This window comes from Pantherophis guttatus, chromosome 7 (assembly GCF_059756535.1).
Source record: "Pantherophis guttatus breed Tessera chromosome 7, ASM5975653v1, whole genome shotgun sequence".
Lineage (NCBI taxonomy): Eukaryota > Metazoa > Chordata > Lepidosauria > Squamata > Colubridae > Pantherophis > Pantherophis guttatus.
In genome coordinates, this window is record NC_142069.1 from 48,712,319 (window position 1) to 48,975,343 (window position 263,025).

The 263,025-nt window shown below is 39.0% G+C and overlaps 1 protein-coding gene across 2 annotated transcripts; it reads right to left on the bottom strand.

Moving 5' to 3' along the window:
- Positions 1–8,576: 8,576 nt before the first annotated feature.
- HMGA2 (high mobility group AT-hook 2) lies at positions 8,577–185,262 on the bottom strand. Of its 2 annotated transcripts, none has more exons than XM_034403616.3 (5): positions 184,248–185,262; positions 181,683–181,769; positions 160,995–161,045; positions 31,158–31,190; positions 8,577–12,447 (listed from the first exon to the last, which is right to left on the bottom strand). In XM_034403616.3, the coding sequence occupies exons 1-5, from the start codon at positions 184,365–184,367 to the stop codon at positions 12,400–12,402; spliced, it is 339 nt and encodes a 112-aa protein (XP_034259507.1). In that variant the 5' UTR covers positions 184,368–185,262; the 3' UTR covers positions 8,577–12,399. The 2 variants fall into 2 exon arrangements, with proteins under 2 accessions (XP_034259507.1, XP_087729304.1); XM_087873178.1 differs by lacking the exon at positions 184,248–185,262 and adding an exon at positions 182,630–184,192.
- Between the last annotated feature and the right edge of the window lie 77,763 nt (positions 185,263–263,025).

Below are 263,025 nucleotides of genomic sequence, written 5' to 3' on the forward strand. Positions count from 1 at the left end.
CTGGGGCACATGCTCGTGCCGGCCAGCTGATTTTCGGGCCTTCTGGGCCCACCAGAAGTAGGGAAACAGGCTGTTTCCTGCCTCTGGAGGGCCTGGGGGCGGGGTGGTGAAGGGCCGTTTTTCTTTCTTACCTGGCTCTAGATCCTCTCTGTGTATCTGGGAAGGGCGAAAACAGCCTTTCCCACTCCCTTGGAGGCCCTAAAGAGGCTGAAAGGGCCCATTTCCCGACTCCCGGTGGGACAGGAAGTGACGTTTTTTCCTGTCCCCAGCCTCCAGAGACTCCTAGAGAGGCTCCTAGAGACTCCTAGAGAGGCTCCTAGAGACTCCTAGAGAGGTTCTGGAGGCTGAGGACAGCAAAAAATGTCACTTCCTGTCCCACCGAGAGTTGGGAAATGGGCCCTTTCAGCCTCCGTAGGGCCTCCAAGGGAGTGGGAAAGGCTGTTTTTGCCCTTTCCAGATACACAGAGAGGATCTGGAACCAGGTAAGAAAGAAAAACGGGCCTACCAGGCCATCATGTGCCAGGAGCGGGGGGGAGGAGGAGGGGGTTGCGCACGCATGCGCATGGGCACATGCGTGCGCGACCCTCCCCCGCCCCCCCTCTCCTGGCACGCGATGGCAAAAAGGTTAGCCATCACTGGTATAGACCGACAGGAGAGCTCCACTTCATTGTCACTGTTCCAAAATTCCAATAGACTGATGACAAGCAAACATAAGAGGCTGTGACAGTGATGAAAGACAGTAAGCTATTCACTTTTTTACAGCCTAGTTAAAAGCCGATTCACTCATTATGTTTGGCTGTTAATAAAGTTAGGGAGACATACTGCAATGTATTTGGATCCCCAAACTGAATTTGTTTTGTAATCCAGGTATATAAAACAGATATTTTTACAAAGGTCAAGAGATTTCAGCCTGTGGTGAGAATTTTAAAAATGTTCAATGGAGATCTTGAAATCTTCTCCCCGCTATAGCGTGTATGTCCAGCCAATGCGTTAGCCAATAATAGTAAATGCAGTAGGAACCAAAATGTTTAGAAGCCACAACACAAGTTTACTTTGGAAACATTATTCATCATCATGTTCTCCTATTGACGCTACTGTAAAGCCCACCCTAAAGCAATCAGAGACAATATGGTCATTTTTATGAGAGTTACTAAGAATAATTTGTGTTCAGGCTTTGGTTAAGTATGACCTGTTCTAGGATTTAGGAATTTGGAAATAGAGAAGGTGGGACTATCATAAAGCACCAACTGTAGATGGCAATGCAAAGCAATAGCACTTGTTGAAGAAAAACTGGTACATGTCCTGTTTTTCCCTCCTGGAGCATCCCTAACCATCCATTATACTTAGTTGTATGTCTCAGCCTGTGGTGAGCTAAGTGATGCCAAGTCCTCCCTCTCGCAGTGCCTGGAGGCTGTTAGGGACTGGATGGGGAGCAATGGGTTGAAACTAAATCCTGGCAGGTGGCGGTTGTAGCCAGGAGGGCCTTTGCACAACTGCGGGTTGTGCACCTGTTATACCCTTTCCTGGACCAACAATCCCTACTCTTGGTCACTCATGCCCTAATCACTTCCCGTCTTGGCTATTGCAACATGCTCTACATGGGGCTGCCCTTGAAGACCATCAGGAAGCTCCAGTTGGTACAAAGTGCAGTGGTCCGCATGGTTTTGTGTAGACCTCGATGTGCTCATGTATCACCTCTCCTGCGGGAGCTGCATTGGTTACCGATTTACTTCCAGGTGCTGGTTGTCACCTTTAAAGCCTTTATGGCTTGGGACCAAGTTATCTGAGGGACTGTCTCTTGCCAGTCTGGTGGGTCTACTTGAGTGGGTACGGCCCGCTGACACAATGTATCCGGCCCATGCAGTGGTGGGATTCAGCCTCACCCCCTGCCCTGCCCCCCACCCCACCACTCCCACCCACTCCTCGCATGGCTGGCTTTTCGGCCGAAGAGGTTGTAGGAAAAAAAATGCCTTTAAAAGCCTCTGGCGATCCCAGGTGAGTTGCCTGATCGTCAGAGGCTTTTAAAAGCATTTTTTTTCTGCAACCTCTTAAGGTTGTAGAAAAAATGCTTTTAAAAGTAAAAAGAAAAAGAAAAGTTGGCCATGCCCACCCATCACGACCCGATGGTGTGGTAAGTGCGCTGCCACCGCCACCATCTGGACGGGAGAGGAGAAAGAGAGATGGAGAGAAAGAGAGATGAAGGAGAGAAAGGGGGGGGAGAAAGAGATGGAGAGAAAGAGAGATGAAGGAGAGAAAGATGGGGGGAGAAAGAGAGATGGAGAGAAAGAGAGAAGAAGGAGAGAAAGGGGGGAGAAAGAGAGATGAAGGGGAGAAAAAGAGGGGGGAGAAAGAAAGAGATGAGAGAGATGAAAGAGACACACAGAGATGCCTGTTTAAAAGAAAATACTGGGAGCCACAAAACCTGGGTGGAAGTAAGTGATATGGGCAATGCCCACCCAGGTTTAAGGTTGTGTTTAAGTGTTTACATGTGTTTAAGGTTAAGTGTTTAAAGTTGCAGACCCCTGATCTACCCCATCTGATCGCTTCACCGTACAGCCAGCCCTGTAGGCCTGTGCCTGCCTCCCACCTGGGCAGCAGCAGCCTACCTACCCCGGTTGTATCATCTTGCCCTGCAGCCGACCCGAACATCTGCCTCAGACTGCCTCAGACCGCTCCAGTAGGTTATTTTTATTTAATTAATTTAATTAAGTGCTGAAATTGGCATAAATGATGACCGTTCAAAAGTGCGAGAACCTGTCAGAAATCACTTTTTTCAGCCCTCTGGGTAGTCCCTATGTGCATATGGACTACTCAGAGGGCTGAAAAAGTTATTTTTGACCGGTCTTCGCACTTTTGACCAGACCTTGCATTTACGACTGTCCTCACATTTTACGTTTTGCGCCCTATCTTGTCACCGTGGTGAAGAGAAGTAGTTGTAAAATGAGTAACATGGTTGTTAAGAATGCTGCAACGGGCATAAATGTGAGGATGATCATAAGTGTGAGGACCGGTCAAAAGTGTGAGGACCAGTCAGAAATGACTTTTTTCAGCCCTCTGAGTAGTCCCTATGCACATAGCCCCGCCCACCCAGTCACATGACCAGCTAGCCACGCCCACCCAATCACATGACCAGCTAGCCACGCCCACCCAATCACATGGCCACCAAGCCACACCCACCCAGTCACATGGGTGGCCGAGCCACACCCACCTAGCCTGTCTGGCCCCCCAACAGTCTGAGGGACCCTGAAGTGGCCCCCTGTTCAAAAGGTTTAGGACCCCTGCCCTAGGGAAATATACCCAGTGGTGGGATTCTGGGGGTTCCAGGGGGTTCGGCCAAACCCTTTGTTAAATTGCTGGCTCACCCCGCCCCTTGCCCCGCCCCTCCACACTACTATTTTTTCCCAATAAATGGGGCGAGCGAGCCAGCAATTTAACAAACGGTTCAGTGTTTTTTGTAATTTATTGGCCCCGCAGCACACCGAACTGTTTGTTAAATTGCTGGCTCGCCCGCCCCTCGCCCCGCCCTGCCTCACCTCCCCCTGCGCGGCACCAGCCTACCATAGCCAGGGGTAGGCAATTGTGGCTCTTTTACAACCTGTGAACTTCAACTTCCAGAATTCCTGAGACAGCTTGGCTGTCTCAGGAATTCTGGGAGTTGAAGGCCACAGATTGTAAAAGAGCCACAATTGCCCACCCCTTCCCTTACCTGAGTTCCGCTGCCTGGGATCCACGTGGGCTGCCACGTGGTTCCCCACCGGCTCCGGACGCAAGAGAGCAGGATGGAGAAAGCAGCTTCCACGCCTTCACTCACCCTCACTCTCTGCTCTGTTGGATCGCCGGCCGTTCGCTTACCCCGCCCACTCCCAATCTATTGCTGCCTCCGGAGTCCCAGCTGATGGCTAGAGGAAAAAAAACTTCAAATTCTTGCCACGGGGCTTCAAAGGGCCACTCTATAGCCAGTGGTGCAGCCGAACAGTTTGTTAAATTGCTGGTTTGCCCCACCCCTCCGCACCACTATTTATTGCCAATAAATAGTGGTGGGTGAGGGGCGGGCGAGCCAGCAATTTAACAAATGGTTCGGTGTTTTTTTGTAATTTTATTGGCCCACGGAGCTTCAGCATAGGCTAATTAGCCCCTTGATTCTATTGGCCTCCCGGCTCTCAGCTGATTTGTCTCAGCTGTTTTGCTCAGGGCTCTGCTGCTTCCTTGCAAAGAGGAATCTGGAGCAGATTTTTTTCCCCCTTAGCTCTGCTGAAACACGAAACTGAAACTGCTTTGCTGTTGCTGCAAGGTTGGAAAATTAGACAGGCAGAATTCTTTTCTTTTTCCTCACCAAAAAAGGTAGGTGCAAACAATGGGAAATTTAGGGAAAAAGAGGAGAGTTCAGGATTTTGAAACACAAAAGAAAAAAAGCTCTATTTAACTAGGGAATTGTAATAATTGAGATACTATTAATTGTATATTTCTGAAAGCAGAAATGGTTAAGTTGTGGTTTGGAGGAATATATGGGGGAAATTATTTGGTTTATTAATGTTGGTAAATATAATTAATTGATTTGTAAGAAATTGGATTGCATGGAAATAATTGGAATATTCATGTTCATATTGATTAATATACAAAAAAGGTAGTTATATAACTAATTGATTTATATTAAAATGTTGAATTTATATTAAACAATTAATATTACATAATTAACCAATGTGAGGATGGATATAAAAATAGATGACAATGGGAAGGGATATAATATAGAATAGAAGGGAAAAATTGAATTTGATTAAGATTAGAGATGAGTAAGAAGGGTAATATTGATTTTTTCCAAAAATAGATGAGGACTAAATATGGCAAAAAGGAAATATAGAAATTGTAAATTTAATTGAAATGACTAAACACTGTTTAAATTTGTGAACCGGCCAAATACTCTGTTCAAAGATAAATAGATTGTATGTTTGTATGTGTGTTTCTAATTATTGTTATTTATTCATATTTGTTCTCTTTTATTCTTTAAAGTTTAACAATTCATTCTTTATCTTAATATCTTTATATTTGTTTGGGGTTGGCTTTCTTCCCTTTCATCTTTTTTATTGTACAGCAATCTTTCTCCTCAAACCTACCACCTCTCTCTTTTCTTTCCTTCTTACTTTCTCTTCCTCCCCCTCTTCTTCTCCTCCCTACTTCCTCTTCCTTTCTCCTTCTCCTCCTCTCTTCCTCCCTCTCTTACCCTCCCTCCTACTCTAATTTCCCTTCCCTTCCTTCATCCCTCTCTATTGCTGTATCCTTTTATGCATATGGACTACTCAGAGGGCTGAAAAAGTTATTTCTGACTGGTCCTCGCACTTTTGACCAGTCCTCGAACTTATGACTGTCCTCACATTTTACGTTTTTGCTCTATCTTGTCACCATGGTGAAGAGAAGCAGTTGTGAAATGAGTGACATGGTTGTTAAGAATGCTACAATGGGCATAAATGATGACCAGTCATAAGTGCGAAGACCGGTCAAAAGTGCGAGGCCCAGTCAGAAATGACTTTTTTCAGCCCTCTGAGTAGTCCCTATGCACATAACCACGCCTACAGTCATGTGACCAGCTAGCCACGCCTACACAGTCACATGATTGCCAAGCCACACACCCCAACTAAGCCACGCCCACAGAACCTGTTTTTAAAAAAATTGAATCCCACCACTGAATATACCTGCTGGGACCCAGAAGAAGGGCCTTCTCTGTGGTGGCTCCCTCTCTCTGGAACATCATTCCCCCAGAGATTAGAATGGCCCCCACTCTAACACTCTTTCGGAAGGCGCTGAAGACTTGGTTGTGCCAGCAGACCTGGAGAACGCAGAGCAGTATGGAGCCCATTAAATAGCTCACATGATGTGTTGTTGCCAGGGCGGTGGGTTATTTTATTATATTATTTTATTAATTTATTATATGATTCTCTCTTTTATTAGTTTATTGTTTTTATATGAGATTTTTATATTCCTGTAAGCTGCCTGGAGTTGCCATGTGCGAATAGGCAGCAATATAATTTTTCATAAATAAATAAATACTGGTTGGGGCACTATAGTCACCACTCCTTTTGATCTTTGTTAAAAAATATTTGGCTTTAATGTGGAAGATGGCTATTGGAACTGGTCCAATTGTTGTAATCAATTTCTCAGTAAGGGAGGACAGAGTGCCATGAATTGTTTGACCTCGGGGGGGCTGGGCAGATGTCCTGGGTGGGCTTGGCCAGCTCGATGTCACTCGAGGCTCTGTTTTTGGCTGCAACAGCCTCCTGCAGCCCTCTGCCAGTGAAAACGGAGCTCAGGAGGCTGTGCATGGCCCACCCTGGCTCCATTTTTCCTGGCAGAGGCACTGCGGGATGGTCTTTGCTGTTTCCAGGGTGGGCCCATGGGCCAGATCTAAGCAGCCCATTGGCCGGATCCGGCCTGTGGGCCTTGAGTTTGACACCTCTGCCCTAGATCATGACTGACTATGACAGTTCTGTGACTGAATTGGCAATTAGAATGCCAGCTTGGTAGATTCTCTGAATATGCTCAAGCATGGGGGAGGGAATAAATTTTATCTTACAGTGCTGATGGTGACACCTTTGCATCCACTTAGTTTTATTCAATTTAGTAAAAACTCAAATGACCAACCATCAGTCTAGGTTGTGGAGTGTAGCAGCTTGAAACTTTAAATGGCCGTTATGTTTTGTTTCTTAAATACTAGGTAACATATAGTAAACTGTTGATACCAGTGTATCTAGTATATCCATGCTGTTATGGATTGGGTATTTTTATTTTTGTGCATTCTGAAGCCATGGACATGCTTTTTTGACTTTGGCTTACTTTTCCTTGTTAGTGAAATTTCCCAGGTTTTCTTGGAAGTGCTATTAATAACTGAGCATCTTTATCTTATTTTTTAACAAAATGAATGCACTTTTAATTATAATTGCAATTATTCTATGGTGTTTTTTATGGTGCTTGCATTTTAATTACTATTTCTTGGGTATCAGAATGGATAAAATTGCATTTCACAGAATAAGCAATTTCAAGTTTTTCTGCCTTTATCCAAATTAGGGTTCTTTAAATAAAATTTCCATTCAGGTAAATTAGTTCTGCTGATTTCATTAATATACCCATTCAGTTTTCTTTAGCACAATATAAAAATGGTATGCCAACGTATTTTTCTGGGATGTTCCTCCCCTTGGAAGTCCAGAGGAAGTCAGCCAGTTACTACCAATAAGGTAAAACACTTTAACAGTCTTTTCCTTGTGAATGTTACTTTCTGCTCTGAATACAATCAATGCTTTATGTGGGTATCATTTGTACATTATCTTGCTTTATGCTATTTAAAATCTGATTTTCTGATTATTCTACAGATAATTGTATATGCATATGAAATATTTTCAATTCTGCATATCTATAGTTTTCTTTAGCCACTATCTGAATGTTTATATCATTCAATTGAAATAAAAATAAACTCATGATTTGGGAGTGTAATTCTTTATAAAAATTACATTTCAATTGAAGAACATAATTACATTATTGGAATGTGATTTATAGTCCTTTTCCAGTTGACTTTACTATTGAAGGTCTTTGAATTGCTGATATCAAAACTATCTCTGCGTTAACTATTTTGTTATTTTTATCTTGTTCTTTCTTGAAACAGTTCAGAAAACTATACATCCTGCTGCCCCACTTTTATCATTACTTCAGTCTTGTGAGATAAGTTAGGCTGAGGCAATGAGTGTAATTTACTCATAAAGATTAGAAATTAATTATCTATGGGTGCTCTGCAATATCCTAATCATATCATATCATTTTGGTTGTATTCATGTTATCTATTGTTTAATACACTGCCACTTTTGAAAGCCAGACTGAAAAAATTACCATCTACTCATTTGAGATTTCATAATTAATATCCTTTACCTTTATATAAATAGATGGCGAGATTAGAGTAACAAATTATTTTCTCTGTATTGATAAGAATAGGATAAAATGCATAACATTTAACTCACTAATTTTCATTAGCCAATTTAAAACAAAAAAAACCCTAAAACTTAAATACAAGTTTATGGCTCTGGAGTTTAACGTTTTGCCAGGAAGTTATCCAATTTCTCTTGGATAATATGTATCACTTAACATTTCTTCTAGAATTAAGATAGAAGAACCCATAAATTCATGTAATTGCTAGTTATTTTTCTATATATTTGCCAATTTGCGTTGCTTCCAAGTCTGATTGAGTACTTTCAATGAGGACACAGCAATTTCCTTTTCATAACAATGGAGGCTAAATATAACTGTGTCAGGTATGCATACATGGTAGTATCATGGCACTCTTGGTTTCCACTTTTTGCTATACTTTGATCATTACATCAGATAATTTAGAAACGGCAGCAAGTATAATGGATGGTACATTTCTACTCACAATGGTTACTTAAAAATCATGTTGGGACTAGAACTCACACTCTCCTGGTTTCTAGCTTGGCCCCTTAACCACTAATTGGCTCTCCCTTTCATGTATCATATATAATATATAGTTTGAATGCAGTAACATTTGTATAGCATTTTAAGTTTTTTTAAAAAATAAACTTGACTCACTAAGACCAAACTTTATTGCTTAATTATGAAGTATTGACAAAATACTAGCAATTGAACATGAATATTACATAAACTAGGAGTTTATTGTGCTGAACAAACTGTGATAATCCAGCAAAATAACAAGCAAGCAATTCAAAATCATGACAGCAACTCTATATGAATAACAAAGCAATGAGCTAGAAAACAGTTGAGGAAAATAGAAAAAAAAAACTGTAGGTTTTTGCAAGTATATCGATTGAGCAGAAATGGCAGAAAAAATAATGTCCACTCTTATTTAGGAGTGACCAATGACAGCAAAGAACAGTCCTATAAAATTTATCTCCCATAAAAATAAACTATATATATAAAAATTTTATGATGTTCCTTCTGTTTCAATGGCCACAAGGTTATTTTCAGTCTGAAAAATGAGGTATAGAAGACCCTGAGAGGTAGTAATGTGTTTTGATTGTTCTACAATATACAGAAAATGTAAGATTTCATCAAAGCTGTAAGCCCTTAGGAATTTGATGCCTGCCCCATTTGTCAATAACATTTAGTTCATCTCACATTGTTAAACTGATTCAGAAACTCCATTATAAGGATACTGATGCTCACACAGAGTTCCATGTAGATAAATTTACTTGATTTCCTTCAGTAATTCATGGTATATTCCTATGTGCACAATAGGGATTTCCTATTAGATCCACATCGTTCCTTAAAAATACATCCCTTTTCCTGGATGGAGCTTTTGTACATACTAGAGCCATGGAATTAGGGAGTGTGGCCGATGCCAGTGTTTCTCAACCTTGGTGACTTTACAATGTTCAGATTTCAACACCCAGAGTTCCCCAGCCAGCAAAGCCAGCTGGGGAATTCTGGGAGTTGAAATCCGCACATCATAGTAACCAAGGTTGAGAAACACTGGCCTATGCTATTAAAATCCATAGTCTAAAGAAGCAAGGTATTTTTGGAGTCTTGACCAAGTGTTCCTCATCAGTCACTAAGCATTTTCTTCCCAATAATATCCCTTATGTCTCTATTCTAAAGGATTTGTTTGGGAGGGAGGGGGGGTCAGTTGGCTGGACCCAGAAGAAAAAATCTGTGCACTTCCATTGTAGTTTGTCTTTCAGGCCACAGCTTGACTAAGTCCCATATGCAGTTATTGTATAATTATTTACAAATTAGGTAACATTAGGATACCTAAAATACATTTTTCTTATATGCTCTTTTTCATTGATCCCTAACGCAAGGCACTCGTGTTACTGGAGCTGGTGTTTGTTCTTAACAGTCAATCTTGTGAAGCAGCCAGTACGTAGCTCTCCTTAGTTTCATTTGACTAACACTAAAGTCATACCGAAGAATGTTTTCCTGAGAATCTACCCCTGGCCCAAATAATAAAACAATGTTTACCAAGAGATATATCCACTGAGGGTGAGATAGACAGACAGACAGACAGACAGAGGAAATAAAAAGAAAGAAATCAAATAATTCAGAAAGTATTAATCTCTACATAAGAAGCATTTAAAATAAATCTGGTTGACACATATTTTTAAAAAAATCACATTTGTGAAAAAAATGAAAATACTTGAGTATTCTCATATAATCTACTAGTTTTTACACACACACACACACACACAAACTTACGCACACTTATTTGTGATTGCATTATGCAAAAAGCTGAGCTTGTTGCGTCCAACCTACAAAGATTCAAGTTTCTTTGAGGGGTGGTTTTAATATGAAACAAATTAATACGTGTTCATTTCCCACAAAGCTCTTTTACAAAAATAGTCCTAATTGGGGGGGTTTTCTTTCTTGCTTTTGCTTAATGTTTTATGTTTTTGCAGTCCTAAATGTCTTCCCAAAAACAAATGTTGACAGAAACAGCAAGTTCATCCATTAATAGTCTGGAGGTAGGTCTTGTCAATCGACTAGTCCATTTCTTTTTTTAAAAAAATCAATTGAGGTACAAACCTGGACAATAATATTTAAACACTGCAGTTAATTATTTTTATGTCATGTAGTGTCAATGAAGAAAATTATCATTACAAACCTTATGAGCAATTTGGTACAAAAATATATTCAAGTTAATGGTACATTATATAGAAATTTAGCAGAGAAAGGCATAGCGTACTTTAAAAAGAAAAAATATTGTAATGCTGAAAAACATTAACAGTATTGTGTTCTTAATTGCAATGAAGTGACAAAGTAAAAAAAGGATTGGGGGAATGCAGAATTTATGATTACTTATTCAATAACAAGTTCTTGCATTGTATGATCATAGCAGCGTTTATATGATTGTTGAGTTCAATGTAAATACAGTAACAGAGGTAGTACTGAAAAGTGGGGTAATATTGCAGTTGTTGTTAAAAGTGCTGCTTTTTAGTAAAAAAACAAAAAAAATGGGGACATATAACTGAGCCAACCTGCCCAGATAAATATCCTATGTCAATGTATATTGCTTAAAAGTAATAAGCCCACTTGAGGTACATAGTATTGGCTCTTGAATAGAGATGTATTAGTGAAGATGATAAGGCCATTCCTTGAAAGAGTGGAATGGGCTGGCAGCACAGTAATAAATCAAACTAAATATCTAAATTATTTCCCTTGGTTCCAGTATGGTATGATTTAAAATCATTCTGAGGTATTGTTTAAAATTCATTAAAATCCAGATTTTAGTTGCTAAATTTCAGTCTTGAAAGAAAGTCTGATGTAAATCATTTCTAAACAACATGACAATCTCTAGAAAGCAGATTCCACCTCAGGGTGTAGGAACATGTTTCCAGAGAGGGTGCTGTCGAGTTCCATTTGGTATTACTTCAGCAGATATGTGTATTGCTATTATACAGAGTATCTTTGTCATTTTTTTCCCTTTTGTTGCAAAGTACCTTTTTTCTTTTGACTTTTGCTTCCTGATTATCAGCTGAATTAATTGAAAGAAATTAATCTTTGATGTGTCTCAAAAGAACAGTAACATGAGAAACAAATAAGCACAAATCTAGTCCAAGGCTAACAAAATAGTATCTAATAGGGCTGTGCATACTTCAAAAATTATTTCAAAGAAGCACTTCAGACCTTCCAAATATAAACTCTCTGCTGTTCACTAAAGTTACCTATTTCTTTTTGCAAATTTCTACTCAAGCCTAAGAAATTATACAGCTGCTTTAAAGACCTGACTCACTGAAATTAGTGTGAGACAAGCACAACACTAATTGGGTAGTCATTAAAGGCATTTGCATTTTGCTTTCAGGCTGCTTTAATGAACAGCAGAGAGGTGCTGTGTTTGCATGAGGTGTGAAACCCTCCTGAATCATTCTGAAGCATACACAATCCTAGCATCTAAATCCTTATCTTTGGTGTTCTAAAAAGGGAATTCACTAAGCTAGGGAGTGGGTTGTCAGAGATGTTGTAAGAACTAGTGTCAAACACCAGTCCTTCCAATTTAAATGCCCATGGTAATTAATATTTTAAAATAGTCATACTGTATATAGGCAGTGCAGTGAACAACTTGAAACCTGCTTCTGAGATTTACTGACCCATTCACCCTTACTTAGCAGCTCAAACTATTAGTAGGTTAAAGAAAAATAAGAGAAAACAGTAAGTATATGTTGCGTTGTTAATCTGTGCCCCCCGTGTTACAGCAGTTTCACGAAACCTGGGACAATGAAGGGATTGCAGTAACAATTATTAATAAGTCCTTTTTAAGGTTGTGTGGATTCCTTCCCTCCTCCCCACCCAGGCCAAGTAGAAGATTGTGGAAACAGAAGCAAGTGGTCATGGCAGTGTCTTCTCCCTTCAAAAGATCGAACTGCTGATGAGGTAGAAATAGAAAGGTGTGGTTTTCTAATCATCTTCTGCTGATTCTTGTGAGGATGTCTCTTCAGGCTGATCCTGGAATGAGCAATCAAAGTAGTAAATTAATTATACAACTATTAAAAATACTTTTAAGTTGAAGTTAGTAACTGAGTCAGTTCAAATAACTGTATTTTAGCAATAGCACTTAGACTTATATACCGCTTTATAGTGCTTTACAGCCTTCACTAAGTGGTTTACAGAGTCAGCATATTGCCCCCAACAATTTGGCTCCTCATTTTACCCACCTTGGAAGGATGGAAGACTAAGTCAACCTTGAGCCTGGTGAGATTTGAACTGCCAAATGGCAGTCAGCCGGCAGTCAGCAGAAGTAGCCTGCAGTACCGAACTCTAACCACTGCGCCACCACAGTTGAAATTTTAGCTTAATAAGAGTGAGATACTCTCAGAACCTATGTCCATATCTGCTTCTTTCCTTGCTTTGCAATATGAAATATAAACCAGGAATTCATTATCAATAACTTTCTCAGAATTATTCAGATTTACTCAGAATGTGGTAGTCAAGTTTCAAAGTGTAACTGTTACTACAAAGTGTAACACAAACATGGAAGCCATGGTTTGTCTTAGCTTGTTGAAGAAGTCACAATGACTGAATTCATGTAACATACTGTATTAAGATTGACAAATTGCATTGTGGATGAACAAGGAATATGAACTATGGCTACATTTTAAGATGTGAGCTAAACTGGAACTGCTCACAATGGATTCCCTCTTGAGGAAGGGGGAAAGGAAACAATGATTGAATTCCTTTGCTCATGTTACACAAATCAAAGGGGATGCAAAGTCATTAACATCTTAACTCATTAGGAACTAGTTTATGCTGTTTTTAAGCTGTTTTCCATAAGTACCACAACTTAGAGACATCTTTTACAATTAATTTCTGCAACTGGAGGTTCTGTTTCAATTGTAAACTTTAAGTCATGCCATTCCCATATTGCTTCTTTGAAAGATATTTATGATTCCCAATATGTAAAAAGTCCACAGAGAAATGTAGGTGGCAAAAATGTGTTAAAAACTTCAGTTTTCAGGTTAAAGAAAAGGCATGTGTATATCATATGCATTGTTCTCTTGATATTAATCACATCTTCAGGACTTTTCAACATACAAAGTACTTTACTGGGCTTATCTCATTTATCCACTCAGCTAAGAGTCCTGGGAAGCAGGTTATGCTGGGAAATGAAAAGCTGCCCAAGGCCACCCAACAAGTTTCAGAGCTAAGTGTGGATTTGAACTTTGGCCTCTCATATCCCAACCTATCACACCACACGTGACAGCACAATAGTCTTCCAGTTCAGCTATTACTGAATTTTTAACCAAACACCACGCTAACATTCTGCCTGAAGCTTAAAACACATGTAAGCATAACTCTGTTTTGGGAGGCAATGTCTAAAATCTAGGTTAACGTACAAAACCAGAAACTGCTGGAGGTCTGTTTTGCTATGTCTTCCATTCTTAGTCCCAGTCTCCCCCCTCCCCCTTTGGTCTTAAAATACGTAGGGCCATCTTCTGACCTTGCTCCACTGTGCCATTCTTTTTACACTCCTTATTCAATTAATGTGCAATACCTTTCAGGATATGGGTGGTAAACTGGAGACAATAAACACTGCTGATAAAAGGGCTGTTAAGGAGAAGTTGATTTTTATCAAATTCTGCACATCATCTTGTAAGACAGCATGTGAAAAAGATCTAGGGTGAATAGGTAAACATTTACCCATATAGCAAACTGAGACCTTTTAAGAATGACCAGCTTATAACAGTCTTCATACTTTAATAGATTTGATTTTCCACATGGCTTCATTTTGTCTGGGTGGCTAGCTGACACAATTTATAACTCTCTTCCTTTCCCAGGCCACTGCAGTACACCGCTCAGCAAAGCCTGAGGTACAGCTTGTCTGCATTATGTGACCAAACTTCCATTCATTAGTGTTTGAAACACTTCAGCTGTGAAGGGGATGCTAAATGCTACCATGTGTGACACTAGTGCACAAGAGCAGCATGGCGAGAAAAAAACAACAGTAGGCTTTAATCATAGGCCACTACTTTCTGCAATCCTTTTTCAAAAGGTTTCAAACATTCACCCCCCCATAAAAGGCTTGAAAAAAGCTGTAAATCCAGGGAATAAACACAAGTACAAATGAATGGATGACAGCTTTAAAAATATAACCATAGCAGCATCAAGTCATGAGATTTCACACTGGTTTTGTTTAGTCTGCTCTGGGTTATGTGGGAAATGGGGAAAGCATGAAGCAAAAAGGCCCCCCTGCTAAACTGTGGGCCTCAAATATTTAAGCCAGTAGGTTTATACCTCTTGACTAGGAAACAGGCCATGACCCTGAGATGGTCTCTGGAGAATGAGGCACAAAGAAAGATGTAGCATGATCAAAGCCATGGACAGGCAAAAGAGAGGGAAGCCAAGTGTCAGCTAACCTCTGGCCTTATTTTTTCAATTAATATTTAAATTACAAAAAGGCACTCAACTATTACAAAGATATAGCATTTTCCACAATCTCATTTCCAGTCACCTTCATGCTCCCAGGCTGCACAATTACAGAGGATGAATGAATATACAGAAACCGTGGTTGGTATGAATATTGTAAGTTACTGTTTATTATTTCAACTTATTTCCTAGACTTTTCAAAATATTTCACAACTATTGTCCAAAGTATTAAATCGGGAATTATTGACATGCTGTGGTATAATCTAACTACTAAACTAAATTACTCATTACTTCCTCTTTTTTTGATGACATTGCTAGCTGTTCTGTTGTATGTTTCTGCTTCAGCTGTTCTGATCTTTTCAACTGCCTCCAGACATCATCAATGGAAGTGACATCTTATGCTTAGCCATGGGATTACTGTTATTGGATCTGGCCTACAAAAAAAACAGATCATGGCTAAACAGGGGCAGGAAGTTAGATATGTCTGTATCTCGTTTATACCAATTAGTGGTCTTCCAGATTTTTGCAACCCAGAATTCCTAGCCCTATGAATGGTCACTAGCACCCAAACCTATTGAATTTTCTATTACCTATTTTCAAATACATGCAACAAGTCTTTCTGTCTATTTATCTTGTGTGCAGAATCTAAAAAAACCTTAGGAGACAACAATCTGAGCAGAAAGTTGTTCACATACTAGTTCTGGGGGTCATGTTGTAGCACTAATATGCATTTAACTGGTGTACAGGGAATCTCAAGGCTAACAATATGAGTTGTTTAAGAATTCTTGAAATAACTTTGGCTCACAAGAAATCCCACAACTTCCCCACATGCAGGTGAAGCAGAAAGAACTGGCAACTGGTAGTGGTGGTATGCATGTGTGTGTATAGACACATTGTTGTTTTTATGATTCTTTTATGTATTATTCATATAAAGGGGAAAACAGGGAATTTAAGCCCTGTCCATAGACACCCACATTTTCACATTGCTGTTTGCAACAACAATAAAAAACCTTTGCACCTGATACAGATTCAAATTGCAATCTGTGCAATCTCAAATGCAATCTGTAAATGTAAAGTGTAGTCTAATTTTGTCAGCCAATGATAGGCATCCAAAAATATGCAAGTTATCAAAGTTTTCACATTGTTTCATTTGGAAAGAGGTTCATGCATCAAAAGGGTGGTGATAGCATATTGACTTAAAGTCACAAGTTTTGGACTCAATGGCCTAAACAGCCTTTTTTGAATTGTACAATTATTTGAAACTGTATAATTTGTAAAACCAATTCATATAAATGATTCAGGAGGACAATATGTCTGAAAGTTGCCCTGAGGTCAAGAAGAATAAACACAACTGCATTCTGCCTATCTAATCTACAACACAAATACTAGGGCAACCAAGCTTACTTCCATCCCAAAATAAAGCTTGACCCTGGATTAACATCTCTGTGTGGGATTCCCTTTAATTCTTAGCTGCATGCAGCTATCTTTAGAAAGTAGATGTTTCTAATTTGTTCTTACCACATCTGCTCTCAATATGGCTGCTGCAGGATTATACAACAAAATGGGGTCTTTGGAAAGATATTTCTCGTGATCAAGAGTCAGACTAGATGGGGGGGAAAGGATACAGCGGTGGTTACTGTTCCTACTGTATGTATATATGACTAGGAGTGTCTATGGAGATTCTCCGTCATCCCGGTCATTGTTGTCCCAAAGGTGCTTTTTCAAGAGGCAACTAGACTTTCTTGTTTTTATTTGAAGAGATTTTGCTTCTCATCCAAGAAGCTTCTTCAGCTCTGTATGGTTAGTGGGGAATGGAAGGATTTATATTCCTTGCAGACAGCTGGTCAATTGCATTCTTTTAGAGAGTCATTGAGGCCACTTGGAAGTTTATCTGTGTCCTCAGGGTCACCTGAGTAGTGCCTGCATCTCAAACTGAAGTGCAAATGTACTTTGTACTTCCTGTAGTCTGCAATTTTTCTGCAAATTCATTAATCTGTTCATACTCCTGCACCATTTGAAGGGTGTTCATCCCAAAGTGCATAGCTAATCTCCATTGACGTTTAGCTATGCACTTTGGGATGAACACCCTTCAAATGGTGTGAGAGTATGAACAGATTTCCAGAAAAATTGCAGACTACAGGAATCATTTGCACTTCAGTTTGAGATGCAGCCACTACTCAGGTGACCCTGAGGATACAGATAAACCTCCAAGTGGCCTCAAAGACTCTCTAAACAAATGCAAATGACCAGCTGTCTGCAAGGGATATAAATCTTTCCATTCCCCACCATCCAATCAGGGCTGAAGAAGCTTCTTGGATAAGAAGCGAAACCTCTTCAAACAAGAAAATCCAGTTGCCTCTTGAAAAAGCACCTTTGGGACATAGGACTAGGAAAAATATCTATTGAACTCCAACTATTTACTTGATGGTAAATATACATAGAATTGGATTTCAAGATTGCTGTGCTGCATGTATGAAAGAGGTGGGAGGCACATTTTATGCACTAAAACCCTCACTACATACCTCCCGTCAAATGTTAAAAGGAATTGCTTTGAAGTTAAAGAGAAAGAGATTGAACATCTAAAGCCAAATGCTGTGCACACCTCATTAGGACCTAGCTATGTGAAGACCAAGTTATCCCTTCCTAGTCAAGCATGCTTACCCATTGGAAAGGGGGCTCAGAAATGTAGATAAAAGAGCCTTTCAAAGTGGAAATACACAGTGACATTATTGTGAGTCAAGAAAAATTTCCTAATACTGAACAGCTCACAACGTTACATAGTCTATTTAACAGATAAAAATGGAGAACTGCTACAACAGGCTATAATCACATTCTTGCTGGTTGAACGAGAGAAACTGTTTTTAAGTGAGCGTAGTAAACATTTTCCTGTCTGTATATTGAATTACTTTTGATGTTATAAATTATGACCATAACTACAACTGCTTGAAGAATGCTCAGGGGAAAGATATATCCGAGGTCCAAGACTGCCTCAAGTGACATGTTCATGAAGAATTTGGATAGTTGGTTGTGGTATTTCAATTTGGAAGGGGGCGGTGTTTTTGATGTCAAAAAAACAAGCAATGTCAGCACCACAAAAAATCACAATAAGAATAATGACAAATATGTGAGATATCCTCATATAAACACTGCAATTAAGTATTTTGATCATAAAGAGAGAAACAAGTACACAATCTGTTGCATATAAGTGATATTGTTATGCATGTATTATTATTCACCACTCCTTCAGACCCCTAAATGCTTTTTAAAATAGCTGACTAGCTTGGACATTTGTCCCACAGACATTTGGACCAGCAAGAAAAAGTACCAAAGTATGTTTTTGTCCTACACTGGTATAAACTATAGTGAAGCATACACATTTGCTAAGTTGCACCATTGGCCCACTAGCCTAGCACTATCCACTTTTTTTTAATAAAGTGTGTGATAAGAAAAGAGATAAGACATTTTCCAGTGCCTACTAGATGATCCTGTGTGAAAAGATGCTGGGGACTGAACTTGAGTCCACTTATCTGCAAAGTAAATAATGTCCCAGAGCTATGTATCAGCTCTTCACTTTAAATTATTGCTGATGGGCAGAAAGGCAGCCCACTCCTTTACATAATGTCCTTCCAATAGTTTATTGGGTTGGAAAGAATAAAAATAGCAGTGTCAACTGGTTGATAGCTTTCAGTTCACTGAATACTACTCAGAGTAGTAGTGCTTTTTATCACTGATGGAAAAAGGTTTCAGAATAACTACAGAAATCAAAACACCTAAACATCTGTATTCATAAATGTTTTGATGTATACTAAATTAAGATTTTGTTCTTCCAGATAATCAAGACTATTCATTTATTTACATCCAAATACCAAAATAGTGTACAATACATAAGTGATACAGATAAGACTTCATTAAAAATGTATAATAAAATAAATTTGAATCACCAGTGGAGACCCAGTACTTCCTGATGGAAATTCCATTGTAATAGAATTTAGCCCTAATGAAAATAATAACAAGCCAATTGTGTAATAGAAAGTATGCTATCTTCTTTTTAGATTGACCTAAGTATTTAGAAGGAAATATAGTAGCTTAGAGCTCCAGCTACCGTAAAGAGGATAATGCTGCAATATATGAAAAACTGCTACCATAGCATTATCTAGGCACAGGCATAAATATTCCAAGCTGGAACACTATACTTCTTTCCTCCAGCATCCCAGAGAGCGAGACGTTAACAATTGCTATAATAAAAGCACTTCTGTAAGTCTGTGTATGTGTGTGTGTTAGAGAAAGGCGTGCAAAAGAGGTCTTTGTTGCAATGGCTTCAGGCCTTATGGCTGCCCTTCAGATCCAAGTCAAGGACTATTTGACCACCATTAAGGCCTAGGAAAGGCAACATGATGAAAAATTCTGCAGAGAAGCCACAATATGCAAAATTCTTGGCTATACCTGTTTCCCACAATACAGTTAACAACAACAGCAACAACAGAACAGACTGAGTCGAGCCCAACCCAAAGACTAGTTGTACTCAACATTTTAATGACAGATCCTCATGCAAACCTTAACAGGGGCAAAGCCAAATTCCAAGCAGTGAAGTGCATTAAGTACCAAGTAAAATTTTTAAAGCTTTGACTGCAGCGCATTACAAGTCTTTACAGAGACAGACCTTTTCTGTCTATAAAATGAAGTCAGCACCTTTGCTTAGAAGCACTTGGTGGCAGCAGCTAGGAAGAATATATTGCTGTTTCATCTGGCAGAACTCAATATAGATTTGAAGGCTTCTGGGAACAGGTTAAAAGGTAGAAATTGATATCACCACACAGTGAAGGATTGATTCCCAAATACTTAAATAGTTTTATTCATGTTCTATTTACATTAAAAGTTTGCACAAAGGTTAATAAATAAGACAATTTTTGTTTCAGCCTACTTGATTTCAAGTTCTACATAAAGACAAGGCGTCAACTGAATTGCTCTTAGTCTCTTGACATTTATGTCTCTTCTTTTCTTCCATTACTCTCCCCCAAATGGAAATAGGGTTGTTGTTTAGGTTTGGGGGAGTTAGGATCAACCTACATAGAAAGAACACATTTACTTCCATTGTAGTGTTCAAATATCTTATAAATAAACATGAAAACCACTCACGCTGTAATCACAAAATCTCCAGAATCATAAAGCCTACAAACTTGAAATTTGCCAAGTATGTTCCTCTTGGCTTCTAGGTACTCACTAAGAAAGGATTTTTCGAACTGACCATCACAGCATTAGTATTTCCTATATTATGATTAACACGCTCTGATGCTAAGGAGTTCTACTCCCCCTCCCCACCTGAAAAGAAATCTGTTCCAAATGCAAAACACATGCAGAGGAGAGGAGTTTCACTTTCAGTTTTACTTTCACAGCAGGAAGCAGCTTTAATACAGAACACTTGAGCTAAGCCACGGCCAGGCTCCTTCCTGTCTCCTTCTTGCTCACACAGCAAATACTGTTTCACTTTCCAAAGAGCCCTCTGATGCTAAGGAGCTCTACTCTCCCTCCCAACCTGAAAAGAAATCTGTTCCAAATGCAAAACACAAGCAGAGGACAGGACTTTCACTTTGTTTTACTTTCACAGCAGCAACTAGGGGATAGGATAGGAGAGCTTTCTGCGGGGCAAGGCTGAGGGAGAGAAGGGGATAGGATAGGGAAGGCTTCTGTGGGGCAAGCCAGAGGGAGAGAAGGGGAGAGGAGAGGCCGATCGTAACTACTCATTAATTTTCAAGATGTGTCGATTTATGAAGCCCGATCACATAGTTTCGTAGCGAAGCACGGGTATCCAGCTAGTATCTTATAAATATACACACACACACAAAATTACTACTTAGCATTCTGAAGGCTTTCAGCTTTTCTTCTGCACTGGACTTCAAATTATCCTAAAGAATTCTTAAATGCTTTAAGAATTTTTAAGCTTTAGAAGTTTTAAAAATTATCACTTTGTTAATCATCTTGTTTCTAAACAATTCCTTTTGTATTATTTTACAATGAATAGAATAGAATAGAATAGAATAGAATAGAATAGAATAGAATAGAATAGAATAGAATTCTTTATTGGCCAAGTGTGATTGGACACACAAGGAATTTGTCTTGGTGCATACACACTCAGTGTACATAAAAGAAAAGATACATTTGTCAAGAAACATAAGGTACAACACTTAATGATAGTCATAGGGAACAAACAAGCAATCAAATCATATTAGGAAACAGTCAATATAAATTGTAAGAATACCAGCAACAAGGTTACAGTCATACAGTCATAAGTGGGAGGAGATGGGTGATAGGGACGATGAGAAGATTAATAGTAATGCAGACTTAATAACTAGTTTGATAGTGTTGAGGAAATTATTTGTTTAGCAGAGTGATGGCGTTCAGGAAAAAAACTGTTCTTGTGTCTAGTTGTTCTGGTGTGCAGTGCTCTTTAGCGCTGTTTTGAGGGTAGGAGTTGAAATAGTTTATGTCCAGGATGCGAGGGGTCTGTAAATATTTTCACAGCCCTCTTTTTGATTCGTGCAGTATACAGGTCCTCAATGGAAGGCAAGTTGGTAGTAATTGTTTTTTCTGCAGTTCTAATTATCCTCTGAAGTCTGTCTGTCTTCTTGGGTTGCAGAACCAAACCAGACAGTTATAGAGGTGCAGATGACAGACTCAATAATTCCTCTGTAGAACTGTATCAGCAGCTCCTTGGGCAGTTTGAGCTTTCTGATTTGGCGCAGAAAGAACATTCTTTCTTATGCTTTTTTGATGACGTTTTTGATGTTAGGTGTCCATTTTAAGTCTTGAGATATGGTAGAACCTAGAAATTTGAAGTCTCTACTGTTGGTACTGTGTTGTCTAGTATTGTAAGAGGTGGTCGTATCGGAGGGTTTCTCCTAAAGTCTACCACCATTTATACGGTTTTGAGTGTGTTCAGTTCCAGATTGTTCTGGTCGCACCACGAGGCTAATTATTCAACGATCCATCTGTATGTGGATTCATCATTGTCTCAAATGAGACCGATCACTGTTGTGTCATCTGTGAACTTCAGTAGTTTAATAGATGGATCATTAGAGATGCAGTCATTGGAATATAGAGAGAAGAGAAGTGGAGAGAGCACACAGCCTTGTGGGGCCCCTGTGCTAATTGTACGGGTATCTGATATGATTCTGCTTAGCTTCACCTGCTGCTTCCTATCTGTTAGGAAGCTTATGATCCATTTACATGTAAATGTAATTCACCCATATAGTATGGCACTTTGCATATGGAACACAGCTGTTGTAAGCTCCTTATAAATGAGCAAACTGACATTATTTTCTCTTTGTTTATAATTTAACTAAGAAATAACTATAGAATTCACTTGATAGTATCAGTTTAATTTTAGTGACTGAAAGAACAATGATATGGGTATCTCCTACTCTAAATCCCAAAATAAATAAGATTCTTTTTTCTATCTGGATGATTTTACTAGTGGCTTACAAGATGATATGGTATCTTTTCTAACGTAAGCTCAGTGCTATTCTTCTGTCATTCTAAATCATTCCCCAGCTTTCATAACATAATTTAACAGTGTGTATTAATACAAATAAGGAGAACCTGTTATGAAATTCTCCAGCTACGGGGTGGAAAATCTTCAGGGTTCTGTAACTGTCTGAAGGTAGTTTGGGATTTAATACAAAATGTCCATGATTCTAAATAAGAAAGCATACATGCCTAATTGTGAATGCATTTGCTTTCTGCATGCGAAAACTGAAATATAAGATCTGGAAGGTATAAAGGCATTTCAAATGTATGTTGGAAATGTGAACAACATGAAGGAATAGTTTATCATGCTTAGTGGACATATAAAAAAGTTAAAAAATTGGATTCACATATATTCAGATACAGAGGATTTTATGATATAAATGTCAACGATTTATATATGCAACCCTCAGAAAGATTTAATCTTGTTCAAAGTATTTCTTGTTTTGAACATGATAAAACTACATTTGAAACCGAATTATGTACTAATGGCAAATATAGCTAAAATGAATATTTCTGTTACGGTAAGAGTGGACATAGAAAATGAACAAATTTAAAACTGTATGATAAGTTAAAGCTAAACTTTTTGGATATAATGAATAAATGCAGCAACAGGAAAATATGTGGACCAAAAGCTTGAAATTTATAGTTTGTTAAAATCTAAAGGAACAGTTCCATAAAATGATATATGGATAGCATATATCACCAGAGACATTGTTAAATATATATATGGGACTTTTAACATGTTGGAAATGTAAAGATCAAGTAGGAACTTTTTATTACATTTGATGGACTTGTAAAAAAGATAGGCGTTATTGGACTGAAATACATATACATTTTATTATGCTTGGTGGACATACAGTATAAAAAAGCTAGAAAACCGATGAGGATTTTAAAGATTAATATTTAATTGAAGCCAGAATTTTTTCTTTTAAGAACTAATGGATAAATAGTTAGAAAAGAATCATGGAAGATTATTTCAATATATTATTACCATGATGACTAGATTCATAATTGGCTTAACCCTATCAGAGTTCCTTTCTTATGGTTCTGACACCCAGAGTCATAGTAACTAGACCAATGGCTACTATTTGAAGGAACTCAAGAGTTCAAGAGTTCTTGTGCATCTTCTCCAATTTTTCCTGTATTCCCTGATCCTACACCAGCAGGAAATGGAAATAGGTAATTCTTTCTGACGGGCAAGGCAAGGCCATAGTGAATGTGACCTAAGCATAATATTTGAATGAGATGCTTTGTTTTGCCAGGCCTTGGGAGTGAATATTGTAACATAGCCCACTGTATTTTCAGCCATGCCATATCTCTAATTTCTTGGAAAAATGACTGGGCAGAATTGTTTTACTATCTTGCAGATGACTGATTTATTTTAGTTTTGTACAACATAGCTGTCCAGTACAAGCTAATTTGACTTGCAACTGCCTTGGTATAAACTGGATCAAAACTGCCCTAATCTTGTCCCAATAGTGATAGGCTTAGTAAATTCATACAATACATTGCATTCTTAACTAAGGACAAATTGTGTGGATGCCGTCAACATTTGTATTCTTGCTACAGCTGCTAGAAAATGATGCCAAATCTACTTGCAGGGCATGTTAAATCAAACTGTACAGAAACATGCATGTGTATTTTATAATGGCAGAAATACAGGAATCTACTTTGGTGGCTGGTTAATTTAAATATTTTTCCTCAATCATCTGCTTTCAAATTTAAACTATTCTTGGATTCGTTTTTTTCTCCAGCTTGATGTTCTCCAGGTAAGGTGGATATTAGCTCCTATAATCCTATAGACACCACAGATGGGAACTGAAGTCCAACATATTCAAGTTGGTGGAATTGTGCTCTAGACTATTCTAGTTCCCTAATTCAAAGGACAAAAAAACATTCTGGATTTATGAACGCTGGATATATAACACCTCAAAGCCTCATTGATCTCAACTCATCGATGATTATATTTCTGACTTAATACAAAAAGCATTGTGGAAAAGAACATCTGTGAAGATATTAGAATAAGGTGACCAGATTTTAACATTGGTAAAGAGGGACATTGTGGGCGTGGCTTATTTTGTGGGCGTGGCTAGCTGGTCATGTGACTGGGTGGGCGTGGCTAGCTGGTCATGTGACCGGGTGGCCATGGCTATGTGTATAGGGTAAGGTGAACAGATTTTAACATTGGTAAGAAGGACACCATTGTGGGCGTGGCTTATTGTGTGGGCGTGGCTTGGAGGCCATGTGACTGGGTGGGCGTGGCTAGCTGGTCATGTGACCGGGTGGCCATGGCTATGTGTATAGGGACTACTCAGAGGGCTGAAAAGTCATTTCTGACAGGTCCTCACACTTTTGACTGGTCCTCACACTTATGACCATCCTCACATTTATGCCCATGCAGCATTCTTAACAACCATGTCACTCATTTCACAACTGCTTCTCTTCACCATGGTGACAAGATAGGGCAAAAACGTAAAATTTGAGGACAGTCGTAAATTCGAGGACTGGTCAAAAGTGCGAGGACCAGTCAAAAATAACTTTTTCAGCCCTCCGAGTAGTCCATATGCACAAAAGGACTAACCAGAGGGCTGAAAAAAGTCATTTCTGACAGGTCCCCGCACTTTTGACTGGTCCTCACACTTATGACCATCCTCATATTTATGCCTGTGCAGCATTCTTAACAACCATGTCACTCATTTCACAACTGCTTCTCTTCACCATGACGACAAGATAGGGCAAAAATGTAAAATATGAGGACAGTCGTAAGTTCGAGGACTGGTCAAAAGTGCGAGGACCAGTCAAAAATAACCTTTTCAGCCCTCTGAGTAGTCCATATGCACAAAAGGACTAACCAGAGGGCTGAAAAAAGTCATTTCTGACAGGTCCTCGCACTTTTGACTGGTCCTCATACTTATGACCATCCTCACATTTATGCCCATGCAGCATTCTTAACAACCATGTCACTCATTTCACAACTGCTTCTCTTCACCATGATGACAAGATAGGGCAAAAATGTAAAATGTGAGGACAGTCGTAAATTCGAGGACTGGTCAAAAGTGCGAGGACCAGTCAAAAATAACTTTTTCAGCCCTCCGAGTAGTCCATATGCATTAAAGGATACAGCAATAGAGAGGGATGAAGGAAGAGAAATTAGAGTAGGAGTGAGGGTAAGAGAGGGAGGAAGAGAGGAGGAGGAGGAGAAAGGAAGAGGAAGTAGGGAGGAGAAAAAGAGGGTGGGGGAAGAGAAAGTAAGAAGGAAAGAAAAGAGAGAGGTGGTAGGTTTGAGGAGAAAGATTGCTGTACAATAAAAAAGATGAACGGGAAGAAAGCCAACCCCAAACAAATATAAAGATATTAAGATAAAGAATGAATTGTTAAACTTTAAAGAATAAAAGAGAACAAATATGAATAAATAGCAGTAATTAGAAACACACATACAAACATACAATGTATTTTCTTTGAACAGAATATTTGGCTGGTTCACAAATTTAAACAGCGTTTAGTCATTTCAATTAAATTTACAATTTCTATATTTCCTTTTTGCCATATTTATTCCTCATCTATTTTTTAAAAAAACCAATATTACCCTTCATCCTCATCTCTAATCTTAATCAAATTCAATTTTCCCCTTCTATTCTATATTATACCCCTTCCCATTGTCATCTATTTTTATATCCATCCTCACATTGGTTAATTATGTAATTATGTAATACAGTTGTTTAATACAAATTCAACATTTTAATATAAATCAATTAGTTATATAACTATCTTTTTTGTATATTAATCAATATGAACATGAATATTCCAATTATTTCCATGCAATCCAATTTCTTACAAATCAATTAATTATATCTATCAATAATAATAAACCAAATAATTTCCCCCATATATACCTCCAAACCACAACTTAATTGCTGGGTCGCCCGCCCCTCCTCCCATCCGCGCGGCATCAGCCTACCCTAGCCCAGGGCTGGGCAATTGTGGTTCTTTTACAACGTTTGGACTTCAACTCCCGCCGAGCCCATTCTGGGGAATTGTGGAGAATTCTGGGAGTTGAAGTCCACAAGTCTTAAAGCTGCCAAGGTGGGAGACATCAAGCATGAGGCTGGCCAAGTATCCTCCTTGAGAGACAACAGTTGAACATCAGGAGAGCTGTAAGAGGGCAGGGCTACATTTGGAAATTTTCGCATTTTTGCAGGTGGTGCATTACGATCTGGTGTCTGCAATGGAGAGCAAAATCCGGCTTCTTCTCTCCGCTGTAAGGGCGGCATCAGGATTCCACCTTGGTATATTTGCAGCACAAGGCAGCCCTCCTCTCCTGTCGCTTGGGACTCGGAGCGGTAAACAGCGTCTGGTTCGGGGAGCAGCCGGATTTTGCTCTCCATTGCTCTCTCGGCCCCCTGCAAGCTCTCGTCTCTCGAGGAACGCTCCCTGAAATGGCGCGGGAAACTTTGGTTGGGCTTCTCGAGAGATGAGAGCTTGCAGGGGACCGAGAGAGCAATGGAGAGCAAAATCCGGCTGCTCCCTGAACCAGACGCTGTTTACCGCTCCGAATCGGCAGGAAACGAGGGCTGCCTTGCGCCGCAAATATACCAAGGTGTTTTTTTTTTAACACTGATCAGCTGTAGGTCGGCCCTTTGAAGCCCCGCGGCGAGAGTTCAAACAGTTTTTTTCCCCTCTAGCCATCAGTGGGGACTCAGGAGGCAGAATGAAAAATCGGGACTTTTTTAAAACGCTGCGGGACGCGGGACAAATTGCTCAAAAGCGGGACTGTCCCGCAAAAAGCGGGACGTCTGGTCACCTTATATTAGAAGGAAACAAATGGAAAAGGAAGTGATTCTTCAGAAGGCAGCAAAAGATTTACATTATTCTCCATGAACTTCCATGGAGTCCTATGTTTATATTTTATCACTACTTCCTCAGATAACTCAGATTAAGAAGTCTGCATGAGCTCATCTTCTCATCCATTTTGAATATGAACTATATTTGCCTTTAAAAAGCATTTTGATAGTAGGAAACAAAAGGGAGTAGTAAAGCACTTTAATGTAAATTATGACAGGATTCACATCCCTCTTAGGTATGTCATCCCTCTCAGGCTTATCCTGTTCTTGTCTACAGAAAACAGTTATGACTGTTTTGGGGCCTAGTTTCTGTAATTCAGAAAGGTTAAAAAAAGATTAAAAAAACAGAACACGTTTGTCAGAGTCTGACATCTTGACAATTTGTTTCAAGGTCTTTTCTTTCCTATGCATTTTTGAAAAATATTTCTAAAATGTGTCTTCTTAGTGTTTTCTTTTCTATTATACTTTTTACAGACAGAATACGTGATGAAAAATGCAGAAGAAAGCAGGAAGTGAAAATGTCCCTTGCCTTTTGGTACTTTGGTACTTTATTAATCTTTTTTAAAAATGCCGAGAAATAGTTTCAAACTTGATGTTTTGGATTAGATCCTATGGTCTTAATAATTTGTCAAAAGATTTTCTATTTCTACATACTTTCTACACAATTACTATTTCTTAAGGTGACCAATTGTCCTCCTTTACGGAGGACAGTCCTTCTTTTGTAAGTTCTGTTCTCTCTTGAAAAGTGTCCTCCTACATGTCCTCCTTTTCGATATTTGAAGACTAATCTGTAAATCTCCATATTCGATTGATGCCGATCCGATCCGTTGCGTATGATGTGACGTATTTGTATTTGACATGATGATTCGTCAAGGCTCGGTACAGTGCGGCGTGACACAATTATGAGACGCATGCGCTCCACACAGGAGAATTGCTTTGAGAGAGTGTGCTGTGTGCAAGTGGCTTTGTTTACTTTTTACCAAAACACGACATGGCACACACGCACGCATTAGATTCACTTCTTTCTCAGTGAATTTTTTTTTCCAATTTATTTGTGTCGTCCTTCTCATTGTAAAAAAGTTGGTCACATTATATTTCTAGTAATTGTGATTAGAATTGACATTTCAGTTCTCAAACAAATAAGGAATGTGTTTGGCCATAAATTAATAACTAGAACTATGTTGAAGAAAAGATAATCACTCAATTTAAAAAAAAGCCCTATCATTACTAAGCAATAGTATAGCAATTCCATCATTATTTTTGTAGCAAATTCGTTTTTTAAAAAAACAGCTTGTGACAAATTGAAATAGTTAAAGTTTTTGAAAATGTTTTGCTTGAGAATGTATGGTGAAGGGAAAACTCCAGCCTTCTTGTGAGTACACCAGAGTAATAGAATATGATATCTGTATACAGTATAGAGACAGTATGGTCTACTGCCGTGATGGCGAATCTATGGCCATCTGGGGGGATGGGGAAGGCCATTTTCACCCTTCTCCCCCCACTCCCGGAGGCCCTCCAGAGGCTGGAAACTGCCTGTTTACCGACTTCTGGAGCCTGGGGAGAGTGAAAAATCGGCCTTCCGGTCCACCAGAAGTCGGTAAACAGGCAGTTTCCAGCCTCTGGAGGGCCTCCGGGAGTGGGGGGAGAAGGGCATTTTCGCCTTCCCCAGGCTCCAAGAAAGCCTCTGGAGTCTGGGGAACGTGAAAAACAGGCCTACTGGGCTACCGTGCCATCATGTGCCAAAAGTGGGGAGAACACGGGGGGGGGGGTCACACACGCATGTGTGGGGCGCATTGAATTATGGGAGTGGGCACGCACACGCATGATCCCCCTTGTGCTCCCCCTGCTTTTGGAATGTGAAGGCAAAAAGATTAGCCATCACTGGTGTAGTGGTTAAGATACCAGGCTAGAAAGCCAGAGACCTTGAGTTCAAGTCCTGTAAGTCGGCTAGTAACTGTGGACCAGTCACACTCTCTCAGCCCATCCCATCTCACAGGTTTGTTATGGGAAAAATTAGAGGAGAAAGATGTGTTGGATATCTTTGTCATCTTGAATTGTTTCCAAAAATAATAAGATGGAATACTAACTAATTATATAACTAAATCTTAGTGCCTGCTGAGCAAAAGGCTGCTCTGATGAAGGAGCAGATGTGGAGCTGGAGAAGGAGAGGATAAATGCTAGAGGACAAGAAAAGAAATTTTTACATGAGAAAATACTTGTTGGATTATCCTTATCAGGCTTGTACAACGCTCCCCCCGCCCCTTCTATGTTGCTCGGCCTGGTCTCAGCTCATTGTCCAGGCAGAGAAGAAAGTTGTTTCTTCAAGGTCTTCCTCAGAGGAAAAAGAGGACCAGAGTCTAGACAAGTAAGGAGCTGCATATGTACCCACAGCTGAGGCTAGATGGCTTATTTTGATTGCTGCTGATGGAGCAGGAAAACAAGTTCCAAACTGCAACTCCAGAGGGGTTTAACTTCCTGGTTAGGCATTTTATTTTGAACGTTACTTTGAGTTCTTAGTTTGGATTGAGGAGATTCCATCAACCTATTTTTATTTTCAGACCCATTCACTGAATGCTCAAGAGACTAGGGAGAATAAACTTGAACAAGTTCTCTATATTGTTGAAGTCCAGGGTTTTCTTTTTGTTACTTGCTCCCCACTTCTCTATCTACTAGGTCTGCCACAGTGGTGTTTGAGGTGGGATCAGGAAACAACCTGGTTAGGGACCCACCCCAAAAGACCCATGAACATCAGAGGAGATCCCTTGGGGTGCTAAACTACAGAAATGTATGTTGAATACACTAGAATTATGTCCTAAAATCCAGGCTTATTCTCAGTTGGTCCAGCAAAAAGACTAGTCACAATTGAGAATGTGAATGGAAATGTGTGGTCCCTATCAATACACCACTGAGATTCTGCCAAGCTTCTGCTGGGGTCAGAGTGATCTACAAAGTACTTGGCAAACACAATGAGGGAAAGCTTTATAGATTCCTTAGCAGACTGAATTTTGAATTCCCCACATATTTTTCCCCCTGGGAATTGAAGGTGTTAGCAGGATTTAAATCAGTAAGATATATAATATCACAAAATTAATCAATGAAATTTCATAAGATTATTCTACTGAGAGCCCTATCCTTCTTAGCATTTTACCACTTCTGGCACAGAAAAGGCTATCAATTCTTCATCCAAAATGTTATATATTTTCAATTTTAGCAGATTTATTTCAACACATATCCCCAATCTAAGCTTTATCAAGGAAATTGCTCACTTACAATTAATTACTAATATTCTAATTTATATTCTATCCTATGCCCTTCTCATTAATTTTACTTCAAATGCACATATCAAATATTTTTCTATTCTAATTTTCAGTAGTGAAAATTTTGCACAAAAGTGTAAGCTTTCATGACATTATGCCATGTTAGTAAATGGCCAGAAAAGGTTCTGACTGGTAATTAAATTATGTTTATTTTGAAGGTGACTGCAGTTTTGAGTTTTCTGATTTTTCAATGCCCCTGGAAATGGAAGTAATTTGGTTTTGAGCTTCTCTTCCCAATTCATGTAAAAAATTCTGCAATTGTACTTTAAGATAATCAAACCAAAGTAACTGCTTCTGTATTTCAAAACAATTAAACAGATCGGAGCATTTCTTGCATATTGTTTGAAAATATGGTTAATTAAATATAGCAAAAAGAAGTTATTAGGAATCTAAACTGATAAATTGATGAAATGATATGTCATGGTATATTTTTAGTCTTTGCAAAAGACATTTTTTTAAAAAATATGCATAGAATTATTTGGTCATTCTGTTGTAAGTACATAAAATGTATATTTCCATTCATTTTATAGTAACGCTACAAGTAAAGAAGCATGACAAACAATTACAAGGAACTGAATTAACTATCTGGCAAAGACAATTCACTTTTTACCTTAGTTGGCTTCTTCTGGACCACTTGCTGTGGCTGCAAAACAATAAAACAAAAATAAACCCAGGTGATATATATGTATATATTAAAATATCATTTAGACAATTTACATGAATAAAACTTGCTACATTTTCTAATGTAATATAAATAGAAAAATGCTATTTTACCATAATATGCAAAATGGCTTATTTATCCTTGCTTACAACTACAATACTGAGGTTTATGTTTACAGTAAAATAAATAGAATGTCAGGTAATTTGCATATTCTAAAGTATGTCTAATTTAGCTGCAAACACTCCATTTATATTTATAAACTGAGGATATGCCATACTTAACAGCAGACTGAAATGGTTTTATTCTTTTAATTTTGAAATATACAGTAGTCTGAAAAGATAATATCACAGGGTGATGTATGAGAAGTTAATTTCGGACTCAAAATCTCAAATTCAGCTCCTTTTGGTTTTGATCAAGTATCAGGAAAAGTTGTAAATCTTTATGTGACTTATCATTCAGAGTCTTCATTAAGATCTGTCTAAATCTACTTGGAACCTCAGCATAGATAGAAGTACATGTCAGAAACATCTGGGCTGGAATCAACAACTTTCAGCTTCATGAGCAGCTATTTTATAAGAGGGTTACCCGATCTACATTTGGAGTATCTTCTAGAGCAGCACACCCAGGCTTTTTTTGGGGGGGGGGCACCAGGGGCCTGTTTCATGGAAAACAATTTTTTCATGGACCAGGGGAGGGATGCTTTTGAATTTGCTCACTTGCTTGCCGCTCACCTCTAACTGTGTGGTTTGTTCCTAACAGGCCATGGATTGGTACCGGTCCATGGCCCGGGATTTGGGGACCCTGTCCTAGAGCAAGAATTCATTATAGTAAAGGTACTAGTACAGAAGCATGTGAATGAGCTGAATCTAATATATGCCATAATAATTCATTTTTTTTATCTTACTTGGTAAAAGGTTTAATTTTGGAAGAGAGTAGATCAGTGTTTCTCAACCTTGGCAACTTTAAGAAGTTTGGGCGTCAACTTCCAGAATTCTCCAGCTAGCATTCTGGCTGGGCAATTCTTGGAGCTGAAGTCCAGACATCTTAAAGTTGCTAAGGTTAACAAATCATGCTAGATATCACATCCTTTTTTTGTATGAATGACTAAAAATATTTCCTATGTAAGCTCATGCTCTCACTGAGTAACTTGTGTTCCCTGCCCCAGTTGAATACTCTCTGGCTGGCTGGGAATTCTGAGACAGCAGTAATAATATCAAAGACACCAGGTTGGTAAGTGTAAAGATATGTAATATATAATCCCTCATCAATTTGTTTTTGTTTTGTTTTGTTGTTTAGCTCTCACTAACTTGTTACTGATTAAGCTTCAGGCTTGAGCATCAAGCAAGATGTTCTGTATATATCAAGTTCATGAAATAGTGAAACAGATCTCTATAGAGATACAGCTGATACTATTCACCATATGTATACATTTATGCCGAGGATATCAAAATAGTGAAGTATTTCCCAATACAATCTCTCGGAATATGGCCAAATCTCATAAAAGTGTGTGTTGATTTTTTCTATATGAATGCCTAAGTTTTTAGTGGGAAGTTTAGGATACAATGAATTAAGGTATAGGAATAAGCACGAGGAATAAGCATTCACTGCCATAATAAAAGGAAATATTTGATAACTATTGAGCACTCATTTGTTCATGGCAAATTTGCTTTAGCAGTTAATATGCAACCAAAGTCTATATAATAACTCATTTCCAATTTTTACAATGGAATTTTGATCATAATTTTATCAAAGACTAAAATTTATATTATTATGTATCAGCAGCAGCAGCTAAACAATTTCTCCTTGTCTGACAGATATCATTTTTCTTTGTAAAATTAGACATATGTAATCTAAATTTAGAAACGAATTTACCCCCTCCCCGGCACATAAACAAAAGCTGGAAGCTTGCTGAAAATATAAAAATGAAACTGTAAAAAAAAAGCGAACTTTCCTCATAGTAAGCAGGAGACAGAATAAAAATGGAAACGGGGGAAAAAAGGCAGAACTAATTTATGGAAGAATAACCAAACCATCTCCAATCACAATTCTATGCTTTCTAAATCACAAACAGTAATCTAGTTGGCAAAGCTTTTATCTGAGCTGTTAGGAAAAGCCCTGCATGAGTAAGATTCCTCTAAACTTTGGTCTGCATCCAATCAAAGTACAATGTTTCCTTTTGCTTTTTTTCCATGAATGGCTGCAGTATTGTGCCTCAGTTCAGTCAGACTCCTCTTCTGCAGTCATTCATAAAAATAAAAACAAATCAAAACAAACGCCTACAAAAACTTTCTGAGCCCAGTCTGGAGCCAGTGGGTGCCAGAGGCTGAGAAAACATACTAGCAGCTCCAAGCCTAAACAGCATTTAAGTATTCAAGGATCTGCTTGGTGGTCTGTAAAGTATGAAGTGTTGTGTGGAAGGGCAGCTGGTAGAATTATGTGACACATACTAGGCAGTAAGCCAGAGCTGGCCTTATTTCAAACATTGTCTTTCCTCTCATTGAAGTGTCAGGACCTAATTCATGGAAAATTTGGTGAGTTGGCAGCTGTTTCAGAGGATTTCATTGAGTTGCAGTGTGCAGGAGTCACATGAATGCCAGGAACACTGCCAAGAAAAAGGGGATTTCTAAGCAGTAGAAACCAGTTAGCCTACAAGAATGTACATGGGTTTGATGTGGTTTTGGAGTAAAGATGTTGTGTACAGGTGTAATCAGCAGGAGAGAGGCAAGAGGCAAACTGGCTTGTATGATTAAAATTATTAGAAAAGAGCTACAGTACTCATATGACAGCATCTCTTAGGACTCTCGAAGTGATCAAAGACATGGTTTACAAAATACTTATGGGCAGAACTAGTAAAAATTCTGGATTTGCATATGGCTCATTACTGAGATATAACTGGATTCCAAAATAATCAGTTTGTTGGGGTTTAGAAATAAAACATATATTTTACCAAACATGTTGTTTATACTGTACTTGCAAAACTATTATGAATAGACAAACAAACAGGAAGCAGCAGGTGAAGCTAAGCAAAATCACATCAGATACCTGTACAATTAGCACACAGGCCCCACAAGGCTGTGTGCTCTCTCCACTTCTCTTCTCTCTATATACCAATGACTGCATCTCTAACAATCCATCTGTTAAACTACTGAAGTTCACAGATGACACAACAGTGATCGGTCTCATTCGAGACAATGATGAATCCACATACAGATGAGAGGTTGAACAACTAGCCTTGTGGTGTGACCGGAACAATCTGGAACTGAACACACTCAAAACCATAGAAATGGTGGTAGACTTTAGGAGAAACCCTTCCATATTTCCATCTCTTACAATACTAGACAACACAGTATCAACAGTAGAGACCTTCAAATTTCTAGGTTCTACCATATCTCAAGACCTAAAATGGACACCTAACATCAAAAACGTCATCAAAAAAGCACAAGAAAGAATTTTCTTTCTGCGCCAACTCAGAAAGCTCAAACTGCCCAAGGAGCTGCTGATACAGTTCTACAGAGGAATTATTGAGTCTGTCATCTGCACCTCTATAACTGTCTGGTTTGGTTCTGCAACCCAACAAGACAGACACAGACTTCAGAGGATAATTAGAACTGCAGAAAAAACAATTGCTACCAACCTGCCTTCCATTGAGGACCTGTATACTGCAGGTCAAAAAGAGGGCTGTGAAAATATTTACAGACCCCTCACATCCTGGACATAAACTGTTTCAACTCCTACCCTCAAAACGACGCTATAGAGCACTGCACACCAGAACAACTAGACACAAGTACAGTTTTTTCCCGAATGCCATCACTCTGCTAAACAAATAATTCCCTCAACACTGTCAAACTAGTTATTAAGTCTGCATTACTATTAATCTTCTCATCGTCCCTATCACCCATCTCCTCCCACTTATGACTGTATGACTGTAACCTTGTTGCTGGTATTCTTACAATTTATATTGACTGTTTCCTAATATGATTTGATTGCTTGTTTGTTCCCTATGACTATCATTAAGTGTTGTACCTTATGATTCTTGACAAATGTATCTTTTCTTTTATGTACACTGAGTGTGTATGCACCAAGACAAATTCCTTGTGTGTCCAATCAGACTTGGCCAATAAAATTCTATTCTATTCTATTCTATTCTATTCTATTCTATTCTATTCTATTCTATTCTATTCTATTCTATTCTATTCTATTCTAGATAGTACTTTGAATTAACAAGTGCTCTAATTTTGTGAAGGACAACCCAAAATGCTTTCATCCTAGCTATTCTGCATTTTCAGGCAGGGTGGATTTGATTTAAATTGAGTTGATTTAAATCACAATTTAAATCATGATTTAAATCACTAGTAAAAAGGCTTGATTTAAATCAACTTGATTTAAATCATAATTTTTAAAGAGCAACTGTCATCGCTGCTACTCCTTTGACCCACTGTTGACTCACCGATAGTCCCAGTGTTGCAGAATATACAGCCTCATGCTACATAACTAAGCTCCATTTCATGCTGAATAAACTAAATTGTTTAAGTATCTTAAATAGAAAACTACCTTACGATAGATTTTTACCCCAAAAGTTTTTTATTAAAATAAATTTGATAAAAATAAAAAAAAATCCGATTTAAATAAAAAAAATCTGATTTTTTTTAAAAAAATCATTGATTTTTATCCACCCTGTTTTCAGGTATGAATAATAAATCATTAATACTCAGCAATTTAAAAGGGAAAGTGAGACTAGTTCCTTGTGACTTAGTTCCAAAACTGGACATTCCAAAATTTAGTTCCAAAACTAGGCAAAAGTTGGCAGATGGATGAGATATAGATAGAAATGAAAAAAAGACAAGTTATGACAATGGACCTTTAGAGAATTGAGAATGGGCCTTTTCCAGATATTGCATTGCTTAAAAACATCCACTTACAATAATACTTGAACAAATAATATAAAGATATTTTATAACGCGTTTCACATATAACAGTTTCTTATTATTACATTTTGGAAACAGGAACTATATCTTCTGAATGCCAAGTCCATAAAATGAATGAGGAGAACATTCTCAACATGCTTTAAAACAGTTTATTCACATATGCATGCTAAGGAATAGCAAATCAAAAGCACTAGTGGATATGGTAATGTATCTCAATTTAGAGAAAGTTACTCAAATCTCCTCAATAATCTGTTTTGGATTTGGATTTTAGAGTAGTATTTTTCCTAAATACCAAACAGCTACAAATTGTAAAACAGCAGTCTTTAATCTTCATCTTCCCTTTTTAAATTTGTAAGCATGAGCGTAATAGTATACATGCAAAAGCATCCATATAATAGGGAACTTCAAAGATGAGAGTCAAAAAGCAATCCACCACTTAAAATTATCTTGCCCTAAAGACTGAATTGCTGATCTTTCTGCTGATTATTGTCGTTTATCCCATGAAGTAAATCACTTGCATTTTACACCAGATTCTAATAGGAGCTACACCAAAATGGAACTGAATGTCAGAATTCCCAATTGCCAAATCATTCAGGAATGGTAGCGTTTTGTTCTGCATAGCTGTAATTAAAGCCAACTGGTTTTATTCAGAATTCCAAAAAAGTTTAAATGCGTAGTCAGATTCTTTTTTAACCTGAGCTTGCTGTGGCTGGATATGATACCATACTTAGCGAAAAATGTATAAAAGAAAGGGGTAGCTAAGAAATGTGCGCCAGCCATTTAGTAATTCACAATTAGTTTTATTTCTATAGATTTCATTTTGTTAAAAAAGCAGTGGTTTCTGGAACAAGTGGTTGCAATTTCTGCTTAAATTCTATTTTTTCAGTTTAATACCCAATCTAGTATTCATAAAGCATCACAAGCAAGCATAATATATTGTGAATTAAATTTTTCTATATTTTAATTCATTATTTTATAGGTTTTAATTAATTCAAATGATATAAAAGGATTGTACAACTTATCTTAGTGAGTTTATGAAATGATTTCTTCTTATCTTTGTAGGAAAATTCATCATAAGATGGAAAGCCATGGTGGTGCAGTGGTTAGAATGCAGTATTGCAGGCTGACTCAGCCCACAGCCTGGAGTTCGATCCTGATAGGGCTCAAGGTTGACTCAGCCTTCCATCCTTCCAAGGTCGATAAAATGAGGACTCAGATTGTTGGGGACAATATGCTGACTCTGTAAACCACTTAGAGAGGGCTGTAAAACACTATGAAGTGGTATATAAGTCTATTGCTATAATGTCTGGTATTACATTTCTTGTTGATTTTTTTCCTGACATTATAACTAATGAGAAAAGTTGTGGCTTCCTTTCAAATTTAAATTCTATTATTTTGTGCATCATACGACATATATTATTATTATTTATTTATCATATTTGTATACCGCCCTACTCCCGAAGGACTCAGGGCGGTGAACAGCCAAAATAAAATCAGAGACATACAAAAGTTAAAAAACTATTAAAAACAGATTAAATAATTTAGGCTCAAAAAACAAATTAAAAACATCCAATTTATCTAAAAAACATTTAAAACCCAATTTAAAAGCCAATTTAAAAGGGAGAGTTAGGCCAGACCAGCCTGTTGGAATAAAAACGTTTTTAGGGTGCGGCGGAAGATGCGTAAGTCTTGGCTCCTCCGTATCTCCGGGGGGAGCTCGTTCCAGATGGCAGGTGCCCCCACAGAGAAGGCTCTCCCCCTGGGGGCCGCCAGTCAACATTGTTTGGCCGACGGCACCCTGAGGAGCCCCTCTCTATGGGAGCGAACTGGTTGGTGAGAGGCTACTGGTGGCAGAAGGCGGTCTCGTAAGTACCCTGGTCCTGAGCCATGGAGCGCTCTAAAGGTGGTAACCAAAACCTTGAAGCGCACCCGGAAGACCACTGGGAGTCAGTGCAGCTCGCGCAGGAGGGGGGTCACATGGGAGCGCCACATCGCTCCCGTCACCACCCGCGCGGCCGCATTCTGGACCAATTGGAGCCTCCGGGTGCTCCTCAAGGGGAGCCCCATGTAGAGAGCATTGCAATAATCCAGGCGTGAAGTGACAAGGGCGTGAGTGACCGTGCGTAACGAGTCCCGATCCAGAAAGGGACGCAACTGGCGAATCAGGCGAACCTGATAAAAGTCCTCCTGGCCACGGCCGCCATATGCTCTTCTAAAGACAGCCGCGAGTCCAGGAGGATGCCCAAGTTGCGAACCCCATCTGTGGGGGCCAACGACTCGCCCCCAATAGTCAGAGATGGCGCCAACTGACTATATCGGGACGTCGGAAACCACAGTCACTCGGTCTTGGATGGGTTGAGCCTGAGTCTGTTCCTCCCCATCCAGATCCGTACGGCCTCCAGGCACCGGGACATCACCTCGAGGGCATCATTGGGGTGGTCTGGGGTGGAGATGTACAGCTGGGTGTCATCAGCGTACTGATGGTACTTCACCCCAAAACCACGGATGATCTCACCCAGCGGCTTCACATAAATGTTGAACAGAAGGGGCGAGAGGACTGATCCTTGCGGCACCCCACATACAAGGAGCCTCGGGGTTGACCTCTGCCCCCCTGTCAACACAGACTGCAACCGGTCGGAGAGAAAGGAGGAGAACCACTGTAAAACAGTGCCCCCCACCCCCAACCCTTCCAACCGGTGCAGCATGATACCATGCTCGATGGTATCAAAAGCCGCTGAGAGGTCTAATAGGACCAGGACAGAGGAGCAACCCCTGTCCCAAGCCCTCCAGAGATCATCAACCAATGCGACCAATGCCGTCTCTGTGCTGTACCCGGGCCTGAAGCCCGACTGGAACGGATCTAGATAAATCGATTCATCCAGGTACTGAGGCAGCTGTCGTGCAACCACACTCTCAACAACCTTCGCAACAAAGCGAAGGTTGGAGACAGGACGATAATTTGCTAACACAGCCGGGTCCAGGGAGGGCTTCTTGAGGAGGGGCCTCACCACCGCCTCTTTCAAGGCGGTGGGAAAGACACCCTCATTCAAAGAAGCATTTATAATCCCCTGGAGCCAGCCTCGCGTCACCTCCCGGGAGGCCAGTACCAACCAGGAGGGACACAGGTCCAATAAACATGTGGCCGCACTCAGTCTGCTCAGTATCCTGTCCACGCTTTCGGGAGTCACAGGATCAAACTCTTCCCATATAATATTCTCAGGACTTGCCCCAGTCATCTCCCCTGGATCTACCCAGTCAGAGTCCAGCTGTTCCCGAATCTGAGCGATTTTGTCATACAGATATTGTACAAAATCCTCAGCTCTACCCTCCATATATCTTCTCAATATTATTTTTTATATATTCATCACATGCGTTAAGACATTCCATCTGTTTTATGGCATTTCCAACATTTAGTACTATAAAATTTGTCTATCTCAAATATTATTGATGGAGTTGTATATCATCTATAAAACATTTTGTAGTAATTTTCTTTTATGATGTGTAACTTTGGATCATTTTCTTCAATAAATAGATGAACATGTATAATATTTTTGACCATGTGTGTAGTTGATAATTCCATTTATCTAGTTTTATGTTTTTTTGTGTAGAACAGATAACATTTTATGTCATATTTACGCAGAAATATTGAAAATTCAAAAGGCTCCACAAACTTTTAAACACTTCTGTAATTCCAATATGATAAAATAACAATTAATTTTGATTGTAGAAAAACGAATCTTCCAATACAGAATTATTCTTTTCAACTGCATTCACAATGTAGTTGAACTGTCCAGCTTTTCCCAGTAGAAATGATATGAAGCACGATAGTTTAGAATATATGTCTGTATATATTTTACTGATGCACTCATCACAGAACATTTCTTTTGGCAAACTAACCATCATTAAAAAATGCCAAACATATTTAATGGATTAGTTTGATGTTTCAAATATATCAAAAACAGATATTTCTTGAGGATTCTTTATGTTATTATTTTCCAGAGAGCAATAAATAATTGAATGCTAAACACTCAATGATTTGAATGCAGCAAATATTTTGGAATTGAGGAAGAATTATTTTGCAGAAAAATATGAACTTAACTTTGTTTCAGTTTTATCTTTTGGAAAAGTGGATGCCCATTAATGATTTATGACTGTCTCCTTGATGTTAGTTATAGATGAGTGCTGTAGTTCATCTAGAGGGCACCAGTTTATGGAAGACTGTTGGATGGCATCATATCTTTCACTGGTCAAACAATTCCTAGTTATATCTGAAAATTCTCATGGGACTATCATAAATCTTTATTTTTTATTGGTTTGCTTGGCTGTTAATATGTTGAGTTTATTTTAAACAGATCCATTAGGTTTCAGAAGTACTTTATAGCTCCAAACATCAGTATCAAATGGTTTTATAACTTTTCATAATGTTTTCCACATTTTCTTAAGTGATGAATTAAATTGTCATTAGATGATACATGTAATTATTGTTTAATTTAATTAAATAGAGGGAGAGATCTAGCTTAGATCCTTGATTTTTGCGGTACCTGGGGGCTGTACTTTGTTCCCATTCCTGTTTAACATCTTTATGAAGCTGTTGGGAGTAAAGGCACTTGCTGACACAGGATGAGCTATTAATACACTGACACCCAACTGTACCCCTAGGACCCTGATCACCCAGGTGATATTATCAAGCCCCCCCTCCCCCCCAGTTTCTATAGGCTATCCGCTTGGATGGGCTTAAGCTCACTCCTCCACACTGAATGGCTGTAGATTCTGAGACCTCCATGAAGACTTTACATCTTTAACTTTGAAGAGGCTGGCACTTATCCAGAACTTATGGGTCCTGATTAAACAGCAATCACGGATAGGAGGTCTTTGCCAAGTCCAGCTTATGTGACAATTGTGCTTGTTTCTGGACTGGAATGCTCTATTCATGGCTGTTCATGCCCTTAGTCATGTCCCATTTGAACTTCTGTAATGTATTGTACATAGTGCTGCCCATGAAGATCACTAAGAAGCTGCAACTTGTCCTTAGTCTCCCCCCCCCCTTTTTTTTTTCAGTATGGTCAAAGAATTTCAAAGAATACAATGAATTTTGTAAATAAAATAAAATGACAGTTCACAAAGATTACTAGATGCAAATAGAAATATACATTATTTCCATAGCAAGGAAGATAAAGCAGGAATGGTTAAATTGATTGTTTTATTCAAAGAGGAAAATATGCTTTCATTTGGATATCCCTTTTGGAATTTGTGCTTGTTAAGAAAAAAAGTGAAACTTTGACTTTGGTTTTGTTGATTAGAAAGATTTGATGTTATAGGAATGGCTAGTTATATATTAATGTGTAAAAGCAAAAAGTTGAGGTTGGAATGTTTGTATCTTGTACTGTGCTAAGAAGAGTTAGAAGTCAATGCCCCTTTTCTTTCTTTTTTCTCTTTCCCCTTGCATCTCACACCCCCTTTTTCCTGCTCCCTTTTCTTCCCTTAATTTCCTATCTTTTTCTTCTGTTCTTTGTATTTTATATAATTAAAAAATAAAAAATATTTTGGAGATAAAGAAAAAAAATCTGCAGCTTGTGGAGGGCAAGGCTAATCAAGGTGTTTTCTACAAAGCCTTACAAGGACTAATAATTGAAGACCACTTGTTTTCAATTATTTCTTTTACCACGATCTAACAGAGTGTGCATGTCTAGGTCCTCTCCATTGATTTCAGCAGGAATTCCTTGGTACCAAATCATATAAGGCTTTTATAAATGAATCCATCACTTTAATGTGACCTGGAAATCTATGGTTAACCAATGCAAGACCTCATGATAGGAATAATTTGATTATAGCAACAAGTGCAATACAACAATTTGAATTTGAATGATTTTCATCAGTATATTGATGGAATTGCACCCTGAACCACCAGATGAATTCTTCCATCAGTTTCATACAAAAATTAAGAACCCAGTGGTGCACTACATGAGAGTCTGCCAAGTGATCCTTTATGGCCGCTAACAGAAAATACCCACGGAGGTAGGAGAGGAACCATTATAGAATAGTGCAAATGGAGTTGCACACGTGCACGCATGCAACTCACGTAGAACCATCCCCACCGGTCTACAAAGCTGAAAGATTGAGGATCACTGCTCTAGCATATTTTAAAGTTGGATTTGTATTATGTGCCTTCCCAAGAAAGGCTTGAGATTTGTCAATATTTGTCACCCAATGATGGATCTATAAAGGCTTCATAAAAGGCACACATCACAACTTCCTTCAAGACTCCTTATATTATGTTACAAAGTTGTGTTGACCACCTTTCTAATCCAATTGAAAATATTTCGTAGCTCTACTCAAGAGCCAGGCGAGGCAGGAATCACCCTAAGCATCACTTTATCCCACCTTCTCAAAAATTACAGGCCAAAAGAGTCCATTATAAAAGAAATAAATGATGATTCAGTCACCTCATTAGATTCAGCCATGAGGATCAAGGCTTTGATGAATCTGACCAATTTTGTTGGCAAAAGGCTGAATAAAATGGCTTGAACAGCCAAATAGGAGATTTTTGAGGTCTTGAACTGTCAGCCTTCCAGTTGATAAGCCCTGTGTCTTAACTCAGCGTCCACACTATATTGGATAGGTCTAGGATCCTGGTCAGCCTTAGCAGGTTCTTTTAAATCAGTGTTTCTCAACCTTGGCAACTTTAAGATGTTTAGACTTCAACCCCCTGAATGCCCCAGCCAGAATTCCCCAACCAGAATGCCCCATCTATGATGGCTGAAGACTAGTGGCAGTTGTAGTCCACACTTCTTAAAGTTGCCAAGGTTGAGAAACACTGTTTTAAATGGTAGGAACAATCTACTATTACCTGGGGAATGAGTGGGTGAGAGAAAAACTTATCATATAATGTGGAGTGTTCTTATGCCAATTAAAGGCTTATCCTTAACCGTTCCTTTTAAAAAAATACTTAAAATTCTCTTTAAAATTCTTAAAATTCACTTTAGCATATATAAATGAAATCAAATGAACTACAGGCATGTTCACTGTCATGTAAGAAATTTCCTAGGTTGCCTTTAAAACTTTTTTTCTTTCTGGAGAGACTGACTTCTCTGGTAGAAATAATACACTACCACACATAAAATCTTAAGATGCTGCATCATGATTAAAATGTTAGATTAACCCAGATAAAAGTCCCTTCAGCCATGGAAATTCAATAAGTAACTTAGGGCAAATCACTTTCTGCCAAGTCAACCACACAAAGTCGAAGGGAAGGAGTGAGGATATCCTCATCTAAAGAAAGAAAAGTGAGACATAATAATAATAATAATAATAATAATAATAATAATAATAATAATAACAACAACAACAACAACAACAACAATATATAATATAATATAATATAATATAATATAATATAATATAATATATAATATAATATAATATAATATAATATAATATAATATAATATAATATAATAATAAAGTGGAAAAAGTTATAGAAAATGAGAAGTTGAAGATCTTGTGGGACTTTTGAATACAGATAGATCATCACTTGGAACACAACATGCCAGATATCACAGTTGTTGAAAACCAAAACATACAATTTATTGACATCGCGATACCAGGAGATGCCAGAGTCGAAGAAAAAGAACTGGAAAAAAAATCATGAACTATCACGACCTGGCCATCGAAACTACACAGCTATGGATGAAACATGTAACCGTGATACCCATTGTCATCAGGGCACTTCGTACCATGTCCAAGAGTTTTATAAGATACATCAACAAATTGCAGCTTCCTGCAATAACACCAGCGGAACTGCAAAAAACTGTGCTACTTGGAACATCGTACATCTTAAGAATGTACTTGGTTGATATTATTATTTATTATTTATTATTCAAATTTCTATACCGCCCTTCTCCTTTCGGACTCAGGGCGGTGAACAGCCAAGATAAAAACATCTATACAAACATCACAGTTAAAAATAAAGTTAAAATAATTTATAAATTTGGCCCATAATTTAAAACTTGTCAATTAAAATCAATATTAAAATTTTCAAAACTAACCCTAAAATCAAGACAGACCGGCTAACTGAAAAAAATAAGTTTTTAGGGCCCGACAAAAAATCCGGAGGTCGGAGATCACTCGTATCTCTGGGGGTAGATTGTTCCATAGGGTAGGTGCCACCACAGAGAAGGCTCTCCTCCTGGGGGTCGTCAGCCGGCATTGTCTGGCCGACGGCACCCTGAGGAGGCCCTCTCTGTGGGAGCGAACCGGCTGGTGGGAGGCTATTGGTGGCAGAAGGCGGTCCCGTAAGTACCCTGGCCCTAAGCCATGGAGCGCTTTAAAGGTGATCACCAACACCTTGAAGCGCACCCGGAAGTCCACCGGAAGCCAATGCAGCTCGCGCAGGAGAGGAGTCACATGGGAGCGCCCCGTTGCTCCCATAATCCCCCGCGCAGCCGCATTCTGCACCAGTTGGAGCCTCCGTGTGTATCCCAAGGGGAGCCCCATGTAGAAAGCGTTACAATAGTCCAGACGAGAAGTGACGAGTGCTTGAGTGACCGTGCGTAGGGAGTCCCAGTCCAGAAAGGGGCGCAACTGGCGTATCAGGTGAACCTGACAAAAAGCCCCCCTGGCCACGGCTGTCATATGCCCTTCTAAAGACAGCTGCGCATCCAGGAGGACACCCAAGTTGCGGGCCCTCTCCGTGGGGGCCGATGATTCGCCCCCCAATAACCAGCCATGGCGTCAGCTGGCTATACCGGGATGCCGGCAGCCACAGCCACTCGGTCTTGGAAGGGTTGAGTCGAAGCCTGTTTCTCCCCATCCAGACCCGCACGGCCTCCAGGCACTGGGACATCACTTCCAAGGCATCATTGGGATGGTCTGGGGTGGAAATGTACAGCTGAGTATCATCAGCGTACTGATGGAACTCCACCCCAAAACCACGGATGATCTCACCCAGCGGCTTCACATAAATGTTGAACAGGAGGGGCGAGAGGACTGACCCTTGCGGCACCCCACAAACAAGACACCTTGGGGTCGACCGCTGCCCCCCTGTCAACACGGATTGCGACCGGTCGAAGAGATAGGAGGAGAACCACCGCAAAACGGTGCCCCCCACTCCCAGTCCCTCCAGCCGGCGCAACATGATACCATGGTCGATGGTATCAAAAGCCGCTGAGAGGTCTAATAGGACCAGGATAGAGGATACCTAGGACGTTGGCAGCAACCCGTATCAACCATCAGTCAATGGTATTTGTGATGCATTTTTGAATGGTCAGTTGACTGAGTTTCATGTTTAATGAATAAAGTAAATAATAATAATAATAATTAATAATAATAATAATAATAATAATAATAATAATAATAATAATTATTATTATTATTATTATTTATTTTATACAACAAATGAAAAGCCTGATAAAAAGAAAGCTCTGAAATTCTGGAAGAATTTATGGGAAAACAACAAGAAACACAACAGAAATGCAAAATGGATTAAACAGGTTGAGGACTCTATTAAAGTGCATAAAATGGAAGACGTGAAAATAACAAAAGAAATGGTGCAAAGACAGTCAAGAAAAGTGAAGAACTGGAGTGCACCTGGATCAGATGAGCTGCATGGCTTCTGGTTAAAGGCACTTACAAGTTTGCACAAAAGATTGGCAACCCAGATGAACCAGATCCTAGAAACACCTGAAAATGATGAATGGATGACAACCGGAAGGATATTTTTGATCCAAAAAGATAAAGAAAAAGGAAAGGACCCTGGAAACTATAGGCCAATCACCTGTTTGCCAACAACATACAAGCTTCTTACTGGTATCACCAAATTTATGGATACTTGGAAAGAAATAACTTGCTTCCTATAGAACAGAAAGGATGCTGCAAAAACTCAAGAGGAACAAAGGATCAATTGCTGATTGACAAGCTAATCCTAAAGAACTCAAAAAAAAAAAAAAAAAGACGAACCAACCTGTTCATGGCTTGGATAGACTATAAGAAAGCGTTTGATTCAGTCTCCCATAGATGGATCAAGAAATGCCTGAAAATCTTTGGCATCAGCAGCAACATACAAAAATTCATGGAATCTTCAATGAACCTTTGGAAAACGAAACTTATGGCAGCATTTTCCAGGGCGATTCCCTTTCACCCCTACTTTTTATACTCTCAATGCTACCACTGACAATCATTTTGAAGAAGATGAACTGTGGATACGAACTTGCAAAGAAAGGACTGAAAATCTTGCACTTGATGTACATGGATGATCTGAAGCTGTTTGGTAAAACAAAAGCTGAATTGAATGTATTAATTGAAAATACAAAAGAATTCAGCCAAGACATTGGTATGCAGTTTGGAATTGATAAATGTGCAACAATAGCAACCAAAGCAGGCAAGATCATAGAAGAGGATGGAATAGAACTAGAGAATAAAGAAATGATAAAGGCAGTAAAATCAGAAGAAGGCTACAAGTACTTGGGGATTTTAGAGCCTCTGACTTAATGCATAATAAAGTCAAGGAATTAACTTCAGCCAAGTACATTCGGCGAATTTGTAAGATATTAATGTCCAACCTGAGTGGAGGAAACATCATAAAAGCCATAAATACCTGGACTATACCTGTGATTTGATACTCTGCAGGAATAATTGATTGGACCCAGATGGAGTTAGACAATTTGGACAGAAAAACAAAGAAGCTTATGACAATGAATCATGCCTTGGCCTTGCACCCTGAAAGTGATGTTGACCGATTATATTTACCAAGAGCAGAGGGTGGTCGAAGACTCGTAGGAAGCAGACTGTAGAAGAAGAAAACCGCAGCTTGAATGATTACATCCAGAAAAGTAAAGAACCAATGATTAAGGAAATAAATAAAGGAGGCCTTTTAAAGACAACTAAAACAAAAGCAGAGTATAAGAAAGAAGTAATTGAGCAGCGAGCTGAAAATTGGAAAAGCAAAGCTCTGCATGGCCAATACTCGAAAAGTATTGAAGGCAAAGCTGACCAGAAACTAACTTGGAACTGGTTAAGATCAGGAGTACTGAAAAAAGAAACAGAAAGCTTTATTTTGGTAGCTCAAGAACAAGCCCTAGCCACAAACTGCATGAAGGCAAAGATTCAACATGTTACCACCAACAGCAAATGCCGCCTCTGCAATGAGAAAGACGAGACAGTCGACCACCTGATCAGTGGGTGCAGCAAAATTTCACAAACTGACTACCTACAACACCATGACCGCATTGCTAAGATCATTCATTGGAAATTGTGCCAGAAGTTTGGATTTGAGTACAGCAAAAACCAATGGGAACATCAGGTTGAGAAAGTTTTAGAGAATGAGAAACTCAAGATCTTGTGGGATTTCAGGATTCAGACTGATAGGCACTTGGTCCACAACACACCTGACATAACAATAGTTGAAAAGAAAAAAGTATGGTTCATTGACATTGCAATACCTGGTGATGCACGGATTGAAGATAAGCAGCAAGAAAAAAATCACAAAGTACCGGGACTTGCAAATTGAAGTTGAGCGACTGTGGAAAAAGAAATCGTGTGTTGTCTCAATTGTAATTGGAGCCCTTGGAGCAATACCCAAAGGGCTATCCCGCTATTTAGAAATTCTAAATTTACCGGACTTGAACATTTTGACTCTACAAAAAACCACCTTACTCGGAACAACTTACATCCTCCGACGATACCTTAACAGTTCCTAGGTCCTTGGTTAGGACTCGAGCTGCTGAGCTATTAACCAGCCTCAAAGGCTGTGAATCTCACTAAAGATTAACCAATAATAATAATAATCTATTTTAGCCTATCAAGACTGTACAGTACTGTGTCTGCTCCAAAAAAAATATTACCACAGAGTTCACATTCTCTGCAAAAGAAGTATGATTCTTTTGCACCTTTTAGAATTTCATTTAGGTACTTTCAGGATGTTGCCTAGCTGACCATCTTAATGCCCTCTAGGACAATGGAATAGTATCCATATGGTAATAATTTTTGCTTTCTGGCAATATAAACCACATTTGAATTCAGAGACCTAAGCTGAAAAGGGTGTCTTATTACCACCCTCTTTCCTTATTTGCTTAAACTTTTGCATTCTTTGCTTCAGGCTTCCTTTGTAAAAAGAAAAGATGTGCCCGTCCCGTCCTGTCTCCCCCTCTCCCGGAAGACATTTCTGTTTACAGACAGCTACTTGTGGTAAAATCAGAACTGAATTAAATTCATGCAATTATCACATTTACCAGAAAGAAGAATTTAAATTTAAGACAACCCTCCCACCTCACAAAACAGGGAAAAGAATAAATTTGATTGACAAATAAATATACATATAAACAAAGACAAAAACCCTCTTCAATATATCTTTCCTACTTATTCAGTTTAGGACTGCCAATACCAACTGCAAACAATCCTGAAGATCTTTCTCTTCCCAGTAAATGTGAGTCTGCAACAAAGCTGGGCATGCACATGTTTACATGCCTGTATGAACCTGTAAGAGTCTGCATTTAAAAAAAGTATAAGGCTAGGACATCCTGCCAAACAATAATAGTTGAATTAAAATATATTGATTAAGAATGAATTGCTGTAAAATAATATGTCCCATACTATAAAATTAATTCCACATTGATAGGCCAAACAACATAAACTTTTCTCACACAACCAGATTTCCGTCCCTCTTTCACAAAGAAACATCAAAAATGGGATTGAGTTTCTTCAAGGGGAAGAGGAAGATGCATAGCGAAAGGAAGAGAAAATTGAAATTAACTGGATGGGATAAGGTAAAAGAAAGAGATAAGTAAGGAAAATGTTCTTTATGGTGTTTCAGAAACAATTAGAAGAAACTAAGAGAGAGTGCATGGGCTACTCTTTTATTTTCAACAGCTTCCTTCAATCTTATCACAAGATAATCTTCTCAGTTCATAAATGATTTGGGAGACAAACATTTAATTGCTCTCACAGCAGTGGATTAAAAAAAGTTTTTTATATATGTATGTGAGCACACATACAGAGAGAATATAAAATGGCTTCCATTCTTCTTCTGCCATATTTAATTGCTTAGGTTTTAAGGCCTGTGTAATAGTTATAATGGAAAAATAGGTATTTTATCAATTTTTTTTCTTTAAATTCACCAATTTCAATTATCAGCTGCTCCTACTACAAATACTCTACAAAATGGCATGGGTTTTTAGTGAAATTCTTTCCTAGGGGAGGAAAGGCCAGAAGCATCGTACTCAAACGAACATCTGTGATGTACAACAGAGCAACATGTGGAGAGATCTTATCCAAAGTAAAAATGTTTAAATCAGCCTATACAGTATATAATACTTTCTGTTATTTAAATATAAGAAGCAAGACATTTGAAATATCTTTTCTTCTTTTAGCAGATTAGAACATGAAAGACACAAACATCAAAATTCATATTAATCACGTGTGGTTAAGGCACTATCTTTTTGAAATGTGTATGTTTGTTTAAATATATGCCTACATTGAACAAAAGATATGACTCTTCTTTTTGAATCTGATGAGACTAGACATTTTTTGTCTCATCTACTACCGGTATTACAAACTGCTGCTTGTCTGCCTTACCAATTTGGGGTTAATCACGGAGAGGTTAGCTGTGTCTCAAGCTGCAATTTGGTCCACAGATGGCTGTTGTTGTCCCAGCTATGACCTCATGAGGAGCTTTTTAGTTGCAATGAAATATGGTTGGCTTACTGGCATGTGTTAGAGATGATGCAGTCTTTGAACAAGATCCAGAAACTCTTCGTAGTTCAAAATAAATGTATGTTTTTAATCGGTTTTAGTAGCTATTATCACAATACACACAGGCTTTCAATTAATTTTTGAGCCTAGTTCATAGTGCTGATATTAAACTATAAGGCCCTAATTGCATGAAGCCAAGATACCTGAGTATCACACCTTTTTCTTAAATACGTGCCTGAATTTAGGATCTTCATTAGCTCCCACTTCCCACCCATCTACAATCCCTTTTCAAAGTCCTGTAATTTAAAAAGATGGGTAGCATTTACAAGGAAGGCCTTCTAAATTATGACACTCAAGTTAAGTGATAGCCTACCCTTTGTGCTTTTTGTGGCATTAGACATCCCCTTTAAAAGTTTGGTCTAATTTTTTTGCACACAATGCAATGCCAGGTTTCACTAAGTATTATGTACAGTAGCAAGAACATATAAAATATCAAGCTTCCCTCCTCTGTGTCTCCCTATTTGAGAAGAGGAAGAAATAAAACCCCAACTAATAATTGTAAGCACATTCCTGAATTGTGTAACTTCATTTTAATGCCATTGTAAGCTAATTTCAATCCTTATATTCTTTTTCTAGTTTATTTAGTGCAAGAGGTTCTTGAGAGAGAGAGAGAGAGAGAATAGCTGGTTAGCCTGTTTTCTGGCACACAACAGAAATCTCCTATAGATAAAATAAGTACTATAAATAGTCCTCAAGTTATAACTATAACTCGGACTAGAATTTCCATCACTAACTGGTGCAATTCTTAGGCTATCTCGTAACTACACCACTTAATGATGGCAGTTCCAGTAATCTCACGCTCACAGAATCCGGTAAGAAAAGTTTTTTAATTTCTATTCTGACTATTTTCCCTTGTCGCCTGCAGCCGCAGCATCTTTTTTTTGGTGCGCCTGGAGGTGCCTGCAACCTCTGCCAGCGAAATGGAGCTCAGGGGGGCCATGTGTGGCCCTTGCAAGCTCTGTTTTGGCTGGCAGAGGCACCACGGGTCAGTCCTTTGCTGTTTCCAGGGCAGCCTCATGGGCCAGATCTAAGCACCCCGCAGACCAGATCCAGCCCCCGGGCCTTGAGTTTGACACCCCTACTTTACACCTTTACAGCCTACTTCTTTCAATATCCATTTTAATGTCTTTACTAAATTTTTGTGTTTAAAATAAAATATAGTTAGTCAAAAATTGTCACTCTTAATCTCAACCATATAAGAAACAAGAAAGGTTCAAATAACATATACAGGAAATAAAATTATATTAAATAAGTAAGTGAAAAAAGCATACTCCTAATAATGGAGAAGTGAGAATTTATTAGAATCTTATACTTTCATTATATCAACTTTTGAAATAAAATTCTACATTTTATGAAGCCATATCAGTTTTTGTTACATAAAATGAAACATTTAGTTATTTCAAATGAAAATATCTTTCTTTAAATTATTTTCAGCATATAGTCCCATTAATCAATAGCACATGCACAATTTTTGTTATTTCTTCCTGTACATTCATGGTTATTTCCTCCATTACAGAGTTATGAAGCCTTAGAAAAAAAATTCAGGGATTTTGCATTTTTCTATGTTTATTTCTATATGTTTCTGGATTTTTGAATGTCCCCCCCCCCCACCCCCAAAAAAGTAGGAAAATTCTTATGAATATTCCCTAACAATTTCACTTAAAAATCAACATAAAAGGCTTACAATGTGCAAAGAAGTTTATGAAATGAAGATATAAATCAGCATGCAGTATAATGCTTCTGTTTTTATAACTGAATAAAACTGGCAAAATGATTAAAAATATAGAACAGAATATCTGTAACTGAGGGGTGACCTGTGGGGTCCTTGATGCTCTCTGAGCTTGGTTATTTTATTACCAAACTAAGTACATCTTCAGTGCTAGGAGGGAGAGGTTTGCTCTCATTTTAAATACTAGTGCTTGCCCTATAAAGAGTGGTAGGAGTGGTCTTGGTGGTTTGTTTATTAGTCTGTTGTTTACTGGTTATCCAACTCAAGACAAATTCTGAGAAAATACTTTATGGGAAATAAATCCTAGTTTTTGCAATACACTATTTTATGATATTAAATTTTATGATTTTAATTTTATGATTTTAATTTTTATGATATTATGATTTTAATTTTATGATATTAAAAACTGGATACTAGAGGAGATTAAAATTCTAGGCAGAGGGAGAAAAATGCAAGCCAACTTTTTGTGTTAATTAACTGGGACCAAGAGAATGAAAAACATTTTGACATTGAAAATACTAAGAGAGACTTTTAGAAATATTGTCTGTCAAGCAATATTTTACTTTGAATAGATTTAAATCTCCAGAGTCAAATGCATTATATTCTGGGATATTGAAGGAATTTGTCCCTAACTTCAAAAAGGAGGAAAGAGGAAATCTAGGAAACTACACACCAAGCACAAAGAGACCTTGACATAACTGTATGTTAACAAATTATTCCTAAACTACTACTGACAGATATTTTATACTTCCTTGGAGAAAACTCCTTCTACCTTTAGATATTAATCTCTTCCTCTGCTAACTGCAACTTAGCTACCAACTAAAAATAACATTCTTGTACTGTCCACCAATTATGAAACTTCTTTTTTTATCTAAAGATAAAAGAAGATGCTTTTGTTTGTGCTTCTTAATTCAATAAAATAATAGGTATTTTCAGACCTTAGCTACTAAATTCTCTTCCCCTCACTTTGTTTTCTTTTTCTACTTAAAGCATTATTAGTTGAAAGAGCTAAAAACCAATTCTAAGCCATCTACAGCAACCTATTATTTTATTAATCAATATTTTATTGTCTCTTTGCAGTTAAAGCCTAACATCTCATGTTAATGTCAAAAGAATATATACTTTTTTCCTGACCCAGGACTGAGGGCAGAAATAATACACAATGGTTTCTGTCATATTTAAAAAAGTTTCCTTGGATTACTTTTATTTTATTTATATTTTTTCAGCTAAAAATGTCCCTTTCCTTTCAGCTGTGACTTTTTATTATATGAAAGTGATAAGTTTTCAAATCTCTGAATTTGTATATATTTAACTTTCTAGGGCAGGGGTGTCAAACTCAAGACCCGGGGGCTGGATCTGGCCCATGGGGTACTTAGATCTAGCCTGCAGGGCTGCCCTGGAAATAGCAAAGGACTGGTCCGCGGTGCTTCTGCCAGCAAAAACGTGCTCCCAAGCTCCGTTTTCGGCTGCCTCCTGCAACCCTCTGTCAGTGAAAACAGAGTTTGGGAGTGCTCTGCCGGTGAAAACAGGCTCCCAAGCTCCATTTTTGACCATGACTTGGGTATTTTCATCTTTGACATAACTTCATTCATAACTTCTAGCAATGGGAGATTCAACGATTCCTGTAATGTCTTGTAATATTCCGCTGGCAGTCCATCCGGGCCTGGTGCCTTCCCATTCTTTTGTTTTTTAAGTGCTTCAGTTAGTTCCATCATCATGTTTCCTTCTAGCATCATTTCAGTGTCTTTAGAAATCTTGGGTAAATTCGCCTTCTGCAAGTATCGTTTAACACTTTCCTCCTCTATATTCTCTTGTTCATACAGTTTTCTATAATAATTTTTTTCTTTTCTTTATTCCCAAATCTAATTTGTCCTTGGTCATCCACTAGCTGTGTTATTTTCCTTGATTCTCTCTCTTTTTTCAGTTTGTATGCTAACCATCTACCTGATTTGTTAGCATCTTCAAAAAAAATTTGTTTGGCACTTCTAATTTTTTGTGCTAAATCTTATTTTTCTATTAATCCCATTTTATGTTTAATTGTGTCCATTTTTATTTTAATGTACTTTTTTGTGGAGATTTCTGTAATTCTTTTTCAAGTTTCTTGTAGTCATTCTCTAACATTTTATAAACTTGTCTTTTCTTAATATTTCTTTTCCTTGTATACTCTATTATCAGACCTCTAGCATAAGCTTTCATTGTATCCCAAAGATTTTGCATTGATGTATCCTCTCTTCTATTTTCTTTAAAAAAGAAAGCCAATTCTTTCTCCATTTTCTGTACAAAGTCCTTTTCTTTTAATACTGTATTAATTTAGAGTCCATCTAAACCTTCTCCTTTGTCCTTTCCATCTACTGTCATTGGATTGTGATCTGCCTAGGTATTTGCTTCTATATCAATTTCTTCTATGTTAGAAGTCAATTCCATTGTCATCCATATCATATCTATTCTAGACCATGATGAATGTCTATTGAAATAAAAAGTATATTGTCTACTTTTTGCATTTCTTTCTCTCCATGCATCTTTTAAATTTGTTTCCTCTATCATTTTAAAAAAAGATTTTGGCAGAGTTTTTCTACTTTGCTTTATTGCCTTCTGTGTATTATAATCTAATTTCTCATCTACTATACCATTGAAGTCTCCCATCATGCAAATATTATCATAGTCCAATTCAATTATTTTCATATGTAATTTTCTATAAAAATTTCTGAATTTGTATACATTTAACTTTCTAGGGCAAGGGTGTCAAACTCAAGACCCGGGGGCTGGATCCGGCTCATGGAGTTCTAAGATCTAGCCTGCGGGGATGCCCTGGAAATAGCAAAGGACTGGTCTGCGGTGCTTCTGCCAGCGAAAACGTGCTCCCGAGCTCCGTTTTCAGCTGCCACAACCTCCTACAACCCTCTGTCAGTGAAAACAGAGTTTGGGAGTGCTCTGCCAGTGAAAACAGGCTCCCAAGCTCCATTTTCACTGCAGAGGGTTGCAGGAGGCTGTGGCAGATGAAAATGGAGCTCAGGAGACTGTTTTTGCTGGCAAAGTGGTTGGGCCACCACGGACACCCCAACAAGAGTGATGTCGGCTGGCCACACCCACCCTGGCCCCTCCACCCCAGCCCCCCAAAGTCAAACACAAACCCTGATTGGCCCTCAATGAAATCAAGTTTGACATCCCTGTTCTAGGGTGTTGGAGCACATTAGACTTACTACTAAAAGAATTTGAACAGCATGATGGAGCAAATGTTTTGCATGTATTGTACCAGTATTGTGTGTAAAGCAAATAAGAGTTATTTGTTGAGATGGGAAACTACAAGCAATAATCCTAGAATCTCATAAGTGAACATGTAGCCTCAGTGATGATTCTTCAGTTTTCTTCCTCTTCTAATCCATTGTTTTTTATTTTCTTTACCATCTTTTCTCAACCAGCTTAATTTTGGTGGTATTCTCCATCTGGGACTTGTTTAAATTTAATTGATTAGATCCAATTTGAGGAGGGATTCTATGAAGGATCAACTGAATGCATAATGGTGTTGCTTGCTCAGCTAGGGGATGGAAGCAGGCTACAGATAGCTTAATAGTTTAATTCCAGAGCTCTTCTTGAGTCTTTTCTATTAAAAAAGAAAAATCTATTCCTGGTTATCCAGTATTTCCTTACTTCTGCAGAATATAAAAAGGGAAAAATTAGCTATTTAATTGATATTATTTCAATATAGTCAGAAAACATTTTATTGGAAAATTAGCTGAAGCTGATACAGGTAGTCCTTGATTTACAACCTCAATTGAGCCAAAATTTCTATTCCTAAGGGAGACAGTTGTTAAGTGAGTTTTGTTCCATTTTACAAGGTTTTTTGCCACCGCTGTTAAATGCATCACTGCAGTTGTTAAGTTAGTAAGAGGGTTGCTAGGTGAATATGACTTCCCCACTGATGCGGCTTGTCAAAGTTGCAAAAGATGATCACATGATCTGGGACACTGCAATAGTCATAAATATGAGTCAATTGCCAAGCATCTGAATTTTATCAAGTGATTATGGGGATGCTACAATGGTCATAAGTGTGAAAAACAATCATAAGTCACTTTTTTCACTGCTGTTGTAAGTTTGAAAGACAGATCACAGCTTTAGAATAAATATTGGCAATTCTGGAGCTACCACCAGTGACTGATCCTAGGTTTATTACTCTAAGGGTTTGAGAGCTTATTACTCAAACTGTGCATATGTCGCTACATAATTCATACATCTTTAAGTCTGAATGTTTTTCCATGTGGTTTTCTTGGTAAAATACAGGAGTGGTTTACCATTTCCTTCCCCCACATAGTCTGAAATGATGCCTTTGCTATTGTAATGAAAAAGATCATGCCTCCATTAGCTGGCATTTAATATGTGCGTGAAGAAGAGCTGATGGTTTTTAGGAATACTAATGGTATACAGGCCATGATTAAAGAGTTTGGAATGTCTAGTTGCTGATGTTGCCATGCAGGTAAAAAAAACACAAAGCTGAAAATGCAGAACCACAGTGGAAACATGGCGTGTATAATTAGAAAGTTCAACATTGTAAAAGATGAACAGAATCAACTTCACATTGACAACAGGCATGAATAAATTTCATTTTCACTTAGAAGATCATACTGTTTCAAAACATGAAAACTAAAAAAGAAATGGCATTACTTATATAGTCAGAAAGAATATTGTAAAGACAGCCTTGGGACACAATAAAATCAGTGACAAAAATATAAATTAGATTTCATAGGAAAAGACTAATGAAGAAGAGGAGGTTGATAAATTTAAAATTGACAGAACATGCAAGCAAAATGTTCTGATTGTGGCTGAAAGCTAGAATTCCAAAGTTGAAAATTGTAATGAGGAAAATGCAGTTAAAAATGACCAAGAAACAAAAATGAAGGAAAATATCTTATCAGTTTTTGCCAGTGATTACTAGCACATTCTTCAAACAACTAAAACAGTGCTTCAGACATAGCAATCAAACTGACTATATTAGTGGTACAGAGAGGTAGAAGAGCTCAGTTGTAACAACAAAGATGTGATCAGATCAATAACTGCTCAGATCAATAACTGCTCATATCAATAACTGCAAATTTCAAGGCAAGCTAAAGCAGAAGAATAAAGCCAGCCAGTTTTCACAATAAGATCTTGAGCGCATGCCCATCATTTTCAACATCAGGAATCAATTTGAAGTCCTGAACCTCATTGATAGGAAACCAGAGAAACTGTGGAATAAAATCAAAGATGTTGTAAAGATGAATATAAAACAGAATGCCAGAGACCATGAAACAGAGGAAAGTAACCTGGATATCAGAACAGATGATGGAAATTGCCAAGAAAGAGAAAAAATCAGAAGGAATTTTAAAAGAATTTCAAAAAGGTTAAAAGAAACAGGAAGCAGTATTACATCTACAAAGACATTGAAAATGGAAAAATAATGGAAAAATAAGGAAAATCTGAGAAGATATCTGAATTCAGAAGGAATTTTCAACCTTGAATTGATAAAGTAAAGAATGTGCTAAAATACAATAGAGATATCAATATCCAATATACCTTAGAACTGTGATGGCGATCCTGTGGCACGCAGAACCCTCTCAGATGGCAAGCAAACTATCACCCCAGTTCAGCTTTGCTGTGCATGCACGGGCACCTCCCGCCGGCCAGCTGGTCTTTGGGTCTCTGTGGTGCAAGCGTGGGGGGCAGGGCGTGTGTGTGGGTGCTGCGTGCCCATGCAGCGGGCAGGCCATGTGTGGAGGCCGTGCGCGCATGCAGAGGGCAGGGCGCTTGCAGGGGGCATGCACGCATGCATGGGGTGGGGCACATGCGGGGGTGCGCTTATGCATGGAGGCATGCACAGGGGCCACGTGTGCATTGCATTTTGCAAGTTCAGGCACACGTGTGTGTTCATGCACTTACTTGCTTTGGGCACTCGGTCCAGAAAAGATTAGCCATCACTGCCTTAGAATATATTCCTTTCTTATTTATACTAGAAGATGAATTTTAAAAGTTAGGGGCAAGAAACTGAAGAAGAATCAGTAAAGGCTCTACCCAAACTGTGCCAGTAAATCTGGAGAACACCACAGTGGATGAATGTTTGTGGAGATTCCTAGTCATCTAGGTCAGAGTTGACAACACAGTGGATGATATATTTCAAATATTACTCTACAAACCAATACCAAAGAGAATCAAGAGAGCATGTAAGTAATTGCACAAGTATATGTCTAATAATGCCCTAATCCTAACCCAACACAGATTAGAGTGCTACATTAAAAATGAGATTTCAGACTTCCGGTTTGCTGTTTGTCGCTGCCAGACGTTCCTTTGGGATCGTCAGCTTCCATCGCCTGTCAGAGCCGCCTTCACAACGGAATGGCGGCTCGAAAAAACTCCGTTTCCATGAGGAAACAGAGATAGAGCCGGCAGGGGTGGGTAGAACTCTCTGCGGAGTCCCAAAAGTTTTTCCTTTACTTTTGGGACGGAGCGGATGAGATGCCCCGTATCCCCAGCCGCTGCTCCGGGCTTTGGGAGACCTCTGCTAATGCAGAGCCAGGCGTCAAAAGCAAGCCTGCAAATTTAACAGACTACTTAAAGAAAATGTGAGCTGGACCTGTAATACTGAACTGCAAGTATTTTACTGATTTTTTAAAAAATTTACTTAAGAGAGAGGAGGAGAAGAAAGAGGGAAAAAAAGCCTTTTAAAATGGCGTCGGCTGGAGGAGAGGCTGAAAGGGAAAGTCCTTCCGTTTTCTATTACTACAATGTAGCGGAGTAAATACCACTGGCTACATTTGTAGACAAAACTTCGCTCCTGTGTCTTTTTCTCTTTTTTTTCCCTTGGAGACCTGATATTGTTGTTGATTGGAAAGAAGTCTTTCTTGCTTTTTTTTTTAACAAAGCCTGCCTGGGCGGAAACATGGCACTGAGACTCATAAAGTCAGATAAACAAGAAGGGGGGGGGGATTCCCCCACCAACAACTTAAAGGAACAAGTCTTAACTCTTCAGTCTCAGAAACCTGATTTTAATATAATAGAATTTTTTATAGAGGAGATTGAAAGAAGGGAGGAGATTGTGAATCAGCAACTTGAAAAATTTAAGCAGGAAATTAAAGAAATTAAAGAATTGGTGAAATCTAAGTTTGATTCTTTGGAGAAAAAATTCTCAAAAGTGGCTAATGGTTTTACAGAATTTATGATACAGTTGGACACAAATACTAATGTACTAGAGTCTAAAATGGAAGAAATTCAAGATAAATTGGACAATAGAATTCAAAAAATTGAAAATGATTTGACAAACACTCAGGATAATAGCTTAGAAGAAAAACCTAAAATGGATGCTGATCAAAAGTATGGTAATGCAGAAAATCTGCAACAGAAGATTGAAAAAGAGATTTTAATGGTACAATATAATTTCACAGAATATGCGATAAGATTAAGAGGTTTGCAGGAAAATAATAGAGATGATTTAAGGAAAATATCTTCTGAATTTCTAGCTGGGATTCTAAAGGTTCAACTTGATGAAGTGTTTTGTAGGATTGACAGAGTTTATCGAATCAACTCCTGGATTGCTAAGCAAAGGCAATTGCCTAGAGACGTGGTGATTTATTTTACAGATAAGGAAATTAGGAATAATATCGTGCAAAATTCCTTCAATTCTAATTTGCAATTGTATGGAAGAAAGATTTGGATTTACAAGGAACTCCCACCTAAGATATTGATGGAAAGGAAGAAATTTGGTTTTCTGGTGAATGAGTTAAAAAAGAGAAATATTCCATTCAGGTGGGACGCCCCAGTTGGTATTATATTTAGATACCAAGGAGAAAGATATCAGCTAAATACTGTTGAAAGAGCGGAAGAATTTTATCAAAATAGGTTGAAAATGAACTTAACATCTTCAGGTATAATACAGGATAAGCAGAAGGAGCCGGAAATAAAGGTAAAATATCGAATTATAGAGACTGTACCAGATGAATTGCCTTTGGATTTATTGGATACCCCAGCTGGACTATCTACAAATTTGAGAGAAGTGGCATCTAATTTTAATGTGATGACTTATCAAGGCAAGGATAAGTATGGAAACCAATTAGGGGATATACAAGGGATAAAAAAGAAACATGAGATACAAAAACAAAGCCAGCAAGACCAATCTACAAAGCAGAATAAAAACCGACCAGATGATACACAATTTGTAGAAAGGAAACCAGGATGGAAACCAAACCCACAAAAAGAAAAGAAAAAAAGAAATAGGTGGCATAAAAATAGAAATTTTTAAATTAGGCAACAGTGAAGCCAGTGACTTTAAAATATGAATGATTATGTGTAAACACAGAAGAGGCGACGTATTGGTTAATATCATCCTGAGGATTGTGGCAGATCTCTGCATGGCCGTAATCTGGGGACGTGAAACGAGCCTTAAACTGATGGATTTGAATTATCCATTTTGGAATTTCTTTTTGTGTTGATAAACATATTATATTATCTTGAATCACAAGGCAAGAGAATGATGCTGGGGCATGCAGAAGATCGGGTTGTTACCCACTACGATGATGGGAATTAATAATCCTGATGAAACCCACAATTATTACTATATGGAATATAATTATAATGTCACTCGGGTGGTTGTTTTTACTTTTATACATATAAGAAGATATTTACTACTGATGGGGGCAGATATGATTGAAGATCCTGAATAAACTGTTGCACCAGCAAGCTATGTTACCCGATTATGGATGTTGGTTCTACCAATCCAGTGGAAAGACCTCAAAGAAGATACTATATGGATTATAAATTTAAAGTCATTGTCTTTTCTTTCTTTTTATTTAGATATAATGGAAAATATAGACATATATTTTTAAGTAGTGTGGGCAGTGAATCAAAGATATTAAGAAATGTTGTGTATGGTAATTTTGTATGATAGTGGGTGAATAAGCTAGTTAGTAGATTGATTAGTCTAAGAAAAGGGATTTTTAAGTGATATATTTAGGGGAATGGAGGAAATGGATAGAGTGGAATAAATGTTAAACTAGATTTTATGGGGAAGGCCGCTTTGAAATGTTATAGTAATATATATAGAAGATTAAATGTTAAAGTAGGACTTATCATATAGTTTTAAAGTGGAGAAGTTATTCTATAATGTTATAGTATAATGTCTCTCTTTTTTTTTTCCTTTCTTTTCTCTTTTCTGAAATGTATGGATAAAGGGGGATGTTATAATATTAATAATATTTTTAGTAAGTAAAGGTCAATATCTAGAGGAGGGAGTAAGTAATCTGTTATGAATTAGGTTTTTTTTTTGTTATGAAGAAGTCACAGGGGGGGGATGGGTGGGGAGGGGGGGTTAGGGAGGGGGAGGGAGAGGGGAAAAAAAGGGGGGGAAATTTGTATTTGAAAACTTTTTCAATAAAAAAAAATGAGATTTCAGATGTTCGAGCTAGATTTAGAAAAGGCTAAGGAACAAGAGATATTTATAAAGATGTACCCTGTTAATTAAGAAAGCCAACATCAGAAATACTGTAAGTCAGTTTGTATTTCATAGATTATACAGTAAAAGCCTTTGATTGTGTTGACCATATTAAGCTGAGCAGGTGGCAACCAATGGCTAGGAGGGCCTTCACACACCTTCAGTTAATGTGCCACTTGCACCTGTATTTGGATAAAGAGGCTCTGTTCACAATAACTCATGCCCTTGGTACCACTCATTTAGACTACTGTTAAGTAGCTCAACAGGGGCTGGCCCTGAAGATCATTTGGAAACTTTAACTGGTGCAAAATGTGGCTGTGCTTTCTGCAGTTGAAGTAAATGGTGCCAAGAACACAACACATGTAACATGTGTGAGCTTCATTGGTTACCAGTATTTTTCTAGGTGCAATTCAAAGTGCAGGTTGCTACCTTTAAAGCCCTACATGCCTTTGGATCAGGGTACCTGAAGAGTCACTTTGTCCAAGAGTCTACCCATCCCACCAAATCTAGCAGAATGGGTATGGTGCAGATCCTGTCAGCCAAAGAGTGTCAGCTGATGGGGACTAGAAGGTGGGCTTTTTCCACAGTGGAAGATCTGTCCTTCGGAGATTACAATGGCCCCAACCCGGTTTGCCTATTGTAAAGCCCTAAAAACCTTTATATTCTCATGTCTGGGGTACTGAATGTGTCAAAGGCCCTATTTCCTGGCTGTATTGCTAACTGACCAAGAATCTTGTTTTTGCTGTTTTACAATGCTTTTAGTATTTTCAATTGTAATATATTTTTTGAATTGTAAGTCTCCCTGAGTCATTGATTGTGATGAGCAGCTACAGAAGGTGAATGAATGAATGAATGAATGAATGAATGAATGAATGAATGAATGAGCTGCATGAATGTCATTAGGAACATCTTATTTTTCTCATGTGAATTGTAAACATAGGGTTTACATAGGGTCAGGGTTTCAATTAACACCCCCAACCAAAGTAAAACTCCAAGGCAGGCATTTTTCTCAAAGTTCCATTTTATTAGAGATGTCATATTGGCACATCTGGGAAAACCTGAATCTGAAAAGTCCCTGGGTTTTCCCCACCCAAAGTAATGTCACCCACATGGTCTAAAAAGATCCCCGTCCTAACTGGAGTTGTTTCCCAGTCACACCTCTCAAGGTGCAGGCTGAATGTCCTTGACTCCAGGGAAAAGAATGTTGTTATGGCTACACATTTCACCCTGTCTCCATCCACCGCCACCCATTTCCTACAGCATACCCATCCACCAAGGGTGACAGCCCTGATGACCCAAAGTTAAAGATGGCTTCCAGGGCTGACAAATAGAAGAGGTGGCCATAATCCAAGTGGAACATGGTGACACGCACTGATTCCAAAAAATTGAGATACTTGCTACTTGTATATTGAGGTAGGTTGGATTGGAAGAAGTTGACCATGGTTTTGAAATTGGATAAAGAAATATCAGTAATGCACACGATGCTGAAATGCAAATGATCTAGTAATCAAAATCAAGAAGCACAGTGATACAATGGAACTGTAATTCAATACAGATACAGCAACCAGCCTTAGATCTCACAATATAGATATTGAAATGGTGGACTGTTTCTGTTTTATAGGATGGACTAGGAACAAGCATTCAGTAAATATACCACAGATTACAGTTGGGAAAATAGCATGGGGTTTTTTTTTTGAAAAAAATACTCATATGGCATTATGTGTCTTTGCCTACACAGTTCAGAATGGTGCAGACAATGGTTTTCCTTGTGACATTCAATGGAAACAAAATTTGGATTCTGAAGAAAACAGAATAGAAACAGTATTGATGCTTTTGAACTTTAGAGTTGAAGAATACTATGGATAGCCAAGAAAACAAACAAGTGGATCATAGAACAAATCAGTTCAGAGCATTCACTTGAGGTGCAAATGATTAGGCTGAAATCGGACGTTGTCTTATGTGAACGTCCATTTTCGGGGCGCTGCGGCTACACTCCATAGTTGGGTTACTTCCTCACGTTGTGACATCAACTGAGTGGATATTCAAATCAATTTCTCCCTCTCTCTATGCTCTGGCCATGCCCATCTGTCTCATGATCCCTCAGTCTTGAACGAAGGCGCAGCACAGCAACAAGGAACCGGTCAACCAAGAACAACAGGAACAAATACCGGAAGACCTGGACAAACAGGAAAGGAGCAGGAGCAGGAAGCCCCAATCAAAGAAACAAACAAACAAGGCGGGGGATGGAGTGTAGCCGCAGTGCCCCGAAAATGGACGTTCAGGTAAGACAACATCTGTTTTCCAGAGCCTTGTGTCTACACTCCATAGCTGGGATATACCCAAGCTTAAACCACAGGGGCGGGAAGCTGACTGCTCCCCGAAGCCAATCTGAGATGACCGACTGCAACACTCTCCTCCCGAAAGATGCCTCCGCCAAGGCGTACAAGTCAATACGATAATGTCAGATAAAGGGAGACAAGGAAGTCCATGTGGCCGCCTGACAGATGTCCGATACCGATGCCTGAGTCGCCCACACCGCCGATGTCGCAGCACTTCAGGTGGAATGAGGTAGGATCCTGCCTGGAAGAGGCCATGCTTGAAACTCGTAGGCAGATGAAATGCAGGCCTTGATCCAGTGGCCCACCGTGGACAAGGAGACCTTTTGCCCCATGGAGGCAGGATGAAATGAGACAAGGAGGGCCTCCGTCTTCCGAAATGAGGCCGTTCGACGGATGTAACGACGGAGGGCACGGCGGACATCTAGCGTGTGCCAAAGGAACTTCTTGTGATGTGTAGGGGAAGGGCAGAAATCAGGAAGGATTACCTCCTGGGCCCAATGGAACCACGAGTTCACCTTGGGGGTGAACGCCAGATCAAGTCTAAGCACCACCGTGTTGGCATGAAAGATGCACAAATCCTTTCTAATAGATAATGCAGAAAGCTCCGAGACCCTCCAAGCCGAGGTAATGGCCAGGAGGAAGGCCACCTTGAAGGAAAGAAATTTCAGCGAAACAGAACCCAAGGGCTCAAACGGCGGTGCGGTCAGAGCCTGGAGGACCAGTGGAAGATCCCAAGAGGGATACCGGTGCACTGTGGGAGGACGCAAATTGGTGGCCTCATGCAAAAAACCCCGTACCCAGGGGTGATGAGACAGAGATTGATAAGGCTGGCAGGAAAGAACCGTCGAAAGGGCAGCGGTCTGACGCCTCAAGGTGGCAGGGGCCAGGCCTTTGTCGAAGCCCGTCTGCAGGAACTCGAGAATGTCCTGGATAATCGCTGACGTCGGATCGACATGGTGCTCCGAACACCAGAGACAATACGCTCACCAGGTCACTTCATACAAACGAGTTGTAGATGGCTGCCTGGAGCGTGCCAATTACCTTGTCGGAAAGTCGATCTCTCTTCAGAATGACCCGTTCAAATGCCAGACGGCCAACTGGAGCCACTGAGGCTCTGGATGACAGATGGCCCCCTGGCACAGGGAGATCCAATGTGGGGGAATCACCCACGGACTTTCGACTGAGAATTCCACGAGGTCTGCAAACCACTGGCGGCGTGGCCAATTGGAGGCCACAAGCAACAGTTCCGCTTTGTCGGTAATCATTTTCCTGACCACTTGCTGAATGAGCGGGATCGGGGGAAAAGCGTATAGAAGGCCAGGAGGCCAACGACACCTTAAGGCATCCATGTTCTCTGCCAGAGGACTCGGGTAACGGGTTATGAATTGAGGCAACTGGGCGCTTGCAGGACTCGCAAACAGATCGATGACTGGAGTCCCGAAACGGGCCGACAGTTCGCGAAACAACTGAGGCTGAAGCTGCCTCTCGGCGGGGTCAATCAGCTCTCTGCTGAGCCACTCTGCCTGCTGGTTGTCTGACCCTGATATGTGATCCGCTCGTATCGATAAGAGTTGGCGTTCCGCCCAGCTGAAAAGCCTCTCTGACTCGAGCATCAGAGTGCGGGACCTCGTGCCCCCTTCCTGATTCACATGCGCCTTGGCCGACGGGTTGTCCGTGAGGACTAGGACGTGAGTCCCTTGCATGGCGAAGCTGAAGTGATGAAGGGCTAGATGAATCGCCCAAAGCTCGAGAAAGTTGATGCTGTTGAGTTGTTCCGATGGCGACCACTGACTCTGAGCCACATGATTGGCCAGGTGAGCCCCCCAGCCCTGGAGACTGGTGTCGGTAGTCAGCAAGAGCCGGCTGAGCTCCAGGAAATGACAGCCCTGCAGAATCACCGGCGATCGGCATCACCGAAGGGAGAGACGAACCTGAGGAGGCACAAATATCTTCTGCCTGGTGTTGGAACAGCCCCTCCGCTGATAAAGGAGGAGTCACTGCAACAGCTGGGAGTGCCTGCGGGCCCAAGGGACAATGTTGAAGCACGACACTAGTTTCCCGAGCAGTTGGGAAAGCGTCAGGAGAGAAACTGATCTCTGAGCTAGGACCTGGTTCACCAAGTCCCTGATGCTTCGAACCCTGTCCGGGGACAGAAATACTTGACCTTTGGTGGAGTCTATAATCGATCCTAGATGAAGGATAGACGTGGAGGGAACAAGATGGCTCTTGCCCAAGTTTATCGAAAATCCGTGTTCCTGAAAGGCCGAGAGCACCAGATCCTTGTCCTGCGTAGCCCGATCCTGGGATGACGATAGAATCAGGATATCATCGAGGTAACACAGGACCCTCACCGGAACTGATCTGAGGGTGGCTGCCACCACTGCCACCAGCTTGGTGAAGATTCAGGGCGCAGAAGAGAGTCCGAATGGCATTGCACAGTACTGGTAATGCCGCCCCGCATACTCAAATCTCAGGAACTGGCGATGAGAGGGATGCACCGGAATGTGCAGATAGGCTCGCGGAGATCCACGGACTGCATGAGGTCCCCCTCCCTCACTGACAAGAGGATCAACCAAAGGGAATGCATTTTGAATCGGCGGTAACTAACTGCCAGATTCAGACGTTTCAGGTTGAGGATTCCCCTGTATCCTCCTGAGCTCTTGGGAACCAAAAAAGGGATCGAGTAAAATCCGCTTCCCAATTGGTCCCCGGGAACTGGCTCTATTGCATTGATGTTGAGAAGATTGTCAATCTCTGTTGACATGAGACACTGCAGATGTGAGGAGCAGGGCACAGGGCACTTGATGAAGCGACTCAGGGGATAGCCGGTGTACTCGATAGGCCGTGGACGACCGTACGACGCACCCAGGCATCCGATGTCAACAGACCCCACTGGCGAATTGGGATTAGGGCTCAATTCAGCTAGAAAACGTAACTTCTGACACAGAGCTCAGATTTGCAGAAGAAACACATATTCGTGCTCCGCACGGTCTGAAAGGCACAAAAACGCCTTCAATTTTCAAGTACGATCTTTCCCTGGGGAGTTAGACCAAAGTGCATCTCAGAATTGGCAGTAGGGCTCAATTCAGCCAGAAAACGTAACTTCTCACACAGAGCCGTCTCCAGGAACCCCAATGGCCAGCAGTAGTCTGAAGACCGACAGAGGAGCAAAGTCAAGGCTCTGATGAGAGTGCCAGCCAGGCTCAGCACTCTGCAGTGAAGCGGTGGTGTCCCTAAACGAAGCAGGGGACTGCCCCCCTGCCAATCATCTGATTACAAGCTGGAATGACGGGGAAATGTTGGGCGAGCAGATCAGGTAACCAAAATGGCAGCTGCAACTGCCGCTGTAGAAAGGCAGACTCACGGTGCCGCAGATCAGGCAATCAAAATGGCGGCCGCAACTGCCGCTGTAGAATGGCGGACTCACGATGCCGCAGATCCACATTCCAAGCCGAGGAGCTGTCAGGAGCCCGCTGTCAATTGCCTTGCCCTGTTGTTGACGGCGCCACCCGCAGCAACCTGACAGGACAGTCACCGGAAACAAGCTCGCCAAAGAACAGTGGAGCGCGCACGAACTTCGCGCGAAAGCTCCGAAGCCACTCCTAAGTAGAGGAGAGCACTTCAGAGGCGATGGGGGCTGTGACGCGAGCTGCCTGGCCCACGCAACTATCAAAAAAAGGGAGAAATTCAGAAATAGAGCACAGGGCAAAAATTTCCACCTCAGTCTGTCAGCAACTGAGTGAAAGACTGAGGGAACATGGGACAGATGGGCGTGCCCAGAGCACAGAGAGAGGGAGAAAGTGATTTGAATATCCACTCAGTTGATGTCACAACGTGAGGAAGTAACCCAGCTATGGAGTGTAGACGCAGTGCTCTGGAAAATATCATATTCACACTAGATCTCTTAAGAAGTCTATAATACTGGGAAAGGTGGAAGGAAAGAGAAAAGAATAATTAGCAGCATGTGATTGTATCCGATTACAGTGGTAATGTTAAAAGACCTGAAGGGCCAGGTTAAAAACAGATAACCCTGGAAAGCTCTATCTATGTGGCACGAAAAATCAATGTTACTTGATGGCACATAAACATGAATCAAAACCCTTTTAAACCTCAACCAAGGATGAACAAGCCTCACATATAGATTTAACGTTTGTGGAAGCCCCTGAAGACTACATTTTTCCATAAAACAATCCAAATACTTTCATCAATAACAGAAAGTAAGCTGTGTTTCTTCACAGTTAATATATTATGTAACAATTTTTATGTTTTATTTTTGATGTTATTATACATGTTGTCCATTATACATCACTGGGAGCTCATCCTGATTCTGGTGGTATATATATCAGCCACTCATAATTGCCTTGAATCACAAGATGGGCTGCAAATATATTTGATAAATAAAAACGGACCAAATCAGAAATGTGGACTGAAAAAAATACAATTATTTTTATGCTATTGAATAGTGCAAATGATTGCTCTGTGTTGTCCTTCATGGACCAAAGTACTATTTTTAAAATAATTTACATTATTATTTATTTCATAGCAAATTTTATAAATTTTATAAATAAAATTTTATAAATTTTATAAAAATTGCATGGTAAGAAAGAAGAAATATGTGGAAAAAATTATTTTTGTAATTTTGTAATTTTTTTTCATATTTCTTTCCTTTTTTGCATTTTCTAATCTTTTTATTACATTTGTTAAGAAACAAATAAAAATAATTAAAATTAGAGAGAGATCTATTGAATTAGCCTATTATTTCAGATCCAATAGTGGCATAGAATGCATTTTTATCAACTGTAGGTGTAATCCACAATAAGCTCTATGAGTTAACCATTATACTGTTATTTGCACACCACTATCAGAAGGACAAGTCAGACCTTTTCTAAGCAAATTGTTTAAAATGGATCTGTTCAAACAAAAAGAATAATTTACCATGGATCAACATAACAAAAAGTTTAAAATTTAACATGTTTTATATTTGGAAGAACTTACCTATGTTTCCTATTGTGAACAACAACAACAACAACAACAAAATACAAAGACCTACAAATAGAAATAGAACAATTTGCAAAGGCAAGCAAGAGTAGTACCAATAATAATAGGTGCCTTGGGTGCAGTCCTAAAACAACAGGAGCACCATTTGAACATCATAGGCATTGAAAAATTTGCCATCAGTCAATTGCAGTAGGCGGCTTTACTTGGAACTGCTTCCATCTTGCAACGATATCTAGAACACCGTCAAACATCCAGATCTGCCTATCCTAGGTCCTTGGTAAGGACTCGATAGGTAGACAAAAATGCCAAACGCAGTCTGAATATCTGGATGACTGTGCGAAGATGGTGATGATGATGAATAACAACAACAAAAATAGGTCGTAGTGATAATCTTTGTATAGATTAGAATCAGAAAAATTAAGAGATGTGCTGGATCCAACCACAAGGTTATCTAAGGAGTATTTTGTTCCAGTAGAGGCCAGCTAGATCCCTGTGGAAAACTGAGTGTATTAACACTATCCTATTAATATTTCCTGGATCTGGAATGGGAGATGAAACTGCCACTAATTCTGGCTATAATATAGCTACCAGCTTAGTCTTGGTTTTCATTTAAAACTCTCTTGTGAAACTGGCCCATTTTACATGGAACTTTAAACAATTAATTATTTTTATGTTCAACTTGCTTGAAAGGAAAGCTAAAAATAGGTATTGCTTTCAAGTAGATTCTGGGTGTAATTTGAACATATACTGGCTGAGGCACTGTTTAAACAGACAAATATTTTATGAGTTTACTCATATGGAATGTAAAATGACCACTGGGGGGAAAGATCAAGTGATTCAATAACTACTGAGTTCATTTCATAAATAAATACTTTAAAAATGACTGAATAATTTCTACAATTGCCATCTGCCCATTATCTAAAATGTAATTCATGTTCTCTAAAGAAAATCCAACGAACATAATGTAACAATTTCATAAAACTATTCTATTCTTTTGCCTATAAAAAGTTATTGAAACTATCTTACTTGTGGAAGAACATTTTAGATATTGATTTGTCCAATCTAGATTGATTCAACATATTTCTACTACAGGTGGTTCTCAATTTATGACAATTAAGCCCAAAATTTATGTTGCTAAGTAAGAAATGTATTAAGTGTGTTTTGCCTATTTTATGACTTTTCTTGCCCCAGTTGTTAAGTGAATCACTGCAGTTGTTAAATTAGTAACATAATTGTTAAGTGACTCTGGTTTCTCTATTGACTTTATTTGTCAAAAGGTCGTAAAAGGGGATTATCTGACTCTGGGACACAGCAACTGTCATAAATATGAGTCAGTTGTCAAGTATCTTAGGATAAATCACATGATCATGGGGATGCTGCAATGGTCTTATGTGTGAAAAATTGTCATAAGTCACTTTTTTCAGTGTTGTAACTTTGAATGGTCACCAAATGAACTGTTGTTAAGTCGAGGTCTACCTATATCAGGGGTGAAATGCTACCGGTTTGGGCCGGTTCGCCTGAAGCAATAGTAAAAAATGTGACTGGTTCGCTGAACCAGTAGTAAAAATGCTTTAAAAAGTAAAAAAAAAAAGTTCCGAAGATGGCACAGCACAGCTGATTGTCTGAACTTTTTAAAAACTTTTTTAAAGCATTTTTTACTACACATTTGGGCAATAGGTAAAAAAAATGCCTTTAAAAGCCTCTGACGATCCCAGCTGAGTTGCCTGATCGTCAGAGGCTTTTAAAAGCACTTTTTTTCTGCAATCTCTTAAGGTTGTAGAAAAAATGCTTTTAAAAGTAAAAAAAAAAAAGTTGGCCACGCTCACCCAGTCACATTAACCCCCCACCAAGCTACGCCCACAGAACCGGTAGTAACAAATTTTACATTTCACCACTGATATAAACCTCTCTCTCTCTCTCTCTCTCTCTCTCTCTCTCTCTCTCTCTCTCTCTCTCATCCATGAGCTCGATTGCCCAGGACCTCAAACCATGTGGTCCTGTCCACCATTAAACCATTTTCCAAACAGCTTCCATATTTTCAGTGTCTTTCTCCCCACTTGGAACTGAACCCAGATGGATGTTTCTTCCTACAATAAGAAGTTCTGAATGTCTCATTTTAGTAGTTTTATGTACATGCTAAACAGCATACATAAAAAAGTAGAATCCTGAAGAACGCTACAGATAAATGACAAAATAATACATTTCACTCTGAAAGATCAGCATCACAGCAAAACGGTGCTGTTAAGATCCACCTTTACCAGAAAATACAGACTGTATCATAGCTGATGGCATCAAAAGCTACTAAACAGTCCAAAAGAACTAGTATGGCTGTATTCTCTTATCTAAATATCAGCATGCAATTATTTACTGAGCAAAATAGGCTAAGTACCATGTCCTGAATGGAATTCCAAATGAAATTGGGTTTGCTATTTGTCTTTAACTAAACCTCTATTACTTAGCCCATGCAATTCTGTCTGTTCCTTCTCCTTCCACAGGTATAGATGAAGTGAAAGAAGGGATCATCTTTTCAACCTTTGTACTAAAATTTCCAAGTACATGGTTTGCATGCTTTCAATGCCATGGAAGATGACTGACATATGTCCCAATCTGCAGCACATCTGTTGATACAATATCACTTTTCAGAAACGGCTGGATATCATTTCTTCATTGGCACTAGAGGAATTATTGCCAGCACCCAAACATTCGTTATAACGCTTAATATATAAATAGCTTCTATATTTATAGAAGTTCAGCTATATCATTTACATAACCTCCTCCTATATTAAAATATATTAAATAAATAAGACTAATAAATAAAATATAATTAAGATTCACATGAAGTTAAAGTTATTACATTTTTATGAATTTAGTCACACTTTGCAAATCTTATCATACTTATCATTAATAGAGCCTAGGAGGTTATCTAAATTTCAAAAAAAATACAGATGAGACAGAAAAGTATGTTTTTCTGAGGAAAATATTCTGAGGAAAATTTATTAATATATATACATGTATACATATAAACACACAATTAGGCTGTTTAGGTCTCACTGATTCAATTATATGGGTATTAAAATAAATGTAGCTTTTGAAAACCAAGTTGGGAACATGTATTGTTCAAAATATTATCCAATTTTCAAAAGCTCTCTGGGAAAAGATGAATTTTTATATCTCTTCTTCAATGTATAAAAATGTATGATTCAGTCTAAAAGTACTTCCAGGATGCCCAGAAATCTGAGTAATAGGAAATTCAGCAAGGAGAACCCTTAAATGTCTTTCTATACTGGCCAGAATGTTCTTCAAAATGATAAAACCACAAAGAAGTATGTATTTACAACAAATGTCGACATTCCAGCACAAAGCAAATCAAAATGTATGTAGGACAAAATGTTCCAGTGCCTTTTCTTACTCACCAATTATATGGAGGAAGTGAGGCCTCCAGAAGCAACAAAAATATTGATATTTTACAATATGTCTGGGCACTGAAGATCCCAGAACTTGCACTACATCTTCTATAATCCTTATCCATTACTCTATTGGCTAAGGCTGAAAGTTAAAATTCTGAACATGTGGAAGTCAACGCTTTCAACCATCATCTTCAAATAATTCATTCCTGTTTATTCATCTACAAAATATTGATTCTGACAGAATGCAACAGTATGACAAAGGCCAGAATACATTTGTACATGTAGTACAAAATGTTTGCATATTGTTTATCAAAGGGGTATCAAACTCAATTAAATTGAGTGCCACATCAGGGTTGTGCTTGACCTCGGCAGGCCGGGTAAGCATGGTCAGCTTGATTTCACTCATGTCGGGGGCGCCTGTGGCAGCCAGAGAGCTCTGCCAGCGAAAATGGGCTCCCAAGCTCCATTTTTGGCTGCGATGGCTTCCTGCAACCCTCTGCCAGCGAAAATGGAGCTTGGGTGGGCTGCACACAGTCCTCCCAAGCTCCATTTTCACTGGCAGAGGCACTGTGGCCCGATCCTTCGCTGTTTGCGGTAGGCCTCTACGGGCCAGCTCTAAGCAGCCCTTGGGCCAGATCCGGCCCGCGGGCCTTGAGTTTGACACCTCTGCTTTATAAGGTGCTTACGTTATTCTCGAAAGAGGGAATTTAGATAGCTTACTTTAAATTTAATTTCGTTTTTTCTTACATTTTCCTTCCCATCTTAGTGCATGAGGGCAGGAGAGCACATATTTTCATGTCCAGCTAAGAGAAGATCATAAAGATTTTTATTTAAAGGTGGGGGACTATTTTTCCTGCAAATAGTAATTTGAGGGCAAGCTAGCATTCCAAAGGAGAAATATATTAGAAATCTAATTCTAATTTGCACATACTTCATTGCAAATGATGAATTAGGTTTGCTATTAATCAGAAACAGAAACTTCTAACCTTCTTGCCTTTGACAAAGTGAAAAATAAATACAAACTATATAGGCCAACGCTTCAAAATAGGAAATACATCAGTTTATTCCACGACAAAAGTCCATATTTAAAAAACCAATTATCAGAAAAACACGTTTATCATCTAAACAAGCTATCCTGTAGTTAAAAGGAAAACTAAGCAAGGTATTTGACAAAAAGAGACCCAAATGAGGGAATTATATTAGATGTGGACATGCCCCAACATATTAAAGCTATTCTTGTAAGAATAGCCCCATTCCCTTTTAGCACTGATGATGTTACCTAGTTTGGTAATGAAATGTCTAGAAAACCAAGTACTCCACAGTTCAACCTGGAGCTATAAAGATTCTGAACTAAAAATATTCATCAACACCCCAATCAACAATTAAAAAGCCACACAACCAGGCAGCAATAGCCCAAAGCACACATTCTGGTAGAGAGAAGTTCTGTGAGGATGAGTCCAAAAGCTCAGAACGCTAAACCCGGTGACCAACTAAGATTGGATCCTAAAAATATTACCTTCTACACTATTCTTAACTAACTTTACAAAAATCAGTCTTATTTCCTCATAAATTAATTTGGATTTAACTGACTATACTATTCTTGTTTGCTGTATTAGAATTACCAAAATCTGACAATGTTTTTTATCTTTTTGTTTGCAATTATCATTTTTTCTTTAAAGATCCAGAATGTGCAATAAAATAAAGAATTTTACAGCAATCTTACCAAAAATTTGCAGAAAGTGATACATAATGGTATCTCACATTATCTAAACAAATATATATATATATATATATATATATATATATATATATATATATATATATATATATATATGTTTATGTAAGTTTTCACGGGTATGTATGTGTGTATAGTTAATATTTCGGGTTTCTTCCCGTGTAATTGTGGATATATCCCTAAAAGGATATATACCCTTTTAGGGATATATCCACAATTACTCGGGAAGAAACCCGAAATATTAACTACACACACACACACACACACACACACACACACACACACACACATATATATATATCTTATCAAGTTAATATTTATTTGTATTAGTTAAATTATGAAATTAATATATGTTAACAGTGTAATAACAAAATCATAATTATCCCATTAATCTAATATGCATTATGTTCAGGATATAATAAGATAAGAAAAAATAGCTAATAATTAAAATAAATGAAAAAAAAATTGGATGAATTTCCAAATTTTGTTTAGTGTGAACCCTAATTCACCCTATTAACAATTTGAAGATTGTAAGCAAAATGTTTGAAAAGTTTTTGAGAGATGGTAACAGAACAAAACAGATTGAAAAATAGAAAAACAGATTAGAAATAATATTGAATTCAAAATCTGAACTACTTTTACTATGAAGGAACTGCATAGTGGATACATGTCAGCAAATAACATATGGAAGTAGACAGTCAGGAAAGATTTACAGTAGCAACCAAGAATGTAATCTATTTATGCAGAACTTGTTTTTAATTTGTATTACTTTTAAAAATGGTTTAACCCAGCAGTAAAATCCACTTACCTTCGCTACTCATTTGGGAACGGGAGCCCGCGTGCACACGCCTCTTCTGATATGCATGGAGTCTTCTGCGCATGTGCAGAGGGTCAAAAATGAGACATCATGATGTCCCAGTGGGTGGGCAGAGCCTCCCACCGCTGCGCTACTGGTTTGTACGAGCCAGATAGATCCGGCTGGATTTCACAGCTGGTTTAGCCTTCATTTAAATATTTATTTATTTATTATTATTCACCTATTCAGGAAATAAATCCTATTAAAGGATTTATAGATACTGTCAACAAATACAGTAAAAGTTTGATTTTATGAAGCAAGTAAGGAAGCATAATGTCCATTGAGTGGAGGGGAGGAGTCTGGCTGGAAAAAGTTAATGGGATGGTCGCAGCTCATCTTTCTTTACTCTTATCTGGCCATCTGGGTTAGTATTAGCAGGATGAGGTGGAAATATTTTCTAGCAAAATAAAAACAAATCTAAATTTTATACAAACTGGGTTTTTATCACTTCTCTACCCACAGATACATAAACTTGGGATCTATTATCCAAAGTGATATTGCCCAAATATGGTTTGTTCCCCTCCCCCCCCGGAAAATACCAAGCATTACTCAACTGTAAGGAATTAGGGACACATTCTCCATTTCTATCCATGTACAGCTAGTCCTTGACTTACAACTATTCATTTAGCGATGGGTTACAATCGGAAAAAAGTGACTTATGACTGGTCCTCATACTTATGACCATTGTAGCATTCCCCCACAGACATACAATCGAAATCTGGGTGTTTGGCAACTGGCATGTATTTACTTATTTTTCTGGAAAAGCTGCTAATAATAAGAGTAAACAACATTAGGCTAAACGAATGTAGTCAGTTTAGGCATTAGGCAGTTTCCTAATTGTGGTGTGTTAACAAAGTGATTGTATTAGTTAATGAATATCTGACAGTTGGGACCTTCATTCCAGTGGTGAAATCCAAATTTTTTTACTACTGGTTCTGTGGGCGTGGCTTGGTGGGCGTGGCAGGGGAAGGATACTGCAAAATCTCCATTCCCTCCCCACTCCTGGGGGAAGGATGCTGCAAAATCTCCATTCCCTCCCCACTCCTGGGGGAAGGATGCTGCAAAATCTCCATTCCCACCCCACTTTGGGACTAGCCAGAGGTGGTATTTGCCGGTTCTCCGAACTACTCAAAATTTCCGCTACCGGTTCTCCAGAACCTGTCAGAACCTGTTGGATTTCACCCCGCTTCATTCTATGTCAGCTATGCAAGCTGTGTGTTTTCAACACAGGGCTCATCTCATGAACGAATACAACATAAATACAACATTAGAATACCTTGCTAGCAAGCTCCTAATTGTACATTTTCAACTGAAGTGCCATGGTGACAGAGGTGGTTGCTAATCTCAAACCATTTCAAGATTTATAGGCTCATGCTAACAGCTTGCATCTGGAAACCCATTAAAGCCAGTACAAAGTATAATGTGCTCCATATGGGAAAAATTGATAAGTGCAAAAACAGGCATATCCCATGGAAAGTAAATTTTCCAAATGGACACTCTAGAAAATGCACTTTGACAGTGACCTCACTATGGTCACACACAGCTATCCACTTCAAACCAGAAATGGATAACTGTTTTCATCAAACAAGGTTGATGCCAAGTTACATGCCAATAAATAAAGTAATTTTTAAAAGATGTGTCCTCTCTAAATCTGCATGTATGCACGCACAAACACACCCCTTTCCACACGTTATTTTTATGAGACATGAAGTAATGAATGCACATGAATAATTTTTCTTTGTGAATGTGCAGGAATTCTGGCAAAAATTATATTCAACTTCACAGTCTTGATTATAATTGTGAAGTTCTTTACAATTCTTCAGTAATTTTAATAAGATTTGTTAAACCTGGCTTACATCCTATTTGATTGCTGCCTGTATAAGAGGGTTAGAGACAGGTACCTCGGTTTATATAGTAAACAAATGATCCATTGGGAACTCCATATCAAAACATTTTACTTTATGTGCAGCCAGAATTTGAAAACAACATTTAATACAGTACAGTACTTGAGCAAAATGGTTCGGTTGAGATCAGCATATGTGGGACTGATTGGGGTAGATTGTAGGGGTGACACTGAAATATAATTTTATCATATTTTATTTATCCATATATTAAATTATTGTATTTTATTCCAATCTCATTTTAAATTGTATTTTATTCCAAATTAAATTGTTTTTTATCGGATTTTAGTAATAATTTGTGTTTGGAACGCTGCACTTTGATCTGGCCCATGGGCTAATCAATAAGGTAAATTAAAAAAAGAATAAGATTTGTTATTATCTAAATATGTAGATGAATGCTCTACAATTTTAGAATCATTTTAACCTGAATCTTTGCATACTGGATGTATTATGGTATTTGGAGCACACATCTTGCATCCTCAATCTATGTCACAGGGAATAGCATAACATTTTTTTGACAAGTATAATTTGCTTGTGTTCCATCAGTATTGCTTAGAAAGACATTAACTTTTTCCTGTGGGCTGCCAATACCCATACTTGTAATAACAATATTCTTTTGAAGTGCAAGCATTGCATGAAAGTCTTGATACCTCAGATATATTCTGCCACATGTGCAATTAAGTGTACATATGTGAAGAATATATGCATTATATCAAACAATTAGTATCTTAGAAACTATTACAGTGAAGTCAAAGATGCCAACAACTTTTTAAACAGATTTATATGCCATTTTCATGAGTTTATTGAATACTAGTTTATTTAATTATGTATTGTGGGAATTTTATCTGCATAGTTTTAATATTTTAATTACTTTTCTATTTATCTTTTTGTTATCTGTAGGCCTCCCAGAGTTGTCTTCCCCAGAGGGGAAGATGGGGGCATAAAGGTTTAATTTCTCTCTCCCTCCCTCTCCCTCTCTCTCTCTCCTTCCCTCCCTTTCCCTCTCCCTCTCTCTTGTTGTTGCCTGTGATACTGGGGAATGAGAATGCTAGTTGGCAAAACTTTGCCCTAGTCGCCTAGTGGGAAAGAAAAGTGGCATGGTTCTTGTCTCATTTTTATTTATTAGAATCTAAATGGCTAACCTAAATTTACAGAGTTATGTAAAAATGGCTTTCTGAAAAAAAATAGGCTAGAGATTACTGTGTTCTTGTTCTTTGACTTGAATCTTGGTTTCTCAAGACTCAACCAACCTTTCTCACCCACATTCCAAATCCCAAATAGCAGAAATTATTATTCCCTGATTTAGGATTTAACTTCAGTGTTTGCAGGTCTGGAAATAAACCAGAACGAAGCAGACAGATATATCTAATGTGTCTTTTTTTGACTCAGCATGTTAAAATCCCAGTGCTATTCTTTCTTTCATCCTTAACTATGAAGAAGACTCCCCTAGGCACATATTTATTTATTTTTTCACTCCAGAAGTGATTCAGTCAAAGGGAAATCTCCACTGGCTTCTTCTCCTTCTTCAAGTAGTAGTCCATAACTGCCTTCAGGCATGGTGAAAATACACTCACGTCTTGAGAGGTCTCCGTGACCAAATAATGCCATTGGCTCAGGAACTGAGGTCTTCTTAACCAAGCCTATTTGAGAAATACAGACCACTCTTTCTATCAGCTATTATTTTATATTGGATCATTATGTGAGTGTGTATTTGATTAAGAAAGTCTCCTTAAATCCTTTTATTGATTTAGCTTCAGACAATTGGTTGGTTGATGGACAAATATCTCTTCCAATATCAAAAGACTCACATTCAAGGATAAGACTGTTCCCACCTGTACACCCAGTAAAGTCTGATTGGGGGAGATAGGCCTAAGATATGGATAACTGTAGTGTCAATTTAATCAGGATTTAATCAAGTGGGAGGCCTCAATTTTGTATGCAAAATACTTTCATTGCCACCCTACCCTTATCCTGATAACCTGAAAATAACCCCAAATTTGGGTCAAAAAGATCCGCCGAGAGGAACTGTGCAGCTCGGTACCCCTCCCCCCACCAGGCGGGCCACCCAAGCCACAAAGGGTGGGGACCGCTGCCACAGATCTTTTTCTAATACTACAGTTACCCATATTTTAGATATAGGTTATAGGAGTGCTGCATTTAAAGACTGACCAGAAACTTCACTTAGTACTCTGTGACAGCATTTTGTATTTAACCTGAACTTGGTCTTATGAATTTCATATGTGAATTTTATATTATCTTTATTCTATCAGTTCATTTCCAATCCCATTCCAAGGGGATAGCATTAAATTAAATTTTGGTTGTAACTTGAGATTGAAATTGAGGACTACCTGTAAATGAAATTATTCTGAAATTATTCTGGAATTCTGGAATGACAAAGTATCTGGAAGATAATCAGACTCTGAAACCATACTTCTAGTTGTTTTCTACACAAGTTTCAATATCCAAGATACAGTTTAATTCCTGTATGTTGGACATGGAACTTCCTACATCTTTTCAAATTTTACAGGTTATAACGTTCATGCATAACTGTACAGGACTCAGCACATGCCTGTAAATTACAATTAAAGATTTTTAAAATTTACAAATTAGGAAAATAAAAGAATAAAAAGAAAAATAGAATTTGCATAAAATAAAATAAATAGCAAGTAAAAAGAAAATATACAAAAGAAAAAGAATATATATATACATTCATTCATACATACATACATATATATACATATATATACATATATATATACATATATACATATATAGGGTATATATACATATATATACCCTACCTGCCTCATCACCGCCACCATGAGGAAAGGCCCCGAAGTTGCACTGCCTGGGATCCACGTGGGCTGCCGCAGGAGGAGGCCAGATATGGCTGGCTGGATGCTGCCCAGAGCTCGAGGCTGGCAGGAGGAGGAACCGCCGCTGCCTCTTAGCCAGCGTGAACTGCCTGCTGCCGCAGCCTTCCACCATCCCCTGACAGCTGCTCCTGCCACTGCCAGAGAAGCAGCTGTGCGAGAACTGCTGCCACCGGAGGTGAGGGGGCGGTGGTGGCAAGGATGGGCAGTCCGGGGCTTCCCTGTCTCCCGGCCGAGCATAGCCCCAGGCCTCTGGGGGGAGGGAGGGAGGGAAGCCTCAACCTGCTGCTCCTGCCACCGCCACCCCTTGCCCCCAGCAAGAGCGGTTCTTATGCTGCCACTTCTCTGGCAGCACTAGGAGCAGCTGGCGGGGTAGAGAGGGCGAGGGCAGGCTGTGGTGGCCGTTCTCACCAGATAAGAGACAGGCTGCTCCTGGAGCAGCCAGGAGAAGGAGAAGCCACCAGCGGGGAGGCGAGCTGCCCCAAGAGGACCGGAGGAGAGCGCAGCTCCTCAGTCATGGAGATCCACCAGCGGGGAAGTGGTCATGGAATGTGGTAAGAGGTGTGTGAGCCAGGAAGCAGTCATGCTCCCTGGCCAGAGAGGGTTGCACATTCACGCCAGCAAAGATTTGTGCAACCCTCTCTGGCCAGGGAGCATAACCACTTCCTGGCCAGCGCACCTCTTACCATGACCACTTCCCCACTAGTAGATCTCCATGAGTGCATGCATGGGGGGGGGGTTGTTTGTGCATGCACATGTGGGAGGGTTCGCATTGCATTATCGGTGCTGGCACACGCGTGGGCTGTTGCATGCGTACATACACACTTCCGGCACGCCACAAGAAAAAGGTTCGCCAACACTGCTCTATGCATTTGACTCAGCCCACTAAAACATATTACATAAATAAATTATATACTATCTTTTAAACTTTAGTACTGCTTACTAAACCTGATTCCTGTTGAGTGCTTTCAGAATAGAACACACCAGAGTTATTGCTATGCCTGGGACTTCCAAGAAAAAAAGAAATAGTGAACTAAAGATGGCTCCATTAAAAGTAGAGTCAATAACCACAGTGGGTAGAGCCAGCAAGTAGACCGGTTCTTTATAATTCTTTCTTTTCTCTCTCTCTTTCCCTCCCTCCCTCCCTCTTAATTTTTGGTAATTAAGGCTTTGTTGATTGATAACAAATGGGATATGAGACAGAAAGATTATTTATTGCATTTTAAGAAAAGATGATAGGTTACTAAAATTGTTTAAATACTGTTATGAAAGGGAAAATCATATATATATATATGCTCCCTGGCCAGAGAGGGTTGCACAAATCTTTGCTGGCGTGAATGTGCAACCCTCTCTGGCCAGGGAGCATGACTGCTTCCTGGCTCACACACCTCTTACCACATTCCATGACCACTTCCCCGCTGGTGGATCTCCATGACTGAGGAGCTGCGCTCTCCTCCGGTCCTCTTGGGGCAGCTCGCCTCCCCGCTGGTGGCTTCTCCTTCTCCTGGCTGCTCCAGGAGCAGCCTGTCTCTTATCTGGTGAGAACGGCCACCACAGCCTGCCCTCGCCCTCTCTACCCCGCCAGCTGCTCCTAGTGCTGCCAGAGAAGTGGCAGCATAAGAACCGCTCTTGCTGGGGGCAAGGGGTGGCGGTGGCAGGAGCAGCAGGTTGAGGCTTCCCTCCCTCCCTCCCCCCAGAGGCCTGGGGCTATGCTCGGCCGGGAGACAGGGAAGCCCCGGACTGCCCATCCTTGCCACCACCGCCCCCTCACCTCCGGTGGCAGCGGTTCTCGCACAGCTGCTTCTCTGGCAGTGGCAGGAGCAGCTGTCAGGGGATGGTGGAAGGCTGCGGCAGCAGGCAGTTCACGCTGGCTAAGAGGCAGCGGCGGTTCCTCCTCCTGCCAGCCTCGAGCTCTGGGCAGCATCCAGCCAGCCATATCTGGCCTCCTCCTGCGGCAGCCCACGTGGATCCCAGGCAGTGCAACTTCGGGGCCTTTCCTCATGGTGGCGGTGATGAGGCAGGTAGGCAGCCGGGCGCACGGGAGCGACTGGCGGCAGTGCTCCTGGCTGGCAAATGGTGGAGTCTCAGGGCTGCATGTGGGCAATGATGGCATGGCTGGTGTGCATGCGTGGTAAGACGTTAAGGCTAGCTGATTGTCACACGCGCATGCGCACCAGAAACCAGCAGACTAGCTGGCTGGTGTGCATGCATGCCCTGGAAACCCGGAAGAAGAATGGGCGATGCCACACTCAGAAACTCTAGGAACCTCCCCTTTCTTATACAATGAGTGACTTCTATTTTCATGCAGTCAGGTGATCGTGATGTGGTACTCAATGCCATGTTTGTGATTATGATGTTGTAGCAAGCCATGATCATATGGTCACAGTTTCCAACATTCCCTGCCAGTTTCTCACAAAGTCAGTGGAGAAGGCAACAGGAAGTAAGAAGTCATGAACTTGTGAGATCCTCACTTAACCACCTGCAAGGTCCTTACTTTATGCTGGCAAGCAGGACAGCTGGAATTGCTGTCTGTGTGCAATGTGGTCACCTGACATCACACTTTATGACCATTCCACTTAGCTATAAAAAGAGATTATTAAAAGGTAATGACTTCTTTTGAACAGTTCATCAAAGTTAAGCAGGCTAAGGTAGACCTCTAAGTATCAAGACATTCATATTACATTATTCCTTCTACTATATTATTTAAGGATTTACATGCTACAATTGCATGTGTATCCCTCTTTAAAGAACTCCCATATTTCTGTTATTTATAATCTAATTTATTTCTGTCTTTGACATACAAATCTTTTTTAACTTTTAAGAATAATGGACTACTGTGAATCAAAAGCATGAAACAGCAAAAATAAACAGTCTTTTTTTAAAAGAATATAAACCCTGCACTTTGCTGTTTCAGACTGAAGTAATACTTTTAACACATATTCACACATCTGAAGTCTGCTATCTTTTCAGTTTTAGTGCTGTGATTAGCTCTATTTCCCTATCTCTAAAGGTTAACAGGATTTTTTTCTCTCTAGGATATGGAAATTAGAATTCCTTTCATTTCTGAGACCCTGCTGTGCTAACCTTTTTAAATACGTGATTGCTGCTCTGTGGTCTCATGCTAATTAATACATTTCAATGTTTTCTCTGTGTGTAATGCAATTAAGGACTGTACATTAATAGTTTAATGTACCGGTATTAAACAAGAGGAAGAGTTTGGAAGCTATATACATATTTATTTTCTATATTACAACAAAAGCACATATGCCACATGGATCATGCTGCAGTTACAATAAAAGTAGGTCATGTGTATCGTTTCAGATTCCTTTACATTTTTAAAAGCAAATAAATGTAGTCACATCTGTGTAATACAGGATTTCAGTTTTTAAATAAAAAAATGTGGCTATTCACAGCTCTACAGCAATATGGGTACTCCTTGCCCTTGCTCTTAAAGTAAGCAGGACAATGACAAGATAGCTACAATTCCTTAAATATCTGATGTAGGAGAAGGAGTGGCAGAGGCTGGGTGCAGAGTCAAAAGAGGAATCAGCCTATTTATCTATTTTATTTATTTATTTTATTTGATTTCTATACCGCCCTACTCCCGAAGGACTCAGGGCAGTGCACAGCCAAACAATAAAACACATACATACAAAATTTAAAAGTAGAATAAAATCAAATTAAATAATTTTGGCCCTGACAAATTTAAAACCTCAAACTTTTAAAACCAATTTAAAATTGAATGTATAAAATACTAAAAGATATTTGAAAATTAAAAATCTTTTATAAAAGAGGGAGAAAATTAGGCCAGGCCCGCCTGGTGAAATAGTAAGGTCTTTAAAGCGCGGCGGAAGGTGCGCAGATCCAGGATCCTCCGGATCTCTGGGGGGAGCTCGTTCCAGATAGTAGGTGCCCCCACAGAGAAGGCTCTCCCCCTGGGGGCCGCCAGTTGGCATTGTTTGGCTGACAGCACCCAGAGGAGCCCCTCTCTATGGGAGCGTACCGGCCGGTGGGAGGCTATTGGTGGTAGTAGGCGGTCCTGCAAGTACCCAGGTCCTAAGCCATGGAGCGCTTTAAAGGTGGTAACCAAAACCTTGAAGCGCACCCGGAAGACCACCGGGAGCCAGTGCAGCTCGCGCAGGAGGGGTGTTACATGGGAACGCCATGTCGCTCCCATTACCACCCGCACGGCCACACTTTGCGCCAGTTGGAGCCTCCGGGTGCTCCTCAAGGGGAGCCTAGAGTCTCTACATTGCCATAAGCAGTGTATATCCAACCCCTTTTGAATTCCATCCAACCCCTTCCCCTTGAATTAAGTTCATCTTTATCTAGCACCAAAGGTAGTGTTGTTAGTAGAGAATAAATTCCCATGCATAGGCATGAGCAATAAATCATTTTAACTTCAATTTAACATGTGACATATGGCCCTGGTCTTTACCACATGACATCTTCTCTCCTTTCACCAAAGTGAAGTTGTGTTAAAGTTCAAAACTAATTTTGCCCTGAATATACACCCATAGGAAGTATAATATCACTAGGTTTAGATTCAGTGGTCAACGGCAATCAACTTTAATTTTAATTTTAATTAAGAAAAATAAAGAAAGCAAAGAAAATAAGGAACAATATCAAGAAAAGAGATTAAAATATATAGTGAGCCAAATCCTACACGTTTATGAAAAAAGCAGGTGTTTATTGGAATAGTCATTTTTTAAAAGGACACCTGTGTATTTCTGATTTTTGTACCTGCTTTTATAGCTATTTTTAAGGAAAACTACCTTTTTATACATGCTAAAGCTTACTCCACATTTTTATCTTCAATTTCCCAAGACTGAAGCAGTAATTCAGGATTCAAAGCATTTACATAGTAAGCATTTATAGAGAGGAAAGTAAATAGGTGTGTGAATGTGCTGATGACCTTCCCCCTCCCCCAAATATTCTCCTTTATTCTTCATTGAGACCATATAGTAGAACAGCAACTTTATATTTTCAAGTGGAGACAGATACAGAAGATTTTACAATTCTACCAATTCTACCAAGGGTAGTCTCTGCTTGACTGTATTACTGCACATAAATAAAATACAAATTAAAATACTAATATGCTAATAGTAAGAAATATCAACTAGACATAACTATGATGGAATGTCTTAAGGAGGTGATTCTCAGGAAGGGGGATGCATTCTAGAGGAGTAAAAAGCAGCTCCATCCAGATATTACCTGTGAGAGAAAGACAGTAAAGATCACCCCTCCCTAACAATTCACAAAGTATATTGTAGAAGCAGACAGACAAGTGCTCAGTCTGGCAAGATTTTGTCTTCTTCAGCTTGGAAGAATCACCATGTGACAGTAACAAAGCTACCTCTGACAGATGCCACAATCATCTAGGCCAAAAGCACATTGAAACAACAGTTTTTACATAGAAAGGATGAGATAAATCATGCCTTATGAAAGCATATTCCGAAAATCCTCAACCTAGTTCCTCACTGCCAATAGGCTGTCTTTAGATGACATCCATATTAAGTTCTTGTGTTATCTGGTGAGTTCCAGTGTTAAACCATGAAGTGTGTAACTGGCATTTAATCCCAAATGCTTGCATTTTTCAATGAAGTCATTTTCCAGTGCCATGCTGCAGAAAGCCGGATCCAATATGCACAAAATCCAAACCTAATAATGTTGAACCCAAACAACATGCCAACCTACCACAACAGTCCATCATCAAGACCTAACTCATAACTTCAAATTAATGATGCTTCTAAAATCCAAGTCAATGTATGCACAAAACCTACCCCCATATTAAGAACACGATTATCAAACCTTCCACGGAGATGGCACACCCACTAATTACAGAACCAATAATAATATTTTCTTCCTTAGAAATAAAGGAGTTCAAATAATTTCAGAACAAGCTTCTATCTCACTACAAACTGAACTGATAAGAGATCAGTCCACAGACTCATTACTGGAAGACAACAATGTCTACTAAGCAATAACTATGACTCCCTTAGGCCTGCAAATGAAACAGATTCTGGATTCAATTGTTGATCTTGTCTTCCAGGTGGTGTACTTAAAGAGTATTTGTGCCAGTAACATAATCCTTGACATAATAATTTGACAATATCTGTCAAAATTAGCATTTCTTCCCATTACCAAAAAGGTAGAAAAATTAGATAAACGTCAATAAGGAAAATCTAAATTATTTTCCAGGAACTGTCTGTCATATGCACTTCAGAAGAATCAGTGTATGAGAAGATGGAACAACTACACAAAGTATATTGTGAAACAGTGCCTAGAGGGGAATGCAAATGCCACAACTGTTGTTTCTCTTTTTGAAAGAAAGGAACAATGACTGTTTAAAAAATATTCACAAAAAATAAAAATAAAAAAGACAAAGGAAGAGGAAGGAAAATCCACTCATTGCTATTGTATGAAATTCCCAACTACTGCGGGAATCTGAAGAAAAAAATGAAAGTCTTGCTGTAGGCACGTTATATAACATAATCTTGCAGCTCTAACTGTGTTCCTCCTTCTGTCTCTTTTATAACCATGTAAATTAGGGAGATGACTGCACATACTTCTTACTTTTCCTGGACTTCTAATTTCTTTTGCTGATATCTTCTCTTTCTCCCCCAAGGCCATTCTTGTACAGCAGAGCAAGATTGAGTAGGTTGGTAATGCCAAGTTACAAAAGATTTAAATGGATTTTCTTTAGGTGTCCACTATTTGAGTGGACAGTCCACTTTTTTCACATTATGTTCACTATTTTTTTTCACAAAATAGTGAACATTTTTTTTATTCAAAAGCTTTATGATGAAATGGTACGTAATCTAAAGCTGTACAGTCTAAGAGAATAAGGATAGGAGAATCGCATTTTGTCTTTTTTTTCATAAGTTAGAATGAGACAAAGATCGAATGCTCATTGCAATAATCACATTTTACACAACAGCACAAAAAATGCATTAAAGCAGTTATCTTTTGATATCGAAAATGTAGTGCTGAAGGTTTTTGCTGAATTTTCGAATTCTGCGAAGAAACGAGAAGAGTTGAAATCGTTTTTTGAGTTTTGCGAGTCAGAATTCCATGAAGTTTTGCGCCATGTTCCAACACATTGGTTAAGTTTGTTTAAAGTGGTCGAAAGACTTCTTTTAAACTGGATACCTCTAAAATCGTATTTTATTTCTCTTGGATCTGATGAGTGCCATAAGGTTATCTGGAACCTTATTTCGGATCAGGAAAATGAACTCGCAAAGGACGATGAACCAACAATTTCAGAATTGTATTTATATTTCACACACTTCTTCATGTCAATAATGCAAGACATCCTACTGAAGCTGGAAAGCAAGAAAATTCTTGCATGTGATCTTCACATTATCATGTATAAGCTGCGTGATTCTTTGCAAAAAAAATACGATGAGAAGTTTTTTGGAATGAAAGTTTTATCTGCCTTACGTAAAAAACATTTGCCTGAGAATGCCGTGCAAAAGTTCAAGAAAGAAGCCATCAACGTGTATCAAAGAGCCATTGCATACCTAGAAAAGTGGTATAATTTCACCGATTCAGTATATTAGGCGCTAAGTTGTTTCAATCTAATTGATCGCAATAATCCTCCAACTTTAGAAGAAATGACGAACATCTGGTTATTATCACCATGGCAAGAAGAACTCCCACCCAACACTCTCTTCAATGAAATTTCTGCCTTAGAAGAAGTTTATGTTCACCTGCAGGGCGATTCATCCCTTGATAAGTGGACATACTTTTTCAAGAAAGAGCCAGCTCCGAGTTTACTGAAACTGTTCCAGTATTGTGCATCAATTCCGGTATCAAATGCAAACGTTGAACGAATTTTCAGCGTCATGGGAAATTTGTGGATTGACGAACGTAACCGACTGCTTGAATCAGTTCGAAGTGAACTTTGTATATTTTTTAATATTTCTCAATGTTGTACTGAAATTAAAGAATTATTCCTTAAACACAAAGAATTGATCAAAGCTGCGCAGTCAAATAAAAAATACACACAACAGCAAAGTAAAATGTAATTTAATATTTTACATATTATTATAATATATTTGATGTTTTGAATTTTAAGTAAAGTTTTGAAGTGATTATTTTAATACGTGTTAAAATGTTTGTAAGAAAATATATAATTTAATTATAATTTTTTTTTTAAAAAATTACTACTTAACCCCCCCCTCCCCTGCTTGTCCGCTATTTTTTGGAAGCAGACCTGGCAACCCTAATTTTCTACACATACACAAAACCTGTATCTGTGATGCATATGATGAAGAATCCTAGTATAAATATAAGGATGACTAATTCTAAAAGTTCTTACACATAATAAATCAAATAAATTTCAATGAGGTTAGTACATGTTAGATAGACTTATACATGTTTATCCAGAATAAAAATTCAGACATTTAATATTTAATATTTTCTTCATATTTGAAAACTAGATTACTAACTTTGTCTACAATCTTCAACAGATTTGATGGAAAGCCTCACAAAGGCCTATGGAGCTCACTTTATAATAAATAACTATTTTAGAATAAATAAGTATGTACTGAACATTTTAAATTCCATTTTTGTTCATTTTAAGTAACAAAAATACTCATGTAATTAGTTTAGCACATATGGTTGCAATACTAAATAAAATTACTCAATCACATAACTCACAAAAGCCCTTATATATAGAACAAGGCACTCAATATTAGCACTACAATTGTTACTTATTGCTACACAAAGGAATGCCAAAAAGAAAGAATTCTTCTTCAGCTCAAATGAATGGGATAAAGCAGTAAATGAAACAAACTGCTAGATACAAAAAGATCTTAAAATTGGCCAAACAAAAGTAGAACCACATCCTTTCCCCTATTCCTATGTTGTCCTGAAGCTATTGCTTATCTAACTGGTAAGATGGTATTTCATTGACTGTTCATGTTAAAGCATTGCATTTATTTTTATTTCAAATGTGCACCAATAAAAATGGAGCTTGTTCTTGAAGTTTCTGACCTCTTTTGATTCCATTCTAGTTTCCAACCGAATACCAAATGGACTTCACTTCAATCATCTAAATGTGACCTATAAGTAAGGTGACCAGACGTCCCGCTTTTGGCGTGACAGTCCCGATTTTTAGCAATTTGTCCCGCGTCCCGCGGCGTTTCAAAAAAGTCCCGATTTTTCATTCTGCCTCCTCAGTCCCGCTGCCTCTTGAGCCCCAGCTGATGGCTAGAAGAAAAAAAAACTGTTTAAACTCTTGCCCGGGGCTTCAAAGGGCTGCCCTACAGGCAATCAGTGTAAAGAGGTTTTTTTTCCCCTAGCTAAGCTGCAGAAACGAAACCGAAACCAGGATCTTTGGTGCAACGTGACAAAATGAGGCAGAGAGAGATTTATTTTTATTTTTATTTTTCCTCCCCAAAAAAGGTAGGTGAAAAACTGCAAACAATGGGAAATTTAGGAGGAGAGTTCAAGATTTTAAAACACAAAAGAAAAAAAAGCTGTATTTAACTAGGGAATTGTAATAATTGAGATACTATTAATTGTATATTGTGTTGAAAGCAGAAATGGTTAAGTTGTGGTTCAGAGGAATATATGGGGGAAATTATTTGGTTTATTATTATTGGTAAATATAATTAATTGATTTGTAAGAAATTGGATTGCATGGAAATAATAGGAATATTCATGTTCATATTGATTAATATACAAAAAAGATAGTTTTATAACTTAATTGATTTATATTAAAATGTTGAATTTGTATTAAACAACTGTATTACATAATTACATAATTAAACAATGTGAGGATGGATATAAAAATAGATAACAATGGGAAGGGGTATAATATAGAATAGAAGGGAAAAATTGGATTTGATTAAGATTAGAGATGAGGATGAAGGGTAATATTGGTTTTTTTAAAAAAATAGATGAGGAATAAATATGGCAAAAAGGAAATATAGAAATTGTAAATTTAATTGAAGTGACTAAACACTGTTTAAATTTGTGAACCGGCCAAATACTCTGTTCAAAGAAAATAAATTGTATGTTTGTATGTGTGTTTCTAATTACTGCTATTTATTCATATTTGTTCTCTTTTATTCTTTAAAGTTTAACCATTCATTCTTTATCTTAATATCTTTATATTTGTTTGGGATTGGCTTTCTTCCCTTTCATCTTTTTTATTGTACAGCAATCTTTCTCCTCAAACCTACCACCTCTCTCTTTTCTTTCCTTCTTACTTTCTCTTCCCCCCCTCTTCTTCTCCTCCCTACTTCCTCTTCCTTTCTCCTTCTCCTCCTCTCTTCCTCCCCCTCTTACCTTCACTCCTACTCTAATTTCCCTTCCCTTCCTTCATCCCTCTCTATTGCTGTATCCTTTTATGCATATGGACTACTCAGAGGGCTGAAAAAGTTATTTTTGACTGGTCCTCGCACTTTTGACCATCCTCACATTTATGCCCATGCAGCATTCTTAACAACCATGTCACTCATTTCACAACTGCTTCTCTTCACCATGATGACAAGATAGGGCAAAAATGTAAAATGTGAAGACAGTCGTAAGTTCGAGGACTGGTCAAAAGTGCGAGGACCAGTCAAAAATAACTTTTTCAGCCCTCTGAGTAGTCCATATGCATAAAAGGATACAGCAATAGAGAGGGATGAAGGAAGGGAAGGGAAATTAGAGTAGGAGTGAAGGTAAGAGGGGGAGGAAGAGAGGAGGAGAAGGAGAAAGGAAGAGGAAGTAGGGAGGAGAAGAAGAGGGGGGGAAGAGAAAGTAAGAAGGAAAGAAAAGAGAGAGGTGGTAGGTTTGAGGAGAAAGATTGCTGTACAATAAAAAAGATGAAAGGGAAGAAAGCCAATCCCAAACAAATATAAAGATATTAAGATAAAGAATGAATGGTTAAACTTTAAAGAATAAAAGAGAACAAATATGAATAAATAGACATGGTTGTTAAGAATGCTGCATGGGCATAAATGTGAGGATGGTCATAAGTATGAGGACCAGTCAAAAGTGCGAGGACCTGTCAGAAATGATTTTTTCAGCCCTCTGGTTAGTCCTTTTGTGCATATGGACTACTTAGAGGGCTGAAAAAGTTATTTTTGACTGGTCCTCACACTTTTGACCAGTCCTCGAACTTACAACTGTCCTCACATTTTACATTTTTGCCCTATCTTGTCATCATGGTGAAGAGAAGCAGTTGTGAAATGAGTGACATGGTTGTTAAGAATACTGCACGGGCATAAATGTGAGGATGGTCATAAGTGTGAGGACCAGTCAGAAATGACTTTTCAGCCCTCTGAGTAGTCCCTATACACATAGCCATGGCCACCCGGTCACATGACCAGCTAGCCACGCCTACCCAGTCACATGGCCTCCAAGCCACGCCCACACAATAAGTCACGCCCACAATGGTGTCCTTCTTACCAATGTTAAAATCTGTTCACCTTACCCTATACACATAGCCATGGCCACCCGGTCACATGACCAGCTAGCCACACCCACCCAGTCACGTGACCAGCTAGCCACGCCCACCCAGTCACGTGACCAGCTAGCCACGCCCACAAAATAAGCCACACTCACAATGTCCCTCTTTACCAATGTTAAAATCTGGTCACCTTACCTATAAGTGATGTTCCTTATATGGATTTAGCTATAGACTCATTATCTTAATGTTCAGACATTTTAAAAAGTAGATTATTAGATGCAATCAGGAATTAGATTTCAAAGCTCTCTTCTCTGTCATTTGAAATTAATATACCAAATAGCAATTAAGCAGTGATTGGCATTTTATAGCATTAATCTTTTGAGAAGAGTAACTTTTAATGGAACTATTATCAAAAAAAGACTGCCCTTTTAAGGGAGCACTAAATTCCAAACAAGTTATAAATCAGTTGAATACAATGATAAAAATCTTGTTGATAATACCTTATGGGAGAAATTGGAAACAAGAAGATATGTACCATAAGATTAATAGATTTTCTGCTGAACTTTAAAATATTTTTTAAAAATCCACTGAGATAAAGACATTAAGAAATGCTAACTGGATCACCTTGTAGGATCACATGCCTGGTCATCTGCAGGTATGTAGGAAATTGACATGCAGAGTATGTGTGGGATAATATTCCTATCCCACGAATATATCCCAGCAGCTGGTATTTAAAGTTATATTATTTCTGATCCTAGAAATAATAAAAATTATCTCTATTAGTCGTTTATAGCCTTTTCTTCCTGAGCTGGACTATCATATTGAATTTTGGAATGATCACCTCCTTCCCCCACCAATGTTTGGTTAGCTTGACTGCTGGCCTTTAAAAGGGTGTTAAAAACTTGAGATATTCCCCTTGAGATTGGGGTCAGACCAAGTAAGTTCTTACTGGGAGAAGATAGTAATGTGAACCAGGTAGCCTATTATTGATTATTATTGGTTACTGTGGATTATTTTATCTAGTTGTTTTCTATTTTAAGCCACCTAGAATCCATCATTCAAGTTTGGTGGCCAGCTATACACCTTCTTTAAATATATAAATAAGCAATTAAACTTGGCATGAATCATTCTGCAATATCAAAAAGTAAGAGAACTTTAGACAATCTGATTTAAATTTATACTACCCATTATTCATGTGTCCAATACAAACTAAGTTGTTAATACTAGGGAATACATGGTCATGAATAATCAAGTATACAGTGGATCAGGCATCCTAGGTACTATGCACTATAATTCAGTTAATTTTACATGTTTTCAAGCATCCATAAAACATTTATCCACTCACATTTATTTTAATTAGTATTACTTTGAAGTTGCAGCTGGGCTGTTTAATTCATAATTCAATTTCTTCCCAATTTTCAATCAGCTAAGGACATTTCTGTTCTACATCAAAGTGACAGAATACTGTTTCTCCCACTATCTTAACCTCCAATCTATAGTCTACATGAGAAAACAAGATAATGGATTTCTGTGTCTAGGAAATATTTTGATTATGATCAAATTGAGATTTCAACATCAATTCTTTTTCACTTATAAAAATGATTATGATTTGTCTTTATCAGTTATAATTAGGTAAGCTAAATGAAATAGGTATCAGCAACCTATTTGGTAAATGCTATTAATTTGATTGTGCTTTAGACTAACCAGAGAATCAAAAATAAAAAATCCTAATTCAATTTCCATGCAATTATTTTTAGCATCAGATTCTGATATGGTATTAAAATGAAAATTTACATTATGATGGGAACATTATGTTACTTTTCTATAGGCATGCTTGCTGCATCAGAATCCATTTCATATAGGAAGTATAATTCCTGAACTGTGCACAAGGATCATCTGCTACATAAGGAAAAAAGAATGTGAAAAGATGAGGGATTTTTTTGCAAGTCAATAATACAATTTAATTAATATAATGACATTCTGTTGCTCTAGTACTGTGATGGCGAACCTATGGCACACAGAGCCCTCTCTGCAGGCACACGAGCCGTCGTCCCAGCTCAGCTCCACCACGCATGCACGTATGCCTCCCACCGGCCAGCTGGTTTTTGGGTCTCCGCATGCGGGAGACATGTGCGCATACATGGGGGGGATGCATGCGGGGAAGTCATGCACAAATGTGCAGGGGTCATGTGTACATGCACAGGGGGCTGCACACACATTGCATTATTGGTATGCATGCACGCTTTGGGCACTTGGTGCCAAAAAGGTTAGCCATCACTGTTCTAGTACATAAGAATGAATCATTTTGTTGATATAGGTACTACCATACATCAGCAAACCCTTCTAAGAGTCAAACAATATGTGACAATAAAGTCCTTAATTGAGATAACATTTGAGCTATTAAGGGTATTTGATGCTAATTTTATTCAGACAATGGAGTCAGAGTATTTTTTTAAAAAATTAAACCTGTTTGTTTCCAATCTTGTGGATTCCAGCCTCTTATATACAGTACTTTTAACAAAACCCAGGAATCTCGTCCTTCATATAGGGTAGTTCTGAAATTTGAAGCCTGGGTCTCTTCCTTCCACCAACTTGTTGCAATAAAATCACATAGATAGCAAATATAAAATTATTGATAATATAGTGCAGGATGACCAGGCATTCAGGTCAGATTCAACATGCTAATTTGGAACATCTTATGATCCTTTAGAGCAGGGGTGTCAAATTCGATTTCATTGAGGGCCACATCAGGGTTGTGGTTGATCTCGAGCGGCATAGCCACAGTGGATGTGGCTGGGGTGGGCCTGGCTGGAGTGGGTATGGCCAGCTTCCTGCCTCCTCATTCCCATCTCCCTCGGTCCCTTCCCCCTTCCTTCCTTCCTCCCCCACTTCCTCCCCTGCCTCCCTCCTTCTCATTCCCTTCTTGTTCCTTCCTCTGCACTCAGGAAGGAAGTGGCTGAGGGGCTGAGGCACCGGGGGCTGGTCCTTCGCTGTCTCAAGGGCAGCCGCTGCGGGCCAGATCTAGCCATGTTGCAGGCTGAATCTGGCCTGCAGGCCTTGACTTTGATACCCCTGCTTTGGAGTGCTAATGGTGTTTATGATTGGCTAGATTAGACTACTAATAGTGTTTATGATTGGCTAGTCTTTGGAACTTGAAGATGCCATGCTGGAAAAAAAATGCCAAAGCTCCAAGGACAGACTTACAGAGGGGAACATGGAACATAAGCATGAATATGGGAAAGCTCAGTGCAGTGAAAGACTAAATGAATCAACTACACATTGGCATCCTCATCATCTGTGAACTGAGATGGACTGTAATTGGATGCCTTCAGTCAGAACATCATATTAATTACCACTAAAAACATGAAAACAAAGATAGATTGGTGTTGTTTCTATCATTAGGAAGGGTATTTGATGATTATCCAAGTTTATACTACAGCCTCTGACACAGAATAAAAGAAAGCTAATAAGTTTTATGATCAATTGCAATTTGAAATCAATAGAACATGCAAACAAGATATTCTGGTTTGTAGTTAGAGACTGGAACACCAAAGCTGAAAATATTAAGAAAGAAAATGTAGTTGGATTGTATGACCTAGGAAACCAAAAAGAGGCAGGAAAATGACATTAATAATTGGATTAACAGAAACAGAAACTGATATATTATTTTCCTACCAAACCAATGATTTTGTCATTTCGTGGTGGTGCAGTGGTTAGAATGCAGTACTGCAGGCTACTTCTGCTGACTGCTAGCTGACAGAAATTCTGCCGTTCGAGTCTCACTGGCTCAAGGTTGACTCAGCCTTGAGCCGAGATCGGTAAAATGAGGAGCCAGATTGTTTTGGGCAATATGCTGACCCTGTAAACCTCTTAGAGGGGGCTGTAAATCACTGTGAAGTGGTATATATGTCTAAATGCTCTTGCTAACACAATTTTAAAACAACAAAAATGATGCCTATATACCTGGGCATTGCCAAATAGAGGCTCACCTCTACAAAACCTAGCCAAATTTCTCGCCAAACAACTACAGCCCTATGCAGAATCCATCAACTCACATGTAAAAAACTCATTCCAGTTCATAGAGATCATAAAGAAACAAAACTTATAGCCCAGCGACCTACTCGTGAGCTTTGATGTAATATCCCTCTTCACCCAAGTGCCAATCAAAGAAGCTCTGACAGCTATCCAAAACAAATATAACCCCCCCAAGCACACCCTAGATCTGACCAACCACTGCCTATCCAACACATACTTCATCTATAACGGACAAAATGGACGTTGGCTTACTTGAACGTCCTTTTTCAGGGCGCTGCGACTACATTCCGTGGCTGGGGATCTTTACTTCTTCGTAGCTGATTACTGGGTGTTACTTATTCAAATTTTTTACTCTGGTCTCCACCCCCTTTATGCTGATTACTTCAGTCTTTCACGAAGGAGCTGGAAACCAGGAATCTATAAGAAAGGAAACAAACAAGAACACAAACACCGCCAACAACAAGCCGGCCAGAGCAGGAAGCCGGAACAAGGGCGGGAATGGAATATAGTCGCAGCGCCCTGAAAAAAGACGTTCAAGTAAGCCAACGTCCATTTTCCAGTGCGCTGCTTCCTACATTCCATGGCTGGGATATACCCAAGCTCAACTACAGGGTGGGAGGCTGACTGCTCTCGGCCACCCCGGCAGAATGGACTTGTTGAAGCACTCGTCTGCCAAATGAAGCCTCAGCCGAGGCAAAAGAATCAACCTTGTAATGACGGATGAACTGTGAAGCTGAAGACCAAGTAGCAGCACGACAGATGTCAGTAATGGACGCCTGAGTAGCCCACATGGCCGTTGTCGCTGCACTGCGAGTAGAATGAGCAAAAATTCTGCCTGGAACCGGTCTGGCCTGGCGTTCATACGCCATCGAAATACACGCCTTGATCCAACGACCGACAGTTGACGAAGACACCTTTCGACCCATGGAAGCAGGATGGAAGGACACCAAGAGGGCCTCAGTCTGTCGAAAGGAAGCCGTCCGTTTAAGGTATCTTCGCAGAGCCCTGCGTACATCCAATGTATGCCAACGCTTCTCGTGGGGATGGTGAGGGTCCAGGCAGAAATCAGGCAAAACCAACTCCTGGGCTCGATGAAACCATGAGTTCACCTTTGGAACAAAGGAAGGGTCTAATCTCAATACAACGCTGTCCGCATGGAATATGCAAAGATCCTTGCGGGCAGGTAATGCTGCAATCTCGGAAATCCTCCTTGCAGACGTAATAGCCAATAAGAACGCCAACTTGAACGACAGGAACTTTAAACTGATGGAGGCTAAAGGTTCAAACGGATCGGATGTGAGAGCGTGAAGAACTAAAGGCAGGTCCCAGGAAGGATAACGATGTACAATAGGCGGCGAGATGACTGTTGCCCCCCCGAAGAAAACCTCGAATCCTGGGATCATGAGACAAAGGCCGACGAGGGTCACGAGATAAGACCGTGGCCAGAGCAGTGATCTGCCTCCGCAATGTTGCTGGAGCCAACCCCTTGTCCAAACCGGCTTGAAGAAATTGCAGGACCTCCAGCACATCGGCCGATGTGGGGTCAACATGACGCTTAGAACACCAGACAGTAAAGGCTTTCCAAGAAGCCTCATAAATACGAATCGTCGACGGCCGCCTGCACGATTGAATGGTGTGTATCACATCATCTGGAAGACCATCCTTCTTTAGAAGCACCCGCTCAAGCACCACACGGTTAACCGGAGCCACTGGGGGTCTGGGTGGGCGATGACTCCCTGGGAGAGCGACACCTTGTGCGGAGGAAGAGTCCAATGGGGAGCTGTGGAAAGATTTACCAAGTCTGCATACCAAGCTCTGCGCGGCCAGCAAGGGGCGACGAAAAGGAGTCCGGCCCGTTCCCTCAGGACCTTCCTGATGACTTTCAGGATCAATGGCAGCGGAGGGAATGCGTAAAGCAGGCCCGGGGGCCACCGACAACGAAGGGCGTCATGTCCTTCTGCTCCCTGGCAGGGAAACCGGGAGAAGAACCTGGGGAGCTGTGCGTTCTGAGGCGTGGTGAAGAGATCTACCAGGGGTGTCCCGAACCTCTGGATTATGTCTTGAAATGTCTCCGGATGAAGGCGCCACTCTGCCAGATCTAGAATCTGCCCGAACGTTGGCTTCTCCAGAAATGTGATCCACCCGGATCGACTTCGTGTGGCACTCTGCCCAAGACAACAGTTTCTCCGCCTCTAACATCAAGGGTTTGGATCGAGTTCCCCCTTCTCGATTCACATGGGCCTTCGTTGTCATGTTGTCCGTGAGGAGCAAGACGTGTTGACCTTCTAAGAGAGGGCGAAACCGCCGAAGGGCCAGACGCGCCGCTCGCAGCTCCAACCAATTGATGTTGTGCATCTTCTCCTCCAGAGACCAAAGACCTTGCACAACTTCGTTCAGCAGGTGAGCACCCCACCCTTGCAAACTCGCGTCTGATGTCACCACAAGCCGGTCTGGTTCCAGAAAGGTGCACCCCTTTGACAGCGCCGGCGAAGCCACCATATGAGTGATGTCTGAACTTGAGCTGGGAGAAACACAGGTGTCTTGGAAGTGCCTCTCCCCGACTTCTGGAACCGGAACAGAAACCACTGCAACTGACGGGAGTGTCTGTGTGCCCAAGGAACGATAGCTATGCACGACACCATCTTCCCCAGAAGTTGGGACAGCAGCAGAGGAGACACCGCCCTGAGTGATCTCACTTGAGACACCAGATTTCTGAGGCTGCGGATCCGGTCTGGCGAAAGAAACACTTGACCTTTGCTGGAGTCTATGATCGCCCCCAGATGAAGAATCCGATTGGTGGGCATGAGGTGACTCTTCGGAAAGTTGATGGTGAAGCCGAATTGTTGGAACACGGTGATCACAGCTGTTATGTCTCGAGCTGCCTGTTGTGGATGAGACGAAAGGACGAGAATGTCGTCGAGGTAACACAGGATTCTCACTGGTATCAGGCGGAGCTGAGCTGCAACTACTGCCACCAATTTGGTAAATGTTCGTGGAGCAGAAGACAGACCGAAGGGCATCGTGCAGTATTGGAAATGACGGCCATTGTACTCGAAGCGCAGGAATCTGCGATGTGCTGGATGGATAGGCACATGCAAATAGGCCTCCTTGAGATCCACCGATTGCAAAAGGTCGTCCTGTCTGACGCAAGCCAGAATTGACTTTAAGGACTGCATCTTGAACCTTCGATACAGGATGAATTGATTTAGAAGTTTTAAGTTCAAAATGCCCCTGACCCCTCCCAAGGACTTGGGCACCAGGAACACAGTAGAGTAAAAGCCTGTCCCTTGTTGAGACACGGGAACTGATTTGATGGCATTGATGGAGACGAGATGACGGATTTCTGCCTCCATCAGTTGTCTTCTTGCAGGAAGCGGTGACACCTGACAACGAATGAAACGACTTGGAGGGGTGGAGAGAAATTCCAGTCACAGACCGAAGGTTACGGTGCAAAGGATCCATTGTTCGCACCTGGCAGACTCCCATTGATGATGAAAACCTTGGAGACGACCACCAATGGGAACCAACGGCCTTGAGTCACTTGCCTCATCTGAACGGCCTGAATCCGGATCCCCAGAATGGGCACTTAGACTGGAGATGCGACCTGCCTCTGTCCCGAAAGGACTGTCTGTCTGAAGGACGATCTGATCCCTGAGAATAAGGTCTTTAATGGTAGGACATCCCTGATCCTGTGAAGGGACGAAAGGAATGTCGCTGCCCGTATGGAGCATACCTGCGTTCCTGTCTTCTGTAGGATGACGGAAGGACCTTGTGCTTATCCTTGTCCTCTATCAGCAAAGGATCTAGTGCCGCTCCAAACAACTTCGAAGCCGAGTAAGGCGCAGACGCCAGCTTCCATTTGGTCTTAGCATCAGCTCTCCAATTACGCAGCCAAAACATCCTACGAGAAGTCACTGCGGATGACAGTGCGCGAGAAGCAAACTTAGCAGCATTCAGAGAAGCGTCTGCTGAATATTCTGCAGCAGCCACTAGTTTGTTGACATCGTGATGTAATCTGATGTCATCAGGAGGCAATCTCTCTTGTAATTGGCGTAACCAGAGCAAAGAAGCCCTAGTGAAGAAAGAAGTAGAAGTGGCTGCCTTGACCGCCCAGGCAGCCGCCTGGTGCGTCTTCCTGAAGGCCAACTCTGCCTTCCGATCCTCTGCTTTAAGTCCATCAACAATGTCCATAGTAATGACAGAGGATGAAGTGAGAGCTGCAACTGGAGCGTCAACTGAAGGCAAGGCCAGAATGTTCTCCAATTCGGGAGCAGAACAGTAAAGTTTCTTATCAAGAGCACTGGGAGCAGTCAAAGAGCCAGGTTGAGCCCAACCACTTTGCACAACTTCAGCAAACAGAGGTGGACAAGGAATCACATCCTTGTCTGGCTTGGAGACTTGGAACAGGGGATCATGTAGAGAAGCCTCCCTAGAGGCGTCAGCAGAAGAGACAGATGACAAGCCAAACTTTGTAGTCACCTTGGCCTTGTGAAGGAGAGATCAGAAAACCGACGGTCTGAACAGGCCTGTGAAAACTGGTTGCTCAGGAACGAAGTCCTCATCTTCTGACAATTCCATCTCCTCAGGAATCTCTTCTTCCACCTCAGACTCATCACTGGAATCATAACCATGATGCGCAGATGTAGAAGGTCTTTCAGACAAATGACCCCTTCGTACAGGTGGTGGAACAGGATGTTGACCAGGCTGCACACCTTGCTGCAACCCTGTGGACAGAATCCTTGCCAAGACATCTGACAACATAGCCTGAACATTCATTTGTGGCTCAGTCACAGTAGAAGGTCCTGCAGAAACAGTTTGTGACGGCTCAGCATGCGAAGCAACGGATACAACTTCCACCTCAGGTTCAGCCTCCTGAGCTTGGTGAACCATAACAGGGACCTCAATAGTACCAGGTCTGGTCACTTCTTGTTGACTATCAGCAGTTTCCTGGCTCACACTAGACATCTCTGGAGGAAGATGATGAGGCAAATTCCCAAAGACAGGGAAAGAAGAGATTACAGGATCAGCAGAAATTTCAGAAGGAGATCTCACTTGAGAAGACTGTCTAGCCCTGTTATATTGGTGTTCTAAAGCATTATGCCTTCTAAGAGCATATCTATCTTTGGCAGGAGCCTTTTTCTTAGAGGGTCTGCGAGATCTGATCCCTTTACTCTTGTCTTTGGCCTTAACGCCCCTGGGGGGGGATGCTGGCAATTCTCTGGGTGGACTGCCTTCTTCCTCCAATTCAGAAGAAATGACAGGATCAGCCATGTCAGCAGAAGAATAGATTCTGTAAAATAGTGAGGCAAAACAATCATTAACATGAAAGAACCCATACAACAGTAATAAATCCTGGAATCCCAGCCTAACTTCCAGTAGGCATAAATTAAATATGCAGAAGCAGTTGGTAGGCATTGATAATGAAACAAACCACTCCAGTCCCACTCACAGCTCAAAGAGCCAGGGAAGCAAACATCCAAATTTAATTGTTGCCATTTCTACCGGTAAACAAAATGGCGGCCGCCACAGGGGCCAGACAAAATGGCGCCCGTCACTGAAGGTGAACCAAAATGGCGGCCGCCACGAGGAAGAGAGAAAATGGCGGCCGCCTAGAATTACAAGCAAACATCTCTTAAAGGGCACTCCCGCAACTCAGCGGCTCTCCCCAATCAAGCAATCTTATTATCGAGTCCCCTCAGGGAACATCAGACCTCATTTCAGTAATATTAGCTTGCTGCCGATCCGCAGCATGCAAGCCGCCCCAAATCGTTCCAAAATGGCGGCCACCCGATTTCAAACACATCGGAGTATGCCTGAAGCCTAGGCATGGACTCCGGAGCTGCTATACAGGTTTCCTTAATGAAACCTAGCTGGGACTGAGGCGGGAGCAGATGAACCAGCTCACCGGTTGCCCAGCAGCACCGCCTGCGGCAGGATAGCATTCACGGAGCAGCCCAACAGGGTCTGACTCCGGATGGCTGCTGAAGAATTAAACATTCAAAGGAATTGAAAAGTCTGGAGTAAACAACCCCAAACCTGTACCAGCAGTAACAATTATCCAATAGAAATTATATATATACAGTCCCAGCAACTAGAAATGAAATTATTTAAATGCAATTAATTAAATGAAAGTAAATAAATGAAATCAATTAACTCAAATTAATTAATTAAATTAATTAAATCAATTGAATTAAATAAATAAACTAAAACTGAAGTAAAAACTGAAACAATGCAATAACTCACAAAGTAGAACACAGAGGAAAACAATAACACCAGTGTACTCAGCTACTGAGTGAAAAGACTGAAGTAATCAGCATAAAGGGGGCGGAGACCAGAGTAAAAATTTTGAATAAGTAACACCCACTAATCAGCTACGAAGAAGTGAAGATCCCCAGCCATGGAATGTAGGAAGCAGCGCACTGGAAAAATACAAACAAATAGAAGGAGCACCCATGGGATCACCCCTCTCACCTGTCATTGCTAACCTCTACATGGAACACTTTGAAACCCAAGCTCTAGAAAAATCTGATCACAAATCCAAACTCTGGCTCAGATACGTAGATGACACCTTCATAATCTGGCCACATGGGAAAGAAAAACTGGAAAACTTCCTCACACATCTTAACAGCCTACACCCCAAAATACAGTTTACCATGGAAACAGAAGCGAACAACCAACTTCCCTTCCTGGATGTCTTAGTCTACAGGAAATCCAATGGCTCCCTAGGACACACCATCTACCAAAAGGAAACACACACAAACCGCTATCTGCACGCACTCTCACACCACCACCCAGCACAGATCAACTCCGTAGCCAAGACACTCATCTCCAGAACAAAACGCTTAGCTGACGAACAACACCTAAAAACCGAACTACACACTCTCACTAACGTATTAACATCCAATGGATTCCAAAGAAATAAGATTACCAACCTAATCCAAAAAGAAACCCCCACTAAAATCCAAGACAGAGAACAAGAAAATGGCAAAGCCCTCCTCCCATACATAAAAGGCACCACAGATAGAATCAGCAAGATCCTCCACAAACACAACATCAAGACAGCATTCTGCACAAACTGAAAAATATCCACCATCCTAAGAAACCCCAAAGACAAAATTGAGTTAGAAAATCAAGGAGTATATGAAATCCCATGCACCGCCTGCCCCACCACATACATCAGACAAACCAACAGAAGAATAAGTGCACGCATTGAAGAACACAAGAACTCAGTCAAAAAAGAGGAACCAACTTCTTCCCTGGTCCAACACCTCAAAGCCACAGGACATGATATTGACTTTAAAAAGACCAGAACTATCGCCAAAACCGAACACTTTAACAACAGAATAATCAGAGAAGCCATCGAAATAGAAAAACGTCCACACAGCATGAATAAACGAGACAATACCTCCCGCCTATCAGCCATTTGGAAACCCGCCCTTATTGACAAACAAGTCCCTAACACAAAGAATGACACCAGACCCACACTCACGAGAGCCACACAGGATGTAACCACCACACATCCACACAGAAAGCAGACTCAAACCACACTGAGGATGAGGCACGACCGCGGACCAGAAGCCAGACCACAGCTGCATCATTAGCCCCTTTAAACCCCCCCAATCCATACATGAAGCATGAAGAGGTAGCACGACCACGAACACGAAGCCAAACAACAGCAACACAGCTCACCAGCTCAAATCCCCCTGCTACTCAGACTAACCCGAGCACAACCAAGCCCCCACCTAAACAGAACACACACCCATCCAATCATCGCTTTCAGGCCTGTCAGACATTTTATGTTGTTTCTTCTGAGACTTATGGGAGACTGGGATAGCACTATTTCGGGTTTTTTGAACCTCTTCAGCCAGACACACCCATATTTTATGACTCCTCCCTGTAAAGGTCAAATATTTATTCCTTTTAATTCATAGGTATAAATGTGTGATATTTATGTTGAGAGTGTGGTGGCGCAACAGCTTCCCCGGTACCTGGATGAAGCTGTCTATCTAGACCCACTCCAGCCGGCTTCCGGCCTGGGCACAACATGGAAACGGCATTGGTCGCGTTGGTGGATGATCTCTGGAGGGCTCGGGATAGGGGTTGCTCCTCTATCCTGGTCCTGTTAGACCTCTCAGCGGCTTTTGATACCATCGACCATGGTATCATGTTGCACCGGTTGGCGGGGTTGGGGGTGGGGGGCACCGTTCTGCGGTGGTTCTCCTCCTACCTCTCTGACCGGTCGCAATCTGTGTTGACAGGGGGGCAGCGGTCGACCCCGAGGCACCTTGCTTGTGAGTGCCACAAGGGTCAGTCCTCTCGCCCCTTCTGTTCAACATTTATGTAAAGCTGCTGGGTGAGATCATCCGTGGCTTCGGGGTGGAGTTCCATCAGTACGCTGATGACACCCAGCTGTACATCTCCACCCCAGGCCACCCCAACGATGCCCTTGAAGTGATGTCCCAGTGCCTGGAGGCCGTGCGGGCCTGGATGGGGAGAAACAGGCTCCGACTCAACCCCTCCAAGACCGAGTGGCTGTGGCTTCCGGCGTCCCGATATAGCCAGCTGACGCCATCGCTGGCTATTAGGGGCGAATCACTCGCCCCCATGGAGAGGGCTCGTAACTTGGGCGTCCTCCTGGACGCACGGCTGTCGTTAGAAGATCATTTGACGGCCGTGGCCAGGGGGGCTTTTTATCAAGTCCGCCTGATATGCCAGTTACGCCCCTTTCTAGATCGGGACTCCCTATGCACAGTCACTCAGGCACTCGTCACTTCCCGCCTGGACTACTGCAACGCTCTCTACATGGGGCTCCCCCTGGGGTGCACCCGGAGGCTCCAGCTGGTCCAGAACGCGGCCGCGTGGGGGATTATGGGGGCGACGAGGCGCTCCCATGTAACACCTCTCCTGTGCGAGCTGCACTGGCTCCCGGTGGTCTTCCGGGTGCGCTTCAAGGTGTTGGTGACCACCTTTAAAGCGCTCCATGGCTTAGGGCCGGGGTACTTACGAGACCGCCTTCTGCCACCAATAGCCTCCCACCGGCCAGTACGCTCGCACAGAGTGGGCCTCCTCAGGGTGCCGTCCGCCAGAGAATGTCGGCTGACGATTCCCAGGGGGAGAGCCTTCTCTGTGGCGGCGCCCACCCTCTGGAACAACCTCCCCCCAGAGATACGTACAATAACAGACCTCCGGATTTTTCATCAGGCCCTGAAAACCCATTTATTTCAACTAGCTGGGCTGGCTTGAGTTAATTTTAAATTGATTTTAAATTGGGTTGTTTTAATTTACGGCCAGTAATATTTTAATTATTTTAAATTGCTTTTAAATTTTGTATGTATTGTTTTTTACTCTGGCTGTTCACCGCCCTGAGTCCTATTCTGGAGAAGGGCGGTATAGAAATTTAAATAAAATAAAATAAAATAAATAAATAAATAGTAAAATAATCCATTTTAAAAAAATCCAAATCTAATTCTATACGCACTAAATTTTGAGGCTACAATACTACGAAGTAAACAATTTCAGTATTTATCATGCATCCTTGCATGCACTGAAGATACCAATATCATGTTTGTAATAAGTTGTCCCAATGTCTGCTACTCCGTGTGAACTTAAAATAATGTATTCAGTAAAAACCAAAACAAAAAAACAGAGATAGAATGAGGAAAGAGGAAAACATGGCCCTTCTCTGAAACAGAAAATCTGATTCTTTCACTAAGACTACTGTTTTGTTTATGGTGAAAAGATCCCATTAAGGCCTCAGCCCCATCAAACAGCAGACCAAGACCATGAATGACACCTATCATAGGCCAGACCAAATCCATGATTAGATGAAATTTGCCAAAGGCCTTTGTAGCTGAGAAAATGCCTACTTCAGAAAGGAATGCAGAAAATTCCTGGGAGCACAGGCCTTTCTTTGTTGGCAGTCTAGTGTTATTCTGAGGAAAATAAAAGCACATAAAAAAGAACTTAGATGCTCTGAAGAAAATGTCCAAAGCATTGTTTAAAACTTGCTATTTTATAAAAGTGTACCAATTTTGTTTGGAATCAATTTGAAAAGTATTTTTCTCAAATGGCCATCCATTAATTTAAATGTTTCTTTTGCAGAAATAACATATTTCCTTTTCTTTCTATTTGCCTAAATTAAACTAAATAATGCATTATTTAGTTATAAACCACAGGTTGTCTGCCAAGCATTATTTCTGCATCTATGCTGCTTTCTAGCTATCTATATCAGGTTTAACATTAAAGTAATGTGTGACACTTCTTTACACCAATCAGATGCAACCAATACGTTATTGGGATAGTTTAGTCTCATCAAACAGTATAGAATTGGTTGTGTAACTAACAAAGCATGCACAATCATTGAAGACAAACAAAAACCTCTCCTTCACTTGACCACTTAGCCTTAGAAAAGCAATAGATTTTCAATTTTTAATATTTTGTTTTATTAACCTCTGAAATAAAACAACTATAGATATATATCTAAAATATGGATTTACAAATTTAATAATTATTTTATCAAAATAATATAAAATATAGTGTGTTAATATATTTCAATCAAATTAAATACTTTTAAAATCAGTTTGATTGTTTGAAATCTGAAGTGGGGTTTCTGAAAATTTTCATAATCCTTTAATTTTGTTTATTTCAACTCACTTGATAGGCAATTTTGTATTTTCCTCCTAGATATCTAATACATTTGACAAATCAAATACAATATGTGATTATTCAGCTATCAAAATCATGTTTAGAGGAACGGATTCTAGAGCAAGTTTCTTCCACTAAGTAAACCATGTTCTTTAGTTTGTCTCTTTTTTAAAAATCTATTACTGATTCATGAAATATCCTATTTTGTTATACTTCATGTTGCTTAATATTTTTACCAGTGAAATTTTATATACATCTATTTGATAGGCCAAGTAAAGTTAAGTCCTTGACTTAACAACAGTTCATTTAGTGACCGTTAAAAGTTACAACAGCACTGAAAAAAGTGAGTTATGATGATTTTTCACTTATGATCACTACATCATTCCCATGGGCATGTGATTTACATTTGGATGCTTGAAAACTGACTCACATTTATGACATGTGCAGTGTCCCAGGGACATGTGATCACCTTTTGCAACCTCCTAATAAGCAAAGTCAACGGGGAAACCAGATTCACCTAACAATTGTATTACTAATTTAACCACTACAGAGATTCACTTAACAAATGAGGCAAGAAAGGTTGTAAAATGGAGCAAAACTTAACAAAGTTCTCACTCGACAACATAAATTTTGGGCTCAATTGAGGTCCTAAGTTGAGGACTACCTATAATTCTCCAGTTGTTGTTTTGCTATTTTGTACCATCTCTATTTTAATAATCTCAGAAGCAATGACCCTGCTAGATAATATTTCAAGGAAACTAGATGTTCTTAAGCCTGCCCCATCTTCTCCTATGTATCAGTATTCAATAATGAAATGTTACTTCTAAAAAAAATCCTGCTCAACTAAGAATAATTCTTAGTCTAATAATATGAAGTGATATTAACCTTTCACTTTCAAATCAGAACACCAAATGCAGAGCACAGTTAATTAAAACCAAACATATATAGTAGTATTAATTTTGCAATCATATTGCTATGATTGATTTGTTACTATTTCTGAATAACTCGTTCTATTGATATTAGAAAGACAGAGCTCTGAGCAGATCAATCGGTAGCTTTGGTGGTTCAGTGGTTAGACTGCAGTATAAGGTTGACTCAACCTTCCAGCCTTCCAAAGTTGGTAAAATTAGGATCCAGATTGTTGGGGGCAATATGCTCACTTGGTAAACTGCTTAGAGATTCCTGTAAAGTACCATGATCAGGTTCATGTACTAGTCTGTCTTTCTTTCTTTCTTTCTTTCTTTCTTTCTTTCTTTCTTTCTTTCTTTCTTTCTTTCTTTCTTTCTTCTTTTTTAATTCTGGCTGTACACCGCCCTGAGTCCTCAGGGAGAAGGGCGGTATATAAATTTAAAATAAATAATAAATAAATAAATAAAAATATATCAGATTTTAGAAAGTGACTCATGGCTTCACTCCTATTTACTTTTCAGATATACCTGCTTTAAAATTATTTTTGTTTTGTTTGTATGTTTATGTGATTTGTAACTAACAATGAAATGATTATCTGACTATTTAAAATACTACTTCTGTGTTACTATATATTTTTGATACAATAAAACTGACGTGTATGCTATAACCATAAAAATAATATCAGTGAAAAATTGTTGCAAAATGATTCCAGTTTCTTCAATTAGCACTTTTGGGAACAGTGGCAGAACCACAGTTTTACACCAAAGTATACGTGTTGCATGCAAAATATCAGGGTTGGACAGTGTTTCCGATTTCAATCCCCACAAGATGCTTTGCTACATGGGAATGTACCACCTGCTTCCAACATTTTAAAGCAGCTGTATTATATAGTTCTACAAAACACATTCATCTTACATTCATTAGTCAATCAGCTGCAATTCTGAGCTATGTGAACAAATGGTCTGCCTCAGTATATGGTGGTTTCATATATTTATTTTTTTTATTTTTTTATTTTATATTGGATTTCTATACCGCCCTTCTCCCTGAGGACTCAGGGCGGTGTACAGCCAGATTAAAAAACATGCAGAACAAATATTAAAAACAATTAAAAGATATATAAATTTGGCCCAATTAAAACTCATTTACCAATTAAAAACGTTTAAAACATTTAAAAACAGTTAAAAATTTCATCTTAAGCCAGCCCGGCTTGTTTAAATAAATGGGTTTTAAGGGCGCGACGGAAGGCACTGAGGTCTTGGATTCTCCTTATCTCTGGGGGGAGCTGATTCCAGAGGGTGGGAGCCCCCACAGAGAAGGCTCTCCCCCTGGGGGTCACCAGCCTACATTGTCTGGCTGATGGCACCCCGAGGAGGCCCTCTCTGTGGGAGCGCACGGGTCGATGGGAGGTCGTTGGTAGCAGCAGGCGGTCTCGAAGATAGCTAGGCCCTATGCCATGGAGCGCTTTAAAGATGATAACCAACACCTTGAAGCGCACCCGGAAGACAACTGGGAGCCAGTGCAGCTCGTGCAGGAGCGGTGTTACATGGGAGCGCCATGCTGCTCCCGTCACTACCCGCGCTGCTGCATTCTGGACCAGCTGGAGCCTCCGGGTGCTCCTCAAGGGGAGCCCCATGTAGAGAGCGTTGCAATAGTCAAGGCGAGAGGTGACGAGGGCGTGAGTGACTGTGCACAGGGAATCCCGATCAAGAAAGGGCCGCAACTGGCGAATCAGGCGAACCTGACAAAAGGTCCCCCTGGTTACAGCCGTCAGATGTTCCTCCAAGGACAGCTGCATATCCAGGAGGACTCCCAGATTGCGAGCCCTCTCTGTGGGGGCCAATGACTCGCCCCCAATAGTCAGTGATGGAGTCAACTGACTATATCGGGATGCCGGGAGCCACAGCCACTCAGTCTTGGAAGGGTTGAGCTTGAGCCTGTTCCTCCCCATCCAGATCCGTACAGCCTCCAGGCACTGGGACATCACTTCAAGGGCATCGTTGGGGTGGCCTGGGGTGGAGATGTACAGCTGGGTGTCATCAGCGTACTGGTGGTATCTCACCCCAAAGCCACGGATGATCTCACCCAGCGGCTTCACATAAATGTTGAACAGGAGAGGCGAGAGGACCGATCCCTGCGGCACTCCACAAATGAGAGGCCTCGAGGTCGACCTCTGCCCCCCTGCCAACACAAACTGCGACCGGTCGGAGAGAAAGGAGGAGAACCACCGCAACACGGTGCCTCCCACCCCCAACTCTTCCAGCCGGTGCAGCATGATACCATGGTCGATGGTATCAAAAGCCGCTGAGAGGTCTAACAGGACCAGAACAGAGGAACAACCCCTGTCCCGAGCCCTCCAGAGATCATCAACCAACGCGACCAATGCCGTTTCTGTGCTGTGCCCAGACCTGAAACCCGACTGGAACGGATCTAGATAAGATATATTCCTCAAGCTTTATTGGAATATATCTTTTCCTGCTTTAAATAGAAGAATACTTATTTGAATGATTCCTACAAAATATTCTATTTCTACATATGTATAAAATTAGCAAATATCATTGATAAATTTTATTTTTAAATTGCTTAACTATTTTGAAAAAAAAAATTAAGGAATATTTGATGAGACTATGCAAACTTCATATTCAACATTTGATAATTTGGATCCTAAAGTTTGCATATAGCAGAAGCACTGCTATAGGGGCATTTGTAAACAAGGAGCCCCCTTATGTTTGTTCTTACTTCCAGGTTTCTCAATAGGTATGGACTAATTAGATACATGTGGAATGTTATCAACATATTAGGGCTATTCTCTGAAGGGGGTGTTAGGATGGAGTTTGCTAATCACAAACATTTGCTCCTTCAGAAGCAAAATTTGTGAAGCTGGTCTCTACCTTAGCACCACTTCTAAATTCTCAGGATAACCTCTACTATCTCACCTTATCGTTTTTTTTCCCCTCGGCAGCATGTGGAGAATATGTTTCCAAACAAAATACTAAACTCATTTTATTTCTAAGAATGTTTATAAGGCCTATATGGAACCTACAACTTAAGTATAAATTAGACTTGAAACTGTGCTTTGTTTTGCAGCATACTGAATTTTTCATTTGTATATTTTCAGTTAGAGAAAAAAAAACTAGTACAAACTAAAAACAGGCGTAAATATTAAATTCAAAATAAAGGAAACAACTAAACTTATTTAGAACTACTTTGGGCTTAAGGTTAACCTTAAAACAATTTTGGAAAAAAAGAGATGGTCTTAACTGATTTATTAGCCTGAAAAGCTAAAATACCCAGCATTTTAAAATTGGTTTTTAACCTCAGGGCAAAGCCATGAATATCTCCTAAACTGAGGGTATACTGTATCACCTGCCCCAGAGTGTTTGATGAAATCAAAGCAGACATAATGTTCATTCCATCAGAAGCCAGATTCTCATGTTACAAAAGATGTCAGCTAATTTCCATTGGTAGAAGAATTTAGCCCAAATCTGTTATTTTGCTTGTTCAAAATCAAAGTGAAACCAGTTGCTATTATCTGTTTACTATGGACAATTAGTTTCAAGTTGTAGAGATGACTAATCACGCAATACTATAGGTTCTGAAATCCTGAAGTCCATGACATTCTCATCTAAATGCATTGAGAAAACATGACTTCCTTCCCATGCCTCTTAAATTCCTGTATTTCACTGATTTTAAAGGCTTTTTTCAATGCGTCTGAATTTTAATATGTTTCCTCATAAAACTGGCTATAGACTTTTATATTATTGGTTTTCCTCCTCCAGGTTAGGATGAAAGAAGAGCAAAGCAATAGTTAAACTGCTGAAGACTAATTTTGCCTTTGCACTTACTTAAAACATAACAAAATATTATTGGGTTTGGTGACTAATGTTCTCATGCTTTTCAAGATCATAATAAAGTGGCAAACTGTGTTTTAATGGTCTGCAAGTGTTACTCATATTCCGGTACTAGCTATATAAAACACCCATTTTACTATTTCTGATAGATATCCATTTTTAAAGTAACAAGATAGATATGAAATAATAGAATGTCTTTTAAACATACCAACAGACTGCTTAACAATGGTTTGCTAATTGCCTAATTTCTCTGTTACAGGTTAAATACAGATTTTTTAAAATCAAATTATGTAAATATATGATTCAGTGATACAGCACATGGTCTACATATAAAAGGTTTTAGATACAATCCCGGGTATTTCCAGAAAAGGTTGGGAACACCTGGACAGATGACTATCAGTAATCAATCAGTAGCCATCCAACTGGACCAGAGGTCTTAAGGCAGCTTTTTGTTCAAAGTAGATAAAATTGTCCACTATACTTGGCCTTGTTTCAGCCTTATGACTGGATGAGCTAATGCTACCTTACTGTAAAGTTACATTAACAGAATTTTGCAAGTATGAAAGCTTAGTTCTCACCCTGCCTCTGAGCCTTTTGTTCCATTCACTATCTAGCTGTGGGCTATGCCTTCCGGTATCTGATCATTCCCTAGGCAGCATCTCTGGGCTCATTCTCCTGAGGTCATTCCCACACACCATTACATCTTGCTACATCCCCACTAAAGTTTGTCCCAGTGTCTGGAGGCTATGAAGGCCTGAATGGGAAGGATCAAAATCAAGCTTTGGCTGGGGTGTTTGAACCACCCAGTCCGAGATGTGAAATGGTATTTAATAGAGTCAATACAATTTTTTTTCCAGTCTGATATTTGGGAAATGAGCATACATATCAGAATAATCCCATTTAATTAGTGTATCTCAACTTCATCAAAGTCCACAGAAAGATGCCACTGAAGGTAAGCAACAGGGACTCACTATTTTATTTTACATTTGTTTATTTTTTAACCAATTTACATCATGTCCTTCTACTCATAGAGCTCTCAAAGTTGTTATGTTCCTATGATATGTATAGTTGTCATCTTCTGGAGATACATGCTAAAAAGAACTAGCTCTTGTTTCAACCCTTCTATATTATGGAAGGTGGTGAAGCTGGTGAAAATGTTTTCCTTAGATTTCACATTCTTACAGCTTTACCATCATCTGAATAAAACACTTTGGCTTCTCTGTCAGTGGGTAAGCCTCTTCTGGACCTCTGGAGATCTTCAAAAAAGTAAGATCTTCAAAAAGTAAGTAATAAAGTAAATGTCATGATTAACATTTTCATTATTTTCAGTGGGAAGTAAAGGTAATTAAGTTAGCATGAATGTAACCTATTAAGGCTATGTTTAAAAATATAAAAGAACTATATGTTAAACATGTCCCTGATTTGCAACCTAATCATTTATGTCCATCCTTTTATTTTTGTAGCAAATTGTACATTTTTGTTTTGATAAAAGCAAAGTGAATATTCATTGAGAATCAATATGTTTCTTCAGCGTAGTTCCTCTTTCACCATCCTCTAAAGCTCTACTCCTTAACTGATTTTTCTTAATAATTTGTCTATTTAGAACAACATAAAGGAAGCAGAAAAAAAGGTAACAGAATTCCTAAGAGAGCAAAATCCCTACAGCTATATAATGAATGGTCTCTAAAGTCTTATTACCACAGTAAAAAGCTAGTACAATGATTTAAAAATACAACTATTACTGTTTCCAAAATATATACTTGGTAAAATACTTGCTAAAATATTAGAAGGTACCTGTTAACAGATAGCTGCTTCCATTAGCAGAAGAACAGCTTCCAATATAGGGGGGAATAAACACAAATCCAGCAAGTTTTTATATTTGCTTGAGAGTCTGTGAGAAACCTTTTGCTAATGTTAGAATGAGATTTTACTGAACAACTAATTTTGTCTTCTTGTAGTTTTGTCTTCTTGTAGTTCTTGAAATCCATGTCACCGAATTCAATGTTTCAAAGGTATTCATATCATTTTAGCCATTTTTGACATAAGATTGCCAGATTTAAAAATTCTGACTGTTTAAACATTTCATGGAAAAATCTTTTTATAATGTTTCTATAAAGCATTGTACATTAGGCTTGTCAAATTTCTTGTTTCTGATCAGATTGCATTTCACAATGCTTTAAGTGTATAATGGCTTATTTAGTTATATTAACAGAATAGTTAACAGTAAAAATTATACCTTTATAGCAAAAAAAAAAAAAAAGTAAGTAATCCATGGGAAATGGGGTGGGGAGGCGTAAATGGAATCTGAGATGCTAGAAAAGCAGGCCCATTCTGTGGAGATTCAGCGGGGCAGGATGGTGTGGGGGAAGCAGTTGTGGGGATTCCAGGAGAGCATGATTGAGGGAGGCCTTGGATGGTCTGCTCCAGCACTAGGCCCCACATGCAGTTCCCCGTGTGCATTTAAAACCAGCCCATTCGATTAACAAATGCATTGGGGAAAGCAGGGAGTGATCACGTTAATTTAATGTGATTCAATCAGACAAATTCCCAGGTTACAAATGTAATTGGCAGGCTCTATTACATTTGTAACTGGAGGATTACCTGTATAATGAGAGTGAGGGAGGGTCTCAGAGAAGCCCTGCCTTAGCATCACACAAGTGCTTAGATGTCTATAGTGGCAAGATATTAGTACTATCTACTATTAAGTACAATATATTTTACTACTATTATTTGATAAACACGATTGAAATGGATGCTGATTAAGCAGGCTTAAGACTCTCCAAATGTAGTGAATTGTGTAGACTCTTTGGGAGATTAGTTGCTTATTTTTCAGTTAGCAAACATTATTTTTTGTGGGGGAAAAAATTTATAAAAGAAATATACAACAGATAGAAAGAATTCTAATAATGACAACTACTAGAGGACAGACTGCCTGCATGCAGGATACAGCTTAAATAGGTAATAGTTCTCAGCTAACCATTATCATCTGCAGAAAGTTCAACAGGGTCTGAACTGGTTAGCACTTGGATGGAAGATTATGACCTATCAAGATCAAGACAATTTGAAAAAATCTAAAAAAACATAGTAAGCCACTTATATCCTGTTGCCCAGAAAACTATATGCAGGACCCATGTAATCACTAGGAGTAGAATTTAACTCAAGGGAGTTTTTAACCTTATCTCCATTTCTTGTTTTATTTAATGTAGCTAGGCTGTATAAATACAACCATGTAATATCAAATAAATTATTTAGAAATCAGACAAAAAGCATGATGCCTGCATGTTTGTGTCTGCTGGATTTTTTAAAATTTAGTCCTAGCAGATAAACTTCTTTAAATAAATTAAAGCTAATTTTAAAGGACATATTTTATTAAAACAATTAAACTCTGTATGGCTGTTTCAAGAACAATCTACATAGGCTCATTTGTTTGGATAAAAGCCAAAAATCTACTCAAATAAAAATTTGCCCCTTCATTCCATTAGAGAAAGAATGGCGAGTATGTTTCTTAGTTTGTACTAAAAAGATTTAATGTTAAAGGTTTAAGGACTATCTACCTCTAAAGAGCCAATTGCTTACATTTCTAGATACCTTCTACCACTTAAAAATAGATTGCTAGGTGAAGAAGGTACAATGGTGCCATTGTGCACAGAACTCAGTTCAACTGATTTCTTGGAAAGAAACTGGTGAATTTTATGGCAAAGCAGAAGACTTGAGTGGAGAAGATCCTATGTACCATCCCTGCCATTTCAAAGTAAAGTAGTATATGATAGGAATAATCTTAGAACAGTATTCCACAATCTGGTGTCCTTCATGTCTGCTGAACTACACCCTACAGTATCTTCAGCCAGGATATGAAGAGCATCACGTTGGGTAAAGCTAGATGAGACAACTATTGTTATTCAGAACTGACAGGACTGAGTTTGATGGCACACCATCTGACTTGGTATCAGGCAGCTTCTTGTCATCAATCAATGTAAAGATGTGACACAATTTAAGAAAGAGAGTAGCTCAATTCATACAGAAGCACATTAGGCAATCAACTGAAAGTGTGGGTTCTCTGGGCTTCTAAATACTTCTTTTCCCCAGCATACTAATGTGTCTTGGCACAGAACTGGGGAATTTCTGTTGATAACTGTATACAAACCCAATCTAAAATTATGCTAGATTTATGCATGAGTCCATTTTGATTTCATATTTGAGATAAGCAAGGTCACGTTTAATAAAGAGCTTAGATACACCCCAGAACCCTTGCATCAGACAAAACTGAGCTTACAGGCTGTTAAAAAATGTTCATAGCTTCACGCAGACTGGTGAAAAGATTGCCAAGGTAGCCTTGAACACACTCACATACCCAACAAAAAGAGGTCCTACTATATTTCTCAAAGGTTTTCCTGTGCTGACAGCAATTAGAAAGTTCAACTGTAATTTCACCCCTTGTTCAGGCAGGACCTTGTCTCACTTTAAACAGGAAATGGGGACTGAGCTAGCAGAACCTGAATATAATGGAAGTCTGTGATGGCAGTGTAGGTAGCATAGCCATCAATATAAATCTGTCATAGACATATTCTTGGAGGCAGAACTTACATATGCTACAGACCCAACAATTTCTGATGGTGCTAGATTTATGGCCTTTGAGAAGTAAGAAGTCTTTGAACCAACACTGTCTTTGAAAATATACGAGGTGTGTGTGTGTGTGTGTGTGTGTGTGTGTGTGTGTGTGCAGAAGCTGGTATTATTAGAGACCATAAGTCATATCGTATTAAGGGATTTCAAACAGAAAAATAGATGGTTTCAATACTACTGCTATAAGATGAAATTACTTTGTTGTTCATGAAAAGAGACTAGACGAAAACATCGTTTTTCCACATTTCTGATTATGGCATTAAAATAGCTAAGATTTTTAGGAGAATTATGGTCTTGGAATTTCCTTTGTGAAGTTCTCATAGGAAGGAAGGAAGGAAGGAAGGGAGGGAGGGAGGGAGGGAGGGAGGAAGGAAACAGATGTTTGCTTGATGTTGTCATTATTTTTCTTAATTGTACTAGCTGAAAACATATTTACTCTTATACTGGATGTTTTTTTAAAACAGCTTTGCTGTGGTTTGTTAACTTGTTTGGTATTTTCTATTATCTTTTTAGATTTATTGTATTCACCTTTCTTCTTTTGTTTCTGCTCATTCGATTAGGTCAAAGAAGCACGTGCTCAGGCTCTAACCTGAAAGATGGGGCCTAGGAAACAGGCCTTTTCCATCCAACCGCCTGCCCTCTGAAACACCCCAGCCCCCAAGATTGGTAAAAATTTTGTATGTACTCAGCAGGTTCTCAAGCACATCATGATTAGCTTTCCTGGCAAAACCAGGAAACAATTTTAACAAGTATAAAAGGAACTACTACATATCATCACAGAAGATGAGGAATTCTGGTTGCTCTCTGTTTTGATTGTTTTGAATATTGGATTTATTTATTTATTTATTTATTTATTACATTTATATACCGCCCTTCTCCTGAAGGACTCAGGGTGGTGTACAGCCATGATAAAAATAATACCAACACAAAAATTAAAAACAATTTAAAATAATTTAAAGCATTGGCCGTATTTAAAACCCCTAGCTAAAACCCCTTTAAAACCATTAAAACCCACTTAAGTTAATTCATTCGGTCAGGCCGAAGTCTTCAGCGCACGACGGAAGATGCGGATGTCGGGGATCCTCCTTATGTCTGGGGGCAGCTCATTCCATAGGGCAGGAGCCCCCACAGAGAAGGCTCTCCTCCTGGGGGTCGCCAGCCGACATTGTTTGGCCGATGGCACCCTGAGGAGGCCCTCTCTGTGGGAGCGAATCGGGCGGTGGGAGGCATGCGGTGTCAGAAGGCGGTCCTGTAAGTATCCCGGTCCTAAGCCATGGACCGCTTTGAAGATGGTGACTAGCACCTTGAAATGCACCCGGAAGACCACTGGGAGCCAGTGCAGCTCGCACAAGAGAGCTGTTACATAGGAGCGACAGGTTATCTTTTCCTGATGCATTGTATGTATTATAGTTCTTTGTTTTTTGTTGTTTGTATTACTTTTATCCTCTGTTTTTAACATTAATAGTTGCCTAGATACATTCCAGTGACTCTAGTGACATATATGCCAATAAAAAAAATAAATTAAACCAGCTTTTGTGAGACTTACCATCTGAATGTGTACTACACAGATGGCTCAGGTAAGTCAAGATTATACCTAGCACTACAGTTTACCAAATGGTGATTTACTTGGCAGACCCAGCTTATCTGCCTCATCTGAGAAAAAAAGATTTTCCTAGATTTATTTAACATGTATTTAGCTCTACCAATAGATGAAATTATATCCACTTCATGTAAAATATGCATTCTCTCTGGATGAAAAACGGAAGGAAATACTATTTTACTACATCAAAGCAGCAGGTGAAATATGTTCTCGTGGAATCATAATAATGGATATACCAGGTTATTCTGAAAAATTCAGACACGTACATTTTTAGTAATTATTACCATTATGAGCAAAGCAATATGAAAATGCCTTAAGCTGAATCAGTTAGCTAGGTAAATGCTGTCCATTCTTATTAGCAGCTGCTCTCTTTCAAACATTTTCCTAACATCTGCTCTCAATAAAGTTTTTAACTGATGGTACCAGGATTAAGCTAGAGTTTTTGTAAAAGTATTAGGAACTATGGTCAGGATATACCTTTACATCTAGTTAGTATAAACTGATATTTCTGTACATCTTCTACAGCTAGTTTCATATGCATACTACATCTACTTATAAAGCATCATGATTTTGTTTTTTAAAAAAACCCAGCCACACCTGATATCTATTATCAAAGACCCTCATATTTTGTTAAATAAATATTTTGTGGCCACAGCATTCAGAGCTAAACATTAATTCTATATACTTCAGCAAAACAATAAAACAAGTAGAACCAGGATACTGCCATAATATAATACAGAAGATCTTTCTATTCACTAAGTAAGGATTACTTGGGTCAAGGACTAAACAGTAGCTGCAATGACTACTTCCATAAACAAAAAACAAGTGCTCTCCTCTTTTAAATTTCAGCATATTATTGGAAGTGGTTTAGAATATAATAAATGAATAAACTGCTTGGTGTCACTATTAATTAATTTTAAACCATTTTTCAAAATTTGCCTAATAGAAGGTTTCCTATGTTCTACCACTAATTGATTAACTGAATGACTCAAGCCCATAAAATCACAATTGGACCTGCTATCTTCCTGCTGGCAGGACAAGTTCAAAAAAATTTTCTGTGAGAAATGACTGTACTATAAAAAGAATGTGATATTTGAGTGTGTCACTTCTCTCTCGTTATTGGCACTAACTTCTCTCCTAGGCCTTCTGCCATATTTCAAGAGTACTGTATGAATCATACTCACGTGGGTCACCTCCCTGCCAAATACTCTTTTCAGCAGCTACCAAGACAAGTTTCTCTCAGGTCTTTGCCAATTGTGATGTCCTTCAGCCAAGACCCTCAAGTGTATGTGTCAGTAGGAGGATTTCCCTGCATACCTTTAACCGTCATGTAGAAAATAAGCAAGCCACTTGCTATAAAATGGTAATTATGTAAATTACTAATCAAGTGCATATGAAAGCATAGTTTTAAAGGCAAAAAATGAGACAAAGAACGGAGAAGCAGATATAAATATGGAGCCCTTTTCATTCAGACTTGTTTCATGTAAGATGGTTGTCTAATTTTCATATCTGTGTTGCAAACATCCAGCTGACCATTAGATGGAAGCAAAAAGATATTAAATTCCAATTGTTTGCAGCCATCTGATGGCTGTTTAAATTTTAGCAGGCCGGGTAATGACACCCCCATGTCTAATTCCCATTTTATATCAGAAATCTTATATCTATTGACAAGTGCTGTATATATAGATATGGATACTATATGTATGCATATTACTGATTCATAAACCTGCTCTTATTAATCCTGTTATTTCCATAAGAATTGCTGCACAATTGTTTTAAAGAGAAAGCAATGAAAAGAAGAAAAATTATAAATATGGATGGAGGCATCTTTTACTTTATAAAGAAATTCAAAGCTTTTTCTTAGATAAGGTAAGAATGCATATGAAAGATACTGTGTTACAGTTGTATGTAGACTAGAAGGAATAGAGCATTATAACTAATTATTTCTCTTCTATCTCTAGATAAAGCCCTCATTTCTCAAAATTGTTCTTGAATAACTAAAACACAGTAAACCTTCCCTCAGTAATAAAAGGATCTCAGTCTACACTACAAGAAAAAAAGACGACTATACTAGTTATGACAATATAATAAGCATTTGTAAGATATAAACTAGTTTAATGGTTATACTGCTACAACAGGAAGAAAGATGGAGGCAATATTCTCTTCTATTGGAACAATTGTAAAACTATTTTTAATTCACCATAGCTACACTTGGTGAACACTAAATCAGTCCAAGACAGAATAAAAAGATTAATGCACAATTTATTCAAAGTCAAGGAAGCGGAGAAGTTGCTGTGAATGATTATCCAGCTCACTTTGCAGGCTGACAAAAAGATTTGGCTACTTCCTGCAAATTACCTTTTGCAATCTTTTTGAAAAGCTAGGAATATGGAAATGTAATACTCTTAACAACCCCTTCCGGTCATGGTTGCATTCCAGGAAGAATGAAAGGGAATGCCTATGTTTTCTCTCAGTTTAACCTACTAATGTGTTCTCAAAGAGAACAGTGTTGTCTAAATGCACAGAAAATCTGAAGTTTTAGATCAAACTAGAAATAGAGCAAATTATTTTTTATTTTTACATATAAAACAATGTTTAGTCAAATGTTTCTTCCTTTCTACAGAACCATCTGTTCATTTGCAAAAAAAACAAAAACAAAAACAACAATCTAAAATAACTAAAAGTGCAAAGTTTTATGTTTTATGGTCTACTTGTAAATTAAAATGAACCACAGAATTTGCTTTAGACATAAATGGCAAACAAACTATTCTCAAAAATATCCTCTTTCCCTAACAGGCCAACCAGCCTGATTTATTTTTATTGTCTCAGCTAATAGCCTCATAGTAAACCTGATTTAAGTACTCATACAGTACTTTTTCCTGTGACCAAAATATAGTCCATAATTTATCTCAAGGAATCTACTGCTGATGTTGGAGAATCCTTAACTTTGTTCTTACAGGACCATTGTCTATAATTGTCATGGACCATCACAAAATGGCAAGCTGGAGGGAACCATCCCACATTTTCAGTCATTTCAAAAATGGAAACTACTATACCATTAACTTAAAAAAAAACGAAATCCAGAAAGAGCACAAAAATTGTAATTATAATATCAAGATGAAATCAATCCTCTAAATAATCAATTGCAAGTGTTTTCATGTTTATCTGTCCTTAAAAGCATCATAATAAACTGTGCAACCCTTTTGCATTTTCCATTTTATATTCAATTAAAAGATACTATACAGAAAATATGACTTTCCAGTATTGCTCCAGATCACATTTAGTTGCAAGATTAAATCTACAACTCAAAGAAGCATTTAAAGCAACACAAGCAATAAAATCACCCCACTTAGTTTGGGAAATACGGATGTAGCTATGAAATCTATAATTTGCAAAATTATTAACAGTCCTTATCTATATTTAGTCAATACCACATGCTGACTTCAAGCAAGCAAAGAAACAAAAATCAATAGTAGCATTTAACTTTTCCTAAGCTAAACGGCTAAAACTTAAACATTAATTATTCTAAATTATGTCATTGGTAAGAACATCAATCAATTGTACCACATATAATGCATTTTATAATCTGTATTATACTGTAAAGTAATTAAATTGAAAAAAAGTGGTTTTATAGTAGTAATAGATGACACACACCAAACTCTAACAGGTATCATTCAATAATAGTGCACAACAGTTTTTTCACTGCTGGTCCATATGTACTGTATTAAATATTACAGATAACTTGACAGAAGACACAAGCAGTCATCTTCTGGTATTTTTAGTTACAAGTTAACATAAACGTCAATGGTTTATATTTTAGAAATCATTTCGTTATAATAATGTAGATCTTTTAGCTTGTCACATATTGGAAACTTGGGCCATAGAGTAATTAGTAATCATAGAAAGACACTTTTCAATGAAAATGGATAACAATAGTACACAAAGAAATACCACCAGTTAAATATAATTTGGCAACACCAATTAATTAACCCTGCCTTTAAAAAGTCAAAGTCCTCAGCTTTTGACCACAATTGAGCCCAAAATTTCTGTTGATAAGCAACAGTTATTAAGTGATTTTTGCCCCATTTTAAAACCTTTCTTGACACAATTGCTAAATGAATCCCTGCAGTTTTTAAGTTAATAACACGAGTATTAAATGAATCTGGCTTCTCCACTGACTTTACTTATCAAAAGGTGATTGCATGACCACCAGGGATGCTGCAATGATTACAAGTGTGAAAGATAGCTATAAGTCATTTTTTTTTCAATATCACTATAATTTTTAATGGTCACTAAATGAATGATTTTAAGTCTAAGACTATCTGTATACAAGACATCTAAGGTATTTCATATTAATGGGTAACTATTCCTAACTTTGGAAAAAGAATCATGCAGATTCTCCAAAGACATATTTCATCTCTGTTACATAGCAGACCCTACATGGAAGGAGGTTCAGGCTTTTTTAACTTTTTAGAATTTAACATTTCCCACTATAAAAAAAAAAAAAAAAAACCAGCAACCAATTTCACCTGTCTCAAAAAACAAACAAAAACCCTGAATTTGTCTGACTCAAGACCTTCAACAAAACTATACAAAAAGATGGTGCTTCGGCTTAACAAAATAGCTATTCATATCTGTTAAATATATGCATACCTTTAGTTTAAAATTTTAATTCAAAATTATTTTCTGGCTGCTATTGAAATACTCCAGAGAGAAGAGAATCAGTCTCATTATAATATAATGAATGTTTGTAGAGTTGTAAGGTAGAAGTCTAATTAACTTCAGTGGGAGAGTTAAAGCAATTTTAATTTCAATGAATATATTGAAATTATGTTTTTATAATTCAAAATTATTTACATTTTAATTTAAATCTTCTACACTTTAACTTTGCACTTTAACTACAAAGGTTGGAATGATAAAGTACAAAAATGGTAGAGAATAACAAAAGCAGAAGAGATTAAGAAGAGGGAGCAAGAATACACAGAAGTATACAAGAAAGATTTTAATATCCCTGAAAACAACAATGGTGTGATCGCTGACCTCGAGCCAGACATCCTGGAGTGCAAAGTCAAATGAGCCTTAGGAAGCATTACCAACAACAAAGCTAGTGAAGGTGACAATATTCCTGCTAAACTATTTAAAATCCTAAAAAAAATGATGCTGTTAAAGTGCTGCAATCAATATGCCAGCAAATTTGGAAAACTCAACAGTTTATGTTCCAATCCCAAAGAAGAGAAATGCCAAAGAATATTCAAACTATTGTATGATTTCACTCATTTCACATGCCAGCAAAATTATACTCAAAATCCTACAAGCTAGGCTTCAGCAGTATATGAACCAAAAACTACCAGAAGTATAAAGCTGGTTTTCGAAGAGGCAGAGAAATTAGAAATCAAATTGCCAACATTTTCTGGATTAAGGAGAAATATCTTAGATTTATATACTGCCCCATAGTGTCAGTGTATTGCTCTCAACAATCTGGGTTCTAATTTTACTGACCTCAGAAGGATGGAAGGCTGAGTCAATCTCAGACTGTGGGCGGAGTTTGCCTGCATTCTAACCACTGTGCCACTAGGGCTCTTTGGGAAAACTTCCTGCACAAGGGGGTTCCAGAAAAACATTTACTTCAGCTTCATTGACTACGTTAAAGCCTTTCATTGTGTTGAGCACAACAAACTATGGCAAGATTTAAAGAGATGGGAGTCCCAGATCACCTTACCTGTCTCCTGCAAAACCTGCATGTGGGTCAAGAAACAAGAGTTAGAACTGTACATGGAGTAACTCATTGCTTCAAAATAGGGAAAGGAGTACAACAACATTGTCACCCTGGTTAACTTATATACAGAGTATTCATGCGAAATGCGCATGCGCTAAAATAAGCCTCCTCCTGAAAATAATCCCTCTCCGAAAATATTTAAACGCAGAGCTGGAAATCAGGTAAGACTGCAAGAGGAGCCCCATCTTGCTCCACGCACCCCAAAATAATAAGACCTCCCTGAAAATAAGGCCAAGCGCTTATTTCAGGATTCAAAAAAAATATAAGACAGGGTCAAAGCTATGGTTTTCCCAGTAGTAATATATGGCTCTGAGAGTTGGGCCATAAGGGTGGCTGAGTGCTGAAGAATTGATGCTTTTGAATTATGCTGGAGAAGATTCTTGAGACTCTCTTGGACTGCAAGGAGATCAAATTAATCCTAAAGAAATCAATCCTGGCTGTTCTTTGGAAGGACAGATACCGAAGCTGAAGCGCAAATACTTTGGCTACTTAATGAGACTGAAAAAATGAAAAAGGAAAAGGTGGCAGAAGAAGAAGGTGAGATGATTAGATAGTTGTCATCAACACAATGAACATAAATTTGGGCAAACTCCAGAAACAGTGGAGGACAGGAGAGCCTGGGCCATGGGGCGTGAAGATCGGACACGTTTTAGCAACTGAACAACAAACAACAGTACTTTAAATTATTCTAATACTTTTAATCTCAGCCTTGTTTAAAAGACAATCAGAATTTAATAGTAACTCTTTTTCTTCTACGTTCTCCCCTCCCCCCTCCATTTATATATTCCCCCTCCCCCAAAAAGCAGAAGAAAATTCCATGTGAAATTCTCATGAATAGGATATGGTATTTATGTATTGTAAATACAAGAGAGCTGATATGTTAGATTAATTCCTTCTGGTATTTAGTCCAAGACGAGAGTCATCTTTTTTCCATCAAGATCAGCTTGATTTTACCTATTAGGGGCAATACATCATCTGAGCCAAAGTTATTCTCTTTTTTCTTCTTTTTTCTTTTTTACTCATTTGTACTTTTCCTTCTTAAGGAAAGATAGATTTCTGGTTTATGCCAGAAGATTAAACTGATTGCCAGTAAAAACACTTTGATATTAAGTCAAGGATTTCAAGTTATCCACATGTTCCAAAGCTTATTCAATTTAATTCCTATGGAGGTCTGAGAATTGGAGAAACCAAAATGAAAGTTCATTAGACTAAAAACCTGATAAAGTCATCCTTGGTAACTTGCCCTGGCCAGTTTTTTAAAAAAAATTGCTTTAACCCATAGATTATTAATTTTCCTGTGATATGGAAGACTGACACATTCTTCTGCATACATACAGAAAATTTGGGGTAGTTTAGGCAAAGATGAGAAAAGCAGCTCCTTTATGGCATTTTTCTGCTATTGTCTGATTCTACAACTGTGATACATAAGAAACTCCTTTTAAAACTTCTTTATTTTGAAAGCAACTTGTCAAGCAGCATGGGACAGGAAAGGCTTATGATTTGTATTAACAAGCCGCAAGATTAACTCATTAGATTTTCTTTCAATTATGGCACTGATGTTCACGTTAATTATTTAGAGAGTATGCTGGATGCATAAAAGAAGCCGAAGCAAAATTTAATCAAAGAAACCCCTTGCCTGTTCTCGACTATGATCCAATATATTACAAAGAATCTATTGAGCTATTAAACAGAGATGATTTAATTGCCTGATCCAGTGGTTAATAAACACTTTTAAAAGTCCAGAAAATTCCACAAACTAGAAAAGAGAAAATACATTTTAATAATTGTTATTTTCCTAGAATTTTAAGTACTAGTTTAAAACTTGGTTCAGACTGTTTTGTTTTCAACCAATACATTGTTTTCACAATTCTCCCTACTAAAATTATATGAATGAAACTTAAAAATGCTTACCTTTGGTCAGAACTTTTTGATTATTCTCAATATGTTACTACTTTGTTCTATTTCTGATCAGCTGATTCAAAGGACTGATTTGTTTTTGTTGCTGCATATACTACATATTTCATATAGTCAATGGCAGAGCAGCTACAAATATCTGAGTAAGGGCTTCCTCTCTTGCTGTAGTTGCTGACTGAGCATTAACAGAAAAAAATGGCTCTAAGCCAGTTGGCAAAAACAAAAAAAAAATAGTGCAGGACGCTAATATAAGCAACTAAAAGGCCAGGAAACACAGGCACACAAAGACACAATAGTCTCTTTCCCCTCTCTTTCTCTAGCTGAGTAAGGTTTATTTGTTTATTTATTAAATTTCTATGCCACCATCCATATGCCTAGTTCCTGCGCACCTAGCTGTTTGAAAGCATGCAAATGTGAGTAGATAAATAGGTACCACTTCAATGGGGAAAAAAACTGCTCTGCAATGTTATGCTGGCCACATGACTGCAGAAATGTCTTCAGACAGCACTGGATCATGGCCTCGAAATGGAGTTAAGCATCACCCTCTATAGTCGGCAAGGAGTAACAGAGTAAAATCCAAAGTAAAATCCAACAGAAAAGTATACCTTTTCTTTCCTTCCTTCCATCTTACTAATACAACAATTCTGAGTGGCTTACAATATAATAAAAAGTTAAAAGGTTATCTTTTATAGGTACCCTATACCTTTCTATGCTAATTATCTCTGGGTGAAGAAAGAAAAGTATAATTATGAATACAAGAATCAATAGCATTTGGCTATCTAATACCTATGAAGGACATGCAAACTAACTGATATACATTACATGAATATACAGAAAACAATATTCTGCTGAAAGAAGTCTGTATGTGTGTGTGTGTGTGTGTGAGAGAGAGAGAGAGAGAGAGAGAGAGAGAGACAGAGAGAGAGAGACAGAGAGAGAGAGAGAGAAACAGAGACTCAGTGATACCAAATTATTTATGAAACATAGACTCATAAGTTTTTACCTAAATAGACCTTTAGTAGTTGATACAAGTATGTACACATTTCTAAATACGCAGAACCAGAAAGAGAAGGATATGCGGTATAATATAATTTGTTCCTTTCATCAAAAAACATCAGTCAGAATAGTTTTTCCTTAAAATAAATATTTGTTTTTAACAAGTAATGGAAAAAATACCTTAATTAAAAGGCAACTGCTATCTTGCAAGCCATTACTTTTTGGGTATAATGACTATGAAGGAGATGATCCAGACATAGTGTAGGTATTTCCCAACTGCTAGGAGACAGAAATAAATTTTATAAAGTATCATTCATGATTAATCTAAGAAATGTGGCAAGGCATTTAAATGCCTCTTTTAAGCAGGAGAATGATTAATGTAATAGTAACAAAAATGCTGGTCTTCTTTTAAGTGAAAAATAGATGTAGATTTTTGAACCAATTTAGGCCTGCCGAAGGGACATGGTACAGACCTTATCGTGCCAGATTACTGCATCATATGAGGGCAACAGTGTTATATATCACCTCACAAGTGGTTGCTTTAAAAGTTAACTATTTTACATCCTTTTTATAAGATGTTCTCCTTCTGAAGGTAAAGTTCACAGTAAACCTGTCTGTCTCCTTCTGATATGCATTTTTAGAAATAACCGCCACCCCATCAGAAACACACTCTTTAAAGTATTAACAGATGTGTTTTTAAGGACCTTGCTACATCCTCTAAAAGTAAAAAACTTCCACATGGATTGTGTCCTGCATGGATGGCAAAACGGATTTCAACTTAATATAAAATGTTGCTCTGCTTTTCTTTTGTGCACTTTTTCCCACTAAAATAATATACAAGTTATGGTACTTTTCCCTGGGAAATGCTTCTCTCTTTATCTGTAGTGACCTTAAGTCAGTGTCAAAGGTTTGTGAATGAGTTTCAGATTGAGTAAGTGGCACCTCCCATCATTAGCTGTCTACATTGTTTATAACCACTAGAATACTTTTGGTCAACCACGATAAAACAAACATTCCTTCCTAAGTGTTTTCTGCTTTTCTTTGACAGCATATAACTAGTTCAAACAAATGCTGAAAAATACAACAGCATTTGCCTGCTGCTATAAAGTTGACCTTTAAATTAATTTATGTCCGTGAGCTTGCTTTCACTCATGACACCTGGTTTTTATATATGTATATATGCTACATGTAGCTAGAGCTGTGCTTAGTCTGCAGAAAAGGTCTTATCTATGGAATTTGGGGGGGAGGGGGGAGAGGTAGAGGAAGTTTTGTTTTGCCTATAAGCAGCCATCCTGAGCCCTGAAAATTCAGTTATTTTCTGGCAATGACAAATTTCTCAGTATGAACAAATGAAACTGAGCTGAAACTCCCAAATAAAACCTAGTAAATGTTATTCCTTAATCTGGAGTAAATTAACCTGATAAATTCCATCATCATTAGAAACAATCCTTTCTCTCTCTCTCCATTTTAAAAAAAGAAAATAATTATGTTGCCTACAGTATCCTTAAAACTCTGCAATCCCCTTATAAACTGTTATGCATACCTAGGAAACTTGATCACTACCTACCCATTAATATTACTGTTCTATTATGTCATTACATTACATTACTTTACATTACACCACACCACACCACATTACATTCTTATATACCATTACTGTTATGGAGAAGATAGTGAACATTTACTTTTGTGAAGGTGGATGTGCTTATTTTATTCATCCTTCCTGCTAAAAATTCTATCTCCAGCCTATACCTTCAGGACTCTGAGTTGTTATTTCTGACAAGCAAAAATACATATTTAGATAGTCATGTTCCTGACAACTCAAAGGTTATCAGCTCAGTCTTCACACATGTCCTTGTAAAAGCCAACTAGGAGATCCAAAGAAGTCTTTTCTGGCTCAGAATATTTCCAGCAGAGTGCAGTGATACACTGCCGAGTTTAAGTTCAATGCTAGAAAGCTAAGTGAAACAGCTCTCACAGGAAGAGAGAAAATGAAGACGAGAGAAAGAAGCAAGAGCATCCAAGCTGCCAACCTTACTGAGATTTTTACTGATAAACAAGAAAACAGTGTAAAAAACAAAAAACAAAAGCTGGAATGTGAAGGTATCTTGCAGTTTGGGGGAAAATATTCCTAAACACACTTATATTCATGCTTAGGTTTCTTTGGCTTAATTATGTAGAAAAAAATACACAGAATCACATTTTTATATTAATAGTCATTTAATTACCACTACCATTGTTTTTGCAATGGAAACACATTTTCCAAAAGAATTCAATACTCAGAAGAAGGTTCTAACCCTAAATCTGATATGCTAAAGGATGTCAATAGGCAAAGAGCAGTTAATTCTCTGAAAATCAAACAGAGATGCTAAAAGCTATTGCCTCTTCAGCACAACCTCTAAAAACTAAAAGATGAAGTCAGATCAGCATTCTAGGCATTACCGAGTCAGAAGGCTAGAAATATGGCAAACAACAGAAAAAGAAGATGCTAAAACAAGCTAGCAAATCTAAAGAATATCACAGAGTTCAAAACATTTGAAAGGTTCAGTTTATGTACCTACTTATTTATTTATTTTATTTGTTTGCTGCCCATCTAATCGCAAAATGACCAAAAAAGGAGACTTTAGAGAATGTACAAACCACTGCACAATATCCTTAATTACACGTGCTAGCAAAATAATGCTAAGAATCAGTCTACTTGGATTAGAGCCCTATATGTAAAGAAAAATTCCAGATATTCAAGCTGATTTCAGAGAATGGTAAGGAACAATGCTGATGCATGATGGATATGGAGAAAGCCAAAGAATATCCAGAAGTCAATACAGGTCCTCAATTTATGACCACAGTTGAACCCAAAATTTATGTTGATAAGCGAGACAGTTAAGTTTATTTTGCCCCATTTTATGACCTTCTTTGCCACAGTTGTTAAGTGAATTACTGCCATTGTTAAGTTAGTAACACGGTTGTAAAATGAATCTGGCTTCCCATTGACTTTGCTTGCCAGGAGGTTGCAAAAAGGGATCATGTGACCCAAGGACACTGCAACCATCATAAATATGAACCGGTTGCCAAGCATCCAAATTTTGATCACATGAGCATGGGATGCTGCAATGATCATGTGAAAAATGGTTGATTTTTTTCAGTGCAGATGTAACTTTAGAACAGTCACTAAACGAATGGTTGTAAGTAGAAGACTACCTGTATGTCCTTGATCGATTATAGAAAGGTCTTTGATTGTGTTGATTATGCTTGGAATGTACTTAAGAAAATGGGAATTTCAAAACAACTCAGGAACCCACAGTCCAAATAGAACGTATGTAAAACATACTGGAACAAAGTTGGTAAAGGTTTGATATAAGAGTGTATACTCTCTCCTTATTCAACCTATATGAATATATATCGAAGGATGCAGAATTTGAAAAAGATGACTGTCAATAACTTCTGTGTTGATGTAATACTATAAAAGCCAAAATTGCAAATGATCTGGAGGGTCTTATAACAAAAGTCAAGGAACATAGTTAAATATGGGTCTTCAATTAAATATGAAGAAGATCAAACTAATGTGCTAATTTATTCTTATGTTCAGCAACTAGCCTTTGAACTGACAATGAAGATATTGAAATGATGAATAGTTTCCCCTTTTAGGATTGTATAATAAAAGTAAAGGAATTAAGAAATACACTGCAGATTAGTACTTGGTAGGTGCTAATGAAGGCCTTAGAAAGGATGGTGATATATTTATACTTACAAAGATCAGAATCATGTAGGCAATAATTTTCCTTGTATACGGCATAGAAGTGAAATTTGAACTTGGAAGAAACATAATAGAAAGAATATTGACACTTTTGAGAAACATCCCTTTATCCAAGATTCTCAAAAAATAGCCAAGAAAACTAGTGGATCATATGGGGCTTAAATGACCAGGTTCAAATTATCATATTTTGAGCACATTATATAATGATCTATGCCCTTGTGAAGTCAATATCTGTCTGTCTATAGGGTTCCTAAGATTCAACCGTGATTTGATGGAACTGACTTGATGGAAGTCAGAACAGTGACTTGATAAACAATTGATCACCACTGCTTTTTATTTTAAACTTGGCACGTAGCTTACAGATTTATTGTCACCATTTCAGAACTTGCTTAAGTTTCTTGCCTTTTATAGGCAAGCAACACTGTAAAAATTGCCCCTTTCCTATGTGCATTAGACAGCCAACCAGCATGGAACTCCAGGAGCCTTTTTTCATTCTGATAAAAACAGCAGGATCCTGCAGGTGTCACTAGTCTTCCACAGTCTTCCACTTAGGTGTGATTGAAATTCAATATAGAATTATTGTAGGGCATTTTTAAGAATCTAAAGAGAGTTTAGAAAACAGTTGATATTTCAATTTTTTTTTCATGATAACAGCAGATTTCAATTTATTTTAGCATCTCCCCTGCTTAGGAATAATATAGGGCACGTATTGTGAAACACTGAAAATCAAGAAGTGAAAAAGGGTCACTAATTTTCAGCAGAGAAATTTCACTGGTTGCATTTTTTTGCTTTTTAGCTAAACATCAGTCTTCATGCAAAAAGTCAACCCTTCCTGAATAAATGAATACTGAATTTTTAGAAGCTAACAGGTGCTGTCTACTGTGTTTGAATGTATCTATTCAATATTGCTCTAAGTAGGCAGACTCACAACATTTATGGTTATAAAGTCTTCCAGAAATACCCCTCACTGTGACAGCTTGAGGCTGTAAGACAAACACTGCTATTGGTAATCTTTCCAATTTGTTTATTTATTTAGTTGATTTATGTAGCTGTCCTCTTAAAATAACTCAGGGCTATGTACAATTAAAAGCAAACAAACAAAAAACCCAAAAGCTCTTGCATGTTTAATATTGGCACACGCTTAAGAATGTTTCATACAGATTAATTAGAATTTAGCATATATAAAGTATGCATGTGGAAAAAGTTGAGATTCTAACTTAGAGATTGTAACTACAGTACAGAAATAGGGGGGTGGTAGTTTATTAAAATAATTTTTTTCATAAATTAATGCAAAATGCAAGAATAAAGCCTTTTTTATCTAGGATGATGCAGAATATAAAATGGCATCTGACCTTTTAATGTTTTTTTAATCATGTAAATTGTTAAATTTATTAAATTTATGATGCTACTGTTACATAATTGTGTAGATTTGTGAACGCCTGGATATGACATAGTAGCCATGCCTAGAAAGACTGTTCTCTTGTGTAACCTTTTGACCCTTCTTATTATTCTTATTTCTTTCCTTCTGGTCTGTTTCTTACCTTTAATGAAGTCAAAATGTAAAGCCTTCTTTAAGCCCTGATAAGTAGCAATGACAAGTGTTGATTGTTTAACTACTGCAGTTTGCTGTAGGCTAAACATAAAACACAGCTAGTCTAGAATCCTTATCTTAAATGTTGACTACTTCAAGCCATGACAATTAATCTATAAGTGGAGATACCATTTTCTTGATGATAAAACTGTTTCCTGTTTATTTTCTATCAGACAAACCTGAATGCCTCCTAAAAATAATTATACGTATGAAAAATGGGAGACATTAACTAAGATTGGCTTTACCAAAGTATCATGTGATTTATTTTTATTTTTTTGGTTTTTGCTTAATGTGGTACATGAATTTATCCCACTGTAATAATACTTAGTGTGCTGTGTAAATTAAGATAGCTGTAGCAAACCATGATTAAATGTATCATGGCTTCACAAGATGTCTATGCTTACTCAGTAAATTATTCTAATTTCTAGAAGAAATTAAAAGCAGAGCAATTCTTTGTAGACCCATTTTATCAAAGCTTTGTATCAAATGGCACATGGCAAGTCTAACAGCACAACTCTATATCTACTCTCCATTATTTTCGAATCTCACCAGGCTCAAGGTTGACTCAGCCTTCCATCCTTCCAAGGTAGATAAAATGAGGACCCAGATTGTTGGGGGCAATATGCTAACTCTGTAATCCGCTTAAAGAGGGCACTATGAAGCGGTATATATATTAAAGTGCTATTGCTATTTTACCCAGAATAACAAACAAAAACAACTTTCTTTCTTTCTTTCTTTTTCTTTCTTTCTTTTTTCTTTTTTCTCTTTCTTTTTTCTGCGTATACATATATATGAATTTTAGAGACACTGCCTCAAATCAATAGACATTTTTAGCATTCCAATTAAATGATTGGAAGATAAGGTTTAAATTTATTTCCAGAAGCATATCTTCCTTTATGTTTTGAATAATAAATTTTAAAGTTCATAGAAAAATAAGCCTGAGAGTACATTTGGAGATTTACTAGATTGCAAGTTTTATCTTCTTTTCCCTTTTGTCTCCATAACACAGCAAGGCTTGGGCTGCCCTACAACTTCCAGAACCTAAAAAAGAATCAATGTAATATTTCTTTGTTTTAGCATGCTAAAGAAAACCTGTGTATATTAATCTGTCCTTTCACCAATGAAAACACACTTTTATTAAGGGTGAAACTAAAAACACCCAAGATTGGTGGTCTTCTGTTTACTAAAAAAAAAAAAAAAATCACTGAAAGGCTTGGGAAAGTGCAGCTCTGCCGTTCATGTCAACATTCCACCCCTTCTACTTTTCCCAAGGTCTCAGGCAGAAAATCCTTTTTTTTTTGTTCTTATCAGTTCAAACAAGAACAATGAATTCCTCAAGCCCACAAGAATGTGACAAGGTGCCAACAAAGCCAACCAGGAAGGTGATGTATGGTCTATAGGCTTTAGCAACTCTAATAAATCACTTCTCGATCGAGCACTACAAGGATTGAGTTCAAGCAACTTGCAGCCCACATTTTTGTTTCTTCACTGGAGATTTCTTTCACCTGCCATCATCCAAAGAAAACCAGGAATTCTGATAATTACATCTGTGCAGCAGGAGTGCAATGAGTTTTAAGTCAAGCAAAATTGACTAATTTTCACATTTCTGTTTTTCTAGATGCTGATTTTTCACTAGATCAACTTGACAAATCTATATATTTTACAATTTTTAAGTTTTTCATGTCAGGATACATGATATTGTTTCTTTGAAGTTATATCTTTTTTATAAATTTAAGAATGTCCTGAAATGTACTATAATTGAATACTTTCATTTGCAAAAACTTCAGCAGATTGTGAACCTTATTATACAGACTGCTGAAAAAAAATATTGATTAGTGTTATTCATCCATTAGAAAGTTCTCAGATAATAATTTATAGAATGACTTTTTCTATTATACATTGAAAAAATATTTAGATTTTGTGTACAAAATTACAAAAAAGATTGACTTTATAGAAAGATTATTAACATGCAGTGAAATTGTTATTCTAATTCATTTTTTGCATTTACTGGAGAGATTGTAGCTAGGAAAAGAGGAATGGAGTTATTTTTACTTTGAAACACTCAAGATGGATTTTATTCACTTAGTGAGTGGGTTTTTATCACATACCATAAAGGTGGGACACCTTATATGGTATATGAGCACAAAAGTAATATTTTGCATGAAGACATCATATCAAATTGACAATCATGTGCACAGTGAATGAGGGCAGGATGTTCTCTGCCAGTTTAATTCAGTGTATGGAGGTAGGTAGATGTGTTTATATGTGTAAATACACACATACAAGAACAAAGATTCTACACCTTTGGCTTCAGGTTCTGGTTAGCATCAGTGTGTACATTACTGAAGAAAGGGAATATTATTTCAGCTATTCAGAGAGAAGATTCACTGCTGTTTTGCAAGCACATAAAATAAGCCATCTTTCTATTTCCCTTTAAACTCTGGATGAATACAAAATCCTGATCAAAATCAGGAACCATTAGTAAATTGTATCCATTATGTTGATCCATGAAATTAGAAGGAAGGTAGAGCATATGCTTCCCAGGAGTAATGTCACAATGATATTCTACTAGTGCACATTTATTCCAAAACAATTCTCTATGAACTAGAGGTGTGTAAAATCTCCTGAAATCTGCCCAGGAAGTTAGTTTCTGGTTAGTTAACCACAGACAACTGGAGCTGCGCATCATTTAAACCAAAAGAATTAATAAATGGAATGGAAGTGATATATGAGGTTAGAAATTCAACCTTATGAGCATAATAGCCAACCTCAATATCTGGATATGAATCATTTTTTTCTGTCTCCTCTTCCTATTTACTATAGTTTAGACACTAATATTTAATTACCTGATAGAGTAACAGTTAAATTATAAACATAGTTATGCATATAATAAAACCAATAAAAATTGCATCAGCATGAAAACAATATGAAATCAGAGTAAAACCAACCAAAAAAACCAACAACAAAGCAGTGCAGAGAGCTAAAACTGCTGGGCAATTCCCCCCAATAAAGATGTGATTTAGGCAATTCGTAAAATATTTATGAAAAATTATTTAGTTAGCACCATGAAAAGCAAGCACTTTTTTATGACAAGCAAGGATGTCTGAGATATTTGAATTACTGTGAAATTGTAGAAATAAAGAGTGTTTCACTTATATAGTTATAAGTTTAATTTACTAGTACTTACTAGCAACTTAGTTGGACTACTGCAATGTGCTCTACATGGAGCTACCCTTGAAGAGTATTCAGATGTTTCAACTGTGTTGAGTGTGGTGGGCAGTCTTTGGGGCCACTAGAGTGGCTCATGTTACACCACTGTTCCATGAGCTGCACTGGCTGCTGGTTGGCTTCTGGGTGCAATTCAAGGTGTGGGTTATTACCCTGCATGGCATCGGTCCAGGTTACTTGAGGAACCATCTCACTCCAATGGGATTGGCCCAGGGCTGAAATGCTCCCAGTTCGGACCGGATCGACTGATCCGGTAGCGATGGCGGCAGGTGGTTCGGAGAACCGGTAGCAAAAATCCTGTCCCCCCCCTCCTTGCCCAACTGACCTGCACAATCATCAGAAGCTTTTTTATTATTATTATTTTAAAAAACATTTTTTCTACAACCTCTTCGGCCGAAAAATGCTTTTAAAAGTAAAAAAAAAAGCCTCTGATGATCCCGCGGCTCAGCTGGGGTCAGAGGCTTTTAAAAGCATTTTTTCTACAACCTCTTCGGCCGAAGAGGTTGTAGAAAAAATACTTTTAAAAGCCTCTGATGATTCCAGCTGAGTTGCCTGATTGACAGAGGCTTTTTTTTCTTTTAAAAGCCTCTGACAATCCCAGCTGAGTTGCCTGATCAGCAGGGGCTTTTTTTCTTTTAAAAGTCTCTGACAATCCCAGCTGAGTTGCGTGATCGGCAGAGGTTTTTTCCCTTTTAAAAGCCTCTGACATCCCAGCTGAGTTGCCTGATCGGCAGAGACTTTTAAAAGCATTTTTTTAAACAACCTCTTCAGCTTTTTAAAAGAAAAAAAGCCTCTGCCAATCAGGCAATTCAGCTGGGATCGTCAGAGGCTTTTAAAAGAAAGCAATTGTTGGCAATTGCTTAAGACACCAAGGTTATGATGGCTGTGGAAGATGGAAAGCGGAAGAGAAGACTCAGTTGAGAGGGGAACTACGCGTATGATAAAAGTCGAATTATTGTACCTTTATTCACCTCATTCTCCATGGGTGCTCCATATCAATACCTATTAATACATTCTTCCACAAATACAGTACATTCAAAACTGGTGCCTTAAACTCCCACATGGATAGCATTTATTAACTGGAATAAATCTGTAATTATTTTTATTTACTGTGTAAAGCATATACAATAATTCTAACTAACAGTGATTAAAGGAATTGTCTCTAAAGACAATTGCAGAGGGAAAGGGAAGACCAATGACATGAGACCATGATGTAAACCAGGGGTTCCCAACCCCACTGAACCACGGCATGCCAGAAACCGGGCCAAGCAAACAAGTGAAGCCCCATCTATGAGATGCAGGCAGCATGAGAAACCACACACCCTTCCAGTCCATGGAAAAGCCTCGCTCCACAGAACTGGTCCTTGGTGCCCAAAAGGTTGGGTGCCGCTGATGTAAACCATAAATTTCATTCTTATGTCTGACATCAGGATACACATATGAAATGTCAGGGTTTGGCTGCAGATACATTTTGTCACTGCTATTTATACTCAACACCTAATCAATTGTCTTTCAACAGTCTGAGATCTACCAATACTAATACATTAGGCCTACTTTGTGACCACAATAAAAAATGAATGCATTACTCCACCATGCACCCTAAATTAGAAGTGTGAATTAATTCTGTCAAAAACAAATAGCTTTAATAGAAATAAGAGAAGCAAGGAAGATGGCAGGTTTGAAATGTATGCTAAGAAAAGTGAATTCTACTTCATGGGCCATTTTCTAGCTTGAATTCAATCTGATGAAGTAAAAGACCAGCAGAATTGCATCTTTTGTATGTACTGGACAAAAAGTAAAACAGTTGTGAAGAAGCTATTTTGTTTCACTTATATGAAGCATTCATTTAAAAATCGCCAATTTTGTATCTTGCCTAATAGATCAGAACAGTTGAGTAAATCATTTATAAACATATTAATTTTGTAATTCAAAATGGTCTTCCTTATATAGAAGAATCTTCATTTAGCAACAGTGCATTAGATTATAAGCTTTCAAAGACATATCCATAACCGCTTTTTATTTTTACTCAGTTCTTTAGTGCACATAATATATGCATTAGTAGTTAAGAAATATTTAGCAACTATATTTTCGTAAAACAATAAGAAAGTCTTCAACTCTTAATTATTTATTTTTTATTTATTTTTATTTATTGAATTTCTATACCGCCCTACTCCCGAAGGACTCAGGGCGGTGCACAGCCATGAAATAAAACACATAAATATACAAAATTTAAAATCGAATAAAATGAATTAAATAAATTTGGCTGAATTAATACCCAATTTAAAATACCCATATTTTAAAATCCAATTAAAAATTTAGAATTTACACTTAAAAGGGAGAAGATTTAGGCGAGGCCAGCTTGATGAAACAAAAACGTCTTCAACTCGCGGCGGAAGGTGCGCAGATCCGGAATCCTCCGTATCTCTGGGGGGAGCTCATTCCAGATCGTCGGTGCCCCCACAGAGAAGGCTCTCCCCCTAGGGGCCGACAGCCGACATTGTTTGGCCGACGGCACCTGGAGGAGCCCCTCTCTGTGGGAGCGTACTGGTCGGTGGGAGGCTGTTGATGGTAGTAGGCGGTCCCGTAAGTAACCAGGTCCCAAGCCATGGAGCGCTTTAAAGGTGGTAACCAGAACCTTGAAGCGCACCCGGAAGACCACCGGGAGCCAGTGCAGCTCGCGCAGGAGAGGTGTTACATGGGAGCTCCATGTTGCTCCCATAACCACCCGCGCGGCCGCACTCTGCGCCAGTTGGAGCCTCCGGGTGCACCTCAAGGGGAGCCCCATGTAGAGAGCATTACAATAGTCCAGACGAGAGGTGACGAGGGCATGAGTGACTGTGCGTAACGAGTCCCGATCTAGAAAGGGACGCAACTGGCGAATCAGGCGAACCTGATGAAAAATCCTCCCGGTCACGGCCGTCAAGTGCTCTTCTAAAGACAGCCGTGAGTCCAGGAGGACGCCCAAGTTACGAGCCCTTTCCGTGGGGGCCAATGATTCGCCCCCAATAGCCAGCGATGGCGCCAGCTGACTATATCGGGACGTCGGAAACCACAGCCACTCGGTCTTGGATGGGTTGAGCCTGAGCCCATTTCTCCCCATCCAGATCCGCACGGCCTCCAGGCACTGGGACATCACTTCAAGGGCATCGTTGGGGTGGTCTGGGGTGGAGATGTACAGCTGGGTGTCATCAGCGTACAGATGGTACTTCACCCCGAAACCACGGATGATCTCGCCCAGCGGCTTTACATAAATGTTGAACAGAAGGGGCGAGAGAACCGATCCCTGCGGCACCCCACATATAAGGGGCCTCGGGGTCGATCTCTGCCCCCCTATCAACACAGACTGCGACCGGTCAGAGAGAAAGGAGGAGAACCACCGTAAAACGGTGCCTCCCACCCCCAACCCTTCCAGCCGGTGCAGCATGATACCATGGTCGATGGTATCAAAAGCCGCTGAGAGGTCTAACAGGACCAGGACAGAGGAACAACCCCTGTCCCGAGCCCTCCAGAGATCATCAACCAACGCGACCAATGCCGTTTCCGTGCTGTACCCAGGCCTGAAGCCCGACTGGAACGGATCTAGATACGACGCTTCATCCAGGTACTGGGGTAGCTGTCGCGCAACCACACTCTCAACAACCTTCGCAACGAAGCAAAGGTTGGAGACTGGACGATAATTAGCCAATACTGCCGGGTCCAGGGAAGGCTTCTTGAGGAGAGGCCTCACCACCGCCTCTTTCAAGGCGGCGGGAAAGACACCCTCACCCAACGAAGCATTTATAATCCCCTGGAGCCAGCCTCGCGTCACCTCCCGGGAAGCCAGCACTAACCAGGAGGGACACGGGTCCAACAAACATGTGGTCGCGTTCAATCTACCCAGAATCCTGTCCACGTCATCTGGGGTCACAGGATCAAACTCATCCCAGATAACAGCCTCAAGGCCTGTCTCTGTCACCCTCGCTGGATCTATCCCGTCAGAGTCCAGACCTGCCCGAATCTGAGTGATTTTGTCATACAGATATTGAACAAAATCCTCGGCTCTCCCCTCCAAGGGGTCCTCCCGCGCTTCCTGGTGGAGCAGGGAGCGGGTCACCCTAAACAGGGTGGCCGGGCGATTATCTGATGACGCAATAAGAGCAGTAAAATGAGTACATTTTGCTGCTTTTATCGCCACTAGGTAACTCCTAATATAAGATCTTACCAGTGTTCGGTCAGATTCAGAAAGACTAGCCCTCCAACAGCTCTCTAGGCGTCTTTTCCGGCGCTTCATCTCCCTCAGCTCCTCGGTGAACCAAGGAGCCAGGCGAGATCGGCGCCGGGTCAGAGGCCGCAAAGGCACGACTCGATCCAGGGCTCCAGCAGCTGCCCTATCCCAGGCGGCCACTAGGTCCCCAACTCTTAACAATTCTAAATTTTAGAATAAATTTTAGAATATCTAAAATAAATTAAAAATACAAACTAATCTGCAGATCTTCCAAAATATATCAGGAAAATTAATAGGGGGAAAATAAAGTATAAAATAATAATAATAATAAAGAAGACAACAGAGACCAATATATATTCTATATAACAACTAGTCTCCTACTTTTTAAATTTACAAAATTGTCTCTGTGACTTTGGTTGTCTGTCTTCATAACATGTTTATCAAAGAATGGCAAAATAATTCTGAAAAAAGAAGGAAGTATTGAAAAGAATATCTGTGTGGAAAGAAACCAGAAATATCAAAATTGTGGAAAGAAATCAGAAATATCAGAATTGTTAATTATTCCACAGAATCCTTGTAAAATTCTGGTAAAGACTTTAAAATAAATATAACACTCAGACCATAATTATTTTTCAAAATGCTCCCAGTGAACTTGAAATAAATATGAAATCTAGGATGCATCCAAAAGTAAAAGTATTGTAACAGTGATTTCAATTGCCACTTCCATTTCACATGGAAAATAATCTGATAGTATCAAATTTAGCAGTGAGAGAGTTCAACAAAGAAATCCGAGGGCAAGTGATCAATAAAAACAACAATAAAAAGCTTTGCATGCAATTACTTTGAAGAAGAGTACAGCCAGTGTGGTATAGTGCAGTGATCCCCAATCCCTGATCTGTGGACCAATACCAGTCCATGGCCTGTTAGGATCTAGGTCGTGCAAACGGCAGGCAGGCAAGCGAAGCTTCATCTGCATAGGTTTGGGATCTAAGTTATGCACAAAATTATCCTCCCCACAATCCGTGGAAAAATTGTCTCTCACAAAACCAGTCCCTGGTCCCAGAAAGATTGGGGACCACTGGTGTAGTTGATAAGGCATCAGGCTAGAAACTGGAGACTCTGAGTTCTAGTCCCACCTTAGGCACAAAGCCAGCTGGGTGACTTTATTATAGACACTCTATCAGCCCTAAGAAGCAGCCAATGGCAAGTCATTTCCAAAAAACCTTGCCAAGAAAACTGTAGGCATTAGTCCAAACAGACACCAGGGGTCAACACTGACTCAATGGCACCAAACACAAAGACAAACTTTATACTGGAATTAATTAGGAAAAGAATTAAAACATGCAACTGCCAATATATAATGCCTTTGTATAAATCTTTGTTCATTTCTGGTCATCTCATCTCAGAAGGATTGCATCTAGTAAGGCACAATTTTAGAAGATGTTTGCATATTAACCAATCACACATCCTTAGGATTAAATTACAGGCAAGGACATGAGTCTTGATGAGGCAGTTTCCATGAATCCTAGACCGCATGGCTAATAGTAAAGGATGGCAGAATTAACAATTTAACAATATCAGGAAATAACAATCTGAACTAGATCTATTAATATATGTAAAGAAACATGATAAAAATATACATAGTTCTATTCCAATTTCAAGAAAAAAACAGTCTTCAATGATATTTGTAACCTGAACCTATTCAGCAAGTCTACTACTTGTTCAGTATGTAAATAGCTAAACATGAACTCAGAACTCTTTACATTGACACAAATTGGTCATATAAAGCCTGCCCAGATATCTAGTTTCTAAAAAGGCAGTAATGTTAAATCTCTTTTCCAGGAAATCTACATGTTTTACCAAAGAATTATGAAATTATTCTGAAAAGAAGAAAGATATTTAAAATGGCATTCTTCTATACCAGAAAGAAATCAGAAACTTCAAAAACAATATATAGGTAGTCCTTGACTTACAACAGTTCAAAGTTACAACGGCACTGAAAAAAGTGACTTATGACCCTTTTTCACATTTATGAATGTTGCAACATCTCCATGTCATGTGATCAAAATTCAGACACTTGGCAACTGGTATGTATTTATGATGGTTGCAGTGTCCCAAGGTCATGTGATCACCTATTGCAACTTTCTGACAAGCAAAGCCAACTCAGTTAACAAATATCTGGCTTATCAACATAAATTTTGGGCTCAATTGTGGTAGTAAGTCGAGGACTATATTGTTCCACAGAATTCCCTAGCTGAAAATGCTGAGTCTCAAATGGAATGGAATGCTGGAAGCCTTCTACTTTCTCCATAACCAAAATGGTCAGGGTAACATTGATATAAAAATTAAATCCAGGCTGCATCTAGGATTATGGATGGTAGAGGAAGCTTGCTTTTTTATTTCATTTAATGCCACTAGTATTGATCCTTTTAGCATCTGGTTAACTGGTAAGCACAATGATTGGCATGGAAATCAAATAATGTTTCATTTGATAGCAATCTTAAAAAAGAATATCATGTGAACTTTTTCACTTATATGAAAACCAACCCTAAAAATAAATATTAATCATTGATACATTAAGTAAACAATTCTATGAAATCCATGGAATTCTAGAACACCTTAACTTTAATGTATTTCATGTTCATACCAAATAGTTGTTCTGGATGGAAACACTTTTTGTTTCTATAGAAGCTTTTATGACTACTCTCAAACTGAATAATTTAGAAAGATCAATGCACTTTTGCTGCAGCTATCATCTTCTTTACTATTATTGAAGGGCCATAAAATGATGGGGCAAACATGCCAAACTCTTGAAAAAACACCTTTAGGATGCCAAATTCTGACATTCAGTGGGAATATCAATGGCCACATCCATTCTATTGTTTCCTTATTGCTGGAGCAGATAGATGAAGGCAGCTTGAGCAAAGTTTTTATAGCATGGAACTTACTGGGTCCTTGTGAGGACACAATTCATATTGCATGTATTACTTTCTCTTTACTTCTTCTACTTGATTTTATTTCAATTTTTAGCACAGCCATGAGCATAAAACTAAGTCATTTTGCCTAAGTGCTATTATTATCTCTCCTGATTTACCAGTCCATTAATTTTTCTATGAAACAATGTAAACAGCATGATACAGTAATCCTGAAATGCAATTCTGACTTCTGTTTACTTCCTTTTTTTTCAATCACTGGCCAAATTCTACAAGGCATTTTGAACACATCATCTTTTCTGATACCTATCCTTTTCCTAAGAGTTTTGGGAGGGGACAGGAAACCAAAAATGTAAAGTATATGCAACATTCACTATAAAATGGCACTAAAGAAAAAGATTAAATCCTTCCCTTCCAGCTTTCATTTTAACATGCCAGAGGCACTGCCCATTCAGTTACATTTGGGGAGGGTAGAAAGGGTGATCAATCACAACCTTCTTGTGGGGTACATGGTTTGGCTCATAGAACTGAATTTAAGAGTTGAAAAGCCGTGAACTTTTTATTTATTTTCAATGGGGAGCTCAGGAATTCAATCAATGAATCACCCTGTATTTTAATGGAAATATGATAGCTTTACTTTAAATAGCCACCTGGTCCTTACAATCACTTGAAGGAAGTATGATAAAACCTGGCAGATTCCATGAGCAATAAAATGGCCAAGTAAATATTAACTAAGAATATAGGAACTATTTAGCTATTGTTTCTAATTCCATTTCATTCCTCAGCTATGCTGTATGGATGCATAGAAAGGTTGCTAAACATTTTCTTAAGTAGAAAAACAATATACTATACTGTATATTACTATAATACTATATTATCAATAATCCCTAGATACTAACCTTCTCATTTTGCAGCTATTGATGTCATTGATTACAATTGCAGAAGTATAGAAGGGCACCTAGTTGTAGAAAACAATGCTAATATTTCCAAAATTTTCTAAATTATTCTGATTAACATGCTTAGTTATTTAATTCAGATCTAATTTTATATTAACTCTAAAATTCAAGATCATACAAGTTGAGCATTGTGAACAATTGTTTCATTAGAACCTATTTTTATTATTACTTCCTGAACAATGAAATGTTTCTTTATCTGAAGTCTGAAATTTAGCCTATTATTACATTATATACCGCTTATAATCATTTAAACTTATTGTGATATACATTCTTACCTTGGTGCTGTTCCCTAATATTTATATGTGCCAATGCCATGCTAATGAAGTATACATAAAACAAAATCTTTTACCCCACCCCACCCCATGATCCCTACCTAAAACATGTAATTCCTGAACAGGCAAAGGAGTGCTTTGAAGTTTGAATGATAAAAATGTACAGTATATGTAAAGGAGGAATACAAGACTTTCCAGTTAGACCGAACTCGCAAGAAGGCTTTCTTTTACAGAGTGTTTCCCTGGACACAACAGTAAGGAACACAACGGAGCTGGAAAGGTAAGACACGCGACCCGCTTCTCACCCACCCTACCTGCAACCCCCAACTTGCATCCCTAAAGGGGGTGGGTGGCTAAGCAAGGGGCAGGAGCCCTGTCATGCCCGGCGAGGGGAGGAGAAGAGACGGCAAGGAGAGCCATGTCTCGCTCCATGCGTCTCGCTTCTTCCCCACCCCACCTGCCACCTCTCTCGATAAAGAGACAGCAGGGAAGGGAAGCAGCTGTTGCCATAGGTGGGACGTGTTGGGCCGCTCGGCCTGCGCAAAGAACAGGGAGGGGAGGCGACGACAGCAACGGGACATCCAGTCCCAAACTCGCCACCTCCTGCACCCCCAAAATAATAAGACCCCCCAATAATAAGGCCAAGCCCTTATTTGGAGGGTCAAAAGAAAATAAGACCCTGTCTTATTTTCAGGGAAACATGGTAGTAATATTACCTTTTATATTCTGTTATGTTATCATGATTATATTACTAGGGGAATGGACAAAATGTTTTATGTCATCTTAAGCTGGTATAGGACCACATTACAGATTTTAAATCATGAAATATTGAATTTATAGCATTTCCACAATCCACTAAAAAATTACTTCATCAAAAAATGAGAAGGTTCTTTTAGCCTAACTTGTTTTTTTGGCATAGTCAGGCTAATTTCTGGAAATTACTGTTATGTTTACAAATGCTTACAATTCACTGTACAGTCTGTTATAAAATATTTCCATTTATATCAATGCCATATAGATTTCTTTGTAGTTCACACTTTTTTGAATCTAGGAACAAATATCCCTTCCTCTAATAATCTGGCACTTCAATCCATTTTTCAGAGTTTCTCACATATCTCTTTTCCTTTTTTGTTTCTTATTTTCACTTCATCAATTCTGTTATACCATAACAGAATTATTCTTCTGATATTATCCATTTTTTTCTTCATTGGAACGGTTTGAAATTTGTATGCCTATTAATTTATGCCTTCAAATTAAACTTTTAATTGCTCCAAATTTATTAATGTTTTTAAGATCAGGTTTCAAATATTAAAATCAGCTTTATTTTCCTTTAAAATTAAATATTCCATCACTTTCCCCACAATATTCTTGCTTCTTTCTTGAGGAAGTATTTTCTAATAGTAACATTAAGACAAGAATAATTGATCTTAATGTAAATTCCTCTACCGTTTGAAGGAGAAAGTTATCAGCAATTTACAATCAAGAATTTTCTAGAAAACTCATAACTGAAAAAATTTGTCTTACAAAACAGAAGCAAGGAAAAATAAAGTGTCTTATTTCATGCTTTTTTTAAACATCTGTAATTTATTTTGGAAAGCATTAATTCATGGATTCCTCTGGTTCAGCATAATATTCTTTCCAAAAGTCATTAAATAATTCAATCCATAGTCCCCTAAAATAAATCTTTTCCACCAACATTATTTACATAACTAGTTGTTCACCTGCAGGACTCTTTCTTCTCCATACAATCAGCTTTCATGTGTTGCAAATATAGATATAAATGCCACCTAGACTCCCATATCTTCAAGCTTCTTTCTTAAATTATGGTGATTGAATTGTATCAATTTTGGCAGCATCACAGATTAGCAAAGGGTCTGTCAATGCATTTCTGTACATTTTATAAGTCTTGAAAGTTGTGCATTCTTCATCTATGATCTTTGCAGACAGCACATTTTAGAATCCAGTGGGTGAGGTACACAAATGTTTATGTCTGCTTTCAGCAGTGAACTATCAACTGTCACAGCTGTTCTCTTTATCTTATTGCAGGGCCTATCTGCATAATATTTGACCTTCAGAGATTCACTGTCCTGTTTTATTATTACCACCACTACTACTACTATCCCCCTCCTCTTCTTCCCCAATGTTCAAGCATCTGTAGAGTGAATTCTGAATTCCAACAAGACAGAATCCCTTCTGCTAGTTCCTGGCTGTCACGCTCATCAACTGAGCTTGCTCCTTTGTTTGATTCTTTTCCTTTTGGACAGTTGTTTCCTCAGTCAAATCCTGTTGCTTGATCAGATACAACTTTATCCTTTCTTGTGAGCTGAAGTGTGGCACTTGCTACATCAATTCTCTGAAGAGATCATAGTCACTTTGCATCATTATTTCTCAATAAATCTATAGCCAGATGTCAACCATACTGTATGTAGTTCAGTCAACAACTTCAGCATGAAATCTTTAAAATAAATTTGACAAGAATAAGGCACATTCAATACATGGAAACAATTGGGTTGCACCCAATTTTTCTGTTTAGAGTTTAGATTCTTCTTTTATTCTGGATTTTTAATGAGCTGGGTGATTTTTCTTCCCTTGTTACAGAAGCTCATAGTAGACATATTTATTTAACTTGTATGTTTCTGATCTTGCCGAAGGCGACTCTAAGTGGCTTACAGTATTTGATAAAAGCACCATATAAGACATTAAAACAATAGAGATCTTAAATTTAAGAGTCAGTTAAAATTAAATTGACCAAGATGTTGAGGAACAGAGGAAAGTGAGCATGGGAAGGTATGGAGTGTCATCTAATCCATTACCACCTCCAGAGTGTGACACCTCCACTGGGGTGCGAGCGTAGTTGGCAGTATCCCAGAATAGATTTTATCATCATTAACATATCATAATAAGGTACAAATCACTTGTAAAATAATGGGAAGGACGTTTCAAAGAGTTAATCCAAAGAAATTTAGTTAAGATTATAAAGGCAAAAATATAGGGTTCCCAATTCATCTTGATTAAATTAATTAATGTTTCATTAATTAAATTAATTAATGAAGTTAATGTTACATTAACTTCATTAAGTTAATGTATTGGATCCAGTCACCCTTTTTATCACATACAAAACTACAAATTCTGTTTAACTTTCAAATTTGTCTAAATTAGTAATTTAACAGACATAAAATGATCACTAGGCTGATTTGCCAATAATTTTAATGCTTCATTACAAACTAGTTGAAATGTCAAAGATTCTGGAATGGAGCTCCTCTTAATTTTTATATTTTATCAAGCACTTGGTATTTATATCAATTACTTAATTAGGATGTAATTAAATAATTAGGATGTAATTAGGATCAATGGGGCAAGCAGTAGTAACAACAGCAAATGTACCAACATTTATAAGAACAATAATACCAACAATATTCTGGGACAGGGGGGCAATTAACTCTTTTCTATAGCATCATCTGCCTCCCCAATGAAAATGTTCCATCCATAGCTGAAAATTGATTGGCAATTGAGAGAATCAGAGAGAACTGAGGAACTGAAGAACGCTTTTGAAGGTATGTAAATGGAAAGGGTATTACTCCCTTTTTCTTTAGAAAATGGGGCTGCAGTTGACTGGTAGAACATATATTTTGTAGGCAAGAGGTTCCAGTTTTAAACTCTAACATATTCAGGAATACCTAAGAAAGACTGGCCAGAAACTGCACAGCCACTCCTGTCAACATAGTCAATACTAGGCTGACTGACAGAAGTCTGCTTCATTTGGTCAACTGTAACACAACTTCCTCTGTTATTATAACATGCCAAAAATCTGGCTGCTAATAAGAGTTGAGAGGGAAGAAAGATAAATGGATAAATAAGGCTAAAGGGAGGGGCCTTGCCCTCCATGTTCTGTTCCACTATAATAGCACAGAATGATTGACAACTTATAATACACTTCTTGACTATGCTTTAAGAGACAAGCACACCAAACAAACACTGAAATACCACAGCTCTAACAGTTATATTATTGCAGTTCCTACCTTTTAAAGGGCTATATAGATGTTCAGACTGCAAGACAGATACAGTAGTCAGTTGCTACACCATTTATATTATCAAAGTACATTCAAAAGGATGACAACCAGTTACATTTGAAAGAAACTAGATAAAAGAAATGACTGAGACCTCCATCCTAAAATGCATACAAGGTGGATTTTAAAACGTATAGTGCTGAGATATTTAATGTTATTTAGTAAGGGTGAGCTACAAAAATTAATAATGCTTTCCTGTAAACACAGGAATGTAAGTACTTTTCATATAGGAAATATAATCTATGTACCTATTTTAAATGCTTTTAAAATTAAAAAAGAAAAAAGTTTCATTTGATGAAATAGGAATTAATATGTACAAGTCAATTCTATTCCATGGAAGATCTAAAACAAATCTACAAAAGCATAGCAAATTCTGTAATTTAATTGTTAGAAGTTAATAATAAAATCTATCCAAAGCTATAATTTCTCACTTTTAAATATAGTCCTCCTACTGTACTTATTTTTCCAGAGAAGAATCAAAGCAACTTTCAATTGCAAACACGAAAGATTTTCTCAAATGTGTTTTTGCTAGAATTCATATGATGTTGATACAATGGAAGAAATATGGGGAAAAAATCTAATTCAACTGCTCAAGATCAAAGATTAATAAAAAAGTAATAAGGAAAAAAAGAATTATTTTTATTCTACTCAGTTTGGGAAAGGGGGTATATACAAGAAAATCCTTATTATTCTCACCTTGTGAGAATTTACGACCACAATTAAACCCAAAATTAATGTTGCTAAGGAGAAATTTGTTAAGTGAGTTTTGCCCCATTTTACAACTTTTCTTACCACATTTGTTAAGTTAATCACTGCAGTTGTTAAATTAGTAGCATGGTTATTAAATGAATTTGGTTTCCCTGTTGACTCTGCTTGTCAGAAGGTTGCAAAAAGGTGATCACATGACTGACACTGCAACCATCATAAATGTGAAATGGTTGTCAGACATCTGAATATAAATCACGTGACCATGGGGATGCTGCAATGGTCATAAGCATGAAAAAACGGTCATAAGACACTTTTTTCAGTGCCATTATAAATTTGAACGGACATTAAACAAACTGTTTTAAGTCAAGGACTACCTGTAATAGCCATATTGAACAAAAATAATCTCAGTGCATTATTCTGACAACGAGAAGGTATGTAATTAGATAGAAACCCAGTCTTTCAATCAAAGTCTAACAGAAGTAAACTAGCTGCAAACTTCCATTGCAGAGTCTAAAAATTAGCATGTTCTGAAAATAACAGGTAAAATTTCAAAAGTATTTTTTAACCACTATACTGCAGCTGGAATCCAAGGAATAATGAAAAAGTTAGAATGCTAGCTAATCACTGATCATTAATGATAGTATTAACTATTAAAGCATCACAAAGTAGATACCATGGGATAAATGATTAATAATATTTCATGCTGTATATCCTTTTCATTTAAAAAAAACTGAAGAAAATACAATTGAGCCTTCTCTACATGACATATAGGAAATAATTAAAAGAGATTTCATTGCATATGTATTTAATTGTACAAATATTACTATCATTTTATGCACTTAATGCACCAAAATACTTAACAAAAACTAAAATATTTGTACTTTATGTAATCTTTAAGAGACTTCAACCTGCTGTTTATTCAGACATTTCGCTGCCTCAGAATTACAGGGTTTTATGTGTGTCGCGACCATTTTTTGGGAAACGAGCCTTATATATTTGAAAAATTGTACTGGTTACCCCATTGTACGCAGAAGGAAAAATGTTGGTATGTGAGCCTACCAACAAATGCAAGAAAAAAAAATGAGGCCGATGGTGACTCATCTTAGGGTCATACTGGATCTCCGAATATCAGATAGAACCTAAGTTATACCATAAAAATGATAATTACAAAGTTTCATAAATTTTTTTTTGAAAAAAGCACTTAATTCAACTTGATATTAACTCGAATTTGTTTTTGTGAACATAAAATGCTTGTAAATTACTATTTGTAGGTTCAGCATTAAATGTAAGAATGTAAATGCATGTCTTAATACCAAGAATTACTATTTAACCTGTTTTGCATAATGGTTTCTTCAAAATGGTGCAGCCATTATCGACTTTAGGCATCCATTTGAGCATACTTTCTATGTCATCTTGTTTTGCTTTGGATAGTGTGTGTACCTGTAACTCTGTCTTAGGCACAGACAATGTAACAGATGTGGCAGGCGGTGTTGGCGAAGCAGGTTTCCTGCAAACACTCCTCATCTTCTTTTCAAAGGCACGGATGGTAACTGTGTTTCAATTTTCCACAGTGAAGGTTGTTTTGAACCTTACTGTTGAATGGGTCTGGGTGAATTTTAGTTGTGAAACTTTAGCATACGGCACATTATTATACTGAAACTGCTTTGAACACATGGAGTGGCAATTTTATGTTCCTCGCAAAGGTCACAGCGAACTTTTTTGGGTATGTGGAATGCCAGGTTAAATTCATTGTTGAATACAGTTTGATAGTAAAAGAGTTTGACTGGTTCAGTTCCCGTTTCACTGCTTTTTTCTTTATACAGCTCGTACATGATGCTTACGTTCAATGAAGATTCGAGGTACTCTTTTTTAGTTCTAGCACGACAATAATGCGACTCTACCCTCGGAAATGAATGAATATGGTCAATTACTGTTTGTCTGGCTGTAGCAAAGAATTGCTTATGAAGGTGTTTTCCCCTCTTGTCTGTAGGTGGGGTATCTGCTACTAAATCTTTCTGGCTATGGTAGTTGTACACTGGCTTTTGACTGATTGCCAGTGTTCCTAGATAAAAATCCTTGCAGACACGAATTGCCCTGATTCACTGAATTCAGAATTCAGTGCCCTGAAACCTGTATATTCAAGTGTGACTCATAGCCACAATTATTACTAGGATCAAAATGCAGGGTTCCGGGCCTGCATTGCAATAGCGTTAGTGAATGGTATAGACTTAAAGCACAGAATACTCATTCATTTTCAATTAAAAGTTCCATATCTGATTGGTCATCTTCAGTTTCTGGAACATACTTGGATCCACTCGGTTCATATAAGTCTGAACTTGCTTCCATATCATGGAAAAGAGACATTATTTCGGTATCCATGTATCCAGAAACAGAGGCAACGCTCGGTGCTGCAGGCTCCATCCTTGCTCCGTCACATGGGAGCAGCCAAGCACAACAACTGGCAAATAGAACCCTGTAGTTCTGAGTTTTCATGCGATAGTATAGATAGAACCTTGTAATTTAGCTATTTGTTGCAAATCTATTTAGAAATTTTATGAAATAAGTTGTTAAAAAATTAAGTCATGGTAGATAGAACATTGTCACACTCTTAACTGATTTTCGACAAAAATGTCAGATGGAACCCTGTAATTCTGAGGTAGCGACTTGCTGGAAATTCTAGACTTAATTAATATTTCAAATGGATCTAAATTACATGAGATTAGAGTACATTGCTTTAAATTGCATCTTTGTTCTTTACTGTTATTTATTTAGGTTTTATTTATTCAGATTTTTTCCTCCTTTATTACTTTTATAAACAAGTCAATTGTTTATAATATTCCTTTCTCCTCCTATTTTTCTCACAACAACCATGTGTATTGGATTGGGTTGAAAGAGAGTGGCTGGCCCAAAGTCACCTAGCTGGCCTTTATGGCTAAGGCAGCATTAGAACTCAGTGTCCTTGTTTCTACCCTGATGCCTTAACCACTAGCCCAAGTTGGCTGTCTTATCTTGTCTATTTGTACTGAACAGAAACAGAATTCCATATTCTCTATATATCATCTATTTTAGTAGATATCACTTATACTTTGAAACTATCAGGCTCTCATGAATTTTTGTGCCTAACCTACAAGGGGTATTTTTGCCATTGAAAGAATAACCATTATAAAAGAAATCCAACACTGACTTTCAACACATGATGTTAATTCCCAATAAATTATTAACATAGATTAAATGTCACATTTGGATTTATAAGTATAGAACACCATGAGTTTATGCAAATTGTTTTTTGATTCTAATATAACTGTAAACAGATCTCTGAACTGAAAGGATGGATGGATGGATGGGTGGATGGATGGAAACCACTCCTAAAAAAAACCTTTGAGGAGGTATGGACAGTTTTTCAGTTCAGACAATTTAGATACCCATGAAAATTAGCAGTGGCTATGATTTAATACTGAAGGTGAAAAGACACTGTCAACTGACCCACTAATTCAGCTCCTTTAAATAGAGGTAATAGAACTGCGAAGGAAACAAAAATGACATTTTTACATTAGGATAGGTAAACCAACCCTCTATATAATTCAATCAGTAATTGTTAAAATGTGTAATATAACTAAATCATTCTATATTGTATATAACAAATAAAATATAGGATTATAGTTTATTTCCAATTACTATCCAAAATTAAACTACATGCCACTTATTATATGTGAAACAGGTCTAATTTTTATGTATGAAAGTCTATGAAATTTGTATACAATTGGCTTTATTGCACAGAGATAAATAATTTTGAGAGGAGGCATGGTTATCATTTGGTATTAAAACTATATACAATATTTGGATCTCACTGAAATCAACAGTTAGTATGAATCACCTAGTCTGAATTAAGACCAAAATGCTTACCTTTTCAATAATACAATAATTGATGTATATGAAACTAATGTACTGAAGCCAAATGTAATACAATATTGGCTGTTCATGATGAATGAACACTTGAGTTTTTGTAAGATGTCCTAATGTTCTTTAGTCAAGCACAGAAACCAAAGAACTCATTCCCATAGCATATTTTCAAGATATATTATTTTACTGGAAAAATAATACATTTTACAATACAATTATGAATTTGTTTACACTTCTATTAAAGCAAGGTAAGAGAGGTGCAACTTTTAGTTTCACCAGGGGATTCATAGTTTTTGGAAATTTAAAATATTTCATTTGAACTAACCGTGATCTGTTGGCTAATGCATCTCTTTATGTACAACAACATACAATATAATTCATAAATGTAGCTAAAACAAATTAGGGAGTTATTAAAAATGCATCTTCTGTCTTTTCTGAACTATAATTTAAAAAATCTCTAAGAAACCTATTATAAAAAATATTTTGTAGAAATGTTTGTTGTAAATATACTTGATTAAACATAAAATAACTCCAATGTCATTTTAAAGTTTAAATGGAACATGTGACAGAGTTGCCTGTAAAATGCATAAGGCCATATGGCTTTAGATAACACACCTCATTGATTTTTGTCTTGCTATACTTTGCTCTTAGTACAGAGCTCTTGGTATAGTCTAATGCAAATAGGGAGCTCCTTCCTAAGCTCTTTCAGTGGAGAACAACTCTACCTACACATATTTCTCATCAGAGCTCTGACATGCATAATGAATTACTATATCAATGAGATTTACTCAATCACAGAATGTAGAACCATAGGGCTGGAAGGAACCTCAGAGATCTTCTAGTCCAGCCCCATTCAAGGCAGAATCATATAATTTACATGTTATATATTCAGGCTAACATTTACTATAGCATAATTGTTTTATCTCCATATTCTCTGGGTGCATCATAATATTTAAGAAATAAAAAAATGGAAAGATAGAATACAGCTCCTCAATTATTAATATACATCATGCTAGCCTAGCTCGAGGATAAGCTATTTCTATTCTACAGTATAGCAACAAGAGTCAGTTTGATCTAAAAACCAATCTAAAAAGCAAGATACTGCAAGTTCTAGTCCCACCTTATAGCCACGCAAGTCAACTGGTGATCTTGGGCCAGTCACACTCTCTTAGCTCAACTCACCTCGGACAGTTGTGGGGAAAATATGAGAAGGAAGGTGATATATGTTTTACAAGTTATTTGTAAAAATAATAATATATATGTTTTACAAGTTATTTGTAAAAATAATAATATAAATTTGTGTATATGTGTGTATTTCAAAAAGGTAATCCACTCAAGTAATTGTTCAGCATGATTGTTGAGGAAAATTATGTTATAAATTGAGTAGTTCACAAAGGATTTGTGAACTACACAAAGGATTTGTGAACTACTCAAACGCCTTCTGACTATACTACAGCAGGCGTTTCGCCAGCACGACTTCAACACAATTACAAATGTGAAAAAAGATTATCAGAGTAACAGATCAGAGGAGACAGACCAATCACAAATTAAAAATTATAGACCAGTATCTATCGTTACTAAATGTAAACTACAAATTATTTACATTGATTATTGCGGAAAGACTAGAAAAAATAATAAACGAATATATTCACTCTGACCAGAATGGCTTTTTGCCAAAAAGACAAATAAAAAATAATATGAGAATAATAATTGATGTATTGGAATATTATGAAGCAAACCCAGACAAACAAATGGCACTAATATTCTTGGATGCACAAAAGTCTTTCGACAATTTAAATTGGAAATTCCTTACTTTACAATTAGAAAATATGAAATTTGGCGATAAATTTGTAAATATGATAAAGAAAATATATTCATCTCAAACAGCAAAAATAACAATAAACGGAGATATGACTGAACAATTTATAATAACAAAAGGAGTGAGACAGGGATGCCCTTTATCCCCTTTATTGTTCATACTATCCTTAGAGATACTGCTAAATGAAATTAGAAGAGACAAGGAAATAAAAGGACTGAAAGTTTAAAAAGAGGAATATAAACTTCAAGCCTTTGCCAATGACTGGGTGTTCATCATAGAGCAGCCAATATCGACAGGACCCAAATTGTTATCACGAATAGAAGAATATGGGAATTTTGAGCAGGACTCAAAATTAATAGGCAAAAAACAAAGACACTAATGAAAAACCTCACAAAACAACAAGAGAAAGAACTAGAAGATAGAATGGGCATACAAATGACAAAAAAAGTAAAATATTTAGGAATATGGCTAACAAATAAAGGATCATCGATTAGAGAAGATAACTACAACAAATTAACAAGACAGATAAAGAAAGATCTAGAAATCTGGAGCAAACTACAGTTATCATTTCTTGGGAAGATAGCATCAATCAAAATGAATGTGCTACCAAAAATGTTATTTTTATTCCAAGTGATACCGATAAAATTGGGGAAGAATTTTTTAAAAGATTTTAATAAACTTATAGCAAATTACATTTGGCAGGGGAAGAAAGCAAGGATCAAAATAAAACATTTACAAGACACAAGGGAGAGAGAAGGATTAGCCGTCTCAGACTGGGAAACATATTACAAAGCAACTTCATTGATATAGATTAAAGATTGGATGGAACTAAAAAACAAAAGAATATTGTCATTAGAGGGGTATGATCTACAAAGAGGATGGCATGCTTTCTTGTGGGAGGGAAAAAGTAGACAACACAGATATTTTCAAAGACATTTGATCAGGGAAGCATTGCTACAGACAGGGCAGGGGATAAAAAAGAATCATTATGATAAAATTCCGGAATGGTTATCCACTACAGAGGCACAAATTTACCCAAATGCTTTAGATATTCGTAAAATGAAAACTTACAAAGATCTGTTGAATAATCAAGGGGAATTAAGAACAAGACAGGAATTGAAAAAATTGGGTACAAACATTGATTGATGGCCCTATATGCAAATAAAATCTAGATACAAGACAGATTTGGCACAATTTGGATTTCAAAAGGGAACATATGAATTAGATAAAATTCTGCATGGAACAGAGGATAAATTGATAAAAAAAATCTATAACTATTTATTAAGATACAAATTGGAAGAAGAAGTAGTTAAAGAAAATATGATAATTTGGGCGAAAAATTTTGGATACAATATTGAATTAGATAAATGGGAGAAATTATGGAATATAAATTACCAACTAACAATGTCTGTACCCTATAAAGAAAATATGTATAAAATGTTTTATAGGTGGCATCTCCCACCTGCCAGATTGGTAAAGATGTTGCCAAATACCTCCCCCCTATGTTGGAAATGTAAACATCAAAAAGGAACTTATTATCACATGTGGTGGTCCTGCCATAAGGCAAAACAATTTTGGCAAATAATTAAAACACAAATAGAAGAAATTATAAATCAACAAATAGAAATGAGGCCAGAAACTTTCTTACTGGGAATAATTGCAGGGTCATATGAAAAAGTTCCTTCCGGGTAGCAGACCAATATGGCGACTCTTTATTGAATGCCAAGGACGAAGGGGCGATGTCCTGCATTTTCGAGGGTGTTGGGGGGGCAGCTGACCATCTTACAACCCCTGCCCAGCAAGCTGAAGCATAGCCGGCTCAATTGAGCCGTAGATGGAGCCGGAAGAACACCCGGCCGCCGTGGAGATAGTTAGGGATGGCGCGGCAGGCGGTAAACGGCGGCAAACGTTGAAACCGAGGCCCAGATGACTGTCATAAATCAAACGGCTGCAGGGCTGGAGCGGTTGAAGCAACGGTCAGCGATGTTGCTGTGGCAGTGGCGGCGCAGGCAGCGCCGGCGGCGGTCCCTGGGCTGCTGTAAACTTGATTTGCAGCGTACTGGGCGCTGCGGGCGGTGACGCGGGGCGGCAGCCATGGATACGGAGGCGGAGCCGACTAAAATGACACTTGCAACTACGATGTTGACAGCAACAGCAGCAGCAACACCGGGAGGCTAGGCTATGAGGATGCCCTCTCTAGACAATGGAGAGGGCTTTGCTGCAAGCAGTTACCCCCCCTCGATGTAATGGGGAGGGGGCCTGGACATTCACTTAATCACCTGAATTCAACTTAATCACCTGAATGGCCCTATCTGAAAGAGTATGGTAGTGGTGGGGGCTGAGAACTGAAGACATTTTTTGATCTTCCCCTGTCTGCTTCTCCCCCCCCCCTTTACTATACCTAGGCCTAGTTTGGCCATTCAGCGAAAAAAAAAACAACTTGCAGCTGTTTCGATCAACTTATAGCCTTTTTAAAATATCTTTTCCTCCTTGACTATCCTAATTATCCTGATTATTTGATTTCATCTCTTCCACCTGGATGCTCCACTTTTGCTTTTTTCGACCTTATCTTCGGATTTTTGCTGGTATCAGAAAGGGAGGAAGCATAGACATCGAGAGTCTTGAACAATTTATTTGTAATATTTATACAAGTGGATGGGACGGACCATCTTCTCCTTTGTTTCTGTAACTCTGGACTGGTCGCCGTAAGAGGGCGGTCATTGTGACTCTCATCCCCCTTTTTTATGACTAACTTATTTTAATCACAAGACTTTCCCATCACTGTAAGAGGGAGATGGTATTCCGATGTTCTATTATATTAGCTTCCTTGTACAATTATCTACTTTACCCTTTTTGTCTTAACCATCTGTTTTAAACCATCTTTAACACCTTAAGAAGAAAATGGCCTTTCATCGCCTCCAATTCTATCTCACCTCCGATGTATTCAATAACAGAACTCCTAGCACTGCGAGATTCCCCCCTCTCGCAAGTTTGGCCCTCCCAGTTATCTAGGGCCGCCCTCAAGGACGGGTTTTGGAACCCCGAGAGGTGGTATGCTAAGAACCAGAAGCTTTGGGGTTTTTTAGATAGTTTTTCAAATTCTATTTTAAGGGGATCTGGGAGGAGGGTGGTTTCCAATGTAAATAATGAGGCTGGGGAGCCTCCCGGGAGGGGGGTGGGTTGTATGGGTTCAGGGATTAACCCGCGAGGGACGGGGTCTAGTCCATCTGAAGAGCACGGCGGAGGAGATGCAGAATCTGGGGCCAAGGAGAGGGTTAGAGCTTGTGCTGTTGATAGACATTACATCAGTACTGTAGGTGGGAGGGGCAGATATGGCAGGAGTAGGGGGCCACATCAAGTTGCGGGAGTGCGCGCTCGCTGTCTTCAAGCGGTGGCGCGCTCCGGCCCCCAATGCTCTTCTCGTTCCCTAGGTGGCACAGACCCTCAGGCCCTGGGCCTTCGGCTGATGCTATGCAATGCCAGGTCCGTGGTAAATAAAGCCCCCCTCATTTGTGATCTTGTTCAGGAGGGGGGAGCGGACCTGGTGGGTATTACGGAGACCTGGTTGGGCCAGGAGGGGGGAGTCCCTCTCATAGAGATGTGCCCACCCGGTTTCCGGGCATTTCATCAGCCAAGGTCACAGGGAAGGGCCGGGGGGGTGGCAATTATCATTAAAGAGGGTCTTAGTCCGAGGGAGGCCACTGTTCCTCAGACGGCCGGATGTGAGTCCCTCCTTGTGAAGTGGGGTCATGGGGTGCAGATGGGCCTGCTGGTTACGTACCTGGCTCCCTGCCATGTGGCAGCGGCCTTGCCTGAACTACTCAACGTTATAGCCGCGGTGGCGATTGATACCCCTAGACTTATGGTCATGGGGGACTTCAACCTGCCATCCGTCGGTGAGGCGTCTGAGGTGGCTCAGGAGTTCATGGCTTCCATGATGGCCATGGACCTGACCCAATTAGTTCATGGCCCTACTCACACGGGGGGAAACACGCTGGACCTGGTTTTTGTCTCTGGTCAGTGGCTGAGTGGTCTCGAGATAGGGGATATAGCGATCGAGCCCTTGTCATGGTCAGATCACTCCCTCCTTCGCTTTGACCTTCGAAACGCCACACCCCGCTGCAGGGAGGCGGAACCGATGAGGTGGTTCCGCCCCAGGCGCCTGATGGACCCAGATAGGTTCCAGACGGAGCTTGGGCCATTTCCTGAGGCTCTGGCACACGGCTCAACTGAAGACCTAGTGGCTGTCTGGGATAGGGCGGCCGCTGGAGCTTTGGACCGGGTCGTGCCTTTGCGGCCTCTGACCCAGCGTCGATCTCACCTGGCTCCCTGGTTCACCGAGGAGCTGAGGGAGATGAAACGCCGGAAAAGACGCCTGGAGAGCAGTTGGAGGGCCAGCTGTTCTGAATCTGACCGAACACTGGTAAGGTCTCATATTAAGACCTACCTGGTGGCAATAAAAGCGGCAAAGTGTAACTATTTTTCCGCTCTTATTGCGTCATCAGATAATCGCCCGGCCGCCCTGTTTAGGGTGACCCGCTCCCTGCTCCACCAGGAAGCGCGGGAGGACCCCTTGGAGGGTAGAGCCGAGGACTTTGTACAATATCTGTATGACAAAATCGCTCAGATTCGGGAAAATTTGGACTCTGACTGGGTAGATTCGGGAGGGAGGATGGAAGCAAGTCTTGAGAATATTATCTGGGAAGAGTTTAATTCTGTGACTCCAGAAAACGTGGACAAGATATTGGGCAGACTAAGCGCGGCCACATGTTTATTGGACCCGTGTCCCTCCTGGCTGGTGCTGGCCTCTCGGGAGGTTACACGAGGCTGGCTCCAGGGGATTATAAATGCTTCCTTGAGAGAGGGTGTCTTCCCTGCCACCTTGAAGGAGGCGGTGGTGAGGCCTCTCCTCAAGAAGTCTTCCCTGGACCCAGCAGTGTTGGCTAATTACTGTCCAGTCTCCAACCTTCGCTTCATTGCGAAGGTTGTTGAGAGTGTGGTAGCGCGACAGCTTCCTCAGTACTTGGATGAATCGGCTTATCTAGATCCGTTCCAGTCGGGCTTCAGGCCTGGATACAGCACGGAAACGGCATTGGTTGCATTGGCAGATGATCTCTGGAGGGCCCGGGACAGGGGTTGCTCCTCTATCCTGGTCCTATTAGACCTCTCAGCAGCTTTTGATACCATCGACCATGGTATCATGCTGCACCGGTTGGAAGAGTTAGGGGTGGGAGGCACCGCGTTGCGGTGGTTCTCCTCCTTTCTATCTGATCGGTCGCAGTCTGTGTTGACAGGGGGGCAGAGGTCGACCCCGAGGCCCCTTGTATGTGGGGTGCCACAGGGGTCGGTTCTCTCACCCCTTCTGTTCAACATTTATGTGAAGCCGCTGGGTGAGATCATCCGTGGTTTTGGGGTGAAGTATCATCAGTATGCTGATGATACTCAGCTATACATCTCCACCCCAGACCACCCCAATGATGCCCTTAAAGTGATGTCCCAGTGCCTGGAGGCTGTACGGATCTGGATGGGGAGGAACAGACTCAGGCTCAACCCATCCAAGACCGAGTGGCTGTGGTTTCCGACGTCCCGATATAGTCAATTGGTGCCATCACTGACTATTGGGGATGAGTCATTGCCCCCCACGGAGAGGGTTCGCAACTTAGGCGTCCTCTTGGACTCACGGCTGTCTTTAGAAGAACACTTGACGGCTGTGGCCGGGAGGTCTTTTTATCAGGTTTGCCTGATTCACCAGTTGCGTCCCTTTCTGGATCGGGACTCGTTAAAAACGGTCACTCATGCCCTCGTCACTTCACGCCTGGACTACTGTAATGCTCTCTACATGGGGCTCCCCTTGAAGAGCACCTGGAGGCTCTAGCTGGTCCAGAATGCGGCCGTGCGGGTAGTTATGGGAGCAGCATGGCGCTCCCATGTGGCTCCCCTCCTGCGCGAGCTGCACTGGCTCCCTGTGGTCTTCCGGGTGCGCTTCAAGGTCTTAGTTACCACCTTTAGAGCGCTCCATGGCTTAGGACCGGGGTACTTACGAGACTGCCTTCTGCCACCAATAGCCTCTCACCGCCCAGTACGCTCCCATAGAGAGGGGCTTCTCAGGGTGCCGTCAGCCAAACAATGTCGACTGGCGGCCCCCAGGGGGAGAGCCTTTTCTGTGAGGGCACCCACCATCTGGAACGAGCTCCCCCCAGAGATACAGAAGATTCCGGATCTGCGCACTTTCCGCCGTGCCCTCAAAACATTCCTGTTTCAGCAGGCCGGCCTGGCCTAACTTTCCCTTTATATTGCTTTTTGATTTTATTTTAAACTGGGATGTCTTGAATTATCTAGGACCAGAATGTTTAGTATATTTTAATTGGTTTTTTATTATTAACGTTTGTATTACATGTATTTTTATCGTTCGCTGTTCACTGCCCTGAGTCCCTTAGGAATAGGGCGGTATATAAATTTAATAAATAAATAATAAATAAATAAATAAAAAGAAATAAGATACTTAATTATTCACATAATTACAGCAGCACGAATAGTTTTCGCCCAAAACTGGAAAAACAATGATATACCATCAGAAGACAAGGTGATTAGAAAAATTATGGAGTGTGCAAAAATGGATAAGCTCACAAAGGAGATACAAGAAAAAAATGAAACAGAATACTACTTAGTCTGGGAGAAATGGTATAAATGGTTGGAGGAGAAAGGGAAAAAAATAAAAAGGGGCACATAAGAAAACTAAGCAATGGTTAAATTAGGCGGAGGAATATGGAAACAAATGGGAAGATATAAATTGTGGAAAGGAAACTAGGTATCTGTTTATGTTAAATGTAAATAAAATATTTAGATTAAGATAATTTATACTGCTCAAAAAAATAAAGGGAACACAAGCAGAAGACATCCGAGATCTGAATGAATGAAATAGCCTTATTAAATACTTGGTTCTTTACATACAGTAGTTTATACACTGCTCAAACAACTAAAGGGAACACAAAACTACTGCAGGTAATGAACAAAGTATTTAATAAGATCCTCTTCATTTTATAAGAGAATATGGGAACGGTGGAGCTGTTACATGCCGGTGGAGATGTTATTTTAGATTTCTTCACACTACCTGGACAGTGGCAATAGTTTATGCTGCAAAAGAAGCTACAGTGACAGGAACGGCACTGACATGATTAATATGCCGAATCAAGCATCCACACAAAGCAAAATTTTGAACTCTGATAGGATGTTAGGATGCAGGTAAGAGAATGAACCCAAACTAATGCTTAATACATACATCTGCTCTAGCTACACTATCCCTACTTTAAAAATTATACAACAATTTCCACTGTTGTGAATATGTATACCTTGATTTAAAGACTGGCTTGAAAACCCAAGTTCACTTTGGTTAACCCAATTTTTTTTTTTTTGTGACAGCCCAAAGAGGATAAATAATATAAACCACTGAGTTGTTTGGTATAAGTTTCTTAACTCTGAGGCAGAGTTGTCCCTGGACACTACAGAAAGAAACAAAGAAGTTTTGTTTATTAACCTTATCTTTGCATACACTCTGTTTGAATTTTATCCTCTTTCATAATCACTTTCCGATGCCTGATAAACCCCTCTTTAACCTTTGTAACTGAATTACTCAACGAACTATCTCATTCTCTTTTTTTAAAAGCAAGAGCTGAGGTTCATTCATACTGATAAGGCTCACACAACTATTTCCACTCAATAAATAAAGAAAAGTCTCTGAGCAGATTAGAGTCTAAAGGTAGGAAACCAGTTACTCTTCATGAGCCTTCTTTCAACACTTTCATTGAGCAGTGCTTGCAGTTTTCAGAGGTCCAGGCAAAAAAACATTAATCAGCTCCTACAGCCTACTTTATGTACCTATATTTACACATACAATGACATGTGCAATCTAGTATCTATTACCACAAAATCAGTATACTACTTGTACTATTCGCTGAAGAGGTAACAAAAAATCCAATCCTTTCCTCCCACTACCAATGCTGTAGCCTGAAGAGGCGCAAGCTTTGGCTAAAGAGCTCTAAGAAATGAGGGTATGGTTGGGGATAGTGATGAAGAGAACAAGTGATAGCAATCAGGAGCACAAAATTGCTGCAACATCAGGCACGCAGGACATCTGTTTGTGTTTCTACAAACATCTATCTATAACCATCTTTCCTAATCTACTCTACCCAAATGTATTTGAATTACAGATCTGGGTTTTCCCAGCCTGTATAATTAACAGAGGTTGTTTAATGAGGTTGCAGTTATGATATAACACAAACTGATGAGGCAAATTAGGCAAGGTTAACCTACAAATATAGAGAAGGTATATGTATATATCTCACCAGGAAGATGGGAGATGATTTACTCCAAGCCTGGGACTACAATTCTCTCTTCTACTTCAGATATTGCTGTCTGCTTTCTGCAGCTTTCTAGAATCTGCCTCCTGCAGTGCCACTATACTATGATATGAATCCTAGCTAATAACTAAGAATATCAATCATTAAAGCTAGGTTAGGATCTGCTAGAAGATAAATTAAATAGAAAATAGCAATGAATGTAAGCAAACAAAAATGAGATAACCATCTATATTAATGCTATGTTTGGGGAATGAAATAGCCATACTTATAAATGTAAAGTAGTATTTACCCATTTCCTGGGTCGGCCTCTTGGTCGTTTTTCTCCAGTGGCTTCTGCTTTCTGTAATAACAAAGATACATAATAATTATTTGTAATTACATTATTAGACAATCCTGGTGTTGGACTAACTAGTGCACACTTCCTGCAACACTGTTCTTTTATTTATCTACTGATTAGATGGGAGCCACCAAGAAAAAAAAACTGCTACTATCTATCTTACTCTTTCTCTCCCACCCCCATTCTTTCTTTTTTTCCCTCATGGAGAAAGGCTGTGCCCATCCTTTCATAAAACAGAATGAAAAGTTCATTGTTTAAGGAAGGAAATGGTTTTTTAAAAAAATGATAGACTATTCACTGTGATCTTCATGTGTCTAGACTATTGATAAGAATGTATGGAAAGCAAATCAACATTCTTGACAAAAACTATCTTTGGATGTATCTGTTTAAAGAACTTTTCTTTGTTTGTGGGCCAAAACAAACTCAAAATGTTAGCAATGACTGCTAACATAAAAAAGCTGTGACTGGAGGAATGTAGGAAGATCAGGAATCATACTGTCTATACATAAATTAAATTACACTATTCAGACCATTCTCAAAACATACATTTATTTAAAAAGTTATTTCAATCAATTTTCCTTCTCTCCAAGTCTAAACATGATTTTGGTGCTAAGCACTAATATTAATTCAAATCCTACAAATAAAAAAATAATATGGTACCTTGCATCAACATTTTAGTATTTCTTACCTTTCCAAGTGATTTGTAAAAGTCGATAAAAAGCAATTTAAAATGTTGAATACTTACACCATTTCTATTCTATGTTATTATTCAAAAGGAAATTTCCTTCAATAGGTTAACACATTGTACAAAATCATAACTATTACTTGTTTGAATAAGGGCTATATCTGGGTTCACACATAGCATAAGCCATGATTTAACTTCTATAATGGATATGTTCATAAAACATGCTTGCTTAGCTGCAATTCAATAAATAATAATTTGGTGAGTTCATATAAATTCTAAGACACATTTTTAAAAAAACAAATGGGTTAGATTGATAAACATACCAAAGCAAAATTTAACTAATTATATCATGGCTAAGGGCAACGTGTGAAGCCACCTCCTGACTCCAATGATAACCATTAAATATCCACACAGGACTGCAGCCGTAAGATTTAAGCAGCATTTCCCCTGCATTACTTAATAAACAGCAGCCCTATAAGTTAATATTATTGACTCCAGGAAAGGTGATATAAGGAGGTGGTCATTGTCTGGGATACTAGGAAGGCATCCAGGGGCCTTGCGCCACAGATTACCTGATGTGAGATGCTGTTTCTTAGGTTGGGTAGCAGAAGGGATCTGTTGCTGATCCAGATGGCGGCGCACATAGGCACTGCGGCTTTGAGCTTCTGGTGTTATAATGGAGTGAGTGGGCAAAAACTAGTCTATACCTGTGGAGTTACTAAAGATTGAATTTTCTAGTTGACTAGATATTACCAGCGACTTCCAGTGGTCTCATAATATACTGAGTGATGTAGTAAGACTGCCAGGCTCTCTATGGATCATTGTTGGGCCTGGGAGACGGCGTCGACAGCGAAGAGAGAGGAAGCAGAAACAGGGGTGCAGAGCTGGTTTGCTAGCTTGGTTACGGAAGCAGACTCACAGAGCAACATTACCAAGTATTTTTCTAATCAATGCTAGATCCTTTGTCAACAAAACTGATGAACTAGAGCTGTGGATGGCAGCAAATAAGCTCATTCATGACTGCTGTGTGATGATCATCACAGAAGCCTGGCTTCATCCACTTGTACCGGATGTGTCAGTGGAGCTAACTAACCGCACCACACACCGCTTTGACAGAAACGGCAACTCCGGCAAAAGCAACGGTGGAGGACTTTGTATTTACACACATAATGACTGGTGAACTAACAGTAAAGTTACTTATACACACTGTTCTCCAGAATTCTTAACTATCATTTGTCGGCCATTTTATTTACCTAGAGATTTCTGTTATAGTTATCACCACTGTCTATATTTCACCTGATGCAAATGTTAGCACAGCGCTAAATTACATGACGCCATGGAGAGGCAGCAGCAAACTTAATCTGAAGGCACTTTTGTCATGGCTGGGGATTTTAATCAAGCCTGTCTAGTCTGTTCTTCCTAAGTTTGTGCAGTATGTGCAGTGTACCACCAGAGGTAAGAACACTCTAGACCATATGTATTCAAACTTAAGACAGGCATATAAAGCAATCCCTCTCTCCCACCTGGGTATGTCTGACCACACCTTTCTGCTACTGTTGCATCTTCGGACTCACTCCGCGGTGACGCAGACGCTTCCCCTCTTGACTGAACTAGGAGTTTGCTCAGCGGGAGAATAAAGCCCCGCCATTGGCTAAAGTGTCTGACAGCCGCTATATAAAGAGCTGTCAGACGGAGAATTCTTGTTGCTCGTTGGAGTTGCCCTGTTAGCTTGTTGAAGCCAAAAAGGCTTTTGAATTCACCAAACCCTGTCTCACCTCAGTTCCTGGTCACCCTTGTTCTCCCAACAGAGCAGCTACTGTGCCCAAAGTATATCCCCCTTAGGAAAAGGATATGGCCAGTCAGGAAAACTGTTAAAATTGGAGGGAGCACTCTGCCAGTTGCAAGACTGCTTTAAGACTACTGAGTGGAATAATTTGAACATTTGGAGCTGCAAGAATTCATTGACACCGTACTCCCATATATCAAAACCGATAGAGAATGTAACAGTGGACAAGTGCATCAGAGTCTTCGGGAATTGAAGATTCAGCACCTAACCAACTATACGGGCGATATAATGAAGACAGTCAACTCCGATGCCTCATTGGTAGAGGAGTTGAACACCTTCTTTGCCTGCTATGAGGTCAAGAGACCTGATCCTGTAGCCCCAGCCCACCAACTTCCAGCCACTCACCTTGCATGAACACCAAGTGAGAGCTGTATTGAAGGCCGTGAATTTCAGTAAAGCTGCAGGTCCAGATGGGGTGCTGAGCATAGTGGTAAAAACTTGTGCTGACCAACTATCAGAGGTCTTAACAAGGATTTTTAACATCTCCCTGAAAACGGCCAGTGTTCCATCATGTCTGAAACAGCCACTATCATTCCAGTCCCAAAGAAAACAGCAATAAGCAGCCTGAATGACTACAGACCCACTGCAGTAACGTCTGTAGTGATGAAGTGCTTCGAGGGACTGGTTCTTCATGGAGAACCAGGTCATGCCTTCCATCAAACTTTGACCAATATCAGTTTGCCTACAGAGGAAATAGGTCAACAGACGATGCCATTGCTACTGCCCTTCATTCTGTAGTGAGTCATCTAGAGAAACCTGGGAACTATGTCAGAGTGTTTTTCATAGATTACAGCTTGGCTTTTAACACCATTTTGCAGAATATCCTCATCGAAAAGTTGACTGATTTGAATTTCCCTTCTCTCACCTGTGATTGGATTAAAGACTTTCTGACGGACCGGTCACAAACAGTGAGAGCTGGGTCTTTCACATCCTCCACCCTGAAGCTAAGCGCTGGCTCTCCTCAGGGCTGTGTGCTCAGTCCCTAGACGTTGTACACAAACGACTGCATATCTTCTGATCCATCTAACATGATAATAAATTTTGCAGATGATACCACCGTACTGGGTTTTATTACAGGAGGAGATGAATTAGCATACAGAGAAGAAGTCCAGAAGTTATCCACATGGTCAGGAAGGCTCAACAGAGACTCCATTTTCTTAGGGTCTTGCAGAAATATCAGGTGGAACAATGACTGATGACTTCCTTTTACCAGTCTACGATAGAAAGCATCCTTACATATTGTGTTATGGAATGGTATGCTGGCTTGACAGCCGCAGACAGAAAAGCATTGCAGAGGATGATGAGCACAGCACAAAAAATTATGGGCTGTCCCGACCCCACTGGATGAAATCGCCAGGACCTGCTGCCTCAACAGAGTAAGGAAAATCCTCAGGAATGATTCACACCCTGATCAGCACTTCTTTACTCTCCTACCATCGGGCAGGAGATATAGAAGCATAGCCAGCCAAACGAACAGGCTGAAAAATAGCTTTTATCTGTGGGCTGTCAGAATTATGAACGCAACATAACACCACAATTAGGTTTAATATGATAGACTTGCAGGGCCAGCACAACGTGCAACATGTTCATACCGATGTAATACAATGTTACATACATATAGGTATATGGAAGTGTGTATTAGTTATTACTTATTTGGGTTTCGGGATTCTTTCTTTCATTTATTGAGTTATTAAGATGTATTTTGTGTTGGGGGGGCTCCACCAAGGGAGGCTCATTCATTGTACACATGTTGTGCATTGACAATAAAGGTTTGATTTGATTTGATTTGCTATTGTACCAGCCTTCCTGCTGCATAGTGACTTCCCTGCCTGATCTCCTCAATTCTGTGGCTGGGCTGGTGGTGGAGTTTCCTGGACTCTTGGTCTTGGACAACCTCAATCTGCCATTCCTGACACAGGATCAAACGTAACTCAGGAGTTAGTAGCCATTTGTCAAATTGTCAGGGCCCAACTCATCACGGTGGTGACACACCTGATCTGGTTTTATGTCAGAGCTTTATGGATTTGGGGAAAATATTTATTTTCCTCCTGCAGTGGTCAGATCACTATCTGGTAAGTCTCCCATTCTCAAGTGCCACCCTCGTCCGTTATCTGGGCCCACCCCAAGTAACTAATGTATCCAATTATTCTGCTATTTGGTCTGACTAAAGCCTTAATGACCAAATGGAATAGTAGAGCAGTGGTAGATTTGGATTGGATTGTGGCTGAATGGCCTCTCCATGGTTCCCAATATTCCCTATCATATATGATGGAACTGAGGGAACTAAAATAGAGTGTTAGTCATGAAAGACAAAGAACAAAGACAACTAGACACACAGTTAAGAGTCTGCCTTTGGTGGTAAGGGTGATGAAACTTAATTATTTCTTCACCCTTATTGGGTCTCCCAATAGTCACTGCTGTGATTGATTTGCTGGGTACACCTCTGTACATGTCTCTAAACTCCTCTCCAGACTTAAGTTAGGATGAGAGGATGAGCCAGTTCCTGGCACCTCTGGGAGAGACAGGACAGTGAGCCTGGGGACTAGTGGAGATGCGGATCAGGAAGCAGCAGGCTCAAGCTCAACAGAGCAACTGCAACTGGAACAACTGGATGGACAGTCAGTTGAGCTTGGGCAGAGGGCATCACAACTGCAGCAAGATAGCCTTGAGACTCTAGGCAGGGAGCAAGCACAGCTGCCAGCAGCGATAAGGAAGAGGAGCCGTCTCCCCGATCCAAGGGTGTGCAGGGATGAGAAGCAACAGGAACACTGGTGAGCCAGGCTACTCACAAGGCAGCAGCCTCACCCATTGTGAGGGGCTGTACTGGCATTAATTATTTAAGCCTGCCCAAAGAGAAGAACGTTGCTGGAACGATGTGTCCAGTTGCTTTGCTTTGTATCCTGGCCTTGTTGTGTTTCTTGTTTTGGACTTGTGATTTGGATCTCTGGTTTGTGCCTTGATCTTGTGCCTTGCAGGTGGACTTATTCAAGCCTTTGAGTTCCTTGTCTTGTCGAGCATCTTTGTTCTGGCTTCTGCCTAGCTTCAGGGATTGAGACTGCTCCTCTTCCCAGCTCCTTCAAGCCTCTGGGTGGGATTCGGAGGGGGTGCATGGGCTTTTGTTTTTCAAGAACTACTGGGGACTATATATTTGGGCAGCTCAATAAAGACCTTTAACCTACCACTGTGTGTGCATGTGTGAGCAGGGCAGCACACTCATCAGCCCTGTTACAGGTAATTCAGTCCCTTCTTGGAGGAGTAATATCAAAGCTCGCCTACAGGCTTGCTATGAAGAATATGCTGTACTTCTGACAGATAAAGTCGCTTGCATTTGCTTTGTGTTAGACTTCAGCCTTAAAACAGAATCAATGGAAGTAGAGGGGGCTACATCTTGCAAGGTGGAGGAAGAGTTTGAGCTTGTGGTACCTAAGGATAGGATTCAGCTGCTAGTTTGGCCATCATATGCAGAAGACACTCAGATTTATATCTCTACCTCAGGCCCTCTGAGTTATATTGTGGATATCCTATTCTAATGGGACTTTATGACAAGCTCTGACTTAACCCTAGCAAGACTGAGTGGCTGTGGTAGTATTTGGACCCTCCTAAGACAAGGTTCTTCACTCCTTAGTTCTAGATGGGTGGTACTATTCCAGATAGACCCAATATGCAATCTGTGAACCTCCTTGATTCACAGCGCCTGTTCAAAGAGCAGCCGGCAACAATGGCTAAGAGAACCTTTGCACACCTTCCAGGAGTGCACCAGTTGCACCAGTTCCTGGACCGGGAGACCTTGTTCACCATCACCTATGCCCCACATAACCTCTCATTTAGATTACTGCAATGTACTCTACATGGGGTTGCCCCTGAAGAGCACTTTAGAACTTCAGCTAGTTCAGAATGCAGTTGCGCATTAATAAATAGTACTGGACATACGGCACATGTAACATAACTACTATGAGAATTGTATTGGCTAGCGGTCTATTTCTGGGTACAATTCAAATGCTGTTTGTCACCTTTAAAGCCTTACGTAGCTTGAGACCAGGTTACCTGAGAGACCATCTTTTTCCAAGACATTCTATCTGTCCAATTCTATTTAGCTGCCTAAGCATGCTGCAACACCCATCAGCCAAAGAAAGTCAGCTGACAAGGAACAGAACATGGGCCTTTTCTGCAGTAACCCCTGCTGAGCAGAATATTTTCCTCTTAGAAATTAGAATGGCCCCAACCCTGTTAATCTTTCGTAAGACTTTAAAAACTTGGCTATGTACAGGTAGTCCTTGACTTACAACCATAATTGAGCCCAACATTTCTATTATTAAGTGAGACGTTTGTTAAGTGAGTTTTGCCCCATTTTATGACCTTTCTTGTGACAGTTGTTAACTGAATCACTGCAGTTGTTAAATTAATAACCTGGTTGTTAAGTCAATCTGGCTTCCCCACTCATTTTAATTATCAGAAGGTTGCAAAAGGTGATCACTTTGCTGGAACACAGCAAAGCTCATAGATGTGAACCAGGTGCCAAGCATCTGAATTTTGATCATGTGACCATGGGGATGCTTCAAATGTCATAACTGTGAAAAATGGTTATAAATCACTTTTTTCGATTGTAAATTTGACAGTCACCAATGAAGTATTATAAGTCGAGGACTACCTGTATTTCAGCCTTGGGCTGCAAATGTGTTGTAGGTCCCATTCTTAGTTTTGTCAATTAACTTGGCTGCTGCTAAAATACATTTATTTTGAATGTTTTTATTGTTTAAATGTTTTATTGTTTTTATATTTTTAGAATTTTAGAATTTTAAGCCACAGAGTCACTGGTTGAGATGAGAGGCCATAGAAATAAAATAAAATAAAATGTGCCTATATTCTGTAATTAATAGTATGCCTATATATCTGTTTTTCTTTTAGTACTTTAACACTCCATTCTTTCAGTTCCTTACTGAAAATCTTTGTATAAGACAATGCCTTATAAAAGGAATTCTGATACAGCATGTGAAAATACTGCAGCAGTTTTCTACAGTTCCTTGGACTATAAATACAGATAAATATCTATAACCTATTATAGGGAAGAAACATGTGAAAATATAACAGCACAAAATTAGAGAATAAAATATCATTTAAAATGTTTTTTATAAAATCTTCATATTCAATCATAAATATCACTTCATAATATAAATGCCATTTTCTTAAGATACTACAGTTGCAAGAAAAAGTATGTGAACCCCTTGGGATTACGTGGAGTTTTGCATGACTTGGTCATAAAATGTGCTCTGAACTTCATCTAAGTCACAACAATAGAAAAACACAGTCTGCTTAAAATAATACTACACAAACATTAGATGTTGCCATGGTTTAATTGAACATAACATGTAAACATTCACAGTGCAGGGAGGAAAAAGTATGTGAGCCCCTAGCCTAATGACTTCTCCAAGAGCTAATTGGAGCCAGGAGTGAGCCAACCTTGACTCCAATCAGTGTGATGATATTGGATGTGTTGCTGACAGCTGTCCTGCCCTTTAAAAACACACACCTGTTTTGGGTTTACTGGTTTCAAGAAGCACTGTCTGATGTGAACCATGCCTCACAGAAAAGAGCTCTCAGAAGACCTACGATCAAGAATTGTTGACTTGCATGAAGCTGGAAAGGGTTACAAAAGTATCTCCAAAAGCCTTGATGTTCATGTGTCCACGGTAAGACAAACTGTCTACAAATGGAGAAAGTTTAGCACTGTTGCTACTCTCCCTAGGCGTGGTCGTCCTGTAAAAATGACTGCAAGAGCACAGCGCAGAATGCTTCATGAAGTAAAGAAGAATCCTAGAGTGTCAGCTAAAGATCTACAGAAATCTCTGGCACATGCTAACATTTTTGTTGACACATCTACAATAAGGAAAACATTAAACAAGAATAAAGTACATGGGAGGACACCACAGAGGAAGCCATTGCTGTCCAAAAAAAATATTGCAGCACGTTTGAAGTTTGCAAAAGAGCACCTGAATGTTCCACAGCACTACTGGCAAAATATACTGTCGACAGATGAAACCAAAATTGAGTTGCTTGGGAAGAACACACAACAGTATGTGTGGGGGAAAAAAGGCACAGTACACCAACATCGAAACCTCATCCCCACTGTAAAACATGGCGGAGGGAGCATCATGGTTTGGGGCTGCTTTGCTGCCTCAGGGCCTGGACAGATTGTTGTCATTGATGGGAAAATGAATTCCAGAGTTTATCAAGACACTTTGCAGGAAAACGTACGACCATCTGTCCGCCAACTGAAGCTCCGCAGAGGATGGGTGATGCAACAGGACAATGACCCAAAGCATACAAGTAATTCAACAAAAAAAATGGCTTCAACAGCACAGAATACGCCTTCTGGAGTGGCCCAGTCAGAGTCCTGACCTCAACCCGATTGAAATGCTGTGGCATGACCTTAAGAGAGCGATTCACACCAGACATCCCAAGAATATTGCGACACTGAAACAGTTTTGTGAAGAGGAGTGGTCCAAAATTATTCCAGATCGTTGTGCAGGTCTGATCTGCAACTACAGGAAACGTTTGGTTGAGGTTATTGCTGCCAAAGGAGGGTCAACCAGTTATTAAGTCCAAAGGTTCACATACTTTTTCCTCCCTGCACTGTGAATGTTTACATGTTATGTTCAATTAAACCATGGTAACATCTAATGTTTGTGTAGTATTATTTTAAGCAGACTGTGTTTTTCTATTGTTGTGACTTAGATGAAGTTCAGAGCACATTTTATGACCAATTCATGCAAAACTCCACGTAATCCCAAGGGGTTCACATACTTTTTCTTGCAACTGTATGTTCAAACAATCTGCATAAGGAAATATCTGTATTAACAATTTATCATACGAAATTCAGTGAATATTGCTTAAAATATTTCAGCAATCAGTCCTCTTTCACTATGGATCCAATTTTCTAGATACGATGTCTAAAATCAAGTTAGGTAAGATTAATCCTGAAAGCATTTTTAAGATACATCCCAATTTCTATTCAAAATCTGAATTACTATCTTTTACTCTCTTTCTATATAATATGGAAAAATATGTGTAGGCTGTCCTAGCAGATAATTTCAAAAACCTGAAAGATCTGTAAATCTGTAGCAAAGAGAAAAAGAAACTGTTCCCATCTAATGATCAGCAAAATTTTAGCACTCAGATTTGACAGTTTATCCTTGACTATCCATTTCAGTACAATTTGATAACTCCTAAAATACTATTTACCAACACTAAATTGCTTGTACAATAAGGTTAGGCTTGCTGGAAAACTATGTGTTGTTTATTTTTAAAAAATGTTTATTTTCTGTAAATGGTGAGATGGTGGCCTTACAGGGGAAATCCTGAAATAGCTAGTCCTTTGAAATTAAAACAGAAATATTCAAACCATTTGCTCTTTCTAGTGAAGAAAAAGTTGTTATTTATTCTCCAATGAAAAACAGTGAAAGGAAACACAGGCACGCTATCTCAGCCCAAGACTGCTTTGTGAAGACATGCATCTTTGAGAGAAAAGGAATGCAAATAACAAATCTAACAGTGTTGCATTGCATTCCATTACTGTCAAACTACTGAAGTTAAAAACTGAATACGAACACAGACAGATAATCTGTCTGGAAGACTATTTAAATCATATAGGAGAAGCAGAAAGAAAACTCCAAGATAACCCAGAAGATGAAGCAGCCAAAGAAAATTGGATGATGTGGAAGCATAAAATAAATATCATGGAGCAAGAAGAGTTGGCACAAAGAATGAAAAGAACGAAACAATATCTTTTTGAGAATACCAACAAATCGGGGAGGTGGCTGGCCTATAAATTAAAAAAGGAAAATGAAAGGGGAATAATCCATACTTTAGAAGACTCTAAGGGCAAATTATTGACTAACGAGGAAGAAAAACGAGATAGGGTGAGAGAATATTACGAATCTCTATATAAAGAAGGGGAGATATTGGATGACAAAATAGAAAAATATTTGATAAAAGCAGAGCTCCCACAAATAACTGATGAAGAGAAAGAAATGCTTAATAGAAAGATTACAATTGAAGAATTAAAAATAGCCCTTTCCAAATTGAAAAACAATAAAGCCCCAGGACCTGACGGATTTCCAGGGGAAATATATAAAAAATTAGAAGAAATACTCCAACCGAAATTAGTAGAAATTTTTAATGACGCACTGTTAGACCATAAAATTCCAGAGTCATGGAAAGAGGCGCATGTCACACTTGTACCGAAAGAAGGTGCCGACCTAAAACAAATTCAAAATTACAGACCAATTTCACTCCTAAATACGGATTACAAATTATTCATGGGCATAATGGCGGAAAGAATGAAAAAGATTTTAAATAATTGGATATATAAAGACCAGAACGGATTTTTACCGGGGAGACAAATTAGGGATAACATGAGAATCGTGCTAGATACGCTAGAGTACTATGAGGAACACCCCGGAAAACAGATGGCTCTGATTTTCGTCGATGCTCAAAAGGCATTTGACAATCTAAATTGGAAATTTATGATTAAACAAATTGAGATTATGAAATTCGGAACAAATTTTGAAATGATGATTAAATCCATCTATAACAACCAAAAGGCGAGTATCCTGGTGAATGGGGATAGGACTAAAACATTCCAAATTAGTAAGGGAGTAAGGCAAGGTTGTCCCCTATCCCCTTTATTGTTCATTTTGGCCTAGAAGTCCTTCTACGGAAAATTAGATCTAACGATGAAATAAAAGGATTGAAGATCAGGAAGGAGACTTATAAGACACAAGCATTTGCAGATGACGTGGCCCTAATCCTTGAAGACCCTATAGAGTCGGGACCTAAAGTATTGGAGGAATTAAGTAAATATGGAGAGGTGGCAGGCTTTATATTGAACAAAACTAAAACCAAAGTATTGATTAAGAACACAACTGAGAGTCAGCAAAACGAGATAGAAGAAGGATTAGGACTACAGGTTGCCAAAGAAATTAAATACTTAGGAATTTGGATTACATCAAGATGTTCGACCCTGAAAGACGATAACTATATTCCCCTAATTAGAAAAATAAAACAAGACCTAGATAACTGGAAAAAAATAAGACTATCACTTTTGGGCAAGATAGCCACAATTAAGATGAACATCCTCCCCAGAATATTATTTCTATTTCAAAATATACCGATAAATTTAGATAAATTTTTTTTTCTAGAATTAGATAAAATTATTAGAGAATTTATATGGGAAGGGAAAAAACCGACATTTTCCATTAAAATTTTAAGGGGCAAAAGAGATATAGGTGGATTTGGACTCCCAGATTGGGAAACATACTACAGGTCAGCCAAGTTAGTTTGGATAAGAGATTGGATCACCCTGGAAAATGCGAGAATTCTTACTTTAGAAGGCCATGACTTGCAAAAAGGCTGGCACGCCCACATCTGGGAAACGGAGAAGAAAAAGAAGACATATTTTCATAGACACAAAATTAGAGATTCCTTGATACAAACATGGACCCAGATCAGGCAAAAACATTACAAGAAAATCCCAAATTGGCTCTCAACGATGGAGGCCCTGACTCACTCTAATAGGTGGGAGAGGGAGAAAATGGCCAGATATAAAGATATTCTAGACGAAGGAGGGAGGTTTAAATCAAATGATACCTTACGAAAACAAGGAATAACTTTAGATTGGTGGACCTACTCACAAGTAAAATCCAGATATCAGAGGGACAAAGAACAATACAGTCTAGAACCGGGACCAAATGGATTGGATAAAGTCCTGATGGGAACAAATAAAAAGATTCTGGCAAAACTATACAATTACTTGTTAAGCGATGATAGATTTGAAGATGTTACAAAGAATCAAATAATTTCATGGGAGAAAAATATAGGGTGCAATATAAATTTTGGGGAATGGGAGGAGGCATGGAACAGAAATCTTAAATTGACTGGAGCGGTGGCATATAAAGAAAACCATTACAAAATGTTTCATAGATGGTACCTAGCTCCGGCTAGACTAGCGAAGATATATCCCAATATACATCCCAATTGGTGGAAATGTGGCCATGGTCAAGGCACCTTCTTTCACATGTGGTGGACATGCCCGGAAGCAAAAGGATACTGGAATAAAATTAGGAAGTGGTTATATGAAGTAATTGATGAAGACATTGAACTAACACCAGAGATTTTCCTCCTGGGAATAATAAAGAAGCCATATAAAAAGGAAATGACACATTTAATGATCCATATAATCACAGCCGCTAGATTGGCATACGCACAGTACTGGAAAGAGAAAATTCAACCACCAGAAGAGCTTACAATTAAGAAAATACTCGAGTGCGCAGAGATGACTAAATTAATTTATGAATTAAATGATGAAAAGTCAGTTTACTATATGGTGTGGGAAAGGTGGTACAAGTGGTTGCATGATAAAATGAAAGAAAGATCTAAGGTGTGTTAAATATTGGTTAAAAGTGAGTTAAAATGTCACCAAGTATTATTTATGCAAATAGTTAAAACACTGCACATCCGATACAAATTGAAAATGTTTATTATATTTAAGTGTTCTACGTTATTGTTTAAATGTTTGTTTGTTGGTTGGTTGGTTGGTTGGTTTTTTTTTCTTTTTATTTCCTTTTTGTTTTGTAAAAAATCTCAATAAAGTTTCTATTAAAAAAAAAAAGAAAAGGAATGCAAATAACAAATCTAACAGTGTTGCATTGCATTCCATTACTGTCAAACTACTGAAGTTAAAAACTGAATACGAACACAGACAGATAATCCAAGTCTCTCTGATTCACAGAAGTGGGAAACCAAAATGTTACAACCTCACTTCAGGGCAGCAACTGGATATACTAAATTAATTTAATTCATTGCAGTACAGATATTCTCAAAAACATTTAAAGTATCTAAAAATGTTATGTCAAATCAGATAATTCATCTGACCCAATTCTAATTTATATTTTCATATAAGTAAAAAAAAAAAGTTTGTTGAAAATGCATGTATTTTTAAAAACTATTACTGTAATACATCTCTTTTCCAGAGTGATAATTGCGCTATCCTTTTGCACAAATTCCTGAGGCTCTCCTTTAGCCTTTAGCTTTAATAGTCAAAACAGTTCTTCAAATATAATGTATTCATCTGTCATCTGTCAAAGTAGACTTTAAAAATCTGTGGAGCTTCACCCTAACTAGTATTTAAAACAAAGGACTGTTATAGTATCATGACTGAAAAATAGAAGTATCTAAAAAGAGAGGGAGAATTTGGTCATAGTGGAATGTTTCCCCTAAAATAATCATAACAGCAATTTCCTACCACTGAATAGTCTCTTGGTGGAAAACTCTTTTGATTACAGGATGTAGTTTTCAGATTAGATTTTGTTCAGAGGGATAAGAAAGACAATGATATATTCCAGTTCAAAAGAAAAAAGAAAAAAGGGACAAAGATAATATCTTTTCAGCAATCCTATTGGTGTTACCTGAAAGTAAGGCCCAATGAATTCACTGAACTTTATTCTCAAGTGACCATAGATACAGGACAGTCAATGCAATGTTCTTAAATGTACATTATAGTAAGAATAACATGCACCCAAATAAATGTTCTTGAAACCATATATGTCTATTCCTCAGTGGCAGCATTATAATACAACTAATTGATATAACTGTATAAGAGGAATGAGGACGAGTTCAAAGCAATTAGCCAGGCAAAGGTGTTAAGATTTGTCTCAATACTCTCAAGTAGGATCTTAAGACAAAGATTCTAGTTTCACAGGGGAAACTTGAAGCCAACCTAAGCCATGTTCCAAATTTCAAACCTCTTTGAACAAAAAGCCTACACCTATTGCTACACATTTTCCTTAGCATTGCCAAACTGTGTAACTTCAAGAGAAATGTTTTTGCCATCTCCTACTAAGGATGTAGTTTAAAATCAAAGATAGATACAAGAAAGCAAGCACTTCAGAAATTTCATATGGCTAAAGCCCACTGAAGTATAATTGAAGACATTTCACTAGCAAAATACAGGTAGTCCTCAACTTGCAACCACAATTGAGTCCAAAATTTGTTGGGAGACAGTTGTTAAGTGAATTTTGCCCCATTTTACAACCTTTCTTGCAACAGTTGTTAAGTGAATTATTGCAGTTAATAAGTTAGTAACACACTTGTTAAGTGAATTGACTTTGATTGTCAGAAGATCACAAAAGGTGATCATGTGATCCCGGGACACTGCAATCATCATAAATATGAGTCAGCTGCCAAGAAAAATTGTCATAAATCACTTTTTTCAGTGCACTTTTTTCAATTATGAATGGTCATTGAATGAACTGTTGTAAGTCGAGGATTATCTGTATCAAAAATTCCTTTTCATTGCAAATGTATTACAGCTAGACTATCAACACTTCTTCAGACATATTCAATGTTTCTCTCAAATTTAGAAACATAGCTTCATTAATCATTTTTCAGATACTAAGGTTTATGCCTTCTTCAGAGGTTTAGTCATATAGTAATTATGATTTATAGTATACCTGCATAATCAATTCACTGTATTTTCTGTTCTTTTAACATCCTGTTAAAGTGAGTTACATCCTTAAATATGGGTGAACTAGTGAAGCCTGACTTCACTCAATATGTAAAATAGTTTCCCATTAACAGCAGAAAGACAAGAGGAAAAAATTCTTAATTAGATATACTGTTTACCTATGTTTTTCTTTTGGAAGCAACCAAGTTGCGATTGATGTTCTTTTAAACCGTTGATAATTTTCCTACAAAGATTTAGTCTAAATCAGGGATGTCAAACTCGCGTCGTCATGGCATCATCATGTGACGTATAGGGACTTTTTTCCTATTTGCTAAACCGGATGGGGTAGAGCCAGCAGGTGACACATCTGGCCCGCGTTTGAGTTTGAGACCCCCCAGTCTAAATAATAGTTGAGGTAATCACCTGAGGAAAATGACTGCCATCATTTAAACATGTTCAGGTGGACAAAATACTAAAAATGCCATGATTCCAGAGTCTGCCATCATCATCTAACAGTAACCTATACTATAACATTTAGAAATGTATTTACCATTTACCACCAGGTTTGCCTTTTTGAATCCTCCATTACTCTCTAGTCAGTACGATGACCACATGAAAATATTTTGCATGAGTCAGTTCCACTGACATCCAGCTTCAAGCTTCAGAATCATGATAAGAAGTATACTGTATTCTGTTTATTAAAAAAAAACTGCCTCTTACTCCTAAGCCTATACCTAAGTTACTAAGAAAAGAGTAGCACAATAGCACTACCAAAAGATTACCAATCACAGTCAAACTGGAACGGAGCAAATGCTGCCTGCATGGTGTCATACAAATCAGCACATGCTAAAGAAATCAAATCACTGCTTTAGCAGACATGGGTTGCTTTGCTTTATAAGATTACATTTCTGATTGTTTTTAATAACTATCATCAGTATATGAAGATGGTTATGCCAATGTAATCTTATTTTTTGTTTTACTATGTGCCAAACTCTACAGCCCCACCATTTTCTATTTACCAATATGGTCATAGCTATAGTATGATGTCATTTTTAAGGGCATACTCAAGATTAAGTATTGTTTAGTAAGTAACAGAGGAGAAATTAGTATCTGCATAGCACCTCAAGAATTATCCTGCCATAAGCCATAAATTACAGGCACTTTGGAAGTAAAGGAAACTTGCTAACAAAAGCAGCTCTAGAAGTGTATTATTATTGGGAGTGGAGGGAGAAATCACTGTTCTAAATTTAAAAAAAAAAGCTGGAGTAGCTAAAACCCTGAATCTTTCTTCACACTATGTTTGCAAATTTGACCACAAAGGAGGAGATTGGTTTCTTTTTCTGGCCCAAGTATAAATAAATGACAGTCTACATACAGATGTGATCTATGCTTGCAAATTAGGCTTCTTCCTCAGTGTCTGGATGATACTGTCTGAAGAATGGAAAAGACAACGCTGGTGATATTCACACTGTTTTAATTGACTGGTGAATAAAAGACATATACACATTTCAGAGACATATGTCAATTGTCTCATTTTTTTCTCAAAACAGATTTTGTTTTTATAGTTAATAAGCAACTTATTTTCTAACAAGATACAATTTAAGCTGGATTTATATTTTTAAAAATAGGATGAATTTGATTTGTCATTTCATCTAACATGTACTTAAGTCCCATTAATATCATGTGAACTCACTTCCAAAAAACAATTTGTAACACAATAGCCCAAATGTTTTGTAAAAACATTTTGTAAAACATTCATTCTAAAAGGAAAAAAATCAACTGTATTTTATCAAGTATAAACAAAGAATATGGACTGTAAATCTAAAAATCTAGACTATGACCCATGTTTTTAAAGTTTGTTTTAAAAGCTATTAAACAATTTTCCTCAAGTATTTAAAAAATCCATTTTAAAACAGCAACATAAGAATTTGTTCAGTGACAGAAACATCTGAATTAGAACAGAGCTATCCTGCTTTCTATCTTTCTTGTTTTACCTCTTATTTGATTCCTTCGTGAACTTAAAACTTTAAAAGAGCTAATACTGCTGCTGTTATTTTAGAAAGTTCTGTTAATTATACATTCATTTAGTTGTGGGTTTTATATTACTGTTTTTATGGGCTATTCCCTGGAATTTGAGCAGCAGACATGAAACAAGCTACTCATTAGATCCTGCAGCATTTTTATGTATTGTCAAGTTTCACACTACTAATTTCCTAACAAGCTCAATTTGTTTTAAATGCCTCCCAGGCTCGATTTCCAAGTCTACCAGAAGCTGTGTAAGCTTTTTAAAATGCAGCAATATACATCATTGAGCATTCCAGGACATTCCCAATAGATTTTAATGGAATTTTGTCTAAAATATAACAAAGATCCACAACATTCACACATATATATCATATAGACACGGAGAGAGAAATTTTTAATTATGAAGTGTAAGAGTTCACAAGAGAAAATCTTATCAATTAATCACGAGCTTCTTTATTTGCCTGTCTGAATTCTAAAAGTATACATTTATCTTATAATACATTTCAATTACTTTACTTTGAGAAAGAAGCCATCTATTATTTATCATAAATTTTAACAACATTTCATTATATACAGAATCCACTTTTATAGTAAAATAATTTTAGCAGTAATTATCTATACCTTAGAAATGATTCTTCAAAAATAGGCAAGTAGTCCTTTTATTAAGTAGATATTTAACCCACATACAGAAAAACTTAACCAATAGTCACTTCTATACATTCAATAATTACTGCAGGATATATTTTGGAAGATATATTTTGGAATATTTTTGAAAATCTAGATATTATGGGCAGAATCCACTTAAAACTTCTTGCACACAATCTTTTTCAATCATTGTAAGTTGAAAATAAAGCTGCCACTTCTGTGACAACCATTATACAACTCCTGTGTTTCACAGAGCCACAGCATCTAGTAGATGGTATATTTTTAATATAAAACTGATAACATCTGGAAAGTAAAATTATTCTATTCTTAAAACAATCAATACTTTTAAGAATATTATCTTTGAATTATGAACAAAAGTATAGCCATTCCTTTGTGAACATTTCTAAATAAACCCCAAATTCTTTTTAAATCAGTTTAATATTATAAAATAATCATAGAAATATGTTAATTAACATTTATGTATATGCACAATCCTAAACCTATTTGTTCTGCAAACTGAATTTAATAGAACCAATAGTTAGGATCACCCCAAGAGTTGATTTAATTATCTAAATTTATAAATCTCAAATATTGCTTGCTATAAATATGATAACTGCTTATTACAAAGACTAGAAGTGTAAGTTTTGTGAATAACAGATTCACTAATTGGGTTCACTTATCATGTTAAGTTATTATTTAAATTACTGAGGTTTGTTGAATAAACTATTATATACGAGTGTTAAAAATATCACTAAGCCATCAGTGATTTACAAAATCAGAGAATGATTTCACACATCACACTGAACCAAAATCAAACACACTAGAGGTAGTTTTGACTTACAACCAGATACTTACTGATTGTTTAAGTTATGGCAGACCTTCCCAGGGATACTTACAACCTGATTTCAAAGTTCTGATGGCCAGCTCCCCCCATCTCCAGCAGTCATGTGACATTTTGGGTGCCTAATGACCAACCTACATTTATGGCTATTTGTAGCATCCTGAGATCATATGACCACATTTTATAGCAGTTTTGCCCAAAACTGACATTTACTTCCAGTTTTTCTCAAACCTGGCCCATAGCAAACCACTGATTCATTTACTTAAAAACCATCGAGTGGGTGTCCCAAATTACAACCATCACAATGTACAAACATAATGGGCAGGCTTCTTTACAGTAATAAGTCGAGGACATTATGGCTCAGCAAGATTTGCATACTTATATAGTTCACTTTTCTGTTTCCACAGTGGCCAGCTATGGGCCTAAGGAAAGCCTATAGCAGAATGTGAAAACCCTCCAGAAATTGTTATGAGATCTCTGGGAAATCTCGGGGGGGGGGGTTACAGTTGTACAGATTTACCAAAAAAAAATTGAGTAATTTACACCATGGATAGCTGTGTCCTTTTGTAAGTTCAGTCTTTTCCCACCTGGTGCCCTCCATAGGTGTGGAATATCTGTTCCCAGCCTGCAAAACAATGGTCATGAAATTCTGGGAAGAAATAAAGAAGGCTGATTTAATTTTTCATTAAAGCTATTCCCATTAGTAGTCGCTGCTACATCTTGTTAGAGGAAACGTCACCGCTAATCATTCCTTGTCTTATATTGCCTTCTATCCATTTTATTGGATGACTGCAAGATTATGACTTTTAGCAGTATGAAACCTATTCATTTCCTTGATACCATATTTAATTTTATTAGCATATCACCTTACCTGCACTCTCTTTTGGGGGGGAGAAATTAAAGTTACAGATGATGTTTGTTGTGTTCATCTGCACTCTTTCTACAATATTCTTTTACTGGCACATAGATGTGCCAGTAAAATATAGTTAGTATTTTACATTCCATTTGCAAAAATGGGGAGGAAAAGGGGATGGGGCAAAGGCAAAACAATAAAGTAAAGTTTCCTGTACTGAAATTCAAAGGAGCCAAATTAAGCAAAGACATTGTCAATCCTTAAATTTTAAAAAAAGTATTTATCATAGGTTGTTATGATAAATCATAATATCACATTAACAATATCAAAACTGATGTGCATATATATAAAAAAGTGCTAGAACAAGTTTTAACTAGAAGAATACCACAAGTGTATAACACTAACAGTATTTGTGTTTTTGTTTCTGATGTATTTGTAAATGAAAACCGCTGATGATAGCAACTGGTCTACCAAACATGGTTCATGAAGTTTCAAAATTACTTAAAACCGTCAACCGTATTCTTATAAAGAAACTGTAAATAGCAAATCACTATGCTATGCATATGTCCATCATTTTTTATTTAAAAAAACAGTTTTTTTTCTTGTGATATTATGTCTTCGAATCTGTTAAATAAAAAATGGTCTGAAGACAAAGTGGATTACTTCAACGAACTTGTCAATTCATGCTTCCTTCCCTTGACAATATTCCAGAATGTAGCAATTGTTCAAAATGTGGTGTTTCCCCCTCTCCCCAAAATATACTTCCTAAGTCAAGCAAGAAATATAGAGGACAGCCTGGTACTCAACCCTGATGTCCGATGATGATGATGATGATCATAATGATTATATAAACATATATCCTGATACCCATCAATATATTATCGAGCTTATGCTTAGCTACATAGTTAACAAAACATTAGAGTAATAATTTGCCTAAGTATATTAAACATTTTCAGAATATGAACATTTAATGTTAGATACTAACAATAGTAGAATTTATTTAACAGTAGTAAACACAGAATTCATATATAGTGAAATCCTGAATTTGGAAATTAAACATATGTAGAAGCTATGGGGGGAGATTGCTTCTCATATGTCCAAGATCCTCCTCCAACATTCCTGCCTGAAATATTATTAAAATGGCCCAAACCCCACACAGTTCAAAGGTTAAATGTGAAACTGTTTAGACAATAGCTAAAAAATAGGAGGTAATGAAAGCAAATCTTTTGTTCCGGACTACTCTCACCTTCTGAGCTGCTTTAGAGGGACTCTTGTTTTTGCTTCCTTTAGGCCTTCCTCTTGGTCTTTTGGGAGATGGCTCTCCTGTAGGTTCCTAAAAACAGAAAACACATTGTTGTCCCCAAAAACTCAACAGAAATCTAAATACAAACAACAGAACTTAAAATACACACCACACTTGTTTTATGTCAACAAGTGACTCAACTTTAATAGTGAAAGAAAACGTTAAGCAGGAAAATAACAGTATATGTTTATCTGCATTATTTAAAATGTTTCTCCATAGCAGCTTGAACTCCAGAGAAAAACAATGAAAAAGTATGTCAGATATTATAGCAGATATTATACATTTTCCCAACCAAATACACCTAATAAGATTATGTTTTGTCATTCTAATCGGTGGAGGCTCTTCCCATTCACCTGATAATTGTTTATTAAATATACATTTGTAATCACTTGAGACTGGGATTCCAACCTTAAAGAAGCTTTAAGGCATATTTTTTTCTCGTTATGAAAGTTACCAAAGTGAGCTTTGCTTTGTTCTGTAGTTTACAATCCACTTTGTCTAGCTTAATGGAATCTATATATTATACAGTATGTGGGGGCTCTGCATGTTCTGGCCTGATGAGAAAACAATTTAAAGTTTATAGCGTGACTGAGATTCAGAGTATATAAAACCAGTTTTTGTTCAGATATTTCCCCCCAATGGTTTCTGTTTGATCATAAACAGAAGACTGCTTAAATGTGTAGGATTCCAGTTTTCAGAATTCAAATGTTTATTCAATGAATCATATGGACTAAAAGAAAAAAAACCATCCACTTTCAAATATTGAACATTTTATTTGGATTACAGGATGAAGTTCAACTAATTAAGTGCAGTTGTGAATGGATCTTAAAACTCTGCTGCATTCTTTAGGTTGCAAAAGAAATTAAGTCCCTAATCCTATATACGCTTACCTGGGACTAAAACCCAGCATTCAGTGAGGCTTACTTCTGGGTTGGCATGCACAGAATTTCACTGCACTATAACTGACATAATTTCAAAATAAAAAATAAAAAATCAAGACAGATAGTTATAATGTCCAGCACTGACTGGAAGAGAAGCGAATTTTTTTTCCCGAGTACAGTGTATTTCATAAAATATTCCATTTTCAAACAAGAATCTTCCAATACCACACACTTCTTTCAAAAATAAACTGATACAGAGGATGATGGAAAATTTTGCTACAACTGGGGGAAGGGAACACTGTAATCAGGATAGTTTAACAAAGGTAACACAAGGAGTGTGCGTGTGTGTATGTTTATACTGTCCTTTCCCAAATATATTTATTGCTTTATTGTTGGGGATGTGAAGAGAAAAGTAGGGTAAGTATGAAGTCCTAGCTAATGATCATCCAACAGCGCCGCAAATTTAAGGGAACCCCCTACTTCGAGGTATTTCACATTTCAGGTTTCAGATCAGGAAGTGGTTTGATGCTAATGAATGGGGAAAAAAATATGCCGCGGAAGTCAGCTTTAAATGCACTTAGTAGGCAACTCGTATTGCTGATAGCTGCCTCGGAGGAAATGGAAACCAACACAAACAACAACAGAAAAAGTTCTCCATGCGGCTAGGCAGCGCTACAACGGCAACCTTAATTGGTTGCATCCGCAGAGAATCTCTCTCTCTCCACGAGTTGAAGAGAGTAGGACGACCCGGGTATCCCCGTAGCCTGTTTACTTTGCCAAATGTACCACATAGTAATTATGGATTTCACTTCGTGGAAATAAAAAGGGAATGCCCAGGACTCAAATGTCCCACTAGCACTCACACACACTAGCACTAACCCCCGAAGACCCTTTCCCCACACAGAGCAATCAGTTTCCTGGAGGGGAGGCGGGAGCGGGACCAGACTAAACCTCGAGGAAGTCAAACAATTCTACAAAATGCAAATCCTACAAAACACGCAGCCAACAATGGCTCCCCCTTTGAACCACACAATTGGGGAGTCTGACCCCCTCCCTCCCGGCCACGATGGGAGGGGGTGAAGTCGAATGGGACCAGAGGTGGCAGCAGCCACTGCGAGACGAGCTAGAAGACACATGGCACAAAGATTGAGACGTAGCGAAGACAGCCCTGACTCCCATTCTTCCTTTCAGTCCGCTCACAGGCTCAGATTTAAACTTTGCTCGAAACTATCCCGCGAGCGCTGGTTGGTGGGACCGGAGCCGAGTAAAACCACACAATAAAGGCAAAGATAAGTTTTTGCCAATTCAAAAGAAACAAACGCGCGCGCTCGCTCGCACATTTCTCCCTCTTTCATACACGCGCGCGCGCTCGCTCACTCACTCACTCACTCTCTCTCTCTCTCACACACACACACACAAACACATTCCACTCCTTCCCCTTGCCAGTGGGATTTGCAGCTCCGAGCGCCGTTTCGTTACAGTTGCTAGCGAGCAAAGAAACCCGTGTGGCCTCCACAAAACTTTTACATCTACAAACCCACACCACCAATGCCGAGGAGTTTGCAAGGCACGTGTGCGCCCGATTCTCACATCTCTCCGCTGTAGGTTAGCTAGAGGAAGTACTGACTTGTGGCTGTTTCCTGGGTCTCCCTCGTCCCCGCTTCGGCGGTTCGGCGGTGGCAGGTTGTTCTTTGGCAGCCGCAGAAGAAGTCGAAGGCTGCCCGGCTCCGTCACCTCGTGCGCTCATCGTGACTCCTCGCTGCCTTTCAGCCTCTCCGCGGGCTCTCAGTTCGCTCCCGCTGGCGCTCTGCGAGGCACCTTGGAAAAACGGGAAGATTCAAAGGCGACCCCGTCCACTCGCAACCCCACGGCAGCACCGGCAGCACCGCTACCCCTACCACCACCACGCCGGACGTCCTGGCGTTGCCAAAAGGAGAGGAGAAAGGGAGGAGGAGGCGAAGCAGAGGAGGAGGGAGATGATGGTGGCGGCGGCGGCAGTAGCGGGGCCAGTGAGGCTGGTGCTGGCGGTGGCGGCTGCAGAAAGAGGCGGAGGGGGAAATCTCCCCTCTTTACAATTTAGCGGCGGGATGGAAATGCAGGAAGACCGAGCCGCTGACTTTTTTTGTTTGGAGCAAAAGTGGAGGGAGTGGAAAGAGATAGAAGCGCTTGAAATGCTAGGAGAGAGCAGGAACGGTGGGTGGGTGAGTGGGTGGGCGGGCCGGCGGGAACGCTCCTCTTACGAGCGCAAAGCAAGTGGGGGCTCCGCAGACTTCGGTGCGTTCAGCAGCAACCCGAGTTAGAGAAGCTACTCGGGAAAGTGTATAACCCAGCGCGCCTTTCGGCTGGGCTGAAACCGGATCGTGCACGTTGGGAGTGAAAGAGATCACACGGACACAAGAGAGAGAAAGAGGGAGAAAGAGAAAACCTCCGAGGCGTTCGTGTGTTTGCCACCGTAAGGCTATGCCGAGAGAAAACGGCCGGCAAAGGGATGGAAACACTAGGAAACGCCTGCCCTCGATAAGTAACCTGCGTTAAAAAAAGAAAGAAACTTTTGCCATGGGTGGGAAAGAAACAGGAGGCAACAAGAGGGGAGGGGGAGGCCACCATGAGGACAAGAGGAGGGGGAGACAAAAAGGGAAAAAACAAATGAGGACCTAGACCAAATGCTGTAAACCATTAAAAACAGCAATCCCACCTCAAAGAATGTGCCCTTCCAAGATGATACTTGTCCAAAATTGATGCTGTCCAACTTTCAAGTATAAAATGGCTGAACTGGTTGAACCGAGCCAAATAAATCAGGTTTCCTCATGCAGATGGGTTTTCCCTCCAAATTGCTGCCAGGATCATTTTTCTTGTGAGAAATACTCAACTTTACTAAAACAAAGTTCAGTATATATTTCCAGAAAAATAATTTGAATGTGAAATAATTAACACATAAAAATGTCACTTGAATACATGCAACCATCTCGTCTTTGCCCTTTGTTAAATCCTTTAATCCACTTTTTCTCTACTGATGCCATTAAGTTATATTTATCTAGTACTGATTTTTTTTTCAATAAAATCATCAAAACCAAACAGCTAAAATGGTTGAATGAGTTTAGTTCCAATCTGCAAAACTCAAATACAAGCACTATTTTATGGCCTCCCTGGCCAGTAATATGATAATAGCAGAAGCCATAATAGCAACATTTCCTTTAGAAATGTTTTAGATAAACATTTAGATAAAGCAACTATATATCCACCTAGTTCCCTCCATTGCCTGTCCATTTCCTTGGTGATAATTTGCCTCTCTGTTTTGAACTCCTGAATGCATTTTGTTACCCCCCTCAGCATGTTATTTTTCAAATACAGGCCTTGAGTTGCCCTCTTTAGTTTTTGTAGACTTCTATTTTCAACCATATCTTTTGCATACTGATCAATTATTCAACATTTTTATGTCCAAAAAGTGTTTTCTTGAGCCAAAGGAAAGGTCTTTTGGGATATCTATTCAGGTGCCCTCCATGCACCCATGTAGTTTTCTCTGTATTCTGCCACATTAGAACCAGGGCAATTCAGCCTCCATGATGAAATAATTTAACAAAATATATCTTCCTGTTTCTTATTTTATAACACTCAGCTTGATATATGGCAGAATAAGATATGAAAGGAGAGGCAGACAAACTAACTAGAAAAGTCCAGGCAGCGTCAGGCCAGTGGTGGGCTGCTGCTGGTTGTAACAACCGGTTTGCCTGGAACTGAAAATGTGAGCGTGCACCTTCTGTGCATGTGCGCGGCGATTATATTGGACCTTTTAGCGCCAGGGTGGGTGGGGCCAGCCGCTGTTCAGAACTACCAGTTCACCCGAACTGGTCCAAACCAGCAACAGCCCACCACTGCGTCAGGCCCTTTACATTTCTGTGGCACATTTCTATAACAGATGAATATTTCCACACCTGTATAGTGATTTACTGAAAAAAGAGAGCAGCAAAGCCAGAAGAGAAAATCAGAACATCACTCAGAAAGGACCCATTGGGCGAGTATATGACTGGCAATGGGCATAGCACCATTTTGTGCCAATTTAGGAATAGCACTTTAACTCAGCAATAGGACAAACCCTTGGTGTTGTTCAGTGACATCCAATTCTTTGTTGCACAAATGTCACCATTTTATCAGGATTGTCTATCAGTAATAATTTCTTTCTTGTAATTCATGTTTATGCCCTTAATGATACCATCTCATAACAGAGACAGTATCGAGCAACTTTGTCCTTTTTTTTTTTTTGCTTTTGATTTAATCTTGGATTCCACCCCACCTACCCACCCCCACTTTTTAAAGTATTCAGCAACATCCTGGCTTTTGCACTCTTCATTTTCAACCAATGATTCCTTAAGTCTTCCTTATTTCCCTCCATTCAAATGGTATCATAATATATCTGAGATTGTTCATGTCTTTCCCATTCTGACATTTCTTTTATGTTCTTTATGTAAATAAATAAGGTAATAGAACCTTGGCATATTCCTTGCTTAATTTTGAGCCATTTAGTTCTGTTTTGACATATCCTGATCATTATATGTATTCTTCATTGGGCAGATAGAAGTGACCCAGTAATTCATTTTTGGAGAGCTATTCACAGTTATAGGATATATAATTTAAAGCTTTAGTATAATAAAATAAACAAAAATATATACCTTTTTGGAACTCCTTTACCTGTTCCATTGTCCATCAGATGTTAGCAATGTAACATCTGCCTCTTTTCAATCTAACCTGTATTTCTGGCAGTTCTTATTCCGTATATTGTTGAAATCTAGATTGCAAAATTTTGAGCTTTATCTTACTACCATATGAGATAAGTACAATTGTTCAGTAGTCCAAGCATTGTTTAATATGGTGCTCATTTAGTATTGGAATATAAGTAAATCTTTTCCTAGTCAATGGCCTTCGTTGATTTCCACTATCCGTCCTAGAATATCCTTTGATATAGATCAGGTATGTCAAACTCAAGGCCTGGGAGCCAGATCCGGCCTGCGGGGTGCTTAGATCTGGCCTGTGGGGCTGCCCTGGAAGCAGTGAAGGACAGGCCCGCGGTACCTCTGCCAGCAAAAACTGAAGCCATCGCAGCTGAAAACGGAGCTTGCAAGGGCTGCCTACGGCCCTCCTGGGCTCCGTTTTCACTGGCAGAGGGTTGCAGGAGGCCGTCACAGCTGGAAACGGAGCTCAGAAGCCCGTGTTCACTGGCAGAGCGCTCGAGCCACCAAAGGTGCCTCTGACACGAGTGGTCTAGCTGGCCACACCCACTCTGGCCATGCCCCCCCCAGGTCAAACAACCCTGATGCAGCAATCAGTGAAATCGAGTTTGACACCCCTGATATAGATAAAAGATTCTAATGACAAAGAGTTTTATTATGACTTATGTAAAAATAGTTCCACTCCCCAAATTACAGGATCATTTTTTGTTTGATTTTCAAGTCAGTCTTGATTCCAATCAATTGCCTGAACAAGTCCCTGCAGGTTTTTTGACATTTTCAGGTATGGTTTGCCCTTGCCTTTTGAAAGAGTGACTGATCCAAGGTCACCCAACTGATTTTGTGCCTAACGTAGAACTAGAACTCATAGTCTCCCAGTTTCTAGCACAATGTCTTTTAACTCCTATACGAAACTGGCTCTCACTATCTTAAATTTATACTACATTATTTAGGGATCATTATCTCAAGTATGATTTTACCTCCCATGAAAATTTTATTACTATTTTTTTATTACAATAGGTCCTAATGTTCCTGTGCAAACTTAAAAGCATTTATGTAGGCTCTACAATCTCTATAGTATAAACTGTATTAATTGCCTATTTAGCCTGAAAGAAACGTAATGCTGTCTTAACATTTTAGTCAAATATCTCGCACCACAGAAACAAATATATTAAGAAATAAAGAAGCACTTTCCACACTAGCAATTTACATCATGTTTTAACATCACTAAACCATCACTTTACTGATACAAAGGTGTGAAATCACCTTTTCAATACAAATGAAAAGGGGTGTGGAGCACTAGTGTGTAGATGACAGATCAGTTTAAATAAAGCATGCCTACTAAATCTATCTGCCTTTGGCATCCATAGAGATATATTCCAGCAATGCCAGCTTTTCACACCAAACAGAAAAGTTCTATGCCTCCATTATTATGACTTTTGGCTACTTAGTCTATAAGGAATAAAAATAAAGTATCGTCTCATGTATTGTTTCCAAACGCAGCTGGCACAAAATAGATAAGACTCAAAACATGTTTCACATAAAAAGACCTTACACACAATATTCCTAGAAATTATATGATAATTTGATTAAAGTGTTATATAAAGCAGATTGCAAAGAGAAACATGTATTATTTAGAGAGGAATGAAACCAATATAAAAATAATTTTATTCTCATTGATGTCATATTAAAAATGAAGTTATCCCTCTTTCTTAATTATTGACATTGGCAGTGATTATAGTGGAAGACTGTTGGCATCAAAACAGTCATAAGCAGATACAGTAACTGGGTCTTCTGGTGCTACCAAGTGACATTATTGGTACTATCTATGGACTATGTATAAAAAGATAGGGACAATCCAAGTGACTTATACCATTGGAGCATTATTCTTTCTTGCTGAACCCTTAATTTACAAGAGAGCTGAGAATAATCAAGAACTGGAATGATAGCTAGAGTGCAAAAGGGAGAAATTCTCAAGGCACATCAGATCAAGCAGGGATTAACTCCTGACTGAAGTCCTTCTCCATGATAATCGGAGCAAGAAAGAAGGCTTGTTTGCCTTCATATAGCCACACAAAGCAAGCCAGCATGTTTCTTCTATATGGTAATACATCTCAATCACCCAGATGTGATGAGAAGGGAGCAAGAGCAATTGGTGGCTTATTTTGAGCAATACATATAATTCTCTGCAGATAAAATAATCAAAGACACACTTCAGTTGAACGCCAGTGTTGGGGTGTGTTTCTAAGAAGGCAACCTCAGAAATTACTTGTCCTCTTATTTGGGGGTATTTTTTTTTCACAACATGTTGATCCAAACAACATGTGAACAGGTGTGGAAAAATTACAGTATGTTTTTTTGCCACTTCTTAATGATTATCAGTTACTAACCTTATCATAAGATAATTGATAGGGTTTTCTTGATTCTTATGAATGCCTAAAAGAAACAGTTAAAAAGCATTTAATGAAGCAACTCTCCCTTAGCTGGGGAATTCTGTGCAATTCTAAACATTGCATTTTTTAGAAGGATGTACTAGACACCTCTGGCTAATATTGATTGTCTGATCTATTTCAAATAGGTGTTCTGCTGTGATATGATGCTAACTTTAATTAACTACACTTCAGAGTGGATGGAGCAGAATATGGTTCCGTTTGTTTTCCTGGTTATCCTAGTTTGTTTCAGTGCTTTCTAGATCATGTAGTGGGCTTAGGTTTGGTTTGAAGTGGCAGTGATCTTTGTTGGACCATATTCAGAAATTTATACTGGGGGACTCTGACATCTAGGTCTACAAGATTCCATCTTGCCCCCCATGCCATTCAATATCTACATAAATTATTCAGGGGATATCATGCAATATGAAATTCCACTGGCATGGCAATTACTAAATAGTTTATCCAATGCCAAAGAAACTATCAGTATTCTAGCATCCTGTCACCCTGAAAAAGAAAAGCCACCACCTGGCACTGTTCTTATATCATCAACTATCACTGGATTAAAACATGCCTGGCATTTATACAGTTATGACCAATAGCCAATTTCAATTCTTCCTGCGCTAGTCAAATATAGTGTCAATATATGACCATGTCTTGATTACTTTTCTGTCTTGAATATTCCAGTATGAGCTACATGGGTTATATTTGAAAAGTGTCTTGTGCAAAATGCACTAGTTAGGCTACTACATTGCAAGTTTTTTTTTTAAAGAATAGCTTTTAATTTTTAGCCAATTCTGGTATTACTTTTAAGAAGGTGGTACCTTCTTAAATATTTTAAAATGAAAATATGGATTGTCTTGAATACACAAATGAACAGAAGGAGGCAGGGAGGGAAGGAAGGAAGGAATTAACTCTGAACATGTTATTCAAGTTGATAGTGAAACACAACATTCTGCTATTTCTGTTTCCAATTATATTATAGGTATTTTTTGAACTATTATATTTATTGTGAGTACAGCATCAACAGATAGTGCCAGCCTCAAAGACTCCAGCCCATAAAAAGACAATGCTCTTTCATGTCCAGTTTGACTGCTGGAGATTTCCTAGACATGTCTATATAGTTTTCTAGAAGTGATTCAACATTGCCTTCTGCCCCTGCTTAATTTTAAAAATAATTGATGGAATCTTCCAGAGTTTTAGTTTAACAAATTACCACTACCAAATCCAATGAGGCTTAATGCCCAATTTATAAAAGTTCTGAAAAGAAATTTGTCTGATATCTAACTTCTTCTTGGCACAAACAAAGAGTTTTTTTGTTCTCAAGGAATTAGTTTTGAAAGTGAAATCTTCCATTTTTAATGTTGTCTGTTTTCTTGTTGCTTAAAATATCAAGCTCAGTTTTTGTTGTTGAATGAAGCTTAATTGCATACGTTGTTTTAGTCATTGTGTTAGGCAAAATATACCCGAGTAAGGAACCGGAGCTGGTGGAGAAATCAGATCAGCCTCCAGTTGCTTAGGTTGGCTGACTGATGTCATGGGTGAGGCTAAATGCAAGGAATCCCCAGTCTCCCCCAAAAGCGCCATCCTATGATAATCACTAATTTCTCTATGCAAAAGTACGTAAGAAGCATTTTTTTCATTTCTTTCTGCATAAAAAAAAATCATGAACTAGTTAGACACATACTTCCTAAATAGTCTAATTGGAGCACTTCTGTCCAGCATTTTTGTACCTTCCAAGAGCTTTAAGAGCATAAACCCAGAATCTTTCATTTCAAAGCAAGTTCTCTTCATTATCTTTCTTCTTCATTATGTTCAACAGTCAACTTTCTAGTCCCTGTTTGCCAAAATATTATTATTGGCAGATTACTTTATTGTAGCTTCCTTCTTGAGACTGATAAAGCGGCTTGTTTTGACCTTAATGCAGTGAACATATCTCTGGGCTTTCTCAGCATGGGTCATTTCTAGAATGAACCTGATGCTCTGAAAATGATTTTTCTTTCTGATTCTGGATTAATGTTCTTCAGATGCACTTTCAGTATCTATATTAAGAGACCTTTCAAGGATACATTTGATCCTATTTTTTACCCTAAGTAATCTGAAGACGTTTAAAACAAAACTCTGGTGTCTTATTGAGTCAGAAGAATTGTAATCAGCAGTCATTATAAAAAATAGATGATATACATAATGCTTTTATGTGATGGATATTCTTAAATGTTAGTGTACTTGAAAATGAGAGAAGCCTACAGTAATTATCTAAAAGTACCATTTCATAAAAATTTGCTTTATCACTAAAAATATCTCTATTAATGATTATTTTGTTTTTGAAATTAAATAACTGTTACTTTACTATAGAGAACAGGTAGTCCTTGACTTACGATCACAATGGAGCCTGCTCATCACAGTTGGCAGTTGTGGTTGTAAAACTTTACAATCTTTTTTTCAGCAGTGGTTAAGCAAGCCAATTGTTCACTGTGGGTGCGGTTTTGCTGAAAACTGGAAGCAAACGCTGGTCATAAAACATGCTCAGTGCCTGCAGGACATTGCAGATCGCCATAAGTGATGCCCAATTGCCAAGTGTGCAATCTTCAGTCACATGACTGGGGGAGGCAACCATGGGAACTTCAAATCCAACTACTCCCCAGGCTGTAGGTCTGTTGTAACTTTGAACTATCACTAAGTGACCAGTTGTAACTCAAGAACTACCTGTAGGTTGGTGTAGTGATTAAGGCATCAGGCTAGCAACCAGGAAACCATGAATTCTATTTCTACTTTAGGAATAAAACCAGCTGAATGTCCTTGGGCCAGTTACTTTTCCTCAGTGATAGAAAGGAGGCAGCTGCAAACCATTTCTGAAATATTTTGCCAAGAAAAGTGCAGGGACTTTTCCAGGTAGTCTCCAAGAATTGAATATGATTGAATGGGGAATAAAACCACTTCTGCGCAAACATATAAAGCAGCCTGCATTGTACTATAAAGAATTTATATACCCTACATATTTAAAAAGAAAAGAATATACATATTTAAAAAGAAACATTAGTCTGTTCATACAACACACATAAAAGTCTTGTGTATTTAGGGAATATGAAAATAATTAACATTTCTATTAACGTCTGTCGTATCATATACAGTATTTTAATTTGTGCATTCTATGCCGTCAAGTCAATGTTGACTCTTAGATACCACATAGATAGACCTTCTCTTGATGAATTGTCCTGAGGGTGACAGACAGTTTGGTTTAGTGGTTAAGGCATCAGTCTAAAAATGAGACTATGAGTTCTAGTGCTGCCTTAGCCATGAAAGCCAGCTGGTGATTTTAGACCAGTTGTTCTCTCTCGGCCCAACTCATTTCATAGGGTTGTTGTTTTAGAGAAAACAGAGGAGGGAGGGAAACCTTCTGCGCATGTTCGAAGATGTCGGTGTCGGGTTAGCTCCCGGTCCGACGATGGGGGCTGTTTGGCCTTTTTGGGGGGTGTAGGGTCGCTAAATCCATCTGCAACCCCGAGCCCCAGTGAGGAGAGCCCCTGCCCAACCCGGGGGAGGACTTTGTTCCCCCTGCGACATCGTGGTTGGAGCAAGGGGGCCAGTGAGGGGCCAGCGCCTCAGAAGAGGCCTTGGAGGTGCTGAGGACACTGCGGAATGGCGCGGAATGCCTGCAGAGGTAATAGCGATGGCGGCGGCACTGTGGAAACACCCCGGACGCTGCGGAATTGCCTTGGAGCGCCGCGAAGACATGGCGGCGATGGCGGCGCTGAAAAATATCATGGAACGCTGAGAAGGCAATGGAGGAGGTGGCGGTGGCAGCAGCGATAGCGGCGGCGGTGGCAGCTTGGTTTGGCCGCAGGGAATCATCTGGCTGCGGTCCTTATCTCCATCAAAGATGAGGGTTGGAGGGGGATGGCGACTCCAGCGGTAGCGCGAGTAGCCGCGGGGCGATGCCCCCCCTTCCCTGACTCCCTCGCACTCGAAGCAACAGAGACAGGGCGGTGCTGGTGGCGGAGGCTAGCTGGTGGCGTTGGTTGTCCCCCCCCCCATTGATGCATCTGTTATGGTGCTGGGGGGGGCGGCATGGGCGCCGTTGGTGGCGTCTGTTGCAGGACACCGCAATGGTGGTTGTTGCTGAGGGTGAAGAGAAGAAGCCGAGGAGAGGAGGCCTGGACTTAGTAATCGGCAGAGGAGGAGATGATACCCTCCTCTGGGGATACTGTTCCCCCCCTCCCTCCCCCGCCTTCCCTCCCCTTCCTTTTATGAGGGGAGGGGTTTACGAACCGCTACACTTTGGACCCCTTACCATGTTTCTATTCACGCTCTTGCTGGTAGGAAAGACTGAACACCATTATGAGGGAGCTGAGGGATTTTATATCCCAACAGAGAAGACATAACATCAGTCCCGATAACCATCTGTAACGGGACCAGCCGTTGTGATAGAATGGCTGGTTGTTAGCCTCTGTTGGAGAAAAAAGAACTTTGGACCTTCTCCCTGTCGTGAGAGGACAGTGAGTCCAGTCCTACAAATGGATATTTTGTGACCTTTATGCTCAGTCATCCCTTTGAACTATGATAGACTCCTGGACAGGCCTTCCTCTCCCGTCCTTGGTTCGGTTGATGCTCCAAAAAGCCAACCTTCTTGTGCTGCGAGACTCCCCCCTCTCGCAGGCCTGGCCCTCCATGTTATCGAGGGGCTATCTCGATGACAGGCTTTGGAACCCCGAGAGATGGCATGCAGCAAAGAGGGGGTTGAGGGGTTTTCTACGTAAATTTTTAATGAAATTTTTAAGGGGATCTGGGAGGAGGGATGGGAATAATGATTTTTTAAGGGGAACCAGGAGGAAGACCAAGGGGTTTGGGGGGACAAACCCACTAAGGTCAGAGCCGAGCCCGGCACAGGGGGACGGCTTGGAGGGTGCAAGTCGAGGGATTGGGGAGGGGCTGGAGGACTATCCGGTGGAGGAATTTTCCATCAACACGATGAATGGGAGGGGCAGATATGGCGGGAGTAGGGGACCATATCATGTGCCGGGGGCGCGCACCCGCTGTTTGAGAGCAATTGCGCGCTCCGGTCCCCAAGACTCCACTCGGATACTAGATGGCTTAGATACTCAGGAACTGGGCCTCCGGCTAATGTTATGCAATGCCAGGTCCGTGGTTAATAAGGCCCCCCTCATCCATGATCTTATACAGGAGGGGGGAGCGGACCTGGCAGCTATTACTGAGACTTGGTTGGGCCCGGAGGGAGGGGTCCCCCTGGTTGAGATGTGCCCACCAGGCTTCAGAGCGCTTCATCAGCTGAGGGCCCAGGGGAGGGGAGGGGGGTGGCGGTTATTATTAAAGAAGATCTTGGTCCGAGGGAAACCACTGTGCCACAGACGGCTGGATGTGAAACCCTCTTTGTGAGATGGGGTCATGGGGTTCAGATGGGCCTATTGCTCACGTACCTGGCTCCCTGCTGCGTGGCAACGGCCCTGCCCGAGCTACTCGACGTGATAGCCACGGTGGCAGTTGACACACCCAGGCTTATGGTCATGGGTGATTTCAACCTGCCATCCGTTGGTGAGACATCTGAGATGGCCCAGGAGTTCATGGCTTCCATGACGGCCATGGACCTGACCCAGTTAGTTCATGGCCCCACCCACAGGGGGGGTCACACTCTGGACCTGATTTTTGTCTCTGGCCGGTGGTTGAGTGGCCTTGTTATAGGGGATATAGACATGGAACCCTTGTCATGGTCTGACCACTCGCTCCTTCGCCTAGATCTTCGAACCGCTACACCCCACCACAGGGAGGCGGAGCCTACAAGATGGGTCCGCCCCAGGAGCCTGATGGATTCTGATAGATTCCAGATGAAGCTTGGGCCATTTCCTGAGGTTCTAGCACATGACTCGGTCGGGGACCTAGTGGCGGCCTGGGATCAGGCCGCTAGCGGAGCCTTAGATCGAGTCGTGCCTTTGCAGCTTCTGACCCGGTGCCGATCCCTCACGGCTCCTTGGTTCACTGAGGAGCTGAGGGAGATGAAGCGCCGGAAAAGACGCCTGGAGAGTGGTTGGAGGGCCAGTCTCGCCGAATCTGATCGAATCTGATCGCATATTAAGACCTACCTAGTGGCGATAAAAGTGTCGAAGTCCAATTACTTCTCCGCTCTTATTGCGTCATCAGAGAATCGCCCGGTGGCCCTGTTCAGAGTGACCCGCTCCCTGCTTCAACTGGGGGTGCGGGAGGACCCTCTGGAGGGCAGGGCTGAGGATTTCGGACGATATCTGTATGACAAAATCGCTCAGATCCGGCAGGATTTGGACTCTGACTGGGTAGATCCGGGCAGGATGACGAGGAATAGTCTTGAGAATGTTATCTGGGAAGAGTTTGACTTTGTGACTCCGGATGACGTGGACAGGATTTTGGGGAGACTTAATGCGACCACATGTTTACTGGACTCGTGTCCCTCCTGGTTAGTACTGGCTTCCCGGGAGGTCACACGAGGCTGGCTCCAGGGAATTATCAACGCTTCGTTGAGTGAGGATTACTTCCCCGCTACCTTGAAAGAGGCGGTGATGAGGCCTCTCCTCAAGAAGCCCTCCCTGGACCCGGCAGTATTGGCTAACTATCGTCCTGTCTCCAACCTTCGCTTCGTGGCGAAGGTTGTTGAGAGTGTGGTTGCACGACAGTTCCCACAATTCCTGGAGGAAACGTCCTATCTGGATCCGTTCCAGTCAGGTTTCAGGCCTGGGCACAGCACGGAAATGGCATTGGTCGCGTTGGTTGATGATCTCTGGAGGGCTCGGGACAGGGGTTGCTCCTCTGTTCTGGTCCTATTAGATCTCTCAGCGGCTTTTGATACCATTGACCATGGTATCATGCTGCACCGGTTGGAAGAGTTGGGGATGGGGGGCACCATGTTACGGTAGTTCTCCTCCTTTCTCTCTGACCAGTCGCAGTTTGTGTTGACAGGGGGGCAGAGGTCGACCTCGAGGCCTCTCATTTGTGGAGTGCCGCAAGGGTCGGTCCTCTCGCCCCTTATGTTCAACATTTATGTGAAGCCGCTGGGCGAGATCATCCGTGGCTTTGGGGTGAGATACCATCAGTACGCTGATGACACCCAGCTGTACATCTCCACCCCAGGCCACCCCAGCGATGCCCTTGAAGTGATGGCCCAGTGCCTGGAGGCTGTACGGATCTGGATGGGGAGGAACAAGCTCAAGCTCAACCCTTCCAAGACTGAGTGGCTGTGGTTCCCGGCATCCCGATATAGTCAGCTGACTCCATCACTGACTATCGGGGGTGAGTCTTTGGCCCCCGTGGAGAGGGCGCGCAATCTGGGTGTCCTCCTGGATACGCAGCTGTCCTTGGAGGAACATCTGACGGCTGTTGCAGGGGGACCTTTTGTCAGGTTCACCTGATCCGCCAGTTGCGCCCCTTTCTTGATCGGGATTCTCTGTGCACAGTCACTCATGCCCTTGTCACCTCTCACCTGGACTACTGCAACGCTCTCTACATGGGGCTCCCCTTGAGGAGCACCCAGAGGCTCCAACTGGTCCAGAATGCAGCCGCGCAGGTAATTATGGGAGCTGCATGGCGCTCCCGCATAACACCGCTCCTGCGCGAGCTGCATTGGCTCCCAGTGGTCTTCCGGGTGCACTTCAAGGTGTTGGTTACCACCTTTAAAGCGCTCCATGGCATAGGACCTAGTTATCTTTGAGACCGCCTTCTGCCACCGATGACCTCCCATCGACCCGTGTGCTCCCACAGAGAGGGCCTCCTCGGGGTGCCATCAGCCAAGCAATGCAGGCTGGTGACCCCCAGGGAGAGGGCCTTCTCTGTGGGGGCTCCCACCCTCTGGAATCAGCTGCCCCCAGAGATAAGGAGAATCCAAGACCTCCATGCCTTCCGCCGCGCCCTTAAAACTTACCTTTTCCAACAAGCCGGGCTGGCCTAACAAATTTTTTAAATGATTTTAAATTTGTTTGTCTTTTTAAATTTTGGGCCAAATTGAGATATTTCCTTTTAATCTGTTCTTAATGTATTTATTATGTGTTTTTATTTGGCTGTACACCGCCCTGAGTCTCTAGGGAGAAGGGCGGTATATAAATTTGAAGTAAAATAAAAAAAAATAAAAAAAATGTTGGATATGTTCACTACCTTGAGTTTTTTGTAAAAGTAATAAAGGTAAAATACAAATAAATAAAAATAAAAATGTGGCCCTTCAGAACTTCCAACAGTATACCTATTGGAATTGGAATTGATTCCATCCACCTTGCTGTTTTGACCCTTGTTTTCCTAGTATGATGGGCTTCTCAATGGAGTCTTCAGTAATATGTTCAAAATATGATAATTTGAGCCTGATCATTTATACCTCAAGTGAGAGCTCAGAATTTATTTGATTATATGTTTGTTTGTTTGTTTGTTTCCTTGACTATTCATAGTATTCTCAAACATCTTCTCCAACACCCAAGTTGAAAAGAGTCACTATGCTTTGTATCTTGCTTGTTGAAAGTCTAATTTTGGGTGTGTCACAGGGGAAATGCTTACTTACTCAATTGTTAAATTATTATTATATTGTCATTGAGTTATTGTCATTTAGTGATATTTAATACTGCTATTATGTTAATTATGACTATGTATTTTGATTTTTTTTCCTTGCTATGAAAGTGGGCACCATTTGGTCAGAAGGGAATTTCTGAATATGAACAAATCTGGTCTTTGAATCAGGAACTCCCACCATAAATTGAGACCAGAAATAGTATCATATCATTTCAGGTCTGTACATTCAATTCTCTTGTTCTTAGCAGTGGAAAAGGACAGTACCACCCATAGCGTATTTAACTATTGTCAATAAGCAACAAAGTATTGCCATGAATTCCAGATTCCAGTCTGGAGTGCTTAGTTCAGAGTTTTAGTCTAGAATCAAGGTCTGCCCATGGAAGGTTTCAGGAGAAGGAGAAGCATTGCTTTGTTTTGAAACCTTCTTCCACTGTGCAATATTGCCCTGAAAATGTCAGTTCGGGGATTTATTGCTATATGGCTGAAGAGAAGGTTTTAGATGCCTTGGGGAAACTGCAATATGCTAGTTTGGGCAAGTCTTAAGTTGTATTTATTCGTTGCATAAGAAAATGCTAAAGGGGTGGGGGCAGGAAAAATGGCAGGTCCTGAGAAGTGGAAGTGCAGGCATTATTTTCTCTTAACAGCTGGCTAATGCAGTATGTTGCATCGGTGTGCTGCATAGTCCTGGAGGACATTTTCCCTTGGAGTTCTGAATGTGTTCCTAATCCTATTCCCCTCCACTTCACCCGTCATTATCTGGTAGCTGTGACGGACGAGTACTAATTGCACCTATGGCAGCAAAGAGAAGGAGAGGGCACCCTTTCTCCATTTCTTCATTACTCTGCTGTCTCCCTGGAACCTGCAAGAACACTGTGGTGCATGACAATAAGGCTCTCTCCCCCTGCTGTTTTCCTTGTGACCCTCAAAATCAGGTAAGCAGGTGCAGCTGTCATCATTCTTTAGCTTGGATTGTAACAAGATTCAGTAAAGAATGCTGGAAGAGAGGAATGATTTCAATTTGGAATACACATGTGTCTTACCAGTGTGCCAAGTTTGTATTTTGAAGTAGTTAAGTTGCTTTGGAAATTGGAAGATGTCAAAATTTCCTGTTTGTGTCCAAGGGGACTGTGTGACAGTACTAAGTAAGTATGTTAGAACATTCTAATGCAATGATTGGTTTCCAAACCTGTGCCAAAAATACCATTTCTACTTCTTAATATAGCTTGGAGGCATCCCCACGTCACCACAAAGGCTTCCTGGGAATTCAAATGCAGCTCCTTCATTATCTGTACTCCCCAAGACTCATACCAACAAAGGTAAACATATGGCATCCATTTGAGCTATTCAATAACACAATGTATTTTTTCTAATATTTACACTAAAGATACTATTTCTGTGTTTTACCAGTAAACAAGAGGCAACAGTAAAGCAGCTGCTTATACAATTTAATTCAGTAGATGTTAAAATACATTTTTAGGAAACATGCCCACTATCTTATGCCCACTTTAAAAAGTACATCTTGTACTATAACAACACAATGTATCATCTTTGTGATTTTAAAATAATATGAGCAATACATACTTTGAAGTATACAGATGTGAAATAAATACGTCATTATTATAGGCTTAAGCAACAAAACATCAATGAGGTGTGGCTCTAGTACAAATTTTGCTTCAGGTTCACTTTGTACCTTTATCCACCCCCATTAATTACATAACAAGGACAGCCCCACACAGTGGTTAATTTTCCTTTTATTTTATCATGGCTTGCAAATAAACTGCTTTGGGATAAACAGCAGCTTCTTCTTGTCTGTTCTAAACTTACTAGACATGGGCAGCTATAGTTTCAGGCAAGATTTCTAGAGCAGAGTTGTTTGAAGAATGTCACTTTATGGATATATAGATATCTTTTTCAGCTGGAATGGAAGAACTAATGACAGAAAAGCAACAAAGGACTGTGACTTAAGAAAAGGCAAAATATGAAAATAGGTTTCCAGAAGCAAATTTGTGCAGCATACACTTGCCACTTATACTAGAGATAAGCAACAGTAGTTCAAGAGACATGTCCTTCACTGTACTTTTATAGACTGAAAAACCCCAGTTTTTGCTACCAAAATGTAATTGCAAAATGGTGACTGTCCCACAATATTTGCCATTTTTAATTTGAAATAACTCCCCAAAGAAATGTTAAGCTTTTAGCAGATGTAATACAACTATTGGCAGTAAAACAAAACCAGAAACAAATTCCTGCTGCCCATATAGTGATGTCAGTACCTAATCTACCTTCTATGTGCGTTAACTGTCCACTCTAAAAGGGGCTCTCAGCCTGCTTTATATATCCATTTATTTTACCTATCACCTGTTAAGAAAAAATCTTTATGAACTCATTTATTAGAGCCACAATTCATTTTTTTTAAAAAAATCATTTGTAATATGCCTTTCAGGAGTCCCACAGCTTGATTGGAATTATATTTTTTTCCCTGCTGCATCACCATATTCTCTGTAAACATGAAAACAATTAAATTAAAATAAAGTTTTTGAAAAAGATGAATTGCAGCTGCATCCTGTAAATGATTTGTGACTGCTTATTACTCAGTTTCAGTTGGTTGTTACTTAACAAGGCATGCAAATCTGCCAAACTGAAAACATTGTCTTGTCTGTAAAATTAAAATCAGTTCCAAACAATAATTATTTATCATGAATGTAAAACAAGCATTTTAAATCATTCCTATTTATATTCATATTTTACCCATCAAATATTTATTATCATCCCAATCCCAAAGGACTTTAGCTAGTGAAAAGCATAGGTTGTGATGATCATTGGTTGTTATTATCTAAAGTAGAAATCAGGAGAGTGACAGTTCTAGTCCTCTCTTAGGCACAGAACCAGTCAAGGTAAATTTGGGCCAGGCATTCTGTCTCAGCCTTACCTGCATCGCAGGTGGTTATTATGGGAGAAAACAGGAGGGAGGACCATGTAGGATGCCTTGAGTGGTACAAAATAAAGATAGTATATAAATCCAATAAATAAATTAATGGCAATCAGATGTAATAATTCTGAGGTGGATGAATACAAACAGCTCTGAAGTCCTTACTAACTTTTGTAAAATCGTACAGCCTATCCTGACCTCCAGCCTGTTCTTTCAGAGCAGGGGCCTCTGCATAGAAAATATTTGTGGTTCAGTTTCCCTCTCACAACAGAACACTGAAAGGGAACTTCCAGCACACGCTCCCCAATTCTCCAATTGGGGAGAGTCTGGGCAGAATCTTCATGGAAGAAGCAGTCTCTTCAATACCCAGGCCCCACCTATGTAAATGTAGTGACCATAATTTAAAGCTGTACTTAGAAACACACAAGAGCCAATGCAAATAGATGATCAGGGAAGTTTAAAGTAAATCTTAAAACCAAATTATAAATAACACCCATATAACCACAAATACCTTCACAACTGAATAATCCCATAGAAATATATGACACAATGTACTGAGTTTTTGAAAATATATTCAAAGTGTGTATGCGTGAGAGAGATAAAATATTCCACACAAAGTATCCTTTGAAAGTGTTTACCCCATTTCTACGGTGAGGTTTAAAGACTCCCAACTAAAGAAATCTGTTTATTTATCATATTCAAGTGTTAGTTATCACCTTTAAAGCGCTCCATGGCTTAGGACCTGGGTACCTACGAGACCGTCTTTTGCCACCAATAGCCTCCCACCGACCAGTTCGTTCTCACAGGGAGGGACTACTCAGGGTACCGTCAGTCAAATTATGCCGACTGGCGACTCCCAGGGGGAGGGCCTTCTCTGTGAGGGCTCCAACCCTTTGGAATGAACTGCCCCCTGAGATACGAAATATCCCTGATCTCCGTGCTTTCCGCCGTGCCGTCAAAACCCTGATGTTCCAACAGGCGGAGCTAAACATATGAACATGTGAATGTTTTTAAAATGTTATCTAATTTTAGGTTCTATTTAATTGGGCCAAACTATGTTATAATAATAATTTTAATTAGCAATTTTATGATGTTTGTGTATCTATATTTTTCTTGACTGTACACCGCCTTGAGTCCTATGGGAGAAAGGCGGTATAGAAATATAATTAATAAATAAAATAATAAATAAATAAATAAATAAATAAATAAATAAATAAATATTACTATTCAATGTAGTTCCCAAGTGTTGGTTTGATGCTGGACAAACAAACCATAGAACATGTACTTGAAGCACAAATAACCAGGCTCAAATTATCATATTTTGGACACATGTGAAGATGCAACTCCCCTGAGAAGTTCATGATGTTGGAAAAAGTGATAGGAATGAGAAAAGGATAGCGGCCGCACAGAGGATGAACTTGATTACAGTGGCAATAAGTATCACTTTGGGGAGACCTGACCTGGCCAGATGGGCCAGATTATCCAAAACAAGGTTTTATATTTTAATGCATGTTTTCATGCATTGCTTTAGCATCTTAACAATTGAGTAGCCATAGATTAAATGTCTTCAAAAAGTAAAAAAAAAAATTGTAAAAAAGATTATCATAAAGTTCCAAAATCTAGGAGCAACCACAAAGAATGCTCTACACATGCTCCCAATCAAACATTAGCTGTATATTTGGACATAGTCTAAAACAGTGCTTCTCAACCTGTGATCTACAGATTCCTTGAGGGTGTGTGTGTGTGTGCAATGATATCACAGGTGGGTCCTCAAAGGCTTGAAGAAATGTTATGATTTAAATCTTGAGATAGGAGTTTGGGGTTCTGTGGCAATGGTCCGTGGCCACAAAAGGTATTTAAAGGGGGGGTGGGGTGAAGGAAAGGTTGAGAACCACTGCTCTAAAGCATTTTTCCTGGTCTTCCCAACCTGATTTCTAACAGAATAAGAAGAGATCTTGGAGGTCTACTAGTCTAACCTTCTGCTCAAGCAGAAAACCCTATAACATTTCAGACAAACTGTTGTCAAATCTCTTTTAAAAAAACCTCCAGTGCTGGAACATCCAGAATTTCTGGAGGCAAGTCTCCACTGATTAATTGTTCTAATTGTCAGGAAATTTCTCCTTAGTTCTAGGTTGGTTCTCTCCTTGATTAGTTTCTCCCCATTGCATCTTGTCTTGCCTTCAGGTGCTTTGGAGAATAGGCTGACTCCCTCTTCTTTGTGGCAGCCCCTGAGATATTGGAACACTGCTATCATGTCACTCCCTAGTCCCTCTTTTGATTAAACTAAACATATCCAGTTCCTGCTATTGTTCTTTATACATTTTAGCCTATGTGGTGGACTTCTCACAATAGCAAAAACATATAGTAGGGGAATTGAAATTATCCAACCTCACTCTACAACCTGGCCTGTCATGGAAGGCTTGGAGGACAAACCAATTAAGAAGTAAGATTTAAAAATAAAGAGACATGGTTGTTGCAATATTTTCAGGATCAGACTCAATAAAGATAATAGAAGTTAAAGCTTTAAATATATTTCTTTTTAATTATGATAGGCATTCTATATTCACTGAATATTCAAGGTAGAAGCGACGAGAATGGTGAGGGTGGCTCCTTATATATACAAGGGGTGGAGCTAGGAATGGGAGTGGTAAGTTATGAATACATTAAAGTCCAAAGAATAAGTTAACCTCTGATGTTCCATATATACATTATTTACACATTGGAGAATAAGGCATTTACATCTGACAAATCCCCCTCTAAATGCCGGTTCGTTACACAACACCAATTACATTCTGATTCAGGACAATATAATACATATAATTTAGAAGTTAAATATTTGTGTTGTTTAGAAGGTAAGGGTTTTGTTAATATGTCAGCTAATTGTTCAGAAGTATCGCAATGTATTGCTTTAATGAATCCGTCTTGAGACAGTTGTCTCACATGCTTAAACTTTATATCAATATGCCTGGACCTTTGTCCAATTGCATCGGATCTGGATATTTCAATGGCCGCTTTATTGTCTTCATGCATAATAAATGGTAAGGTGGGTTTCTTCCAAACATCAGTGATCAGATCATTGAACCATACAAGGTTATTTGCAGCTTTGGACAAACAAACATATTCCGCTTCTGTAGTAGAAGTGGCTACTAGTTCTTGTTTACCAGTATACCAGTAAACTGGACAATCATTCAATAGAAAAACATAACCAGAAGTACTCTTTCTGCATGATGTATCACCAGCCCAATCTGCATCAGCATAACAAGTAATTTTTGGTTCTCTGTCATTATTGGGTTCCAACATTAAACAAAAATCTAATGTACCCTTCAGATATCTTAGAATTCTTTTGACAGCTTCCCAATGATACAAGGTTGGTTTACTAACATATCTTGACAATAGATTGAGAGGTAATGCAATATCTGGCCTAGTCCAATTAGATATATAAAGGAGTGAACCTATAACTGATCTGTAAAATGTGTTGTCTTTAAACTCAGGGGAAGATTCATCAGTGTTTCTAAGAAAATCAGTTTGCATAGGGGTGTCACAGGTTTTAGCATTATTTAAGTTACATTTGTTTAGGAGTTCGATGATTTTATCTTTCTGTGTAAGTTTGAATCCCCTTTTAGTTTTGTTAATTTGCACACCAAGGTATTTATTCACTTTACCCAGAGATTTCAGTGAGAAGTGTTCATTTAACTTATTTACAAAGATTTCCCTGCTCTCTTTATGCTTTCCAATGTATAAAATATCGTCCACGTAAATTAATACAAATTCAATATGATCATTACTCTTTTTTACAAAGAAACAGTTATCAGCAGTGGTGGCGTTGAAATCCATGGTCTTAAGTACTTTTACCAAGCAATCGTACCATCTTTTGCCGGATTGCTTTAATCCGTACAGACTCTTATTTAATAACCAAATTTCGTTCTTATTAGTGTATTGACTGTGTGGTGCTCTTACATATATTTCCTTATCTAATTTTGCATGTAAGTATGCGGTCTGTATGTCATATTGGAATACGTCCAGATTGAGTGCAGATGCTACTACAAGGGCTGTTTTGACACTCTCTGTTCTCACTGTGGGTGAATATGTATCAGTATAGTCTTCTGGATATTTTTGTGCATAGCCTTGTGCAACTAGTCTAGCCTTGTATAAGGTATTGCCTCCTTCTAAGTTCTTAATTTTATAAATCCACCTGGTACCTATAATTGTTTTATCCTTAGGTGCGATCGCAGGTGTGAACACATTTAATCCTTGTAAACTTTCCATCTCTTTTTCCATAGCTAGTTCCCATTTTTCTCTTTCTTCATGTGGAAGTTTCAATACTTCTTCATATGTATTAGGTGTTATTTGTTCTCCATTCATATGCATTATGTAATCTTTGTATTTATTTGGTATTTGGTTTCTATTGTTTCTAATAGTTCTTTCAGGCTTGCTATGGTTATCATGCAAATATCTAGCTTCCTTTTTTGTTAATGTGTCTGTCTTTATTTTATGCTGACTATTAGTCCAAGTTTTGGTTTTGTTCTTACTTTTGTTAATATTTTGATTTTCTGTTGTTCCTTCCTCGCAAGATATCGTATCTTTACATTTATTAGGAAATATTTCATTAAGGTGCAATTTTGACCAATTGGCCTGTTCATGGAACACAGCTGTTCTGGATACTATAAATTTGTTATTACTATCAATAAATCTGTACCCTTTGGTTCCAGTTTCGTATCCCATGAATCTTAATCTCCTGGATACGTTTTCTCCCTTTCTCCTCAATTGTTTAGGTATGTGTACGTCTGCAGTGACTCCAAATATGTGCATGTGTGATAATTTGGGTTTTCTATTGTACATCACCTCATATGGTGTCTTATTCACAATACTGGACCAGGTTCTATTTTGAGTGTAATTCGAATAATGTAATGCCTCTGACCAAAATTGTTTGCCTAAACCAGCATCCTCTAATGTGCACCTAATCATGGTTTGTAGTGTGGAATTTTTCCTCTCTGCAACTCCATTTTGAAATGCAGAAAAAGGATTGGACGTGAAATGTAACATTCCTCTATCCTTTAACCATTGGGAGAATTCTTTAGACATGAACTCACATCCCCTATCTGTCATAATTTGCTTTATTCTGATATTATGTTGTGTTTCTATACGTTTGTAGAATTCCTTAAATTTCTGAAATGTTTCATCCTTGTGCTTTAATGTGTAAACAAAACCATATCGGCTGTAGTCATCCACTAGGAAGTAACGTTTTCTATAGGTAATTGAGGGACTTAATGGACCAACTAAGTCCATATGTACCAAATCAAAAATATTGTTAGTTGATCTGTTAGATTTTTTTGGTCTGGGACTGGTTTTTAGTTTGGTGGACTTACATACTGAGCATTCCAAATAATTTTCACAATTTTTTATTTTGACACCTTCTGCGTGTTCAGTCATTTTTTGTACTACAGGAAAGCTTGCATGTCCTAACTTCCTGTGTAAGATGTGAGCACACTCATCATGAATTGGTTTACCTATTTTTGGTTTCTTTTCCTTGTATGTGTTTTTGTGATCATGAGTTATTCTACACTCATCATTGTCACTGTTACTGACATTTTCATCATCTGCTTCAATATAATCTTCCATATTTGAATCAATGTTATGTAAACATCTTTCTTTAGTTATCAGATAGGGTAGACCTCCTTTTATCATTATAGTACCTACATTTGTTTTGTTCTTTTCTATAGTTGCTTTCCCCTTTGAGAAAACTATATTGATATCAGATTCTCTGCTTAATTTTATGGCACTTAGTATGTTGTGAGGTATTTCTGGGATTAATAATACCCCCTCTATTTTCCCTAGACCAGGCAAGGTCACATTTCCTTTGCCTAGTACTTGAACCTTTTCTTGATTAGCTACCTTTATCACAAACTTATCTTCTATAAATGAAGATAATATACTTTTGTTGTTGGTGGTGTGATTTGTTGCACCAGAATCAATAAGCCAATTGTTATTCTCATCCTGCTGTGTTCTGGTGCTGTCTTGTTTATTTAGCCCATTCAGTGACCCAGATTTCCTCTCTTTTGAATTTTCTCTACCCCCTCTACCTTCTTTGTAATTTGGTGGGCTTCTATATTTGTGTCTATCTGTGGAAGATTGTCTGTAATTATATTTGCTCCTATATTCTGGTCTATGTCTCTCTCTTGAGACTTTGGGGCAGTCTCTTCTACTATGTTCCCTGGATCCACAATTGTAGCATCTAAAGGCCTCATTATGTTTATCTTGAAAGACTACTTTCCTAAAAGGTTTGTGATCTGTTTGGTTACTGGATCGGTTTTTTCTTGAATTGTCTTCTGCTATCAATTTGTTAGATAGACTTTCTATGGATAAATATCCCAAATTAATGGTATCTAAGTGTGACATAAAGCTATCCCATGATGGATCAAGTGAATTGATAATAACACTTTTCATTGTTTGATCTGAAATCACTTCCCCCCTCAATTGTAGCTCAGCTCTTATTTTGTTTAGATTTATCAAATGCTCACTTATAGAAACCCCTGGTTTTACTCTAGAGGAAAAGAAATCCTTAGACATTCTTGTGGTTGTAGCTACGCTATCGCTGTGAAATAGATTAAACATGCATTGAATTATTTCTGATACAGTTAGGTTTGGTTTGATGCTATGATACATTGCAGGAGACACGCTAGATATTATTATGAAAAATGCTCTATGATGTAAACAATCTATTTTTAAAGTCCAAGGTCTTCTTGGAGGGCTAGTTATAAAGAATAGTAAATTTTCTTTCATGAAAATAACCTGAAGCTGTTGATACCACTCTTGTAAATTAATGCCATCAATTCTAAGTTTTGGGAAGTCACTGGGTAAGTTACCTACATTATTCTGTCCATTACTTACAACCTGGGGCAGTCCGTGATCTCTCAAGTGCAGGAAATTACAGAACGGCATTGGGATGCTTGCAATGAGTCTGCGCGGTTCTCTGGCCAGTTCAAGTCCTTCTGGGTCGTCTACGTAGTTTCGCACATGCGCGTTGTTCATTTCTTCTTTGGTGGCGTCGTGGAAGGTTCTCTCCCTTTCAGCTCTCTCGATCCGCTCCTCCTCAGATGAGTCGGTCTCTGGCTCGGTTTTTGGGGTTCTGGTGGTGGTGACGGTTCTTTTCTTCTTTTTGTGTGCGTTGGTATTCGATTTTGTCTGTGGTGTAGGGCGAAATCGGCATGGCTCTCTGGGCTCGGGCGTCGTCGCTTTCGAAGTCAGGATGGGAGCGTGCAGGTCTTGAGTCGCCGGTTTGATTTCTTGCTTCTTCGTAGATGTCTTGGTAATTTTCAGTCTTGGCCCAAAAGCAGCAAAAAGCGTTTTCATTGCTGATTTTACTTGAGATTTTGTTAAATCGTCTTCACTTTCTGATTTTGGATCATCTGAAGAGTTTGAGACTTCTTTCTCACTTTCTTCGTCTGATAGTGTTTTTCGCGCCAGAAATTTTGAACTGAGCGTTTTGATTGGCTCTGCTCCATTCTCTTTTGAAGTTCGTTGAAACCAAGATGGCTGCCATTCAAAATTTCGCGCGGGATCACATCTTTTCTTTTTAACAACTATTTTCTCAGTAGTCATCTCACTTACGATTTTTTGATCTTTGGGTTTTTCTTTAATGACGTTTTTCTCTCTCGCTGCTCCGCTGTTCTTCAGCATCTCCTGGAGGTCCGCGATGAGACTTTCATCATTCTTTTGGCTTTTTAGTATCTTTAATATCTCTGACCTGAGTTCGTTATTTTCTATTTCGATTTCTTTCTGGTCATTATTTTCACTCATTAGTTCTTCTTCTTCAGTGGTGTATTCTTCGGATTCTCTCGAAATCGCATTGGTGGATTCGTTGATCATCTCTTGATCAGTTTCTATTTCTTTGCTGTAGGCCCTGGTGTTGGGCCTATCTTTCTTGGACATTTTTAATTACTTATTGAGTCAATTAACCATCCTCTGCTACCAGCTTGTTGCAATATTTTCAGGATCAGACTCAATAAAGATAATAGAAGTTAAAGCTTTAAATATATTTCTTTTTAATTATGATAGGCATTCTATATTCACTGAATATTCAAGGTAGAAGCGACGAGAATGGTGAGGGTGGCTCCTTATATATACAAGGGGTGGAGCTAGGAATGGGAGTGGTAAGTTATGAATACATTAAAGTCCAAAGAATAAGTTAACCTCTGATGTTCCATATATACATTATTTACACATTGGAGAATAAGGCATTTACATCTGACAATGGTAAACTATAAATATACTTACGATGGCTGTTAGGATAATTGGAATTCACTTTTTATTAATTTTGTTTTTGTTTTTTTCTGTTTCCTTTTCTATCTCATAAAAATACATACATCTACACCTACACACAATTTACACACATACAAACAAATACATAGAAAAGGAAGTAAGATTTTAAAAAATGAGCAGCAGAATTGTATTTCTTATTTTCATTTCCCAAACACTGGTAGATTCTTCCAAAGATTCAGCAGTCTTTTCTGATGCTCAGAGACTGATATAAAAATATTTGGGTGTAATGTGAATTCTTCAGGGTATATTCAGTATTTGGTTCTATGCCAGGGAAAAATCCTTTTGCCGCCTCATACTTCTACTTGTAGCTTTATGCTGTTAAAAGTATTAAACTTTCAACATTTTAATGACAATACAGTCAACGAATATGAAGAAACAAGATATATTTGTCTAAAAGAGAATATATAGTACTTTTTACCAAGAATAAAATATGAACCAGAATTTGTGTGTGTGTCTGTACCACAATTCTGTGGTATACACACAATTACGTATCACAATTGAGCACAAACTTTCTGTTGTTAAGTGAGTCATTTGTTAAGTGAGTTTTGCCCCATTTTATGACCTTTCTTGCCACAGTTAAGTGAATCACTGCAGTTGTTAAGTTAGTTACAGGGTTGTTAAGTGAATCTGGCTTCCCCACTGACTTTACTTATCAGAAGGTTGCAAAAGGTGATCACATGACCTTGATGGAATTTATCTCATGTACAGTAGGCAAAAATAATTATTCCACTTTCCCCATCATGAATAGCAAAGAGGAGAGCAATGTAAGCTGGGAGAGCTCTAAGGTAGACAAATAACAAAATAATTGTTTAAACTGCCCAGAGTAGCCGTATTGCAAGATGGGCAGCAAATAAATTTAACAAAGAAATAAAGAAATGAAGTATACAGAAAGGGAAATTATATTTATCTAGGTCAGTGATGGCTAACCTTTTTGCCATTGCGTGCCAGGAGGGGGGGCGGGGGAGGGTCGTGCGCGCACATGCCTACGCGCATGCGCACACAACCCCACCCACCCCCGCTCCTGGCACATGATGGCCTGGTAGGCCTGTTTTTCTTTCTTACCTGGTTCCAGATCCTCTCTATGCATCTGGGAAGGGCGAAAACAGCATTTTCCACTCCCTTGGAGGCCCTACGGAGGCTTGAAGGACCCATTTCCCGACTCTCGGTGGGACAGGAAGTGACATTTTTTGCTGTCCCCAGCCTCAGGACCTCTCTAGGAGTCTCTAGGAGCCTCTCTAGGAGCCTCTCTAGGAGTCTCTGAAGGCTGGGGACAGGAAAAAACGTCACTTCCTGTCCCACCGGGAGTCAGGAAATGGGCCTTTTCAGCCTCCGTAGGGCCTCCAAGGGAGTGGGAAAGGCTGCTTTCGCCCTTCCCAGATGCATAGAGTGGATCTGGAGCCAGGTAAGAAAGAAAAACGGGCCTTCCCCACCCACCCCCAGGTCCTCCAGAGGCAGGAAACAGCCTGTTTCCCTACTTCTGGTGGGCCCAGAAGGCCCGAAAATCAGCTGGCTGGCATGTGCATGCGCCCCAGAGTTGAGCTGGCATGCCCACTAATATGGCTCCGCGTGCCACCTGTGGCACGCATGCCATAGGTTCGCCATCATGGATCTAGGTGTTCCAAAAAGAAATAGATTACTCTGAGAGGGTAGAGGAGATCTGTGAATTAAACAACTTTTATGTACTATTATGTAATTTTTCAAAAATGTTCAGATATCAAAGAACTAATGGCTTTACATTACAAGCATGTAACCAACATAGTTAACTTCTTGGATTCTTATTTTCTATGTAATAATTTTTCAAAAGTTCACTGTTGTTTGGCGTTACAGTATTTGTCAACTGCAGCGGATTGCTTTGAAATGCAGTAGTAGATAGTCTAAAATAATTAGTTATATACATATGCAATTTTTTTGCAGATTCTTTTTTTTTTTATCAAGTTTTATTGGTTTTTTTTCCCCCCCACATTCACCCACATCTGTGGATAAGATATGGCCAACAGAGTATTTGGCCATATCTTATCTTATACAATTTATCAAATTCCAATACATTTTACTCAATTACAATTTTTGCCACAATTTTCTTTTTTCCCTTTTTTTAATCATATATCAATATTTCTTTGCTTACTTATATAAACAGCATCTTCATTCGCCCCTTAAATTCTAATTTTACTGTTTATTCATATTTATTCTCTTTTATTCTTTAACAATTCATTCTTTACCTTAATATATTTGTGTTTGTTCGGGGTTGCCTTTCTTCCATTTCATCTTTTTTATTGTACAGAAATCTTTCTCCTCTAACCTACCATCTCCCTCTTTTTTTTTCCCCCTATTTTCTCTTCCCCTTCTCTTCTTCTCTTATCTACTTCCCCTTCCCTTCTCCTTCTCCTCCTCTCTTCCCCCATCTTCCCCTCTCTCCTACTCTAATTTCCCTTTCCTTCCTTCCTCCCTACTCTTCCTTCCCTTTCTCTCCTTCTTCTTCCCTTCCACCTCTCTTCTCCTCATCTCTCTCTATTGCTGTATTCATCTTCAATTTAATATTTTCCACTATGGAGTCCAGGCAACCCTAATTTTTCATTTATCAAGTATATTTCCAAAATTCCTCTTATCTTTTTAATTATAAACAGTATATTTCATCTTATTCCATTTTTCTCTTTAAATTTTTACCCAAACAATCTTCCAATCCTTTATCTTCTTTACTTTTAACAATATGTTTTTTCTTCTTTACTTCTTGCAAGTATAACACTTAAATCATTTTTTAACATTTCAATTTCATTCAATTTCAGTTTTCCATCATAATTTCAATTAATACTTATATTACTTATTTCTCTCCATTTAATGCTTTCTCCAAAATCATTCTTTCTTTCACATTGCACCTACTGGTCTATTTCATTTAACAAAATTTTCACATATAATTTCTACTACTAACATCATTCTCTTTATTAACAAATTAACATTTTCACTGACTCCTAACCTTTTTGGTTAAAAAAAAAATGTTTTTTTTGCAGATTCTTATCTTCTTTCCTGGTAACACATTTTCCCTCAGTTCTTTTTTTCTATGCAACAGTCGTCATTTTGATTGTTAGGCTTCACAATCAAACTTCTATTATTATTTTATTTTATTTATTTATATATTTTCTATTTCTTAGAAGAGTTATAGTATTATACTGCAATTTTGTTTGACAGATAGTTAGTATTTCAGTCATTACTACTTTCTTTGGATTCCTTCATTTCTTTACTGCAAGTAAAAACTTCCCACTAAGGCTTTCAGGCAAATGTGTGCAAAGGCTTCTCGAGGCATCCATGAAATTTTAGGTTTAACATTTTTACTGAGTTATAAAATGTTATAAGATACAAAATACAAAAAGCATCCATGAAATTTTAGAACTCAGCACTACTATGATTCTCCAGCTGAACTGCAACATCAAGCACATGCTAGGACATTTAGTCTTTAAGATGTGATACCATAAAACATAATTTACTTGGGGGGAAATGTTGCTCTTTTGGTTGACTTTTCTTATACTAGATCATTTTTTAAATTGTTTAGGAGTCTAGTGGTCCACTTCAGGAAATTAAGTTTTGCAGCAATTCTTAACACCAAGGAGCTTACAATCAACAAGTCTCTGTGTGTGAGTGTGTGTGTGTGTCTTCTCTCTCTCTCTCTTTCCCTCCCTCCCCCTCCCTCCCCCCTCTCTCTCCCTATCTCACTGTCTGTGTCTCTCGCTCTCTCTTTCTCTCTGTCTCTTGTCTCTCTCTTTCCCTCCCTCTCTCTTTCTCTCTATCTCTCTCTCTCCGTGTCTACCTCTCTCACTTTCTTTATTTTCTGGAGGCGGGGGAGGTAAAAAATGGGGCCCCAGGAGGCCTCCATGTGCCCCATTTTTGGCCTGCAGAGTGCTACTGGAGGTGGGGAAGACCAAAAATGGGCACTCGGAGGCCTCCTGGGGCATCTGCATGCCCCATTTTTACCTCCCCGCCTCCAGTAGCACTCTGCCAGCCAAAAATGTTGGCCTTACCTTCCAGTTCCAACCCACGGGGCTCGTGTAAGTAAGTCCTGCACTCGAAGGATTGGGGCTGGCGGGTTGGCGGGGAGATGTGGGCGGGGCAGCCTCCTGATCCTGTGCAGTTCGGATTAATGGCTTCAGTGGGCCACATCCAGCCGGTAGGCCGTAGTTCGAGGACCCCTGATCTATATATTTGCTATTGCTCTTGAGAAATTTACCAGAGTTAAGAAAAAAATCAGCTGCAAATACAAGTTTTGAATTTAAGGACCTTTCTTCTTTGAGAGCAATATTCTCTTGGATTTAAAAATACCACAGATTCCTATAAATAAATTGAAATCCATTAGACATAGAGAATTCCATATTTCCATAATATGGAATTATTACACTACAGACATGTTTTCTTTTAAATTATATGATATTTATTAGTAGTTTTGATTGAAGTATATTAGACCACTTTTTGTCCTTGCAAAAATCTGAGGCTCTACTATAAATATGATGAAAACAGATCAATATAAAAATGAAGACTTCTATATATTTGCAGTAGTCTTCCATAATGCAGGTGGGGGCAAGAAAGCCAGCTGAAGTATGCCATTTGTATTTCTAAAACAGAGGAAACAATATAAAGCAAGATACAAACTTATTTACTTAACCTGTATACAGATACAGTATATATTTTCAATTAAATGTTTTTTCCTTTTTTCTTCTTTTTTTTTTTTTTGCTAGTATTTCCTTTACTATACTTTACCTTTCAATATCACATTAACTAGCAGCACAGATCAGATTTGAATTATGAATGGTTATAGTTTAATAAGTTTTGAAGGAAACAAGTTGCAGAATGCTACCCTGTTTTCCCCAAAATAAGACATCCCCTAATAATAACCCAATCGGGCTTTTGAGCGCATGGCAATAAGCCCAAGCGCTTATTTCAGGGTTCAAAAAAATATAAGATAGGGTCTTATTTTCGGGAAAACATGGTATCTCATTGATACTGAAATAAATTTGTGCATTCACAAGTCAATGGGGTATCTAAAAATTTCAACAATTTAACAGTATTTGTATTTATACAGAGTATGTGAGTATAGTTTTCCTAGAACCTGTTTTGATTTGCATTAAATCTGCATTGCTATACATTTGATTAATTTGAAATTATATATTTTGGTTTGCTTGCTTTTTATATATTACTGTAAGATGAATGTTCATGAAGTGTAGCATTCTTTAGTTTTTTTGTGGGGGGAAAGAGACTTTAATAAAGACCTTTTAACTTCAGAGTATAGCTGCAGCTGTAGGAATAAGCATGCAACCATGTTTTATTAGGTTTTTTAATAACTTACTATGAAAGCACTATACTAAAGATATAGATCTTTCTGTATTAAAGAAGCAAGTTTGGAGCATTTGGTCACAAGAATGAAGTCTAATAAATATACCCACTTAATTAACCCTTTCCTTTTTGAGGAGATCAAAGTGTACTCTTTTGTAATAACCATTTCAGAAATTTGCTTTTTGCAAAAAAAAGTTTACTGCACTCTCTCCAGACCTTTGACAGAGATGATGCTTGTTTTATATGATATGAACAAGCTGTCCACGGTACAGAGATGAGGCATTTTCTGAGAATGTGGTAGCATGTCTTGTATCATAAAGAAAGAATTGAAATCAGCATGGTCATCACATTGCTTCCAATCCAATTTAAATCTATCAGGTGGTATACTAACTAAAAATAAAAAAGAAACATTACAAATGTTCATTGGCATAAATTCTAAGCTGGTATGTAAATATGATATTAAAATTAAGGAAATTATACTTTATTATTAGGTTAGTGAAGCTTGTTTTTTATGTAGGTTACATCAGCCCGCTATATTTTCCTCTGGCACATTTTGCAAATAATGTTATCATCATAAACTATTTGGCTTAACAGTACTTGTGGTTAGGCAAAATAGCAATAGCAATAGCAATAGCACTTAGATTTATATACCATTTCACAGAGTTTTACAGCTCTTTCTCAGCAGTTTACAGAGTCAGCATATTGCCCCCAACAATCTGGGTTCTCATTTTACTAACCTCGGAAGGATGGAAGGCTGAGTCAACCTTGAGCCCATTAGAATCGAACTCCTGGAGTGAGCAGTGAATTAGCCTGCAATACCGCATTCTAACCACAGCGGCACCATGGAATTTTCAGACAAAGATTACTAGGGCACATATACCACAACTTGTACCAGCCTCCTCTGCAGCATCACACATCCTGGACTGCACTTTAACTATTGTGCCATAGAGATAGACCTCGATTTATAGCCATATGTTTAGTAACTATTTCAAATTACAACAGCACTGAAAAAAGTGACACAATCATTTTCCACACTTATGAACATTGCAGAATCCCATCCATGGTCTTGTGATCAAAATTTGGATGTTTCGCAACTAGCATGCATTTATGCCAGTTGCAGTATGCCAGGGTCATTTAATCACCTTTTGCGACCTTCTGACAAGGAAAGTCAATGGAGAAGACAGATTTACTTAACAACCATGTTACTAACAACTGCAGTGATTCAGTTAACAATTGTGGCAAGGTCCGTCGTAAAATGGGGCAAAATTATTTAATATCTGTCTGTCTTAGCAATGAACATTTTGGACTCCATTGTAATTGTAAGTTGAGAAGTACTTGTATAATACTATTACCCAAGTGAATATATTACCATATTTTGCTTTCTCAAAATCTGTCATAACTTGAAACAATCACTAAGTGACCAATTTTAAGTTGAGGATTACTTGCATACACTGATGAACAGTATTTTTTTAAAAACAATAAGTAACCCTATATCAAAATATTTATATCTTGGAAAATTAAATTAAATTATGTACATATTAGACATATACTCAAAATGTAGAGTTGACAATTTTGTTCTAAAAATATTGTAAACAGTTACTGGGTCCATACAATTTAAGCAGATAGCAAATGCTTGGGGAATCCTCACTACTTTCCCCAATTTCTTAGATGACCCAGTTTCTCAAAGATGGTGCAGTCAAAATATTACTGACCTATCTCAGTTATAAAGCTAATGATCCTTCTGAATTTTGAACTGAATTACTATACTTGCTGACATTTCAAAAAGCAGTGTCTTTTAAAAAGTTGTAGTGGCTCAAACATTGACAAAGCAGGGAGAAGGAGGGGAGGGGAAAGTCCAATTAGTTGCTTGTTCCTGACACCTCTATGATGTATGGATATGTATCCAGCTATAACCCAGTGCTAAACACCCTATATAATCTTTAAGGCAAGATAGTTGCCCATTCCTGATTTATACCGTTGTTATTGCATTCAGAGGAGGATAAACATCTTTCCCATTATTTAGTTAATTGCTGTTTCATGAAAGAAATTGAGACAACTCGTTTAATTAACGAACAGAGCTATCAAGTCAGTCTACCAGAAGAGATTTGTTTTCTTTTTGATAAGAATATCAACATTCAATATCAACATTCTGAGAAGAGTTCTCTTTTTAAAATAGCGTAAACCAGTGATCTAAATTTTTTAAGGCTGACATTAAAATTTAGTAAAGTACCTTACTTTTTATTATCAGTTTACACATTTCATCCTTAATTCACAAATCATTAGTTGATAACAGAAGTCAGAGTAGGACAGGGGTTTGAAACCTTAAATACTCAAAAAGCCATTTGGACCAGTTTCCCACAGAAAACACCTGGAGCCACAAAACCTGGGTGGGCGTGGCCAACTTAATGTCATTCACTCCCAACCAGTCACATGACACCCCCCGCCACGCCTACCCAGCCAGTCATTAGGGCAGAGAACCACAAAACAATTTTGACATTTCTCTCTCCTCTCTTCCTTCCTACCTCCTTCTCCCCCCTCCCTCTCTCTCTCTGTATGTATGTATGTGTATACATACATACATATATATATACATACATACATACATACACATACACATACACATACACACACCTGGCTAAAGAGAAATACACACACACATACATATATATCTCTCTCTTCCCCTCTCTCTCTCTCCCCCACTCTGTATCTCTCTCCCCCTTTTGCTCTCTATCTCCCCCTCTCTTTATGTGTGTGTGTGTGTGTGAGACTATGTCCTCTGACCCTCCCTATCTCCGTCCCCCTCTGTATCTGTGTGTGTGTGTGTGTGTTTCTTTCTATATCTGTCTGTCTGTGTGTGTTTGTCTGTCTGTCTCTGTATTTCTCTCTCTCTGTGTGTGTGTGTGTTCTTCTCTCTCTTAGAAAGCCGAGGCTGGGCCAACCCGGTGAGCTCTCCTTGAGGCTCTTCGGTACTCCTTTCTTCTTGGCAACTTTTCGGAAATCCGGGCTGGCTGAGGAACAAATGCGAGCCATGGTGGAGGCTTCCCCGAAGACTACCCTCCTCCTCCCCCTCCTTCTCCTCTCATGGCCCTCTAGCTGGCTGTGGTGGGGCTGGGAGGACATGCATGAGCAAGGAGACCCTCTTCAAGTGAGTGGTTGGGCTTGGCCAAAGCGTAGCAAAGCGCGCGGGGCAGGCAAGTTGACCGGCTGACGGGTGTCTTTGGCGAGGATGTTCTGACTTTCTTCGAGCCTGACCCCCGGGTTGGTGTGCGAGGTTTGGCAGGACCAGCCCCCTTTTCCTGCTGCCCTGAGCTTCTTTACTCCTCCAGCAGAGGGGTGCCGCCGGTGGCTTTGATTGAAAAGCATCCTCCAGGCAGTTTAAAGCCGCAGCTGGGTGGTGCATGCCTGTCCCCCTTTTGTTCGCCCCCTCTTCCTGGATCCGATTCCCACCCCACCAGCCCTGATGTTAGCAAGGCCGATGTCAGTTGCAGTTGGGTCAGGCCAGTATCTTGGGTTGGAGAGCTGGTTGTGCATGTCCTCAAGTGACTGAGGCATGCCCAGCACCAACAAGGGCTGGAAGAAGCACCAGCAAGAGATGAGGTGCCAGAGAATCAGCCCCAGCTGCTGCTCCATCCCCCACTGTCACCCTTACCTTCTCAGGTCAGGCAAGGAGGGACTGGGAGAGGAGGGACAGGGCCAGCAAGTGGTGGGATCATCCAACAGGGAGCCACAGCAGAGGGATGAAAGAGCCGCATGCAGCTCCAGAGCCATGGGTTGCCGACACCCAGAGTAGGAAAAATTTATATTTAATTTGAATGTTGCAATCTTGTAATTATTTAATATTTTTATAAATTCATTTGCTGTATATTTTATCTGCAACAAAATATATTTCATGTGGCATCCAAACAGTGATGTCATCTGTGTGTCATCAGCATGTTTTATCTGCCTTATTTCCATTTACTTCTAACCCATTTAACCCCAAAGACCCCAAAAAATCAGTAAACTTTACAAATGAACAAATATTCTGAATAATGGGTGTTTTTGACATTTTGACAATTTTTATTGTCTTTCCTTCCCATCTTAGTTCACCTTCCAAAACCTACTTGTCATGACATATGTACAGTTGTTTCATATCAATGCATATGTTCTCTCTCTCTCAAAAAAAAAATGGAATTCAGGAATTTCAAAATGCTAAAATTAGCCTTTGGGAAGTTGGTCCACATCATGTCTCTCCTTGCCTTTTTATCTCAGTACTATGAAATAGCATTTCTAACTGATAGTTCCTTGTTTGAAGTCTCTTGCAAGCTGTGCATTCACAAGCATTCGTTCATTAGGTCTAGAGAAGCAGAGGACAACTAGAAAGAATTTCTGCATGGAAAAAGCCAAAGCATTGCTAAAATTGTCAGTGCTGAGCGCTCACGAGTATTGGAAAAAATAATAGGAGTCCAGAGCCGAGTGGCTGGGTCATCTCAGTTGTACTCCAAAGGGAGGCAGGGTATAAAAGGGAGAAACTGAGTTTACAACACTCATCAGAGGTAGAATCTGGAAGTGTGGATATACAAACCTAGCGTAAAGCTCTGGGTTTCATCCAAGAATACCTTTTAGTAGTTGCCTGTTTAAATAACATTAACTTCAGTCTAAAGGAGGCTAGACTTCAGAATAATAACCTAGAATGATTAATTTACCAGAAGGCAGATAACTACTTTGGGTAGCTGATCTCTAAAATTAATACAAGTTGAAACACTGTATATCAATATTAGTATTCATTTAATACAGTGACATGCTTACTTCATCTGACCTTAAATTGAATAGCAAATGTTAATTTAGTCTTATTTTTAAAGTATCAGACCATTGACTAAGCCAACCTATATTTTCCCTACCTTCTACTAGATCAGATTATTAAAAACAAGAAGAGTTCCAAATCAGGAAAAAGATTTGGGGGTTGCAATCCTATGATTAATTCTGTACATCTCCCTAGAGGAATATATTTCTCATTATTCCTTAAGGAATACCTACTGGTTCTGGACAGGATCTTATAAAAAAGTAAATGTGTTTTTAATTATTTTAAATATTGTAAAGAATATGCAAATATATATTACTTTTATTATCAACCCACTACGATTCTCTGTAAATGCATTCAAAATCTTTAATTTGGTCCATTTGCCTAAGATGATCAGCAATGGGTAATTATATCCAGATTTCTGTTAAATGTTAAGTCAGTTTCAATTTTATACCTCCTACAGCTGACATAATCATAGTTTTTCCAATTTTATCCTTTCTAAAACTGGATGCAGTCATAACATCTGCACATGTAACCTAATATGATGCAATGTATGTAATAAAGGAAACGTGGAGACTGCAGTTCATTGTTTCTAAATGTAAGATCATGCATGGGGGGGGGGTGGGAAATCCTCTGGCAGAGTACAGTATTGGGGGGTAGAGTGTTACACCGAACAACAGAAGAAAAAGATTTAGGTGTGCTCAGTGTAGCCAGGCAGCTGTAAAGGCAAACAAAATTCTGGGATGCATCACTAGAGGGATCACCAGGAGAAACATGGAAGTCCTAATCCCACTAGAGTCAGACCCCATTTAAAATACTGTGTCAAGGGCTGAAGACTTCACTTAAAAAAATATTGATTAGATTTAGCAAGTCCAGAGTCCAGCAACAAAAACGGTGCAAGGTCTGAGGAACAAAACACATCAGGAGAGATTGGAGGAACTAAATATGTAAACTAAAAATTTAAACATAATTAAAATAATAAATTAAAAAGAAAACAAACAGAAACTCAAAGGGCAGATTCAATGGACCACAGAGTCTTTTTCTGTTATCAGTTTCTATGTTTCTATATGAAATTATGATATCACTAGGTACTAGGATCTTGGAACCTAGTTTATGCCCAAAATAGATTAAAATAAAATTTTAAAATATTTGTACTTTATTGGTTCAACTTCAGCGTCTTTAAATTTTTAATTTATATCCCATTTAATTTTATGGGAGATTAACAATGAATCATGAGTGTGAGAGTAAGTAAAGTGAAGAAAGTAATGGAAAATCATTCCACACTGTTACCAAAAAACTGTTGGAAGTTAAATCTAGTCCATGTCTTATTTCAAGCTGGGAGCGAAACTCAGGAAGAAGTCTGAGAAAATAAGAAAATAAGTCTGAGTTAGGCTACAATTGGAAAGGAGATTTAATGGCCGAGACAGCAGTGACAACAGCAAGCGTTTCTGGGGGAAGCTGGCAAATTTGTCTGATGAGTAGATGAGTTTTTATATGTTTTGGGAACTTTGTAATTGAGCTGTCTGATTCTGTGTGTCCTTTATTATTTAATTGTGTTGCAAGAATTCTTTTATGGTCTGCAAGGTCCTGATCAGCTCTAAAGGTAAAGGGAAAATGCAAGTCCTAGATATATGTCTCCCTTGTCTAATCTTGCCAGCCTAGTCTGGTCAATTTCAGCTCCTGGTCTATTATACCATCTATTTGGAGATCACTTTAGCCAAGTCCAGTTTTACAATGTATACATTGTTTTATGAATGAAACTTAGTTTCCTTAAACTTTGCCTGCAGGCTGTTTTAGTGGAGGAAAGACTGGGGCTGCTTTCTGCCTTTGTTAAGGAGATTTTTCTCCTCTTCTCCTTTAGGGGAAATATTCTATTCTGCTTCTTTTCTTATTATGTGGAATATTTTATTCTGGGGAAGGAAGGCCTTCCTACAAAACATTGCATGGATGGGCTAACAGAGGAAGCCTTCCCCTTATCTCAGTTTAATACTTTTTCCAAGATTTCTGCATATAAAAAATTAATCTTCTGGCATCATAAAATCTGTAGTGGTGGCATAAGCCTTTAAATGCAATAACTGAAAAGTAGAACAGGAGCAAATAAGATGGCTGAGATCAAAGAAATTGTGGGGATTTCCTCAGAGGAGCAATGAGTTCTTAGTGAAAAAAAAAGGTCAAGATAATGAAATATCAGTTCATAAAATTGAACCTAACTCAGTAGTACCTAACATGCTGATGTTTAACAATGACTGGGTTTTTAAAAAGCAAAATAATAAGTTATTTTTATTGAAATTAGCCAGTCTACCCATGTTTCCAATTCGTTTAAATTACTGAATCCAACACTTATAGTAATGATTTGTGATCATTTTCATATACCTTGATTCTTTATAAAAATTATAAATTTAGATCCATTAAGAACTTTCATCCGGAAAGGGAAAGAAGTAAAATCTGCCCACCAATTGCTGACACCTTCACTCGGGGATCCTTTGAACCTGCACTAAGAAGGAACGCCTGCATCTTGCAGATAAATATTCAAACAGTGACAAAGGACAAGTTTCAATATTGCCGGAGACAGCGCCATTATCTTGATTAGTTCTGTGGAACAACAATTACTTGTCTCCGAATGAACGGTTATTTTAACAGCTACGTCCGCGGTCCCTCCTCGATAAACTGCCTGCTAACCGGACCCGCCTTCCAGCGACGAGATTCCGACGTCCCGCCGGGGGAGGGTAGAGAGGCGAGGAGGGATGCCGCGCGGCACAACCTTGTCTCCGCGCCAGAGCCGATCGATCTCTCCCGGCGGTTGTGTGTCAAGTGCTCGGAACAGCCTCCAGTTGGCGCCAGGCATCTTTGCGTATTTTGCGTGGCAGTGCCAAGTAGGCCACTGCGATGACGCTGAAGAGGAGGGGAAGGGAAGGACTGCCACCCGCTTGCCTGACACGGAAGACCTTGCGAAAGAAGGGCGCGGGGCTGACGCCTCCGCCGCCTCCCAGACGACGCTTTAAAATAAGTTGGCGCTGTCTTGGCTTGGAAGGCGGGTGGGCTTCCTTGGGGCCGACCACCGAGCCTCCTTTCCCCCTTCTCCGAGGGGTGGGAGCGCTAGGGAAGCCAAGGGGGGTTAACTGAGCGCCCTGGAGGCGAGCTGAGGCGCTTCTCGCCTCGACCCCCAACCGCCTCCGCGGCCTTTGAAGTGTTCAGCCCCTCCATTTGAAGAGAGATCGATTACAGAACAGGCACAAAGACTCCGCTGCCTTACAAACTATTTTCCCACGATCGGAGCGAGGGAATTTCGCGGCAGCAAAAAAATGGACGACACTTTCCCACCCACCTTTCCTCCATTAACAAATCAATATATTAGTAGTCCTCTAATCATGTAAATGGACGCGGAAAATATCAATCACTATTAGTTTAAGAGGCGTAATTATGTTGAATAACGGTCGCCCTGGAGACCAAGAGAAAGACCTATCTGGTTAATTTATAAATCCAGTCCAGGATAATCAATAATATGCAACGTCTCCAAAACTTCTTCAGAGCACAGAAAAGGCAAAGTTAAATTAAAATGCAAACTGGTTCTGCCTCTTTCCTCGCACCACTCAAAGCGCCAAGTCACGTGGGTGTAATAGAACACACACACACACACACAAATTCATTCATTCCTTCCTTCGTTCATTCATTCATTCTTGGCGCCCGATCGGATTGGGGGCGCGGAAAATGATGTTGAGGACAGGCGGTCGATTTATCACAAGGCGAGAGCATGTCCGGGCGTGCTCGGAGGCCAGAGACAGGGCATGCAGTTTTCCTTTTTGCCGAGAACAACATTTGTGGCCACGGTAGTGCTAATGGTGTTTGGATGGGCTACAGGAGCAGCGGCGGGATTTAGAACAGATGAACGGAATGAAAACACACACCCGAACGCGCCGACAGGAAAATCCTTTCACAGCGGGCTACTCTCTTTCTTTCTCCCCCCCTCCCCATTATGAATGATTAAATTTGAATGATTAAGCGTGAGGCTACTTCCTGAGCAAGTCTACAAAAATCTTGCCCCATGGAGATGATGGGAATTTCATCAGGTAGAAACAGACACCCTGATCCCAAGCACAGCTTTGCAGATGATTGATGGCCTATTTGCCAGCTTTAAGTTAATTAAATTACAATATAGATCCAGAATTTATTTAGTTTGAGTTACAGAAGAGAAGTTCTCTATTTTAGACTGCAAAGTTAGGTCCCAGCAATTTCCATTGTAATGCGTAAAGAGACCATGAATCTCAACTATTTTGTGTTAATTAATGCTATTGTTGGAAGTGTAGGAAGTTAGCACCCACCCCTTTCCTGGAAGAGTGAAATATTTTAGAAAATATGAAAAAGGCAGAAATATGAGAAGCATATTTTACAGACAAAGCAGCTCCCACCTTCCTGCCCCCCACCCTTTGTCAATGGGCCATTAAGGCCTGGGCCAGTCTACTCTACATAACAAAGATCTACCTCCTTCAGGCAGAGCCATAGTAGGAATTGTCAAAGATAGGATTAGCCCTCTACACAATAGCAGCAGAAACTCACCACATGTGACCTGGGAAGCACATGTGACCATCAGCCAGCAAGGCCCCCACCCCCTGGGAGTCTGACAACCAATCAGGATACTCTTTCGGGGCCCCAAGAAATGCAGAGCCAGAGAGAGCATAAAAACCCGAGGATTTACTGTATCTGCCCTTTTCTGTTCAGGAACTCAAGCCATGTGATCCTGTCCACCATTAAACCATCTTTCCAAGCAGTCTCCATGTTTCCAGTGTCTGTTTTCCCCACTTGGAGCAGAACCTAGAAGGATGTTTCTTCTGTTGGATTGCCCAAAGGGAGTTTTGGAATTCATCTGTTTTTCATTTATTTCTCTTGTTGTTCCTTTAAGTAGTATTTATTTATTGATTAAATTTATATTTTCCCCCCCCCCCCAGTCTTATGGATAAGGTGACTCTGGGTGATACGTATTCTGTGCACCACTAACTAGACAGAATGGGATTGTTCTGACTGTTTACAACTTTAATATCAAGTGGGGAAATTCTTCAAAACTGGCTTCTAGAATTCTTCCAACATCTTAGCAATAGCAGCACCAGGGCTCATATGGCTAGGAAGGAGGGAGAAAGAAGGCTTAAGAGTGGAGCAGTCAGCAGCATTCTGAGCCACTGCTCAATGCTTCTCCCTTAGGGATGCAATTGGGTTTTTTCCCCTGAATTATTTTCACTGCGGCCTCTAGCTAATTTGGCCAGTTTTCAAACTCAATCTATGTTTGCTGGCTTCTTCTGCAATATCAAAGTTTGTCTTTTCTGAAAGTGATTATGCTAACAGACAAGGAGTCCCACTCTACTATTGAAGGATGTTAAAATAATAAGGTGGCAGTGGTAGCTGTACCCTTTTTCTTCCCTTAAAAAACCTCTCTTTATAGCTACTTATGCTCTAAGAATTCTGTCTCACATTCTGCTGAGTGCTAAGTCACAATGGGCAGAATTTGGTTTTCACTTAGACCATTGTGTTGAGTTTTGTAGCCCAGGCTTTATGACTTAGAGCATTGTTTAAAAAAATACATCCATTTGTCAAGAGTCAGTGAACCATAGTTATATACACTGTAATTGAGAATGGTGTTGAATCGAATTGGATATGCACGCAGTTAGGATGGTGGTGCAAGTTCCTTGTGCCTATCCAAAGAAGCAGGATGGCTTCTTTGCACTGGGACTATCAGTAGGTTGTAAGGTCTTTACCTTGAGAAAGTGCCGATTTTCTTAAATTTCTTAAACAGGAAATACAGATTCAGCATCTATTGCCTTATTTGATTACTGATAAATAGCTGAGAAGAAGGTTACCTCACCTAACTTCAAAAACTTAAAAATGAAGTCTTATTTACCTAGTCTTTATTCCATATTTATTTTCTCTGAGATTTTTTCTTTAGGCTGCACTCATATACACAACCCTTTCAAATCTGGAATTTGTCCAAACTGATAATTGATTATGTTGGCTATGAGTGATGGGATTTGTAATCTAGAGGGAAAGGCTGCTAGATATAGAATTAAAAACTGTATTAAATTCATTGGGACTTTACACTCCATTACAGATTTTCAAAGAAGCTATTTTGTAATAAAGAAACTTACTCAGCACAAATGAGTGCAAAACTGCTAAACTCAAAAACTTCCAGACTGTGTGTGCATGTCTGTCTGCCTGTCTTGTCTATCAAATTTATATGACTATCTCAGAAGATCTCAATAAACACAATGAGTTTTAAACAAATCACAACAGTTGATAAGATAACGTGTTTCCCTGAAAATAAAACCCTGTCTTATATTTTTTTGAACCCCAAAATAAGGGCTTGGTCTTATTTTTGGGGAGGTCTTATTATTTTGGGGCATGTGGAACAAGACGGGGCTTCTCTTGCCATCTTACCTGATTTCTAGCTCTGTCTCCCTAACCTTAACCAGAGGAAATGACGGGGACCGGCTGTGCATGCATTTAAATATTTTCGGGGAGGGCTTATTTTAGCTCATGCACTCAAAAGCCCGATTGGGCTTATTATCAGGGGATGTCTTATTTTTGGGGAAACAGAGTAGCGGATTTATACTGAAGTGGGACTCCCTGTTTTTAATTGTATAGATGCTCACCAGGACCTGTTAATTATTCTTATTAGGTTCCATTTCAACTAATGTTAATGTATTCTATCATTTGCCTCATCTTCCTTAATTACAATTTTTGATCGTTTCAATAGCTATTTCTTCCAGAGCAATTTACTGTTTCTCAAAACTTACAAAATTACATTTCCATTGCATTCCTCCTCTTCTCTAGTAGTAATAAATTTAGTTTTTGTTGTCTTTTGCATACAAATCATCGGCATCTTAGTGTAATATTTGATTTGTTTTTCTTTCTCCTTAAGTCCAGTCATTTACTAAGAGGGCATTCCTGTTATATTTGTATGAAAAAAATTCCATTAAGTTTAATTTGTACTAAGTAGATATAATCATGAAACAAAGACTTTTGCAAGGAGAAATTAGTATTTGGATTTAAGCATCCATTTTAAAAATTTTAATTATTTAAATTTAAATTCAATACAGACTATATGATTATAATTTATATTAGTGTCATTGTGATAATTCTCTGATACATCATTTAACTTCAAAGCAGATAATAAAATTATCCCATATTTTAAATTCAAGCAGATTGTGCTTTTCTATAACTTAAATCCATAATTTTGGGGCTCCGGACTTTCTTATGTAACATTGTAACAAGCTTTTTACTACTTAAAGATTACAAGTGCTTGATATATTGATAAATGGAGATGTATTACACTATATCTCCATTTTGTCTTCTTTTCTCATAGCTAAACTTTTTCAGTTCCTTCAATTTTTCATAAGACTTCATTTTAATCACTGATCATCCACATTGACTGTGTCTGAATATATTTTCAACGTTGTCTGAATTCATTTTAAAGTATAATGCGCAGAACTGGACACGATACTGACCTGATGATCAGCTCAAAGTAAAATCATAGTATTAGTTCATATGATTTAAACATTTCCTTTTGTGCTTTCCAATTTACAAACTGAACATGAGTCAATAATATGTTCAACCATTATTCCAAGTTCTTTTTTTCCATTGTACCATTACCAAGTCAGGAACTTTCCATATTTTATTTCTGTTTCCTTAGTGAAGGACTCTGCATTTAGAATAAAAGAGTAGGAGGGGACCTTGTAGGTTATCTAGTCCAACTCCCTGCTAAAGCAGGAGACCGTATACCATTTCTGACAAGTGGCTGTCCAATCTCGTCTTGAAAATCTCCAGTGATGAAGCACCCACAACTTCGAAAGGCAAGTTGGTTGATTGTTCTCACTGTCAGAAAATTTCTCCTTATTTCTATGTTAAATCTCTCCTTGATCAGTTTTCATCCATTGTTCCTTGTCTGGCCTTTGGGTGATTTGGAAAATAGGTTGTCCCCCTCTTCTCTGTGACAGTCCCTCAAATATTGGAACACTGCTATCATGTCACCCCTGATCCTTCTCGTCACTAGAGTAGCCATACCCAGTTCTTGTAACCTGTTCTGTCCCCAACCCCATGCACACACACCAACAGACGTTCAGGAGTTAAAGGCCAAACCAGCCGGCAAAGTCCTTTTCCTTATGATAACGGAACTTGGCAACAACCTAGTGGCTGCCTGCCAAAAGTTTATTATTTACAAAGAGGAGAGATAACTTCTCCCCACTTCTAATACATCAAAGGAAAGCAGTTCAATAATTACGGAATTAAATCAAGTCCAGAGATACTTCCAGCAAAGTCTTAAAGCAAAAGTCCGGCAATGCAGAATGGCGTGGAAGCTTTCAGCTTTGTTCGTCACAAGGTTTGACTGGCCACCACGCTCCCTTTTATATCCTGTGGGGTGTGGTCCAGTGACTCAGCCTAATCTCGGGCACGCCCTTTCTTCTATTGCGCGCGCTTATCTCTGCGACGCTGGCGTGGGTCCAGCCAAGACTTATTACCCTCATCACTGTCCATCTGTGGCTGCGTGGACGTGCTTGGCCCCGGCCCTATCACTTGCTCTTCGACGGACACCGAAGGCATTGCCAGAGAGGAGGGTCCTGGAGAGGGAGGCCTTGCCAACTCCTCTCCTTCACTCTCGGAGTCCTTTCCTGCCGATGACACAGGCTCAGGTAACGGAGCCACAACGTAACCGTTCTTCATATGTTTTAGCCTCCAGGCCCCTAATCATCTTTGTTGCTCTTCTCTGCCCTCTTTCTAGAGTCTCAACATCTTTTTTATTGTGTGACCAAAACTGGATGCAGTATTCTAGGTGTGACCTTATTAAAGCTTTATAGGGTGGTACTAGTACCCTCATGATCTTGATTCAATCCTTCTGTTACAGTAACTTTGGATTGCATTGGCTTTTTGGGCTGCTGCCGCACATTGCTAACTCATATTTAATTCATTTATTTCTGTTAAATGATAGTGTTGGCCTATTTCTCTAACTTACAATACTGTTCTTATTTTTTCGTCTTCTTGAATATTAGCTATCTCATCCAATTCTATGTCATCTACCAAAGTGATAAGCATTTCCTCCATCTTCTGACATTCCTCTGATAACAAGTTGTTGATTAGCATCATTTGAGTGCAATTTTCAAGCCAACTTTATCTCTACCCAATGAAATTAATTTCATCCCTCCTTGGCCCCTATATCTGCCCTGGAATTTAGAAGACTTTCCTGAACACTTGCCTAACAATAGATGTAATTAATTAATTATATAATTGCTTATACACATATAGATTAATTTCACTTTAACACATTTAGTTTTGTATCTAGATTGTCATAACTTCTTAAATGTTCATTCACCATTAAATATATTTGATTTATTTTCTCCACAACTAAAATATTTGCTTTAAGAAATGACATGTATCATTTTGTCATAAAGGATTCTTAACATTTCTTCACAAAATCTTTTTGTTTTAATAATGAAAAATCTTCAAAATTGATAAGTGTGTTTTATATGTTTCAGAATGATGCCAATTTTTGGCAAAAAAAAGTTAATGAGTCCTTCATTCAACAGTCTGTGTAATAACATTACTTGCTACATTTTAATGTATTTTTCATAAATGTATCACTCATGTATAGATAAACATTGAGATAACTTTTAATAGTAATGTCATTACAGTTTTGCTTAGCAAAGGTTTAGATAATAAAGTGTTTATGACAAACACTGACCTTTAAAATTACCCTAATAAAAAATGAAAATAAAAGATACCGATGGTATCAGAAAACTGTACTTTGGTAGCATACTGTTTCCAGTTACTTACTTATCAGCATTGTTTAAATTAACTGTGACTAAAATATGCTATATCCTTTCCTTCAATTAACTTTTCGTTCATTCAGAAATTCAGTGGGGCTCACTCTGTAATGGGACTCTTCATTCTTCAAAGAGTTCAGATTCCCTGCCAGAGTTTTCAACCAGTCAGACAGGAAAAGGCTGAGATTAAACCCCAAGGAATTGTAGTAATCACCAGACTTACTTGTAACCATAACACTTTTGCACTTATAGAATATGTACATAGATATTTTGCAGACCTCAGGATATCTAGTGCCGCAAACATTCTTCACTTGATTTCCTATATTATCCAGGATGATTATCTTACATTATTTCAAATCAGTAAATTGGCATGGATTGTGGACAAAATGACATTTGAACATGTAATGTTTGACTCCCTCTTCTTTGTGACAACCCCTGAGATATCAGAACACTGCTCTCATGTCACCCCTAGTCTTCTTTTCATTAAACTAAACATACCCAATTCCAGCAACTGTTCTTTATATGTTTTAGCCTCCAGTCCCCTAATCATCTTTGTTTGTTAGTTTTTGGGGTCCTATTTGTCTGAATCCTTTTGCTGCTACTTTGTAGATTCCTAGGACCTAATCTATGTATTTTTTGTTACTTTCATTACTTCTACTTCTATCTCTGAATTTGGTTACTGGTACTTTTCTTTACTTCGGGCTCCCAGTGCCATGGCTATGCATCTGCCTTGGCCGCCATCTTTTGCAATTCAGTTCAGTGGTTCTGAGATCACATCTGCCAGTTCATCAGAATTTGGAGTGTAATCCATCTGGGCTCAGTGATTTAAACTCATCTAGGGTGAACAGGTGCTTACCATTTTCTTGTCTATTTTAACTTGTGTTTCTAATCTGTTTTTTATGGTACTGTTTTTGATAGGTTGGACGGTTTTTTCCTTTTGTGTAAAAACAGATTCAAAAAATGAGTTAAATAGTTCTGCTTTCTCTCTGTTCCTTGTCACCTTCTTGCCACTTTCTTCCACTAGTGGACCAATCGTTTCCTTGACTTTTTTCTTGTTTTTTACATGTTGAAAGAAGCTTTTTTTGTTATTTTTTACTTTTGTCACAAATCTTAGTTCATTTTGAGCCTTAGCTTTCCTAACTTCATCTTTGCAGGCTCGGGCTATTTGCTGATATTCTGTGTTAGTTATGTGCCCCTCTTTCCAGTTTTTATATTTGATAATCTGGGAGTCCTCCTGGATATGCAGCTGTCCTTGGAGGAACATCTGACAGCTGTAACCAGGGGGACCTTTTGTCAGGTTCGCCTGATTCGCGAGTTGCGGCCCTTTCTTGATCGGGATTCCCTGTGCACAGTCACTCATGCCCTCGTCACCTCTCGCCTTGACTACTGCAATGCTCTCTATATGGGGCTCCCCTTGAAGAGCAACCGGAGGCTCCAACTGGTCCAGAATGCAGCAGCGCAGGTAGTGATGGGAGCAGCATGGCGCTCCCATGTAATACCGCTCCTGCGCGAGCTGCACTGGCTTCCAGTGGTCTTCCGGGTGCGCTTCAAGGTGTTGGTTATCACCTTTAAAGCGCTCCATGGCATCGGGCCTAGCTATCTTCGAGATCGCCTGCTGCTACCGACGACCTCCCATCATCCCGTGCGCTCCCACAGAGAGGGCCTCCTCAGGGTGCCATCAGCCAATCAATGTAGGCTGGTGACCCCCAGGGGGAGGGCCTTCTCTGTGGGGGCACCTACCCTCTGGAATCAGTTGCCCCCAGAGATAAGGAGAATCCAAGACCTTAGTGCCTTCCGCCGTGCCCTTAAAACCCACTTTTTCCAGCAAGCCGGGCTGGCTTAAGAAGAAATTTTAAATGTTTTAATTGGTTTGTATTTTTAATTTTGGGCCAAATTTATATATATATTAATTGTTTTTTAATATTTGTATTTCATGTTTTTTAATTCTGGCTATACACCGCGCTGAGTCCTCGGGGAGAAGGGCGGTATATAAATTTAAAAATAAAATAAAATAAATAATTGTGAGAGTTTCTGCAGCAAAGAATTTTTGTATTGCAATGCAGATGTGGTCTTTTTTTTAACAGTTCTCAATCCAATATCATCAGGCTTCCAGCTCACAAAGGAACCTTGTCATACATATGGCTCCTATATGGCTCCGATTTTTCCTATTTGAAGGAACAGCTTCTCTTCTATATTCTTACTTGGGAGTTACTTTCTGCAAAAAGAGACTTTTACAAGTGGTGGTCTGAAAAAATGCCTGCTTGGAACTAAGATTAGCACGTTTTCACCAATATTTTAGAATTCACTGCCAGTTTTGTCAGACTTTTATTTTTTTTAGATATTTTTATTTTATTATTTATGGCTGCCCCTCACACAGCAATGGCATACAATGTTAAAACAACAATTTAACAATGCAAACAATAACATTAAAAGTCAAAACAATAATCCCAACTTCTTAGAAACAGCCTTAGCCAGCAAAGCTTGTCTAATTGCTAGATAAGATCATCCATCACCATGGGGTATTGTATCACCAATATGTTGTTGATACCCAGCTATCTATGTCTGTCTAAGGTGAAATGAGTAATGCAGTGAATGTTCTTTCATGGTGCATGGAGACTATGGGGATCCAGATGGGGAATGACATATTTCAATTGAACCCTGATAAAATGGAGTAGTTGTGGGTGGGCCCCACTGCATCTTGGAGTTTATCAACTGTGTTTTGGATGGGATTGCACTATCCCAAATATCCAATGCATAACTTGGGGGTCCTCTTGAACATCTTTTAGAAAGCCAGTGGCAGCTGTAGCCAGGAGGGCCTGGACCAGAGCTGTAGTTCAAGAACATCTGGAGGACCATATATTGTTGCTCCTGTGTTACTAGCTTAATGTTTGCTTATAATGAGTGTTCTCTATTATATAATGATATACATATCTATTTGCATAACTTGCTTTAATCAAAATCAATATTTTATGCAATCATATTGACATGATTATAGTTATTGAAAGGGAACCTAAATAATTATGCTAGTTTGTCTTCAGCATAACTGGTCTCCATGTTCTTCTTTAAAAAAGTGCTCGTCCAGCTTTTCTTCAGCTAATGCCCATAGTTCACCAAATCTAAGGCTTGGTTTCTATAGTTCCAGCCTTTGAACCTTGTGAAACTTTTTTCAAATAGACACATTTAATAATTCATACTTCTTGATACAGCTGGAAATATATCACTCAAACAAAGCCTCCAGGGCTGGCAGATTCTCAATGTAATAATACATAGAATAAAGTGTAATTTGGGATAGTAGAAAATATTTTGGGTAACATACTTCCAAATCTACATACATTGTTAATTATTGATATGGAGGTGAGACAGATGACAGTGTCTTATGGCCAAACATTGGCTAAATGCTATTTTGGGTTATGTAATAGAGAACATTCTCTTAGAGATTGAGGTGCACAACTCTAGTACTCTATTCAAGATTCAATGGATATTACTAGTAGCAGTAGAAGAAGATGTATTACAATTGTTTTTATATAAAAATAGCAAATCCCCATCTATTTTCCATGTCACAGGCTATACATATTGTTAAAATAATATTCAGCCTTATTCAAAACACCTTTTTTGATCAATGCAAAATCGTAATCTTTTGCAAACCAATCAATGGTGGGTTTCTACCGATTCACCCCAGTTCGGCTGAGCAGGTAGTGACAGGAGCAGGAGGCTCCGCCTACCCGCCCTGATGTCATCAGGGATGCTATGCGCAGAAGCACGCACGCACTCCCGATTCCAAACCGGTAGCGAAGGTAAGTGGAACCCACTACTGAAATCAATGTCACACGCCTATAGTTAATGAAATAAATTACAGGATTTGTATTTGAACAATGCAGTACAACTATTTCAAACTGAAACTACTTTTAATCAGGGTGGATTTTATTTAAATCAAGTCAATTTAAATCACAATTTGAATTTGAATCATGATTTAAATCACTAGTAAGGCTTGATTTAAATCAACTCGATTTAAATCATAATTTTTAAAGAGCAACTGTCATCTCTGTCCCGCAGCGGCTCTTCCTCTGACCCGCTGTTGACTCACTGACAGTCCCATTCACTTTAATGGGATGGCTGGTGATGTGGCAGTGACACAACAATGTGAGGGACATGGTAGGCAGCAGGTGAGTGGATGCTCACTAACAGGCGCTGCCATGATGGATCTGAAATAACAGGTGCTCTTTAAATGTAAGGACTCATTCTTGCTGGTAGTTAGAATCTTTAATATTATTTGCAAACAAAATGAAGGTTTCCTATTTAGCTTGCAGAGCTTGGATTCATTGAATGAGTTTAAAAATGTAAATATTGCAGAATTTACATTGCAGAATAATCATGCTACATAACTAAGCTCCATTTCATGTTGAATAAACTAAATTATTAATGTATCTTAAATAGAAAACTGTCTTTAGATAGATTTTTACTCCAAAAGCATTTTATTAAAATAAATTTGATTAAAAAAAATGATTTAAATTTTAAAAATCCAATTTAAATAATATTTTTTTTTAAATCGATTTTTATCCAGTCTGCTTTTAATTATTTGAAGAAAAATACAAAAGTCTAGAAGTCTTTTCTGCCATGGCACCCATCCTTTGCAATATCATCCTTCTGTGAATCAGATTGGCACCATCCCTGCTGATCCTGGATTCAGAATCCAGGAAACTACAGGCCAATGAACTTGACATCAATCCTGGAAAAGATAATCGAGCAGTACATTTGTGAGCATCTAGAAATGAACAAGGAAATTAACAGAAGCCAGAATGGGTTTGTTAAAAACAGATCATGACAGAAAAAAACTTTTTGCTTTCTTTGACAAAGCATGCAGTGGGTTTTATCTTACTAACTCCAAGGTTTTATCTTAGGCCCAGTATTTTTCAACATCTTAAATGATCTAGATGAGAGCATAGAAGAGAAACTTATCAAATTTTCAGATGATACCAAGTTGGGGGTAATAGCTACGGTAACACTTTAGATTATAGACTTAAGATTCAGAAGGTCCTTGACATATTGAACACTCGACCCTATCCAACAAAATGCAATTCAGTGGTGAGAAAAGTAAGGTCTTGCATATAGGCAAAAAAACCCAAATGTATAGATATAAAATAGGTGGTACCTAACTCAATAGTAGCAACTGTGAGAGGGATCCATGTGTCCTTAGTAGACCACCACTGAAGTATGGGCCAGCAGTGTGCTGCAGCTTCCAAAAATCTAATACAGTCCTACCTTACATCAACAGAGGGACAGTTTCAAGATCATGTGATAGCACTGTTTTATACTACACTGGTGAAATCACCCTTGGAATATTGAGTCTAATTCTGATAACCATGATAACAAAAAGATGTTGAGAACCTAGAAAGAGTGCAGAAAAGGGCAACAAAGACGATGAGAGGTCTGGAGGCTAAACCATATGACAAATGATTGAGGGAACTAGGTATCTAATCTATCAAAGAGAAGGACTAGGTGTGATATGATAAGTCTTCCAGTACCTGAGGGGCTGTCACAGCAAGAGGGAGTCAATAGTCAATTGGCATGTGGAGCCCATTTCCCGAGTGTGTTAATGAATGCTTTATGATTCTGGATGCTGTTTAATTTTTGTCTATTTTCATTGAAGGCTGCCTAGAGTCACATATACAGTATGAGATATGTAGCAATATACATTTATTTAATGGACAAATCAATAAACCTCAAGGTTTCCCCCCCCCAAAAAAATTAGGGATCTTTATAATCTTGGGCTTCTTCAAGATTTTTTTTTCTAAAGATAGAGTGATAATCCATAATTCCATGTTGCTTCTGAAACTCTTCTCACTTGGTTAATAGCCTGAAGGGTTCTCCTATTGAAAAAACATTATTTCAAAGCTTCCTATGCTTGGTTGAACTGATCATGCAGTCCTTTGGATCCATGTTCAATTAACCATGTAAAGTCTAGTTGGAAGTCTGGTATGTGAAGTTTTAATTTATTGCTAGGTTTTGGTTTAGACAAACTCAGTTTAGGCAAACTCAGCTAATTCAATTCATTTACTTGCAGCAAAGCAAACCCTTAGGTTAAGATGTATTTCTAGTCTGAAAGTATAGATGATTTTTTCCCCTGCTCACAGAAATTTTCCAGGAAGGAGAACTGCTAAAGCAATTCCATGGTTTGCCACTACATTAAAAAAAAAATCAAAATTAACCTACTCCTGATTCCAGATACATTATTGCTTTTTATTATATTCTTATCCTGTCTTTTTTTTTTGAGGGGGGGGAACATACCTCTTCCCTCCTATTTGCCCCAAAACAACAACCCTGTGGGGCGGGCTAAAAGAGAGTGATTGGCCTAAAGTCATACAATAGCTTTCATTCTAAGGGGGTTCTAGAAGTTTCACAGTCTCCTGGTTTCTAGGCCAGCAGCTTAGCCACTACACCAAACTTATTTTCCTCAGTGCTCATTTTCCTTTTTTTCAAAACAAAAACTATTATTTTCTTTTCATTAAAAACATTGTGAAACTAAGATGAGATATGTTATGGTATTTTAAAATAGCTTTTTTAAATAAGTTACAACCTATTGTAAAAGGTATAATAACCTGTTATGACTCTTTTCTTTCCATCCTCTTTACACACTGGAGGTCAGAGATAAAACTACATGGAACAGCTGCTCAGACCTTACCAGGGTAGTTTACATTAGGCTGGTTTTTCTTCAGAGACTCATAGTTTAAACAAATGGTTGTGTCCATTTTAATCATTTTTGTCCTTCTTTGAAGTATTTTCCCCCAACATGAGCATTGCCCCTTTCAGAATTACGTTTAGCTTTACAAATTGGACAGCTCTACCCTGTCTTACTAAACACAGCTGTTTCTATAACATAAACATTGTTTTTGAACATGGATGAAGAATTCCAAGAAAAGAGCTTCAAGTGTTTTAAACATATGGTCAGTCAGAGTTTGCTTTCTATCTAACTTCTGGTAGCTGGTGTGGCATTGGGCAAAGAGACATCCCTTAAATCTCACCTGTACAAAAAGATCCTTGGGTGATCTGGAGCAGGCCTTCTCAGAATCCATTCCATTCCCTTCCCAGGTCTGCAATCCAGGATCCTATAATTTCCTATTTTGTAAGATGGTTTTGTATAACTGACATAAATGTTGTATTGCCCCTCATGGCCAATTACTCTATGGCTAACAAGCTATTATTGAACATTCAGTGAGGATGTAAGTACCTCAGAAGCATCTCACATTAGAGGCAAATGACAAGAGAGGGTAGACTCCTGTACTAGAAATCCCTTTGCTGGAAATTTCTGATGTAACCATGCTGACGTGTACAAGCCAACTTTGGGTACATGCTATTTGTATATTATTTTTAAAATTATAGCTTGCTCTTTTGTGTCAGGTCTTTTCTCTCATGCTGGTTGGGTTCCTGGAGTGTTATCTATAGGACAAACTTGCTTCTCTGGACACTTTTTGTACTCCTGTAGCTCAATGCATTTCTCCTCCCTTTCTCCCACTCATTAATAACACTGAGACTAATAGATCCCTTAAAACTCACAAAAGCTTTTTGTTCTTGGAAAAAATCAAGGCACATTGCAAAATATTTATCAGTCATATCTATTAATTTATGGTTTTTTAGACTTTAGTGAACTATAGTTTCAGTTTTTTTACCAGTGACCATGTTGTTTAGATAAGCTGGGGGTGGGAGGACGGTGAAGTACAGCAACTTTAAATGGGTCAATTGCTGTTATAGACTATAGGAAGAAATGGAGGAGAGATAAGGGGTGGGTAAGGGCAGTTTGTTTTTGCTACAGATGAGAATATTCTAGACAGAAACCTGTTAAAATTGTCCAAAGGAGGTTCCTTACTGCCCAATGCCATTTCCTTTCATTTAAACATGTGAAAGATTGGTTTGAAGTCTTACTGTCCATTTCAATACTTAAATTATAATATGATTCCCATGACCAAATTTGATATATAACGTCACTATGAGGTGACTTGTATGTCATTTTATATTTATACCTTTTTTGGGATGTTACTGCCCCCATGTGGAAAAGACAAAAGCTATCAAGACATTGAATCACTCAAATATATTTTGGGGCTGTACTCTTTGAGACTGGAGAACCATGTTAATATATGGTAGCCCAAAATCAGAAGACAAGTTGTTGTACCTTTTTCAATTAACACATATATTAAAGTTATTTAAGGCTGTTGTAATATTTACATATAGCAGTGGCTTTTTCAATGTGCCACTCCACTGTCAAACTGTTAAAAGCCAAAATGATAAAATTTCCAGTTGAAGAATGCCCCAAGATTTAATTCCACATCACAGTTATTTTGCAGCTTAAAACAAAGCATGTATTTCCTCCACCTCTAACCTCTATATCTTTGACTCAACCTGGCAGTTATGTCCATTATTAGGGTGGAAGAGAGTGGGAGTGATCTGGCAAGGGCTTTAAAGAGTTGGGGGACTGCAATGTATGCCATCCATGCCAGCAGACCACAAAAGATAGAGAAAGAAGAGGTACTAACCTGCTCTCTTTTCTGTGACTCTGTAACTGAGCAATGTAATAAACAGCACCCTTTATCAGTCTTGGGAATTATATGCATAGCTTTCTGCCATTCCCAGGTTCCATAATTTGCCCTCTGAAGTAACCATTCTTAAATGGAAGGCTGGCCCCAGTCACAGAGACCAGTTAACATATGCATATTACTAAAAATTCATTTTTATTTCCATTTCTATTATTGTTAACATGGAAAATTGAGGTTGTAAAAACTTACAACCTCAACTTTGAAATATATTTCCTTCCTGGAGATTTCCTTAATTCTCTTCTTTTCCATTTATCTTCGTTCAAACCTTTTGCATTTTCTCAAGTCTTTACTATTCTCCTGTATAAATTGCTGTTTCGTAAAAGCTTTACTAGCATCCTTTACTTAAACCAGTGCCTTAAAATTGCTTTAAAAAGATTCTCTTTATAGTTTAGTATAGTCTCTTTATAAATTCTAATTTCTCCCTTTTATATTAAAGTCACTGGATATCTGAAAATCTTTGGCAATATCTCCACTTTTTAGTATAACAATTTTTTTAGAAATCCAAACATATCTATTCTTAAAAAAGATCTGTGCCTTTCTGAGAAATATATAAATTCTTTAAAGTCATCGTTCTTAGGTCATTATATATCTATAAGGTCATAGAAATGCTATATTTTTGTGGGCAAACTATTCTATTCCAATTTCCCAAGAGGCACCAATTTTTATATGGCAAGTTTGTTAATTTTTCCATAACATCTTTGAAAAATATTGCTTGTTATTATTTGGGGTGTATATCAAGGGTGAAATTTAAAATTTGTTACTACCGGTTCTTGGGCGTGGCTTGGGGGGTAATGTGACTGGGTGGGTGTGGCCAACTTTTTTTTTTTTTAAACTTTTAAAAGCATTTTTTCTACAACCTTAAGAGGTTGAAGAGATTTTCTATAACCTCTTCGGTTGAAGAGGTTGCAGAAAAAAATGCTTTTAGAAGCTTCTGACGATCAGGCAAGTCAGCTGGGATCGCCAGAGCATTTTAAAGGCATTTTTTTTCCTACAACCTCTTTGGCCAAAGGGGTTGCAGAAAAAAAATGCTTTGAAAAGCCTCTGACGATCCCAGCTGAGACGCGCGATCATCAGAGGCTTTTTTTTTTTACTTTTAAAAACATTTTTTCGGTGGAAGAGGTTGTAGAAAAAATGCTTTTAAAAATAAAAAATCAGCCTCTGATGACCATGCGGCTCAGCTGGACATGGGGGGGGGCCCGCAGGGATTTTTGCTACTGGTTCTCTGAACCACCCGCCGCCATCACTACCGGATCGGGCAATCCGGTCCGAACTGGGAGCATTTCACCCCTGGTGTATATTCTCAATATTATAGTCAGGGTTTCATTCAAATTAATTTCAACCCTCATGTATTTGCCACGGTCATCAGTCAATAATTGTGGGTTTATATACAAAACAACTCCATTTTTTCTTACCTGCACCTGAGGAATAAATTTTTATCCTAAATTTTAATAAATCAAATATTTTTGTCTGTGATTCTTACAAGTGTTCTCTATAAACAAATTATCTCTTATTTTAGCTTTTTCAAATAGTGTAATAACTTTTTTGGGTTTGTGGTTTTTTTTTTGGTCTGGTATTTGCCCCATTTATATTGCATATTAGGTATTTAAAATCAATATTTATGTCATAAACTTAGAAAAGTCTATACAGATAGTCCTTGATTTACGTACAAGCATTCATTTAGTGACTGTATGAAATTACAACAGCACTGAAAAAAGTGACTTATGACCAGTTTTCACACTTACAATCATTGCAGCATCCCCATGATCAAAATTTAGGCGCTTGACAACTGGCATGTATTTATGACCATTGCACTGTCCCAGGGTCATGTGATCACCATTTGTAATGTTTCCAGCTGGCTTCTGACAATGGGGGAAGCCAGATTCACTTAACAACCACATGATTTACTTAACAACTGCAATCATTTGCTTAACAACTGTGGCAAAAAGGGCAAAAAGTGGGGAATAACTCACTTAACATCTGTTTGTTAGCAATGGAAATTTTGAGCTCTATCCTAAATTTAGGATTACCTATGTCAGATGTAAATGCCTTATTCTCTAATGTGTAAATAATATATGAACGGGGTATCAGGGGTTAACTTATTCTTCACTTCTTAATGTATTCATAATTCACCACTCCCACTTATAGCTCCACCCATTGTATATATAAGGAGCCACCTACACCCTTTTCCTCGCTTCTATCTGTGAATATTCAGTGAATATAGAATGCCTATTGTAAATAAAAGGAAATATATTTAAACCTTTAACTCTTACTAATATTATTGAGTCTGATCCTGAAAATATTGCAACAAGCTGGTAGCAGAGGATGGTTAATTGACTCAATAAAAAACTTAAAAATGTCTAAGAAAGATAGGCCCAACACCAGGGCCTACAGCAAAGAAATGGAAACAGAACAAGAAATAATCAACGAATCCACAAACGCAATTTCGAGAGAATCCGAAGAATACACCACTGAAGACGAAGAAATAATAGATGAAATTGATGACCAGAAGGAAATCGAAATAGAGAATAACGAACTCAAGTCAGAGATATTAAAACTATTAAAGAGCCAGAAGAATGATGAAAGCCTCATCGCGAAACTCCAAGATATGCTGAAGAACAGCGGAGCAGCGAGAGAGAAAAACATCACTAATGAAAAGTCTAAAGACCCAAAAATAGTGAGTGATATGACTGCAGAGAAAGTCATTACGAAGAAGAAAAACGGTGATCCCGCGTGAAATTTTGAATGGCAGCCATCTTGGTTTCAACAGGCCTCCAGGGTGAGCGAAGCAGAGCCAATCAAAATGCTCAATTCAAAATTTCTGGCGCGAAAAACGTTATCAAACAACGAAAATGAAAAAGAAGATTCAAACTCCTCAGAAGAATCAGAATCAGAAAGTGAAGATGATTCAACAAACTCCCAAATAAAATCAGCAATGAAAACGCTTTTTGCTGCATTTGGGCCAAAACTAAAAATTAACAAACAGCTACCGAAGAAGCGAGCGAGCAAGCCGATGCCTCAAGACCTGCCCGCTCCCATCCTGACTACGAGAACGCCGACGCCCGAACCCAGAGAGCCCTGCCAGTACCGCCCTACGCCACAGACCGAAGCAAGCACCAAAGCCCTCAGGGGAAGAGGAAGAGCAGCCGCCGTCGTCAAGACTCCCAAAATCGAACCAGAGACCGATTCATCTGAAGAGGAGCAGAACGAGCGAGCCACAATGGAGAGAACCTTCCACGACGACTCCAAAGAAGAAATGGACAACGCGCATGCGCAAAACTACGCAGACGGTCCGGGAAGACATGAACTGGCGAGGAGACCATGCAGACTCGTTGCGAGCATCCCCATGCCATTTTGCAATTTTCTACACTTGCGAGACCACGGACTACCTCAGGTTGTAAGTAATGGACACAATAATGTCGGAAATTTACCCAGTGACTTCCCAAAGCTAAGGGTTGATGGCGTTAATTTGCAAGAATGGTATCAACAGCTCCAGGTTGTCTTTATGAAGGAAAACTTATTATTTTTTATCACTAGTCCCCCAAAAAGACCTTGGACTCTAAAAATAGATTGTTTACACCATAGAGCATTTTTCTTAATAATATCTAGTGTGTCTCCTGCAATGTATCATAGCATTAAGCCAAATCTGACTGTTTCAGAAATCATTCAATGCATGTTTAATTTGTTTCACAGTGACAGTGTAGCTACCACCACAAGGATGTCTAAAGATTTCTTTTCATCTAGGGTAAAACCAGGGGTTTCCATAAGTGAGCATTTAATATATTTAAACAAAATAAGAGCTGAGCTGCATTTGAGGGGGGAGGTGATTTCAGACCAAACAATGAAAAGTGTTATTATCAACTCACTTGATTCATCATGGGACAATTTTATGTCACATTTAGACACTATCAATCTAGGATATTTATCCATAGAAAGTCTATCCAATAAATTGATAGCAGAAGACAATTCAAGAAGGAATCGTTCTAGCAATCACACAGAACACAAACCATATAGGAAAGTAGCTTTCCAAGAAAAATATAATGAAACATTTAAATGCCACAATTGTGGATCCAGGGAACACAATAGAAGAGACTGTCCCAGAATTTCAAGAGAAAGGCATAGGTCAGAATATAGAAACAAATACAATTATAGACAGTCTTCCATAGATAGACATAGATATAGGAGCCCACCAAATTACAAAGAGAATAGAGGGGGCAGAGATAATTCAAAGGATAGAAAATCTGGCTCACTGAACGGGCTAAATAAACAAGACAACACTAACATACAGCAAAATGAGAACAATAATTGGCTTATTGATTCTGGAGCAACTAATCACACCACTAATAACAAAAATATATTGTCTTCATTTGCAGAAGATAAATTTGTAATAAAGGTAGCTAACCAAGAAAAGTTTCAAGTATTAGGTAGAGGGAATGTAACCTTGCCTGGTCTAGGAAAAATAGAGGGGGTATTGCTAATACCTGAGATACCTCATAACATACTAAGTGCTATAAAACTAAGTAGAGATTCTGACATTAACATTGTTTTTTCAAAAGGAAAAGCGATTTTGGAGAAGAATAAAATAAATATAGGCACAGTGATGATTAAAGGAGGCCTACCTTATCTGATAACTAAGGAAAAATGGTTGCATAACATTGACTCAAATATGGAAGATTGTATTGAAGTAGATGATGAAAATATTAGCAATAGTGACAATGATGAGTGTAAAACATCTCATGATCACAAAGATGCACACAATGAAAAAAAACCAAAAATAGGTAAGCCAATTCATGATGAGTGTGCTCACATCTTACATAGGAAGTTAGGACATGCCAGTTTTCCTGTAGTACAAAAAATGACTGAACACGCAGAAGGTGTTAAAATAAAAAATTGTGAAAACTATTTGGAATGCTCAGTATGTAAATCTACAAAACTAAAAACTAGCCCCAGGCCAAGAAAATCTACTAGATCAACTAACAAAATTTTTGATTTAGTACACATGGACTTAGTTGGTCCATTAACTCCATCAATCACTTATAGAAAACGTTACTTCCTGACAATAGTGGACGATTATAGCCGCTATGGGTTTGTTTATACATTAAAACACAAAGATGAAACATTTCAAAAATTTAAAGAATTTTACAAACGCATAGAAACACAACACAACATCAAAATAAAACAAATTATGACAGACAGGGGATGCGAATTCATGTCTAAAGAATTCTCCCAATGGTTAAAAGACAAAGGAATGTTACATTACACATCTAGTCCATTTTCTGCGTTCCAGAACGGGATTGCAGAGAGGAAAAATTCCACATTACAAACCATGATTAGATGCACATTGGAAGATGCTGGCTTAAGCAAACAATTCTGGTCAGAAGCCTTACATTATTCAAATTACACACAAAATAGAACATGGTCCAGCATTGTAAATAAGACACCATATGAAGTGATGTATAATAGAAAACCAAAATTAGCACACATGCATATATTTGGAGTCACTGCAGACGTACACATACCTAAACAATTAAGAAGAAAGGGAGAAAACGTATCCAGAAGACTCAGATTTATGGGATATGAAACCGGTACTAAAGGGTACAGATTCATTGATAACAATAACAAATTTATAGTCTCCAGAACAGCTGTGTTCCATGAACAGGCTAACTGGTCTAAATTACATCTTAATGAAATATTTCCAAATAAATATAAAGGTACAAAATCTCATGAAGAAGGGATCATAGAAAAGCAAAATATCAACAAAAATAAGAACAAAACCAAAATTTGGACAAATAGCCAACACAAAATTAAGACAGACACATTAACAAAAAAGGAAGCAAGATATTTGCATGATAACGATAGTAAACCTGAAAAAACCATTAGAAACACCAGAAATCAAATGCCAAATAAATACAAGGATTACATAATGCATATGGATGGTGAGCCAACAACACCCAATACATATGAGGAAGTGTTAAAACTCCCTCGTGAAGAAAAGGAAAAATGGGAATTAGCGATGAAAAAAGAGATGGAAAGTTTACAAGGATTAAATGTATTTACACCTGCAATTGCACCTAAGGATAAAACAATTATTGGTACCAGGTGGATATATAAAATTAAGAACTTAGAGGGAGGCAATACTCTATACAAAGCTAGACTAGTTGCACAAGGTTATGCACAGAAATATCCGGAGGACTATACTGACACGTATTCCCCCACAGTAAGAACAGAGAGTGTCAAAACAGCTCTAGTGGTAGCATCAGCACTCAACCTTGATGTATTTCAATACGACATACAGACTGCGTATCTACACGCTAAACTAGATAAAGAAATATACGTAAGAGCACCTCACAGTCAATACACAAACAAAAATGAAATTTGGTTGTTAAACAAGAGTTTATACGGGTTAAAACAATCTGGTAAACGATGGTATGATTGTTTAGTGAAAGTACTTAGAACCATGGACTTCAACGCTACTACTGCTGATAACTGCTTTTTTGTCAAAAAGGATGATGATTACATTGAATTTGTATTGATTTATGTGGATGACATTTTATACATAGGAAAACATAAAGAGAGAAGAGAAACCTTTGTAACCAAACTAAATGAACATTTCTCGTTAAAATCTCTAGGTAAAGTAAACAAATATCTTGGTGTCCAAATTAATAAGACTAGAAGGGGATTCAAACTTACTCAGAGAGATAAGATTGTAGAACTTTTAAATAAATGCAATTTAAACAATGCCAAACCTTGTGATACTCCTATGCAAACTGATTTTCTAAGAAATACTGATGAATCTTCCCCCGAATTCAAGGATAACACATTTTATAGATCAATCATAGGTTCACTTCTTTATATATCTAATTGGACTAGACCAGATATCGCCTTACCACTCAATCTATTATCCAGACATGTCAGCAAACCAACAATGTATCACTGGGAAGCTGTTAAAAGAATTTTAAGATATCTGAAAAGTACACTAGACTTTTGCTTAATATTAGAACCTAAAGACAATAAAGAACCAAAGCTTACATGTTATGCAGATGCAGATTGGGCTGGAGACACCTCATGTAGAAAAAGTACATCTGGTTATATATTTCTCTTAAATGACTGTCCAGTTTACTGGTACACTGGTAAACAAGAACTAGTGGCCACTTCAACGACAGAAGCGGAATATGTTTGTTTATCCAAAGCTGCAAATAACCTTGTATGGTTTAATGATTTAATTTCAGATGTTTGGAAAAAACCTGTTTTGCCTTTTGTTATGCATGAAGATAATAAAGCAGCCATTGAAATATCTAGATCTGATGCCATTGGACAAAGGTCCAGACATATAGATATAAAATTTAAACATGTGAGACAATTATCTCAGGATGGATTTATTAAAGCAGTGCATTGTGATACCTCAGAACAATTAGCTGACATATTGACAAAGCCTTTACCTTCTAAGCAACACAAATATTTAACTTCTAAGTTGTATGTATTGTATTGTCCTGAATCTGAGTGTAATTGGTGTTGTATAACGAATCGGCATTTAGAGGGGGATTTGTCAGATGTAAATGCCTTATTCTCTAATGTGTAAATAATATATGAACGGGGTATCAGGGGTTAACTTATTCTTCACTTCTTAATGTATTCATAATTCACCACTCCCACTTATAGCTCCACCCATTGTATATATAAGGAGCCACCTACACCCTTTTCCTCGCTTCTATCTGTGAATATTCAGTGAATATAGAATGCCTATTGTAAATAAAAGGAAATATATTTAAACCTTTAACTCTTACTAATATTATTGAGTCTGATCCTGAAAATATTGCAACAAGCTATACTTGTAGTGCCCGACACACTTTTGCTGTGTTTGCTACGTAGCTCCTTCATTTTTAATCAGTTGCATCTCTCCAACTGCATCTCTCCATCTTGGTACTTTTCTTAACTTTGTATATCTAGTTTTAATTCTGCACACCTTGTCCATCTCTATATCCATATCTTCTTTGTTCAATTCCAAAAGTTTTCTTAAGGATTCAGCAGTTCTCTTTCTAATATCTTAAGTAGGTTTTTCTTGGAAATATTCTCAACCTCAAGCAAATTTATTACTCACTTAATTCCACACTGTTGCACACTGTATAGATTTTTTTCCCTGTTTCTTGCTTTATTATTTCTGTCTTATTTTCCAAAATTTCTATTTTTTTCTTTAATTTGATTTATCTCTCCACTAATTTGTAGTGGATACAATACAGATTCTTCAAAGTTTGTATTCATCTTTTCTTCCATATTTGCAAAGCTTTTCCATCAGTCTCTCTTCAATGGTAACCAGATATCTGTTAACTAAAGCAGTCACAGATGCAGGTACAGATTGAATCACTGATGCTGTGACATTCTTCCCCAGTTCTTCAAACATTCCTTGTAAAATCTCTGTGGTAATCCCTCTTTCTGTTCTACTGTTAATAATCTTCCCCTCCCTTTTTTGATTTTTGCTGCTTTCCTAGTCATAGCCGTTTTGTTTTTTAACTTGCAATTCAGAAAGGAGAAATAAAAAATAGAGATGTTTTTCCCCACTTTATCCTTAACTCTTTAATCTTTAATCTGGAACTCTTTTCCAGTTCTATAATCACACAATCTTTCATAATGTTCTTTATATCTCTGTTTAACTAAATCAACCAAACATCTTTTTTAGTAAGTTTAAACAGTCTCATTCCCATGGAGATAAATATTATTTATTTATTTAATTCTGAAATCCTTTAAGATGAATAATTTTCCACATTTGACTATCTTCTTCTTTTAAAATCATGATTCAAATTCTTGGCAAGCTTTTTGCTTTTAATTCTCTTAAAGTCATATAATTATTTATTTACTTTTTATTTTAATCCTGCTCACACAATGAAGAAACACTTACCAAGTGGCTTAGACACTCACCAAGCATCTTAGAAGATCTCTGTAACTTTTACAATTTTCCTGTTCAAACATGCATTAGAAAATGGAGTTTTGAGCAAACTCAGTATTTTTTATCAGGCTCCACTTGAGATTGTGAGCATGCATTTTCTTCTTCTGCTCCTTAATGCTTTTCTCATGAATGACCTATAGGGTCCCTTCAGATCCTGCCAGTTTCATTGCAAGGAGCTTCTTTTAGAAACACAAGTGGGTAATTCCCAGGCTTCTGCTTATCTGGAGAGGCTTCGCCTAATCCGGGCTCACTACCTGGGAGGCAATCTCCACCATGCAGCATATTTAGAGACATATTAATCCTCCATTTTCCCCACCAAAAACCTGAGGCACACTTACTTTCAAGTGAAATACATAAAAGGGCAGAAGTGTTAGACCAGGGGTGTCAAACTCGATTTCATTGAGGGCTTATCAGAGATGGCTCCAGGGCAAGGCTGACTGGGTTCCGGCTGAGATGGCCGCCACCAAGTTGTAGATCAGTGCATGGTTGGCCTGGGCCAGGCTGAGGTATCGCAGGCCAGTCCTTCACTGTTTTCAGGGCAGTTCTGCAGGACAAATCTAACCACATCGCAGGCCGGATCTGGCTTGGTGTCCTTGAGTTTAACATGTCTGTGTTAGACAATTCAGGAGGTTGTTTTTCATTAATGTTGTAGTACATATATCAGATATGGCAGAAAAGACATGCTTCAAGTCCCGTCTTTTAGGGAACTACACTTGGTGGTCTTAAGGAGGCAGGCTTCTCTGCTGTGGCACCGACCTTATGGAACCTGTCTCTCAAAGTGAGGTCAGTTCATTACCTACTTATTTTCCAGCAGCCCCTCAAGACCTGGCTTTGTTATCAGGCTCTCAGTGGATGTGGCCTTCTTGCTGATCTGATCCCAAGTGTTTTTATGCTTTAACTTAACTTAAACTTTTTGACATTTGTATTGTTTTATAGCTTTGTTGTATGCTACCCAAGAACCTTTTGTTAAATGGGTAACTATATAAATTTGATTACATGAATGAATGAATGAATGAATGAATGAATGAATGAGCACTGTGTGGACAGGATGTACTATGTAAATCCAAGCACCTTAAAGAACCCAGGAGGATTTGAAAGAGAGATCTGGGGAGAAGATTTAATGGTTGAAAAAAGCTGCAGCATTTGGAACAGATGGTCAAGACCAGCATTTGTAAAGGCAGCTTGGCAAAGACCCTGGAATTTCAGGAAAGAATTATTCTTCCTTCTTTCCCTTCTCTCTATGCTCGAGAAAGCTTGAGAAGTGAAAGTACTGCAGCTGTCTAATGGAGTCAGCATATCAAAGTTGTGATAAGCAACACCTGTGTGAATCATGACGGAGGGATATAGTTAAGAACTTGTGAAAAGAAATGCCTCATAGTTTGCTAAGCTAAGGGCATTGTATACATTAGAAAGAAACATCGTATTAAAACCATAACCAATAAATATCTTTATAATTTGAACAAGGATAAGATGTATATGTTCTACCATTCAACAAAACAATACATTTTTTCTTACCTTAGTTGCATTATGAATTTCCAAGGATGAGCTGATAGACCACTGATAATATTAGAAAAAAATGTATAACAGGCTAAAATCCAAACATTGCAATCAATCTGTTGTTTGTCAAGGCAACTGTTTATGTTTCAAATATAATATGGCACACTGATTTACTTTAGAATAGAATAGAGCTGGAAAGAACCTTGGAGGTCTTCTAGTCCAGCCCCCTTCTCAAGCAGGAGAACCTGTACTGTTTCAGATAAGTGGCTATCTAGTCTCTTCTTTAAAACCTCCATTGATGGGGCACCTATGATTTCTGAAGGCAAGCTATTCCATTGGTTAATTGTCCTCACTGTTAGGAAGTTTCTCCTTAATTCCAGGTTGCTTCTCGCTTTGGTTAGTTTCCAACCATTGTTCCTTGTCCTGCCCTCTGGTGTTTTGTAGAATAATTTGACCCCCTCTTTTTTGTGGCAGCCCCTCAAATACTGGAATACTGCTATCATGTCACCCCTAATTCTTCTTTTCTTTAGACTAGCCAAACCCAAATCCTGCAGCCGTTCTTCATGTGTTTTAGTTTCCAGCCTTTGATCATGTTAGTTGCTCTTCTCTTCTCTGAACTTTTTCTAAGGTCTCAACCAGGGGTGGGTTCTATTTACCTTTACTACCGGTTCACATAGCAGATCACCTATGATGACCTCCGAGTCAGTGGGCGGAGCCTCCCGCGAACCGGTCTGAACCGGGGGCAACCCACCACTGGTCTCAACATGTTTTTTGTAGTATGGTGACCAAAATTGGTTGCAGTATTCCAGGTGTAGTCTTACAAGGTTTTTATAGAGCAGTACTAATACTTCACATGTTCTTGATTCTATGCCTCTATTTATACAACCCAGGATTGTATTAGCTTTTTTGGCTGCTGCTGCACATCGCTGGCTCTTATTCAAGTGATCATCTGCTTTGAGTCCAAAGTCCAGAGGTGGGATTCAACCAGTTCGTACCAGTTCACGCAAACTGGTTGTTAATTTTTTGTGCAGTTTGGAGAACAGACTAATCCCCTCACTGGCTGGCCCCTCCCCTCCCAGGAGTCCCAGCCACTCCTTATCTTGCCTTGCCCACCTTGGCCGGTGCCTAGAGTCATGCCCACTGCATAGCTGCTGCTGCTCACTGGCTCCCTTGCTTGCCTCAACCACACAGCCCCCACAGCTCAGCCCGCTTGCGTGCTTTTGCCACGGCGTCCCACATGGCCCAGCTCCCTGCCTGCCTAGTGAGCCTTCCTTCACTGTTGTTCATTGCCTCCCACACTGCCCAGCTCCCTGCCTGGTGAGCCTTTGCACAACAGCATTCCGCCTTCGTCATAGTACATTTGCGCTCAATGGTACATTTGCCCTCACCTCCCACCACTTTGGGCCGGAACTGTAAGATTTTTGCAGTAGGAAATGGGGGGGCGGCTACTTCCAGCCTTTGTTGGTGTAGCTACTTCTGGCTTTGTTGGTGCAGCTGCTCTCTGCCCTGAGACATTGTCTTGCCATGGCTGCGGCTGCCACCACCTCATTGCCTGCCTGCTGGCCCGAACTGCCCGCCATCGCTGCTGTTGCTGCCTCATGGCCAAAGTGGCCTGCCCACTGCTCGTGCAGGGTCTTGTGCAACAGAGTGAAATTTAGCGCGCTTCACAGTGTGGGAGACAGGGTGCTCTCCTTCTCCTGGAGTCCATTACAACATGGGGCCACAATGCAACTCTGCCCCTCTTGCCCCTAGCAATGACAGTGGCATCAGCCACGACACGGTTCAGGCCAGCGGGCAGGCAATAAGGTGGTAGCAGGTGGTATCTGTAGAGTGTGGCAGCTGGTTCTCTTCTGGTTGCACTTGGTAGGCACTGTGGAATGGAGGGTGGGAGGCAAGCCAGGCTCTGGCTGCAATCGACCATCTAGAGGCCACCAGTGGGCTTGTTAAGGAGGACCGCTCTGCCCCAGCCATGTGTTTTCCAGCTCGTGTTGCTTGGAGTGAAAAGCATGCAACATTCTGCCGCTAAGCTCCCAAGTTCCCCGCACAAGTGCTGGAAGAAAGGGAGTCCAACTGTGGTGTGGGGGGGAGGTGGAGGGCAGGCATTTCCAAGACCCCGCAGCTCTAATTCTTAAAATTTTGGGGTAGGTTGCATGCGTGGGACACTGGGAGAATAGATGCATGGAGTGAGAGGACAGGAGAGCATCAGCTGACTGGGCAGGGAAGAGTACCGGAGTCCGGAGTAACTAGGGAATGACTTGGCTGCAGCACACAGAGCTTGGTGGAGGAGTGGCAACAGTTTGGAGCTTGAAATCCAGCAGGAGAAACCTAGGCAGAGAAGTGGACCGATCTCCTCTGCTCCCCTTCCTCAAGGAAGGGCCGTTGCCATGGGCAATGAGGGGAGCATGGACTCTCAGCAGACGCACAATCTACCACTCAAGCTCCCGATGCCCGAATCGGGCGAGCTGGAAGAAATTCGCTGTCGCGTTGGTGAGTGCAGACCGAGTAGGCTTTTTGCTTTTTTCCCCACCTCGCCATCCCAGTCCAGCACAGTGCAGACAGCCCAATGGAGGCGGAAAATGGGGTTTCCATTGGCCCTTCTCTCTTTTTTTTCCCAGCCTCCTTTTGCCAGGATACGCCAGGCAGGCTTGGCAGCAGGGGTGAGGGGAAGCGGTGGGGTCTCCATCCTGTTGCAATCTTTAGATGGGCTTTTATTTTGTCAGTCCAAGAGGGTGGGAGGGAAGGGGCTCGGAATGGTACCTAGGAAATAGCCCTGTCTCTGCATCAGCTGATCCATTGTTTGCCATCGGGCAGGCAATGAGGCGGCAAGTGGCGGGCCTTGCCATGAGTTATATTGAGTTGGCCAAGCCCACTCAGTCACATGACTCGCCCAGCCACGCCCACCCTGCCGATCATTAGGAAGAACCAGTTGTTAAATTACTTGAATCCCACATTGCAAAGGTCCCTCTCACAGTTACGGTTTTTGAGCCAGGTCTCGCCTAATCTGTACTTACACCTTTGATTTTTCCTGCCTAAATGTAAAACTTAAGAAAATCTTTAAAAATTATACTTGAGCAAAAATTTAAAACCCTATTACCAAAAGATCAGAAGATGCAAATAAGAAGTAAATTCAGTAATCCACTGTTGTTCCTGGTTTTTTTAAAAAATATTTTTTTCCAGTTGAGACCAATTGCATATGATTCTTTTAAACTGTAAGCATGACTGAAGACTGAGACAGTTTTCAATCCAGTAGATTCAGAGTTCTTCGAACTATGTCAGTGATGGTTAACCTTTTTGGTGCCGAGTGCCCAAAGTACGTGTGTGCATGCCAGAATCCCCAAAATGCAATGCAAGTGCCCTTCCATGCATGTGCCCCACCCCCATGCATGTGCACACCTCCCTGCGCATGCACCCTGCTTCTCCGTACATGTGCCCCACCCCCGCGCCCTGTTTGGCTTCCAGGTTGGTGCAGGAGGCTTTCCAGGCCCAAAAAGGGGCACAAGGGGATGCCATAGGTTCACCATCACGGAACTATGTGTTCTGACCCAGCCTTAGCAGAAACAAGAAACAGACTCTTTGTCCCCCAAAACCCCTCTTTATTTATCTCCTGTGAATTAATGGCATTCACACATCGAGAAGTCCAGGCAATAGTCCTCCTAGAGTTAAATGCAGTAACAGACTTTATCAGTTCCTTGCGATAATTGCCAGGCCATGAACTCCCAGCTGCAAATTAAGTTCTGGCAACCAGTCTCTGAGGCATGAAACACGATGAGCCAAATCTTCAGAAATCCGAACTGTTATCTCCTACAACCACCACTCCCCTTTCCTTCTATTTATTCCCCAGCCAGGGAGTGCCATTCAGTGTCCACGTGTGCCTTGCTTCCCGAGTCGACTCCTAGTCCTCAGTTGTTCTCTCCTAACAGCTCTACGCATACGCACATCTCAAACAGGCCCCAGCTGTTCTTCCTCCCCACTTATCTCAGCCTCCAAAGGCAGTTGCCTCTCCAGTGGCTGGGAAATGTTGGACAGCCCTGGCTCTATCTCTGCGTTCACTGCACTGCATCCATCAGAGCCTTCCCCAGACTCCAGAACTGGCCCAAGTTCCTCCCCAACCTCCTCATTGTCCGAGTCTGCTGCCAGCTCTGCTGGCCGCTGACGGGCCACAACACTGTGTCACCTCCAAGTTCCATTCTGGCATTCTAATATCGAAACAGAATAGCCACAATTTTCTTCAAAGAAAAACAGGGAGATCTCAGACTGGAATCTGATTTATTCTATGCCACCTAGTGTGCCTTGCTCTAAAACTGCAGTAACAGGCAGAAGACCCAATCCATTAATAACATAATCTATCATGGAATGGTTTATTTCTGAAATAGCCTCTTCAGAGCTGAATTATAGGCATGGTCCAATCAATTGTATGTCCCTTAAAGAATCAGTTTAACCTCACCATTAAAGTCAGCCAATTTTTACGTTGTTTAACTTTGTCTGGATTATGTATTGCATGTTTTTCATCTAAAGCAGTGGTTCTCAACCTTCCTAATGCCGCGACCCTTTAATACAGTTCCTCATGTTGTGGTGACCCCCAACCAGGGGTGGGTTCTAAATTTTTTTACTACCAGTTCTGTGGGCGTGGCTTATTTTGTGGGCGTGGCTTTGAGGTCATGTGACTGGGTGGGCATGGCTAGCTGGTCATGTGACTGGGTGGCCATGGCTATGTGTATAGGGACTACTCAGAGGGCTGAAAAAAGTCATTTCTGACAGGTCCTTGCACTTTTGACTGGTCCTCACACTTATGACCATCCTCACATTTATGCCCGTGCAGCATTCTTAACAACCATGTCACTCATTTCACAACTGCTTCTCTTCACCATGGTGACAAGATAGGGCAAAAAGCGTAAAATGTGAGGACAGTCGTAAATTCGAGGACTGGTCAAAAGTGCGTGGACCAGTCAAAAATAACTTTTTCAGGCCTCTGAGTAATCCATGTGCACAAAAGGACTACCCAGAGGGCTGAAAAAAGTGATTTCTGACAGGTCCTCGCACTTTTGACCGGTCTTCGCACTTATGACTGGTCATCATTTATGCCCATTGTAGCATTCTTAACAACCGTGTCACTCATTTCACAACTGCTTCTCTTCAACATGGTGACAAGATAGGGCAAAAAAGTAAAATGTGAGGACAGTCGTAAGTTCGAGGACTGGTCAAAAGTGCGAGGACCAGTCAAAAATAACTTTTTCAGCCCTCTGAGTAGTCCATATGCATAAAAGGATACAGCAATAGAGAGGGATAAAGGAAGGGAAGGGAAATTAGAGTAGGAGGGAGGGTAAGAGAGGGAGGAAGAGAGGAGGAGGAGAAAGGAAGAGGAAGTAGGGAGGAGAAGAAGGGGGGAAGAGAAAGTAAGAAGGAAAGAAAAGAGAGAGGTGGTAGGTTTGAGGAGAAAGATTGCTGTACAATAAAAAAGATGAAAGGGAAGAAAACCAACCCCAAACAAATATAAAGATATTAAGATAAAGAATGAATTGTTAAACTTTAAAGAATAAAAGAGAAAAAATATGAATAAATAGCAATAATTAGAAACACACATACAAACATACGGTACAATGTATTTTCTTTGAATAGAGTATTTGGCCCGTTCACAAATTTAAACAGTGTTTAGTCATTTCAATTAAATTTACAATTTCTATATTTCCTTTTTGCCATATTTATTCCTCATCTATTTTTTTTAAAAAACCAATATTTCCCTTCATCCTCATCTTTAATCTTAATCAAATTCAATTTTTCCCTTCTATTCTATATTATACCCCTTCCCATTGTCATCTATTTTTATATCCATCCTCACATTGGTTAATTATGTAATTATGTAATACAGTTGTTTAATACAAATTCAACATTTTAATATAAATCAATTAGTTATATAACTATCTTTTTTGTATATTAATCAATATGAACATGAATATTCCAATTATTTCCATGCAATCCAATTTCTTACAAATCAATTAATTATATTTACCAATAATAATAAACCAAATAATTTCCCCCATATATTCCTCCAAACCACAACTTAACCATTTCTGCTTTCAACACAATATACAATTAATAGTATCTCAATTATTACAATTCCCTAGTTAAATAGAGCTTTTTTTCTTTTGTGTTTTAAAATCTTGAACCTCCTCTTTTGCCCTAAATTTCCCATTGTTTGCAGTTTTGCACCTATCTTTTTTGGTGAGGAAAAAGAAAACGAAATCTCTCTCTGCCTCATTTTGTCACGTTGCAGCAAAGACTCTGCTTTACTTTCAGTTTCGCTTTTTCAGCATAGCTAGGGGAAAAAAAATATGCTTCAGCAATTTACCTCTTTGCAGCTAGCTAGCAATAGAGCCCTCCACAAAACAGCTGAGAGCAAATCAGCTTAGAGTCGGGAGCTGAGAGTTTACGGTAATTAACCTATGCTGAAGCTGAAAGGGGCTGTTTTTTCTATTTTTGCAGGCACCGGTCTACTCATTTGTTTTCTTTTAACACTGATCAGCTGTAGGGCAGCCCTTTGAAGCCCCGCGGCAAGAATTTAAACAGTTTTTTTCCCTCTAACCATCAGCTGGGACTCAGGAGGTAGCAATAGATTGGGAGTGGGCGGGGTAAGCGACCGGCAACCGGCGATCCAACAGAGGCAGAGGGTGAGGGTGAGTGAAGGCATGGGGGGGCTGAGAGAGGGCTTTGGCAACCCCTGTGAAATGGTCGTTCGACTCCCAAAGGGGTCGCGACCCCCAGGTTGAGAACCGCTGATCTAAAGTCAAACATTGAGAAGGAAATCCTTTTTTTTCTCACCTTTTCTACTATGTGTATCCTTAGCCATACTGAAACAAGTATACATGTGAGAATAATTTTATGCATGTAAACCTAAAAGTGAACATTCTATAGAACAATACAATTCTAACATTTGGAACTGTTTTAAGGCAATATTTTAGATTTCCCAGTAGATTTGATCCTGAATAAAGTACATAATGATTGTAATTTTCCCCCATCCCACTAACTTCCCTGACTCTTAGTATGTCAGTTTTAGCATCAGGCTGTTTGATTAAAGGATTCTATTTAGTAATTCATCTCCTATTTTCACCCATTATGATTCTTTTCCTGCTGCCCTTGAAAATGTTACAATTTTCATATTATAACTGTCTAACAGATCTGGCTTTTCCCTCCTGTAGTTTCTGCCCACCCTTTTCCACCAACATTTCATTCAATATTGTTGAACTTCTTGCCATACAAATGACATCCAGAAACTTGCCATATATGGTCATCTTAATGACTTCAGCAATTTATTTCATGTCTGGGCTTTGAACCACAAAGTAAGCGCTAAAGAGTCAAGTAGAGTTTTCAAACATATTTTCCAGCTTTCTATTTTTATGTATGCTCTTCACTTAATGGATTTTGTTTGCTCTAGCTTTACAGAGAACCTAAATATAGCTTCTGACAAAGCATGAGGCAGCAATGTATTCATATAATTCAAAAAGAGATTCCGCATTATTTAAGCAATTCTAATTAGCAAGAAAATGCTAATATGAACCTTAATGCTTGAGTACACTTGGCTAAGGACTTTACTTCTCTGCTGAACTTTATCTGCAAAATTTAGAATTCATTAGTCTCATAGACACTGATCTTCTGCAGGAATCATATCATTTTTTGGACCTTCCTGTTTCCTTTTAATTATTTCAATGTGATCAGGAAAGAGGATATCCTAAGGTCAGATATCCTGAGTAAAGTTGTATGGTAATTATTTATTTGTAAAATTTATTGGCTGCCCATTTTACCAGAAGATAACTCTGGACGGATTAGTAAATCTCACTAATCCGGTGAAGCCCAGTGAAATCCTCACACTTCATTATTTTAATATAATCTAGCCTGGAGTTTTATGGTTACTTTCAGCACAAAAAAATAAAAAGAACCTGTGGAAATCATGTAAAGTAAAGCCTTTTTATTTTTGATAATAGTCTGTGTATCTTGATTTAAATCTTGCAAGTATGTTATCCAAGTCAACAACATTCCAATGAACCCTTTACTCACTAATCTCCAAAGCCAAGTGGTTTTGTGGATATAGTATAGTTTTATCAACTATAAATGAAAATAGGAGAGTAGTGCTGAGTTATCTGACCATTCCCTAGGCAGCATTTCTTGGCCAATTCTCCCAAGATCTTTCCCACATACCATTCCAAAACATAGGTGCTACCACAGAAATTAGTACCTACCAAAGTATGGGTCAATAGCATGTACTTCATAGAAATGAGGAATTATCTGCAGTTCTTCTGAGACAAACAAGTCAAATGGACACATTCTGGTTGCTCCTGAAGATATTTTGGTGTCAAACCATGGTGGGCTTTATAGGTAACAACCAGCAGTTTGAACTGTATTTAGAAGCTAGTAGGAAGCCTGTGCAGAGCACAAATATGTTTGTGTGGCATGTGTCAGCCAGTAAAGAAGGTCACTGCATTTTGGACTAATTGAAATTTCCTGTTTTTCAACAGGTTTAGTTGCAGTAGTCCAACCACATGTTGTTAAGGACATAAATAATTGTTGGATCTATAAATATGTTGACACAAATTTTGAAATACTATAAGTTCAATAAGATATGCATCCTATAATAAGATTATTGAGAACCACAGAGATGACCTTAGAGAAAGTATGCAGAGAAAGTTACAAAAGCATGTACAAAAGCATGCTTTAAGTCCAGAAAATAAAGAAAACATTAAGAAACAACTCAGACTGCTTTTACTCTAATGTCTTTGGGAATAAGAGGAAGGGAAAAAGCAGTTAGTCTTTCAAGATTCTGTTTCCATATATCAATAAAATGCAGGACTAGTCAGACTTGCAGAGTTAGAAGGAAGGATTAATTTGATAAACAATTATAGTTGTTTCCATATAGCACATAAAACATACACTGTAGTGATATTTTATAACGGGCTTACAAAACAATATTTCTGTTTTTCAAACATTTGTTTTGTGTCTTTAGAAATTCTATCCACTCCTTTCAGACACTGCAAAATAGGGTCTTTGAAGTCCTATGGAAAAGTAACTATTATTGGCTTCTATAACCATTTATTATTTTATTGAATAAGAGAATAAACAGTTATGATAAAGTTTGTGTCACTGCGTTATTTTATTTACCAGCTGAGCTTCATATTTCTGGACTATCAGACTTTCCGTACCTTGCCAAGAATTGTTATCAGTATTTTAGTACACATGTGCATCCACCCACATTCCTTCACACACTCCTTCCTTTGTTCTCTTGCCAGAAAGGTCCGGCTGAGAAATAGCCGGCAAAAGCTATTTCAAAATGTAGCAATTACTTTTCTTAATTAGTGAGGTGTTTTATTTTCTTTATAACAAATAAATGAGTTATATTAGAAACTTTTCTTCGCGTTTCTTTTCAGAATATTGCAACAAGGAATAAGCCACAATCCATCCTCTAAACCAGGGTGATTTTTCCCAGAGCCAAAGATGGGATTAATCGATGCCCTGACATCTGGTAGCAGAGGACGGTTGATTTATGGCTTTTTTTCCCCTTGTTTGTTATTTCTGATAAGAGCGCATAGGCAATTAGTTTTTAGCTACTGAGATACGCTAATTATCTTTGCTAAGATGCCGAAACAGAAGAAAAAGGAAAAAATGAAGCACAGAGCTTTATCCTATTTGGAAGAAGAACAGGAGAGAGTAACGCCCTCAAGATTCCAGCCTCTTGCTATGGCTACGCAATTAGAACAAGAAGGTGCCATGGGTGAAGAAGATCTGAAAATGCTTTCCGAAACACATCAAAGGACAGATATCAGAACAGCTGCTTTTGAAGATAATGAACTGCGACTGAGGTCGGTAGCTTTTTCTTCTCAATTTGCATGCTATGAATCTATCCTCCCAGAACCCACAGATTACGATGTGCTTGGTGCTAGGCCAAGAAAGTTTCCACAAACGGCAAAGCTTTTTCACCCCCACGCAGAGAGAGAAACAATTCATTATTCTCCTCAAAGCCTTGAGTTCACCCAGCGTGAGATGGCCATCAAATCCTATCGTGAGCATGTAAAATATTATGAAAATGAACTGTCTCGATTTAAAAGAGATTTGTTTATGCTGGAACAAGAAAAGGCAGAGTCCCATGACTTAAGTTTTTCAAAAGGGGCCATCTTGTCTTCTTCCTCAGAGCCAAAGACACTCCCCCTGATGGATTTTGTGTCAGGCCAATCAGACCAGAGAGCACTGCATATGTCACATGAAAGTCTCCTTGATCAAGTTACATATAAACCTGCCACGCAGTCATTTCTTGTAACTGCAAAGCTGCCCGAAGCTAAAGGTGCAGCACCATCTGCTGGCGAAAGTAATTTACTACAGGAAGCTGAAAGAGAAAGGAGCTCAAACTCCAACACCCCCTGGTGGTGTTGGTGTCTTTTTAGATGGAACACAACCAAACTTAATGAAGCAAAGGCAAAAGACTGCATCTCCAGCAGGTCATGCCAATATTGCAGCTCAAGCACAAATGCCTGCATATATGCCCCAGCCACAAGTGCAAATAGGGCCAGCTCCTGGCCCACCTCCAATGGCACAACCAAGACCATTTTTAGGTCCACAACAGGCACAGCAAATACCACAGGCATTTCTGCCAGCACAGCCAGCATATCAAATGCAGGCTCCTCACCAGGCATTTTCTGTCTCTCCACTAACTGGTGAGTCAAAACTAAAAATGTCAGGACACAATTATAAAGCCTGGGTCAGTGAGATTACATTATTGCTTCTTAGAGAAGGCACTCACTGCATGGTTTTTAACCCTCCTGCACAACCATGGGATTTTGCAATAAGAGATTTAGAGATAAGGGCTCGCACAACATTATTGATGTCCATGGATACTGAACTGCAGGTCACTTTTCCACCAAATACAACAGCCCGACAAATTTGGGCTGAATTGGAAAATTGCTACAGGCCTATCTCAATTGAATCTTCATGTTTACTCATGTCTGAACTCCACGGTTCGAGATTGAAACCTGGTGAACAAATTGGAGGGCATTTGACCAAACTGAAAGGAATCAGAACAGAATTGAGAGAAAGAGGCCATAACATTGAAGATATTCAAATGATCAGCATCATCATTAACTCTTTGAATTATGAATGGAAAGATGCTGTTACAAAAATTAACCAAGTCCCAATTGCTCAACGCACAGTGGACAATGTCTGTAGACTTTTAATTGAAGAAGAGGCATTCATGTTGGCCACGCCATATTTGAGAGAACCACCCGCATTAAGAGCTCCAGCTAGGCGCCCCTTCCGAGGAAGGACCTATGCTCCAAGGATGCCAAGACCTACACCTGCAATCGTGTGGGACATGCCACCTGGGATTGTCCCCAACGAGTTCCAGCTCCTGTCACCTACCAGCCCAGAGGAACAGATTCCAGAGGCAGAGGCAGAGGCGGAAGACAAGGTCGTCGTGGTCTCCGGCGTGATCCACAAACTCCACTCGCCACATTGGCTTTAACCAATGATCCACAACCTCAACCAGAGTACGACAGACGACTCCTGTGGACTTTGGACAGTGGTGCAGCATTGCATGTTACCTACAGAAAGGAACTTTTCACAGAAATGCACGAGCCTGAACCTGAACTACGTGAACTTTATTCTTTTTCAAATCATCCTTGTCAGGTCAAAGGAAAAGGAACTGTTTATGTTGAAGAGCTCGATGCATTCATTCCTGATGTTTATTACATACCAACAGCAACCAGTAACTTGCTTAGTCAGAGTCACCTGTCTAGAATGTTAAAATTCCAGGTTCACCACCTTGAAAATACAAGTTACATAGTTAAAGATGGAGATATTGTTGCTGGAACCATATTAATTGGTGGTGTTTATTATTTAAAGCCAAAGCTTAAACCGCAAACACAGGCAAGTATACAAACTCCAAAAAAGGAGAGCACAGGCCCAGAGAGATATGCTCCAGAGAGAGATCCTGTTGCTATTCCTAAGGCTCCTAAAGCCAACAAAAAGAAAGTTGGTAAACAGGTTGCTCAGAGCAAGCCTGAGGTTCCGCATAAAAATGTTAATGTTGAGAATTCACTAACTGGTAAACCTTTGCATTCCAGGTGTATCCACAAATGGCATAGAAGATTGGGGTATGCCAGTTTCCGTGTTCTTAGGAAGATGCCGGAGTTTGCAAAAGGTTTGGATCTAAAGGGGTGTAAGGTGTTTTTGGATTGTGCTGTCTGCAAAAAGGCCAAATCCAAAGCAGCAGCCATTCTCTGCTGAAGGAGAGCCTTCTCTGTGGGGGCACCTACCATCTGGAACGAGCTCCCCCCAGAGATACGGAAGATCCCGGACCTGCGCACATTTCGCCGTGCTCTCAAAACTTTTCTATTTCAGCAAGCTGGCCTGGCCTAACTCCCATTTTTAAAATTTTTAAAAAATTTTAATTTGTGATTTTATAAATTGGGTGTTTTAATTTGTGTTTCGGCCGAAATATTTAATAATTTTAAGGGATTTTTTAAATATTTGTATTATCTGTATTTTATCTTGGCTGTTCACCGCCCTGAGTCCTTCGGGAGTAGGGCGGTATAGAAATTTGATAAATAAATAAATAAATAAATAAATAAATAAATAAATAAATAAATAAATAAATAAATAAATTCCCAAACACGCTACACGCCTGTCAACACGCATTTTTGATTTGGTTCACACTGACATAGTTGGTCCTTTCCCGCCATCATTTGGTGGTAGAAAATATTTTCTAACAATTGTTGATAATTACTCTAGATATGGATATGTATATCCTATGAAAGAAAAATCAGAGACTTTTCAGATCTTTAAAGACTTTGCAGCCCTTGTTTCTACCTAACACCAAGTTCGCATCACCAGAATCCAGAGTGATCGTGGTGCCGAGTTCATGTCTCAGCGTTTCCAGGACTGGATGCGTAAGAATGGAATTATTCATCAGACTTCGGCCCCTTACACACCGGCTCACAATGGAGTCGTAGAACGAAGACAAGGGGTACTGCAAACCATGATGCGTTGTCTCCTAGAAGACGCCAACCTTGATATGATATACTGGGGTGAAGCTATCAAGTACGCAAATTACATTGTCAACCGTACTTGGAGCAGTGTAACAAATCAGACTCCTTTCTTCATGTTGTATGGCTACAAGCCCGATCTTAAAAACATTCATATTTTTGGTTCATATGCTATGGTGAACATTCCCTTAGCTCAAAGAAGAAAAGGAAGTCCAGCAGCAAAGAGACTGAGATTTATGGGTATTGATGATAACTCAAAATGGAGCAGATTTATTGACTCTAAACATGCAATTGTGATTTCCCAATCTGCTAATTTTGAGGAAGATATTGACTGGTCCAGGATTCATTCCAATGATCCTGGAGTTTATTTTCCCAGAGATGATACTGCTGATGCCACGCAGATTGATGATCAAGATTCCACTGGTTCTTCTCAACCCGATGTTCCGTCTTCGCAAGCCGCGGATGCTGATGCTAGCGACGAAAGTGAGGACGAGGACGAAGCAGAAGAAGACTGGACTGTTGTTCCGAGACGTTCCAAGAGGGCCATAAAAGGAATCCCTCCACAACGATATTCTTGGCAACTGACAAAAGCACCCTTGCCTTTGATTTGCAATGTTACATTTCCACCTGATAATTTCACACAAATCAAGCAGCTCCCTGATTCAGAGCAAGACAAATGGTATGAAGCAATGCAGGTTGAAATGGACAGTCTAAAGAAACTTAAAGTATTTACACCTGCAAAACCTCCAGCAAACAAAAAGCTCATTGGCACTCGATGGGTCTACAGAATCAAAAAGAAACCAAATGGTGAGTCATTGTACAAGGCCAGACTTGTAGCTCAGGGTTTCGCTCAATGTTATCCTGAGGACTACACAAATACCTATTCACCGACAGTCAGAACTGAGAGCGTAAAAATTGCTTTAGCAACTGCAATTATCCTTGATTTAGAAGTTTTCCAGTTTGATGTTGACACGGCTTATCTATATGCAGACCTAGATGAAGAGATCTACGTGAGAAGTCCTCCAGGATTCCGAGAGCAAGAAGGGGATACCTGGTTCCTAAACAAAAGTCTTTATGGTCTGAAACAATCTGGTTTAATGTGGTATTTATGTCTTACTGACAAACTAAATTCAATGGGCTTTATTAAGTCCGAAACTGATGAGTGCATGTTCACAAAAAGATCTAACAATGCATATGAGATAGTTCTTGTTTATGTTGATGATATTGTTTATATTGGTCCAAATAAGCAAATGAGTGAAATTTTTGCCAAAGCTTTGCAGAGATACTTCACATTGAAATCATTGGGTCATATTAGCACTTATTTAGGTGTTCAGATTGAAAAGACACAGAAGGGGTTTAGCCTTTCACAAGAAGATAAAATTGAACAAGTTTTGCATCATTGCAACATGAAAGACGCTAACACAACAAAGACACCCATGCAAACAGATTTTCATAACTTGACACAAGAAGCAAGTCCTGAGTTCGAGGATCAAACACTTTATCGTTCAGTCATTGGGTCACTGTTGTATATTAGTAGTTGGACCAG

Coding starts and splice junctions, on each gene's coding strand:
- HMGA2 (XM_087873178.1), bottom strand. CDS start 182,649: ATGCTGGGTTTTAGTCCCAG. Junction 31,191..160,994: donor GAGGCCGACCCAGGAAATGG/GTAAATACTACT, acceptor ATTGTTTTGCAG/CCACAGCAAGTGGTCCAGAA. Junction 12,448..31,157: donor TCCAGAAGAAGCCAACTAAG/GTAAAAAGTGAA, acceptor TGCTCATTCCAG/GATCAGCCTGAAGAGACATC.